This window comes from Emys orbicularis, chromosome 9 (assembly GCF_028017835.1).
Source record: "Emys orbicularis isolate rEmyOrb1 chromosome 9, rEmyOrb1.hap1, whole genome shotgun sequence".
Classification (NCBI taxonomy): domain Eukaryota; kingdom Metazoa; phylum Chordata; order Testudines; family Emydidae; genus Emys; species Emys orbicularis.
Genome location: NC_088691.1, coordinates 50,994,586 through 51,282,943, shown reverse-complemented (window position 1 = coordinate 51,282,943; position 288,358 = coordinate 50,994,586). Strand labels below are relative to the sequence as shown.

General features: G+C 48.9%; 2 protein-coding genes across 3 annotated transcripts in view; both read left to right on the top strand.

Moving 5' to 3' along the window:
• SLCO2A1 (solute carrier organic anion transporter family member 2A1) overlaps nt 1-83,766 on the top strand; it is a 91,141-nt gene extending 7,375 nt beyond the window's left edge. Inside the window, exons 2-14 of the mRNA XM_065411033.1 lie at nt 16,883-17,020; nt 25,592-25,754; nt 37,476-37,691; nt 46,718-46,816; nt 50,065-50,198; nt 52,668-52,749; nt 54,133-54,297; nt 55,454-55,643; nt 72,248-72,407; nt 78,255-78,424; nt 80,493-80,557; nt 82,514-82,634; nt 83,646-83,766. Of these exons, the coding sequence (XP_065267105.1) occupies nt 16,883-17,020; nt 25,592-25,754; nt 37,476-37,691; nt 46,718-46,816; nt 50,065-50,198; nt 52,668-52,749; nt 54,133-54,297; nt 55,454-55,643; nt 72,248-72,407; nt 78,255-78,424; nt 80,493-80,557; nt 82,514-82,634; nt 83,646-83,766 (1,824 nt within the window). The remainder of the gene's footprint in view (nt 1-16,882; nt 17,021-25,591; nt 25,755-37,475; nt 37,692-46,717; nt 46,817-50,064; nt 50,199-52,667; nt 52,750-54,132; nt 54,298-55,453; nt 55,644-72,247; nt 72,408-78,254; nt 78,425-80,492; nt 80,558-82,513; nt 82,635-83,645) is intronic.
• Nucleotides 83,767-104,532: 20,766 nt separating this feature from the next.
• Nucleotides 104,533-254,354, top strand: RAB6B (RAB6B, member RAS oncogene family). 2 transcript variants are annotated; one of them, XM_065410953.1, is made up of 8 exons: nt 104,533-104,602; nt 184,163-184,221; nt 210,119-210,172; nt 217,298-217,403; nt 225,998-226,109; nt 231,667-231,760; nt 235,070-235,136; nt 254,290-254,354. In XM_065410953.1, exons 1-8 carry the CDS (start codon nt 104,533-104,535, stop codon nt 254,352-254,354), a joined length of 627 nt encoding a protein of 208 aa, XP_065267025.1. The 2 variants fall into 2 exon arrangements, with proteins under 2 accessions (XP_065267025.1, XP_065267026.1); XM_065410954.1 differs by lacking the exons at nt 217,298-217,403; nt 225,998-226,109; nt 231,667-231,760.
• The last annotated feature ends 34,004 nt before the right edge of the window (nt 254,355-288,358 follow it).

The following is a 288,358-nucleotide window of genomic DNA, read 5'->3' as shown; positions in this document are numbered from 1 at the left end:
TGGAGTAAGGTGCTACTCCCATGAGTAGGGATGGCAGAGTCTGACCCTTACTGCCTTTATGGTATTGCAACTGTGAAAATGACTATCCATGCTGCCATTTTTATTGTAATGACTTGGGCTGGGATTTACCAAGGTGCCCAGCTCTCATTGGAATTCAGTGGAATTTGAGCTCCTAACTCCCTAATCTATTCTATATAGGTTCTTACGCTGCAGTCATCACTATAGTATATCTGAGCACCTTCCAGACATGCATTAAGCAATGTGACTAACATCTGGCATGTGTTTGCACTCTGATCCTTTCCCCAGGGGAAGAAGCCCACGCAGTGGAACATCTTGTTTTGTGAATGTTTTAATAATATGTCAAGTATCAGAGGGGTAGCCGTGTTAGTCTGGATCTGTAAAAAGCAACAGATGCATCCGACGAAGTGGGCATTCACCCGCGAAAGCTTATGCGTATGCTCCAATACATCTGTTAGTCTTAAAGGTGCCACAGGACTCTCTGTTGCTTTTTACAGATCCAGACTGCCACAGGACTCTCTGTTGTTTAATAATATGTGAATATATACATACAAGTTGATATCTGTTCCTGGTCCCTCTGATGTAAATGTGTGTTTTGCCATTTACTTCAATGGGACTAAAGATTTGATGAAAGAAATGTTGTGTTCTATAAACGTAGCTATTACCCTGTCATGCTTTGGAACTCTGTTTAAAAAGTTGTTGCAATGCACTCTGATTGCCTATTATTTAGCTGATGAAATATCAGTAGAAGAACAAAATATTAACAAAATCATTGGCACCTGCTCAGTAGATAGTTTGATTTCAGGCTGGTAGCCAGGAGGAGATGTCGGGGTGGAGGAGATATCATGACAAATTAGGGAGATCACAGTTTTAAAGAAGGAAGCAAATCCCTTGTACTTGGCCAGGAAATGCTGAGAAGCAAGTATGAGCTGGATGGGTGGAGAAGGGCATTAATGTGAAGGAAGAGAAAGCAAGTGAGGGAGAGGGAGATTTTGCATTGCTGAGAGCATCCCTTTGTATGTGAACAGATTTCCTAGTGGATATCGTGATGGGATGTGTGTGTATTTTTTATAAAGTTCAACTCGTGCTTGTAATGATCTGGAGCTGGCGTGAACTACAGGTGTTTTTTTGATAGGATCGGATTGGTAAAAGGCAAAGAGTTGGACAGCACCATAAGTTAGATAACTGTAAGAGAAGGGTCAAGAAAGGAGGGATCCAGAGAGCAAGCCAAGATGAAAAGTTTAGTGGGATCAAGTTGCTAGTAGCAGTGAAACAGGGTAATTTTATGAGGGGTGAGGTGGTTCAGTGCCCAAACATAACCAAGGAGTGGTCAGTGTAGATAAGATTATCATGAGCAGAATGGAAGAGGAGTGTTGCTGATAGTGAGAGCTAGGGTATGACCTGGCATATGGGTGTGAGGGGGAGAGGCTGTGTAAGATTGTGGGTCAAGGAAAGCAAAGGGGATCTGAAGCTCTGGAGGAAGCTGATATCAGATACGGGCATGTTGTGGAGAGAAGATTGCTCATAAACATAGTGAAAGTGCAAGGATCAAACCACATGGCAAGAAAATAAACTTATGGGGTAATGAAGACTGCAAAGCAAAATGACAAGCTGAAGCCATTAGAGTGAGAGAGCCTGAACTGTGGAAATATCAGGTACTGGGGGAAATTCTACTGGCCAAGCAAATGGTGACATCTAGGTAGATGAGACCTTGATCAGACCATCTGGCTAGACAATGTGTCAATAGCACTTGATGTGTTGTTGCTATAATTACATGTTCATGTTTCAGTAGCAGCCGGAGGCTTCACTCCTCATTGTTCAAACACATAGCTCCAAAGAGCTTGCAATCTAAGCTCAGTGAGTTGTGGTAGAACAGACCATGGTAACTATTTGCTGGGCTAAGGTGGTGAAATGTTCCATCGCACTGAGGAATGGCAGAAGCCGCTCCATAGTTAATACTAGATACTAGTGTGAATGTTATATGAAAGAATGGGCTTACTTACATATTTACATCTGTGTTCTGCATAAAATGTGCAGTGAATGTTAATAACATCACCATTAAGGGACATCTCAACTCCTGATCCCTTCTGGTTCATGCCTCTATGAAAGAGACAGGTCCCATCTAGTCTACAAAAGTCAACAGTGTTGGGGGACATAGTTGAAATTCAGTTCCATCTTGCAGTGTGGATCAGATTCTTTTAACCATGTCTGTGACTTGTGTCACAGAGTCAGAGAAAAAACAACGAGGAGTCCTCGTGGCACCTTAGAAACTAACAAATTTATTTGGGCATAAGCTTTCGTAGGCTAGAGCCCACTTCATCAGATGCATGAAGTGAAAAATACAGGAGCAGGTATAAATACATGAAAGGATGGGGGTTGCTTTACCAAGTGTGAGGTCAGTCTAACGAGATAAATCAATTAACAGCAGGATACCAAGGGAGGGGAAAAAAACTTTTGAAGTGATAAGAGAGTGGCCCATTACAGACAGTTGACAAGAAGGTGTGAGTAACAGTAAGGAGAAATTAGTAATGGGGAAATTAAGTTTAGGTTTTGTAATGACCCAACCACTCCTAGTCTTTATTCAGGCCTAATCTGATGGTATCCAGTTTGCAAATTAATTCCAGTTCTGCAGTTTCATGTTGGAGTCTGTTTTTGAAGTTTTTTTGTTGAAGAATTGCCACTTTTAGGTCTGTTATTGAGTGACCAGAGAGGTTGAAGTGTTCTCCTACTGGTTTTTGAATGTTATGATTCCTGATGTCAGATTTGTGTCCATTTATTCTTTTGCATAGAGACTGTCTGGTTTGGCCAGTGTACATGGCAGAGGGGCATTGCTGGCACATGATGGCATATATCACATTGGTAGATGTGCAGGTGAACGAGTCCTGGATGGTGTGGCTGATGTAGTTAGGTCCTATGATGGTGTCCCTTGAATAGATATGTGGACAGAGTTGGCACCGGGGTTTGTAGCAGGGTTTGGTTCCTGGGTTGGTGTTTTTGTTGTGTGGTGTGTAGTTGCTGGTGGGTATTTGTTTCAGGTTGGGGCGCTGTCTGTAGGCAAGGACTGGCCTGTCTCCCAAGGTCTGTGAGAGTGAGGGATCGTCCTTCAGGATAGGTTTTAGATTCTTGATGATGCGCTGGAGAGGTTTTAGTTGGGGGCTGTAGGTGACGGCTAGTGGCGTTCTGTTACTTTCTTTGTTGGGCCTGTCTTGTAGTAGGTGACTTCTTGGTAACCTTCTGGCTCTGTCAATCTGTTTCTTCACTTCACCAGGTGAGTATTGCAGTTTTAAGAACGCTTGATAGAGATTCTATAGGTGTTGTCTCTGTCTGAGGGATCGAAGCAAATGCGGTTGTATCTTAGAGCTTGGCTGTAGACAATGGATCGTGTGATGTGGTCTGGATGAAAGCTGGAGGCATGTAGGTAAATATAGCGGTCAGTAGGTTTCTGGTATAGGGTGGTGTTTGTGACCATTGCTTATTAGCACTGTAGTGTCTAGGAAGTGGACCTTTTGTGTGGACTGGTCCAGGCTGAGGTTGATGGTAGGGTGGATATCGTTATCATTCAAAAACCAGTAGGAGAACACTTTAATCTCTCTGGTCACTCAATAACAGACCTAAAAGTGGCAATTCTTCAACAAAAAAACTTCAGAAACAGACTCCAACGTGAAACTGCAGAACTGGAATTAATTTACAAACTGGATACCATCAGATTAGGCCTGAATAAAGACTGGGAGTGGTTGGGTCATTACAAAACCTAAACTTAACTTCCCCATTACTAATTTCTCCCTACTGTTACTCACACCTTCTTGTCAACTGTCTGTAATGGGCCTCTCTCTTATCACTTCAAAAGTTTTTTCTCCTCCCTTGGTATCCTGCTGTTAATTGATTTATCTCGTTAGACTGACCTCACACTTGGTAAAGCAACCCCCATCCTTTCATGTATTTATACCTGCTCCTGTATTTTTCACTTCATGCACCTGATGAAGTGGGTTCTAGCCTACGAAAGCTTATGCCCAAATAAATGTGTTAGTCTCTAAGGTGCCAACAAGGATTCCTCGTTGTTTTTACTGATACAGACTAACACGGCTACCACTCTGAAAAGGGTCAGAGAAGACTCTGGAGTATGATTTCTTTAGCTCTTTGAAGAGATGCAGGTTCAGATCTAGTCAGCCCCAAAAAGTTCAGTTGGTACTGGAGCTGGTGTTGGTGATTCATTAGGAACCCATCTGGACTGAGAAGAGCCCCAACATAGACTAGTGCAGGCAGGCACTCTGCAACCAGTTCTCTCAGGCCTTAATTCAGGAAAGTATCCCTGTTCAGTGAGGTGCTTGACTAGAGTGGGTTTAACTTTAAGCATGTGCAGACATACTTTCCTGAATCAGCGCCTCAGTGAGCATCAACAACAGCCCATGCTCTTCAAATGAAGATCTCAGTGTCTGTTAGAGACAGATCTAAACTAAACTTCAGATCTGAACACCCCCAGCCTTGGAGAGGTTTGAAATCTGGATCTGAAATTTGAGGCTCGGGCCCAGTGCTTCCCTGTAACATCTCAATAGGACAAGTGAGCACAGTAGCACTTCCACCTATAGCTCTGTCAGTGCCCCTAGTGGGAGCAGCGTGTAGCACTGTTCTGGAAAATCACATGCACACTTGAGTTATTGATTAGCCCAGGAAAGGACAAATATCATCTTTGCATTTGAAGTGTGACTTCAGGAAAATATGGATTATTCAGCAATAGGAAAACATTATTAGTGCTAATAATACTGCCAAGAGGATGGTCAAGATGGGCTTTAAAATTAGTTAAACAGATTTTGTCTAGTTTAGTTTCTTATATTAGAAATAAAATCTAAGAGCCAAATTCTGTCCTTGGTTTCTATTGACTGTAGTGAGAGCCACAAGCGTGAAGGGCAATTTGCACCCCTTTCCCCCCCCCAAATGTACACGGTTTACTAGGGAGCCAGTTACTGTCCCTCATGATGGTTTGTAATGCAATTTGCATGCCAGTGCAAATGACTGTTTGTAGCAGGGCTGTGAGAGGCCCCTGCTGGAGTGGCTGTGAACTCCTGCCCAAGCAGCATTGCTGCAGCCTTCCTGGGACTCCTGCTTGGATAACCGAACATTGTAAGTGAATGTTGGTTGGTACAAAGTGGCAAGCCAGTGAAGATGACATCAAAAACCAGTGGGCTTTGGCTGTGAAAGGCTTGACACATAGGTGTGCCTGTGTGTGTGTTTGTCAAGTTTCGTCTTACAAAAGAAGAGTGCATTTCCTTCTGTTTGAGACATTTTTGACACCTTATGACTCAATCCATTATACATGGAAAGGTTCCCTTGGTGTATTAAGCAGTGACTGTTAAAGACAGATTGCAAAGGAGCTGACTCTTTCTTGTTTCTGCCGTTTGCTGCTCATTAGTGGTATATAAAAATGGCCTTATCAAGTTTGTATTTAAAGGTTCCCATTGTTTACCTTAGAAATCTTAGGAATATCAAGTTCTGCTATTCTGGTTTTTACTGGAGAACTCTTTGGAGGAGCAGGGAAATTTTTCAGCTCTGTTGAAGAGAAGACAATATTGCATCTTTCGGAGAAAGCTTTTCTCCCAAGAGTTGGTGAGGCGTTTGAGTTAAACAGAGTATAACATAAACACACTATAAAGAGTGTTTTACACATCTGACTAAACATTATTATTTGTAAATGGTAGTACCTAGAGGTCCCATCCAAGATCATGGCCTCATTATGCTACAGACAGGTAGTAAGAGAGAGTCCCCGTCCTATAGATCTTACAGTCTAAATAGACAAGACAAAGGATGAGAGGGGAAACAGAGCTGAAGTGACGTGCCCAAGATCAAATGGCAGATCTGTAGCAGAGCTGGGACCAGAATGTGAGTTTCCTGATGTCCACTGAGGTTCTCTATTCATTAGACCATGCTGGCGCTACACAGCCGCTCCCCATGCAAGTTTCAGATCTTCGGATGTCATCATCACATTAGGCTTCCAGCAAAAATGGAGATGTCAAGACCTGTTATTTCTAATGTAAAAAACCAAGCCGATTACTTTTTAAAAAAGGCAGCAGTTTGAGGCCTCCTTTATGCATTGTAAAAGAGCAAAGCAAGAAAGGAGAAACCCTGTTTTGTTTTGGAGTTCCGCCTTTATGTGACAGCTTGTCACTTTGGCAGTGAGAACACTGCTCTGCAAGCTGACCCAGGCCCGCTGCAGGCAACAGAACTACTCACCTTGCCTTCAGTGGGACCCACAGAGTACATGTGAATCTAGACAGGCACCAATGGATACTGCCTATGGAACCCCACTGAAAGAGCACAGAGTACTAAACAGCAACAACAAAAGCACACGCACACACACCCCAGACTGACTGGGCTGCGTGAGCAATGAATTACCTGTGAATGGCAAAGCTGATAGTTCTCTCCAAACTGGGAACCATCCGAATCACTGCAGCTTCCGATGGTAGGACCTGTCTCTGCCTTAGCCTGTGCCCTATGCCATCATCTTCATAAACTAAATTACAGCTTTACACCATTGACTCATCCTCTCCATGGAGTAAGTTGGCTGAATTAGACCAAGCGCCCAATTAAGGCCCCTAACTATATTCAAAATTAGTGGCTGAAAGTGAAAGGTACCTTCTTGGGTGTGGCTAAAGCTTTGAAAAATAGTTTCACATCTAAGCACAAAATAGCATGGCTGGAATTGTAGCAGCACAGCATAGTAGATAATGTTTCCATTGAAATCAGCAGGTTCTGAACTAGCTCCCTAGAACCCATTGTACAATTATAATAGCAGCATATCTACTGCAGAAGAGCTAACAAACTTCCTGAAAAGGCCAGCCCTTTCCAAATATTTACTCCCCCACGATTCATTTCATTTTTGGGAGCATGTCTCCTTACCACAACTATGCTTGGCCAAGTCATAAGTTGGAGTGTCTTCAATCAGATGAGAACAGTCAGATGAATTCTCTAAGTGTCTTCACTCCTTCTACTGCTCCTGAGACAGCTGTTCTGTATGTTTCACAAAGGAGGCTCTGACTCTTCCCATCTGGTTAGGCAGCCGCATCACCATAGCAGAGCTCCTCAGCAGTTACATGGGTGTTGACAAGTGCCTGTAAAAACTGAAATGATGGGTCATAATGGAGTGGCACAGGTAAGCATTTTGCAAGAGCATAACAGGCCAGATCCTCAGCTGGTGTAAACTGGGGAAGACCCAGTGAAGGCAAAGGAGTGACACCAATTTATACTAGCTGAGCCACCTGGTCCTAGATATTTTAGGAGCGGTAAAGGGCTATTCAGCCAGCTATGATTTAAAATCTCTTGCTACTTCATCAAATTTGGTCCCTTCTTCTGGGAAGACACCTTGCTGTCTTTCAAATTCATGTTTTTCCATTGGCTTCAATGACTCTCTCCAGTACTTCAATCTATATATTTATCCCAGTCCTGCCTGGGGGCCAAAGTCTTAGATTATGTCCCTTCATTTTGGAAGTGGTTGTTGGTGGCAAGGAGGCAGCATGATCTAGTGGCTAGAGCACAGACCTAGGGCTCAGGAGTGCTGGGCTCTATTCATGGCTCTGCTGTGAGTCCACTGGCAAGTCACTGCCCCACTCTGTGCCTCAGTTCCCCCTCCCGCTCTTTGTCCATTTATACTGTAAGGTCCTTGGGGCAAGGATTGTCTCTCAGCATGGTGGGACCCTGATCTGTGTTGCTCTCTCCTGGTGTTACTGTAAAGTAATAACCATGGTAGTGTGAGACAATATACAGTGACTTTAACACTCTTTCATACCTGAAAAAGCTTCCATTTCCCTCTTACTAATTAGTTTAGATTCTTCATGCTTGGAATTATCTCTGTTGCCTTGTGCTGCACCCTCTTCACACTGATAATAACCTTCCTGAGGCATGGTGACCCTGTACGCGTAGGGTTTCAATCTTCAGTTCCTCTGCCCAGAGCTGCCCCGGGGGAGAAACTGGGGTGTGGTTAAGGACGTTGTAAGAAGCTTCCGGGTCTATGTGAAGAAGCAGGGCTGGGGGAGGGGGGGGCTTGTTTGTTTCTAAAATTAAATTTTAACCAAGATTATTGGATGAGTAATAACCTGGGGATGATGGGTCAGATTCTGGCTGCTTTGTGCCAGGGTTTGATGGCCTGGAGACTAATGGCTTGATTGTCCATGTCGTTACGCCAGTGTAGCTCTCTGGAATGGCACTGGGCTAATGTGTGGCTGTTGTAGCAGGGTGGAGAACCAGCACCTAGTGCAGTCTCCTCAAAGCAGGTGAGTGTGTGTAGGCACAGCACAAGTTTCCTCCATGTTGGGAATAACTAAGGTCAGAATAAATCTTGCATCAGCGACACAATAACCATAAGCACAGTGGGCCAGATTTTCAGCGGGGGTAAATCACGGTAGCTCTACTCCTTTCGGTGGAGCAATGCTGATTGATGCCAGCTGAGGAGCCAGTGCCCTTTTCTCACTACATGAAAAGCAATTCTTATTTTATCACAGCACAATGACCTTAACTCTGACCCACCTGCAATAAACTTATTTGGGGGGTTATCAAATGTCTCAACTTTGCTTTGCCTTGGAGCCAACTTCAAAAGCATTTTGACTGGTTTTCACTAACCCCATGGATGTTCCCCCCAAACTGTTACAAAATAGTCCACGTTTCATAACAGGGATGTTTAAAATACATTCTCAGAATGTCTTTAGTTAGTGACTGTTAAGGGTAAACAAAATTGTTGATGGTGCATTATCTTACATAAGCAGTAATAGAAATATATACAAGATAAGAATATGGCAGAGTTGACCCAGTATATAGCATGAGCTAAATGTACTGTTAATATAACGAAAATTGTCTTCTCTAAGTAACATACTAACGATTAGACATTGTGACAGTTCTGTAAAAATGATAAACCAAATCTAAATCCTGGTTTCATAATTAGGCCAAGTCCTAATTAGGTAGACCCCCCCAGCGAGCTAGACCTCTCTGGTACCTCTCTGCATGGCACATAGGAGACTGCAATGGGGCCATGCAGAATGAAAAGATAGTGCTGCTTGGAGATTCCCCTGTCTCCACCTCAGTAGCTGCCTCAGTTTCCTCCATAAAATATCCTTGCAGCCAACAGATCCTGCTGGCAAGGAAAACGGGGCTCCTTGAAGCACGTTCCCCCAGCACCAGGCATTCCATTCCATGTCTAAAAGCCAGGGCCAGTTAATGCTCGGAGCATCATTAATAATCCTTCTTGCTGTGAGACTCCCCTTACTAGTGACACACAGTGTAGCTGGCAGCCCAGTAGCCAACTGGCAGCAGAGTGGAAGCTGGCTCAATTGTCATCATTGCAGAGGCGAGATGGGCTAGCCATGTGCAGAGGGAGAGTCCCATCACGCGGCTGGCCACAATTCCTGGATATAGATTTGTGTCCTTGCAGTTCCCCAGCCTGTCTCTGAAGCTGAATGCCAGGATCCCAGTGCCAGCTCCCCAGATGAGTTGGTGAGTTATCAGGCTGCTGTGTGGTAGCTGCAGCATGTGGATTCTTTGTATAGTTCCCCTTGTGCCAGTCAGTCCCATGGAGTAAGTCTGGAGGAGTAGATTTCTGCTGGGTTCGATGCCTTTCCCTAATGCCCAACAATGCTATCCATTTCGAATCGGACACCTGGGGGTGGAGAGGGAATAGTCCCAAGGATCCAAGAATGTGGGGAAAACATTCCTTCTGCACCATGCAACAAGGTGGGTGTTTTTCCTTAGCAAAAATGTTGCCCTGGAAGCTCCAGGTCTGGAGTTGGCAGTGGGAGTTGTGTGTATGTGTGTGAGGATCCTCTCCCCAGGTGCTTGCTTCCCTTTTAATGTAAAGTGTGGCTTGGAAGGGAGTCAAGCATCTTGTATAAACAGCCTGCAGTCATGAGCACTCAGCCACTCTGAAGGGAAATGTCAAGGTGATTAAAAGGGGATTGAGGGAGGAGTTTGTGCGGGTGCGTGTTTGCGGGTGCGTGTGGGTGCATGCCTTGGCTTTTCTGCACTTCAGTGTGCCTGTACTATTGCACCTTGATCAGGAATTCGCCCAAAGCTCTGAAAATCCTGCTGGAGAGGGGCAGGCTCCCTGCTGTCTCTGCTAGAGGAGGGTCAGTGAACTATGGATGTGAGATGCACATAGGATTTTTGCATGCGAGTGGTTTCCCCTTCCCCCGTGCCATTGTTCGCACTTTGTGTCAACATCTCACCTCCCTCAGAGTTAGTTTTTGTTCTTATTTAAACCCTTTTTGGTAAAGATTTATAAAAGCTGAGTGACCTGTCACCGAGGTGCTCAGTGTGTGCCGCAGGCAACTAGGTTCTATGCCTAGCACTACCACTGACCTGCCGTGTGACCTTGGGCTAGTCACTTTGCCTCTGGTTTGCTGTTCGCTTTGTCTGCGTTGGTTATTTAGATAGTCTGTGCTCTGAGGCGCTTACAATCACCCACTATGTGTCAGGACAGCCCCTAACCCAGTGATTCCTGAGCTTGGCTGGGTATCACTGCTGTGATCTACCTCATAATAATAATAATAATAATAATAATAATAAAAAATGCAGAACCTCTTGAGGAAAGAGGAAAAATCAGCAACATTTAAAGAAGAGGGAGAATTATAGACAAATTAGTCTGAGGGAGAAGAGAGAGATTGAAGCCAAGTGCAGACAGGCCGGCACATAGAAAGACACCAGGGAATAGTGAGAGAAAAAGAGGAGGTCAAAGACCTGCTAAGGGACGTGTGACGCTACAGTGGGAGTTCGATGCCCAGCTCCCATTTGTGCCTTTGAACAACTTCCTCTTCATTATCACAAGCCACGTACCCTCTCTCCTCAGAGTGATGCTTTCAGTCCAACTCCTCAGGCCGATGCTCAGGGATACTCCAGTCGTCCAAGAAGCGCCTTTCACTGTTACTTACGCACAACACCTCTGTGGGATTTGGACATTCTTAGTCCAGTAAATGCCTAGTTTGCTGGATGTGAGGGAGATCCTGGATCAGGTACCTGGCAATATCAGCTCGAGACTGACCAAAGCACATCTGGAAAATTCCACAATCCAGCCTGGCTCCTGAAACTAACCTAGATCAGAGGCTGTTCTGTAATATTGTGGGTGGTATTCCAATTTCAGCTTTTCCAGAGTAATAAAACTCCCCTGCCCTTCAGTTCCCATCCCCTGGCCTCATAGCTATTCACATCAGGCGCTGCTCTTTGCATTTGCCTGGTTTCCATGCCCACCTTCGCTTGGGATGGTTCCACCTCCCCGAGTGTTGTTCACTCTGCACACAGAGGCCCGCAGCAAAGAGTAATAAAAATCAGTATTATTAAACCAACCCCTTCAGCTGGGGTCACCCAGGCTCCTGTGGGGGGAGGAGAATCCTGCACATCAGTTACAGTAGTGGGGAAAGGAGAGGATCAAACTGCTGCTGCATAGAAACAGGGACTTAGGGCAAGTCTACACAGCCAACACCCCCCATCCCCCTGCTGCCAGTGAGTCTCAGAGCTCAGGTCAGTTACCGCGGGCGCCCATTGCAGGGCTAAAACTAGCCGTGTAGATGAGCCTGTGCTGTGAGACCCTCCCTCTAGCCGGGTTTCAGAGCCTGTGCTCAAGGCTGAGCTAGAATGTCTGCACTGCTATTTTTAGCCCTGCAGCCTGCACCTGACTCCGTTGATCCGGGCTCTGAGAGTCGCTGCCGCAGGGGTTTTTCACCATGTAGATGTGCCCTTAGGGTCTCAGCTGTAAAATGGATAATTGTTTATATTACAGTAGCACTAACAAGCCCCAGCTGAGATGTGCTAGGTGTACTACAGACAGCCAGCCCCAGCCCCAAAGAGCTTCCAGTCTAACCTGAGGGGGAGGGACGTGCCCAGGGAGGTCAGTGGCAGAGTCACAACTGGACCCTTGGCCTGCTGAGCTACCACCAGAGCGTGCTGCCCCCAGCCCACTCTAACCATGGCCTGCTGAGTTACTGCCCTAGCCACCAGAGCGTGCTGCCCCCAGCTCGCTCTAACCATCGCCTGCTGAGCTACAGCCTATGACTCTGGGCATTTTCTATAATATCTTTTGTGAATCCTGTGGGTGCCTCAGTTTTCCCCGTACTTTGCATTGCTACTCAGTGGGGGGCAGGGGAAAAGGTGTTATCCAGTGCTTGCCCTTCCCTGTCTTAGCAGTGGTTACACTCCTCCATCTGTCTCCCTTTGGCCCCATTGGCACTCCTTTCCCACGGTCCCTCCCTGCATCGCTCTGCCTCAGGCCCCTCTGCTACACCTCTCCCCACCCCCTCTGTCACCCCGCCTTAGCCTGTCAGGGGTCTGGCCGAGGAGAGTCAGATGGATTCACTTCTAGTCAACACCCCTCAAGAGGTTCCTTCTGCCATCCAGCTAGTGACTCCTAATGAAGGGGATCATTGGCAAGAGGGCAGAGAATTCCTTCTCTCATCACCACTTGCTCTCCTTCAACAAGTGTATCTCTCCCGCTCTCCCCATCCTGTCAATTGTGATGTCCAGTCTCTCCATTTTGGACTCCTCTGCTGGATCCAGCCCTTGGTTTCCTTCCCCATCCTCACTGCCTTCTGGTGCCATCAAGGTTTCTGCTTTCAACCTTTCGTTTCGTTTCGGAGCCTGGGCTTTCATCTCCCAGCTCTGTCCGCCCTTCCACTGCCCACCTTTGGCTCTCCCCAGAGCTCTGGACCTTCCTGTTTTTTCCCATGCTGCTGAGGACTTTTGGAGAAGGGCTTGGGATCCTGCTGACTCTTTCCATGTAAATTCATCCTCTCAGCTCCGCCCTCCCCTTCGTGTACAGCTTTGCTTCTCTTTCCTAGCCCTTTGCACCATAGACTCTCACCAGCTGCGCTGTACCTTCGGTGCTCCCAGCCCCCCTCCTCTGCCTCCCTAATGTTTCCTAATTAGCCCTCCTTAAACAGGATCCAGCTAGATTTTCAAAAACTAGTTGAACATGATCTGTCAATGAGATTCCTCCTCCCCATGAGGAGCCACCTTTGGCCCAGGCTTGACTCGGAGCTCTGACCCACAACTTGACCTCTTGAGCCCATCCCCTCCCTCACTTCTCCCTTTCTTCTGGCTCCCATTTCTCTGCCTTCAATCATGCTACTGTATCCACTGTAGCAGATATCAATGGCCCCATGGAGTCTCCTCTTATCCTACAGCCTTACTCTTGAGTTTAGAAGGAGCCTGAACCAAAACCCCAGATCTGGATCCCGGTTCAAATCCAAGTTCATAGCTTGAACCTAGCTCTAGAATAATAAACCAAATCTGAACACCCAGGGAGAAATCCTAGCCCCACTGAAGTCAATGGAAAAAACTCCTTTTGACTTCAATGGGGCCAGGATTTCACCCCAAGACATTTGGGAAAGTTCAGGTGTTGATCCAGATATGAAACCTTCAGAGTCCATGGGTTTGGATCTGGGGTTTTGGTGCAGCTCATAGCAGAGATATAAAGATTGGATGTAGGGTTTTGGTTTGGGCTCAGCTTGGGGAAAATCACCAGTTTCCTTTCACATGCTTCATTTTCATTTCCGGAGGACACTGCTGCATTAACATTGTATAAGATCTCCATGGCCTTTCCCATCCGCCCTCGCAGCCGTGTCTGGCCTCTCCGGCGCTTCCACCGTACCAATAGAGAATAATCCTTATTATTAACCCAGCCAAAGACCTGAGGAGTTTGTTAGCACTGTGATACCTTTGATCCCCAATGTGCGGGTCTAGGCTTCCCAACTTTATCTTTGCTGGGCATTCTTCCGGAGTCCGGCAAATATTTGATTTCCTGATAATTTACATAAAAAGACTTTTCCCCATCTTTAATTATTTTTTAGATAGTATTGGCACAGTTTGGACAAGTCACATTCCCAAGAAAACAAAGGAAAACTGATCTGGCTAAATATAGATCAAAGAGGTTTGAGAGAGTCCTATTCCATCTCCGGAAGCGGATGACTTCCTTGCTGTATTTTACCCTTGCTCTTTTGATCGTATTCCTGCCCTGTCCCAAGTAGCCTACATATTCCCTCTCCAACTCTCCGTTTGCTGCGCTAGCCCCATATGTTTGGTTTCCTCACACCAGGCCCCTTAGGTAGCGTGGCCCTAGGGATCCCAGCTCGCTGCTGCTCTTGTCATGCCATAAAGATCTTTAAGTAGCAATAATACTTTGCATGGATACAATCCCTTTCATCTGTGGTTCTTAAAGCTCTTTACAAACAATAACCCGACCTCTTAGATGGGGGATTGTTTCACCTGTTTTATATATGACTGAAATGGTGGCACATCTTGATAATAATGGGCCAGATCTTCAACTCCATTTTACACCGATATACATGAGTTGAGAATCTGGCACTGAGTTATTTGCTTGGACAGCACAGCAAGTCTCTCTCTGCAGGGCAGGGACTGTCTCTTTCTTAGACGTTTGTTCAGCACCTAGCACAATGGGACCCTGGCCTCTGGGCACGAGCGTAATACAAATAATAAATCAGTGCAGAGTTAAGAACATAACTCCCTGTCCCCTTTTCTAACCACTAGACAACACTCCTTCCTAAACTAAATCAATTAATTCCCAGCAGGGAAGAAAGGATAAGTTGTTTGCAGCAACCGATAAAATGCAATAAAACTATGTATTCCAGGTTATAGAAACACAATAAATATTCTACAGTATATAATCCCTAATCCCCAGCAGCCATAAAAGTGAACACATACATAGTACTACTTAGTCATAATATTTAGCATTTCTGTTGCATAATTACATGTTCAATGCCATGCACAAACATTAACAAATTAATTAAGAAGGAATAATGCATGCAGTCCTTTCAGGAGACCTTTCCATCTTCGTAAGCATCTATAGCCAGCCTGCTGCTAAAGAACCAGAGTCCCCTGCCATGCGTTTTCCTACTCCAGGATTCTGATGGTGCAGCAAGGAAACAGGTTCAGCTGCAAAAGACACAGGAGGTCTGTAAAGCAGCCGCAGTCGAGGCAGTAAACCACTTATCAGGCCAGGACTGCCCAGCAACTGCTTGCAGAGAGTGTTCAAGTCCAGAGTTCCAGACAGAGTTAAAAGTCCGTCTTGTTACGTAGCACACACATGCCCTGGGAAGGGGGCCCACAGCAGAATTTCTCACACCCACAATAGATAAAGTGGAAGATTCCATTTCAGCTTGTACCACATCACCCACCATATGAAGGAGTAAGCCTTCCCGTCCTGCAGCCTCCACATAGGGACTGAGCCACTCATGCTTACCACAAGCCTGATCTAGCCCCCATTACGGCTTTTTCACTAATGGTTCCCCCATCAGCCTTGCCATGGAAGAGTACATTTGGGTGAAGCTTACTAGGCAAATTGCTGGCTGAGAGATTCCTAGCTCCTAAACCGGTCAAAACAATGTATTGGTCCCTGGGTCTAATTCTGAATTTATTTTTTATTAAATACAAAAATCATAATCACTATTCGTATTTCAGCACCACCAGCAGAGCTCAGGGCCCCATTGTGCTGAGCACTGCACAGCCACAGAATAAGACACAGTCCCTGGCCCCAGATCTTACATATAAGGCGGGAATCTTTTGTCTCTCTGGGACCCCACCCAGCTTAAATGGGCATGGAAAGACTTGCCCAAGGGCACACAGCACGTCAGTGGCAGAGCTAGGAATAGCAGACAGGCTTCCTGGATCCTAGGTCAGCCCTACCAATGTACAATGCTGCCGCTACCCGAGTGGCTCTGATTTCGCTACTCAGCTAGTCAGCTACAAAGAAAACAAAAGCTTGTGGGAGAGAGGTAGCCATAGGGTTACAGAGACCGTAAGTGGTACCTGGGTGCCAGTGCAGTACAGGGGCTTGGCAACAAGTCACCTTCCAGCAGGCCAGTGCTGAACCACTCTTCTCCGGCTGCGGCACTCCTGCTGCTCCTGCCGCAGTTCCTTTCTCCGTAATGGTGTCCCCACTTCTGCTCAGCTATGTCTCGCTGGCTTTGGGCCCCAGCTGCACCCCAGAAACCTTGGTGTTAGCTGGCACAGTGACTCCTTCGAAGCACCTCTGCAGCTGTGAGGTCCATTGGGGAGCAAAAGAGGTCAGACATGCAGTGGTGAGATGGGTAGGGCTCTGGATGCATCGGCACAAGGGAAGAAGGGTGACAGATCTCTTTAGCTAGGGAGTCAGTGTGCCTTGGGCCTATTCTGCTAACGGGCAGGGAGCAGGGAACACACAGCTCTAGGGAAACCCACGAAGATAACATGGAGCTTTGGTTTTGTCTTGGTATAGATGGCAAAGAACTGATGAGTGACTCTCCTGGAATTGTTGGGCGGCACAGGAATAATTAGATAGGTTTCAGGACACACATTACCACCTCCTACCATCCTCCCACAATCCCTCATTGAAGGCATTCAGCCTGCACAGTGCAGGAGGTCTGTATAGTTCTTGGTGCTGCTCTGCCCATAGCTCCTCTCTGAGTCTGTGAGCTGGGAGTGCTGCAGAGGGGGATGCTTGCCTTTGGGGGAATCAGGCCAGCTTGAGAATGAACCTCATGTCACTGTGCCAACAAGCCAGAAGCAAGGCGAATGAATCCAGAAGTCAAGCTCCATCCTGGTCTCCTAGGTCGGCTGTAGCAGAGATGGGGCCCTGAGAGCAGATAACATGCTGGGGAATTGTGCCCATGCACAAAGAAATTAATGAAATCTCTCCTAAATGAAGGCCTCTGACTGACAAGGTTGTGAGGGTGACTCCTGGACCGAGCTGATTACTATGTTCACACATGCTGTGTGTGATGGTTATAAAGCGGATGTGTCCATGACTGTTGAATTGGTTACACGCCAGCATGGGGTGTGGCTCTTGGCTCCGTAGGGGCGTGGCTCAGTTACTAACTGTAATGCCCTGTTGTTTTGCTCACAGGTGTTTGTGATTTGCCATGGCCTCCTCCAGTTATTCCAGCTTCTTTACAGTGCTAACTTCAAGAGCAGCCTGACCACCATTGAGAAGCGCTTTGGGCTCTCCAGTCTCTCTTCCGGCTTCATCTCCAGCCTGCATGAGGTAATTGCCTGAGACACACGCGAATGGGCTCGGCTGGGAGACGTGAAGGTGGAGGCATTGCTCTCTGTGAAGGACCTCTGGGCCCTGTCTCTGTGTTTCCTTAGCAAAGCCTATAAGTGCCAGTTGAGCTGATTGCTGGGTCTGCCTGCCAGAGACTGCCACTATCGGGGTAAACAGAAATTTGGGAGGAGCAGGAGTCTAAGGGACTGTGAGACTAGAATTGGTGTCTGGGGAGCAGAGTATTGCCCCAGACCCCCCTTTCTTCCTTCTCCTTTTACCCTCTCCTCTCCTCTCACTTTTAAAGGGCAGATGCTTCTTACTGGGACTGGGCCATCTGCCCTGGTGCTCCACCTCCGTCTCTGCCACACCACATACAGTACTCCCTCACCAGCAGGGGTGCTGCATGATTGCAGGGTCACAGTGGGAAAGCTGGGAGCCAGCAGGGGAAGCAGCCAGCAGCAGGACATTTGGACCTCATATGCACTACATTCGTGTCCCTAAAATTCCCCGTGGCTGCTACACCCGGCTATGACAGCAATGGTGGGAATGCCAGTGTAGTCCGGGCTCAGTTGGGCGCTGGCGTTTTGCCCATCATGTCATACTCTGACAAGCATGACTGTTTCAAATTTCCGGGGTGGCCTTAGCCTTGTCTACACTAGTGCTCCCACCATTTGCTACAGTGGGGTGGGGCCATTTCAGGGAAAGAAGTATAGTTTGCACCCAGCTTTGGAGGATGGCAGCTAGTGGGACTCTTCATTAGAGGCCACTGTGACTTGGAATACTCTATTCCTCCTAAGGGGATAGTCTTAGCAGAGACGTAAGGGGGAGAGAGAACCCGCTAAAGCTAGAACATGGTTCTCCCCCTTTAATCACTGCTGGGAAGAGAACCTGATCTACATCTTGGTGCCTATCTGCAGTGGAGGCAGGCTACTCCCATGGTTTTAACTGAAATGAACGTCATGCCAGGCCCTCAGAACTACTGCTGGATGCAATGTGTGATGTCTTGTTACATGAAGGTGCAACCCCCAATTTGTTTCATGGGCATTTGTCAAAACATTACCGAATCCTTCGCATTACCTGGGACTAAAATAGAGCATTACTAAATGCTGCTAGGTTTTATTATAGCAGCGCTGGAGTAGTGCCACCATAATTAGGGATCTGTCAGCATTTTCCATAAGAAATCCCTGTTTTCAGGCATTCCTAACTCAGATGTCGTCATTCACTCTGGGCTGGGACCTGGCTTACAGCTGTGGTTTAGTCCCTGAATTGTAGGTTTTTTGTTCTTTCCCCTGCCAGGAGGGCCCATAGATCCAGCTAGACTGGTGCAAAAGGGGCTGTAGGGCAGGTATGAATCCCCTGGAGAATGCCACAGGTGCATAGGCCCCTCTGCCCAGGCACAAAGCCAGTTCTGCTTGCTCTGTGCCATCTCTGCAGCAGCTGCAGACGCATGCAGCGTTCTGGGGTGGGTAGAAGGTTGAGCGGTGTCAAAGTGGGGACAGGTTAGAGGAAGGAGGGCTCCAAGCATGGCGGGGTGGGGGAGGCGTCTCTGGGGAAAACCTGAGCCCTGGCAATTCCATGCCCCTGCAAAGCTCCATAGGGGACATTGAAACAGGGGCACAACTTAGGACCCTGACTCAGCAAGGCACTTAAAGTTAGGCGTATACTGAAGCACCCTGCTGAATCAAGAGCAAAGGCAGTCTTCAGCTCTGCACCAGTGATGCACTAGGCCCTACAGCCCCTGAACAGGGAATGTGTAAATAGTCCCCTTCCACTCCTGCAGCAGTGTTAATGTGAATCAGTGCCTCTGTTCACCAAACACTCTCAGCCATAGGCGCTGACTTCCCCTCTGCCTGGTGGGTGCTCGACCTCGCCACTCGCCCTGCCCCTGCACCGTCTCTTCACACCCCTGCACCGCCCTCGCTCCACCCCCATTCCACCCCTTCCCCAAAGTCTCTGCCCACCCCGCCTTTTCCCACTCCAGCCCCGCCCCTATTCCACCCCTTTTCCCCAAGTCCCGCCCCTGCCCTGCCTCTTCTCTGCCTCCTCCCCTGAGCGCATCGTGTACCTGCTCCTCCTCTGCCCTCCCAGAAAGTCCTAAATGCCACCAAACAGCTGTTAGGTGGTGGGCAGGAAGCGCTGGGAGGGAGGGGGAGGACACGGCGCGCTCGGGGGGGTGGGGAGAAAGAGGCAAGGTGGGGGCAGGGGAAGCTTGGCTGCCAGTGGGGGTGGAGCACCCGCTAATTTTTCCCCATGGGTGCTCCAGCCCTGGAGCACCCACAGAGTCAGTGCCTATGCTCTCAGCTCCTTCTGGCCATTGCTAAGAGGAGACGCAGCCATCAACAGCCCTAAGAATGGAGTATGCTCCCCAGTGTTCCCAGCTCCTGCTGATCCTGAAGCAAAGAACTGACTTTGAACTTGCATTCCCTGCATGGTTTCGGGTAGCAGTAGCACTGTATTACTGGGCTGGCCTCAGTTTGGCTGTTTTCGAGTTATAACTCAGCTCCTCATGACTCAGGAACAGCTTTGATTTAAACCTGAAGTTTGGCAAGTGGATGGTCTTTGGCTAGGGCAGAGTCAAGTCTGGAAAGGAAAAATGTAAAACCTCAGAGGTGTTTAATTAACAAGGTGGCTGCTGCACATGCACAGAGCATTCTCTTCAAGAATTCCATCAAGGCTGTTCCTTATTACATGTATGGCTCCTGAAATGGGTAGCTCCAATTGGAGAAACTCAATTAACATTGCAATGCAGGTCCTGGCATGAAATCAGTGCACAGTGGTATATAGAAGCCAACAGTTAGCTAGGTATGGTAAGAGGTGGTGTAGAAGTGCCTTAGACAGTAGCTAGCTAGATAGCACTGGTCAGACACCCAGATTAATGCTTCTCTTTCCTCCTTTCATCCTAAACATTTTATTTCCTTTTACCTTCTAGCTCAGGGGTCGGCAGCCTTTCAGAAGTGGTGTGCCGAGTCATCATTTATTCACTCTAATTTAAGGTTTCGCGTGCCAGTCATACATTTTAACGTTTTTAGAAGGTCTCTTTCTATAAGTCTATAATATATAACTAAACTATTGTTGTATGTAAAGTAAATAAGTTTTTTAAAATGTTTAAGAAGCTTCATTTAAAATTAAATTAAAATGCAGAGCCCCCCAGATCAGTGGCCAGGACCCAGGCAGTGTGAGTGCCACTGAAAATCACCTCGTGTGCCGCCTTCGGCACATGTGCCATAGGTTGCCTACCCCTGTTCTAGCTCATTCATTCGTTCTCTATAAATTTAATTTGGCCCATTCAGATAGTTATCACTTCCCTTTGGAAAGGCAGGTTGCCAGCTTCCTTCACATATGTGGTAGTTAGGCCACCCCTCACATAAATATGCCTTATCTCTAGCAGTCTGACCAGCTGTCTCCCCCTCTCCTATCATCTCCAGGCAACTATGGAGTCATCCAGATAGCACCGGCCCACCCACATACCGGCTTGTTGGCCGACGATCTCCTCCTTGCTGTGGATGAAAGTTAGGCGTCCGTGCTGGTTTTCTTAGATCTTTCGGCAGCATTCAACAGCAATCACCATGATATTTTGTTGGCTGGCCTGAGGACCTTACCTTTGGTATTGTTTTGGTTATTGCTTTGGAATGGCTCCAGCTTTTTCCTGCTCATGAGGTCCTAGAGGGTGGTTTGGAGTGATTGCTAGGTGTCTTGTACGGGGTATTTAGCTTACATGAGGTCCTATAAGACCCTCCTGTTCAATGTGTATGTGGAGCTGCTGAGGAAGGTACTGAAATGACTTGGGTAATACTATCACCTCTATGTTGTGATATCATGCAGCTCTGTCCTGTTCTTATGGGTTGTGGATGGCACAGATTTTCAGTCTAACCCAATTTCTGGGCAAGATTTGGATGCTTAATCCGGACAGGCATAGGTTCCATATGATCAGATTTTTCAAGAGAGTTCAGCATGTTGTGTGTTGAGCCCTTCTGAAAATCTGGCCCAGAGTGGGTTGGGGAAGGATCTTGAGGATAAGTAATAAGTGGGGTGGAGGTGTGGTTCCATCTGCATCAGTGAGGGAGGTCTCTTCTCTCTGTTCCAAAGCAGTTCACAGCAGTACTTTTGGATCCCTGTTTCTTCCTGGAATCACTGGTGCCATTGGTGCCTCCAAGCCCCTTTTTCTCACTTATGCCAGGCCAGATTTTTGTGAGCTTTTTCTCTCAGATCTGGATGTCACCACTGTGATCTCTGCCTCAGTGACTTTTAGGTTAGATTATTGCATTTCACTGGAAAGCTCTCTGGTTCTGAGGTCACTAGGGCACGCCAGCTAACAGCCCTAGATGTAATTGTCTGGGTACTAAATGTTCTTATTGGAAAATCTTAATCTCTGGAATTTACTTCCTGCACTGGTCTGGCTGAGCCCATGTTTGTCAACCTTTAGGGCCTGGTGCCCATTTCTTTTCCCAGGTTCTTATGTGGGGAGTGGAAGTTAGTGATTGCTCAATTTTGAGGAATTATTTTTTTCTCTTGCTGTGTAACCAATGGTAAAATACATATGCACCCCAGAATGCCTAATTGGGTGTATTTTGTGAAATAAACAAATACAGATTATCTGGTTCTTATGAAAGTCTAATATATTTTATTCACATTCATGTTCTCAGCATTTTCTGGGACAAATGCCGGCGTTCCGCTTACTTGGAATGGTACTTGTTGTATATACGTAGGGTGCTCAACTGACAAATTATGGATTTAGGGTGGGATTTTCAAAGAAGCCTAAGAGAGTTGGTTGCCCAGCTCTCCTAGTCCCTCTTTGAAAATTCTAGCCTTACAGATATTCAAAAGCACTCAGCACTGGCCTGACTCTGGTGCCCTTGAAGTCAATGAGCGTTTTACCACTGACTTCAAGGGCAGCAGAATTAGGCTAATGCTGATCACCTTTGAAAATCCCACCTTATGCTTTTAGTGTCACAAATTATACCCATCATCCACATCCATATGAGTTTACAATGTGCACCCTGGCAATGCCGGGTGGTCATTCTTCTGGAAAGTGCATTTCCTGTGCTCCAAACCATTCTAGATACAAGTCCACATCCAAAGTCCGTTGAAGTGAGTGGGACTCTTTCCATTGACTTTGGGCTTTGACTCAGACCTAAAATGTGGTGAAACATACAAGTTCCAATCTGAATGTGCCAAATATCAGCTTTAAGTGATTATAACATCGGTTCCCCTGAAATGTTCTGGCAAAGCCCTGAACCATGTCCTAACACTCACAGCTGGGACATACTAACGTCCCCAGTACTTCTCATCCATAAAAGATATTGCCCTGTGCTTAGAGACTTCATCTTCAAGCAAGGCAGACGACAGCATGTGGTACATTCCATTACAGCAATAACTGTGAGGTGGTTGAAATAACAGTCTCTGTCATCTTATTCAGAGACCATCAATTTTCAAACAACAGAGTTGTCTTTGTTTCAACGCTTTATAAGATTTTTATGTGAGCTCCCCTGCCTGTCTTTCTGGGATTATAAAATTTTCTCATTTACTATTAAAGAAATTCCAAGAATCACAAGGGACAAATGAGTCAGGCCACACAAATATATAAAAAAGGATATTTAGACACAAACAACTAATTTAATAATGTTAAGTTTGTTCCAGACTGACAAAACACATGTAATTATAACTTTATGCAACTCACCCATTTTGGCTATGAATTGTATGCTTTGTAGAATTGTTTTGAGATCTCTACAGCAATACTAGGGAAATGGCTTCAAACTGAACACCTAGATCCAAACATCACCTCACATTACAGAGCTCCAGATACCAGAGCATATCTCTGCCAGGAACAAATGGGAAAGGAGGTGGTGATGGATTGTGACTTTATCACTGAATTGCGGGGGGAGGGAAGGTTGTGAGTTTATGCCAGCTCCCAAAAGGGACATTTCCAAAGCATCATGTGGGGATTTAGTTGTGTTAGTCGTATATTCAAATCCTTATGCAACACAACACTGAGGGGATTGTTATGGAGCATATTTTTGTGTGCATGTTGAAAGCTATCTAGGGCCAGATCTTCACCTGATGTGAATCAGCATAGCCCCACTGATGTCAATAGAGCAAGGGTGGTTTACATCAGCTGAGGATATGAAGAAGCGTAAATCATCCAACAGTAACAGCTGTTAACTAGCTGGAAGCTGAGTGGAACCCTTTCTTCTGGCAGAGTCTGCCCCAATCCATGACAACCCAGACAACGAGAAGCCAAGTCTGGAATTCAGATGCTCCACTTTGGTGTTTTAAGGAAACCTGCGGAGCTTTAGCACATGAATAGGTCCCTACCAAGGTCATAGCTCATTTTGATCAATTTCACAGTCATATGGTTTTAAAATTAGTCAGTTTCACATTTTCAGATGTTTACATCTGAAATTTCACAGTGTGGTAATGGTGGAGATCCCGACCCAAAGCGAAGACCTGTTGATGGTCAAGACTTCTGTGCTTTTACAGACAAGCTGACTTGGTTTCTCCCCTCTCAATTTTATCCCACTGCTTGCCCAAGGTTAAATTATTTTTCTGTTCTTTTAGTTTCTTTATGTTTGTGCCATAAAAGTCAACATTTGGAGAATTAAATATTCTTTATTTATTCCAAGAATGGGGACCTTGGGGGAGGAGGGGAGGCACAGGGAAATTGATGCAATGGCGTGGATGGTATGGGAAGGCACAAAACAGATAAGTGGCGCACGTTACTGTGGCTCATTACTGAAATGGGTTTTCAAAGCCTTCTGGAGACACAGAGCTCCTCACTGGACTCTTCTTATTACCTTGGTATCTGGCTGCTCAGAATTAGCTGCCAGCCTCTCTGCCTCCACTTCTCATCCCTGCGGAAACGTCTCTCCCTTTGTCTCACAGATATTAGGGAGCACACAGCAGGCAGCGATAACAATGGGGATACTGCTTTCACTGAGGTCTAACTTACTAAGCAAACAACGACAGTGACTCTTTAAATGTTCAAAGGCACATTCCACCACTGTTCTGCAGTTGTTCAGCCTATTGTTGAACCACTCCTTACTGCTCTCCAGGTGGACGGTGTACAGCTTCATAAGCCATGGGAGCAAGGGGTAGGCTGGGTCTCCAGGATCACAATTGGCATTTCAACATCATCAATGGTTATTGTGTGATCTGGAAAGAAAGTCCCTGCTTGCAGCTTTCTGAACAGACCTATGTTCCTAAAGATGCGTGCGTCATGCGCCTTTCCTGACCATCCCAGTTGAAGTCGATGAAATGCCCCCTGTGATCCACCAGCGCTTGCAACACCATTGAGAAGTACCCCTTTCTGTGTATGTACTCTTTGGCAAGGTGGTCTGGTGCCAAGATAGGGATATGCATTCCATCAGTAGCTCCACCGCAGTTAGGGAACCCCATCATGCAAAACCATCCACTATGTTCTGCACAATGCCCAGAGTCACTACCCTTCTTAACAGAAGTCTATTAATGGCCCTGCAAACGTGGATCACAATAACTCCCATGGTGGCTCTACCAACTCCAAATTGATTCCCCCTGACCAGTAGCAATTTGGCATTGCAAGCTTCCACAGAGCAATCACTACTTGCTTCTCCACTGTCAGAGCAGGTCTCATTTTAGTATTACTGCGCTTCAGGGATGGGGAAAGCTCTGCACAACATTCCTGGAAAGTGGCCTTCTGCATTCGAAAGTTCTTCAGCCACTGCTCATCATCCCATAGCTGCATAATAAAGTGATCCCACCAGTCAGTGCTTGTTTCCCAGGACCAGAAATGCTGCTCCACTGTGTTCAACTGCTGCATGACTGCCAGCAGCAACCAGGAATTGTTTCATTCTATGGCTTACAGCAGGGCTGCTTGAAAGACATCACAATGTTCCATGTGACAGTTCCTATCTTAGCTCTGGAAATACTGCAGGATAAGACGCGAGGTGTTTGTAATGCTCACAACAATATTGCACAGCTGAGCAGGGTCCATGCTTCTTGGGCTACATGCGGCTAAGCCTGGATTTTGAAAAAAGGCACGAAAAAACATGGGTTTGCCATTGATAGCAGGGTAGGGAGGGAGGAAGCTGCATCATGGGAGGTCCAAGCCATGTTCCCATTCCCCCCTGCAACTATGTTTTGGTCCCATGAGGCATTGCAAGTCCATTCCAACCCCACCTGCAGCTAGTTGCACTGTGGGAAAGCTACCCATGGTGCACTGCTCTCTGCATCGAAGCAAGTGCTGCTAGTGAGGATGCACTCCACTGTCACAGTGAGTGTGGTGTGGACATGCCTGACTGACTTAATTACTGTGGTGGGTGGACCTCAACTTAAATTAAGTCAACTTAACTTTGTAGCGTAGACATACCCTAAGTCTATCCTGTCAGAGGAGATGCTGTGAGGTGCTGTCTCAGCACAGGGTGGCTAATGATGCCTTTGTAGTGACCCCCACCCCTTTCTCTCAGTGCATGGTGCCTGTTGTGCTTTTCATTGTGCTGATTGTAGCATCCAGAGGCCCCAATGGAGAATAGACTCTCAGACATTCGTCTCCTTCCTGCCCTCCGTGACATTCTCTCCACTTTGCTCTCCCCACCCCAGATTGGCAATGTCGCCCTCATCATCTTCGTCAGCTACTTTGGCAATCGAGTTCACCGCCCCCGGCTTATCGGCTTGGGGGGCCTCCTGCTGGCCCTGGGGGCTTTCCTGGTGACCCTTCCACACTTCCTCTCTGACCGGTACGAGTTTGCCCAAATGAACACGGGTAAGTGACTTGATCTCCTCCTGGGGGGTGTAACTCCCCACCACATCCACTGGGGGCAGCATGAGCCTCCCCAGTCAGGATGCTCACCCTCTTCTTCTCCTTGCCAGGAATGCACTGGGGGTGCAGAACGTGTAAAAGACCTGAACTTATTGCAGTATTGCCAGCTGCAAGAGAGCAGAAATCCTGAGATTTGAAAAACCCAACAAATCATGGCTTTTACTCTGTCGTTTGACTCCCCTTTGCTCCTCTGCCAGTGTGTGTGTGGTCATTTTGGGTTGAAAAGACAACCTTTAATGCACGCACACACACACATGCATCCCTCTCCCTGACTGCTGGGTAGAGACTCCACTGACCCTTTAAGACAGGCAAAATGTCATTAATTTCCTATGACTGTCTCGAGCTCCGCCCTCCTAGTTCCCCTCCACCCGGCCCCCCACCCCATTCCTCCCTGACCCTTCCCCCCAGATTTCCCTCCCATTCTCTGGTACAGTCACCTGCTCATTCATAAGTCAGACACAAAGAATCATGCCCTTATTTTAGAAAACATGAGCTGTATGTGCCCCTCACACCTCAATTATGATGGGCCAGTGTACAAACCCTAAGACAGATGGACAATGTGGACTGACTTCAAGACTGATGCTTAGCTGGATAAGATTTAAGACCAGAGAGATTTATGGTTTTGGGCCATTTTGACATAACTACACAACCCATTTTGAGTGCAGTGACTACATTTATCATCCTTAAACATTATTTCTTTTGAATTCCTCCTCATATTCAATGCATTTCATACATTTCTTTTAAATCCTTTTGCCTGCTTCGCATAATTGTGATCTACTAGATAAATTGTCCAGTAACAATGACAATGTTTTATTTACAAAAATGGATCCAATTATAATTAATTGCAGAAATAGCTAAAAATACTTCATTTTTATTTTATTTATCCTTCCTCTCTGCTGCCCCAGACCACCTCTGTCCCTGGGATCCAGAAACTGCTTCCCAGATTCCCCCTCTCACCCCAGCTTCCTTTTCTCCCTGCCCCTGGCTCTTGCAGTAGCTCTTCCCCGACTCCACAACCCTCTGCTCCATTCTACTCCCATAGGGTCTGATGTGGCAAGGCTGGGGCCTGGTTCTGCGCCCCACAAGCTCTCACTCAGAGCACAGCCCATGTTTCCAAACCAGCCCTGAAAAATGGTGGGAACAGAGGAACTTTATGCATCATCACAAGAGCTGCCACTGCAGGCTCCGCAACCATGAGACGCGTGATTCCTTTGCTAACGTCATCAGCACTGTTGTTGTTAGTTACTGTTTTCTTTCAGGGATCAGTAGAACAGACTAAGCGACCTATTGAAAACAAATGCTCTACTGCCAGATGTTTGTTTAGAGAGTGGCCGTGTGGGCCAGGGGAGGTTGGAGTCAGGAGACATGGGTTTGATTCCTGGGACAAGTCACTTCACTTCACTTCTGTTTCCCCTGTCTACTGAGGTTGCAAGTTGTTTGGGGCAGGGTTTATGTCTGTGTACTGCGCCTAGTACAATGGGGCTCTGATCTCAGTTTGGGCCTCTCGGCACTGCCGTAATATAAATACACAGCATCATTTAGTGACCCCTGTACATACACATGGAGCTTTGCATTGCTAACGTTCTTGCCCCAGGAGCTGATAATTGCAATAAAACAAATGCAGTTGTCCTGCAAGGAGGCGTGAAGACATTTCCAGTGAGGAGACGCCTTTGTAAATGACATTATGGCTTTAGGACTGTGGATCTCAGCTCGTCACAGCCATGCCAATGCACAGCTTTGACTTCTGCGTACATATTCATTCAGTTGCATAGTAACACTGAGGCATCTCAGGCGGTGCATTTCAGGCCAATCACTGCACTTCTTGGAGGGCTTAACCCCACTTGGCCCTCCGCCCTCACATCTTCTGACACCTGTGAGGCATGCTGCAATCTCTGTGAAATAACTTGCTTATCATGTCTTATTTAAGTGAATGTGAAGCTGGATTAGGGCCAAAGGAGCCCCACGGGATTGGGGGTCTTATATGGTGTATATATGTTGCCTGCCCAGAGAAGTTAATGGACATGCGTGAATGTCTCTCTGCTTGTCATGTGTCAGTCTTCCTGTGCCCTGCTGCCAGAGCAATTCTCTTCACAAGCAGGAAGAGCTGGAAACATGATGGTGCTCTGTGCTCAGCCCCCTCCTGGGGTGACTATCCTGGAACAATGCGGGGGAGGCATCCAGAACTCTAATCTGAATGCAATCCGCTTGGCTTCTCGTTCCCGCAAGCACGTTCCCATTTTCAGGCATACCAGGAGCAATCCTAGGTTTACATGTGCCAGCAAAAGCCCCAGTTTGCTGCCTGACAAAGTGTTGCTGGTGGTACCATTTCAGGCTGGCTAGAAATGGAGGTGGCGCCCATCAGGAATCTGTAACTTCCTCCTTCCAGGGCCAGCCTTTTAAGTGAGCACGCTCAGTTGGAGCCAGATTTCCACAAGAAAATTGTGAAATTCTGAAAACCCAGCCCTTAGACTTAGTTGTTCTTCTCTGCAAAAAAGGAGACACCGACTCAGATTCACTAAAGTCTCCCTCCAAGAGGGCTTGTGTCGCTCCTGCAATAACTTGAGGCAGAGATAGGGTTGCCAACCCTCTAGGATAGGCCTGGAGTCTCCAGGAATTAAAGATTAATCTTTAATTAAAGAATATGTCATGTGATGGAACCTCCAGGAATACGTCCAACCAAAACTGGCAACCTAGGCAGGGACTGTCTCTGACTCTGTGTTTGTACCAGCAGGGCTGGCTCCAGGGTTTTGGCCGCCCCAAGCAGCCAAAAAAAAAAAAAAAAAGCTGCGATCGCGATCTGCGGCGGCAATTCGGCGGGAGGTCCTTCGCTCCGAGCGGGAGTGAGGGACCGTCTGCCGAATTGCCGCCGAATAGCTGGACGTGCTGCCTCTCTCTGGAGCGGCCGCCCCAAGCACCTGCTTGCCAGGCTGGTGCCTGGAGCCGGCCCTGTGTACCAGCAACTGGTGTGATGGACCTCAAGCTCAGTGAGGACCTTTGGGCACTCCTGAAATATAAATAACAATAATGGGTATCTGACTCATTCTAACTCTGCTGAAAGGTGTGGGGACAGGGAAAGCTAAAGGCAAAGCCCCCTGGCTTTGTTATTCCAGGTCAGTGCTTCCTTGCTCTGGGCAAATTGCCATGACCAGTGCTCTTCTGAAGTCCAGGTTCTATTAAACATAATTAAAAAACAACTCTCCACCACTGAACTCCGCGTTTTCCAGAGTTCATCCTCTGCCAAGTATGAAAACCAGGTTCTTACCTGTATCATTAGCTGCCTCACTTCCATCCACACCCAAACATTTTTGTTTGAAAAGTTGGCTGATTAACAGACTAGCCCATGGGTAGGATGTCAGACAAATGCCACGCGTCCCAGTGATCTTACAAAGGAGCCTTGGTCCCACAGCTAGACAGTTTGTGAACTGATGATTGGATTTACAACAGGAATTGTACTTTATTGACCAATGAAATGGATCAGGGAACAGGTGTCATCTACTCTGATTCTTTTCTTACTAGAGCCTCATATGTTAAAAGCCTTGTGGCTTCCGGCTGTGGCATTCATGGACAGGTGTGTTCACATGGAGCATGTCTTGTGCACCAGGGCCGTGTTGTTCCAGGCGTTTCATGAAGCTGTGCTGGTGCATAAATTGTGTCTGTTGCACTGGGGTTGTGGTATAGCATGAGCCTTACCCGTGCTCCCCACCGATGTGACGAATGCTGTTACACTGCAAACTGGTATGGGCCCAGTAATGGAGAAGGCCTTGTGATTCTGTGTTTAGACGTGGTGCTGCACAAGCCCAGTCATGCATGTTGTGCTGTTACGTGGTGATATGAAAGGGTGGCACAGTTACATTCCTCTCTACGGACATAAGCCTGCGAACTCCCATAGCAGCACCACGAAGTATTCTGGGGAGTTGAGTTGGCCTCTATTTGTTATTTTAGTTACCCAGAAATAGAGGGCGCTGAATAATCAACTGGCTCTGAGATAAGTTTTCAGGGAGTGAGAAGAGAGGACAGATTCTTTTGCCATGCTGCACTAGGCAACCTTCTATTGGTGCCAGTCTCCTGCCTACTCCCGTGGTAGTGTGGTTTCCAGAGGCAATCCCCTGACAGCTGGCTATGTGCATTTACAGATTGCATTGCCACAGGCTTAGCTGGAAGGCTCAGAACACTTGTCAGGAGTGCCAGGATCTCTGTGGGTTAAGATATTCTTATTCTTATGATTAGAATGTATAGGGTCCAGATACCCCAATCAGGATCGGGCCCCTGTTGTGCTAGGTGCTGTACAAACACACAAGAATGTATAGCTCCTGCCCCACAGAGCTTTGGGTGGCATTCTGAAAAATTCCTAAGTCACTTAGGAACAAATTTGTAAAGGCAAGTAGATGCCTAGTGAGCTTTTTGAAGGCTCTAGGCACCTAACTCCCATTGGAGTAGGTGTAACCCACACACCTCCTGGGTGTGGTGTTCTGTCCCATTTAGTGGCACTGAGACCACCTAGAGAGAGAGATTAATGAGTTTGTGCTACAGCCTTAGCTAACAACCAGTTGGCTTTTAGTTCATGCGGTAGAGGCTCATGCACTAAGCTCCAGAGGCCCCAGGTTCGATCCCCCCCGCCGATGACCAGGGTCTGTCGGTATTACATAGGCACTTTTGAAAACCCCATTAGATATCTATATGCCTCTTTAGGCATCTAAATACCTTTAAAAACCTGACCCTTTGGTCCTTTTGAAAACTGTTGTGTATTTGGTTGTCGTGGTAATAGAATCTTGTGTTGCTATGGCAACTGAGTTAGATTTTTAGGGGATAGCCCAGCTAGCTTGGCTGGCTGTTGGGGCTGGTCCATTACCAGCCAATACGACTTCGCGTAGCTGAAGTCGAACTATCTTAGTTCAAACTTACCGCGAGTCCACACGCGGCAGGCAGGCTCCCCCGTCGACTCCGCGTACTCCTCTCGCGGAGCAGGAGTACCGGCGTCGACGGCGAGCACTTCCGGGATCGATCCCAGAAGATCGATTGCTTACCGCCGGACCCGGAGGTAAGTATAGACGTACCCTTAGTTAGTTCTGAGTGTAGAAATAAATGGCTGCTACAAGGTTTACAGCTCTCTGTGTCTCCAGTGATTTCTTCCTAAAACTGTTGCCCCCAAGGATATAACAACGTGGCGATGAGGATGGGATATCTGTGCTGCCCCAGCAACAGAAGGAAGTAGAAGTTAAGGTACAACAAAAAAAATAACAAACAAACCTTGTTTGCTGCTGGAAGGGAGTGAGAACTGGCTTGTTTGCACTGACTGTGCAAACTGAAACTAAAATCATGGCTACACTTACAGGGACTCTGGAACCTTTTGAGGAGACTATAGTGCAATGGCATGTATATACTGAGTGTTTTGAGCTTTTTGTTATTGCAAATGACATTACAGAAGTGAAGAAGGTGCCAATATTCTTAAGTGTTGTAGGGGCTAAGACCTACTCCCTGCTACGCAGCTTACTGCACCCTGTTAAGCCAGAGACTAAATCTTACAGTGACATTGTGGAAATTCTGGGGTCCCATTTTTCTCCAAAACCACTGGTAATTGCTGAAAGATATAGGTTCCACAAAAGAGACCAGAAAGATGATGAAACAGTTGTACAATTTATAGCAACTTTGAGAGAGCTTGCAGAACACTGTGAATTTAAGGAGATGTTAAATGATGCCCTACGTGACAGGTTAGTGTGTGGCCTGCACAGTGAAGCTATAAGGAAGCGCCTATTGACAGAAGCTCAGCTTACCTTACAGAAGGCCATTGATATTGCTGTCTCCATGGAACTGGCTACAAAGGAAGCACAATCCATCGGTGCATCCCCTAGGGTGCATAAGGTGTCACAAGAACCTACCCACAAAACTGTGGGGAGTCAGGAATGTTACCGCTGTGGTAAGCCGGGTCACCCTGCATCAGAATGCTGGTGTAAGGACCTGGTGTGTCGACACTGTGGCAAAAAGGGACACATTGCGTGTGCCTGTAAACAAAAGAAAAAGAGGCCTGTGGTCTGGCCAACCAAAAAGGGAAATCTGCATACCCTAGAGCAGACCCAGGATGGCCAAGGAGACACCTTCTCACAAGAAGAAGAGCCACTCCACGTTTTGTCTTTGGCAGTGGGCTTACATGAATACTGGGTAACCCCGTTGTTGGATGGCAAACCTATACGCATGGAACTGTACACTGGTGCAGCCGTTTTGCTGGTCTCAGAGACTGTGTATAAAGAAAAGCTACAGCATCTTCCGCTTAAAGCAACAAAAACAGTGCTGAAGACATATACGGGAGAAGCTGTGCCCATGTTGGGCACTATTGATGTTAAGGTAGAGCTCAATGGACAGGCTGCTAAATTGCCACTGTTTGTGGTGAGAGGTAATTACCCAGCCTTAATGGGTAGGTCTTGGCTTAGGAAGATCCAGCTGAATTGGGCAGAAGTGCACCGAGTGACTAAAGAAGAAACCGGTCTGACCACTATACTAAGGAGACATGCTGCTGTTTTTGGAGAGGATCTGGGAAGTATGAAGGGAATCACTGTGACATTGAACATTAAATCTGACAGTCATCCAAAATATCTGAAAGCCAGAACTGTGCCATATGCCATCAGGCCGAAGGTTGAAGCGGACCTGGAGCGCCTGGTCACAAATGGAGTCCTAATACCAGTTACCCATAGCCCATGGGCAACTCCTATTGTTCCAATAGTGAAGAAAGATGGCTCCCTCCGGATTTGCGGTGATTTTAAGGTCACTGTCAACCCAGTGTTGTGTGCAGAGCAATACCCGCTTCCCCGCATCGATGACCTCTTCGCAGGCCTGACTGGGGGACAAAAGTTCAGTAAGATTGATCTGAGTCAAGCGTATTTACAGATGCATGTTGATGAAAAGTCCCAAGAGCTGTTGACTATTGTGACGCATAAGGGGCTTTATCGATACTGTCGCCTACCCTTCGGAATAACATCTGCTCCCGCCCTGTTCCAGAGGGCTATGGACCAGATCTTGTGTGGCTTGCCAGGAGTCCAGTGCTATCTGGATGACATCCTGGTCACTAGAAGGAATGAGGAGGATCACCTAAAGAATTTAGAGGCTACCCTACAAAGACTGGAAGAGTACGGACTGCGAGTCCGCAAAGACAAGTGTGAATTCTTCCAGCCCTCTGTTGAATATTTGGGACACATCATTGATGCCCCTGCCAAAGTTAAGGCTATTATGGAGGCTCCCCCTCCTCAAAATGTTAGCCAGCTTCGCTCGTTTCTAGGACAATTGAACTATTATGGAAAGTTCATCTCACAGTTAGCCACACTGCTAAAACCACTTCACGAACTCCTTGGGCAGAACAAGGCCTGGAACTGGACTGAAGCCTGTGATGTTGCCTTTAACAAAGCTAAGGATGCATTGCTAAATTCTGAAGTTCTGACGCACTTTGATTCATCCTTACCCCTACAGTTGGCCTGCGATGCGTCCCCTTATGGAGTGGGAGCAGTCGTGTCACACATCATGCCTTCGGGAGAAGAGCGACCTATTGCTTTTGCTTCACGCACTCTAAGCAAAGCAGAAACTAACTATGCCCAAATCGAACGTGAGGCATTGGGAATGATTTTCAGAATTCGAAAGTTTCATCAGTATCTGTTCGGACGGAAGTTTACTCTTCTCAGAGACCATCGACCCCTGACTTCAATTTTTGGACCCCACACCGGCATTCCTCCATTAGCCGCTTATCATATGCAACGGTGGGCACTGTTGCTTTCCGCGCACACATATGAAATCAAATATCGGAAATCCACTCTGCACGGCAATGCGGATGGTCTCTCAAGGCTGCCTTTGCCAGTCAACCGTCGAAATAGTGCCCAGAAGGAAATCTTTTACTTTGAACAGGTAGAGAATACACCCATCACCGCTACTCAGGTAAAGAAGGCAACTCGAGTTGACCCAGTATTGTCCCAAGTTATGGACCTGGTGATGCATGGAACATCTCGACGAACCTCTCTGGTCTCACCCAACCTTGTTACCTACATGTCCCGGAGAATGGAGTTATCAATCCAATCTGGTTGTTTGTTGTCGGGGAGACGTGTCATTATCCCACCACCACTGAGATCACAGCTGTTAGAACAGCTCCATTCTGGTCACTGTGGAATAGTGCGCATGAAGGAAATTGCACGAAGCTATTTTTGGTGGCCTGGATTGGACAGTGCTATTGAAGAGAAGGCAAGAGCTTGTATGTCTTGTCAGGGTGTGAGGAATGCACCCCAGTGGGCACCCCTACATCCATGGGACTGGCCTGAAAACCCATGGCAACGTATTCACGTTGACTTCGCTGGCCCCCTTGAAGGAAGCATGTTCTTGGTGGCGGTAGATGCCCATTCTAAATGGCCAGAAGTCTCTATAATGCAGTCCACTACTGCAGAGAGTACTATCCAAACACTACGAGGACTCTTTAGTCATTTTGGTCTGCCAGAACAACTTGTGAGTGACAACGGACCGCAGTTTGTCTCTCAGGAGTTTCAAAAGTTTATGAAGGCAAATGGGATACACCACATCACTTCAGCACCATATCATCCATCCACCAATGGATTAGCTGAAAGATTTGTGCAGACAATGAAACAAGCTTTGAAATCGGCAAGGGGACAATTGTCCACTCAAAAGCGTCTGGACACCTTCTTACTATCCTACAGAAACACACCTCATGCTACGACCAAGGCATCCCCGGCCTTTCTAATGATGGGACGACAGCTGCGCACTTGCTTTGATCTGCTGAAACCTTCTGAACCCCGACAAGTTGTGCAACGTCAGCAGCAAGATCAAGTCATCAGGCGTGCACCCAGAGCAAAAGACCGAACCTTTAGCCCAGGACAGCCGGTTTGGGCTCGGAATTATACTTCTGGAGCTAAATGGGTCCCTGCCACTGTCATCGCTCAAACAGGACCTGTTTCCTACACAGTCCGGACTGCAGAGGATCTCACCCGGCAGCGACATGTAGATCAGTTGCTGCCAGGTCGTACCAGTCCTCAGGACACATCTTCAGTTGAGTTGCCTGACTTCACCACCTCCAGCGAGACACCGAATCGAGAGTCACCTGTTCCTGACTTTTCCCCTCCATTACTGCCAGCGGCAGAGATACCCCTCTGCCCGGCACAAGCTGATACCCCATCCTCACCCATTTGCCCTACGAACCCTGAGCCCATTGTCAGGCCCGCGCCCAAGACACTTTCAGGTGCAAAACACCAGAAGTCCGCCGTAATCCACCTAGAGACAGAAGGCCTCCTTGTCGGCTGGATCTTTAGCTAGGGCGAACCCACGGTTACGGGGCAAAATAATCCCCGGGGTTTAGCCGGGAATCGAGGCAGTCTACCCTCCTTCTCTAGTTTAGTGTTTGTTTTATTTAGGGGACATTCTTATTAAGGGGGGAGGGATATGTTGTGTATTTGGTTGTCGTGGTAATAGAACCTTGTGTTGCTATGGCAACTGAGTTAGATTATTAGGGGATAGCCCAGCCAGCTTGGCTGGCTGTTGGTTAGTTCTGAGTGTGGAAATAAATGGCTGCTACAAGGTTTACAGCTCTCTGTGTCTCCAGTAATTTCTTCCTAAAACTGTTGCCCCCAAGGATATAACAAAAACCCCACCCTTTAAATGTAAGAACGAATCTCTATCAGGATAGAGGGTTGGCAGAACCAAACAACCCAAAACCCAGAGGTCTCCACAAGATGTTGCTAGCTCACTCCCGATTGGGTTATTTGAAAGCAGCCTTAGCAACTACAACAATTGCCCTGGGGAGGGAATTGGGAAGAGGAATTGCTAGGAGAACACTGAAGTGAATGGAAAGACTCCATCTGACTTCACCTCATTCACCTCAGCTGGGGGCTCTGGCTATAAGGGGACATTGTCAAAGCAGTGCCTGTGGATTTAGCCCCTCCATGGGCCATGATAGCCATGTCCTAATTTTTCCATCCAGATCTGTCTCTTCTTCTCAGCTCAGAGTCTTAGTTGCCCTTTCTGGTACCCATGCCCTGACTGTTCTAAAGCTCCAATGCCAAAGCAGATGAAATAGATTTAATCCTAGGGGTGTCTCACACAAGTTACCTTTTCTTAAATTGCGAGGCCCCTGGGCATGCCAGGGTTTTTGTTTTTTTTACTTGTGCACATTTTAAGTTAGCTTTCTATAAAATCTGTCTGGTGGCTTTCTCTAAGTGAAAGGAATGCAGAATACTGAACTGAAGAGAAATAGTAATGTTGTGGGTCTGGCGTGTATTTCTGTACTCATTAAGTTACAACCAACTTGATTTTACAAAACGATATTTGGCATGAGATTAATCCTTAATATGGTTGTATTGCTTCTGCTTTTCTTTAAAGCAAAAATCTCCAATGGTTAAGAAGGCTCCTTCATGCTGAAAGCACAAACCACTCACATGCAAGAACTGCTTTTAATGAACTTGCATAAGGATTTTTGTGGTAGCCTGTTATTGGGATGCACAGTCCTATTACGCCAGCGAAAACCCATAATCATCGGACAAACATTTGTTTCTGTTTTGTTGTAATTTGCTCTAACTACAGAAGAGCCACAGAGTCATTTTCTTAACTAAAAAGAGTTGCTGGGAATGTTGAAACAATTGGGGTGAACAAGAAACTAGAATGAAAAGAGCTAGTGAATAAATGCCCAGGAATCATTATATTTCATCTATGATGCCTTTATTCTACACTGGATACAGATTTTCCCCTCCCCAAATATCTATTATTATTTGGCCTGCTTTAAAATAGAACCAACTAGAGTGACCAGATGTCCCGATTTTATAAGAACAGTCCCGATTTTTGGGTCTTATTTTTTTTTATATATAGGCTCCTATTACCCCCCACCCCCGTCCCGATTTTTCACACTTGCTGTCTGGTCACCCTAGAACCAACAAGCACTTTAATCAATAGATTGAAACCAGATTTACTGTGGCCTTTGCAAGGAATTCAGTATCCTCTCTTGCAAAGCTAACCTGGAACTTCTTAGAGCAATACTTCTGGGTGAACACTGTTATCTTTACTCCTGTACCAAAAGTGGCTTACTGGAGAGGTTCTGTTTCATCTGTCTCTAATCAGAACAGTCCCCGCTCAATTTCCTTTCTATCCTGACCCCTGAAACTAAAGGTAACGACATGCCTTGAAGGAATGTTAAGGTGATGACAGCTGCTGATTAAAATGAGGACGTTCCCAGTTCTAGCTGAACACCAACACCCAAGCATGTGTGACCAGTAAGGAGGTTTAAAGAGGGGTCTAAGTAGTTAGCTCAGCCTCAGCTGTGCACTGAGTGGGCAGTGCACCTTCTATCACCAGCCATACAGTGCGGTCCTACTCCATGAGGTGACTTTACGTGTGGTATGGTAGAGTTTATTCTCTCTGAGTGTGTGATCTGCTCAATTACAAGTACAAAAACCAGCCCTGCAAACTCAGCCTGGGCCTGAATGTCAAGCTGGGATTTCACTTCTCATGCATCATCACCTCTCATAAAGCTTCAACTTATGCCCTCAGTAACACCTACACAACTCCTAGAAGACAGGGGTGTGCTGAGGGCAGAATATGACACGAGGTGCCAGATGGTGAGAGGGCATAATGGCACGTTGTAATGGTCAGTGAGTGGGTGCTTGGGTTTATAACACTACTACCATCTCGTTCCAGGTAACAACAGTCACACCAAGGCCTATCTCTGCCACAAGGATGATATGTTTATGTGTCCCAACACCACCCAGGACCCCCACAAAGAGGCAACCAGCATGTGGACATTGATGGTCGTTGCCCAGCTGTTAGCTGGGATTGGAACTGTTCCCATTCAGCCCTTTGGGATCTCCTATGTGGATGACTTTGCTGAGGCAAACAATTCTCCGCTGTATATTGGTAAGTCCCATGTCTGTAGGGCTCCTGCTGCTAGGCTTTTACCTCAGAAACACCCACAAAACACCCTGAAACAAACAATAAAGTAAAAATTGGTGTTTATCTGATACATAATGGAAAAATACCAGAAATGGCTACTCACTTCATGTTGACTGCCCCCCTGTCCCGGTGCAATTTGTCCCTGCTCCCTGACTCACATCTAACATTAATTCATGCTGGGTACTTTAAACCTGCCTCAGCCACTGAGTGACAGCATAGTCCCATATTTCTGTTGGACACGCTGTAGCATTGTACACACACTCAGGATTTAAAACAATACTGCATTACAAACTCTGGATGCAATTTTAAAAATTGTATTAAAAAATTTAAAAATCCAATTTGTTTGAATGTAAATTTCAATTCTTGATTTCATAAACATTTTCCTCTTCGACTACATTGGGATATTGCTGTGATGGCAAAGGACAAATCTCTTTTGATAATGGTAAATGTATTTTTATTATATTTTGAATGATTAATATTAGCTTCTTATTATGGTAAATATATGGGTGGTGGTAAATGTAGGCCTAGTGCCAGGAAGAGAGATGTGAAACCCACTAAACCACGGGTTCAGTAACAAGGATACAAAGCTTAAATTAATGTAAGTCATTTTTTTTACATGTAATAAAAATTAAAGTCGATCGTATTTAGACACAAATTTTGGGAAGTATCCAAAAAATCTTCTCATTGCAATATAAAAAAAGAGAAATCCACCCCCCCTCCCCAAAATTTTTGGACATGTACATAGAATGCAAAAATTCCTAAAAATAACCCCCCAAAATGATATTACTAAACCTCGACAAAGGGAAGCCAGACATTCCTGCAGGAGCCCGCTAGCCTGGACTCTGGGCTGCTGGTCCTCGCTGCATTGGTGCAGACTCCCTGTCGGGTAGGGCAGTCACCTCCTTGTTGAAATCCTTCTATGAACAGAACCTAGGCCATCCAGGAGACATTCCCCCACTGGAGAAAGGACGGGTTGCTCCTCAGGGAGATAAATGGGGAGCCAGGAGGTAGCACTTATACTTATTGATAATGATCTTTGGCCTAGACAGTGGGGTTGGCTGAAAATTTTCCATCAAAACTGCTTTTCAGTAGAAAGTTGGGTTTTCAACTAAATGATTTTCCTCAAAAACCAGTCTGCTTCCTGTGGAAAATGTCCACGTTTTATCAAAAACCTAAGCTCCTGAAAACCAAAATATTTTGATTTAAAATGGTGCCTGCTGGAACTTGTAGCTCAGGTGTTTTATGCTCCCATCCTCCTCTATGGGCTGAGCACTCTGGATGAACTATATGCCATGTTATACCATGGCCAGGGACTCCTATAAGGTACAACCTCCCCTCACCAAGAGGGGAGAAAATGGTGCATTATAGGAGATGCAGTCTGACTCCAGTTGCAAGGAAAAGGCAGGTATTAGTATTGGGAGATTCGATCATTAGAAACGTAGATAGCTGGGTTTGTGATGACCGGGAGAACCGTATGGTGACTTGCCTGCCTGGTGTGAAGGTTGCGGATCTCTCGAGGCACCTAGACAGACTTATGTGTAGTGCTGGGGAGGAGCCGGTGGTCGTGGTATATGTAGGTACCATGACATAGGGAAGGGTAGGAGAGATGTCCTGGAGGCCAAATTTAGGCTGCTAGGGAAGAGACTGAAATCCAGGACCTCTATGGTGGCATTCTCAGAAATGCTCCCAGTTCCACGCGCAGGGCCAGGTAGGCAGGCAGAGCTTCAGAGTCTCGATGCGTGGATGAGACGATGGTGTAGAGAGGAGGGGTTTACGTTCATTAGGAACTGGGGAAACTTCTGGAATGGGGGGAGCCTATACAGGAAGGATGGGCTCCACCTAAACCAAAGTGGAACCAGACTGCTGGCACTAAACACTAAAAAGGTTGTAGAGCAGTTTTTAAACTAGGAGATGGGGGAAAGCCGACTGCTGCAGAGGAGCATGTGGATCGGACAGAGACTTCTCTTAGGGGAGAGTCTAATGATAGAGAATCTCCAGGTTATAGTCAGGAGCAGAGGATGGAAGAGGATAAAGTAGGGGCCAGATCAGATGATAAACATTCACATAAAAAAGAATCTGACACATCAGAAAAGGGCAGACAAATAAACAGTGACACGTTTTTAAAGTGCTTATACACAAATGCTAGAAGTCTAAATAATAAGATGGGTGAACTAGAGTGCCTTGTGATAAAGGAGGATATTGATATAATAGGCATCACAGAAACCTGGTGGACTGAGAGCAATCAATGGGACACAATCATTCCGGGGTACAAAATTTATCGGAAGGACAGAACAGGTCATGCGGGAGGGGGCGGGGGAGGGGAGTGGCACTATATGTGAAAGAAAATGTACAATCAAATGAAGTAAAAATCTTAAGCAAATCCGCATGTTCCATAGAATCTCTATGGATAGAAATTTCATGCTCTAATAAGAATATAACATTAGGGATCTATTATCGACCACCTGACCAGGACGGTGATAGTGATGATGAAATGCTAAGGGAAATTAGAGAGGTTATCAAAATTAAGAACTCAATAATAGTGGGGGATTTCAATTATCCCCATATTGACTGGGAACATTTCACTTCAGGACGAAATGCAGAGATAAAATTTCTCAATACTTTAAATGACTGCTTCATGGAGCACCTGGTACGGGAACCCACAAGGGGAGAGGCAACTCTAGATTTAGTCCTGAGTGGAGCGCAGGAGCTGGTCCAAGAGGTAACTATTGCAGGACCGCTTGGAAATAGTGACCATAATACAATAGCATTCAACATCCCTGTGGTGGGAAGAACATCTCAACAGCCCAACACTGTGGCATTTAATTTCAAAAAGGGGAACTATGCAAAAATGAGGGGGTTAGTTAAACAGAAGTTAAAAAGTACAATGACTAAAGTGAAATCCCTGCAAGCTGCATGGGCGCTTTTTAAAGACACCATAATAGAGGCCCAACTTCAATGTAAACCCCAAATTAAGAAACATAGTAAAAGAACTAAAAAAGAGCCACCGTGCCTTAACAACCATGTAAAAGAAGAAGTGAGAGATAAAAAGACTTCCTTTAAAAAGTGGAAGTCAAATCCTAGTGAGGCAAATAGAAAGGAGCATAAACGCTGCCAAATTAAGTGCAAGAATGTAATAAGAAAAGCCAAAGAGGAGTTTGAAGAACGGCTAGCCAAAAACTCCAAAGGTAATAACAAAATGTTTTTTAAGTACATCAGAAGCAGGAAGCCTGCTAAACAACCAGTGCGGCCCCTTGATGATCGAGATACAAAAGGAGCGCTTAAAGACGATAAAGTCATTGCGGAGAAACTAAATGGATTCTTTGCTTCGGTCTTCACGGCTGAGGATGTTAGGGAGATTCCCAAACCTGAGCTGGCTTTTGTAGGTGACAAATCTGAGGAACTGTCACGGATTGAAGTGTCACGAGAGGAGGTTTTGGAATTAATTGATAAACTTAACATTAACAAGTCACCGGGACCAGATGGCATTCACCCAAGAGTTCTGAAAGAACTCAAATGTGAAGTTGCGGAACTGTTAACTAAGGTTTGTAACCTGTCCTTTAAATCAGCTTCTGTACCCAATGACTGGAAGTTAGCTAATGTAACGCCAATATTTAAAAAGGGCTCTAGAGGTGATCCTGGCAATTACAGACCGGTAAGTCTAACGTCTGTACCAGGCAAATTAGTCGAAACAATAGTTAAGAATAAAATTGTCCGACACACAGAAAAACATAAACTGTTGAGCAATAGTCAACATGGTTTCTGTAAAGGGAAATCGTGTCTTACTAATCTATTAGAATTCTTTGAAGGGGTCAACAAACATGTGGACAAGGGGGATCCAGTGGACATAGTGTACTTAGATTTCCAGAAAGCCTTTGACAAGGTCCCTCACCAAAGGCTCTTATGTAAATTAAGCTGCCATGGGATAAAAGGGAACAAAGGGTAGGAATTAATGGTAAATTCTCAGAATGGAGAGGGGGAACTAGTGGTGTTCCCCAAGGGTCAGTCCTCGGACCGATCCTATTCAACTTATTCATAAATGATCTGGAGAAAGGGGTAAACAGTGAGGTGGCAAAGTTTGCAGATGATACTAAACTGCTAAAGATAGTTAAGACCAAAGCAGACTGTGAAGAACTTCAAAAAGATCTCACAAAACTAAGTGAGTGGGCAACAAAATGGCAAATGAAATTTAATGTGGATAAATGTAAAGTAATGCACATTGGAAAAAATAACCCCAACTATACATACAATATGATGGGGGCTAATTTAGCTACAACAAGTCAGGAAAAAGTTCTTGGAGTCATCGTGGATAGTTCTCTGAAAATGTCCACGCAGTGTGCAGAGGCGGTCAAAAAAGCAAACAGGATGTTAGGAATCATTAAAAAGGGGATAGAGAATAAGACTGAGTATATATTATTGCCCTTATATAAATCGATGGTACGCCCTCATCTCGAATACTGCATACAGATGTGGTCTCCTCATCTCAAAAAAGATATACTGGCACTAGAAAAGGTTCAGAAAAGGGCAACTAAAATGATTAAGGGTTTGGAACAGGTCCCATATGAGGAGAGATTAAAGAGGCTAGGACTCTTCAGCTTGGAAAAGAGGAGACTAGGGGGGGATATGATAGAGGTATATAAAATCATGAGTGATGTGGAGAAAGTGGATAAGGAAAAGTTATTTACTTATTCCCATAATACAAGAACTAGGGGTCATCAAATGAAATTAATAGGCAGCAGGTTTAAAACAAATAAAAGGAAGTTCTTCTTCACGCAGCGCACAGTCAACTTGTGGAACTCCTTACCTGAGGAGGTTGTGAAGGCTAGGACTATAACAGCGTTTAAAAGAGAACTGGATAAATTCATGGTGGTTAAGTCCATTAATGGCTATTAGCCAGGACGGGTAAGGAATGGTGTCCCTAGCCTCTGTCTGTCAGAGGGTGGAGATGGATGGCAGGAGAGAGATCACTTGATCATTGCCTGTTAGGTTCACTCCCTCTGGGGCACCTGGCATTGGCCACTGTCAGTAGACAGGATACTGGGCTAGATGGACCTTTGGTCTGACCCGGTACGGCCTTTCTTATGTTCTTATGACCACCGAGCCCAGCCCATAGATGAAAATGGGAGCATAAAGCACCCAAACTACAATTCAGACGAGGCACCGTGGCATGATTTTTAATCAAAATATTTTGGTTTTCAATATTTTTCCAAAAAATCAAAATTTTCCATAAAGGAAAAATCTATTGTACAACTGTCAGCTGTACTAGACATTTTAATCCACAAGTCTGAGAAACCATCGAGTGACTCTGCCTAAATTTGTGGGCTCGCCACTTTTCCACCAGCCCTGTGGCTGAGTGATTTAGGTGGGTACCCATTAAACATGGTACTTTATAAAGAAGCCACAAGCCAAGCATGGGAAAGAAAAATGAAGCACATCTTATACCACCTTCCCCAAGGAACTAATCAGACTCAAAACAATGCAAACCCATAATCAGAGTGGCAGACTCGAACAAGGGAAAAGTCAGCCCCAGTGTTTAGCCGAAGCAAAATTACCACCTGAAGCTGTGCAGGGCACGGACCTCTGATGTTTTGCCCTGCCATTGATCATGCTCCTGCACAGCACTAATGGTCCTTAAATGAGATTCTCCTTTGCAATGCTACGCTGCCTCTCCCTATATTAGCTGTCTGCCCTCCTTACATTTGTGATGATAATCTATGTTGTATGGGCATGACAAAGAGAAGGATCAGAGTAGCTGGCAGCGGCTCAAGCTGCATGGGTGTCCAGCACAGACACACGAGTCAGAGCTTGTTACTCTGTTTGCTCTCTGAGAAATCATTATGCCCATCCAAGGGAGAAAAACCGTAGGAAAACCATCTCCTGACTTATTTAATATTGATTTATTATTCTGCGAGCTGAGGTACTACAGACTTCAAGGAGCCAAACATTACAGAATGCAGACTCAGAAACTCTGTGGCTTGGATTTGAAATGGACACTTTTACTACCCAGCAGGTAGACACCTATTGCAAAGGGAGAGTTCTCAGCCTCAGATGCTCTTCTGTTCCCACGGAAATGGGGGCTGTGGTTTACAAGCTGGGGCTTCAGAACTCTCACCTTATTTATGCCATTTGAAAGTTCATCCCCATGCCAAGTGCACTGAGAGATGATAGCCAGGAGCTCAGCTGTGTCTCGAGGTAACATTTTCCAAGGTGACTTAGAAGCTTAAGTCACATTTTCAAAAATAACATAGGCACTTAGACGCCTAAGGGCTGGATTCACAAAGCTATTTAGTCACCTAAAGACCCAGGTAGGCACTGAGTAGGGTTTGCAAAAGTGCCTCAGCATGTTAGGCACCTAAACCCTATTGATTTCAGTTGGAGTGTGAGTCCAATGGGAGTTGGGCACCTAAGCATTTGAAAATCCCACTAGGTGCCTATCTGCTTCCTTAGGCACCTAAATATCTGTGTAAGTCAGACCGGAAGTGCCTAAGTCACTTTTGAAAAAAAATTGGGCTTAGGCTCCCAAATCACTTTGTGTACATTTACACTGCAAACAAACCCATACAGCACCGACTATTGGAGCCTGGGTCAACTGATCAGCTTGTGGGGTGCACACCATGGAGCTGAGAATAGCAGTGCAGACCTTCCCGTGTGAGCTGGAGCCCAGGCTCAGAAACCCAGAGCAGGAGAGGGATCTCGGTGCCTGGGCAGCCCTGGAGCTCGCAAGCCCGAATCAGTTGACCCTGACTCTGACACTTGCTGCTGCGTAAGGGGGTGGGAGGTTGCAGCGTAGACGTAGGCACTCTGGAAAACATTGCCCATAGGTTCTTGTAGGCAATCCCTGCTTCCTAAACTTTCTGTAGAAAATAAGGTGGAATGGGCAAAATTAAGGGAAGGGGCTTGGGGTTTGGTTTTTTAAATACTCTGATTTTATTTCCTCCATCCCCATTTCGCCAAAAAGGTTAGAAAAGTCTCCTGTAGGGAGCAGGGGCCGCAGCAGCTGGGTCCTCAAGAGCTCTCAATGGCAGCTGCCTGCTGAGAACTACAAGGGACAGATTTTTAGAAGAGCTCAGACTCAGAGGCAGATTTTCACGTGCTCAGTACCCACCCGTGGGGCCAGCTTCTCCACAGAGCTCAGCACCCAGCATGCACCCAACGTGCTGAGCTCTACTGAAAAGCTGGCCAGAAGGGGCTGTGTCTAATTAGTAGTTACAGATTTAGGGCTCAGTTGCATGCACAAAAGGACCTTCATCTTCACTTCACTCCGTAGGAGGAGCCAGCACTTGAGGACTGAGTGCCCTTAGTACCTTTTTGGATCCCACAGTCTGGAGTACTTCACGTCAGAGACAAAATTGTTCTTATTTTAAACAATTTTAAATTGACCATTTAGATGTATACCATGATTATAGGAACATAGGCCAGAATGCATCAGACCCATCCAGTCCAGTATCATCTCTGACAGTGACAAGCCCCAACTGCTTCCGAGGAAGGGGTAAGAATGCAACAGTAGAAGATGAGGTATAATCTGCCCCCCCAACTCCCGGGGGCGGCTCCAGGCACCAGCGCAGCAAGCGCGTGCCTGGGGCGGCAAGCTGTGGGGGGCAGCCTGCCGGTCGCTGGGAGGGCAGCAGTCAGGTGGCCTTCAGCGACGTGCCTGCGGGAGGTCCGCCGGTCCCGCAGTTTGGGCGGCGGGTACGCCGAAGCCGCGGGACTGGCAGATCACCCGCAGAAACACTGCCGAATCCGCGTGACCGCAGACCGCCCGCAGGCGTGCCACCGAAGGCCACCTGACTGCCGTGCTTGGGGTGGCAAAAAACATAGAGCCGCCCCTGCCAACCCCACCACAGGTCTCATCCTGATCTCCAATAGTTTGAGATTGGCTTTAACCCTGAAGCACGAGGTTTAATATTCCTTACAGAATTTATGTTAGCATTAACATTATAACTCTGGATATTCTTGTTATCCACAGAAATGTCCAATCCATTTTTGAACTGTGCTAAATTTTTTGGCTCAATGACTTTCTGTGTTCCACAGTCTAATGATTAATAAAATAAAAGCAACTCTTATTCCTAATATCCTTACTCTTCAAAAAATCTGCTTGTTATGTTTTAGGAATAAATACTCTGTCTTATTGTCTTTAAAGGAGTAACACACTTGAAGCAGTGTGGTTATGTCAGATACCTTCACATCTATGCTGCATGGAAGCCCCAATTCAGCAAAGCACTTAACCATGTGCTCAAGCCACCTTGACATCAATGGGACTTGAGTATGTGCTTAAAGTTAAGATGGTGCTTAAGTGCTTTGTTGAAAAGGGATGGGGCTAAGTGCTTTGCTGAATGGAAGCCAAAGGCACATGGTGTTCAGTCTCATGAACCCACAATGTACCTAGATACAGATCCTCTGAGGTATTTAAGTGCCTAACTCCCATTGGTTTCAATGAGAGTTAGGTGCCCAAATACCTTTGAGGATCTGGGCCCTGGTGCCTGCAGATACCTGGCTAGTTGCCCACCTTGACATGTGGTTTGGCTTACTGATCCTGCAAAGGGCTGAGAGCCCTTCACTCCTATAGCCTGCAGTGGGAGGGGAGGGTGCTCAGCACTGCACAATCACAAGGATGGCTCATCACTGCTTCCGTCACTGCAGATTTTCATAGCACTGTGATAAGTGGCTGGTGATGCACGAAGGGTAGCAATAAGCATTGATTGCAACATTGAAATGCATCTGCAAGGCCTTGATTTTGACAGTTTGGATGGGATCTTTTTGAATGGCAGCTGCCTTTATCATCTCTAATGCGTCTGTTGAATAAACAGTGCATATAACAGCTGAGCAATAGAGGAGGCATTAATTATCTGTCAGTTGGTAAGAGATGACTTCTCTCTCCTGTGTGTTGTGACACCCTTCCTGCCTCGCTTGGGAAGATAAATGCCAAATCAGCAATGAAGCAATTACTCGGTAATCTGCCACTCACTTTGGTGCTCTCCCACTCTTGCTTTCAGCAATCCTGTTTTCCATTGCCGTGTTCGGTCCGTCTTTTGGATACTTGCTGGGGTCCGTGGTGCTGCGGCTGTTTGTGGACATTGGGAGACCTGACGTGAGTGAGTATTCCACAAAAACAACAGGGAGTCCGGTGGCACCTTAAAGACTAACAGATTTATTTGGGCATAAGCTTTCGTGGGTAAAAAACCCACTTCTTCAGATGCAGTATTCCACAAGTAGCACTGGACTTTCTAAGGCTCCTCTCTGCATCAGAAGGACAACGGTCACTTTGATAGGCCTGCTGGCTGAAACATGTGCCCTGGCTGTAGTGAATCAGGAAACCCTTTTCCAGTTGAAAGGTTGGGTCTGGAAGAGCCACACAGAATATATTCTAAGGCCTGTGTATGGCCACCAACGAGATCCACTCTCTGGGGAAAGCCGATAGATTAGCATAACACTTGATGACAGGCAAAGAGCGTATTGAGCCAGAGCCCATCTGTAGACTTTCTGTGTGGTTTATTGACTTGCTGAATGGAAAATATTTGTAGTGATTTCTAGAATCTATTGCACTGTGGAGACTCAGGGGCAGCAAGGGTGCTGCTTGAGTGGTGCTCTACCCCAGCTGAGCAGGTAGGGGCAAATGCACTTCTGAAAGGTCCGCTCCACTCCCAGAACAGCATAGGATGGGCCAGGCTAGGCTCACTTACTTGCTGTATAGCTGGGGAGGTAGCATGGTTAGGTGATAGTGTTATGTGCTGGACTTCAGGGCACTTGGCTTCTACTCCTGGTTCTACCAGTGATCTGCTGTGTGCCTTACCCAAGTCACAACCTCTCCCACCTTGTCTATTTAGATCATAAGCTCTTCAGGGCTGGAACTGTCTCTGTGCAGGGCTTAGGACAATGGGGTGCCAATCTCTGCTGGGGCCTTCAGATACTACTGGAACAAAGATGATTATTATTAATTATTTGTATTGTGGTAGTACTGAGGAGCCCTCATCATGGACCAGGACTCCATTGTGCTAGGTGCTGTACAAACCCAGAACAAAAAGACAATTGCTGCAGGGATGTGGCCTGGAATATTGTTGGTTTGGGGTTTAATCATATGCTTCCACAGTGCTGCAGCCAGCCAGGCGCAGACATCTATTGAGAAGAGATGCCACACACAGCAAAGTAAAGGTAGAATGAGAACCCAGCTCCCTCCAATTCGTCTAGCTCCCAGCAGCAGGGAGTCCTTTATCTACTGTACATGTGGGATCTATTGTTAGCAAATTCTCCACCACTCCATCATTAGTGTGGCTTTTCCTGCATTTCTTCAGAAAGATCTGGGCCATGTGACATTTTTGTGAGGTGCCAGATAAGAAAAATAAATCAGTCGAGGGCAGGAAGTGTTAGAAGAGCTAGGCTTGGTCTCCGTGGAGACAGACAGATTTAGCATCCTCTCTGTGGTCGCTCCTTGATGACATCACCCACCCAGGAATGGATTGGTTCTGGTCAGGGCAGCCAGGCAATTGTTCTGGCTGGGTGTGGGCTTTGCTTGCACTGGACCCTGGTTTATTCCTGGATGGCAGGAAGTCTGGGCTGAGAAGCATACACTTAAGCCTGCTGTTTGTTCCTTTTCCACTCATAAAGGCCTAACAATGTAGAGATGCACTTTCCATGCCAACCCCAGTGCTCTTTCGACCTTGGGTGAGTAATGCTGCCCGGCCAAAGGATGTCTGTGCTGGAAGTGCAATGACCCTCTTGTCTCTCCTCTGGTCCCTGGAGAAGGGTGTGAAGCTAATACCTTCGGAAATCGCTCTCAATAAGGCTCTCTCTTTGCTAGCTGAGGTGACGGGCTCTTCCCTTAAGCTCAGTGAGCAGAAAGTTGCCAAACCTGGGAACAATGGAACAGGATTCTTTCCAGGAAAGTGGCTACTAAAATTTCCAGTCACCTTCTTGACTCTACAATCCTTTTATCCAGCTGGATTCCAAGCATGCCATCTACCCAAAGGCAAAGGATGATGGAATAGAGACTTCTTTAACTCCTTCACCACTGAGTGGCTTCTTGGGAAGAACTTTGAATCCTGCATAGTTAGATGCTGATGTAACTTTTCCAGGCACTCCCAGAGTGCAGGGCTGTTCGGACATGGAGTCCTCGGTTAGGCTCATCTCTATTACATCATGGGCTCTTTCTAGTAACAGTGAAAGGTTAAACCTGCATTCTGCACTGCCATTGCTTGATCCTGCATCCATTACAAATAATGACAGAGCTCCTGTTTCCTTCAGTGGCACAGGATCATCAGGTAGATCCCAGGCTCACAGCAAGCCCAGCACAGACTCTGGCCTTGGCCTGGAGATTAACTGCAGGCCTTGGGACCCCACCAGTCACCAGGAATAGATACACTCATGGTGCTAGGGGGTTCTCTGCTAGAAATGACAGCAGCTGCTTTGCTGATGACACAAGGCAGGCAGGGCACCATGAACCCTCAAGCCCATGTCCAACTCCTCTGCCAGCTTGCTGTGCCATGGACCAGCTGGACACACAGCCTTGCTTGGACCCCCCAACCAAGTCTGTTACTCCTAAGAGAGAGGGAGGCAGCCGAAGTCTGAGCCTGGCTGTGCCTGCGTTAATGAGGCTGTGTGGAGCTGTTGAGCGCACTCCCTGGGAGGGGTTTCTGGCCAGTCAGCACACTGCCTTTGGTTGGCTGTGACTAATGGGCTCCAATGCCTCACCTCATGTGTTGGCTTTGAGAACCCCCTCGGCCCTGCTGCCTACATTCAGATAACGGGGAGTGGTTGCGAGGGAAGTGTTCCAGCATGGGCCTTGGCCATTCAGAACTAGCTCCTGGTAGGGAAGGGGGAGTGTATGGGGCAAGGCCCCCCTGTAGGATCAGCTGGCCATGAGCAGTGACCCCCGTGGTGTGGAAACATTTAGGGACAGATCCTCAGCTGATATAAATCTATGCAGCTGCATTGACTTCAATGAAGAATGTCTCTGTGACTTCAGTGGAGCTATGTCCATTTACCCCAGCTGGGGATCTGGCCCTTAGTCTATTTCACAGGAGGCTTCATATAAACCTTCTTGCTCCTCAAACCCCTAGGAAGTGGGTTGGAGTGGATTAATTTTTTTCTCTTTGCTTTTATTTTGGGCCAAGAATGTGTAAAAATAAGAACAAATTAGGACAACCATGCACGGGGATCGAACCTGAGACTAACACACATGAGTCCCTAGGTTCTGAGATAAAAGACTAGCTCTGGTGAGTCAAAGGCAGTTGCAGACTCATATATCTTTATATATAGTGTAGCCACCTAGGGGGACAGAATCATGTTGTGCTAACGGGAGTTGTATGAGGACACTGGGTAACTTCACTCCGCCCTGTGTTTTCAGATCTCATGAATTTGACACCACATGACCAACGCTGGATTGGAGCCTGGTGGCTGGGGCTGCTCATCTCTTCAGGCTGCCTGCTGCTCACCTCCATTCCCTATTTCTTCTTCCCTCGGTACATGTTCAAAGGGCAGGTAAGGCCCAGGCACTGTAGGGGCAGAACATCATCTTGCTCAGAGCAGGTTTGTGGTGTTTTATGTGGTGATACATGTCTCCTTCCAGGGCAGTTATGGGAAATGGAGACAAGGGAAGATGGACAGCATGTTGGCCGTTCTGATATGTGCTTGTGAATCTTGGCAAGTGAATCTATAAGGGACAGACTCCTTCATTTTCTTGCAATTAACCTGGGCGGAGGAGAAAACTAGAACTGGCCTTGGGCAGGCAGGTGGCAAGCTGAGACGACTTCTTGTCTGCTACTCTGTCCATTTGGTTAACTCATCCTCCCTGCACTCCATCCTATCTGTACGTTCTGTCCACCTGGTGAATCCTTTCACACACTAGACTGGGAACTCTCTGGGGCAGGAACTGTCTTCTCTGTTACTTATCGCTATGGTGCCTAGCACAATGGAGCCCTGGTCCTTGCTTGGAGCTCCCAGGCAGAGGCGACGTGGGGGAGGTCATGTGGGGTCACATGCCCCCCCACCCCGGATTTGCTGTTTGGCTTGTATAGAGCATGCTCACACAGACTGAGCATGCTCAGTAACACCATTGAAGCTGGCTGCCCCCACAATAATAACTGGATTTCTTTCCCCACATGGAAGGGACCCTACACTGCACTGGTTCCTCTTGCTTTACAACTAAAGCTTACAATGCATGAATATCTGATTACTAAACTATGTTACGAGTTGGTGATCTCAGTCCACACTCAGCCATTACACTTGGCACCTGGGTGCCAATGTCATCCCACTAGCTGGGCAGGGATCTTGAACCTCCCTAGATTTGGGCCTGCCGGGTCAATGCTGAGGCATGTTGGCTGAGCAGTGTAGAGAGGCTTGTGATGTTTCAGGTTTGTGGATAAATGGAGGAGTTTCACACAATGCATCACTAGCCTGTGGAACTCATTGCTACAAGCTATCACTGAGCTTGTCAAGATTCAGAGAAGGATTGGACATTTATGTGTATAATGAGAATATCTGGAGATATACAGAAAACAGGGACATAAGCCCTCCTTCTTCAGGGCTTTAACCAAGCTCAAAATGCTTGGCTTCAGGAAGACATTTTGCCTTGAGGCAGGTTAACCCATAACTGCCCACGGCAGGAGTTCTTCCATCTGAAGCAGCTGGTGCTGGCTAGCATTGGGGACGAGATACTGGAGTCGATGGACTGCTTGCATTTCCTATGTTCCTATTTCATTCACCAAGACTGTCAGTCTTTTATCACCACTGCATTCACTTAGTTGTATTTTTGTGTAAGACACTATCCTCTCCGTAGGAATGGAGGTTTCACTGCACCTTGCACCTGTCTCGTTAGCCTCTTTCCTCCCATCTCCCTGCTATAGCCACCTTGGCATTCTGTGCTTTCTTGCCCCTTCTCTTCCTCCCCTTACAGTGGCATCACCACCCCCATCCTTGTCCTGTTTTCTCCAAGATCATGCTCTCTAACGATAACAGGGACACCAGCACAGGGCTCCCAGGGGCAACTGTTCAAAGTGGAGCTCTGCTGTGGGGTACCAGCACCACGCCAAGCTGTGTAGCAGAGCTGGTTGGGAATTTTTCCACAATACATTTTTTTGGGTCAGAAATGCTGATTCATCGAAACCGTTTGCCGGAAAGGGCCGGTCTGGACAAATTCCCCATTTTGAGAACAGTTTTGGGGGGGACGGGGGGTAGAGAAAGGTTTGAAATTGTCAGAATGTCCTGCTTTGATGTTTTCAACATGAAAAGTTCCATTTTTTTGGTTTGAAACGGCTCTTCATTTCAAAATTTAAGTTAATTTATAGTAAAAAAAAAAAAAAATCAAAATTGAAACAAAACATTTCATAATTTTCTTTCAGCTGACCCAACTGGAATCTCCCCCTCCCCCGATATTTGGTTTATGACAATTTTTGCGATTTTTGACTTTTCATCCCAATTTAGGGTGTGAATTTTTTTCAAACTCTCAAAATTTCTCAGACAGGAAAACTGCTTCTCATCCAGCTCTACTCTGGCGCCTAACAGGGGCAGATTTGAGAAGCCACTCAGATAATTAACTCCTTCACTGCCGCAGGCTGAGCAGGTGCCTCAGCCTTGGCGAAAGATCAAAGAGTAGCTTGGCTCCAGCAGGTGGAATGCCAGGACACAACTGGCAATGTCCAGCTGCACCAGAGAAGCACATCTCCTTGTCTTCCCCTTTATGCACCCTGGGGCACTCCCTACACTGAGCACCACAAGGGCTGAGTTGACTCTTGTGTCGGAGCAGGCCGGCCAGTGCTTTGGAAGGGGGCGTCTAAGCTTTCTTGATTGTCATACTGCCACCCATGCCTCTGTGCGTGACTACAACTGCATGACAGCTGTCTCTCTGATACAGTTATGGGGTAGTTTCCAGCACCCATCACTCACCTGGAGAATGCCAACTGTCTGCCAGTGCCTCTCGGAGTAAGCTGTTCTTCTCTCTGCTCTCCCCAGGATGCGGGTGCCGAGGCAGACATGCTGAAGAAGATGGAGAAGGCAAAGGTTGAAGAAGTCTCCCTGACGGAGTTCATTAAAAGTAAAGGGCTCCTGTTCTAGACTTTCACCTTAACTGTTTGAGTGGCTGATAGTGCACTCAGGAACTGGAGTGACTCACACAGTTAGGCAGGCGCTGCGTAACTTCCTGGCACATTGCTGCCTACGCTCCTCAGGCCTTGCTGGCAGCACTCGCAGCTAGTCTAATCTGGAGCTGAGGGACAAATCTATCAAAGTGTGCCCAAGACTCATATTCAGAAGTGACTTTAGTCTCCCCGGCTGCAAGTCAATGGGACTTAAGCTCCTAGGGCCCAAGTCTCTTTGAAAGTGGGCCTGCGGCTCCTAAGTCACTTAGGCACTTTGGACAATAGTACCCAGCATGTTGCTCTTACCAAATTCTGCAGGGGATACAAGGTGCAGATTAATGGCAGTAGGCATTAGGTCTACCTTCAAACTTGTAACTGCGATCTAAGCCAGCCTGTTTAAATGTAGCTCTCTCCAGAGGAAAGGGATCTCAGGGACACAAGCGCACTCTGACACATAGCAATTACACGTTGTTAGCAGAGGATGTGCCACCCTCCCCCTGGGGTAGCATACTGCACCACTGCTTTCCTGCCTGGGAGCTTTCAGACAAGGATGTTTCCTCTTCCTCATGTTGACAAATTGCCTCTAAAAAAAGCTGGTCAAAGTTAAGGAGGTGATCAATAGAATGACAGTGGTCCATGAGTAACTTGGGGTCAGTCAGCTGTCTGTGGCATATCGCTAGGCTGGCCAGTCTGATGCAGGTCATCTCAGATTGGCCTTTTGGAATAATAAATTACACTCTGTCATTTATTCAAATGAACAAGCAGTTAATTTTCCTTGCAATCAGAGTCCAGGAGCTAGATCTTCACCTGGTGTAAATCAGCATGGCTCTATTAAAGTCAATGGAGTTTCGTCGGTTTACACCAGCTGAGGATCTGGCCCACATTTTAACAAGTCAGCATGACACAGCTAGACAATATTACAAGAAGGGCAGGGTGTCCAAATTCAGAAAAACAAAGACACAGAAAGAAGAGGTCGATGGTAGGGCTCAAGGCAGCCTTACCTGCAGTGCCTAATTTCTGCCAAGGCTGAGCCCTGGCACATCTAGGTTCAGCAGTTCATAGCCCCAGCACCTCTGGGCTTGCCGCATCAGTTATGAATGTAAAATAATTGCTTAAGCCCCGGGACCTCTTTCATTACAAATTAAGCACTGCTCACCTCCCTATTCCAATATGACCATTCTTCTGGGAACTGTCTCCAATAGTGGAACCCACATGTGCTCCAGAGGTTCCTGTATTAAATCATCATAGAAAGGCTGTTTCTAAGCTTTCTTTTCATGGGACGAGCTGTTGGCATGACCTCTTCCTTGATAAATTACTTCTTCCTTCTTGTTTCCTTGTAGAATTCCCTCGGATCTTTCTCAAGCTGCTCCTCAACCCCCTCTTCATCCTCCTGGTCCTGGCTCAGTGCTGCTTCTCCTCAGTAATAGCTGGTCTCGCCACCTTCCTCAACAAGTTCCTGGAGAAACAGTATGGCACCACCTCTTCCTATGCCAACTTCCTCATTGGTAAGACACATGTCCGTGTCCCCGTGAAAGGGGGCAGATGGCCCTGAATTCAAAGGGAAGATTTGAAATGCAGCAAATGCATTCACAGATGGGGGGCACCCAGTCCATGATTTCCACAGCTTTTTAAAATATAAAGAGGAAAAACATGGGAAATGCATTCTCCTGGCACTGCAGCTGGGGAAGGATGTAGGCAAGATTCAGAGACCTCCACCTCTCTGGTCTTGAGCCAATACAAGTCGTTTCCCTTTTCCTGCCCTGAATGTTTGTGAGGATGAGGCCATGGTGACCTCATCAGTTGGGCTGTCCATGGTTGACCTTACTGTTAGTGGGCTAGAGGCTGCTCTCACGTACAGCATGCAACCTATTGACTTGGGCAGGGCAAAGTCAGGTAGTTGTTTCAAATCAATTGGTTAGAGAAAGTGCGTCAGTGGAAAAGTATCTTACACCAAATTTGACATTCGGTAGATGTGTAAAATTAATGTAATCTCCCTGCCATGGGCAAGATCCTCTGCCACGCTACAGCAAATGGGCTGTCAAGCCAGTTTAACAAGCCACCTAGAATTCCCCCAGCCTCGAGGGCATCCCTCAGAGGAACAGAGCTGGCCTAACGGTTGTACATTGTCCTCCTTGCAGCCCCTGACTTAGGATCACAGCTGGGGAAGGAGGAGGCATGGCCAAATTGGTGCAAAGGTGTTGCAAAGGTGCAAACCCTATTTTAGGGTTTATGAAAAATAGGTGTGATATCACAATGAAACTTCCCAGGCTGGGGTCACTAGTGCACACCAGGTACTGTGGCAATTAATTGGCCTCAGGAGATTGAAGGGTCTGTGGTTCCCCCTCCCACCACAAATACCTAGCCAGCCCTGCTCCTCTGAATGTCAGTACTTAAAAAAAAAAATGGAGATATACCTATCTCACAGAACTGGAAGGGACCCCGAAAGGTCATAGAGTCCAGCCCCCTGCCTTCACTAGCAGGACCAAGTACTGATTTTTGCCCCAGATCCCTAAGTGGCCCCCTCAAGGAGGGAACTCACAACCCTGGGTTTAGCAGGCCAATGCTCAAACCACTGAGCTATCCCTCCCCCCTACTGAATGGCTCTTGGCCAGGGGAGCTCTTCACATGCACTCATGGCTGCTGCCTCTTTTCTCATTGCAGGAGCTGTGAACCTGCCCGCGGCCGCACTGGGGATGCTTCTAGGAGGAATTATCATGAAGCGCTTTGGCTTCTCCATCAAAGCCATCCCACGGTTTGCACTGGTGGTGCTCCTCATCTCCATCCTCTGCTGCCTCCCCATCTTCTTCATGGGCTGCCCTACACAGACCATTGATGGGATTTATCCACCCAGGTAATACAGGGCTGTGCCAGTGAGGAAGGCTGGCTGAGACTATAATCCTGTTTGGGCCATTAGAGCGGGTTTTGAACCTGGGACCTTCATTGCTAAAAGCAGGAGCCTCTCCAACTTTAGCCAAAGGAGTTAATCTGTTAACCAGCAGCAGCAGCAGTAGACTCTTATCTTCTTATACTAGAGGAAGCCCCAAAATGCAGAGTGGGAATTAATGTCCACCAAGTACTCAGATTAGTTCCACCTCTCCTTCACTCTCTCCCTTACTCTGCTTCTTCTACTTTTCTCTTCCCTTCCTTCTTTGGCCAATTCTTCTTCTTGCCCTCCTCTCCCCTCACTCAGTCCCTGGCCCAGTTACAGATCACACAGAGCCCACAGCCTTCTGTATGTTTATACTCCAGCCACACTACAGTTTGACCACACCACAGACACTCCACCATACAAGGCCATAGCCACCTATGGACTTCACGTTTGCCACGGGCCACTCAGGAGTTCATGATGAGGAGAGCACAGTGAGGTCTTCCCATAGCCAGCCCACACCACACACTGGCTTCCAATCAGGCCTGGCCGCTCACTGCTTCTCCTTGTAGCAGTTGCAGGAGGCTCTTCTCCTCACTCGCTCATGTCAGCCAGGTGCAGAGGGAACCAGGCCATCTCCAATGCAAGCTCTCACATATGCAGCCCCCGTAGCATTGACATACTCGTTTGCCAGGCAACACTAACCCTCCACGTTGCTCCCTTTGCTACCTTCTGCTCCTCGAGATTGCATATCTTGGGATGAGCCAAATCAATCGTATGTCCCTGCTGTGACAGCGCAGAGTCTCACAACGACCTAGAAGAGGAATGTTATACACCTCCCCTCGGTGGGCTCCCCCAGGACTGACCGAGCAGAAGAGTGTTTGGAAAAGGGCGAGTATCCTGGCTGCCTCTGAACCAGGGGGTGCCACTGTGCAATGGCATCAGCTTCAAAATGGCACTCAGAATGCTGATTGGCTGACAGGGTTAGCACATCCTGGGAAGTTCCACCTTTCAGAGGTGGTCCTTCCAGGAGTCTCATCAGAGTATGGTCTCTGTGTCTGTTGGGCATGTGATCTATTTCAGCATCATTTCCCATCTAATCTCTGCAGTTGCTGGCTATAAACATAACCAGTTACTGGGCTCAATACAGGGGTAACTGTGTGACATTCTATAGCCTGGGCTATACAGGAGGTCAGACCAGATGATCATTATGGTCATTTCTGGCTTTAATCTATGTCCAACCTGCTGGGCCTAGATATACCAGCCAGAGAACAGAGAGGGTATACAGCACAGAGCACCCCTTTCCAAACAAGTGCAGTCATAATGTTTACCTGATGGACTCCTGTAACAATGCGGTTCTGGCGGGACCCAACTGAGAGTGCCAATTCAGGACAAATTGCTTGAAACAGGGCAGTTACAGCCCAAGGCTGGGGTTTTTCCACCTCTAAGGCAAACCAAACCAGCCAGACTAAGAGGACTTTGGTCTCACCCCACTGGCTAACCACAAGTCACACAAGCAATTCCCTAAGACACTCCAGTTTCCCAGTATCACCACCAGTGCCACTCGTTATGGGGACAAATGGTTATGAAAACCAATACCCCAATAAAAGAAAGACTCTCTCGATCCCAAAGGACCAAGCCCCAGACCCAGGTCAATATACAAATCAGATCTTACCCACAAATCACGCTGTTGCCAATCCTTTAGAATCTAAAATCTAAAGGTTTATTCATAAAAGGAAAAAGATATAGATGAGAGTTAGAATTGGTTAAATGGAATCAATTACATACAGTAATGGCAAAGTTCTTGGTTCAGGCTTGCAGCAGCGATAGAATAAACTGCAGGTTCAAATCAAGTCTCTGGAACATCTCCAGCTGGGATGGGTTATCAGTCCTTTGTTCAGAGCTTTAGTTTGTAGCAAAGTCCCTCCAGCGGTAAGAAGCAGGATTGAAGACAAAATGGAGATGAGGCATCAGCCTTATATAGTCTTTTCCAGGTGTAAGAACACCTCTTTGTTCTTACTGTGGAAAATTACAGCAAAATGGAGTCTGGAGTCACATGGGCCAGTTCCTGCATACTTTGCTGAGTCTCAAGGCATATTTGCCTTCTCTCAATGGGTCCATTGTATAGCTGATGGTCCTTAATGGGCCATCAAGCAGGCTAGGCAGAGCTAACCCCAGCTTGTCTGGGATGTCACCCAGAAGCATAGCATAAGTTTGAAATACAGACAGTATAGAGCCAATATTCATAACTTCAACTACAAAATTGATACACACATATAGACAGTATAATCATAACCAGTAAACCATAACCTTGTCTTAGACACCCCATTTGACCCCCTTTATACAAGATTTGGGTGCCACTACAGGACCTTGGTTGCAACCATGTTCTATATAGTCCCAGATTATGTCAATAACGTCACAACTCCCACATCAATCAAAGCTACCTCTGTAAATTTCATCCCTACATTTCTAAAAGGGAGAGGGGCTCTGGCTAGCGGAACACCTGCCCAGTCTAAAGGCTATTAGTACAGCCAGCTGGCTCTCACATTCCTTCTCTTGGAGAGTAGCCTCTCTGGCTGTGTGAGAGGGAACTCTTGGCTCTTATTGTCTCCTTTTACTTATTTAAGATAAAGTTGCACTTGGTCTCCATCCCAAGCTCGTCAGTTTCACCTTAATCAGACCATTTCCCAGCATACTGCCAATATCTTATGAAGGGGCTTCCACACAGATGTTTCTCTTGGCCTGTGATAAGCCCTCTGTCCCAGGGGTGCGCTGCTTGCAAACAGGAGGGGCCAGGGGCTGGCCACTGTATCCATTCATTCTCCCCCCTTCACCCTCCCGTAGTTAAAACAAAAACGCTTACATATTTCTAACCAAGGAAAGCAACACCAGTGCTCAGCAAACAAACCTCTAGGAAATGGCTGGCAGTATTTGTATGGTGCTCACGAGATCTGCACTGAGTGTACTTCGTTAGCGGTGGTTAATAGTCATTGGGAGTGTTGGCAATTTTAAAAATCTACTAATGATCCCCAAAAATATTTGTCCATGTGTGGAGGAGCTCTAATTAGCCATACAGCACAGTGTTCAGCCTGTATTGTTTGGATTCGGGGGTGGGGTGGGGGGGAAGCTGGTAAAGGATCTACGAGACAGGAAGGAGTTTTGTGGGTAGGACATTGACTTGGGACTAGGAGTCCTGGGTTCATTCTCTAGCCCTGCCACAGGCTTCCGGTATGACTGTGAGCAAATCACAAGACTGCTCCGTGCCTCAGTTTCCCCAATGTAAAATGGGGATGATAGCATTTCCCTACCTCACCGGGGAGTTGTAAGGATAAATCTATTACTGATTATGAGCTACTCAGATACTGCAAGGATGAGGAGATGAGAGAAGAGTATCTTCTCCAGGGAAAGTTCCTGCCCGTTGGGGCTATCTGATTCATTCCTATGGGGAAAAGCACATACCTGCCATTCTGCTTCCCTGCACAGAGCAGACAGAGAGGAATCTCACTCTTGGGCCTGAGGCACTAGCCTGGCTGGCTCCAGGCTCCTGCTAGGAAGCTAAGAGGCAAGGGGAGAATCCTGGAAGTTGGTCCCATTAGGAAAGGGAATCTCACTTGTAGCCTACTTCTCTGAAGAGCTTGTCCTGCCAGGATTCTCACTCCCGGCTCATAGCTTAGTAGGGTAAGGCTGGATCTTGTGACGCAGGCTTCCACACACCAAAAATTCCCTCTTCACAAGTGTTTTAATGGGATCTCCGGCAGGTCAGATTTAGCCATAGGCAGAGAGAGTGACCCGCATCAGAGGCAAAGAGCTCCCCTGACTCTCCCTTCAGTTGATGGCAGGATTTTAGTGGGACAGTCCTGAAAGCCCCCTCCAGCACCTCAGTGATATTTCCCATCTGGGCTGCTTTCCTCAGGCACCTCCCACTTGGAGAGGTCAGGATTCAGAGACAGGAGTGAAACGACTTAGAATGAAATCCTTTGCAAAAGAATCCAAGTCACCTCAGGGCACAGGTACCTAACTCGGTATTTCCATTCCTGCCTCTCACAGGCAGGCAGGGCGTCAAAGGCCTCAAGGCCCATGCCATAGCTGGCTCAGCTCTTCAGTCTTTTTAAGACATTTAGAAGGCACCAGTCACGACAGTCCCTCGACTGAGCTGCACAAAGCTTTGTGTCCAATATTTGTAAGGCACGGGCCGTGCTTTCATTCAGCACTGTTCTCTTGCTGCTGGAGCCAGACTGACTGCTTGCTTCAGGAGCTCAGGCCATCAGCTTCGGTCCAGCTAAGAATTCCTCCCAGCCTAGAGTTCAACACTGTGTGTTAATTGCGGTGGCGCTGTTCTGAAGGAAGAGAGCGGGCTACTCTGTAGGGGCTGGTAACTTACCTGGAGATCTCTGAGCACATTACCGCTGCAGTTCCAGGCCACTCACCCTTCTTTGCAGTCTGAGATCAGAGTCTGGACAAGTGAAGCAGAGCAGCAGAGACTTGGGGCTTGCAGGCTCTTTGGAGATGCCATTTGGAGCTATGGGTCAGCACACCTGTGCCCTCTAGTGGTGTCAGGATTCACTAAGATGTTTATGTATGTCCGGTCGCTGTCGGGGGAGAGGGGCGCAGTCAGCTCGGAGGCAGTGTCTGCTGACCAGGCCCTGGGATTGAATTGCCCCCATCACTTGCTGACAAGTTGCTGTGTTTTGGTGGAATGCAGGGAGCAGGTGCCACACTGCTGAGAGATATCTGCATGCTGTTGTACGCGGGGGAATGGGCCCGCTATTGTGGGGAACTTTCATGGCTTCTGCACTACCCCGGTGAAGGGGGCTAGCAAAAGGATCTGAGTCCTCGCTCCCACTTCCTTTACCCAGAGGCCTCCCTGCCCTTGAGGACTCCCCTTCCACTCTCCTGTCTGGCAGAGTCCTCGTAAACCCCGACAAGGCTGGGCCCAGGATTCCTGGGGGTCTCGACCCCCAACCCTGCTGTGGTCACCCAGGACAGGGGCTAGGGTGTCCCCACTCTGGGGTACTCTCTTTGCACTGGGCACCTCCCTGACCCACTGATCATTTCATACAATTTAAAGCAAATACAAGTTGTTTAATTAACAATTAATTTAAAAAAAAGAATAAGGAAAAATGGGAAAAGTTAAAGGAAAACACATCATCCTGCTCTGTGGCAGGGAACATCACAAACAGTGTCTCTGGAACGTCAGGGCAGTTCAGTCTGTTCTTTGTAGGTCCCAGGCTCCATCTCAGGCCCTGGCTGTGCTGCAGAGACGCTGCGAGTTGGACACTTGCTCTGGCGGTGGCCACACGCTCACAGGCTCTAGGTGGCAGGACCCTTCTTCCCAGTGTCGCCCCCGCCCTGACAGGGTTACGATCCCCCTCCAAGTCTGGCCTGCAGAGCCTCTTGGCTGAGGCGTCTCCCTGTGCTGGGCCCACTGCCCAGGGTCCCCCTCGCTCTCCCCAGCTGCTCACCACACCCAGCTCCAGACTGCTCCAGCCCCAGTTCCAGCTCCGGCTCCACTCTGCCTCAGCACAGCTGCTGCTGCTGCTCTGCCTTCAGCTCCCTGGGCTGCTTCTCTTGCCCCTCTGGCTCTGGTTGCTGCAGCTCTCCTCCCAGGGCAGGTCTGCTCTCTCTGGGCTGTGCTCTGGCTTTGGGGCTACAGCTCTGCTTCCAGCAGCTTAGCTCGGGCCCCTGCTCTCTCCTTAGCTCGGCCCCACTCTGTCTGACTCAGGCCATTCCAGTTCACACGGAGGACGGGACCCACCTGGCCTCCTGACTCCCTGATTAGCCTGCCCGCCCTGTCAATCAGGCTGATCTGGATCATTGGCCTCTCCCCATTGTTCCTGGGGACTGTCAGTCTCAGGCTCCTGATTTCCCATCGACCCTTTCCCTTTTAGTGCTGGGAGCTAGCCAACCAAAACACCCCCACTGAATGTTAGTAAGGGGGCAACAGTCACCTTACGCTGTGATGCTGTGTATTAAAGTCTGACTCTACCTCATTCCTGCCTTGGAAATGCTGGGGCGAGGTCAGGGAACGTGGCCCTTGGACTCCAATACACTGCCGGGTGGTGGTGATGGTTTTTAATTTTATGTTTTAATTTGAGACCATGTATCAGGGGGTAGCCGTGTTAGTCTGTATCTACAAAAACAACAAGGAGTCTGGTGGCACCTTAAAGACTAACAGATTTATTGGGGCATAAGCTTTCGTGGGTAAAAACCTCACTTCTTCGGATGCATAGAGTAACTTTCACTCTATGCATCCGAAGAAGTGAGGTTTTTACCCACGAAAGCTTATGCCTAAATAAATCTGTTAGTCTTTAAGGTGCCACCAGACTCCTTGTTGAATTTGAGACCATGTTTGTCACTCCCCAGCTTGAAGGCGTGGGGCTGGAGTTTCTCTGATAATTGTGTAACACTGACAGACTCCAGTCGTCAGCGGGCGGGATCAAACCTGGGACCTCTGGAGCTAAATGCATGAGCCTCTACTGCATGAGCTAAAAGCCATATGGCCCTTAGCTACAGCTGTAGAGCAGACTCTAATCTCTGTCTCTCAGTGGTCTTGGTGCCACTAGCTGAGACAGAGCACAACACCCAGGAGGTGTGTGGGTTACAATTGCATGGGAGGAGATGGCAGCTTGGGAGACTACAGTGGAGAACAGTATCAGAGGGGTAGCCGTGTTAGTCTGGATCTGTAAAAAGCGACAAAGAGTCCTGTGGCACCTTATAGACTAACAGACGTATTGGAGCATAAGCTTTCATGGGTGAATACCCACTTCGTCAGATGCAACAGTGGAGAACAGGCATTTGCCCCTTTGCTGCCATGTCTAAGCAGCCTGGGCAGGACAAGTAGTAAGTGAGTTCCCCACTGCTGATTGTAGGGATCCGCTGTACACAGAACCCCTGGCTGGCAGAAGTGGAGGGACCCACAATCCACATTCCTTGTCAATTTGAATGGGGAGGGCAAAATCCTACAGGTCAGATAGGGCCAGGAGAAGGGATTTAACTGGAGACTGTTTCTAAAGAGAGAGAGAGAGAGAGAGTGTTAGCCAAATAGGGCCCGTTCTCCCCCCGGAGCTTACCTAATTACACCAAGGAGGCACGGAGAGACAAGAAGACGGGTACCAAGTTCTTTATTGATCGATCAGCTGAGCGGGTGCTCTCATCGGCTAATGCCAGAAGAGAGACACACCTTACATGGCCGAACAGGCCCTTTTTATAACCAGTAACAAACAACTTAGCCTTCATCCTTTTGGGTCATTACGCTGACCTATAGATAATAGGTTACACAGGATACATATATTATTTTGGGGAGGGGGATACAAGAGACATCTGTGGCGGATACATTTGTCATTTTGAAGGGAAAACAAGGTACATTTGTTGACCCTTTGCACTAAATACCTTGGGGATATATGGGGAAACAGCTGCATATACTTGTGAGCCAAGTGAGCCAATTAAATTGGTTAACAAATAGCTGACATGATTAAATGCATGGTTAAATGCACGTCCTTGGTTCTATTTAGATCTTTAGGCCTTTTCTATCAGATCTCCCCCCTTAAAAGCATTTTAAGAGCCTTATGGCCCTTGTTCCTCAGTTCCTACTGGCTGGTATAATATCATCATTTGTTGATATGTAACCTGATTAGCCAGTCTTCGGACTGCCGCAACCAAGCAAGGGGTAAAGCAAGCGAGAGTTAATAGGGTGGTAACAAAGAATATAAAAAGGAGAAAACCTTTTCGTAGCCATCCCAATTGTGGCAGCCAGGAGGTAAACCAATCTGTGTCCCACCCACCCCAGGTCTGTACTGGGACATGGGCTATCTTTCTCATTTCCTTTGTTAACTGTTTTACTGCCTGGCCATTATCGTCTATTTGTAAGCAGCAGTTAGACTCATTCAGTTTCGCACAGAGTCCTCCTTCCTCTGCTAGCAAGTAGTCAAGAGCTATGTGGTGTTGAAGAATTGCATGTCTCATTTGAGTCGATTGATCGGCCAAAAGGTCCAGTGCTGCGGCTGTTTGGTTGGTTAATATTTCCAAGATAGCCTGCAGCCTAATGATTCGGTTTAGATTATAAATTGGTTCCCTGGCCCCTGTTACTAGCTCACTAGGGTTCCAGGTGGCCGGTCCATAATGTTTGATGATCCTTTCAGGGGGCCATTCCTGAGCTCCCCAAGTTTGGGAACTCCCGGCAGTCAAAGTGGAGTCCACAAACCATTTTTCTCTAATTAAATCATCATAAACTTTAATTCCCAACTTATTTCCTTGGTTTTGAGGTAGTAGAAAGAATAGAGGCCTAATATATCCTACGTAACATATTCCTGACCAGTTTGGAGGCAGTCTGCGATAAGCATAGGATCCACAGATCCAATAATGGCCTTTCAAGGCCCAAGTCCCATTAGCAAAGGGGCCATCCCAGGTCTCGGGGTAGTCTTCGGGGCCCGGCTCCTCATAATACAAAGAGTTACCTGATTCTATGGGCCCCCCGAGAAAAATAGACGTGCCGTCCGGATTACAGTAATCACATTTCCTTGCCCCAGCCCCTGCCTTCCAAACACAATTGCAACCAAATTTTGGGCTATTGGTACTAGACCAAAATTGTTTAAAATGGGTCACTCGGGTTCCATTAGGGTGTTGCCATGCCCACTGATACCATCGTACCAGGTGGTCCTTACTGGTGGTATTATCTCGCTGGCAACTTAAAAAGAGGGCATCAAAGTACCCATCCAATCCTACTGCCTTACAACCATCGCCCGTATGATTCCAGTAGGAATATCTTACCCAGCTATTATTAGTCAGCTTTACATGGGTATGGTTCCATCGTCCTTGATACTTAAAACAGTCATACGTATGGCAGCTAGGATGATCATAGCAATCAAATCCTAGAGATAAAGTCCAGTTGCACGTACTTTCCCCTACATACTTTCCCCCGCGTTTTGTTCGATTAAGGCAAAAGATACCCATCCCAGTAGAATAGAGCCGCCAAGGGCCACTATCCTCAGTCCACCTTCCCGTTCCATTATGCACTATGCTTAAGTTACTTAGCCACCATTTGGGCTGTACTGGCTGGGCTACCCAGGGCCACTCATTTAACTCTCCTGGACCGCCACACACCCAACAATTGGTAAGGTTAAAGGAATCTGCTATTATTTCCCCTAATTGCAAAAACCTGTTTTCCCAACCATATGAATAACTGAATATACATAAAAGAAACACAAAGGATAGCTTCATTGTCCCTTTCTCTTAAACAGTCCCTTTAGTCCCTCTAGTCCTTGGTACTCCCAAGTGGAGTCTTCACCTGTGCCACCCCGGGCTTCCAGAGCCGGAGCGGACAGAGGGCTGTTGTCCTCTTCGGTTGTGTTGCTCTCCGGGTTTGGATTCAGAAACCGCTTTACCTGTGTATGATGTGTCCACTTGTCGCTCCCGAGGACCTTAACGGCAGCCTGGCTGATGAGCGATGCAGTGTGCGGGCCGTCCCACTGTGGCGTGAGGGGATCACGCTTCCACTTTTTGATAAGGACTTGATCACCGATCTGGAATGAATGCACGGGTTGATCCAAGGGAAGGGTCTGGAAAGGCGCCGCGTATCGATGTAGCTGTAACAAAACAGATTGTAGCGCAGAAACCTGCTTCCACAAGGAGTCATTCCCTACTTCCCAGTTTACATCCTCTCGGTACCCCGGGATGAGTACTCGGGGAGGGAACCCAAAGACCAGTTCAAAGGGTGAAAGTTTCAGGCCCTTACGCGGGGCCCTCCGAATGCGGGTAAGGGCAAGTGGCAGAGCATCAGGCCACTTTAAACCGGACTCCATACACAGTTTAGTGAGAGTATCTTTGAGAGTTCTATTCATTCTCTCTACTTGGCCCGAGCTCTGCGGTCTCCAAGGTGTATGCAATTTCCATTGTATACCGAGGGCCCGCGACACCTGCTGAACCATCTGGGAGATAAAATGGCTTCCCCGATCCGACTCAATTACTTCGGGGAGATGGAAACGGGGAAGTATTTCATGTAACAGGGCTTTGGTGACTGCCCGTGCCTGACAATGCCGTGTAGGGTAACACTCTACCCACCCAGTAAGTTGGTCAATAAAAACAAGCAAATACTTATAGCCCCTACAAGGGGGGACTTCAGCAAAGTCCACCTGCCACCTTTGAAAAGGATAGGCAGCCCAGGGCCGGCCTCCCATTGGGGCGGGGGGGGGGCACACCCCTTTTGGTTTGTTCGCTGGCAAACAGAACAGTTAATAACAATTCTTTGGGCCTCCATATGTATACCCCTAAGGGACTGGGTAGCCAAATCGACCATAGCTCCTGATCCCAAATGTCCCTCCTTGTGTAAGGATCGGAGAATCTCCTGGAGTACTGGTCTAGGTACGAAAATCTCCCCCCCTGGCAACTTCCACCACCCAGAGGGAACTTGTTGGGCCCCTGTAGCTCGCGCGTGGGACACTTCCTCTGCTGTATAGTGGGGAGTAGGGGTTTTAACTCCTGTACCTTGGACCCAGAGAAGCCACGTGGCTCCTTCTTGTGCGGCTTCCTTCGCGGCCTGATCAGCCAATCGATTGTATTTACGCTGTTCAGTTTCAGGGGCCCTCCCATGTGCACGCACGTGTATTACGGCGACCCGGAGGGGGAGCATCAGGGCCTCAAGCAATGACTTAATAAGGGTCCCATGGGCTATTCTTTGGCCTGAAGCCGTAATGAAGCCCATTTCTTTCCACAGGGTTCCGTGGGCATGCACCACCATATACGCATAACGACTGTCAGTATACAAATTAATAGTTTTCCCAGTTCCTAACCGGAGAGCCTCAATAAGAGCCACCAGCTCCGCCGCCTGGGCAGATAAATTGGGGCTAAGCTTAAATTTGTACACCTCTCCACTCTTAACTACGACGGCTGCTCCTGTAAATCGCTTCCCATCTACTACATAACTAGATCCATCTACGTATCCTTCGATATCGGGATTGGGCCAGGGCAAATCTGAGAGATCAGGGCGAGGTTTAGTCTCTTGTTGCAAGACTTCAATACAATCATGAGTGGGGCGGGTCCTACAGGGAACTTGGGGATCAGGCAGTAAGGTAGCCGGGTTGAGGGAACTAACTGTTTTGAAAGTCAGGTTAGGGGCCAACAAAAGCCCCACCTCATATCTAGTATGCCGACTGGGATTTAGATGCTTTTCCCCGGCTCCTGTTCCCAGTATCTGGGGTACCCCATGGGGCACCACAACCTCAGTATCCCCACCCAAGGTTAATTTTTCAGCCTCCTGCACAAGGAGAGCGGTCGCAGCCACGGCTCGTAAACAAGCCGGCCAGCCTTTGGCAACCGGGTCCTTTGAGTAGTAACCTACAGGTCGCCAGGTCGGTCCCGACCTTTGGCACAGGACTCCAGATGCCACCCCTCCCCTCTCGTGAACGTATAGGGTGAACGGCTTCCGGGAATCCGGGAGAGCTAAAGCGGGAGGCTGAACTAAGGCTTTTTTAAGCTCTTGAAATGCTTTTTCTTTTTCCTTGGTCCATGACCAATGGAGCAGACCCTCTTTAGTAAGGGACTCGTATAGTGGTCTGGCCTTCCCTCCGTAGTCCGGGATCCAAAGCCGGCAAAAACCGGTTAGTCCCAGGAAAGCTCTCAACTCTCTGGGACTTCGGGGCTGAGGGCTCTCGAGTATAACTTGGATCCTGTCTTTACCCAAGCTACGACGTCCCTGACAAAGATGATATCCGAGAAAAGTGACCTGCTGTCTAACCAATTGGGCTTTTTCCCTGGAAACCTTGTACCCCTGAGCCCCAAGAAAATTAAGGAGTTCTATAGTCTGCTGTCTACAAGCTGTCTCCGTCTCAGTACTTAAGAGCAGATCATCACAATATTGAACTATGTTGCACGAGGGGTGTCTAGCCAGGAAAGGGGCAAGATCTCTTTTTAGCTGGCTACCAAAAATCTCGGGTGCACAGGTAAGTCCCTGAGGGACAACAGTCCAGAGATACTGAGCCTTGTAATGGGTATCTGGGTCCTCCCATTCAAAGGCAAACAGTTTCTGAGACTCCTGATCAAGGGGTATAGAGAAGAAAGCATCTTTTAAATCTATCACAGAGAACCAGCTGTGGTTCTTGGGGACTTGGCCCAAGATAGTATGAGGGTTTGGGACAACTGGATAAGGGGCCTCTATTGACTTATTAACCTGTCTTAGGTCCTGGACCAATCGATACTGCTCATTAGGCTTAGGCACTCCCATTATCGGAGTATTGTATGGGGAAGTGCCTTCCCTTAGCCAGCCGTACTGCAAAAACTTTTGAATCAGAGGCTTCAACCCGATCCGAGTGGTTAACTTAAGGGGGTATTGTCGAATTTGGACTGGGCGGCTTCCTTCCTTAAGGGAAATATGCACTGGTAGAGCGTTTCGAGCCTGAGCAAAGCCTCCCTCCTCAGCCCAGACCTTAGAGTTAACCCCCGGCAGCTGGTCCCTCTCACTCTGAGACTGCGCCGGGGGGGGGATTTTCAGCATTCAGAAAGGCCATTTGATAATTAGAAGTTTGTTGTTTAGGGAGCCTAACTTCCATAGTCCCATTATTATTGAACGAGATTTCCGCCTGTAATTTGGTAAGGACATCCCGTCCTAGCAGCGCAATGGGACAGGAAGGGCTACAAACGAATTGGTGGGAAATATAATGGTCCCCTACTCTCACTAGGAGGGGAAGAGTTTTTTCCAATTTTATGTTTTGTCCCTCTATCCCTTGAACTATAGTACGTACACCCTTGAGCCCTTCCTTGGGGAGCCTCTGCGAGGGGAAGCAAACTAAGGGTAGCCCCTGTATCAATAAGGGCTTCAATTGGGCGGCCCCCTACCTTAATTGTTACCATGGGATCCAGGCTGGCGGGCTGTGCCGCCAGAAGGGGCCGCTGGGTCCCCCGGCCTCCCTATACAAACGACTCTTCTTCCGCGCCGTTATAGAAGATGGGCGCGGGTGGGATTTTGTTTCTATATCCTTCCCCCATGGTGTGTCGCTGGGGGCATTCGTTCTTCCAGTGTCCCTCCTCTTTACAGATGGCACATTGATTTCGTCCCAAACGGGGGCCCTTTCCCTTCCCCTGTGGTCCTGTTCACCCCTTAGTCTTGCCCCCCTTTTCCTCACTTCCCTCCCTCAGGGCCATCGCTAGCATGCGGGCCCCCTTTTTCCGTTCCTCATCGTCTCTGCGATCATAAACCTTTAACGCAATCTCCAAGAGCTCCTCTATATTTTTACCCGATGCCCCATCCAATTTCTGCAACTTTTTCCTAATGTCCTCGTAGGACTGCCCAATGAAGAGGGGAATCAACACCCGCTTCCCATTGGCATCCTCCGGATCGAGGTCTGTGTATCTTTTACAGGTGTTACACAGGCACTCATAAAAGGCGGCTGGATTCTCATTCTTTTCCTGTCGAATATTATACAGCTTGGCCCAATTTGGAGTCTTTCTAATACAACGTTTCATCCCCTGTACTATAGCTACAGCATATCTGCGATGGAGGTCTCGACCCTCCTCAGTTTCATGGGTCCAGTTGGGCGCAGTCTCAGGGAGCTGGTTGGCTAAATCAGCTGCGCTCGCTCCCCCTCCTGCTAGCCCCTCACGGGCTTTTGAGAGGACCAAATGCCTCTCTTCCGCAGTTAATAGGGTATGTAGAGCAATTCTCATATCGCCCCAAGTAGGATTATGGGCCGAGACCAAGGTTTCAAAGACTGCTGTTAGTGGAGCGGGATCCTCCGAGAACGGGGGGTTCTGGTGCTTCCAATTATATAGGTCACTCGTAGTAAAGGGGACATATATCATAGTGAGCGCACCTCCAGGGGCTACAGTTTCCCTTAGGGGCAGTTGGCGCACCGGGGCTACCTTTGCTGCTATAGGGCTCTTAATAAAAGTGAATTTTGTGTCCCCAGGGCTGTAGTTTTCTGTTAAGTTCCATTCCCCCTGGGCCGTCCCGGAGCCAGTTTTGCTCCTAGTGCGGTCAGACACCGCGGAGCCTGTGGAGCTCGTAGAGGGCTCTGGAGCAGGGGAGTCCTGATCGCTGAGATCCTCTCTAATATTCTCTCCTGATCTTTTCATTGGGGTATCACTTTCAGGGGAAGGGGACTGTTCTGGCAGGGCCGGAGGGCCAGGATACAATGGAGGAGGGGGCATAGGATCAGGGGCAGAAGGAATCACAGCTGGTGGACAGGGTTTCTTAACAGGGGGACGACCAAGGTGCCTAACAGGGGCACGGGCCATCAAGGCCCCAATGGCTTGTGCTCTACATTTTCGCAGCCAGGCAGGGGGATTGGCTACAAGATCCTGCCAAATATCTATATAGGGAAACTGGTCCCAATGTCCATCCCCAGTTACAATGTCATGCACAGCTTGCACAGTTTTTAATTTAAGTGTTCCCCCAATGGGCCATTCCACCCCAAATGTCGTCCATTCCACAGTACAGAATTTTATCAGATCATCTTTACATAATACCATTCCATAATCAGCCTGGCGTTTAAACGCCTTCCAATTATTTAACATACATTCCAAGGGTGTCCCAGCATATGTGCTTTGTCCGGACCCCATTATGCTCGTGTTTAATTAAACCTGGTCACGGGTTCGACCGACCCCCCTTGCGATCAAGATATCCTGGTCACGGGGTTTCCCCTTTCAGGAGTCTCGGTGCGGCTAGAGTCGATTTAAGTCCTAGACCTGGTTATTACAATTTTGGCTTCCAGCATATCATTAGAATGAAAAAGAACAGTATCCCTACCAGGAATAAAAGCAAGCCCTGGGGCTTTTCTACGTCCCAGTAATTGTCCAGTACGGCCCACGGATTAGTGAAGTTAGTGAAATTATTCATTAGCCGTTGCCTGGTTTAGTTATCATGACCACAAAACATTTGTCCACCTACAATACCTTCCCACACAGGGATTACCTAAAGGGTCCAACCTACACTGCGGGGGCGTTATCCCTCAAACCCAAGAGGTAAACGCACTTACCGCCTGGAGTGGCCGCGTCCGGCAGTTGGACCTTCCCCTTCTTCTGGTACCGTCTTGTCTCCGTGTCATTAGGAGTTCTCTATTGAGGGGGCGCAGCCGTCCCGGCCGATTGCGGCGACCCAGAGCTCGAGCAAACCAACAGCTCAAGGTGGCCACTCTCCGGAGTCGTCCTCGGCCGCCGGTCAGTGCCCCCTACAGGGAGAGAAGTCCCGGCGGAGTCGCCAATTTGTTAGCCAAATAGGGCCCGTTCTCCCCCCGGAGCTTACCTAATTACACCAAGGAGGCACGGAGAGACAAGAAGACGGGTACCAAGTTCTTTATTGATCGATCAGCTGAGCGGGTGCTCTCATCGGCTAATGCCAGAAGAGAGACACACCTTACATGGCCGAACAGGCCCTTTTTATAACCAGTAACAAACAACTTAGCCTTCATCCTTTTGGGTCATTACGCTGACCTATAGATAATAGGTTACACAGGATACATATATTATTTTGGGGAGGGGGATACAAGAGACATCTGTGGCGGATACATTTGTCATTTTGAAGGGAAAACAAGGTACATTTGTTGACCCTTTGCACTAAATACCTTGGGGATATATGGGGAAACAGCTGCATATACTTGTGAGCCAATTAAATTGGTTAACAAATAGCTGACATGATTAAATGCATGGTTAAATGCACATCCTTGGTTCTATTTAGATCTTTAGGCCTTTTCTATCAAGAGAGGCCCCCTTCCACCTCATCATGAAGGCCCAGTGAACTCAATCCACTTCCAGGGCAAGGTTTGGGCTCAGCACTTTCTGGCTATTGTTTGAGCCACTCCAGACACTGTCTCTTCTCCCCAGTGGCTCCCTTAACCTGCTCTTCTCCTTCCCCTGCAGGTTGCTTGGGCCAAATCAGGCTAGTCAAACTCTTTCTATGGTCTGATGTCTATTGGCCGATGCCTTACATTGCTCTGGAAATCTTCCCCACCTCAGTGCCAGCAGCCCATGAGCAGTGGAAAATCCCTTTACCTGGAAAGTCCCAGGTGACTGTTAGCTATTTGCTGCAGGAAGTAAAGCATATGCAGTCTCTCCTGCCATCCACCACGCCCCAGGATTTGACTGAGTGTAATCCCTGAAGATGGATTACTGGGTCATATGTTACTGCAGAAATTTACTGCTCCTCTGTAGTGCTAAGGAAAGAAAAATCAGTGTAGGGATTTTTGTCCTGTGAAGTTTAAATGCAGCCCTTGCCTCAATTTGTGTGTTCGAGCTAGCATGCTTCCAGTTTCAATTCTGATTGAACTGATTTCCCCCCACTTCCAATTTGGGTGTTATGTGGTTTCATACGGAGGCCTTAGCCCAGTTACATTTCTAGATATCTGATTATTATTTTTCCACCATAAAAAAAGTGTGTGAATGTTTGTTTGCGTGCACATGTGAGTAATTACTGCTAAGTTCACTGTAAACTTTAGCAGTACCTGCCGGGGCATAGGAATCAGGCACAAGGCCAGGCTACTGCATGGCAGTGGCCCAACACAAACAGAGACAGGGAAATTGGTTAACCACGCATAGAATTCAACAGGGTGGGTTTTTTTCCCTATCCTTTTTTTTTAAATTTATTATTTTTTCCATTTTCTTGGCAGTACATCAAGTTCCCAATCACAAGCTAAGTGCCCCACTGGGTGCTCCTGCTCAGAGAACCTCTTTCACCCAGTCTGTGGAGACAATAATGTGGAGTATATCTCCCCCTGCGATGCTGGCTGTACGGATTCTGTTGTTAATTCCTCCACGCCCAAGCACGTGGTAAGTAGCGGCAACTTGGATTCCAGGGGCTGGGGAGATGACACACTGCTGAGCCATCTGGCCCACAAAGTCACATTGATGGGCTGGAATCTAAACTGTTTTCTGGAAGCCCATAAGATCAGGTGTCAGGAGCCACCTCTAGCTATGGTGATCATTTTCTCAGAATCAAAACCCAGGGTGCTTTTGCGGTGACATTGTTCCGGGTTGCAAAACAGTCCCAACAAAGGGCACTTCTCTCTAAGTGTGCATTGGTATTGCCATGCCAGCTTCTGACTCACCAGTAGCATGTGCATACTTCTCTGAGCGCAGGACTTTCCCCAGAGCTTCATGTTTGGAATAAGGTGATCACGGAACACTTGGACAAGTATAATTAATTTTGCCTCAAAGCAAAAGAAGAGCTTTGATGAGGCTTGCAATCATTTGACTTTCTTCCTCTTCACACCAAACATGATTTATCACCTTGGATGCCTGTTCCTCTGGATTATCAATTCCAGGTTAAACACTGAACAAATTCTGCTTGGCATAGCGATACATCTCAAACAAGCATTGTGTAGCTATTAAAAATGTCTAAAGTTTTAATCAAAGCAATGAAAAATGGAGACATTTCCAATGTCCTGAAAGCTGAACAGCCCTAATCTTTTTATTCTCTCCTTGTATGGAAGCCATTCCATACCCCTGTTCATCTTTATTGTCCTTCTCTGAGTCTTTTTCAGTTCCTCTGTGTTCTTTTTGAGATGAGGCGACCAGAACCGGACACAGTATTCAAGGTGTGCGCGCACTAGGACTTTATATAGAGGCATTATGATAATTTCTGTCTTATTTTCTATCCCTTTCATAATAATTTCTAACATACTATAGGAGTTTTTGACCACTGCTGCACATTGAGTGGAAGTTTTCAGAGAACTATCCACAATGACTCCAACATCTTTCTTGGGTGGTAACAGCTAATTTAGAACCCATCATTGCATATATATGTATAGTTGGGACTGTGTTTTCCAATATGCGTTACTTTACACTTATCGACGTAGAATTTCATCTGACATTTTGTTGCCCAGTCACCCAGTTTAGTGAGATCCTTTGTAGCTTTTCACAGTCAGCTTTGGATTTACCTATCTAGGACAATTTTGTACCATCTGCAAACATTGCCACTTCACAGTGCACCCCCCTTTTCCAGATCATTAATGAATATTTTGAACAGCACAGGCCCCAGGACAGATCCTTGGGGGACCCCGCTATTCACCTCTCTTCATTGTGAAAACTGACCATTTATTCTTACCCTTTGTTTCCTTGTCTTTCGATCAGTTACTGATCCATGAGAGGACCTTCCCTCTTATATCATGGCTACTTTGTTTCCTTAAGAGCCTTTGATGAGGGACATTGTCAATGGCTTTTTGAAAATCCAAGTGCACTATATCGACTAGATCACCTTTCTCCATGTGCATGTTGACTCCTTCAAAGAATTCTAATAAATTGGGGAAGTTCATTACTTTTTAGTTTGTCAGTCTGTTCTAAAACCTCTTCTATTGACGCATCAGTCTCGGACAATACTTCAGATCTATTGTCCAAAAAGAATAGCTCTGATGTGGGAATCCCCTTCACATCCTGTGCAGTGAAGATGGATTCAAAGAATTTATTTAGCATCTCTGTGATGACCTTGTCTTCCTTGAGCGCTCATTTAGCACCTTGATCGTCCAGTGGCCCCACTGATTGTTTGGCAGGCTTCCTGCTTCTGATCTACTACTACTTTTTTTTTTTTTTTTTTTTTTTGTTACTGTTAGTTTTTGTGTCTTTAGCAAGTTGCTTCTCAAATTCTTTCTTGGCCTGCCTTGTTACACCTTTACATTTTATTTGCCAGAGTGTGCTCCTTCCTCTTTTCCTCATTAGGATTTGACCTCCAAATTTTAAAGGGCACCTTTTAGCCTGTAATGCTTTGCTGTTTAGCCAGGGTGGCATTCTTTTGGTCCTCCTGCTATCTTTTTTCATTTGGGGTATACATTTAGTCTGAGCCTCTATTATGGTGTTTTAAAGTACTTTGCCTGCTGCTACAACCTACAGGTCTGCCTGGGAGCAGCCATGCCCCAACTCTCCACCTGGCCAATGTTAGCAATAGCTCACTTGAGACACATGAGGTTCTGCCCCTGAGGTCTGATTGGCAGCATCCCAGCATGGCTGATTGGCCTGCTGGCCCCGTTTGAGTCAGCAGGAGGAAGTTATTTGAACTAGTGGGCTCCACCCTGCTCTGGACTCTGTGCCTTGTGCTTCCTGCTTCCCGCTCCTGTGTCCCTGGCTTGATCTTCTGGCCTACTGACCCACCTGGCCTGTTGGCATCTGTCTTGTGGTTCCTGACCTGCAGTTTGTCACCTGCCTCTGAGCCCCTGGTACCTGACCCGGCCTGACACGTGGGTCGGATCTCCAGTTTGTCTCCTGCTTCTGACCTCCTGAAATCCTGACCCAGCTGGCTCTTGACCCCTGTCTTGTGACTGTGGACTCTGGTTCTGACTGCTAGGTCTGCCGCCCATGACCCAGCTATGACAGGCATTTTACCCTCCTGACTGCTCTCTTTATTTTCCATTTAACTAGCATCCTCATTATTGTGTAGTTCCCCTTCTTAAAGTTAAATGTCACTGGGGTGGGGGTTTTGGTGTATTTCCTCCCTACAGGAATGCTAAATGTAATTACATTATGGTTGCTATTACCAAGTGGTTCAGCTATCATTACCTCTTGGACTGGATCTTGTGCTCCACTTAGGACTGAATCAGGAATTGCCTCTCCTTTTGTGGGCTCCAGGATTAGCTGCTCCAAGAAGCAGTCATTCATGGTGTCTAGAAATTTCATGTCTGCGTCATGTCCTGAGGTGCCATTTACCCAGTCACTATGAGGATAGTTGAAATCACCCATTATTATGACATTTTCTGGTTTTGTAGCTTCAACCTTCCTGAGCATTTCACAGTCACCATCCTGTCAGGTGGTCGATGGTATATTCCTACTGCTAGACTCTTATTATTCAAGCATCAAATCTCTGTCCATAGAGATACTATGGTTCTGTTCGAGTCATTTCCGATGTTCACCTTATTTGGCTTTACGCTGTTTTAACATATAGGGCCACTCCCCCACCAGAGTAACCTACTCTGTCATTCCTGTATATTTTATACCCTAATATTACTGTGTCCCATTGATTATCTTCATTCCACCAAGTTTCCATGGTTCCTGTTGTAGCAATATCCTCATTTAATGTTAGGCACTCTAGTTTACCCATCTTAGTATGTAGACTTCTCGCGTTTGTATATAAGCATTTGTATGTTTTATCAATATTCAGTTGGTTATATTGAAATGGATTTTTCTACATTTGACTGTTCCTCATTAGCTCCCACCTGTACTTTGCCATCTTCTTTCCTATCCTCTTTACTAGGCTATGGAGTTTCCACTTTAATGAATTCATCCCTGAGGGATGTCTCTGCCTGAACCGGGTGCTCCTCTGCACCTGTCCGCTTGCCCCAGCCCTTAGCTTAAAAAATTCTCCACGACCTTTTTAATTTTACATGCCAGCAATCTGGTTCCATTTTGGTTCGGGTAGAGCTCATCCTTCCTGTAGAGGCTCCTCCTTCCTAAAAAGGTTCCCCAGTTCCTAATAAACCTAAATCCTTCCGCCCTACACCATTGTCTCATCCGTGCATTTAGACTTTGCAGTTCTGCCTGTTTTACTGACTCTGCATGTGGAACTGGAAGCATTTCAGAGAATGCTACCAGGGAGGCCTTCGACTTTAATCTCTTACCTAGCAGCCTAAATTTGGCCTCCTGGTCCTCTCTCCTGCCTTTCCCGGTGTCATTGGTACCTACATGTACCATGACCACTGGCTCCTCCCCAGTACTACCTATAAGGTTATCTAGATGTCTCATGAGATCCATTACTTTCACATCCGGTAGGCAGTTCATCATGCCATTCTCCTGGTCATCACAAATCCAACTATCTATGGCTCTAATAATTGCTTCTGGTACTATTATGGCCTGTCTCAGCTTAATAACTGGGTTCCCTGCCCTGGAGGGATATCCTCAGTGCAAGAAGATACCATGACATCATCCGGAAGGTGAGTCTCAACTATGGGATCATGTCCCTCCACTCCAGCTTGATGATCTTGCCGGCAAGTTAAAGAAGTATGGGCTGGATGAATGGACTATAAGGTGGATAGAAAGCTGGCTAGATCATCGGGCTCAACAGGTAGTGATCAATGGCTCCATGTCTAGTTGGCAGCTGGTATCAAGCGGAGTGCCCCAAGGGTCGGTCCTGGGGCTGGTTTTGTTCAATATCTTCATTAATGATCTAGAGGATGGCGTGGACTGCACCCGCAGCAAGTTTGCAGATGACACTAAACTGGGAGGAGTGGTAGATACGCTGTAGGGTAGGTATCGGATACAGAGGGACCTAAACAAATTAGAGGATTGGGCCAAAAGAAATCTGATGAGGTTCAACAAGGACAAGTACAGAGTCCTGCACTTAGGACGGAAGAATCCCATGCACTGCTACAGATTAGGGACTGAATGGCCAGGCAGCAGTTCTGCAGAAAAGGACCTAGGGGTTACAGTGGAAGAGAAGCTGGATATGAGTCGACAGTGTGCCCTTGTTGCCAAGAAGGCTAACAGAATTTTGGGCTGTATAAGTAGGGGCATTGCCAGCAGATTGAGGGACGTGATCATTCCCCTCTATTCGACATTGGTGAGGCCTCATCTGGAGTACTGTGTCCAGTTTTGGGCCCCACACTACAAGAAGGATGTGGAAAAATTGGAAGAGTCCAGCGGAGGGCAACAAAAATAATTAGCGGGCTGGAGCACATGACTTATGAGGAGAGGCTGAGGGAACTGGCATTGTTTAGTCTGCAGAAGAGCTGCTTTCAACTACCTGAAAGGGGGTTCCAAAGAGGATGGATCTAGACTGTTCTCAGTGGTAGCAGATGACAGAACAAGGAGTAATGGTCTCAAGTTGCAGTGGGGGAGGTTTAGGTTGGATATTAGGAAAAACATTTTCACTAGAAGGGTGGTGAAACACTGGAATGGGTTACCTAGGGAGGTAGTGGAATCTCCTTCCTTAGAGGTTTTTAAGGTCAGGCTTGACAGAGCCCCGGCTGGGATGATGTAGTTGGGGATTGGTCCTGCTTTGAGCAGGGGGTTGGACTAGATGACCTCCTGAGGTCCCTTCCAACCCTGATATTCTATGATTCTATGATCTCCTGCCCTGTGACTTTCATCCTCCTTGACACACGGGCTGTCAGACAGGAGGTGGAACCACTCTATGATGTCCCTAAAAGTCTCCTCCCTGAACCTCTGTCTTCCTATGCTCCTCCAGCTCAGCCACTGTGGCCTTCAGAGCCTGTACTCTGTCTCTGAGAGCCATGAGTTTCCTGTACCGCATGCACACACATGCCATCTGCCCACAAGGCAGATAATCATACATATTGCTCTGAACGCAATAAATTGGGTAGCTCCTTGCCCTGCTGCTGGTTTCCTGCACTGTTGTACTCTTGTGGCTTTTTTATGTAGCCTAAATTTTGGATATGTTTTTTAGGTGTTTTGTTTTTCAGTAGGACTTTTAGTAACTGTGTGTGATCTAGGTCTTCCTGGGCTATGCCAGGTTCCTGTTGAGCAAGCATCACTAAGCACTGAATGATGACTTCACAATATTATTTTTTTAATATTGGCCATATTCTGCTCACTCCTACCACTGAGGCCAGCGCCATTACTCCATGGAAAACTGGTGGGAGAAGAGAACTGGGATGGTTAGAGTCCCAAAAACTCTGCTCCAGATACACTGATCTCAGGAGATGTTTTACTGTCTTTTTTTAATGCCCTAAACAGATCTACGTGAACTGCTCCTGTATCCACACCAAGAATGGACAGTCCTCAGCAAAGACAGGTTCCTGTCAGGTCAGCTGTTCCCATTTACTTCTTCCTGTCATATTCCTCATCTCGTGTGCTGCGCTGATAGCCTGCCTGTCTCACAATCCCCTCTACATGATGGTATTACGGTAAGCAACAAAGTTCAGTTTCATGGGACCTCATATGAAGTATCACATGCAAAGCACTGGCAAATTTCCTCCCCATCTATGACCAGTTCTTCTCCTTGTTCTCTCCACATGGGCTGCCTCATTCCTGACTGCCTGAGGTGACACACCCCTCCTTGCCCATGAATAATAGTCAGTGACTGTTTGTGGCACCCCTACATGGACTTTTGAATTGGAGCTCGGGGAGGGCAGTTGGGGAACTCTTTCTCTGATGTGATCTGCCGGATGTGGAATTGGGGATGCTATTCCGGCTAGTGGGGTGAGTGTCTGTGTGTGGTGGGGGCTCTGAAAGAGTTAGACTTTATGCGGCTGCATGGGTCACACAGCCTAGGTCTATCACTGGCAAGAGGCAACTAGGAGACTGGGTTTGGTATGTTGTCTTTTAAAGAAAGGCCAGGAAGTATGGGCCAGGTCTTCAGCAGGTGCTGATTGGCCGAGCTCCATGGAAGTCAATATCAGAACTAAGGGATATCAATGGAGCTACATGGATTTATGGCAGCTGAGGATCTGGCCCTGTATCTTCTTAGGCTCGCAAGCAGAGGTGAATTAAGACTAAACCCAACCCAGATCCACCAACTTTTTGGACCCCCTTAAGACACAGGGCTCCCCAAGAGCCTCTCCCTCCTAGCTGAATGCAGCAGCCCTTGCCTCTTTCTCATTCCTCTGCCCTTCATCCCCATCTCCCCGCTGCATGCTCTTCAGCCCAAAGCTACTTTCTTCACCAGGTCAGAACTCACCTATCTCCTCCAGTCCTGTCCAGAGACCCAGATTTCCAAAAGAATAGCGTCCTTCATATGCTCAAGGAAGGTGTGAAATTGCTGCATGGCCCCAATGGAACTTGCTTGTTAGATATCTGAATATACCAAGTCATTGGGCCAAATTCAGATGTGATGTAAGTGGTGGTGTAAGTTACATTCCACTGAGTGGATGCAGCAGTAAAATCAACCAAGAGGCTGTGGAACTCCTCCCACTCTTTACCTTCATCCCGTCTGCTGGCTGCCTTTCCTGCTACTTCCCCTTTCTGTCCTTGAGCACATCAGTTCCTTCCACTCACCGCCAAGGAGTGACTTATATCACCAGCGAGCTGAGCAGCATTTGTCTTAGAAACAGGTTTCTAACAAGAAAACCGCCTTGTTTCTAAACCAAGTTTTGCAAACATTTTTTGTTTTGGATGACATTTTCTGAGGGGGTTTATGAAAAAACAGAAACGGAAAAAAATTCAGTTTTCAAAAACAACCAATATTTCAAAAACTGGAAAATGTTTGTTTGGGGTGAGGTTTTTGAAAACCAGAAATACTTCAGTTTTCAAGATCCAACAGGTTTTGGGTTTTCATAGAACATGGAACTGGAAGGGACCTCTTGGGCCACAGTCCAGTCACCTACTGTCGCAGACATGTAATCTGTCATATAATGTTTTCATATAGTTATCAAGCTCCATCTTAAAGATAGTTAGGTTGCTTCCCCCTCTCTTCCTATTGGAAGAATATTCCAGAACCTCCATCCTGTGATGGTTAGAAACTTTCTCATTTCCAGCCTAAATGTACTCACGGCCACTTCATACCCATTTGTTCTTGTGCCAATATTGTCTGTTAGATTAAATAACTCTTCTCCCTCCCAGGTGTTTACCCACTAATGAATTTATAGACAGCAATCAGATCCTCTCTCAGCCCTTCGTTTTCAGTTTTTCATGGAAAAATTCTGCAAAATATTTAGGAAATATTTCTCTTTTCTTTTGATTTTTTTCACAGAAAATACTTACCATTTTCCAGCCAGCTCCAATCACCAGTGACGTCCCCTCTGAATCTGGCCCATTCCCTCAGGAATTATTTAAACATCCCTTTCCCCCACATCTTTCATATCAAGAGAAATCTGGCTTGACTGTATCTTTAAGCCTTGCACATCCCATGAGATGTGGTGAGCCCCAAGCCACCGGAATGCAGATTCCAACCTGTTCATTATCTGCACAGGGCAATACATCAAAAATGACGAGTCCAGCTTTTGGATCTGATCTTCTCTAACTTCTCCCCTACAGGTTGGTGAACCAGGATGAAAAGTCATTTGCTATTGGAGTCCAATTCTTACTGATGAGACTGTTAGGTGAGTGTCTGTCTGACTCGAGCTCCCTGTACAAGCCACCAATTATTGCACAAACTGGGAGGAAAGAAGCAGGCTTGACTAAGCCCTGGCTGGGGTGATTTAGTTGGGGATTAGTCCTGCTTTGAGCAGGGGGTTGGACTAGATGACCTCCTGAGGTCCCTTCCAACCCTGATATTCTATGATTCTATGTGAATCATATAATGTCATAGCACAGGTCTGAGCTGGAGACTGGAGAGAGGACAGCAGGGTTCATCAGAACCTCACATTAGCTCTTTCCACTTCCCTTTTGGATTGGATTGCTTTTGACTGTCTAAGTGCTTGTTTGGGTGAACACTTAGTTTGCAGCAAGCCAGGGTCTACATCTAGCCCAGCTAGCCTGCTGTTTGCTGTGTGCACCGCTGCTGTGCACTAAGAGTTCCCTAGCGCACTTTGAGCTACCCCACTTGAAACAGATGTAGATCAGAGCACACTAGGGAACGTTTAACACATGGCAGCAGGGTCCACTTGGATAGTTAGTGTGCAACAGGCTAGTGCGAGGTAGATTTACACTCAGGAACTGAGTGTCTGTGTAGACAAGCCCTAACTTACCTTTCGGTCTGTGTCTCGTTTATTTCTTTGTTTTTATGAAGCAGTAACATTTTTTTTAATTCCAAAGAGGTAAACTTCTCTGGGTGGTGGAAAAGTATTGACACTCCACTGATGGTTTCTGCGACCCCCCATTCAGCTGTCCCAGCAGATAGTGCACAGTCTGCTTCCGTTGAAACCCTCCATCAGACAACACTTAGATCATTTCTCATGTCAGGAATGTTGGCATTTTTGCCAGTTCTCCAATCTTCACATTGTAAAGTACAGAGGGGCAGCTGTAGAGACCAGGAAAGGCAGGATGGGCCACAAGCTGATGTCCTGACAACTTCGGACATTAAAGTTCCCTCAACACTTGGAGCAAACATTCTGGGTCAGATTCTGGGCTGGTGTAAATCAGCCGGGCTCCATTGACTTCAGCAGAGTTCCGCCAATTTACATCAGCTCAGGATCTGGCCCGTGACAGAACTGTGTTTTTATATAGCATCCCTCATAAAAAGGTGCAGCCGCTATCATGCAGCCAGGAAAGGAATGTAGAGCCCAATTCTCTTTTACACTGACCCTGCTTTACATTGCTGTGGGGGGCAGATCTTCAGCTGGTGGAAATCATCAGACCTCCCTTGACTTCAGCTGAGGATCTCTCCCACCAACGTCAAGCAGCTGTAAAGGGAGTGTAAGTGTAACTGACGCCCGTTTCAAGGCCCCATTAGTGGTGCGAAGTAGGTAGCCACTGACAGAAGGCTGGGGGAAAGCAAAAATGGAGGGGTCAATTTCAGTGACAGGTTAAAGTGAAGAGGAAGGTTTCAAGTTGAGCTCTGAAGAGAGAGTGACTGGGACTGAGGCCAGTGCGTGCTGGGATGTTTTTAGTCAGGCGTGCAATTGTACACTTGCATGCAAAATGGCGTCCTCCCTGTGGCATGACCTGGCATGCACGGGGAGCGCAAGGTCACATTGTGCACAGGATGCTATTTTGTTTGCGCATCCAGGGGTCGGGCAGAATCGCCCCATGGACACAGCCAGTCCTGGCGCCTGCAACGCATGTCTTGCATACAGCCACAGTAAGCCACTGACTGAGTTCCGGCTACAGGGACCAGACAAAGCATAGGCACGATGGGAGAGTCCTGGCATGGCGCCCAAGCAGCTGGGTTGGCTTATAATGGAAAGGGTGCTCCAGATGGGGTAAAGCAGATGCAAAGTATCAGGCCTGCCCCCAGGGGGAGCAGGATGCCAGGCTGGGTTTGAGGGCTGGCTGGAAACACCCTCCATGCAAACAGGGGAGGGAATTTAAACAGGCAGCTGTGTCTATATTGCGGGGCAAGGAGTGTGACACTGGTCTCACATGCTTTCTTCCCCTTCTCCCCCTGGCCATGGCAGCCTGGTTGCCTGCTCCAGCTCTCTTTGGTGTCATCATTGACTCCTCCTGCCTCCACTGGAATAAGCAATGCAGCAAGCGAGGATTCTGCGCCTACTACAACAACGACTTCCTTCGTAGCAGGTACTCAGAGCTAGCTCTCCTGGGGACAAGCCCATCCCCGGCTCGGAATGGGTCAGGCCAGTGGTTCTCAGGGAGCCATACTCTCCCACTGCCTTCAGAGCACCAGGCCCTGGGGGGTCCATTTTGACAGCCAAGCGGTGGCAGAAGGCGGCATTGGGAAGGGGGTTCCTGAGAGTTTTTCTCTTTTCAGTTGGCTTAGAGGATTGAGAAAGACATCAGGGGGGGCGATCTGGCAACTGGCTGCATGCTCAAGATAGTCCAGGGACTTGGGGGCAGGCAAACCAGACCAAAGGAGGGGATTGAGAGGAGACTATGGGAGAGGAAGGGCATGTGTGAGCATGGTCTGAGCACTGCCGCTACTGTAAATAGTGGGATAAGCCAAAGACCCTACCCCTCAGCAGTGTAGAGATGTTCCTCCCTTGCTGGGTTGCTAGATGTGAGGCAAGTAACCTGTCTCCTGCCTGGGTTATATTTTAGCTGGAGGGATTTTCTTTTAGGATAGGTTAAAGTGTAGCTAGGAGAGGGCTCCGAGTTAGGATGGCCCCTCTCTCACCCACAGAGCGCCAGTCTCATCGCAGAGCCCCCCGTGCAGCACAACTAACTATCAGAGCTGAACAGTTAGTGGTGTTATTGGTGTCCCAGGAGGTCTGAAAACCCACCGTCAAGATAGGGGCAGAATTGTGGTAGGTGCTGGCCATGCAGGAGAAAGTCCCTGCACTGAAGAGCTCCCAGGCTAAACACACAAATGTTGGGAGAGGCAAACAGGGGGGCCAGGAGTTGCCCGAGGTCACAGCACTCAGTGGCAGAGCCAGGAAGCCAGCGCCCTAGCTATGGCACTGCACTGCCTCTCCTCGGTCAGCTTGCAGACTCCAAAGGTTCAGCAGAGCTCGGGGCTCATTCCAAGGGAGCAGCAGGGCCATCTTAGCGAGCACAGGGACCGGCCCCATCAGATCGGAGTTTGTTCCTGGCAGTTTCACACTGCTCTTTTTCTCTATTTCTTTCTCTTGCCAGATACATAGGCCTCCAGATAGGGTATAAACTCCTTGGCATTCTGCTGCTAGTCATCATCAACTGGCGGGTGAAGAAGAACAAGGAATACAATGTGCAAGAGAAGGCAGCTGGCCTGGTCTAGCCATGCCCTGCAAACGGACCCACAAGCGCACCTTTCCTAGCCTGTCCATATTTACTACCAGTACTTAGTCTTTTAGTTGTATTTTGTAAGAAAACAACTCCATATTAGCGGCTGAGCTCTGAGCTCCACTGTGCAAATTGCTCTGAAACCCAGCTATGCAGACCATGGCCAGACAACTTTGCACTTCCGAGGAGGGGAATGGAGAACAAACTGGGCTTTCGGGGGCCAACCGTTTACCATAAATGGCCACTCAGTGTTACAAAGCAAAGTGCCCCCAAGGGGTGCCAGTGTGGATTTCCCAGGACACTTGAAAAAGAAGAGCCGGTGGCTGAGAACCCATTTGGGATCTGAGAGCAAGGTGTTCTCCGGCTGAGCGTCACAGATCCCCAAAGAAAAGGGGATGTTCTTTTTGTTTTCCAAAGGAGAAATAGCAGAGGGGTCTGGCCTGTGGGGAGGAGCCCCTGGACTGCCCCAAGAGCATCTATCCTCTTGGAAGACTTTGAACATGCAGGAAAAATTCTACTTGGGGTAAAGCTGTTACAGCTGCGAAAGCCGTGTGTATAGGCTGGGGAAGGGGGACAAGGATCGAGAGCCCTGTCCCACCGCTCCAGAAATTCCTGTCCACCCACTGTGTCTGTGAAAGAGCTTGCTTCAGTCCAATGTATTCTATCCCATGCCATGTATGCTATACCTGGCCTGGCGGGGGGACCAGAGGAGGGAGTGGGGGCCAGTTATGGCATTAGCATCAAAGAAATGTAGTCTCTGCTCAGAGATCTTTTCCCCTCCCCCTCACACGCAGGCCAGCGTGGACACAGGTAGATGAACTGTATGAAGTTACTGCTAGTAGTTTACTGTGCAATGTCACGTTTTTAAATAAAACCCACATTTACTACTCTCGGGTGCTTTATTGAATGCTTTATTGAATGCCCTGTGGGAGATCTCCTTTCCTTTCCCCTGGGCTCTGCTTGTTGTGCTGACGGGCTCAGATCCTGGGAGGTCACCTCACAGGATCAGGCCCACTTTGTAGCCTGTTTTGGGGTGTGTTAGTAGTGTTGATTTAATTTATCAACTTAATTTAATTTTATTGATTTTTTAATTAATTAATAATATTAATGATAATTATTATGGATGTTAATTAGTATGGGTTTAGGCTTGCCAATTTGTTTGATCAGAAGATAAAGTTTGTCCTGAATCAGGCTTCACAGAGTTTATAAAAGGACCTTCGGGGGTATGACAGGAAGCGCACACTGAGACAGATATCATGATAAAGACTTTTTATTAAATTCAATGAAATAGTAAGCAAATGGTAAAACAGTTAGAATTACAGAGTTACAGTTGTATCACAGTTATTCAAGAGATACATATGATAATACAATATTATGTGCTGCAAACGTTGGTTAATACTCACACCCTGTTTTGATAACCTGGCATTGGAAGATACAGGACCCTGCCTCTGGCGGTTCCGGTTTCACACCTCTGGCAGAGGAAGCTAATGCAAAGAGCTGTTAAAGCTGTTTACTCTCTAACTTAACTCAATAAACCTTAAACTCAAATAAAGTGTAGGGAAACCAAGCTTAGCCTAGTCCCCTTAAAACTTAAAGTTTGAAAAGAAACAAAGTACGGCCTATTAATAGTTAATAGCCGTCGTGGATGGGTAGCATCGATACGTTGTTGAAGATGGAGACAATGAACAGTAGATAGGTGGATAGATTGCATTGCATCTAAATGGCGAGATGAATCGCCTTTTTATAGGGCATTGATCGGAAATCCTTCCTCTTATGCTCAAATTTCATCCTTCCCCCACAGAAATATTAGGGTACACTTACCCCATAGGCTAGTATGAATGTGCCTATGGATGACAGGTATGTGCGCACTTGTGGTGTACTTGTTAAGTCTGTGGGTACAACTTTGAAAAATCCCCTTTGCCATCCTTCATTGTCTATTGGTTTAGGTAAAGGTCTCTAGACATCTGCGTGGGTGTTTTATCTATTTGGGTAACATATATAGGTCATATTTACTTTTCTGGGTAAAGGGTCCCAATATAGATATGCTAACTTTGCCTTAGCTTAACATACAGGGTTTTGGCCTGTAGGTCTCTTGCATTACAGCCAAACTTATTTTTAATATAAATCTATAAATCTATTACATCAAATACTCAAGTTTATAAGAAAAGATATATCTATGCAAGCAAGCTGATTAATCCTTAGGGCTACAACCTGGGGTGTTTCATTTCCTGGGCAGACAGTTCTGTGTAAGAAGGGACAGAATTAACCCAAAGGAAGCTCATTGGGAGAGTTCTCATTGAGATCTGAGTATGCGCAGCACGGGCCTGCTGGGCATGGAGAGGTGGGAGCAGTTTCTTTTGGCACCACAACTTTCAGGCTAGGGCAGAGGTTCCGTAGGAGACTTCAGCGAAGGGCTAGTCTATACTTGTGCACTTCCCAGTCTCTGCTTCCCCACATTCTCCAGCTTGGGGTCAGAGCTTCTTCCCGCCCCCCAGTCAAGAACAGGCTGCAGGGGCCAGACTTTCAAGTACCCCCTCACAGGGCCAGATTTTCTGCACATTGATTGCTGGGCTCTTTGGAAAATCTGGCCCCTGTTTAGGTGCCTAGAGGGAGCTCAGCTCTTCTGAAAATTTGGGCCCACTGATCTGTGCTCAGCACTTGACAGCTTGGCACTGAGCTCTCTGGAAAGCCTGGTCCCACATGTCCTAGGAACCATGGCCTTCTGATTAAGGCACAGCTGAGTAACAAGGAGACCTGGGTTTCATTCCCAACAGTGCTATGGACCATCTGACCTTGAGCCAACGCTTTCAAAAATGGCCACTGATCCTGAGAACCATGACTTGAGATGCCTAGAGGGGATCGATTTCCAGCCTTGGGAAGTCAGTGAGACTTGGGGCTTGGTACTGGGGACAGTGATGGAAGCAGAGTCATGCACTTCACCCTTAGATTTATTTTGGAATGGAGGGTGGTGAAAAAGCAGGCAGGCACGATGATAATACACGAAGAGGTGTAAGCAATACCTGCTTCGGGTGGTAGTCAACCCACCTCTAGTTGTGGCTAGGCCAGCTAGAAGCCAATGAGCCTGCTCCTGGTTTGGGTAAGTGAGGGGGCTCTTTTAGCTCAGGCAGTAGAGGCTCATATATTAAGATCCAGAGGTCCCAGGTTCAAACCCTGTGCCAACAACTCACCCAGAGGCATCAGCGCTACGCAGACATATGCTGAATGAGCTGGTTCACAATAATGCCCTTATTCTGGTCACCAGTGGGGATCGAACCTTGGACTGTGGGCTCTAAAAGCATGAGCTGCCACTGATTGAACTCTGTTAGCTCAGAGGCAGTAGCAGGTTCATAAATCTCTCTACATGGTTTAGCCACTAATGGGGGCAAAGAGCCATGCTGGGTTAGCAGGGCTTGCATTAATGTTCATTTCCTTTCACAACACCATCCACCTTCATCCCAAAGCTCCCCACTGTTCCCCCCCCTCCATTTTCTCCAGCCTCCACCCAGCTGGGTGCTGTAGGAATCACCGTCTTGGTACCCTGCTCCCAAAGCACCAGGGGGCATTTAAAGGTGTGACTGCTGCTTTATTGTCAGATCTCTCTATTGCCCTCCTTAGCTTTTGGAAATTTGCAAAGGAACAAATCTCAGGCGGCTTGTGCCGGGACTGGCTGGGCTGTTGGAGAATTATATCAAACAGCAAGGCTGGGAGAGATCAGAAGGACTGGTGCTGTCGAATCAAGGTCCTAAATTGCTGGTCTCAGGCCTTGTGATTTGTGCTGGCAGCCAGACCAGCTTGAGCTGGGATTTGCTGAGAGCTCACAAACTACTGAAGGTCAGGCTTGGCCTGGAGCTGGCGGGGAGCCCGCCATGGAATACGCTGGGTCTCTGGCAAGTGGTGTTGGTGAGTCCATCAGGGGCACGCATCTCCCTGCATTACCCCAAGCAGCTGCTGTAGTGTGGCGTTAGGCACCTCAAGACCAAGGGAGCCGCTGCCTAGCTGATACCTGTCTCACTTCCCGCCCCAAGGCAACACTTTCTTTAACGAGGCAGTCGGCAGTCATAATACAGTGCATTCTTTATAGCAGCCTTCTGGCAAACACCCACGTTGGTGGCAGGACTGATGTTTTGGAACTGGACTCAGACATGTACAATAGAAAGGGACAATTATGTCACAGCTGAGAAAGGCAAGTGGAATCTATCAGTCTGGGTGGTCTAGTATTGCCTTTGTATTAACATTACCCTCACCTCCCTTTTGGCTCACTCTCGCCCCTTCTAACCTTTGCAGTCATCCCTCTTTCTTTTTCCCTCACTCCCTGCTCTGTAATCCCTTCACTCCCCCTCCTCCCGCCCACGCAGTAGTGCTGTATTTTGCTTTGTCACTAGATGGCACAGGTACGCTGCCAAAGCTGGTATGCACCCAACCTGTGCGGAAGCCCTGAAAATCTGCCCCTTATAGGTGTCTGAATAGGAGCTGAGCACCTGAGAAGCTGGCCAGTTGTGGGAGCTGTGGCCATCTGCAGGCATGGCCAGGTGTGTTAAATAAAGCTAGCCACATAAATATCACCTCTCTGTGGGGCTTGAATGCCCTCCCCCCCCCCCATTACCCTAGTATCTGAGAACCTGAAGGGCAGTTCTATTAGCCTCATTTTACAGATGGAGAAACTGAGGCACAACCAGGCTAAGTGACTTGTCCAAGGTCACACAGGAAGTCAGTGGTGGAGCAAGAAGCTGAACACAGGTCTCTTGAGACCTAACCCATTGTCCTAACCACTGGGCTATCCTTTCACGCAACGATAGTAGTTGTTTCTTCTGTGGAGAAAAAAGGGTGGTTGGGACAGTGCTGGGGAAAGATGAGGCTTTATCAGAGACCCTGAACTAGACAGTGACCCTCAGCTGAGGGGGAACTTGCCAGATTACCTCCAACCTTGCTGCTGTAGGCTGTGCTCTGCTGCACCAGATAGTGCTCAAACCACTGAGCTATCCCTCCCCCCCCTTATATGTAGCAGGAGTGCAGGCTTCGGCCAGGTTGTGCTTACCGCGGGCAGCTCCCAGAAGCGACCACATGTCTGGCTCCTAGGCTATGGGGCAGGGCCGGCTCCAGGCACCAGCGCAGCAAGCAGGTGCCTAGGGTGGCCAATGGGGAAGGGGTGGCACGTCTGGCTCTTCTGCGGCAATTCGGCGGCGGGTCCCTCAGTCCCTCTCGGAGGAAGGACCTGCCGCCGAATTGCCGCCGAAGAATGAAGCCGATCGCGATCGTGGCTTTTTTTTTTTCTTTCTTTCTTTCTTCCCGCCACTTGGGGCGGCAAAAACCCTGGAGCCAGCCCTGCTCAGGGCTCCTCAAGCTTCTGCCTGCCTGCAGCTCCCATTGGCCATGGGTCTCAGCCAATGGGAGCTGCGGAGTCGGTGCTTGGGGCAGGGGCAGCGCACAGAGACCCCCTGGTCACCCCTGTGCCTAGGAGCCAGGGGGACATGCCGGTCACTTCCAGGAACCATGCAGAGCCAGAGCAGGTAGGGACTTCTAGTGGCCTATTAAAATCTCCCAGATTGGTTTCAGTAGTCACCGGGAGAGCGATTCTGGGAGACTCCTGGCCAATCCGGGAGGGTTGGCAACCCTACTCCCATGTGCCTGGATAAGTCAGCTTTGAGGTGGTATTTGTGCCATCTTCATGCTAGCTCCTGTCAGGAGAGTGTACCCCTTGCACAGAGGATACAGGGCGGGGTCAGGTCAGAGTTGGGGGACTGGCAGAGGCTGTGAGAAGTGAATGACTGCAGAGGCTCTGTTTGGCATGTGGAGGAGGCTGAGCTGGGCTGTGTGTTTCTAGGGCTCCACCACGTGGTGGCTTGGGACTGAGTGAGTTAATGCTGATAACAGAGTGATGTGGCTGAGACAAGCACAGAGTTTTGTTGCCCTCAGCTACCGTGGACCTACCGCCCAGGACGGAGCAGTGCCTAGACACTAACAGGCTCCGAGAAGGGGGAGTCTGGAACTTGAGACCTCATCTGGGGTGTAGAATGGCCGCCAAAGCCACGTGCAATCTGCCACTCCTGGGATGGAACCCTATTGGGCTGTTTCCCCAGCAGCCAGTGGGTCTCCTTTCTGGAGGGATGGGCTCAAAGGGCAGCTGGTGTCACTGAGTGAGGAGGGCAGTGAAATCAGACAGAGCATGGGGCAGGAGAGGACGGCCAGAGACACCCCATGCATGGAGCAGGTATGCAAGGCAGGGGGGTGATGAGTGTGGCCGTAAGGGAAACGTGTTAGAGACATTTAACCTAGATGCCTGCACAAAGTATTCTGGGCTGTTCCGCCCCTTGCTGGGCACGGGCTCAAGGGGGGCAAGCACCAGCCTGGGGACAAAGAAGCTGGACAGGCACCACCACAAAAAAAGAAGCAGCAGAAGATCCTGGCTGGCAACTCCCTAGGGAAGACCCTGGCCCTACGTGAAGCTTCCCAGGGGTGAGATGCAAGCAAAGGACTCACTAAGGAAGGCTGGAGGCTTTCCATGGGCAGCGCCACCTGGGGAACACGGTGCACACCTGGAGGAGAGGCGATAGACTCGAGGGCTGAGCAGAGATCTGGGGACGGGGCCAATGCAGTGAATCACCGAGATCCAGCGGGTGCAGGACGAAGCCTGGCACCGGAGACCAAACACCAGGGAAGCAATACTTGAGAATATAGGGCTTGGGAGTCAGCACTCGAATGCCAGCTGCGATTTGGCATAGGCAGGGGACCCCGGCATGGCCTAGCCCAGCCCTGCAGGGAAGGGCAGAAATAATATGGTGAAGAAGGAAGGCTGGGTTATCTTGCCCTTGTGCAAATGCTCCTCTTACTCCCCCCACCCTGTGCAGGGGGAAAGGATGTGTGGGGCTGGAAACACCTGCCACTGTCCATGTCACAGCCTCCAGCGCTGCTGCCCCACATGGGGCTGCCCCAGTGGGGAATGATGGTGAGGGCTTTTGCTAATACCTGTCTCCAAGAACGGGGGTCAGCGTTCTGTGTGCCAGGAGAGCCCAAGCCTGCAGATGGAGGAGAAGCTTGGCTAACAGCTGTGTCTTACACCGTACTCGAAAAGGGGCCAGGCTGGGCCGCTGGGTCTCTGGCAGGACTTAATTCAACAGGCAGCTCTTAATTCAAGAGCCAGCTCTCCCTCCCTCCGCCCTGGGGAGGGGCTGAGCCCACACACCATGGCAGGGCCTTGGGGGAGAGCTGTATCTGAGGCCTGGTCTACACTACAGTGCTTGGCCGACGTAAGGCAGCTTACACTCACCTAACTCTGTAGGCGTCTACACTACAATATTGCTCCCACCAATGACACACGCCAGCTACACCGACTTAATAACTCCACTCCCGCGAGAGTCGTATGTCGATGGAGTTAGGTCGCCGTGGTGTCAGTGTAGACGTTGCATCACTTACATTGACTGTTGCTGCCTTTCAGAAGCCGCCCCACAATGCCCCACACTGACAGTGAAATTGGTGCAAGCGCTCCCGCTGAGGACGCACACCGCCAACACAAGGAGCATAGCGTAGACATGTAAAACTGGTTCATTTACCACGGTGGCTGTACATCAATTTATCTTAGGGTGACTTAATTTTGTAGTGTAGACTTGCCTGAGGTGAGGGGAACCCTGGCCATTTAGGGGTTAGATGAGAGCTAGCACCGAGTGTAGACCAGAGAGCACAGGTGTAAGCGGCTGCCAGCCCTGCTCCAGAGACAGGGGCTGTCTCTGACACGAGCTGAACCTTCCACTGGCCTCCTCGGTCAGCCCCAGGGGACATGTACTGGGCTCACAAAGATGCATGTCTATGGTAAAGGACTGGGTCTGCCTCCTCCCTTTTGGCCGGGGTAGTTCTGGACATTGATACATCTGATCCACGGTGAAGGCTCTGAAGGCTACAGCTCTCTACTCCCCAATGCTGGCATCCAGGGGAAGAGGTTGAATGAGCCAGGCCTCATTTGCGTTTATCACCATTCCAAAGTGAACACTTTGGGTGCTTTGGAGCAAGTTCCTTTTATTTTTGGGAGCGGGGCAATGAACAATTGCTAGCATTAATGAACAATTGCTAGCATTAATGTGCAGCGAAAGGCCAGCAGAGCTGTCCCCAGTATGTGCTTGGCAAGGTGTCACCCTAACCAAATCACAAGCCAGAGTGAAGTGGAACGGGCTCCCAGCTGCCAGTAAGGGCTGTGCTTAAAGATTCTATATTCAGTGCAGATCTTGTGAAGCTGGGATGCAGAGGGGGTGCTACCAGGGCATGGTAGAGAGCACTAACAGATTGGAGTGAGCTCCATTGAGGATCTCCTGCCCCAGTGCCAGAAAAGCTGAAATCTCTTTAATGGGGATAGGGCTGTGTGGACAGTGAGGAGTGCACCAGACAGCAGGATGGAGCTGTCGGTGTGCATGCCTGGACTCTAGGGCTTCACCATCCCCTGATGCTAACCCTAACTGGGGGGGAGGAGAAGTGCCATGTTAAAGAGATAACTGTTCCTTGGATGGCCACAGGTATGGCGGGGGACTGAGGCTAGGATTACCAGGTGTCTGGAACACCCGGTCAAAAAGTCCAGTCGGCAGCACAGTGGGGCTAAGGCAGGCTCCCTGCTTGCCATGGTTCCGCGTGGCTCCTGGAAGCAGCGGCACGTCCCCCCTCTGGCTCCTATGTGTAGGGGCAGCCAAGGGGCTCCGTGCACTACCCTCATCCAAGCACTGGCTCTGCAGCTCCCATTGGCCAGGAACTGCAGCCAATGGGAGCTGCAGGGGCAGCGCTGCAGACAGAGCAGCAACAGTGGCGGATTAATGATTTTGCTGCCCCTAGGCCCTGAAATAATTGCCGCCCCCAGCCCCATATGAACTTATTAAACATCAATATTTTCAATATCAACACCAATATTTTCACTTTTTACTTCACTACAACTTTCAGCTATTTTTTCTGTCTCACTGTCGGCACTAACTGGTACAACAAAGGAATCTATTTTGCGCATTTTTGCTATCATTTCATTTTCCCTTTCTTTCTTTTGTATAGCTTTTTTTTTAAATTGAGAACCGCTTAATTTCTTCCTTCCAGTCATATTATTAACGTTTAGGATTCTCGTATGTTTACTAAATGGCGTCGCGCCGTCATTGGTGGTTTCAATACGCGCTATGATTGGTAAAATCGTGGCATCAGTGATGCCGCAATTACAAAAATGCTGCTATTATAAATTTGCCGCCCCTGCAAATTTGCTGCCCTAGGCCTAGGCCTTGTCAGCCTAGGCGATAATACGCTGCTGGGCAGCGTGCAAAGCTGCCTGGCCATGGTTCTGCTTCCGGGAGCTCCCTGAGGTAAGCACCACCTGGACCCTGCACCCCTGACTCCCTCCCACCCTCCGAACCCCTCAGACCCAGCCCGGAGCATCCTCCTACACCACAAACCCCTCATCCCCAGCCCCACCCCACAGCCTGCACTCCCAGCTGGAGCCCTCACCCCCGCCCCGTGCCCCAACCCCCTGCCCCAGCCCTGATCCTCCTCCCACCCTCCAAACCTGTCAGTCCCAGCCCAGAGCACCCTCCTATGCCCCAAACCCCTCGTCCCCAGCCCCAGCCCAGAGTCTGCACCCCCAGCTGGAGCACCCCCCCACACCTGAACCCCCTGCCCCAGCCCAGAGTCCCCTCCCACACTCCAAACCCCTCAGCCCCAGCCTGGAGCCCCCTCCTGCACCCCAGAGCCCACACCCCAGCCAGAGCCCTCACCCCCCTCTCACATCCCAACCCACTGCCTCAGCCCGGAGCCCCCTCCTGTACCCTGAACTTCTCATTTCTGACCCCACCCCAGAGTCCGCACCCGTAACTGGAGGCCTCACCCCCCCCCCGCCCCCGCCCCCCCAACCCCCTGAGCCAGCCTGGTGAAAATGAATGTGAGTGAGGGTGGGGGGCTGTGCCTCAGAGAAGGGGCCTTGGAGGAGGGGCGGGGCGGGGCGGGGCGGTGGGGGCAAGGGTGTTTGGTTTTGTGCGAGTAGAAAGATGGCAACCCTAACTGAGGCGAAGGCCATTGCCACAGATCCCATGGGGGACGGGGGTTACTTAGGAGCCCTGCGACCGGGGGCAAACTTGGTCAGCAGTGAGGGCTGAGTTCCCCTAGTCATCAGGGGCCAGGCGTAACAAAGTGGTGGACAAGAGGCCTGTGCTGCCACCTCCTCCAACCACAGGCCATGCCCCTCTGCCAGCGGCCAACTGCTGCATTTACAGACAAGCACCACACTCCTGAGGGTGGTCAGTACACATGTGAGAGCTCCCGCCGCCCCTTAACTCACCCCCCCGCCCATCCCGCACGGCTGGGCATCCTCCTCCTTTGCCCTAGTCACTGCCCCCTTCTCCACCTGTGTCCCCCCAGCCCCTCTCCACCCCGGTCTGGAGGAGTCTCCTCTGGGGGAAGGAGGGGAGGGAGCAGCCCTGCCCTGACCAAGTAGGGCTCAGCAGTGGCGGCAGCCGGGATGGGGTCGGCTGGAAAGAAGCTATATCTCTCAGCTCAGTGCTGCAGGACCAGCGGCAACAGGGACTGGGGAGAGGGAGAGAGAAGGGGCCCGGCTGGGATGGGGTGGGGGAGGAGCCCTGGGCTGCAGAGCTTGTAGCACCCTCTGCTGTTGAAACAGCTGGTTTAGGGGGTGGGGCTCAGGTGCTTGGGCCCAATTGTGCATGAGTTTCCTGCCCTGCTCTGCCCACCCTGGCTCCCCCAGGCAGCTGTAGACCTGATGCCTTTGGTAACTGCGGTCAGAGCTGCAGGTTAAACAAAACATTCGTTTTTCAGTTTGACATGGCTTTTTGGCTCACAAGGTAAGCTACTTCTAGGAACAAAAAAAGGAACAAGGTTGACATAGAAACGAACCGTTTTGAAAATGTCACAATGAAACATTTCGATTGAACTTAACCAAAGTGGGATAGATCAACGTGCCGTAGGGATCTTTCTGTGCGTGGCAGCAGGGCCCAGCTAGACAGCTAGTGCAAGGGAGATTTGCTCCCTGGCTTGTTGCAAACTAACTGCTTGTATACATCTGTAAAACGGAGGGCATAGCGCAGGCCTACCTCACATGGCTATTTTAATGTGATAAACATTAAAAATTATGGTATGCAGATACTGCAATAATGGGGGAGGGGGGGCAGACAAATAACTAAAGAGACAACTGGAAGGTAAAGAAAATAATGTTAGAATGTTTACATTTATTTAGAAGTCTAACAAAAACTGTGCTCTCTGCATTTAGCATTTAAGAGTGAGAATGAACAAGGCCTTCAAAATAATGATTGTAATATAACAAGGAAGCTACACTGGTACAAGAAAAAGAAAGTAAACGTGTTCAGGGAGCTATCCTTATCCAGCAAGGCTGAAAATGACAGTGAGTTCTACTCTGATAGAATCCTTCTCAGGAAATGGATCCGCTTATGCAGACTGGCTGAATGGAGCGGCCACCTCAGCTGACTATGAAGAAGGAAGTGTTAAATAAAGCATAATAAGTTACGGGCACACATGAAGGATCTAAACATCTAAGTGTAACACCGACAGACCCCCATCGTCGGCAGGCAGGATCGAACCTGTGGTCTCTGGAGCTTAGTGCATGAGCCGCTACTGCATGAGCTAAAAGTCAACTGCCTGTTCGTTAAGGCGGTAGAGCAGACTCATTTAACTCTCTCTCAGTGGTCTCAATGCCACTAGATGGGACAGAACACCACACCCAGAAGGTGTGTGGGTTACATAAGCTCTCCTGACATGAGATTCTATTTGCCCTTCAAATCCCTAATTCTCAAACACACACACTGGTTTGTTTGTTCTTTGTCACAGGTCTAGGTTAAAGGGTGGTGCATAATCCAGGATCTGTTTACTTTGCAATTACCTGCTTTGTATGTTCAGTGCTGTTTTTTTACGCATGTTATTCCTTTCAGCATCCATGGACAACGTAACAAAACACCAATATAAATAAAACAGCATCCAACAACAAGAGCTGGGTGAACTATCTATTTCTGACTGTACTTGGTCAGTCACAGAGACCCCCTTGGGACTGTCACCTGACATGCTGAAACTACCTCTGAGCCCGTTTTCCCTGCCAGCTTGGGACTCCAGAACCCTGCCTTGTTGAGCCAGACATGCTACTCTGCTACAACACAGACCCAGGGTCTGAGCCACGCCCCCAAAGCTGCAGACTTTAACAAAACTGCTCAGCAGGTTTCCTATCTCCAACACCCAGACATCCAAACCCCAAATAAATCCGTTTTACTCTGTATAAAGTTTATACTCTGTATAAAGCTTATACAGAGTAAACTCATAAATTGTCTGCCCTCTATAACACTGATAGAGAGATATGCACAGCTGTTTGCTCCCCCAGATATTAATCACTTACTCTGGGTTTACTAATAAACAAAAGTGATTTTATTAAGTATAAAAAGTAGGATTTAAGTGGTTTCAAGTAATAACAGACAGAACAAAGTAAGTTACCAAGCAAAATAAAACAAAACATGCAAGTCTAAGCCTAATACATTTAAGAAACTGAATATAGGTAAATCTCACCCTCAGAGATGTTCCAATAAACATCTTTCACAGACTAGACTCCTTCCTAGTCTGGGCCCAATCCTTTCCCTGGTACAGACCTTGTTAGTTCCAGCTCAGGTGCTAACTAGGGGATTTCTCATGACTGCAGCCCCCTTTGTTCTGTTCCACCCCCTTTTATAGTTTTGGTTCAAGGCGGGAATCTTTTACCTCTCTGGATCCCCACCCCTCCTTCTAAATGGAAAAACACCAGGTTTAAAATGGATTCCAGTACCAGGTGACATGGTCACATGTCCTGTGAGACCCCAAGCCTCCATTCTTTCCAGCCTTACTCACAAGAACACAGGAAGGCTTACAAGTAAACAGAGCCATTTACAACCAATTATCCTGGTCAATGGGAGCCATCAAGATTCTAAACCACCATTAATGGCCGGATTTTAGAGAATTACTTCATATTTCTATCTTCATATATAAGAATGATACATTCATACAAATAGGATGAACACACTCAGTAGATTATAAGCTTTGTAATGATACCTTACAAGAGACCTTTTGTATAAAGCATATTCCAGTTACATTATATTTGCACTCATAAGCATATTTCCATAAACATATGGAGTGCAATGTCACACAAATGTAGCCCCATTTTAGTTCACGAATTGTTCTCGAACCAGTAACTCCAAGGCCCTAGATAAATTCATGGAAGATAGGTCCATCAATGGCTATTAGCCGGGATAGACAGGGATGGTGTCCCTAGCCTCTGTTTGCCAGAAGCTCGGAATGGGTGAAAGATGGATCACGCAATGATTACCTGTTCTGTTCATTCCCTCTGAAGCACCTGGCATTGGCCACTGTTGCAAGGCAGGATACTGGGCTAGATGGACCTTTGGTACAACATGTAAGTGTGCTTTAACACGTGTTAACTAACATGATTGTAAACCAGGGGTGGGCAAACTTTTTGGGCCGCGGGCCACATCTGGGTAGGGAAATTGTATGCAGGGCTGGGGCAGGGGGTTGGGGTGCAGAAGGGAGTGTGATGTGCAGGAAGGGGCTCAGGGCAAGGGATTGGGGCAGAGGAGGGGTGCAGGGTGAGGGAGGGGGCTCAGGGCAGGGAGTTGGGGTGCAGGAGGGGTGCGAGGTGCAGGCAGGGGGCTTAGGGCAGGGAGTTGGGGGGGGCGGGGTTCAGGCGGGATTTGGGCTCCGGCCCGGCGCTGCTTACCTAAAGCGGCTCCGGGGTGGCAGCAGCGCGCACCAGGGCCAGGGCAGGCTCCCTGCATGCCTGCCCTGTCCCTGGCCCCGTGCCGCTTCAGGAAGCACTGCGGCCCCTGGGGGGGCGGGGGGGAGGGCTCCGCGTGCACTGCTCTTGCCGCACCTCCAGGTAGCTCCCATTGGCCACATTTCCCCATTCCTGGCCAATGGGAGCTGCAGAGGGCGGTGCCTGGAGGCAAGGGCAACACACAGAGCCCTCTGCCCCCCCACCCCCCCGCCTGGGGCCGCAGGGAAGTGGTGCTGGCCGCTTCTGAGAGCGGCGTGTGGCTTGCGGCGCCACGGGGGGCAATCCCGCGGGCCGGATCCAAAGCCCTGAGGGGCCAGATCCAGCCCGCAGGCCATAGTTTGCCCACCCCTGCTGTAAACTGTGACATAGCCAAGGACCAAACATTTGTGCTAATCCTGTTTAAACCAAAGATCCACCCTAGTGTTAAGTATGACTTGCAACAGAAGTTTGACCCTTGTCTAAATAACACTTTTCAATTGTGTTAGTTAACACATGATTACACATTGCTGTCAACAAGCGTGTGATATTCTTTAACAGGCTTTTATTTAAAAATCGTGTTCATTTTAGCAGCGTCACCTTATCGGGCTTCAGGACAGCTGTGGCAACACCCAAGGACCCCCATGCAGCATGGCTTTTGGCATGCAAATCAGGCATATGCATATTAACAAGCACTTAAAATAACATTCTCAGATCAGGCCTGACATGAACAGGGAGATGTAAATGGGACTCCTGTATGGAACCCCGGTGGAGTGTAACGCTGACATTATGTAGGTGAGGGAACAGCTCATCGTGCTGTGCTATCCGTGTGATGGGTAGGAAAGCCTGCTTGTGGGTTAAGGAGAGGGGGAAGAGGGAATGAGAGAGCACAGTAGACTGGTTGAATTTCACTAACCAGCACATGGCGATCTTTAATACAAGAGCCCCCCCACCCCAGTCTTTGCAGCTGAGTTCAATACTCCGATCCCCAAGAGGCTGTGGGCAGGCCCAGGTGATCTGGTTTTCAATAGGCTTTGTTTCCTGGCATATATGACATAAGGAATCTGTTGGATTTAACATGTGGGTTTGATCAATCAACCCGGCAGAATTAACACTGCCGTTCCTTTGCTTACAAAGCTAGGCCTGGACACAGAGTGCAGAGACCTACCCACTTATTACAGTGCTGCCTGCATGTTCCAGCTAAGATCAAGACCCTGTTGGGCCAGGCCCCATCCAGACACCTAGTGAGAGACAGTGCTTACAGTCCAAATAAAGGAAGGCTTGTGAGCCATGTTTTATGGATGGGGAACTGAGGCACAGAAATGATTGTGCCCAACATCGGACGAGGGAGGGCTCGAACCCAGATCTCCAGAGTGTTGGTACCATGCCTTAACCACAACATAGGTGTGGGCACAGGGCCGGCTCTAGGATTTTTGCCGCCCCAAGCAGAAACAATTTTGGCCACCCCCTCCGCCCCCATTTTTTTCTTACCCCACCCCCGGCCCCACCTCAGCTCCACCCCTTCCCCAAATCCCCAGCCCTGCCTCCTCCCCCCAGGCTCTCAAGCCTAGGAGAGAGGGGGAGAAGCGGCGTGCGCGCCGTGGCCACTCAGAGTCTCCCCCTCCCTCCCAGGCTCTCAAACCTGGGAGGGAGGGTGAGCAGCCGGCGCGCGAATCAGCTGTTTCGCGCGCCGCGGCTGCTCAGGATCTCCCCCTCCCTCCCAGGTTTGAGAGCCTGGGAGGGAGGGCGAGCAGCGGCGCGCGAATCAGCTGTTTCGCGCGCCGTGGTGCGCGAGCGGCAGCAGCGGAGGTGAGCTAGGGCGGCCGGGGCACATTTTTAGGGGCGGCATTCTGGCGCCGGCGCCACCCCAAGCACCAGCTTGTTTTGCTGGTGCCTAGAGCCGGCCCTGTGTGGGCAGAGCCACCTAGAGTAGCGAGACTGGCCTTGTTTTAACCAGTTGGATTGAAAACGTTTTTCCTTTGAGGTGTCTGCTAATGAAGGCCTAGGAGAAAGCCTTCGCTGCATGAGGCTCAGTGGAGGACCAGCCGTGGCAGCTGCCAGTATATAGCCGGCTGATAACATTGCATGCGTGCACTGCATTTCCTTATGCTAACCCCCTGCCGTGTTGTCTATAGCTCATCTTGCCGTCTCTTTGCACTTGCGCCCTAGTTCTGCAGCGTGCAATCACTCCTGCTTGCAGGCCTTAGCACAACCCTGCCAGAGCCTACGGCAAGGCCCAGGATGCAGCAGAGTTTCCACCAGGGGATCTCCATTCTCTGGAGCGCCAGCTGCTCGCACTATTGCCCCACTGCAGCGTACCGCGGTCCTGCTGATGTCCCGGTCTCTGGCTTTCAGTTGACCACTGCTGCTGTGACCCATATGCCTTGCGAACAGGGCAATGGGATGCTAATAGACAGCCAAGGATAAGCAGATGCCCAATCTGACATAAGACTGATGGTCTGAAACTCTGTGCCTATTGATCCCCCATAGTACCCTGCGCTGAATGGGCAGCTGCACCAGTATCAGCAGGTTGAAAGCTGTTGGGGGCTGGCAGTCTGTGATCAGTAGGAACTTGTTTAGCTAATAGAGAGATACCTGCAGAGTTTGACTGAGCTCCTTGGAGAACTCTCTGCAAGAGGAGGAAGGGGTGACTATAAAGCAATTTTCATCTGTAATAATGAAACAGCTACACCTAGTGGCACCATTGCCAAGTGGTCACCACAGTTCCTGCCATTCCTGCTCTTTACCCTGCCATGTTCCTGCTGAGGGGAAGAATCTTTCCTGCTAGCTCTGCACAAAGGGATGACCCCCGCACCCCCAGCTCCCGCTCCCTAAACTGGTTTCGAGGAAGTAGTTAAATTTTCCTTTTGATGCAGCAATAGCTCAAACTCCTCCCCTGCCAACATGCCAACAAGAGCTCAGACACCAATCCTCAGGCCCCAGAGGCTGCTGGGTAAGTGACTGTCCATCAGTGATAATACAACATGGTAGAGTAGAGGGAAGAATTGTAGGAACAGAGGCCCAGATCCTCTAAAATATTTGGGCTCCTAGTTTCCACTGGGAGTTAGATGCATAACTACCTTTGAGGATCTGGGCCCATGAGGCTAAGATCTATGCGTCTGTCAAGGCCAGCTCTAGGTTTTTTGCTGCCCCAACCCTGGGCTCTCCCCTCACCCCACCCCACCCCACCCACACTCCCTGCTGCCCCAGTGCTGGGCTTCCCCCCACCAGCGCTGACTCCGCCCGCTCCCCCCTTGCCTCCAGCCGGTCCAGCGCTGGCAGGGTCAGGGTAAGCAGCGGGGCTCCCGGGCCGCGCCTCAGCCCAGGGTCCCTCCAGCCAGGGCTCCCGATGCCGGGACCGGGGAGGACAGAGCTGGGGGACCGCCCTGGCAGGGGGCTGAAGAGCAGGGGCAGGGCAGCCCCAGAGGGAGCGGAGCCCTGGAGAGCGGGACTCAGGCCCCACACGGCAGCACCCCGCCCTCTATGGCCCCGCTGCTGCTGCTGCTCCTGGCCGCCCTGCTGCAGCCCCTGGGCGGCTCTGGCTGCTTCGCCCAGCCCCGGCTGCAGCGCTGGGGGGGCGGCCGCCCTGCGGCACCTGCAGGCAGCTCCGTGTGCCCCGAGGGGCGGCCCCCAGCCCAAATGTCCCGTGCTCGGAGCCCGCCCGGCCATAAGGTGTGGGCGCTGCTCCCTGACGCGAACCACAGCGGCCCCAGGACACCCCTGATGCAGGACGCGCTGCTGCTGCCAGGGCCGGCTCTAGGCTTTTGCCGCCCAAGCGCCAAAAAAAAAAAAGAGGCTGGCTGGAATGCCGCCCCTGAAAATATGCCGCCCCAAGCACCTGCTTGGTTTGCTGGTGCCAGGAGCTGGCCCAAAGCTACGGTGATAATAGTTACTTTCTAATTAAAGATCAAGTTGGTATCCTTGCCTTAAATTGGGAGGGGAGGAAAGATGGGGCCACTTCTAGCAGCAGTCAGGGGATGGTGGGCACCTCGCAGGGGTCTGAATACAGTACAAGATCCCCAGCACACGTCAGTTCTTCTTCTTCCAGTCAGTCACTCTCTGGTAAAATAAGGGAAGTGATAGTGAGGTGAGGAAAACTGTAAGGGCTGAGAGTTATGGTGGTCTAATTCCACTGACTTCAGTAGATTTACCTGAGGGAGAAACTTGGCCCATCCCATTGGTTTACTTAGTGTCACTTTACACATACGTTTAAAAAGTGCCAATCCCAAGTGCCTAATGTATGTGACAGATTTGCAAAATATGTTCCATGCAAATACCAGAGAGCAAGGAACAGAATGCTGGAGAAGCCTGCTTGCTTTTCTTGATCAACATCAGTGGAAGGAAAAACTGAAATCAATAAGTTCGTGCACCTGGCCTTTCGTGAAGTGTGCAGCACACTTCCTTATGAAACTTAGTGGGAAGACATATTGAAAACAGCTTAGATATGATTATTGTCAGATGAAGTGAAAGCAAGCTGAAGAATGGTGAGCACAGGGTATCAATAAACAGAGCAAGGATCCAAAAGGTTACCACAAAGAACAGTGGTAACTTGGGTTAATATATATGTAATGATCTTCCATTAGGAGCCAAGCTGTCCTGAGTTAAATTTGTGGGGAATACTGTAAACTAGGAGAAGCCACAGAAAGAAAATAAAGGGGCCTAGAGAATTATAAATAAGCACAGGAAATAAATGAAAAGGATATTTGACTGGGAAAAATGCAGATCGCTAGATTGTGGGAGGGGGGGGCGAGGGGGGCAGTGGGAAATAATTCCACACCTGCTATTCAATAGGAGGAAGATATTTAGCAAGGAGAAATGCTGAGGAGACCTCACTGTGGTAGTGGATGGAAAATTAATATGAACATACAATGTGCTCTGGTGGATAAAAAGTCCAGGCAAGTTTGGGCTGCAGACACAAAGATGCTATGTCATGGAGTGGGAGGTTGGCCTTCTGAGACCGAGCCTGGAGTCTGGGACTGCAGCAGCTGGTTGGTGAGGAAAAAATAATGTAATTAAATAAAAGAGCCCATCTAAATGATGGCTTAGAGGGAGTTCTGATTACTGCCTCCAAGTATGTGATGTGTGGAAGAACTAAAGTGCTGGGGAATTCAGAGGCTTCCAGCAGACATAATTAATAATGATCTGAAGCTGAGCAAAGGAAAGTATAGTCTGAATATCACAAAAACCATTCCTACCAGAGAGGTCTATTAAACATAGGTGTGATAGCTTCCCACAGGGGATGTGGCAGAAGCCTCATTGCCAGAAGCATTTGAAATTACACTGCACAAAGCCCTTGACAATACACTTGTGGGGAGAACCTTACAGTGGTGGAGAAGGAGAGGGAGTAGATACAATGACCTATTAGATTATTTCCCCTCTTTTCTATCTTTGGCTGGTTTTAGTTAAGGAGTGAGTTGCCTCCCAGAATGCCCTGGAAGTGAGGGTGTTAAAAAAATACCATTGTTGATTGTACTCCTCCCTATGGTCCTATGATCTCACAAGTTAAGCAGGTTTGGGCCTGGTAACGGGGTACATGGGAGACCCAAAGACTAGTAGTGCTAGTTAACTTGATACTGGCATTTTTTCCTTCTGAGACAGTCTTGATCAGTGGTTCTCAAACTTTTGTACTGGTGACTCCTTTCACATAGCAAGTCTCCGAGTGCAACCCCCTTATAAATTAAAAACACTTTTGAATATATTTAACACCATTATAAATGCTGGAGGCAAAGCGGGGTTTGGGGTGGAGGCTGACAACTCGTGACCCCCCTGTAATAATCTTGCGACCCCCTGAGGGGTCCCGACCCTCAGTTTGAGAACCCCTGGTCTTGATCCTCTGTCACTTTTTCAATACCACCAGTGTTACCTGGCCACATTCCAGCTGGCTTATTCCATTCCACCCCACTGAGCCAGATTCCCTTATGTTCGTTTTTTAAAATGTGCCTCTCCAGAGCTCACGATGCAAATTCACCCTGAAATTTCAATCACATATGGCACATACCCCATGACCCAAGGGGTGGTGTTCCCATGTGCGGTTAAATAACGAATGCATTCCACCCCAGAGGTAGCAGATTGATCTCGAATGGGCTGCAGGAGCTCTTCCAGGGACTTGCTATGTGATCTTGGACAGTCACTTATTCTCTGACCTGTGGCTCCCCGTCCGTAAAATGAGAATACTTCCTTTCTCCGTTTAGCCCATGATACTGCATGGCCACCCCAGAGCCTTAATGTGTAAACTGGGCAGAGATCAGCTGTTATGGGTGTATCCAGCACCTAGCACCAGGGGGCCTCTGGGCCCTACTATAATGCTAACGATACCAACAGGTTGCACTTCAGCAGTGCAGGATGCGATTCCTTTGTACTGTTTGTTATTCCTGTTAAACAGTGCAGCATTGGTCACCTTCGGGCAGCAAGGAGATGCTTGTGCCTAGCCTTTATTGTCCCTAGGCAGGAGGAGGGGAAGGAAGGAGGCTGGCTCTGGTCTTGGTATGCAGGGTGAGCTGGTGTGGAGCAGGGGGTGTTGGACTGGGGGCTTTGGGGGGAGGTATTTCGTCCCCTTCTCCCCCGACGATCTGCTGCTGCTGCACAGCCCCGAGGACAGTTTGTTCCCTCCCAGCCTCTCTCAGGTGAGGCAGCATTTTGAAAGCTAGCCCCCCTGCAGCCGGAGCCGGCACTAGCAGGGCAGGTAAGGGTCGCTGGGACTCGGGGGAGGCTGCCCAAGGAGCCCTGCCCTGCCCAGCCCAGATGCAGCCGGCGAAGCTCCCTGCAGCACTGCATTGGCTTACTGCTCCAGCATGACATCAGGAGCGGGGAGCCAGGGCGCAGGCGCCGGCGGCGGGGCGGGGGAGAGAAGATACAGGAGGCAGAGCGTGGCGCTCGCCAGCATCCCCATCGCTTCGGAGCGACTCCGGCGTGTCCCGGCCCCGCCCGGCCGCCCGCCAGCGAGCCCAGGGAAGGCAAGGAGCCTTCTCCCGCCCAGGGACCCCCTCCTATCCCACGCCCGGCACCATGTCTGCGGGAGGAGACTTCGGGAACCCCCTGCGGAAATTCAAGCTGGTTTTTCTGGGGGAGCAGAGCGGTGAGTCCTGCGCTCGATCCCGGGGGGTCCCCTTGGAGCCGGGGGTCGTGGTTCTGCACCACCACCACCACCACCACCCAAGGCCCCTGTCTGTGCTGTAGCCTGCGCCTCTCGTGTCCTTTGCGGCTGCGGAGGGCGGCCCCGATCCTGCGGCCGGGCCCAGGGAGCCAGGTGCGGGAGGGGGGCAGCTGTGCCGAGGGGCGGGGTTGAAAGTGACCCGGGCTCAGTGCCGAGCACATTGCGGCGTAGACCCGTGGGGGTGGGGGGCTGGAGATAGCAATGTAATTACATACAGCGCCGTGCGAGTGAGGGGTGGTTGTGAGCACCGAGGTGCTGGGGACATAGGCGGCTTCTGGCCGCTGTCATTAACACTGATCCAGAGCCGAGCACGGGAAAGCAGCGTCTGAACGCCCCGGGGAGACCGGCTCCCGATAGCGCATGGTGCTGGTGGGCTGGCTCCTGGGGAGGGCGGCTCGGGCTGCGGGACTGTGCTGCATAGGCAGGCGTCTGGGGATGGAGCTGCAATCCCTGCTCCAAGGGGAGGGTTCAGGCCAAACTGAAACCGCAGGATAAATGACCCAGTGCTAATAAACCCCCGGGTCCTGCCCAAGGGACCCGCTCAAGAACTTTGTTGTTATTTTGCATTCCCCCTCCTAGCTGAACTCCTGTCTGGTGAAGCAGGGACAGGCATCTGTCAGCAGCCCTGGGAGTGCAGAGAATTCCAGGGCTGCCCCTTTCCTGGGGTGGGTGGGTTGGTTTGGGGGGCGCGCTGTTGGCTATTGGATTGTCTCTCAAGCAGCTGACATGTCTTAGCACATACAGGGTGGTGGGGGTTGTACTGGACAGTCCCGTGTAAAGCAGCCCTGCTGAGCTTTCTGGAAGCTGTATGTGAAAATAAAGACGAGAGGAGGAGACACACCCTGATGCTTGCCAAGCTGCAGCCTCCCTTCCCCTACCCACCTATATTGATATTAAAAACCCTTCCAGGTGGGTGGATGTGTTGGGGGGGGGGGGAGGGATGTAACAAGTCAGCAAGACCTGGCCATAAAATTATCTGTTAATATCCCCTCAGCTCACAGCCTCCTGCTAGGGATTCTACCATCCGTGAGCCTAGCAGTGGCTCTTCTGTAACCAAACCTTGTCTGGCTCCCTGCTTCTGACATGCCACCTGGCTGGTTGAACGAAAGGCGTTTGTTGCACAATATAAGGAGAGCTCACATGGAAACCTAGGGGGTTCTGGGGCAGAGTGATTATCCTATAACTTCCTTAATGGTTTTGGTTTACAGCACTGGGGAAGAGGGAGCTGGTGCTATATGAGACCCAAATCACATGGCTCATGGTTTAATTATGCTGTGCAGAGGGTGCCTCTTCCTCAGGCTTTCTGAAGGGGGGGAGGTGGGGTGAGGATAAAGGTAAATGTCTGGCATTGATGACAGAGTGGATTAGATGGAGTTCCCAGCAGGAGTCTGCTTCGAGATGCTCTGTAGTCCAGATCCCTTGGCAACTGAGCGTGCTGCTTGCTGCCCTCTCTTTAGGGCTGAACTTGACTTTCCCAAGCCTGGGTGATGGAACAAAAGGTTGCAGGATGCTACACGCTGCCCATCCTGCAGTGCCCTCTTTATTCACTGCTTTGCAGTTTCCTGTCATTTCTTTCTCATTGATGGACAGCCTCCCAGAGCAGCTCCCCTTCCCCGATTTGCCCCCTCCTTTAATGGATGCATGCGTGCAGGGCTCCCAGGTGTGCAGGAGTTTCTGATTCTGACACAGAAGATGCTGCAATGTCTAGAGAACAATATTTGCCATATGTGCAGTAAGGGGGAGGGGAATAGAACAATGTAGCAATGTGGGTTTGGGAAAGGAGGCTGGACTGCCCCAGGAGCTCAGGAATGGTGTGAGGATCATCCAGAGCTATGCATTTTTAATGATATTTTTGACTGTCTTGGGTGAATGTGTCACATGGAGGAAAGACCAAATGACCTGGGCTGCATACGCACATGCAGAACCAAAACAAGAACACCTGGCTGATGATCAATTTTCTCATCCTTTTTCCTCCCTGCCCTGAGCTTCTCCATACTTGGCCTGCCCTGCTGGGGCCAGATAAGCAAGAACAAAAGACGCTTTCTCACCTTTGCCACTTTATTAACACCCTTTGCAGGGCTGTTAGCAGCTATTGTTCATAGGCCTGTACCAACTTACTTGCCTTCCTCTGGGGTGTGTGGGTAGCCATGGGGGCAGTGAAGGGGTCCCTCTAAAGGGCAGACTTGTTCAGCTATCTAGCTCTGAAAACCTATAGGGTGGGATTTTCAGCACTGGCCTAAGCTCCCACTGAAACCAATCGGAGTTTCCCCAGAGACTTGAGCGGGAGCAGAGTCCACAGTGGGCACTTCTGAAAAACCCACTGGGGTCTCTGAAGTTATGGATTCTCCACTAGGGTGACCAGATGTCCTGGTTTTATAGGAACAGTCCTGATTTTTGGGTCTTTTTCTTATATAGGATCCTATTACCCCCCACCCCCGTCCTGATTTTTCCACACTTGCTGTCTGGTCACCCTATTCTCCACTAATCAATCAGTGAAGCTGCTAATGCAGCCACTCTTTCCAAATTAGCAGCTATGCTCCCAGTGCCTGAGACCTTTGTCAGTGAATAGGGAAAGGAGCCAGCTGTATACTCTTCCTTTATGTACAGAAACCATGAACTTTACTCAGACCTTTCTGTTTGAGAATGCCTTACATTCCATTTGCAGCCTCCATTATTCTTCCTCTAATGACAGACCCCACATTCTGAATCTGTCATTTACTTGCTTGCTAGCAAACCACAGCCTGATAAGACAGGCATCCTTGTGGCACCTTAGAGACTAACACATTTATTTGGGCATAAGCTTTCATGGGCTAGAACCCACTTCATCAGATGCATGAAGTGAAAAATACAGGAGCAAGTATAAATACATGAAAGGATGGGGGTTGCTTTATCGAGTGTGAGGTCAGTCTAATGAGATAAATCAATTAACAGCAGGATACCAAGGGAGGGGGAAAAAACTTTTGAAGTGGTAAGAGAGTGGCCCATTACAGACAGTTTACAAGAAGGTGTGAGTAACAGTAGGGAGAAATTAGTATTGGGGAAATTAAGTTTAGGTTTTGTAATGACCCAACCACTCCCAGTCTTTATTCAGGCCTAATTTGATGGTATCCAGTTTGCAAATTAATTCCAGTTCTGCAGTTTCACGTTGGAGTCTGTTTTTGAAGTTTTTTGTTGTTGAAGAATTGCCACTTTTAGGTCTGTTATTGAGTGACCAGAGAGGTTGAAGTGTTCTCCTACTGGTTTTTGAATGTTATGATTACTGATGTCATATTTGAAATCAGTCCACTTTTCAATGGTATTTCGTCTTTTGCTCTCTCTGTTCCCAGTGTGGAGTTTCAGAGAATGGGGGACAAGCTCATTAAGCTATTGCTTAATTGCTGACCAATTTCCAGACAAAGGCAGCCTGTGATTTGAGGTTGACGAGTGTCACCTTGAAAGGTGCTTCTGATCTGTATAGAGAGGGTCACCATCACCCACACATCTGGCTGCATTGAGCTAGGTAGTCTGTATATCGCAGGTGTTACTTTTAAAATTGCTATCTCTCTATCTAGTTGCCCATCACCATGGTATCTGAGCACCTTTGCCTTTTACCATTTCTATGGCAATAACGATTCCTCCAGTGCTGCATCATAAGAAAAACCAGGGGGGGGAAAGCAATTGAAGTGCTCTTGCAAGTGTATCAATTGACAATCAGAGATAGTAACCATCTTCCAATAAAATATGTCTGTAAGGAGAGAAGTATATTTATCACCTTATATAGAGGGGGTGGTTTGGGTGGTTGGTTTGGTTTTTTTTACAGAAAAGTGGTATAAAATCTGGAATGAACACTTTCAAAGCTTAACTTTGCTCCCCTTATTTTCATTTTGAAAAGGGTCCTTTACAACTGTGGCAGTATTTCTGTTGTTCAGATCCACATTTGCCCCAGATTTTTGAACAGGAACAGTTCATTAGAGAAACCTACTGCGTGATTTAATGTACAGAGCCTGGCTGGGCTGGCCATCGTCTTTTCCAGGCACCCTCTTACCAAGAGCCTTTGTAAGACTCTTGGAGGGTCAGGGACTACAGAATCTAAGGCCTTGGCTACACTGGCGCTGTACAGCGCTGCAACTTGCTGCGCTCAGGGGTGTAAAAATGCCCCCCCCCCCCCCCCGAGCGCAGCGAGTACAGCGCTGTAAAGCGCCAGTGTAATCAGCGCCTGCAGCGCTGCACGCTCGCTCGCAGCGCTGCAAGCTATTCCCCTCGGAGAGGTGGAGTACATACAGCGCTGCGAAAGAGCTCTCGCAGCGCTGGCGGCACGACTACACTCGCGCTTCACAGCGCTGCCGCGGCAGCGCTGGGAAGTCCCGAGTGTAGCCAAGGCCTAAGACCTGCTGCAGCTGCAGGGTTTTGCATGAGTCTCACTCTCACTCACACACTCACACACACCCGTCTGACAAATCACTGTTATTCCTCTCTCAGGATAAGTCTCCTGTCTGCACATTAACCAGCACATTTAGAATGTGAGCCAGGGAGAGCCTTGAGAATCTGAAGCAGTTGAATCAGTCCTTCCTTATTGTATGCAAGTCACACCCTTGATCCCATTTCCACTGTATAAGGCCCATGAGTTGATTGGGAGTCTGATTGCAGACTGGAGGTTCTTCCACAGGCTGCTTTGGGACACAGGAAGGGTTAAAATCCCCCTTTCTGTTTTCACATGAAACTTTCTATCCAGTGCATCCCAGCAGAGCCAGAGCAGGGAGATGCCCCCAGGCAGTGACTATAGTCTGACTGAAGTGCTATTGATCGAAGGCTGTATGAGCTCAGTTGTAACAGGACATACAGCTGATCTAGGGCCAGCTCTCAGATGCATTTGAAATAAGCAGCTGTGTGGAGGAGGGACCAGAAGGGGCAATGGTGGTTCCAAGTGACCTTGGGTGTCTCCTCCGAAAAAAGTCACTGCCCTTTCCCCATCCATCTAGCATGCTGGCTGCCAAGTGCCCTGTGTTCACAGGACACAGTGCCGGGTCCTAAGCAAGTGTTCTCTCTATCCACTCAGGAGAGGATGTGCGTCCATGGGGATCTCTGCATTAAAGGGAGATCCTGGCGCTTTTGCTCAGAGGCTCTAAGGCTGACTCTGTCTGTGTTGCTGTACCAACCCCTTGTTTTCTGGGACTAGGGTGACCAGATGTCCTGATTTTATAGGGACAGTCCCGGTATTTGGGGCTTTTTCTTATATGGGAACCGATTACCCCCCACACTCTGTCCCGATTTTTCATACTTGCTGTCTGGTCACCCTATCTGGGATGGGCTGTAAGACATGCAGCGCTGAACTGGTTGTTAAACTAGCAACAAGATTAGCTTCACACTTTCATTTCCTCCCACTGATTCTTATTTATAGTAATATTCCCATCCAGTTTTCAGGTCAGCTGTACATGCTGCCACCAGAGGAATTAGAAACCATGTGGGCCTGATTCTGAATCCATTTACATGCCTGGGGATCAGGAGTAACTCCGTGGATGTCAATGGCATTACACTGGAGATCAGAATCAGGCCCATTGCATGTTTAGCACTGAAAGACTCTGAGCATCTTGGTTCTGGGGCCTGGGACATTTGGAGGCTAGATCGGGCCTCAGAAAATGCCATAACTTTTGTTACCCCCTCCTCACAGCTCCAGCACTGGGGCATTTGAGGCCTTTCTGCATGCTGGCAGGATCAGTAAACCACAGTGGGTCCTGTTCTCTGTTCACACTGGTTTTATACCAATTTATCTTCATTGTCTTTGCTGGAATGACTCCTGATTTGCACCCACTTGAGAGGAGAATCCAGCCCAGTTACGTGCAATCACCTGCTTTGTGGCTTTGCATCACAAGTCAGAAATCTGTGCTTTGTGAGAATCCAGTTCCAGCACGAGCATTGTTCTGTGCAGACTTGTGCCTCAACTCCCCCTAACTTAGAGTCCGTTGTGCAATAACGCTGTGTGTCAACTCCGGCATGAGAATCCCACTCCCTCACCATGGGCATTGTTCTGTCTAAGCTTGTGCACTGACTCCAGGGTGAGAGTCTCGTGTTCTAACCTCCCGCACTGGTTCCGGTGAAGACCATGTGAGTCTTTCTTAAGAAAATGAGTTAAAGAAGGCAGCTTCCTGAATAAACTGGATAGCCCTTACTGTGCATGGGGCAGTGAGAAGGAGGAGTGGAGAAGGGTTGGATAATTGACACCAGAAGTGTTCTGAGCACATTTTTCTCCACACACTCCCTGTTTTCCTTACCTGCGGTCTTGTACATTAATTTCCTGTTCATGAAAAATCAGTTTAGCTTTCCTGGCGACATTTAGCACAGTCTGTCTCCAGCAGAGTGTCATGGTAATTTAACATTTAGTGCTAAAGTTTTCAGGTAATGGGCAATTCCAGAAATAGGTTATAGATGCACTTTATTGTAAATATCCAAACAATGAATTCACATCGTTTTCACTGCAGATCCATTGATATGAGAACATGTGGTGTCTCTGACAGATTGGCTAGTTTACTGTCTGATAGCTCCACTACCTCAAATGGAAGATGTTTGGGTATTAGAAGCAGTTGCCCTGATAGGGAGATAGTACATAGAAGCTCCAGTCATGGTCCCATTGGGCATGCTGTATAGACCCACAGATAAGAGCAGGCCCCTGCCCCCAAAGAGCAGAATAGAGCAATACATCTCCCCAAGGGGCTACCACCACGGCTATGTGTCATTCCCTGAAGCACTGCTAACTGACAAAGCCTCTCCTGGAATGCCAGTATAGCTGGAAGCATGCTGCTTGCCTGGTGCTTGCTGGTTTCTGGGGTGGGACTTACAAGACTGGACTCAGTGCAATGATGAGCTACTTACCGTACTGTAGGTCACTCGGTGTTTTGAAGAAAATGGGGTTTCTGTGATGGTCTATTGCCTGTATTTTGGCAGCTCTCATTTGTTCCATGTACCCCTAGGATTTCATTGAGAGTCAGCCAGAGCAGTAGTTGTGGGACATAAGATAAGTCCTGGGAGTGGGCGGTGGGTCGAACTGACTGGCAGTAACTGTTCCTGCCACTTCTCCCTTAGTCGTTGCAAGGAAATCTAGGAATCATATTTATGCCACCATTATTTCTGAGCTGCACCATTTTTATTTTGGCATGCTGCTCTTGGGTGCAACACCTCCTTGGTGCAAAGCCCATGCAGAGATCCAGATATACCCTCCTCCTGATGTATGTGTTCTCCTACAGCCTCACCCCTTTGCTCCTCCATCCCCCTGCAAGCTTGCCGAACTACCCTCACACCCACATGCACAAGCATCCTGCTAAAGGGGATGTCTCAACCTTCCCTCCTCCTCTTTTTGCATGCATGCTTTCTCAGGGAACGCTGCACACCTGTGAAGACCGTACCAATGGGCTACATGCATACACACTTCCCATGTGCTAGCACTCTCACCATTAGATTGGCAGCCCGTAGGGCAGGGGCCGTCTTTTTGTTGTGGGTTTGTACAGCACCTAGCACCACGGTGTCCTCCTGGGCCATGCCGGGGGCTCCTAGATGCTATGGGAATGCAAATGACAAATAATAATAAAGTCCTTGTCACAGGGTTGCTGGTCCCTGGGAGCAGGCCAGGCCCAGTGCCCCTGTGTCAGAGCAGGTGGAGCCGATTAAAGGGGGCGGGGCTACACCTGGGCCTATAAAGGCCTGTCAGAGGGCAGGAAGGAAGAGGAGGAATCATTGGGACAAGCTGTCCCTGGGAAGAGGCAGGGTGCTCACCCTGGGTTAGGTCCCTGGAGCAAGGGGCCAGGTGCTCAGGGTGGTAGCCCTGGGGCTAGTGTTCCAGCAAAGGAGTAGAGTTGGCTGGGACTGAGGAGCTGCAAGAAGTGGGATCAGCGGAGATCCCTGGGAGGGGAGGCCGTGCCAGCCTAGGACAAAGGGTGAGCTAAGGGACTGCTCCTGTTTGTTTTGTTCGCTTATGTTTGGATGCTAAAGGAGGCTGGCCGTGGTAGCGTATGCTTAGAAGCTGAAAGAAGCCCTCATGAATAGCCAGTGGCATTCTGAATGCTTGCCCTTTGCTTGTGCTCACACCCATTCTCTGCTTGCTTTCCACACGCTGCCCTGTGTCCAGTTTTACTGACCACAGACAGGCCTGGGAAGTGAACATGTGAGTATTGGTGGGACCGTAACGTTTTTGTTTGCACGTGTGAGCGCTCCTGTCAGAAGCAGCTGTGCACTCATCCACTGGAGGAAAAGAACCCTAACCCTGCGGTTGAGGCTTGCATGCAGAAGGAATCCTGAGAGAGTGGCAGACCGCTTAGCTGCACCCAGGTCATCTGCAGGCAGAGGTCAGTGGGAGGAATCCAAGATGTGTTCTTGGTGCTGTTTCAAACACTGTTGTTGTTTACATGGCAGCAATACTGGAGGGAAGTTCTCCCATAACTCCTGGACCCCTAGAAGCCATTGTGCTGAGGGAAAATAGTGCAAACCCTGAGAATGCCTCTGGGAGAGAATCTACGTATCAATAATTTTCCTCTTTTGGGTGAGGTCTCATTGAATGAAACTGCAGGTGGAAATACTTCTGTAAGAAACTGGAATGTAACAATGGGTGTTACTTGAACGCCGGGCGCTGGTACATAGCGGTGCAAAACTCCTGCAACATTTGCAGTTTCTGGATGATAGATGTTCTTTTGTATTTGACGTTCTGCAATAAAATACGATACTTTGGTCTCTCTTTGGTTGTTTAGCTCATTGAGCAACACTGGGCGTTTGGTTAAATGTCTTGTCCTCCTTGTCAATCATTTGACCAAATGACTAGTTCTTAGTCACTTGAGTAAGTTTGAGGGAAAGTTGGTAGTACACCTATCAACTCCACTGTGTAACAAGCAACCCCCAAGTTCTGTTTGATTTAATCTGACACCTTTCTTTTACTCCTTGTCATGCCACGCTAGACTCCCATGAGAAAGCCCTGTCTCCTGCACAGAGGCACTTCAAACCCCTGCCGGGGGCAAGCCCATTGTTCCCGAGGAGGAGGGCTGTTGAGGGCCCTCAGAGAAGCTGAGGGGGAGTGGTCATTTAGGTAATCTGGGCCACGTCTGTTCAGAGCCTTATAATAGGGACAGAGACCTTCAATGTCACTTGATCTCTAGGGAACCAGTGGAGCGAGAGGAATGCATGGGAACCCGTCACCTCTCCTAGCACTGCAGGAGTAGGACAGAAGAAAGAACTGAACCTTGTGGAACTCCCCAGGGAAGGCGTCTGGGGGGAGAGGAGTCCAGTACTCCCCTCTGGGGGTAGCCTTTGAGAGAGGATTTCCCTGGAGATGGGAGAAAAGGGACCCAAGAACGGAAGGAGAAGAGTGAGGGGAAATGGGCAGTTTCAGCGGAAACTCCAGATAAGTGTGTGGGGGGGGGGTGCACAGGCACCCAAACCATGGCCCCGCCTTCACACTGCCCCTTCCCCTGAGACCCCGCTCCCGTGGTGCCTCTTCCCCCCCAAGACCTTGCCCCCTGCTCACTCCTCTTCGCCCCCCTTGTTCGTGCTTACAGCTGGTAGAAAGTGGGAGGGCCATGGCCCCCTGCTCCCCCCCTCCCCATTCCAAAGCCCCTGGAAATGGTCATTGCAACATGGCAGAGAGCCAGGGCTGAACAATGATGGATGGGGGGAGTGGGAACAGGGGAATGAAAGGAGAAGAGAAAACTGCAGACAGAGCTGAGAAAAGAGGCAAGAAAAGGAACATTGGCAAGAAGGGACTTGCGCAGAATGAAAGAAAAGGGGGACAAACAAATGGAGGTAGGGAAAAGGCAAGAAAAGACCTATGGCAGAGAGGTCAGTGAGTTTAACTCATTTATTTATGAGCCTTTATTTTATGGCCTTTCCTTGGCAGACAGCCTGTGTTTATGTAGGCTTGGCGGAAAGAAATGGGATGACTATTTCAGGCCCTTATGTTATATTAATATGGCTTGCTGCTCTGGGTATGAGAGAACAAGACAAGGAAAATACCCTAACATTCACTTCTGGTGGGTAGGGACCTGGTGGCCCCCAGATTCTCCCACTTTATGACAGAGCTTTACCTTGAAACTCTGAAATGCTGACAAGTAGGCATGGTCCTAAGCACAGTGGCTTTACGGAAAATGAGTTTGACTTTGGAGGAGTCTTCTGTCTGAGCCTCCCCCCAGCTCCTGTGGCCTGTCCTGGGCACAGGAGAAAGCAGTCCAGGATTGCCAGCTCCAAAGAGTCCACAAATTATGTCAGGCCACAAAAAATTAATGATTGGCTTAAAAATGATGGGTTTTTAAAATAATAATAAATGTTGGATTCCTGCCATCTGGGTTTTGCGCCTCTAGTGTTCATGTTTTCAAGCTTTTTGCCACAGCCATGAGGGTAAAAGCTTGTTTGCTTAAAGGGTTTATTTTTTAATTCAATCTCAGATTCACATGACTCCAGGAGCTGGGCCTTTAACAAAAATAATGAATATTGCAAGAGTTGTCTAAAATTGGGGTGGGGTGCTGAAATATTGTTTCCACGAAGAAGAAACACCAAGGGTTCATCTTCTTCTCTCCTCCTATGGTTGACCAGGGTTGAGGAAACAATACAGGGTTCTTCTTTCCGTCCCCTCCTGAGAGTGGGGTTCAGTCAGTGGTTCGGGTCTTTGGACCTCAGGGAAAGTAGGAGCTCGGGGCACACTCACTGCCTGCTCTGAAACTGGAGCAGATAGGGCTGGGGAATGTAGATCAAAGCTCCTACTCCATGCTGACCCTGCAGCCCATGAAAGAGACCGGCCAAGCATAAGCCTGAGCCTTTCTGAGGAGAGGTTACTGAGAATCACTGGAGTTAAAGCTGAAGGGCCATTGTTTCGTTTCCTAGGTAGGGAATTCTTGGGGCAGTTCAGTGAGCATTGTGGGCAGCCAGAGTGGTTCCCATTTACTAGTGAGAGAGTTGTGAGTTTCTACAAAAACCTTGCCTCTTCCCCATGAGCGTTCACTTCCCTGTGAGAGCAAGACGGGGCTCCTGGATGGGAGAGAGTTCTGGGTCCCTGCTTACACCTGTGATTGGCACAGCCCTCTGCTAGTCCCACCCTGGATGCTGAGAGGAGGCTGAGATGGACTAAGGCAGGGAGCCACCAGGTTTGCTGTTCTAGTCGCCCGTTGGGAAGGGGATGGCTGCTGGCTGGCTGATTTGTAGATCTGAGACAGTGAATGTTTGTCAGTGGTTTTTCCCCCTTTCACCTAGGGCAAGCAAAGGCTCCAGTTTGTGCCTCCATTACTGGGTCTGGTTAGTCGACACCTTTGGGAAAAGGGAAAGGAAGGAAGGAGCTCGTATACAGTTGGCTGTGGAGGCAGGTCCTTGGATAGCAGGAGAACTCTGACCATAGGGACAGGCCAGCAATCTAGGATCTTGCCTGATTCCCAGTGACGTCTGATGTTACCTGGCAAGAGAAGGTCAAAGAGAGTTAGGTTTTTGTGCTCTGCATATGGGGCTGGGCCCAGAGTCAGTCCCATGTGAGCAGAGGGATTAAATTCAGGCACTTCTCTCCTTAGTGCTTTGCCACACTGAGCATGTCCTTCTCTTGCCTTGCCCCAGGCAGATCTCACTAGCTGAAGTGTAGGCAAAGAGCAAGGTGGAGTTCTGTACCCTCCAACATCCCCACACAAACCCTCTCCTCCCTCACCCGCTCTGCCACTCCTCATAGCTCTTTGAATGAGCAAGGCCGATCAGATAAAATTAGAGATGGGGCCATGCCGCAACATTCGGGTCTGATCCACAGTTCAAACTCCATCAAAGTGCTGTTACGGTGGGCCTCAGTTTGGGTCTAAATCAAGTGAAAATGAGGGCAGAAGGTGGCATGGCCACCTCTTCCAGCATCTGCAGCCATCCCTTCAGCTGTGCCTGCTCATGAGGCTCCGTCTTTAGGCCCGTGCCCTCGCTTAGATGAGATAGAGGATATCCTGCCCATTCCCTTCCTCCCCCTGCACGGGCTGCATGACCCCTCGCTCCCCACAGCAAGCATGGGCCCCTCTTACATTGCATCACCTCCCTGGAGGTTGGGGCAAGGCCAGGGGTCTCCTCCTCCCCTCCAGCATCTTCAGACTGGCCTGTTCCCTCACCCCAGATCTTCACTAGGTGTCCAAAGGATCCATTCCTTCCTACTACCGTTTTCAGGGGGACTAGGTATGGGGAGGATCCACACCTCAGGTTCACCTGCCATCATCCCCATTCTTCTGCAGCAGTACCTGGAGACCGTCCATAAGCGCTGGCTGCAGCTGCTGTCACGTGACCCTCTAATGCTCTGGGCTCACGTGCCCTAGAACGCATTAGCTTTGGCAGTAATTTTGTCAGCCTTTATCTGTACAGGCTGAAATGTTTCATTCCAGGTTTCTGAATTTTTCTGGAAGATTTCATCTAAAACCTTTCTGCAGGGTCCAGGAGTGAGGCTGTGGGAAACCATGTAGTGTTACCCAGATTATTTTGGATGGCTATTTTTTTAAATAAAAGCTCTAGCGCCCGCATGCTTTGGAACTGGGGGTGGCCTGTGTGGCAGGGACATGCCTTTTGTCATCCCCAGGAAAATCTGCCCACATTTGGCCAAACTACAACCCTTTGAATAATCTCAGTTTGCACATGCTCAGCAAAGACTTTGGGTATGTCTATACTTGCAGAGTTTTTGCGCTGTAAGTTTCACTGGTGATAGGGCACTGGTGAAAGAAAAACATTGGTTTGTGTACTCAATTCCTCAGGTGTCAGAGAGTGTTTACACTAGCAGCACTTCCATCGCGGATGAGAGCAGCGCTGTAGGGCAGCTATCCCACAGTGCAGCGCTCTCGATAGGTCTTGTGGGAAGGGAGGGGGAGCGCAAGGCATTCTGGGTCCCTGCTCAGTGCCCCGTGCTGCACTGCTTCATGTCCCAGCAGCCCCATTACTTCCTTGTTTCTTTCGTGGCATTTTTTTAAAACCCTCTGCTGTCTGGCTGCTTTCCCCGCCACATCTACAAGCAAAGGGAAAGGGAGTTTCAAACTTCCCGGGGCTTACAGGGCATCAGAGCAGCAGAGATGCTGGCCAGAGTGGTCACTTTTGGAACTGTGGGATATCCTTTGGAGGCCAAAAGGTGTTTACACTGGTAGAATGTGTCTTCACTTTCACAACGGGCACAAAAAGAACAGCGGTAAGAGCTGTATGCCTCTCGTGAAGGTGGTTTTCTTTTTGCAGTGAAACTTCTGAGTTTCACCGCAAAAAGTCATTAACAAGTGTAGATGCTCCTGCAGTTTTTAGCGCAAAAAAGGAACCTTTTGCACTTTAAATGGTAAGTGTAGACATAGGTGCCAACTTTTCCCGGCGCCGCTGGGTGCTTGCGCCCCGCCCCGACTCCACCCCTACCCCCATTCCAACCCCTGAGGTTCAACAAGGACGAGTGCAGAGTCCTGCACTTAGGACAGAAGAATCCCATGCACTGCTACAAACTAGGGACCGAATGGCTAGGCAGCAGTTCTGCAGAAAAGGACCTAGGGGTCACAGTGGACGAGAAGCTGGATATGAGTCAACAGCGTGCCCTTGTTGCCAAGAAGGCTAACAGAATTTTGGGCTGTATAAGTAGGAGCATTGCCAGCAGATCGAGGGACGTGATCATTCCCTTCTATTTGGCATTGACGAGGCATCATCTGGAGTACTGTGTCCAGTTTTGGGCCCCACGCTACAAGAAGGATGTGGAAAAATTGAAAAGAATCCAGCGGAGGGCAACAAATGATTAGGGGGCTGGGGCACAGGACTTATGAGGAGAGGCTGAGAGAACTGGGATTATTTCGTCTGCAGAAGAGAAGAAGGGGGGGGGGGGGATTTGATAGCTGTTTTCAACTACCTGAAAGGGGGTTCCAAAGAGGATGGATCTAGACTGTTCTTAGTGGTAGCAGATGACAGAACAAGGAGTAATGGTCTCAAGTTGCAGTGGGGGAGGTTTAGGTTGGATATTAGGAAAAACGTTTTCACTAGGAGGGTGGTGAAGCACTGGAAAGGGTTACCTAGGGAGGTGGTGGAATCCCCTTCCTTAGAGGTTTTTAAGGTCAGGCTTGACAAAGCCCTGGCTGGGGTGATTTAGTTGGGGATTAGGTCCTGCTTTGAGCAGGGGGTTGGACTAGATGACCTCCTGAGGTCCCTTCCAACCCTGATATTCTATGATTCTATGTCATTCAGTGACATGTTGGAGAGGCACGTGGGGGGGGGGGGGGCGATGACAGGTTCCAGAGGGCCAGGGGGAGCACTCTCCCTGGGCACGTGCAAGTATTTCAATGCAGCGAGATATCTTGGAGCCCTACCGAAGGCCTGGTGTTCCAAGCCCTGAGTGCTGACCGTTACTGCCTTGGAAGACGTGTTGTGAACGAGGCAGATAGACTGCAGGAAGAAAAAGGAGGGTGCCATGGTGACGGCAGTTTAATGCTGCCCTGGAGAACTGGGTCTTCACCCCCACACCCAACCCAGAGTTCCTGTGTGATGCAGGGCAAGTCACTTAGCCCAGACTTTTCACAGGTGCTCACCAATTGTGTGTTCCTCATTTTCTGGGGGCCTGATGTGAGACCTGGGACCTGCTTTGCAGAAGTGTTGAGCACTCACAGCTGCAACTGAAGTCAATGGGAGCTGTGCTGTGCAAATAGAAAGTGCTATAGAACGCTGAGTACTCTGAAAAACCAGGTCCTAGGCACCGCAGATTGGACACCCAAAGTTAGTGGATACTTTTGGCCTTAATCTCATGGGCCTCAGTGCCCCACCGGTACAATGGGTACGGTAGTACGCCATCCTATCACAGGGGTGTTGGGAAAAGAAATTCATTAATGTCTGTGAAGCAGTCTGCTACTCTCATGATAGCACCATAGGAAAGCCCAGGAAGAAATTCATCATTTTGTTTGCAGAGCCGGGTTTGCATAGTGGGCAATAAATAAAACCGGGGCCACATGTTGAATATCAATGAGAAAACAAACTATTGAGCTTGTTCAGTGATCACAGTCCATCCACTGAATGAGGCAGGGATCCCATGGAAAAAAGTGTGGGTGATCATGTGACTAAAGACTGGGGCACTGGCTTAGGATGTGGGGACCCAGGTTTAATTCCTTCCTCTGCCATGAACTTCCTGTGTGATCTTTGGATATGTTGCTTAGTCTCTCAGTTTGCTGTCCCACAAAGCATGGATGATAATGCTTCCCTACCTTCTTGGAATATTATGAGAATAAAAACATTAAAGATTTTGCAGTGCTTTGAGATCCCCAGATGAAAAGTGTGATACAAGAAATAGGTGTTGTGCAGCCATAATAATGTGCTTTTTGAAATGTACCTTTTGTGTGTAATTACACAGCACTCTCCTAGCATTTCCCTACAAATGAATCTAATGGATGACGTTTTCAAATTATAATGCAGTTTAACTGCTCTTCCATTATCTATGGGTTTATGTGGTGTCCCTTGGTTCAGTTGATGGTTGTCCTCACTAGGTATCTGTGCTGGAAGAAGTTCTGACATGGCCTTTGTCAATTCATGAACATTTCACAGTCATTTCCCATTTCCACCAGAGCTCATGCATCTGCAGTTATGTGGTTGGATTCCTTGATCTTCCCTTGAGGACATTTGTTCCTTAGTTGTTCTTTGGAAGTGACTCTTGGGGTGGTAAAATTGTCCTTGGCACTACTCTTTGCCCTCTGTCTCTTGTCTCTGCCATTTCATGCCAGTGGTTGTCTTCCTGGCCCAGGAGTTTAGAGGTTCGGAAGTCTAAACTGTTTGGAGGGTGGGAGTTGCATGGGGAGGGGAGAGAAGTCACATGGCTTGGGGGGAAGGGGCACCAAAGGTTCAGATAAGCTGCAGATAAACATTTAAATGTTGGGGTGATTCTCTGAATCCCACCCAAACTTCAGCCCTTCTGGGGGTCACCAGTTCTGCGTAGGAACCAGCCCCTGTTGTGCTGGTTCAGGGGAGCTGTAGAACTCTGAGTGTTCATGCTAGTACATCAGTGTTGCTGGTCAGGAGCCCAGCACTGGTGGTTCCGTTTGTTCTTCCTGACCTCTCTGGCTTACTCGCATGCTTCGCTGCTGGTTGGCAGGCATCTGTGAGAGCGCTGCTCTGCCATAGCTGCAGCACCCCCTGGCTTGAAATGGTTTCCATTCTATACAGGGTTTACAGTTTGGTTCAATGGTTCTCAGCACCCCCTTTATCGAAATTGTTCCAGCACCCATGCGCTCCACATGTGTTCCCCTGCCACTAGGATTGCATGTGAAACCTTAAAAAGGTCAGTGATGAACAACAAACCAGTCCTGAGGCTTTTGTCCCAAGACCGGCTACAGGTGTTGCTGGGAGCTGGCGGAGCCATGTGAAATGGGTGGGAAGCCAAGAGGGGCCCGATGCGCTGTGTTCATACCCTGGCCAGACACCCCACTCACATGCAGCAGACTTTAGCCCCACCCCAGGGTCAAGGGAGTCAGCTGAATATTGCTTTGCAGTCCCAGAACCTCCCGCCTCCGACCGTAGGCCCACCTACCCAGCCACCATCTCTCCCTCTTGCCAGCGAGATCTTGTCCCAGAAGGTGCCCCGGGGGCAGGATTCTCGTGTGGGGTGGCTGATTCTGCAGGCATTGGTAGGCATGATGTATGCTCCAGCTGCCCGAGCATGGCTAATTTAGCAGTGCAGATGTGGACAGGACCAGCTTCACTCAGCAGGGGAACCAGAACGGTTTTTAATTATACATCAAGATACTTGACAGTTCCCTTTCTCATTTCGTTCGCTCAGTCTGTTGGGTTTTTCTCTTTTCTTTGTTCCAGCTTTTCTTGTTTCCATCTCACTCATCTTGTTAGTAACTGATCTTCCCCTTTCTTACCATTCCCTTCCCTCCCCCATCCCCGCATTCTTCCATAACTCTCTGGTCTCTGTCAGTTTGGACTCCTCCTTTTCATGTAATCCCCTTGGAATCCAAGTCCCCTCCTGTGCATGCAGAAGGCAATTAGAATAGGAGCTGTCTTACATGCCGTTTTAAAATTTTTCTCCTTCAAATAACTCTGGTGCACCCTGATGCTCGGGAAGACGACAGCCTGGCAGCTCTACATAGGGCTGGATGCTGTGCAAGCTTCCCTCAAATGGCTCAGCCAATACACTTGAATCCTGAGCTGCAATACACCCAGTTACTTGCATTCTTAGTCCTGTCCCAGCTCTACCACAGCACCTCAATCTTCACCTCCAGGAGTTCCCTGTGGTTCCGATCCAGCATCTCCACGTGGCTCACTCCCGACCCACAGTGCCGATCTCAAGACACCCCCTGAGCAGAGGTTGTCAAGTGTGCCAGGTTGGTTGGTTGAGCCGAGACCACTGGACTCATTTCATTTGTGAATGAAGCCAGAGTGGAACCCAGCTGAATAAAGACAGCACAACAGCACCCCAATGTTTAAATGTTTATCTGCAGCTTATCTTCCATCAAACTTCCATTGCTGCTTTTTCAGTGAGGGGCCTCTGCAGTCTTCCAGCATGGCAGGATGCCACCCCTCTGGTACCCCAGGGCAGATGCGGAGCAAGGGCTAGCAGGCATTTCCCCGTCCCCCCGGGCAGTGAGATTGGGGGATGCTTTCTGATCATCCACCTGTACTGCAAATACCACATGCCCAGGCAAGGAAGGGACGGGGGGTCTGGTGCTGAACTGGGACTCGGGAGATCTGGATTGCAGTCCCAGCTCCATAACCGCCTCCCTTGGGCAAGTCACCTCATCTCACTGTACCTTGGATCCCCATCTATAAACTGGGAGAACAATAGAGTGCCCAGCATAACGGGGCCCCATACTGCTGCCAATGATACCAGCCTTTTGTCTGTTCAGAGAGTGCCATGCCTGTGGGTGGAACCAGAACGTGTCGGATCATTCTGATAGTCCTTTTATGTCCAGAAGGCTCAGCCTTGCTCTCCTGTGTGCACTGTGGTCCAATGACACCGTGGCCCAAGAGCCGCTGCTTTATCCTTAGCTTGGGAACCCAGGCTTTCAAGGGGACAAAAGCAAGGTCATCCTGCTTAGCACTTACAGCCCACCATGCATCCTGCTTTCCAAGCCTTGCCCAGTCACTGGGGATTCCCTCCTCCCCTGGTACTAGCTCAGTAACCATTGAGCACAAGTTGGCCCATACAATGTCCTTGTTTGCTCTCTGGACTAGGCACCTTCTGGTACCATCCTTTGGGTGCCTGGGGCCCGCTACTAATTCTGCATACTCACCACCTATGTTGGGAAACTGACACCGTGCGGAGTTTAGTTGGTGAGTGGAATAATAACGAAGCCTTGGCTGTAATTACCCTAGTTTTTAATAACCACCGGAGGCTAACAGGGAACCTTGCAGACAACTGGACGGTGCCTGGGGGAATATCACAAAGGAGCTGCCAATCAGCAACACTGACTCGCCTCCCTGGGAAAAGCAGGACTGAAAGGAAACTAAAGGGGCCAAAGAGAAGAAACAGCCTTGCAATACACATGCCAAATTGCCTCCTGCTTGAGAAGTTTTTAAATAGTGTCTCTAAGAGGGAAAACGAGTCACTCTTGTTGATCTCTGGCCAGTGCCATTTTATACCTATGCATAGAAGATTTCTGATGCTAGGAGGTCTCCTCTTGTGACATCAGAACCACATTGCTGTAGAGGACTGTGCCACCTGGCCTTCCATCGCTGCTACGCTATTGGGTTCTCTTTAGCATGTTCTCTGGGTTGCTTCATCCCTGCATAGTCCAGAACCTCCAGCAGCTCCCACTGAAGTGAATGAGAGCTGGGGTGGCTCAGTACTTCTGAGGCTAGGTTTGCACTTCCGGTGGTGTGTAGAGTACAGACACCCATGCCCAGCTGGCATGGGTGTAAATAGCAGTGTAACGCGGTGAGACATGGCTCAGGCGAGTAGAGCAGAGTGCCCTACGTGCCTGAACCCCCAGGTATATACAGGGCTGTCTACACGCCCAAGCTGTGCCTCCTGCAACTATACTGATATTTTCAGCAGTGTGTTGTCCCGCTGCAGTGAAAGGCTCCAGCAGTGGGGAAAGGAGCTGCTGGAGCTTTTCCCTGCTGTCTCCTCCCTACCAGAACCTTTCCCTGCTGCTGGAGCCGTTCACTGTAGCGTGTAGCTATGCACCATAGTGCCAAGTATGGATGCAACCTGCCTTTCATTGCAACATGTAGGTACATAGGTCAGTGTGCAGAGTCCAGGCACTACACAAGTGTAGACAGCCTGCATGTCAGGTGCCTCATTTAGGTGATGAAACGTGGATTGATGAGCCTCAATGTAATGCCTGTTTTTAAAAAAAAATCTATGGGACATTTTCCAACTGGTTTTAAGATTTGGAGTCTCAAAAACAGGTTCTCACGAGCACCCAGATATAGTCTGAAGTTGGTACTCCTCTCCTTGAGTAAAATCCCCCCCTCCCCCCCAGTGCATGGGCTATTACAAGATTTCCAGGAACATAGTGCATCGATCCTCTACCCTGGGACAAATGTCCACCTCTAAGAGTAAGTTGTTTTCTGGATCTGTATTTGATAGTGACTCAGACATGTCTAAGTTGTATTTATTTACATTGTTTACCAGAATGATTTAAGTCCTCACAAGACACTCTAAGCATGTGAGGAATTCTGGTGAAAGCAACTGGACTACTCAGGTGGATAAAGATGACCCTCTATCTGTAAATGTTTTCAGGATCGGGGCTTTATAATGTTCTTCACTGTCATGCCCTTAAAAACGTGTTGTCTACTTAATTTGTCGTCCCTGCCTTTGTCATAGAAGCTTGTGGGTTCCGGCGTTGGTGTCTTGCCCAAAGTAACACACAGGAAATGAAACGCAAAGAGTCATTTTCAAAATTTATTTCAAAATTCATCATGCTCCCCCAAGTAAACTGATGGGTAGAAATGGGGAATAAAACTTTACCAGCAGAGCGCTGGGAAATACATCATCAGTATTGACACTTGCAAATACCATGCAATGGCGAGGTTTGGGCTGCCAGTTCTGTTGGCTGTTCCCTTTCATGTAGCAAGAGAAAACCATGCACTGAGGCCTGCTAGCTGGTATCTGTGCTCCTCTACAGGGACACAGTAGCTTATAGGCTCTTCAGAAGCACCGACTGAAACCATGACAGTGTGTGCGAGAGTGCGTGTCCAGTGAGACTCTCGATTCCCAGCTGTCGGCAGGTAACACAGGCAGATCTATTTGAAATGCATCCCGCTGCAAGCCAGCCATTTGTTTTCATGTGTGTGTTTGGGGCCAGAGGCTGTGGTAGAGGATGGCACCCTCCCAATACTGAGCTGCCAGGGGACTGGAGCAGCCCCAGGTGACTTCGACAGCAGTGGGGGCCTGTCTGAGTTGTGGCAGCCTAATATTCCTGGAAAAATTTGCAGATGATACAAAACTACTCAAGATAGTTAAGTCCCAGGCAGACTGCGAAGAGCTACAAAAGGATCTCAGAAAACTGGACAACAAAATGGCAGATGAAATTCAATGCTGATAAATGCAAAGTAATGCACATTGGAAAACATAATCCCAACTATACATATAAAATGACGGGGTCTAAATTGGCTGTTAACACTCAAGAAAGAGAGCTTGGAGCCATTATATTTTCTCTGAAAACATCCACTCAATGTGCAGCGGCAGTCAAAAAAGTGAGAATGTTGGGAATCATTAAGAAAGGGATAGATAAGAAGACAGAAAATATCATATTGCCTGTATATAAATCCATGGTACGCCCACATCTTGAATACTGCGTGCAGATGTGGTCGCCCCATCTCAAAAAAGATACATTGGAATCGGAAAAGGTTCAGAAAAGAGCAACAAAAATGATTAGGGGTATGGAACGGCTTCTGTATGAGGAGAGATCAATAAGACTGGGACTTTTCAGCTTGGAAAAGATGCGATATGGTAGAAGTCTATAAAATCATGACTGGTGTGGAGAAAGTGAATAAGGAAGTGTTATTTACTCCTGCTCATAACACAGGAAGTAGGGTCACCAAATGAAATTAATAGGCAGCAGGTTTAAAACAAACAAAAGGAAGTATTTCTTCACACGACGCACAGTCAACCTGTGGAACTCCTTGCCAGAAGATGTTGTGAAGGCCAAGACACTAACAGGTTCAAAAAAGAACTAGATAAGTTCCTGGAGGATAGGTTCATCAAGAGTTATTAGTAGGGCCCTACCAATTTCACGGTCATGAAAAACGTGTCTCAGACCGTGAAATCAGCCCTTCCCCATGAAATCTGATCTCCCCGTGCTGCTGGGAGCCTGGGGCTCCTAGCTGCTAGTCTGGCCAGGCTGGGAAGGGGCAGGAATTGGCCTTCCCCTGTATGGCCACTCTTGGTGGGGAGATCAGACCTGCCTCCTGAGGCAGTGCAGAAATTAGCTTGGTACACCCTCACATGTGTGCTGCACCAGCCCAGGAGCTGGGCTCCAGACTTCCCCCCCCCCCGCCACCTGTGGCTCCTGCTGTGGCTCCGGGCACAGAACTTGGGCCTTCCTTGCTCTCAGTCGCAGCCAGGACTCGGGGCAGCCCGGCCTCAGGGCTTCCACCTCCTGCCACTCCAGCCAGGATTCGGGGTTGCCCGGGCTCAAGGCTCCAGCTGGGGCAGCCCGGGCTTGGGGCTTCTGCCCCGCCCCACCACAGTTCCTGCACGGCTCCAGGCGCTGAGCTCAGGGCTTCCTCCCCTGGCCGCTTCTGCCGGGGCTGGGGGCTTCTGCTCCAGCCAGGGCTGCCCAGGCTCAAGTCTTCAGCCCTGCAGCTGGGGTTCAGGACAGCCCCCCTCCTGCCCATGGGCAGCGGGTAGCATAGGCAGGGGAAGGCTGTGCCTCCCCAAACAGCCTGCTCTGCCCCGAGGCCCCCTCCTACTTGCTGCTAGTTGGCCTGAGCCCAGGCAGGCTGCTCCTCTTCTGGCATGCCTGCTGGGGCTGGAGCTAGGGCAGCTGGGACTTGGGGTGGCTGGGGTTGCGCCGCCCGGTGATCTGGGGCTGGAGGTCCGCACGCTGCCCACCGGCTGCTCTAGGGCTGGAGGTGCTCCAGTGGCCCAGGGATGGGGGGGACTGGCAGCCGTGGGAGGGGGGCCTCTGGGCTTCTGTGGGGGTAGGAGAGGTGGGGCCTCAGGCAGAAGGGATGGGCCAGGATAGAGACTAGCCTCCCTTAACTTGTGGTTCACTGACTGCCCAGACTCCTTCTGCTCCAGCTGGAGCAGCCCGGGCTAAGGACTTCTGCCCCCCGCCGCTCCAGCTGGGGAAGTCTGGGCAGGGCCGTCCCAAAACCTTACGCAGCTGCGTGCTGCTCCAACCCCTGCTCTGCCTCTTCCCCATGGCCCCCGCCCCTGCTCTGCCCCAGCCCCGCCCCCACTCCACCCCTTCCCCAAAGCCCCCGCCCCTGCGCCACCCCAGCCCCGCTTCTTCTCCCCTGCTCCGCCCCGCTCCCACTCCAGCTCTTCCCCTGAGGACTACTGCAGGGATCGGGCTCCCTGCACTCACCGGCGGCAGTAAGTAGAGTGACCCAGCCCCAGCCTGCTCCGCTCCCCTGGTTCCCAGCCGTGCCGACAACGAGTGCTGGGGGGGCAGTTCCCCCCTGCCCCCAAGCCTGGGAGCCAGGGGAGCAGAGCAGGCTGGGTCTGGGTCACTCCACTTCCCGCAGGAAGTGGCCAGTCCCGTTCCTCCCCTCCTCCCACCCCGCAGAGGCCTGGGGCCAGCTTCTCTTCCCCCCCCCCCGTGGGGGGGCTGTGTAGGGCACAAAAAGGGCTAGGGATGGCCCTGAGTCTGGGCTCAGGGCTGAAGCCCCCCGTGACCAGGACTCGGGGTGACCTGTTTGGGGCTTCTGCCCCTGGGGCTTCTTCTAGGGCTGGGGCCCCCATTTTTCTCGGGGCCCCCAAAATTGGCTGGGGGCCCCTGCCTAAATCTGCTACTGGCCTGGGCTAGCACCTAGGAGCCCCGGGCACCTACCCACCTCCAGGACCCTCCTCTAGCACAGCCCTGAAGGCAGCACAGAAGTGTATTTGCATGCATGGGGGCGGGGGGCACAGAGCCAGGAGTCCACAATGGACTGCATAGATTGTCTTCTCCCTGGCTGAGTTGGCTGCTAATGGATAGAGATAGTCAAAGCGCCTGTCTGAGGGTTTTTCCCTCTCAGCATCTCACAGATTTAGGGTGGGGGAGGTACAGGGGAAAAACGACTGGTAAGAAACGAAGCCCAAAAGAAATAAGCTCGGGAAAGCGCAGCTTCAGTGCAGGCATCCCACCACCGCGGCTGGGAGCTGGGGCAGGCTCCTGGGGAGAGCTCTTGGCCACGCTTCAGGCAACCAGGCACTCGGAGCGCCCGGACGCTGCGCTCCCTGCTGCTTGGGAGGAGGCACCGGAGAAAGCCTGTGACCGTGTTAGCTTCGGGTGAGCCCAAAACTGGGGAATGTTCCCCTCCAGTCATGCTGCTCCATCACCTGAGTATCTCTCCGGACCTCATTACTGTGTGACTCTCCCACCCAGGAGTGGCAGAAGGTCCCTAGAAGTGGGGGGGGCCACTGGTGCCTGAATTGTGGCCCCTCCCCCTCCCCCAGTCGTTTGCCCTTACAGCTGGTAAAAATGGGGGGGGACATAGTCCCCCAGCCCACCCATTTAGCATCCCTGCTCCCACCATGTGTTTTTTCCCCCCACCATTTCAGTCCTTATTCCCCCCCGCCCCCCCATGTCCCAAGTGATCCCAGTCTACCTTACTGTGCTGTGGACTTGAGGCTAGATTCACACAGGTACTTTGGTGTGGCCACGCCGAGCTTTAGGCACCTAGGAAATCCCTGGGATTCCCAAAGCCTGAGTCAGGTGCCGAGGCTCCCTCTGCAACGGGTTGGGGGAGCTGGGTGCCTTCAAAGGGGCTTCACACAAGCCAGCGTGCCAATGGGAGCTGCCACTCTGGGGGGGGGGGGGGGGGGTGTGCACTAAATCCTGCCCCTCTCTCGGAGACAGATGCCTGAATCCCAGCTGCAGGGGGCGCCGCCTTCTGCTTGGGATGCTCAGCAGCCAACCCTCTCTTGGCCTATGCGCTCCCCTGTTATTCAGCCCAGGGGTTAGGGTACTGTGGGACCCCCAGGCCAAGTCCCCCTGCCTACTATGGGGAGAAGGGACTGGCAGAGCCTGGCCACCTCTCAGGAGGGTGCTTGACACTGAGCTCTGGCTTCTTTCTTCTGCCATGGGACTCGCTAAGTCATTCCTTGGGGATAATGAAGGACAGAGAGAGCCAGTAGGAGAGTCATTCTGCGATCTGGGGTTCAGAGCCAGCATCCAGCCCCCTGCTCCAGTGACTGCATTATTGGAACAGCTTCTGCAGGAGAGCTTCAGGGAGCGGAGTGGGGGCGGCAGCATTGCTGCTGCATTAACATACTCTTCCTGCCATCCCCTTTAGCACGATGGCCACTGGCTGAGGGGCTGATTGAGTCCCCCAGAGCCTTTCTGTTCACTCCAGTGGGCTCTGGATTAGGCCACCCGTGGCCCCAATCCTTGTCAAGCTGAGAACTCTCCAGGAGAAACAGCGGTGCCTAGGAGGAAGATTTAGGGTATCCTCAGGGACCTGTGATCTGCCTGCAGCTTTCAGAAGCAGCTAATAACAATGATCTGGGCTCGGGGTCTGATCAGTCTGTGCGTGGCTCTGATAACATAATGCTTTTGGAGTGTCACCACTCCAATGCGTTGTCCCTTGAGGTCCGGGGAGGCGGTGGAGTTCTGCATCGAGGCGGACCTCTCCGCTCCAGCGTGAAATCGTCTCTCACGCTAAACCCTCAGTGGCGAGGTGTTTAATTCGGTTCCCCCAAGCAAGAGGCCCCACTGCTTGGTACAGCTGTCCAGGAAGGAGGTGTCACTAGCAGGAGATATCCACCCTCCTCTCCGAATGCTTCCTGCCATGCACAGAGCTCGCCCAGAGGAGCAGAGACCCTGTTATTAAGAAAACACCGTATTAAGGGAACAATGAACGTAGCAATATTTCAGCGACTTTTCACGAGTTATTTTAAGGCTGGTCTTTCTCTGAGGAGATGCTGAACAGGACGCCAGGGCATGGGCTCAGAATATAAATGACGCGGTTAGTGTTTGCTGAGTGGTGGCTGGATTTCTCAGACAGTGTCTGTGGGTAGCTCAGCGCAGCTCAGGTTCTTCCTGCCATTCCCCCATAATCAGTCTGTGCTTGAAACGCACACACAGATCCTGGGCCGGATTCTCATTCACACTATGACACCTTTCTGCGGCTCTGCCAATGCCAAGGGGCATTAGTGTAGATGGGACTCTGGCCCTATGGCTTTGGCATTCATATGGTCCTGCAGAGCTCTCGCTGCTCGGCACAGACAGCCAGGGCATGTCCGTGGGATCAGCGCCTGGAGCAGATCCTTGGCCTCATGCAGGTCTCCTGCCTGACCGCATGGGACCTCTGTGCTGCCACCCAGGATTACCGGAACAATGTGTATAGTGGGGGTGCTGAGAGCCACTGAACCAAACTGTAACTCTGTATATAATGGAGACTACATCACACCACCCCCAGCACCCCTAGTTCTAGCACCTATGCCACCACTCCTGTCCCCTCACCACTCGGATGTCCCTCTGTGGGGACTTGCTGCAGAAAGGGCTCCAAAGATGGGGCAGGTGAGACAGGAGAAGGGGACTGGCCCCTCCCCATGGCTGCATCTTTAGTGAACCCCATCACGTCCCAGCAGACTTGCAGCTGGAAGTCATGGCTGCCCCTCTGGTTTGGCGCTGCAGCTGCTGCAGAGCTACCACTAGGAGAGCCAGGGAGGCAGGGGCCATCCTGGACCATTCCTGCTTCTGCAGATCTAGGCCTCCCTGGGCCCTGGATTCCTTAAGGTTGGGAGTCATCACCTGCCCACCACTCCGCAGCCACCCCAGCACCTTGCTGAGCGGTCCTGTCCTTCTGGCCCCCTCCAATGGGCTCCTCTTGGGGAGGGGGTAGCCTAGAGCGGCCTGTGATCTCAACAGCTCTAAGCAATCCCAGCGGAAGTGAGCAGCGCTTGGTGCGACAACACATGTCATTACAGGATCTGCTCGTGGTGCAATGCACGGACCCCAGCCTCACCTGCAGATGATCTGCGCTTGAAGGTCATCGTTTAAAGACACTTGAATGTGTCTGATGCTGAACTGAATTCTGATATGGTGAATAGGGCTGGTGTGGATGGGCCAAAGCCAGGTTGAAGCCATTTTAAAAATAGATTTCCTAACCTACTATGGCTTTTGTTTTGAATGTCCTAAATGGCCTGTTAAACCATGTCACAATCTGGTTTAGTGGGAACCCTGTTGAAACACAGTTTTCAAATCCAGCTGCCCTGTAAATGTAGATGGGGCCTGAGTCTTGTATCAATGCAGAGCACCTTGAACTGGGCTAGCTGCACATCTGCTTCCATCCCATTCCCTGCTGGGTGTCAGATCACCACTTGGTGTGAATTGACCCATTTTCGGCAGAGTCAACAGAGCTATGTTCATTCACACCAGCTTAGGGTCGGTTCTGTAGAGTCCTGTATTTGGAAAACAGGATTGGAGGAGATGAGAATGCTTGAGACCTGATTCTCCTTTCACTTACACTGGTTCTAGTCTGATGCCCCTCTATTGGCTTCAGTGGAATCACTCCTGAGTCATCCTGGTGAAAGCAAGACAAGAATTAAACCCTTGAGATTCTGATTCTGCTCTCTCTAAAATCCAGTGTAAAGCAGAGGCTACGCTGCAGGAATCCGTGCGCTCCATCAGGGTAATAGCAATGTGACAGGAGGATCCGACCTTGTGAGGATGGGAACGCAGCAGAACAGCAATAGTGCTGCACCGATTTATACCAGCTGAGAATCTGGTCCAAGGAGCCTGCATCGCAAAACACTCTTTGTTCCTTTATTTGGATAAGTGCCGCTGAGTTTCAATTATTGATGCTAATACTTCCTAGTACGCCAGTAAACGTGTATGCTGTAATAGTAGGGAAGTCTTAATAACACAGCACTAGAGCTCCCTACTCGTAAACCTGTGCAGAGAAGAGCTTGAGTCTGCTGTGATTTGTGTGTGGCTGACTGTGTGTGGATTTGCAATGGGATAATTAGCACCAACCTCATGCAGTTGTAGATAAAACGCTGTATGCCTCACAGGGGAGGGAGCGGGTTCTTGTCGCTCCTACTCTGTGCCAGCTTTACAGGGTCAAGGATCCTGCTCAGAGTAGTCCCTCCACTTCCCACTAAGACCCACAGATTCCAAGGCCAGAAGGGACCATTGTGATCATCTAGTCTGACCTCCTGTGTAACACATGCCAGAGAACTGCTCCACAATAATTCCCAGAGCAGGTCTTTTCTAGAGAAACATCCATCCTAGATTTTAAAGATGGTCAGTGATGGAGAATCCACCATGACCCTTGGTAATTATTCCAATGGTTAATTACCCTCCCTGTTAGAAGTTTACACCTTATTTCCAGTCTGAATCCATCCAGCTTCACCTTTCTGTGCCAGACTGAAACCCATTGTCAAATATTTGTTCTCTAGGTGGGTACTTGTGGTCACAGTTTCAGGGTTAATTGCACCTTTGAGCCCCCCACCCCTGCTCTCTCCCCCGGCTCCCAGCTGTCACTCCAGCAAAGGCCTATCTCTCTCCCTCCAGACTGGCATTTAGGTTTGGAGTCTGCCTGCACCTCACTGTGATTTCCCCAGCAGGTCTGACCGGGGTCCAGCCCCTATGGTGGACCTTTCCCCAGGGGCTACAGCAATGTCCACCAGGTACCAACCAGCCATCACATAGCAAAGCACCTTTATTTTTAGGGTAAAAGTTTTACAGAGAAAACGTAACCAGTTCATGCGCCTGCTGAAAGCTTATCCAAGGGCACCTTATTGGGCCTGAGCAGACCAGAGTGTCCCTAACTCTTCTGCAAAGGGGCCTGTGACGTTGCACTCTATATGTTTTTATAAAAATATGCTAATGTAACTGGAATATGCTTCATGCAAAAGGTCTCTTGTAAGGTATCATTACAAAGCTTATAATCTACTGAGTGTGATCATCCTATTTGTATCTTGTATCTGAAACTAGAAATATGACATATAACTCTGAGGGCCTATTGTAATTATGCAAAGTGTGGGTCATTAATGGTGGTTTGGAATCTTGATGACTCCCATTAACCAGGACAATTGACTGCAGATGGCTCTGTTTTATCTGCAAGTCTTCCTGTATACATGTGTGCTGGCAAGTGGGTAATAAAGTCTTACAGTGACATGTGATCATGTCACCTGAACTGGAATCCATCTTTAACCTGGTGCTTTTCCATTGAGAAGGGGGGGAGGGGGAACCCAGAGGGACAAAGAATTCCCGCCTTATGCAAAAGATATATAAATGGGTAAAACAAAAAAAAAGTGGCAGCCATCATGAGAAATCCCCTAGCTACCACCTGAGCTGGAACAAGGGCTGTACCAGGGGAAAGGGTTGTGTCCAGACTAGGAAGGTGTCCAGTCTGTGAAAGAAACGTATTGAAACATCTCTGAGGGTGAGATTTTATCTGTATTCAGTTTCTTACTGAATTAGACGTAGACTTGCGTGTTTTATATTATTTTGCTTGGTAATTCACTTTGTTCTGTCTGTTACTACTTGGAACCACTTAAATCCTACTTTCTGTATTTAATAAAATCACTTTTTACTTATTAATTAACCCAGAGTATATATTAATACCGGGGGGGGGGGGGGAGGGCAGCTGTGCATATCTCTCTATCAGTGTTCTAGAGGGCAAACAATTCATGAGTTTACCCTGTATAAGCTTTATACAGGGTAAAACGAATTTATTTGGGATTAGACCCCATTGGAAGTTGGGCATCTGAGTGTTAAAAACAAAAACACTTCTGTAAGCTGCTTTCAGTTAAGTCTGCAGCTTTGGGGCAAGTAATTCAAACTCTGGGTCTTTGTTGGAGCAGACGGGCGTGTTTGGCTCAGCAAGACAGGGTGCTGGGGTCCCGAGCTGGCAGGAAAAGCAGGGGCAGAAGTAGTCTTGGCACATCGGTTGGCAGTTCCCAAAGGGGTTTCTGTAATTCAACCCATCACAGGGCCTGCCTTTTTGCTGTTTCAGAAAGAAGCCGTGTCAGTTTGAACACAGCCTTTTTATAGCAAAAGCCTTTCTTTGTCTGGTCTGAGGAAAAACCCAGTTTGACCCAGTATCTGCAGGGTTGCTCTGCCCATGGAGGTGTTTGCAGCCTGAGAGGCTCACTTTAATCACCCCCCACTGGTGATGGTTCCTGGGGGAGCTGTGGTAACTCCCCCACACACACACACTCCCCAGGAGTTGCATACAATCCTGGCCCATGGTGATGTGTAAACCATTCACACACTTAACACACTATGGCCCCAGAGATATCACATGCAATGGCAATATCTGTCACACTTACAAACCGTGGTCAAATCGCCCTTGAACCGTCTCCATGTCACGCTAAATACACAGACTGCGCTCCTTGAGTCTATTGCTGTAAGGCAGATTTTCCAACCCTTTGATCAGTCTCAGGGCTCTGCTCTGAGCCCTCTCCAGTGTATCAACAGCTGCTTTGAACTGGGCACAGCATTCCAACAGGGGTCACACCAGTGCCAGAGAGGTAAAATAACCTCTGCTCCCACTGAGGGTTCCCCTGAATCTCACCTCCCTGGAGTACTTGCTTGTGTTTGCAAGCCATTCCAAGGGGATTTGCGATGGTTTAAATGAACACGATCAACCTGTTTAGCCCCCCCAGGTGTATTCCTCAGTCTGTGGGGCAGACTCCAGATCTGTCCTGGGGTTCTGTACTGGGGGGTGGGGAAGGCCCAAAAACCATCTCTCCAGTGGTTGAAGCTTTTTGCTTTGGGAGTGAACATTTTCCCTAACTGCCAGGGTGAGTGACAAGTAGCAGCCGGGTGCGTTAGTGGGGAGCTAATTCTGTGCACCTATTACCAGCGGATGGCTTCATACAATTGCGTGATGTGACTGATGAGCTGCTTGCCATCCCTCGGTAGGAAATGGGATACAGTTACAGCATCAATCTATTCCTCGTATTGCATTGCATTTCTCAGGGTCACAGCATCCATTAACTCCCCACTGCTGTCCCTCAAACAAGGGTTTGAAGAATTAATGCCACATGGAGAAAGCATTGCTCTAGAATAAACTCTGCCTCCCGCTGAGAGGCTCCCGTGCTGCCCCCTGAGCAGCTCACCCATTGGTCCGTTCCCCCTTGGAGACTGGCTCTGTTTCTGTGCATCGCTCCAGTAAAGCCCACTGGGATCTTGCCTTCCAGTCTGCAGGATTCTCTCCTCCTTACTCTCAGGCCTGGTCTACACTACGAGTTTAGGTCGACTTTAGCAGCGTTAAATCGAATTAAGCCTGGACACGTTCACATGACGAAGCCCTTTCTTTCGACTTAAAGGGCCCTTTAAACCGGTTTCTTTACTTCACCTCCGACGAGGGGATTAGCGATTAAATCGGCCTTAGCGGGTCGGAATTGGGGTAGTGTGGACGGAATTCGATGTTATTGGCCTCCGGGAGCTATCCCACAGTGCTTCATTGTGACTGCTCTGGACAGCACTCTCAACTCAGATGCACTGACCAGGTAGACAGGAAAAGCCCTGCGAACGTTTGAATTTCATTTCCTGTTTGCTCAGCGTGGAGAGCACAGGTGACCACGCAGAGCTCATCAGCACAGGTAACCGTGATGGAGTCCCAGGATCGCAAAAGAGCTCCATCATGGACCGAACGGGAGGTACGGGATCTGCTCGCCATATGGGGAGATGAATCAGTGCTAGCTGAACTCCGTAGCAGTAAACGAAATGGCAAAATATTAGAAAAGGTCTCCAAGGCCATGAAGGACAGAGGCCATAACAGGGATGCACAGCAGTGCCGTGTGAAAATTAAGGAGCTAAGGCAAGCCTACCACAAAGCTAGAGAGGCAAACGGAAGGTCCGGGGCAGAGCCGCAAACATGCCGCTTCTACGCGGAGCTGCATGCGATGCTAGGGGGTGCAGCCACCACTACCCCAACCGTGTGCTATGACTCCCTCACTGGAGAAACACACAGGGAAGCGGGTTCGGGGTACGAGGAAGATGAGGATGAAGATAATGTAGATAGCTCACAGCAGCAGGGAAGCGGAGAAACCGGTTTCCCCAACAGCCAGGATATGTTTATCATCCTGGACCTGGAACCAGTAACCCCCGAACTCACCCAAGGTGTGCTCCCAGACCCTGAGGGCACACAGGGGACCTCTGGTGAGTGTACCTTTGTAAATATTACACATGGTTTAAAAGCAAGCGTGTTTAATGATTAATGATTAATTTGCCCTGGCAATCGCGGCCAGTACAGCTACTGGAAAAGTCTGTTAACGTGTATGGGGATGGAGCGGAAATCCTCCAGGGACATCTCCAGAAAGCTCTCCTTCATGTATTCCCAAAGTCTTTGCAAAAGGTTTCTGGCGAGGGCTGCCTTATCCCGTCCGCCATGGTAGGACACTTTACCACGCCAGGCCAGTAGCACGTAGTCTGGAATCATTGCATAACAAAGCATGGCAGCGTATGGTCCCGGTGTTTGCTGGCATGCAGACAACATCCATTCCTTATCGCTCTTTGTTATCCTCAGGAGAGTGATATCATTCACGGTCACCTGGTAGAAATGGGGCAATTTTATTAAGGGGACATTCAGAGTTGCCCCTTCCTGCTCTGCTGAACAGAAATGTTCCCCGCTGTTAGCCACGTGGTGGGGGGGAGGGGTGAAGTGATCATCCCCAATAATTGGGTGTTGGGGGGTAGGGGGGTTAGTTGGGTTTGTGCTGCATGTTAACCTGGAAACCGCAGCCCCTCCTTTTACATTGCAAACCCATTTTAAATGGCCAACCCAACGGGTGCTTGGTATGGGAAATGAGGGCGCTACTGTTTGAAACCATTCCCACATGTTAAGAAAGTTAAAAAAGCCAAAAGACTGTGGTTTACCATGGCTGCCTGCAAGCCGAAATCTGTTGCCTGGCACTGCGTGAATGATCTCTCACACCAAACCGGCAGGCCCTCAATATAAGAGGAAAAATGCGACCTTGTAACGAAAGCACATGTGCTGTGTAATGTGAACAGCAAAATTTAACGTGAAAGAGTGTACCCATTGTTCTCTAAAATGTGTCTTTTTTAACCACCTCTCCCTTCTCCTCCACCAGCTGCAAATGTTTCTCCTTCACAGAGGCTAGTGAAGATTAGAAGGAGAAAATGGCGGACTCGGGATGATATGTTCACGGAGCTCCAGATGTCCTCCCACGCTGACAGAGCACAGCAGAATGCGTGGAGGCAGTCAATGTCAGACTATAGAAAAGCACAGTATGAACGAGAGGAGAGGTGGCGGGCTGAATCGCGGGATGAACAGAGCAAGTGGTGGGCTGAAGATGATAGGTGGCGTCAGCTTGCAGACAGAAGGCAAGAGTCGATGCTCCAGCGTATAGTTGAGCTGCAGGAAAGCCTGCAGGAGCAGAGACCGCCGCTACAGCCCCTGTGTAACCAACAGCCCTCCTCCCCAAGTTCCATAGCCTCCTCACCCAGACGCCCAAGAACACGGTGGGGGGGTCTCTGGCCACCCAGTCACTCCACCCCAGATGATTGCCCGAGCATCAGAAGGCTGGCCTTCAATAAGAGTTAAAGTTTTAAACTGCAGTGTGTCCTTTTCCTTCCCTCCTCCCCCACCCATCCCAGGCTACCTTGGCAATTATCCCCCTAGTTGTGTGATGAATTAATAAAGAATGCATGAATGTGAAGTAACAATGACTTTATTGCCTCTGCAAGTGGTGCTCGAAGGGGGGAGGGGAGGGTGGGGTGGTTGGTTTACAGGGAAGTAGAGTGAACCGGGTGGGGGGGGGGGGCAGAGGGTTCATCAAGGAGAAACAAACAGAAGTTTCACACCGTAGCCTGGCCAGTCACAAAACTCGTTTTCAAAGCTTCTCTGATGTGCACCGCGCCCTGCTGTGCTCTTCTAACCGCCCTGGTGTCTGGCTGCGTGTAATCAGCGGCCAGGCAATTTGCCTCAACCTCCCACCCCGCCATAAATGTCTCCCCCTTACTCTCACAGATATTGTGGAGCGCACAGCAAGCAGCAATAACAGTGGGGATATTCTTTTCGCTGAGGTCTGAGCGAGTCAGTAAGCTGTGCCAGCGCGCTTTTAAACGTCCAAATGCACATTCCACCACCATTCGGCACTTGCTCAGCCTGTAGTTGAACAGGTCCTGACTACTGTCCAGGCTGCCTGTGTACGGCTTCATGAGCCATGGCATTAAGGGGTAGGCTGGGTCCCCAAGGATCACGATAGGCATTTCAACATCCCCAATGGTTATTTTCTGGTCCGGGAAGAAAGTCCCTTCCTCCAGCTTTCGAAACAGACCAGAGTACCTGAAGACGCGAGCATCATGTACCTTTCCCGGCCATCCCACGTTGATGTTGGTGAAACGTCCCTTGTGATCCACCAGGGCTTGCAGCAGCATTGAAAAGTACCCTTTGCGGTTTATGTACTCGGTGGCTTGGTGCTCCGATGACAAGATAGGGATATGGGTTCCGTCTATCGCCCCACCACAGTTTGGGAATCCCATTGCAGCAAAGCCATCCACTATGGCCTGCACGTTTCCCAGAGTCACTACCCTTGATATCACCAGGTCTTTGATTGCCCTGGCAACTTGGATCACAGCAGCCCCCACAGTAGATTTGCCCACTCCAAATTGATTCCCGACTGACTGGTAGCTGTCTGGCGTTGCAAGCTTCCACAGGGCTATCGCCACTCGCTTCTCAACTGTGAGGGCTGCTCTCATCCTGGTATTCTGGCGCTTCAGGGCAGGGGAAAGCAAGTCACAAAGTTCCATGAAAGTGCCCTTACGCATGCGAAAGTTTCGCAGCCACTGGGAATTGTCCCACACCTGCAGCACGATGCGGTCCCACCAGTCTGTGCTTGTTTCCCGGGCCCAGAATCGGCGTTCCACGGCATGAACCTGCCCCAGTAACACCATGATTTCCACATTGCTGGGGCCTGTGCCTTGTGAGAGGTCTATGTCCATGTCAATTTCCTCATCACTCTCGTCGCCGCGCTGCAATCGCCTCCTCGGCTGGTCCTGGTTTTGCTTTGGCATGTCCTGGCTCTGCATATACTCCAGGACAATGTGCGTGGTGTTCATAGTGCTCATAATTGCCGCGGTGATCTGAGCAGGCTCCATGATCCCAGTGCTAGCTATGGCGTCGGGTCTGAAAAAAGGCGCGAAACTAGTATCTGACGGACGGAGGGAGGGAGGGGCGAGTGACGACATGGCGTACAGGTACAGGGAATTAAAATCAACAAAGGTGGCTGTGCATCAGGGAGAAACACAAACAACTGTCACACAGAATGCCCCCCCCCCCCAAAGATTGAACTCAAAACCCTGGGTTTAGCAGGCCGTTGATTTCACGGAGGGAGGGGGAAGCAAATGAATACAGAACAAATCTATTTTTTACATCTTAAGCTGGCAGACGACGGTACAGCATGACTGATAGCCCTCGGCATCTTCCGGGTGCTTGGCAGAAAATACTGGGCGCTTGGCAGAAAATAGCATACTACGACTGATAGCCATCATCGTCAAGACAGTTCGATAGGACTGAGCATGTCTGCCCAGGTGCCCATGATTGACAGCCACTGCAGTACGACGATGAATACCAGTCGTAATATACCATCTTCTACCAAAAGGCAAGGGGCTGCTGCTGTGTGCAATGCAGCCCCACGTCTGCCAGCACCCAGATCGCCGATGAAGGCTACCAGTCATACTGCACCGTCTACTGCCAAAAGGCAATTAGCTGCTGCTGTGTAGCAATGCAGTACCACGTCTGCCAGCACCCAGAGGACATATGGTGACGGTGAGCTGAGCTGAGCTGAGCGGGCTCCATGCTTGGCGTGGTATGTTGTCTGCACAGGTAACCCAGGTAAAAAGGCGTGAATCGATTGTCTGCCGTTGCTCTGACGGAGGGGGAGGTGCCTGATGACATGTACCCAGAACCCCCCGCGACACTGTTTTGCATCATTCAGGCATTGGGATCTCAACCCAGAATTCCAATGGGCGGCGGAGACTGTGGGAACTGTGGGATAGCTACCCACAGTGCAATGCTCCGGAAGTCGACGCTAGCCTCAGTACTGTGGACGCGGTCCGCCGACTAGAGCACTTAGAGCATTTTATGTGGGGACACACACAATCGGCTGTATACAACCGATTTCTATAAAACCGGCTTCTATAAATTCGACCTAATTTCGTAGTGTAGACATACCCTCAGTGCTCTTGTGACTAGGGCATCAGACTGGGACTCACGAGATTGGGCTTCCTCTTCTGGCTCTGCCACCAACTCCCTATGTATCCTTGGGGCCAAATTTCCAATGGGATGTAGGCACCTAAGGATGCAAATAGGCACCCGTTGGATTTTCAGAGGAGCCCAAGGAGGTTAGGTGCCTAACCTGCCAAGGTGCTTTTGTATCTGCATCTTTTGATACCTAAAGAGGCAAAGCACTGGACTGGGACTCAGAGCCATGCAGTCTATTCCTGGCTCTGCCACTGGCCTGGGCAAGTCACACACTCACTCTGTGCCTCGGTTTCCCCATCAGTAAAACGAGGATAATAATACCGACCTGCTTTGTACAGTGCTTTGCGATCGCCTGCTGAAGGCTCTAGGTAACAGCTAGCTGGCATTGACTGTAGTTTTTATTATTAACCTTTGAAAATCCAGCCCATAAATTCTCTGTGCCTCTGTTCCCCCTCTATATAATAGGGCTGATGTATTATTTCTCCCATCCTTTGTCTGGCTTGTCTATTTAGATAGCAAGCTTGTGGGGAGTGGGGGAAGAAACTGCCTCTCACCCCAGTATGTGCATTAGGTACAATGGAGCCCTCATCTTGGCGGGGGTCATTAGATGCCATTGTCCTATAAAACATCATAATCTTGTCTTCCCTTCTGCTTTATTCACCCTCTCTGCCACGCTCCTGGGGGTGTCTTCCATCTTCAAAATTTCCCCTTTATTTGAAATGCACCTAGTGAAGGGGGCTCTGTCTGAGCAAGCGGGGGAAACCTTGTAGTCTGAGCTCTCTGGAGCAGGGCCTGTTTTGGGGCAGGTAGTACAGTGTCCTGAGTGCATTGCAGCCCCAATCCCTAACTGAGGTCCTGAGCTGCTAACACAATAGATATGGCAATTGCTGTTTGTTCATTATAATGGGGGGAGGGGAATAGTTCCCCTTCAATTTTGGGTCTGGCACTTCCAAATAATAACCACCCACCTTCCTTGAGCTAAGTGTAATGGAGTCAATGCTGGGGGACTGTGCGAACATTTTAAATGCTGATGGGCTAGGCTGTGGGTGGTGGAGCCGCTCTCTCTGCATCCTTGCATGCTACAGGACCACGGACCTTGCAAAGTCCCTGCAAAGGTAACATGCTGAATTGTCTCTCGCCTCTCTTACCATACCACTCAACCTTCCTGGGAAGGGGCAGAAGCCCCATCCCGGGGTGTGAGGGAGGGTTGTGAATTTTGCTATGAAGATGCCAGCATGCTTATAGTAGACATACACCCTGCGATTACCCTGCTTGGGACTTACAGACCCTCTCCTAGGTGCTTAGCACCGTTCTCATCCTTTCTGAAGGCACCCGAGTCATCCTTCATGGGCAGGTCTGACCTCAGTAAGGATGAGGGGGCTTCGCTTGTATCATTGGCATTGGCAGAGAGGGGATGTGGAAACTAAAAGGTAGGAGTCCACAGCTTTGCAGCATGACTCCGTTCTATTGAGAGGAATTTAAAACACGTCGGCATTTAGGAATACCAGGAGAAGCCAATTAGAAGGGGAAAATAATGTGAACATCTCAGTTTAAAGGAGTCAGCAGAAAATAACTTCTGAGTCTCAGATGGGAGGTAACATTGGCCCTGGGGAAATCTGAATAAAGATCCTTCTTAATACTTGCTGCACCTGTCGGAACTGGAGCGTGTTCCTTTCTCACCTGCTGTTGTCAGCGGTTTGAGGGTTCCAGTTGCATGCTCCTGGCATACATGTACTGATAAGAGACCCTGCCCTGAAGAGCTTGCATGCTAAATAAACAGACGGGGAGCTGAGTCGCTGTGCAGCCTGCCCGGGTCCCAGAAGGAAGCTGTGATGGAACCAGGAGTAGAATTCAGGTCTCTTGAGTCTCTGTTGAATGCTTTAAACCAACCCATCTTTCCTCCCTCATTTCCCAATGGGTGTTGCTTGTCCCTGGGTGGGACACACTCCTGGCACACCCATCAGCATGCCGGAGGAGGGGAGTGTGTGTGTTTGGTTTTCTCCCTGCCGTTAAGTGCCTGTGCTACAAAGCGCTCAGGCAGCTGCCTGCAACAGGCAACTAAAGGAGGTTGCTTTTGCTGGACAGCGTGAATATTGGGGCTAGTCAATTAGCTGAGTGCTGCCTGGTATCATGTCGGTGATATTCAGCTCACGAACGTCCATCCTTCCCTGCCTGGCTGCTGCTGACGCTGCACAGCTAGATGCTGCAGCAGCCAGCCTCGTTGCTTGGCAGCCAGCCTGCCCCATTCTCCTGACTGTGCCAGGAAGAGGAGGCAGAGAAGTACAGCCCTCTGTCCTGGTGTCAGCATGGAAGGGAAAGACCCTGTCTAGCCCTCCTGCAAGGAGAGGGGAGAGAACCTGCCTCAAACCAATTCCCTGGCTCTTGTGAGTGTAACCCTTCTGCCAGGTGCAGCCATCAGCAACCAGGGCTGGGTTAAATATCTAGGGGTTCCTTTCCATTGATACAACGCAGAACCTGCTCAAGCCCCCACCCAGTAACTTGGGAAATTTACACACCACCCCTGGGCTGCTCCTACTTCCCCACTCACAAGCATAGAGTCTGAGTCGTAGGAGAGAAGTAACTGGGTGTTAATTGAGGGAAACATTGCAAACAGGGTTCATAAACATCAACCATGAGTAAAAGACCCACCCCCAAGTAGGTTGGGCAGTGTCCTCTTCCCCTCAGGGTCTTAAGTCCAGCAACCCAGAAGTCTCTTTCATGTGCCTGACCCTTCTCTGCACCCCTCTCACAGTTGCTGTCCTTGGTCAGTGCAGACCCAGAATTCAGAGGTGCAGCTGCAGAGTTCACCTTCTTCCAGGTGGGGTAAAGAGGTACCTTAGTCACTCTGCTGCTCAGGCACTCGCTCGCTGCCCCTCTCTGCCAGCCACCCTGCTGGCTGCTCCTGCTCTCACCCCACTCTCCACTAGCTGCCCAGCTGTTCACCATGCCTCTCCACCAGCCACCTGGCTGGCAGCTCATCACACCTCTCCCCCACACCAGCCACTCATTTGCCAGCTGACTATCAATCATCTTCTGCTGTGACCTCTGCACAGTAGTCACTTAGTAATTGTCAGCTCTTTGCAGGCTGGGTAGAAATACTACCCCAGCTCAAGTGATTTTTAGCTCTGATTGAGCAATTAAAAGAACAAAAAAGGCTCCTAGTAAAGCCTATTTACCTCTAGTCTTTGAACAGTGAGAAAGAACAGGTTAAATCAGCCTAGGCATAACCCTTGAGAGCATATAACCTCCTGACTGATATATTTTCTACTCCCATCCCCTCTTACTTTCACAGGGCTCTGACATTTGGGTCCCTGCTTAACGAGATTCTTTCAACTTAGAGTGACCCCCCTCATTTGGGACAGGTTAAGCACAGTCCTGCTTTCCTATTTCCTACCATATTTCACTACCCCTGCATTCAGTACTAAGGTCATTTGTACCCAACACCAGCCAAAGTTGATCCTTTGACACAGCTGTATCTGATGAACATGTAAACAGAGCAGGAGCAAACTATATTTACATAACACACCCTAGTCTCTTCCCCTCCCAGCTCGCTGCCAGGGAAGCATTCATTCAGACCCTGCTTACATGAGGGCTAGCACAGAAATCTTTCCAGCTGCCTGGCCAACTCCCCAGTCTTCAGTGCTTGGGGGCGGGGCTGCTTCTCCCTTCTGCCAGCCTGAGTTTGTCTCTGCTGGTTTCACACCGTTACCGAGGATGCAGATTTGAGAAGTGCTGTTGTGGGCTTAGCCTGAGAGTAGGGATGGAAAATCTCAGGTTCTTCCAGTAGGTGCATTAAATGTGTCAGTACTCAGCCTAAAAGGACTGGATAGTCCTTCTAAAGAATGAGAAGCTGCATGTGATACATCAGGCCTCTAGACCAGGGGGTGATCCTGATACCATTGACATAAATGTAGGGTTACCATTCATCCGGATTCCCCCGGACATGTCCGGCTTTTTGAGCTAAAAATAGCGTCCGGGGGGAATTTGTAAATGTCCGGACTTCCCCCCCCAATGCCGAGCGTGCGCGGCTAACAGGGCAGCTGGCCGGATGGTGCCACTTACATGGGGCTCCGACAGCCAGAGAGAGCCCCTCCTCCTCTCCCCTGCAGCTGAGATCACTCCCTCCCTCCCTCCCTGCATTCGCAGATCGCCTCCGGCAGTCTGGAGCTCCTCCCCCGCTCCTCCTCCACTGCTGCCCAGCCTGCCGGGACGAACGGCTCAGGTCGTTCCTGAGCAAGTTCACAGAGACGTTAGGCGAAGGCCAACAACAAGGGGGCCAAGGGGTCGGAGAAGGGGCAGGGAGATTTTGGAGGGGGCAGTCAAGAGATGGGGGGGGTCGGGAGTTCGGGGGGAGCTTTTGGGGGGTGGTGGATAAGGTTTTGGGCAGTCAGGGTACAGGTAGGGGGTAGGGTCCTGGGGGGCAGTTAGGGTGGGGGGGTCTTAGGAGGGGCAGGTAGGGGACAAGGAACAGGGAGGCTTAGGTAGGGGGTGGGGTTCTGGAGGGCAGTTAGGAGCAGGGGTCCCAGGAGGGGGCAGTCAGGGGACAAGGAGCGGGGGGGGTTTGGGAGTTCTGGGAGCGGGGCTGTCAGGGGGCAGGGGTGGGGAGAGGGATTGGAGCAGTCAGGGGACAGGGAGCAGAGGGGTTTAGATGGGTCGGGAGTTCTGGGGGGGGCTGTCAGGGGGTGGGGAGTGGTTGGATGGGGTGTGAGAGTCCCAGGGGTCTGTCTGGGGGTGGGGGTGTGGATAAGGGTTGGGGCAGTCAGGGTACAGGTAGGGGGTAGGGTCCTAGGGGGCCAGTTAGGATGGGGAGAGGGTCTCAGGAGGGGGCAGTCAGGGGACAAGAGGCAGGGAGGCTTAGGTAGGGGGTGGAGTCCTGGGGGGCAGTTAGGGGCAGGGGTCCCAGGAGGGGACAGTCAGGGGACAAGGAGCGGGGGGAGGGTTGGGGGTTCTGAGGGGGGCGGGAAGTGGGAGGGGCAGGGGCGGGGCTAGGGCAGGATGGGGCGGGGCTAGGGCGGGGCTCCTCCCATCCTCTTTTTTGCTTGCTGAAATATGGTAACCCTAATAAATGGCCAAACATCCATCAATTTTAGGGGGCAAAGATTTCACCCCAGGAGGGGAGTGCTCTAATCCCAAGAAATAGGAGGTTAGATAAAAAGAGAGTAATCCTGTGGGGTAGGGTTATTCCTGCTTGTGTGTCAGATTTTGTTGTGGTTTTAGTGCTGTTATTTGCTTTCTAAGACTCCTGCTATGCTGGTATCCTTGTCAATAGTCCAGTAATGGTGTGCGACAGCCGTCCAAGGGACAGCATAGGTAAACTGTGTTACTTTCAGCAAAAAGCAGCAATGGTAAGAAAAGCAAAAGATCAAAAGGAAGTTGTGCAACATCAGAAAATACAAACATTTTGAGATCTTTCTACTTTAAATCTGAGGCTACAGAAAGAGAAATAACCAAAGAGCTCAGACAGGAGGACATACATTATATATGGGGCTTTCCCTCTAAGCTCCTGTTTAGCCATCAAAGACACAGCTCTATTGTGAGAGATCTCTAAGAAAGGCCAAAGCTCTTCTGGACTCAGAAAAGAGGGCAGCAAAAGAAGATGAATGAGTAAATACAGAAGAAAAGGAAGCAGGATTTTGGCAAGCAGCAAAAGCCAGAAGGAGAAGAAAGCTTCAGGATAAGGAAGTGAAGATTATTTACCATGAGCAGAATGTCAGAAACTAGGCCAATGATGATTAAGGGGCAACAGGATGGACACACGGCTAAAAAGAAGTAATAAAAACCAAGAAGGCGGGGGTGGGGGGGTTCCAGTGGTACAGCTGCCGGCTTGAAGCCAGAATAAGCCACGCTGATGGAAGGTCACTTTTTATACCGGTACAACTACACTGGGGGGGGGGGGGGGTGGAATCCACCAGGTAGTCCAGCTCTTGTAGGAAAAGATCATTGCCTCCACCACAAAAAAAAAAAAAAAATGCTGGGCTTGAGTTGCCACTGCCCTGCATTTTGGTATAGGGCCTGGAATTGTGTAGCCCTGTCAGTGTTCCTCAAATGTGTACCATAGAAAAGCTGCTCTCACCAAAGATCGTCAAATGTATTCTTTGAAAAACAAAATGGCAGTTCCTTTTACAATGTTAGCAATTATTTTTTAAGAGCTAAACAATGTTGTTAAATGGCGTGAAGTCCGCACAGAGAATGTAAGATCCCATCCCCATTGTCTCCGATTATATTTCCACAAGAGACACCCTTCTGCAAAAGGCACGGAAATAGGCATAATGAGAATATAGGTCACGCAACCCCTGTTTGCATTAGCAACAGCGTGGGGCAGGGGGAAGAGGGGTATGTAAGATACTGACTGACCACAGTTCAGCCTTTTAAAGTAAAGATCAGCGGAAAGGCTGGGATGGTAGATAAGGTAAAAGCTAGCAGAGCAGGGTCTCTTGGATCACTGCATGTTCCCAGTTAGGGGCAAGACAGATTCCCCCAAATCGGAAGGATAAATAGGTGTTTGGAGGGGATTTTAACTGCACCTCTGTTCCTTCGAGTGGTGTGGTGGGAAGAGAAGCACAGATAGAGACTGGAAGTGTGGGGTTAGACCTGACTCCAGCCTATAATCATAAAGATTATTACGAAGAAATTAAACCCAAATACATAGAGCTATACATTGTATTGCCAGCTCCATCAGTTATTTATATATGGCAGTAGACGTGCTCTTAAACTAGATCGCTAATGCAAAGGGTGTAACCTGCTAAAATAAGGACTGTACCTGGGTCTGACCATGTCCCCGTTGAACTGGTTTTGATGCAAAAAGAATTGGAGAGAGACACATTTAGTCTCCATGAATGTTATCTCTCAGCTTTACCAGGATGTTGTGGGGCTCTGGGTCCCATGCAGATCCTGGGGGATCTGCAGGAGGGCGGAGCTATCAACTAGGGGTCTGTTAACATTGCAATTAAAAACCCGTGTCTGGGCCGTGCCAGCTGATTCAGGCTTGTGGGACTCCGGCTGTGGGGCTGTTTGTAGGTTTCTGGGCTCCAGCTGCAGCAGGGTCTTAGAACCTGGAAGTCGACATAGCAATGAAACAGCCCCGCAGCCCGAGCCTCACGAGCCTGAGGCGTCTGAGATGGGCCAGCCACAGGCGTCTGATTGCAGTGTTGACAGACCCATGGAGGCTCTGGGCTCCATGCCAGCTCTGGGGCTCTTTCCTTGTTCTCCAGCTAAGTGACAAGCATGGAGCCTCCCACCTAGGGCTCCCCCTAGCAGCCTCTAGATCCCTGAGGGAATCTCAGAACAGCTGTTGCAGCCTCAAGATGCCTTAGCTTTCTACTGGTGGCTTTTGCCCTAATGTTTCTCCCTAGCTCTGGCTCCCTCCCCCCAGCCCTGAATCCAGGGGCGGCTCTATGTATTTTGCCGCCCCAAGCACGGCAGGCAGGCGGCTTTCGGCGGCATGCCTGCGGGAGGTCCGCTGGTAATGCAGATTCGGCGGCATGCCTGCGGGAGGTCTGCCGGTCTCGCGCCTTCGGCGTACCCGCCACCAAAACTGCGGGACCGGCGGACCTCCTGCAGGCATGCCGCTGAAGGCAGCTTGACTGCCGCCCTTACGGCGACCGGCAGGCCGCCCCCCGCGGCTTGCCGCCCCAGGCACGCGCTTGGTGCTCTGGTGCCTGGAGCCTCCCCTGCCTGGATCCCTGACCTCATGGAGAGCTCTCCATGGAGTCTGGGTCAGAGGGGAATGGTGCTGCAGAGACTTTCCCTGCTTCTGTGCAGGACAGAGGAGATCTGCAGAGGGACCCATGGAGGAATGATTGGGCCCAGGGGTTCTGTTATTGTACCACACCTAGAAGTGTGCTCAGCTCTCAGCATACCAGCCTGGGAACAGGATCTTGTGGACAGAGAACACTGGAACAGCTCAGTAACAATGCAAGTAGAATCTCTTTTATGTTACACCTTGGCTTTCCTGGAAAGGAAACTACACTTCTATGTAAGTAAATTGAGCTCTGGCAGAGCCAGTAAAGGCTTGGAACCGACGATGATTTGGTATCGCAGATAGTGAGAGGGACCTTGTATTATTTATGGAACAGAAGGTCCCTGAGATGAGTTCACTGGGTGTGAAGCAAAGCTCCCTTTATGGCCATTCTCCACGCTCTGCCTTCACAAAGAGCTAACACTAATAAGACAAACGCAAACCGCACCATCATCATCCAGGAGCTCAGCTCTCCAAGCCAAAGAGGAAAAATATAGGACACACGGCTGTACTTAGGCTAGCACTTTCCCAGATTTGTGACCCCCCTACCAAAGTTAAAAGAAAATTTATTTTGCCCAATAAAAAAGGCCTTTTTGTTGGAGGAGGAGGTGGCTCTCCCCTGCCATCGCAGCAAGGAATATATTTTCTGGGAGAGAGACGGTGCCAGAAACTCCCAGGATCATGTTCTGCCATCAGTCTTACCTGGTCCCCCCACTAGGGCCTCAATCCAGCAAACACGTAGGCCCTTCACTTTGTCATGTCAATGGGACGCCTCTTGTGCTTACAGCGAAGCGTATGCTTATGTGCTTTCCTGGCTCAGGGCCTCAGCCATTACTGAAACCGCGCCAGTGTAACTGAGGGCAGAATGTGGCCCTTAGCGCACGTTAAGGGCAAGGAAGCTTGTGAGGGTCAGGCGTACTCAGGGTAGCTTTGGAACTGGGTTTAGGCAGGAGGGACATGGTGCATTCTCCATCACTTGGAGGCCTTGTAAATCAGGAGGGGGATCTCTATTTTAAAGAACATTCTCTAGCTCAACCACCAGGCATGCGCTTGCTGAAGGAATCGCTGGGTAACATGCTGAGCCTGTGCTGTGCAGAAGTCAGACTGAATTATTTTACTGGTCCTTTCTGGCTTTTTAATCTAGGAACGTGCAACTACTGAATATTTTTCCCCTACTCAGTCTATGTCCATTGGGTTTTGGTTCTGTACACAGAACGGCCATTTACAATCCAGCACCCGGAGGTCTTTCCAGGTCCTATAAATCTGCTATGTCAGATTTCATTCATATCTGAAGAGTTGATAGCACTGAAATGATCCCTGAGCTAACCTCCTTGAAAATACCATTTTGGCTAGGGGTTTCAACAGAGTCTAAAGGAGTTAGGTGCCCAACTCCCAGTGAAAATTCAAGGTGGGCACCCAACTCCATTAGGCTGTTTTGAAAGTGCCAATCTCAAATGATATGCGGATTCTAATTTAGGATGTTACTGTTTCTGGAGTTTTTGCAATATAAACCTATGTTGATTCATGGCTAATATTAAATGCTGAAGTGCAGACCTCTGAAATACGACTATAAAAATGGTACTGTGGGGTTCCCTGTTTGTTTCCAAATAAAGCGTGCTCAGCTTACAAGTAACACGATGAAAGACTGTTAACTGCCAGGTCTCCAAATTCTGCCTGGATTCTGCAGGTCAAATTACAGCAGCAGACACTCCTGTGCAACTCCACTGTTTTCAGATTATGCCCTTAGAGCAGTGGTTCCCAACCTATTTACCATTGTGGGCTGCATCCAATACTACTTTTATGGCCCTGAGAATGTCACATGGGCCACAGCTGTGGGCTGATTGGGCTGCAGGTTGAGAACCACTGCCTTAGAGAGACACTGTCTTTAATAGGTTAGCCCTGGGGTAACTAACCAGAGGTTAGACTGTTGCAAACTGTTGTGATTTGGGGGGGGGGGTGTCTTGTGATATTTGGTGTTTTTCTAAGAGCATCAGCTCCTGGAGCCATGAACATGTGAGACTCTCAGCTTTCTTTTCTTAATTGTTTTTTTAAAAAGTAAGTTTGTAGGTCTCATGGTTGAGGAGAAAAGCTCACAAATGTGACTGTGTGATCCTACAGCTTCAAACTCCAGGAGACGAAATAAAACAAAACAAAACACCCCAGATTTGATTATTTTGTTTAAAAAATAAAAACTCATGAATGTTGAGCCCTGCCTCATGATTTTTGAATGCTTGGGGTTCGCCATATAGAGGTTAAAGAATTCAGTTGATCTGGGGCATCTAGAAATAAAATCCAACTCACTCTCTTCTCTTAACAGAATTGTCTAAGTGGTAATGTGAGTGGGGGGGAAAAAAGGAAACACTTGCTTTGTCTCTTAAGTCATCAGCTCTGACTCGGGGTAATTAATAGCCATTTTTGTTACCGAGACATTTCTTCAGAGTAGAGCTACGCTTTAAACGAAATTGGAATAGATCATTTAGATTGTGAAACATCCCCAGGAGATGATAAATGGGCAGGAATAAAATGACACCATTTGGGTTGACGTGGATGGCATGAAATACATTTTGGCTTGAGGTTAGTGGGATGGTGCCCTGCTTAGAAGGATTCTGCCATATTGATGGAAGACAGAGGGAGAATTGGAAATAAAATTTAGAATAAAAAGCAAAGAGTTGGCTCCTTAGCTGGTGTAGATCAGCCCCTAGATTTACATCAGCTGAGGATCTGGCTTTCCACATGCATACAGACAAGGTGACAGTCTGAAATCCCTTTCTAAACTCCTCATTAGACACTAGCAGAAAGGAACCCTGCTCCCCCCCGGACTAGGCTCTCTAGTTAAACCTGTGCCCCATGTACGTTTTCCTATTCTCCATCACTGTGACCTGTCACAGCCTCAAAAGCAACATGAGAATTTCAAAAAGTATAACTGGTCCATGGCCTCCTCCCAAAGGGCCAGAGCATCTCTAGGGAACAGACTTTATGCAATGCCTTGTCGATCCCACAGCCAATTGGAATTCAGCTCCAGCACCATGTCCTCTGCTGAACTGGCTAGAGCTGCTCTATAAATATCAATGACCCCTCTTCCTCTCCTTCTTTTCTTTTCTTTTCTTTTCTTCTTTTAGTCCATTTTGTTGGTGAGCTAATGAAAGAGCCTGGGCAGCCCTGGCAGCCTGCTTGCTTTGTGGCATCAGGCTGCCATGCAGTCATGAACATGTGCTGCAGAGACAAAGAAAATGCTTCTTTTAAAAAGTATTTAAAGACTAAATAAGAAGGTAAAGGAGAATACAGTCAGGCTGTAAGTAGGGAGCTTCATAACAGTGCTCTGACTTGTACTGGGGGCAGTTTGTTCACTGGCTGTGGTGGGAAGAACACCTCAACTGCCCAACACTGGCCTTTAATTTCAAAAGGGGGAACTATACAAAAATGAGGGGGTTAGTTAGACAAAAGTTAAAAGGTACAGTGACTAAAGTGAAATCCCTGCAAGTTGCGTGGGCCCTTTTTAAAGACACCATAATAGAGGCTCAACTTCAATGTATACCCCAAATTAAGAAAAACAGTAAAAGAACTAAAAAAGAGCCACCGTGGCTTAATAACCATGTAAAAGAAGCAGTGAGAGATAAAAAGACTTCCTTTAAAAAGTGGAAGTCAAATCCTAGTGAGGCAAATAGAAAGGAGCACAAACACTGCCAACTTAAGTGCAAGAGTGTAATAAGAAAAGCCAAAGAGGAGTTTGAAGAACGGCTAGCCAAAAACTCCAAAGGTAATAACAAAATGTTTTTTAAGTACATCAGAAGCAGGAAGCCTGCTAAACAACCAGTGGGGCCCCTTGACGATGAAAATACAAAAGGAGCGCTTAAAGATGATAAAGTCATTGCGGAGAAACTAAATGGATTCTTTGCTTCAGTCTTCACGGCTGAGGATGTTAGGGAGATTCCCAAACCTGAGCTGGCTTTTGTAGGTGACAAATCTGAGGAACTGTCACAGATTGAAGTATCACTAGAGGAGGTTTTGGAATTAATTGATAAACTCAACATTAACAAGTCACCGGGACCAGATGGCATTCACCCAAGAGTTCTGAAAGAACTCAAATGTGAAGTTGCGGAACTATTAACTAAGGTTTGTAACCTGTCCTTTAAATCGGCTTCGGTACCCAATGACTGGAAGTTAGCTAATGTGAGAGATAAAAAGACTTCCTTTAAAAAGTGGAAGTCAAATCCTAGTGAGGCAAATAGAAAGGAGCACAAACACTGCCAACTTAAGTGCAAGAGTGTAATAAGAAAAGCCAAAGAGGAGTTTGAAGAACGGCTAGCCAAAAACTCCAAAGGTAATAACAAAATGTTTTTTAAGTACATCAGAAGCAGGAAGCCTGCTAAACAAACCAGTGGGGCCCCTTGATGATGAAAATACAAAAGGAGCGCTTAAAGATGATAAAGTCATTGCGGAGAAACTAAATGGATTCTTTGCTTCAGTCTTCACAGCTGAGGATGTTAGGGAGATTCCCAAACCTGAGCTGGCTTTTGTAGGTGACAAATCTGAGGAACTGTCACAGATTGAAGTATCACTAGAGGAGGTTTTGGAATTAATTGATAAACTCAACATTAACAAGTCACCGGGACCAGATGGCATTCACCCAAGAGTTCTGAAAGAACTCAAATGTGAAGTTGCGGAACTATTAACTAAGGTTTGTAACCTGTCCTTTAAATCGGCTTCGGTACCCAATGACTGGAAGTTAGCTAATGTAACGCCAATATTTAAAAAGGGCTCTAGGGGTGATCCCGGCAATTACAGACCGGTAAGTCTAACGTCGGTACCGGGCAAATTAGTTGAAACAATAGTAAAGAACAAAATTGTCAGACACATAGAAAAACATAAACTCTTGAGCAATAGTCAACATGGTTTCTGTAAAGGGAAATCGTGTCTTACTAATCTATTAGAGTTCTTTGAAGGGGTCAACAAACATGTGGACAAGGGGGATCCGGTGGACATAGTGTACTTAGATTTCCAGAAAGCCTTTGACAAGGTCCCTCACCAAAGGCTCTTACGTAAATTAAGCTGTCATGGGATAAAAGGGAAGGTCCTTTCATGGATTGAGAACTGGTTAAAGGACAGGGAACAAAGGGTAGGAATTAATGGTAAATTCTCAGAATGGAGAGGGGTAACTAGTGGTGTTCCCCAAGGGTCAGTCCTAGGACCTATCCTATTCAATTTATTCATAAATGATCTGGAGAAAGGGGTAAACAGTGAGGTGGCAAAGTTTGCAGATGATACTAAACTACTCAAGATAGTTAAGACCAAAGCAGATTGTGAAGAACTTCAAAAAGATCTCACAAAACTAAGTGATTGGGCAACAAAATGGCAAATGAAATTTAATGTGGATAAATGTAAAGTAATGCACATTGGAAAAAAATAACCCCAACTATACATACAACATGATGGGGGCTAATTTAGCTACAACGAGTCAGGAAAAAGATCTTGGCGTCATCGTGGATAGTTCTCTAAAGATGTCCACGCAGTGTGCAGAGGCGGTCAAAAAAGCAAACAGGATGTTAGGAATCATTAAAAAGGGGATAGAGAATAAGACGGAGAATATATTATTGCCCTTATATAAATCCATGGTTCGCCCACATCTCGAATACTGTGTACAGATGTGGTCTCCTCACCTCAAAAAAGATTCTAGCACTAGAAAAGGTTCAGAAAAGAGCAACTAAAATGATTAAGGGTTTAGAGAGGGTCCCATATGAGGAAAGATTAAAGAGGCTAGGACTCTTCAGTTTGGAAAAGAGAAGACTAAGGGGGGACATGATAGAGGTATATAAAATCATGAGTGATGTTGAGAAAGTGGATAAGGAAAAGTTATTTACTTATTCCCATAATACAAGAACTAGGGGTCACCAAATGAAATTAATAGGCAGCAGGTTTAAAACAAATAAAAGGAAGTTCTTCTTCACGCAGCGCACAGTCAACTTGTGGAACTCCTTACCTGAGGAGGTTGTGAAGGCTAGGACTATAACAATGTTTAAAAGGGGACTGGATAAATTCATGGTGGCTAAGTCCATAAATGGCTATTAGCCAGGATGGGTAAGAATGGTGTCCCTAGCCTCTGTTCGTCAGAGGATGGAGATGGATGGCAGGAGAGAGATCACTTGATCATTGCCTGTTAGGTTCACTCCCTCTGGGGCACCTGGCATTGGCCACTGTCGGTAGACAGATACTGGGCTAGATGGACCTTTGGTCTGACCCAGTACGGCCTTTCTTATGTTCTTATGTTCTTATGGCTGCCCGCAGGGTCAGAGGGAGGAGAAAAAGTGGGGGAGAGTCACTTTTCATGCCCCGCAGTGCTCAGCAGAGGATTAAGTCTGCAGTGCTTTCAATACCAAAACAAAACAAAACACCCCACCTTCGCAAGATCACAGGTGCTCCATTTCGGATACTTGGCCCCATGTTCCTCGTTCTAACTGGAGTACATTTAACTAGGGCTGTCGATTAATCGCAGTTAACTCATGCAATTAACTAAAAAAAAAGTAAGCACAATTAAAAAAATTAATTGTGATTAATCACACTTAAACAATGGAATACTAATTGAAATTTATTAAATATTTTTGGATGTTTTTCTACATTTTCAAATATATATCGATTTCAATACAACACAGAATACAAAGGGTAGAGTGCTCACTTTATATTATTTTTATTACAAATATTTGCACTGTAAAAATGATAAAAGAAATAGTATTTTTCAATTCACCTCATACAAGTACTGTAGTGCAATCTCTTTATCATGAAAGTGCAACTTATAAATGTAGGTTTTTTGTTACATAACTGCACTCAAAAACAAAACAATGTAAAACTTTAGAGCCTACAAGTCCACTCTGTCCTACTTCTTGTTCTTAATTACAATGTCACCGGAAAGTGAGAACAGGCGTTCACATGGCAATGTTATAGCTGGTTTTGCAAGATATTTATGTGCCAGATGTGCTAAAGATTCATATGCCACTTCATGCTTTGGCTGTCATTCCAGAGGACATGCTTCCATGCTGATGACGCTCGTTAAAATAATACGTTAATTACATTTGTGACTGGACTCCTTGGGGGAGAATTGTATGTCCCCTGATCTGTTTTACCTACATTCTGCCATATATTTCATGTTATAGCAGTCTCGTATGATGACCCAGCACATGTTTTCATTTTAAGAACTCTTTCACTGCAAATTTGACAAAACGCAAAGAAGGTACCAATGTGAAATTTCTAAAGTTAGCTACAGCACTTGACCCAAGGTTTAAGAATCTGAAGTGCCTTCCAAAATCTGAGAGGGACGAGGTGTGGAACATGCTTTCAGAAGTCTTAAAAGAGCAACACTCTGATGCGGAAACTACAGAACCCAAACCACCAAAAAAGAAAATCAACCTTCTGCTGGTGGCATCTGACTCAGATGATGAAAATGAACATGTGTCAGTCTGCACTGCTTTGGATCGTTATCAAGAAGAACCTGTCATCAGCATGGACGCATGTCCTCTGGAATGGTGGTTGAAGCATGAAGGGACATATGAATCTTTAGTGCATCTAGGATATAAATATCTTGCAACACCAGCTACAACAGTGCCATGCAAACGCTGTGCTCACTTTCCGGTGACATTGTAAACAAGAAGCAGGCAGCATTATCTCCTGCAAATGTAACCAAACTTGTTTGTCTGAGTGATTGGCTGAACAAGAAGTAGGACTGAGTGGACTTGCGGACTCTAAAATTGTACATAGTTTTATTTTTGAATGCGGGGGGGGGGGGGGGTTGTACATAATTCTACATTTGTAAGTTCAACTTTCATGATAAAGAGATTGCATTAGACTACTTGTATTAGGTTAATTGAAAAAATACTATTTATTTTGTTTTTTTAAGGTGCAAATACTTGTGATCAAAAATAAATATAAAGTGAGCATTGTACACTTTGTGTTCTGTGTTGTAATTGAAACCAATATATTTGAAAATGTAGAAAACATCCACAATATTTAAATAAATGGTATTCTATTATTGTTAACAATGCGATTAATCATGTGATTAATCGCAGTTAATTTTTTTAATCGCTTGACAGCCCTGCTGAAAACCAGTGCTGAAGAACATATGCGCTGTCACGCTGTGATCTGCTGACTTAGCTGGTGACTTGCTGTTTGTGTCATTCACTTTCTTGTTAAGCAGGGGCCAAAAAGCTTTTGCCAAAGGACCAGCAAAGAGGGAAATGGGAGTAGAGGTTTGAACATTACACAGAATAAATGAAATGGCAACGCAAATACCATAAAACAGCTCAGGTCCAGTGCCCTCAGTATATTGACTCCTCTCACAAGCTGGATTGGCAGATTACAGTCAGACACAGCAATGTAACCTGTACTCCAGGCACCTGGCAGTAGCTTGGCTTTAGCAGCATCCTGGCAGTCTTTGTGGAATACAGTTGGCAATGATCACTGCCCTTTGTGGAATACAGTTGGCAGACGGTATCAAGCAGAGTGCCCCAGGGATCGGTCCTGGATCCGGTTTTGTTCAACATCTTTATTAATGATCTGGATGATGGGATTAATTGTACCCTCAGCAAGTTCACAGATGACACTAAGCTGGGGGGAGAGGTAGATATGCTGGAGGGTAGGGATAGGGTCCAGAGTGACCTAGCCAAATTGGAGGATTGAGCCAAAAGAAATCTGATGAGGTTCAACAAGGACAAGTGCAGAGTCCTGCACTTAGGAAGAAAGAATCCCATGTACCGCTACAGGCTGGGGTCCAATTGGCTAAGCAGCAGTTCTGCAGAAAAGGACCTGGGGATTACAGTGGACAAGAAGCTGGATATGAGTCAGCAGTGTGCCCTCATTGCCAGGAAGGCCAATGGCATATTGGGCTTTATCAGTAGGAGCATTGCCAGCAGATCGAGGCAAGTGATTATTCCCCTTTATTCAACACTGGTGAGGCCACACTTGGAGCATTGCGTCCAGTTTTGGTCCCCCCACTACAGAAGGGATGTGGACAAATTGGAGAGAGTCCAGTGGAGGGCAACGAAAATGATTAGGGGGCTGCGGCACATGACTTACAAGGAGAGGCTGAGGGAACTGGGGTTATTTAGTCTGCAGAAGAGAAATGTGAGGGGAGATTTGATAGCAGCCTTCAACTACCTGAAGGGGGATTCCAAAGAGGATGGAGCTCAGCTGTTCTCAGTGGTGGCAGATGACAGAACAAGGAGTAATGGTCTCAAGTTGCAATGGGCGAGGTCTAGGTTGGATATTAGGAAAAACTATTTCACTAAGAGGGTGGTGAAGCACTGGAATGGGTGACCTAGGGAAGTGGTGGAATCTCCTTCCTTAGAGGTTTTTAAGGCCCAGCTTGACAAAGCCCTGGCTGGGATGATTTAGTTGGTGTTGGTCCTGCTTTGAGCAGGGGGTTGGACTAGATGACCTCCTGAGGTCTCTTCCAACCCTAATATTCTATGATTCTGTGACATGCCGGCTTGAACTGCACCCATCTGTTCTGGACGGCTTCTGTCTACGTGACTTATGTGGTCCCAATATCTGAGCACCTGTCTTCATGGATTTGCGCTCCTGTCTCCCCGTGAGTTAGGGAAGTGCTTTTATCCCTATTGCTCAGAGTGGGAATGGTGGCACAGAGTGGGTAGGTGACTTGCCAAGGATCACCAAGCAACCTGTGATGGAGCAGGGACTTGAACCCATGCCTCCTAAGGCCTAGCTAGTGCCCTAACTGCTGGGCCACCCTTCCTTCCTTTCTTTACTGGCAATTCCTGCAACAGCGTTGCTCATGGTCCCCTAGCCCAACAGCACTGGGCTTGCTTGGGGTGGATGGTCCAAGTCTGGAGAGCTGCAGGTGTGTAATGCAGAGGCAGTGGTAACTCATCTGAAAAGGAGGGGAGGCTCGTCTGCCTGGGAGCAGGTATTGTGTTGTTCCTCTCTCAGGCTGCCCCCTGCAGGTCCAGCTCCAGCTACTTTCACAGCATAGGAACAGCCCACAGGGCTGCCAGGAGCTGACATCCTCTCCTGACCATCCCCACCAGCCCCTGGGGCAGAGAGAAAGCCAGGCTGGACTAGAGAGGCTCTCTGAGACAGGGCCACTCCGTTCGGCAGCTTTGGGATTTAGAGGAGGAACATGCGTGGCTGTTGCATTATTTGTATACAGCAAGTACCAGTATCTGGACATGTAGGGTGAAATCTTGGCCCCACTGAAATCCATGGGAATTTTACCATTGATTTTTAACCTAGTTTTTAACTGGGTTACACTTCAGCTTCAGTGGCTCGCACTCCTTACATAGGTTTGCGTAACTGACATGAACAGAACAGTATTGCCGGTCTCAAGCATTTGAAAACCAGGGGTCAGGCCCAAAAAAATTCATGGGACTGGCTTAAAAACCATGGGAGTTTTACAGTAATAAATGTTTGAGTTTTGAGACTTTTTATGGATCACGTTTCAAGCTTTGCTTCTAAACCAGGAGGGCTAAAACCTTGCATTAAAAAAAAAAAGTAGTTATTTGAGATTCTCACATAATGGCATGACTCCAGAAGTTGAGGCTTTATGTTCAATGCCAAATACTGGGAGAACTGCAAAAAATAATCCTAAGAGTTGGCAACAGTGTTGTAAGCTGGGAGGAGACCAAAAAAGCAGCCCCAAAGCATAGGCAGGGTTATTGGCGGGTCGCGCTCACTGACGTAAGTTCCACCAGAGGGTGCTCTGAAGGGCACTGACTCGGTATATGATTGGGTACTGAGTGAGCAGGATGGGGGACACCGGAGCTGGTTTGGGCAGGAGAGGAGACAAAAGCCCATTAGGATGGGAATCGGAAAAGGAAGCAAATAGTCAAGAACATAAAACCAGGATGCGCTATGAGTGTATCAGGAGTAGGAAGCCTCAATCAGAGTCATTGGGCCAGGCAGGAAGTTGAAGGAGCAATTGAGGATGATAAAAACCACACAGAGAGGCCTCAGTGCTGCCTGTAGGCAGGAATGAGAGCAACCATATGGCAGCCCTCGTGAGTGGATAGATTGTCCCTAGCCTGTGTGCAAGGGAAGGGGACAAGGACCCCTTTCCCCACGTGCCTCCTGGGTGAGGGCCAGTAAGCAGTGCATGGAGGAGGACAGGGGCTGCTCCCTGCCAGCAGCCTTTGGGGTGCAAACCACCCCAGGGAGGAGGGGCAGGGTCCTAGGAGGCAGTGCAATGTGCACACCAGCCCTGTGCAGCTGGGATGGTGCCCACACAGGCGATCTCGCCTGGGCTCACAGCAGCCATCGCAGGAACAAGTCTGGGAGGCCGCAGCAGGAAAGTGAAGAGCTGGAGAGGGAGGCATCCCCTTCATTGCCAGGCCTGCCCCATCCCAGCTCCTGGGCTCATTGCCCTACCTGCTGCTTCCACGTGCATCACCCTCCCCCCCGCCCCATGCTGTGTAACCCCAGCCCTGAGCAGGTCATCAGAGCAGCTCAGCTCATCATCCAGGAAACAAATTCCCAGTGCAGCAGGGAGGGGGATCGTCCCCCAGAACTCACTGCTGGCCAAGAGGCCAGAGCCACCTCTCGGAGGCCTTGTGTCTTGGTCCTGGCTCTGAGGGCTCCTGGCCACTCCCTCTCCTGGGGAGCAAAAGAGATGCACTTCCAGGGACTCTTCCCTTCCACTGCTGCCCCGGACCCTTCCCTCTTCCTCCCAGCAGGAGGTTCCCATAGCACAAAGAAGTTAATGGGAGCCATAATAGGAGCCAAGTTAATAGAGAGGGGGTGGGGGCAGAGGAGGCACCTCAGAACATGGTTCAGCGATAAACATAGGCACCAACTTCTGCTCGCGCCGATGGGTGCTTGACCCCCCCCCTCTACTCCTAGCCCCGCCCTGCCCCCACCCGTGCCAGCCTCCTCCCGCCCTGCCCCGCCCCCATTCCAACCCCTTCCCCAAAGTCCCCAGCCCAACTCCGCCCCCTCCCTGCCCGTATTCCAACTCCTTCCCCAAATCCCCGCCCCGGCTCCGCCGCTTCCTCGCCTCCTTCGCTGAGTGTGCCACATTCCAGCTCCTCCCCCGTCCCTCCCGGCAGCAAGCACTGGGAGGTAGGCGGAGGAGCGGGGACACAGTGCGCTCAGGGGAGGAGGTGGAGCAGAGGTGAGGTGAATTGGAGCGGGGCAGGCGGGGAGGGGAGCTTGGCTGTCAGTGGGTGCAGAGCACACACTAATTTTTCCCCATGTGTGCCCAGCCCCGGAGCACCCATGGAGTCAGCACCTATGCCGATAACATTAGCATAGTTGGTGGAGAGAGGCCCATTTTGCACGCATTGGAACAGGAGGGGCACATTTTGTCCACGTTGTCGCCCGTTCCCGGGTTAGAATCTGGGGACAGACGCTGGCAGCATTTGCACCCTGTGTCTATTCCCCTTACCCCACTTCCTCTCTGTTCCTTCCCTAGTGCCACTGACAATCTTGCAGTGGCTCGTCCTACTTGGAAGTGGGCACTGTACTAGGGCGCTCTGCCCCTCACTGGGCTGGGGGTCAGCCAGCCCCGGGAGATTATCAGACATAGCTGGGAGGGGCCCAGTGGTTCCTTTAGAGCGCTCCAGCTCAGGCAGAGGAGAGATGCAGGAAGGAGGTTGCCCTGGAACAAGGGGAGAGACACGAGGGGAAAGGCCTCTGGGCCTGGCAGCTCAGGGCAATCGCTTTGTTTGTGTTGCTTTGTGTTCAGCAAATAAAAGGGTGCCCTGAAGAAAGGGCCTGAGCAGACTTTGGACCACGGGGCTGGTGCTTCCTGAGCTGGGAGAGTGACTCCAGAGGGGAGCCTGCCCTGCTCCTCCATCGCCCGCCACGGGGTGGGGGGCTGCACACTACCGCATGGGCTGCAAAGTGCACACAACCGGCCTTTCAGGGATGGGACCATGTGGAAGGTCACAGCGAGCATATGCAGCTGGTCACCAGGATGAGGCAGGGAGTTGATCTGCTGGGGTAGGGCTCAAGTGATGTAGGTGGGTGGCTTGCAGCCAGGAGGGGAATGAGGTAGGGTTGCCAACTTTCTACTTACAAAAAAATGAACACACTTGCCCCACCCCTCAGAGGCCCTGCCCCTGCCCCTCCCCTTCTCCAAGGTCCCGCCCCTGCTCACTCCATTCCAACCCCCCCCATCGATCACTCTCTCCACCCTCACTCACTCACTCACTCACTCATTTTCATTGAGTTGGTTCAGGGGGTTGAGGTGTGGGAGGGGGTGAGGGCTCTGGCTGGGGGTGCGGGCTCCGGGGTGGGGCCAGAAATGAGTTCAGGGTGCAGGAGGGGGCTCCGGGCAGAGGCAGTGGGTTGGGATGCAGGAGGGGATGAGGGCTCCGGTTGGGGGTGCGGGCTCTGGGGTGGGGCCAGGGAGGAGGGGTTTGGAGTGCAGGAGGGGGCTCTGGGCTGGGGGGTGGAGCCAAGGGGTTCAGAGTATGGGAGGGGGCTCTGGGCTGAGGCAGAGGGTTGGGGTATGGGAGGGGGTACGGGCTCTGGGCTGGGGATGCGGGTTCTGGGGTGGGGCCATAAATGAGGGGTTCAGGGTGTGGGAGGGGGCTCCGGGCTGGTGCAGGGGGTCAGGGTGCAGGAGGGTGGCAGTGCAGGTTCTGGTATGGGGCCAGGGATGAGGGATTTGGGGTGTAGGAGGGTACTCCAGGCTGGGACTGAGGGGTTCAGAGGTGGACATGCTGCTGCTTCCGGGAGCCGTCAGAGCCACGGCAAGCAGGGAACCTGCCTTAGCCCCGCTGTGCCGCCAACCAGACTTTTAATGGCCCGGTCAGTGGTGCTGACCGGAGCTGGCAGGGTCCCTTTTTGACAAGGCATTCTGGTCGAAAATCAGACAACTGGCAGCCCTAGAGTGAGGTGAAGACACTTGCTACTTGGAGAGTCAAGAGGGTTTGGGCTGCTGGAGATGGTTAGCTAGATCTTTTATTAATGGAGGAATCAAGAGGGGAGGAAAGTTTGGGAATAACACTGGACTGCTTGTCAACGAGGGAACGGTAGGTTGGTGCTCTTATTACTGGGAGGGAGAGGAACAGGAGAAATTGGTCTCTGGGAATGGATAGATTGAAGGACATGGGGAAAGTGGCTAGGAAATAGAAAGGCAGGTTGGTAGCTCAGAGGGGAAGGATGCAGGGTCCTTTCTTAGTCAATTACTCCTGCCCATTAGGGCTTGGAGAAGGTGGAACAGAATTCTCAATTGTTCTGCTCCACTTTCATCACTGGCTGATTTTGAGTTGGCTATAACCTCAGGAAAAAAATCAAGGTGAGACTGGGGAGAGCTGAATGTAGAAACCTGCTCAGTATAGAGCAGCAGTCAAAAAAGTTAATCAAATGTTAGGCTGGATGAGAAAGGCAAGAGAAAATAATATGAAAAGTATAGCTAGGCTGTTGTGTAATGATGGTACAGCATGTCTTCGCCTTGAATAGTCAGTTCAGGTTTGGTTGCATTATCTCAAAAGAGACAGAGCAGAAATAGTAAAAAAAAAATACAGAGAATTGCAACAAAAATAATTAGAAGCATTCAGCAGACTGTGTATGCGCGTGTGCATGCAAAGAGCAGGGCTGATACAGAACTAAAGTAAGTGCAAACATTCTCACTGATGCATTCTTCAGAATGGATAGCAATCACTCCAGCTGAATCAAACGTCTAGGAACTAGCATGTCCATTGGAAAGAGAACAGGAGTACTTGTGGCACCTTAGAGATTAACGAATTTATTTCAGCATAAGCTTTCGTGGGCTACAGCTCACTTCTTCAGATGCATGTCCATTGGGTTGCTGATGAATACTGCTCAGCTTGTAACCTTTATTTAGCTGTTAAGATAATAAATAGCTGTTCTTTTTATAATTAAAACATTTTCATGTGTAAGTTGTGTAACCCTTCTGCCCAGTGGAGCCGGCAGCAACCAGGGCCGGGTTCAATATCTAGGGGTTCCTTTCCATTGATACAACACAGAACCTGCTTGTGCCCCCACCCAGTAACTTGGGAAATTTACACACCACCCCTGGGCACCTCGGAGAGGCAATACTTCCCCACTCGCAAGCACAGAGTCCGAGTATAGAAAAGTAACTTTTAATAAAAGGAGGGAAGTAACTCGGAATTAATTTGGGAAAACACCGCAAACAGGGTTCATAAACATAAACCATGAGTAAAAGACCCACCCCCAAATAGGTTGGGCAGTGCCCTTTTCCCCTTGGGTTCTTAAGTCCAGCAACCCAAAAGTCCCTTTCACATGTCCGACCCTTCTCTGCACCACACTCACTGTTGCTGTCCTTGGTCAGTGCAGACCCAGAGTTCAGAGGTTCATCTGCAGAATTCACCTCCCGCTCCAGGGTGGGCGATAAAGAGGCAACTTACTCGCTCCGCTGGCTGCTCACCGGCCACCTGCTCACTGCTCTCACCGTGCCCCTCCACCAGCCACTCTGCTAGCCACTCATCACGCCTCTCCGCCGCCACCCTGCTGGCTCCTCATCACGCCTCTCCGCCGCCGCCCTGCTAGCCCCTCATCACGCCTCTCCGCCGCCGCCCTGCTGGCTCCTCATCACGCCTCTCCGCCGCCGCCCTGCTAGCCCCTCATCACGCCTCTCCGCCGCCGCCCTGCTGGCTCCTCATCACGACTCTCCGCCGCCGCCCTGCTGGCTCCTCATCACGCCTCTCCGCCGCCACCCTGCTAGCCACTCATCACGCCTCTCCGCCGCCACCCTGCTGGCTCCTCATCACGCCTCTCCGCCGCCGCCCTGCTGGCTCCTCATCACGCCTCTCCGCCGCCGCCCTGCTAGCCCCTCATCACGCCTCTCCGCCGCCGCCCTGCTAGCCCCTCATCACGCCTCTCCGCCGCCGCCCTGCTGGCTCCTCATCACGCCTCTCCGCCGCCGCCCTGCTAGCCACTCATCACGCCTCTCCGCCGCCGCCCTGCTAGCCCCTCATCACGCCTCTCCGCCGCCGCCCTGCTAGCCCCTCATCACGCCTCTCCGCCGCCGCCCTGCTAGCCCCTCATCACGCCTCTCCGCCGCCGCCCTGCTGGTCACTCATTCAGCAGCTGCCTATCAGTCAGTCAGCTTCTGCCTCTCTGCTGTGATCTCTGCATATCAGTCTCTAAGGCTAGGTCTACACTACAGCGGGGGTCCGACCTAAGATACGCAACTTCAGCTACGTGAATACCGTAGCTGAAGTTGCGTATTTTAGGTCGGCTTACCTAGCGGTGAGGACGCGGGAAAGTCGACCGCTGCCGCGCTGCCGCCGACTCCGCTGCCGCCTCCTGCTGAGGTGGATTTCCGGAGTCGATGGCAGAGCGATCAGGGATCGATTTTACCGCGTCTTCACTAGACGCGGTAAGCCGATCCCCGATAAACCGATTGCTACCCGCCGGATCGGCGGGTAGTGAAGACAAAGCCTCAGTGATTTTCAGCTCTTTTGCAGGCTGGACAGAAACACTGCCCCCTCTCAAGTGATTTTAGCACTTAGCAGGCAGGGCAGAAACACAGTCCTACCACAACCAGTTTCAGCCCTGATTGAGTAATTAAAATAACAAAAAAGGTTCCCAATGAAGCCTGTGTAGCTTCATTCTTTGAACAGTGGGGAAGAACAGGTTAAGCCAGTCTAGGAAAGACCTGACAGGGTACAGCCTCCTGACCAGAACTTCTGTCCCCATCCCTGTTTTACAGGCCTTTGGCAGTTGAGCCTCTGGCTCAAAGAGGTCCTCTCCACTAAGGATGACCTCCCCCGCCCCCTCCCCCCACCATATGGAACAGGGTAAGCACAGTCCTGCTTCCCTGCATTCCCACAATAATCACAACATTGATAACAGCATTTCACTACCCCTGCATTCAGTACTAATGTGATTTGTAACCCAACACCAGCCAAGTTGATTACAATGAGCAAAACACTTTTCCATCTGAATATCTACGCAAATCTAAGTAAAGCAGGAGCAAACTATATTTACATAACCACACTCAGAGTCTTTCCCCCTCCCAGCTAGCTGTCAGGGAAGCATTCATTCAGACCCTGCTTACAGTTGGTTTTGTAAATCTGTTCCATTCTCCTGCTTTTCTCTGCAACAACTTTTCATTCCATGCTGGCTCTTTGGCTGTTCTGGATTGAGTATTGCTGCTGTACAGCATTTGATATAGACCACAGTCTGGTACAGGATAGTAAGCCGTTGAACCATAGGTTTTGTTTGGTTTATCTACTCCTGTGATTTTACTCAAAGCAGCCACCTCGATAAAATAGTAGTGGAATATCTATCTGGTAGCCTGGGAGTTCAGTGGAAGAGACTCCATATTAGTGATGGCAAATCCCTAAAGGTTCAGCCAAGCACCAAATGAGCATATGTGATCACCACACACACACAAACACCCCAAATTCCCATGGACTTCACCCTAGAATCTCAGGCACAATTAAGCAAGCCCCTACCCCCAAATGCTTTCTAGGCATGCATGCACTTCCCCACCACCACAGCCACTTTCTGTAACGCACACACGGGGCCAGTCAATGAAATGCAGGGCTACACATTTAAAACAGATGGAAGGAAACACAGAGTGCAGACTAGGTTTTGGATCTTGTTGATGCTAGATATTATGAGGTCAACTATTAGACATTTGCTACACTTAGGAAGGAATCATCAGTTGCACAAATACAAAATGGGAAATGAGTGCCTAGGAAGGCGTGGTGCAGAAGAGGGTCTGAGTTCATTAACAATGTAACACTGTTTCAAAAAAAGCTAACACCATTCTGGAATGTATTAGCAGGAGTGTTGTAAGCAAGACTCGAGAAGTAATTCTTCCACCCTACTCAGCACTGATAAAGCCTCAACACCCCTGAGTGACAGGTATACTGACTGAACTCCTGGTGTAGACAGCACTATGTCAACAGGTGGGCTTCTTCCATTGCCATAGCTACTGCCTCTCAGGGATGTGGAGTTCCTACGCCGACAGGAGAAGCTCTCCCACTGGCATAGGTAGCATCTTCATTAAGTGCTACAGAAGCACAGCTGCAGCGCTGTATGTGTAGACAAGCCCTGAGGTATGGTGTGGCATCTGAAAGAAGAGGGTCCACTGCCCCCCAAGGCAGAGCTTAGAAGAGGCTGCGTTTGGATCAGGGTGGATAAAAATCAATGATTTAAAAAAAAAATTAAAAATTGGATTTTTTTAAATTTAAATCAGATTATTTTGATAAAATGCTTTTTGAGGAAAAAACCCTATCTAGAGATAGTTTTAATTAAGATACATTATAGCTCAAAGATATCTCATCATGGAATAGGGATTATAAATTCTAATTCTATAGTATGAGACAATATATTCATGTAATGATTAAGAAAAGTTTTGTAAATGAGTTCCAATAGTTCATGGATTAGGGACTCAATCTTATGGGATTCCAGGGGCTTCTGTATAGATTATTTAGGTTAATCTTTCTATCTACCCAATGGGACTCAGTGCTCAGTCTAAAAGATACCATCAGAGATGCTTAGTTTTGTAGTTCTGTGCATTTGTGTCTCCAGAGATAACATGCTTGTTAACAGCAGAAATGTTTTTAAATAAATAAATAATATATAGAGGTGAGAAATAACAGACCTCAACCCTATTGTCCCTCCGCAAATTTGTGTACACAGAGTCAATCCCTTACCTCTCTCTAAAAGTGCAATGTTTCAAAAAGTTCAATGAATAGAAGATTGTTGGGGGTGGAATAGATCTGGACAAGGAGAAGAAGTCTGGAGATAAATGTGACAAGGGAGGGACAGGCAGTAGAAACAAAAGTGAAACTGTTTAAGCAGCATATTCCAGAACTCTTGAGGTCTTTCTGAATGTAGCCTTCATTAATTTGAGATCTACCATACCATTCTCTCACTAGAAGGGAAAACCTATAATGGCAGCAGGCCGTAAAAGCTACCCAGTTTGGGAATATTTTAATGAAGTTCCTCTACCTGTGGGTAAGACAGGCATGCGTGCAAAATGCAAACAGTGCAACAAAGAAATGCAAGGCCTGGTTGCCCGAACGAAACAACATCACAAGGAGTGTTCCTTCTCAAGAGGAAACTGTGTTGAAGATGATGAAAGGAATGTGTCTGAACATGCAGGATCTTCAGGTTGGTCAACTTTTTTATTTCATACTTCTTTCTTAAGGACGGCCTGTCTTCCTTCTGGACTATTCTTGAATTCTCATGTTTGAGCAAAAAATATAGTTGTTACTCTATGGTACTATCATTTTAGGTGCAGTTGTGATAAAAAATAAATAGCTGAAATAGGCAGATCTTCCTTTTACAATTTCACCTTTAAAGTAGTACTGAGTGTCAGTTAATGCAATGAGTAATACTAAACGAGCAGTTTGGTAATAATTAAATAACTGCATTGACTTATTTTGTTTAGGAGAATCCATCCTCAACATACAGGATTCTGAAGACTATCCACCATCAAGATCACCATCATTTTCTATAGTTTCAGAGTTATCTGCCAATGATAGTGTTTCAGTCACATCATGTATGGCACATAGCCATAGTATATCACCTGTAACAAAAAGAGAAAAAAATCTCCATCATCCAGAAACAACCATAGATAAGTTTGTGGTAAGAACCAGCAGATTACAAAAAGAGGTAATTGATGAAAAAATTGCCCGGTTTGTTTATGCAACAAACTCTCCTTTTTGTATGATTGACAAGCCACACTTCATTAACATGGTTCAGTCATTAAGACCAGGATACAGTCCACCCAACAGAGCAGATGTAACAGGCAAATTGCTGGATAAAGTGTATGAAAGAGAAATTGAGCAGTGTGCAAAAGGTCTAGAGGGTGAAATTGTTAACCTGAGTCTTGATGGGTGGAGCAATGTCCACGATGATCCTGTTGTATGTGCTTGTGTGGCAACAGAAGAAGGGAATGTCTTCCTTACAGAAACAATTGATACATCAGGAAATGCACACACAGCAGAATATTTACAAGTAGTAGCAGTAAAAGCTATAACAAACTGTGAAAAAAATGCAAATGTCTAGTACACAGACAATGTTGCAAATGTATCCAAGATGAGAAGAAATTATTTAGAAGAGAGTGAAGAGAGTCCCAAGCTACTAACATACGGTTGCAGTACTCATTTGATGCACTTCCTAGCCAAAGACTTCAGTGTTCCAGAAATAAAGGCTAATATTGTTGAAATTGCAAAATACTTCTGTAACAACCACTTTGCAGCAGCTGCTCTGAAAAAAGTGGGAAGAACCAAGCTACTTCTCCCACAAGACGTACGACGGAACTCAGTAGTGGACTGTTTTGAGCACTATGTCAAGAACTGGCCTAATCTGATGACTGTTTGTGAACAAAATCGTGAAAAAATAGATGGCACTGTCGCAGCCAAAGTTCTCAACATTGGGCTTAAGAGAAGTGTTGAACACATGCTGAGTACCCTCAAGCCTATTTCTGTAGCCTTGAACAAAATGCAGGGAAATAGCTGTTTTATTGCTGACGCTGTTGAAATTTGGAAGGAACTGAGTGAGATCTTAAAACGAGAAATATGCAATGCCAGAGTTAAATTACAAGCATTAAAAAAACGAACAGGACAAGCACTATCTCCAGCTCATTTTCTTGCAAATATTCTCAATAGTCGGTACTAGGGTCAAACCTTAATTGCTGAAGAAGAGGAGTTGGCTATGACATAGACATCCAGCAATCATCCTTCCATAATGCCAACTATAATAAACTTCAGAGCTAAGGGTAAACCATTCAAGAAATATATGTTTGCTGATGATGTTTTAAAGAAAGTCACACCAGTGAACTGGTGGAAGTCACTTAAGCACTTGGATTCAGAGACTGTTGAAGTGATAACCTCACTTTTAACAGCAGTAGCTTTTTCTGCAGGTGTAGGAGAATATTTTCTTCCTTTGGACTAATTCATTCCAAATTGAGAAATCATTTGGGACCTGAAAAAGCAGGAAAGCTTGTTTTTCTTTTCCAGATTATGAACAAACAGGAAAATGAAGGTGAAGACGACTGAGTTAGATGCAGAAGCCAATTTTCTAAGTTTCTCATGTTGACGTGGTTGACATAGTTGATTTAATTTTTTTGTTTGTTTTTTAATATTTCATTTAACTATTTTAGTTAAAAACAATTTTAACAAACCTGATTCTAAAAAACTTGAATGTTTAACTAAATTCAAAAATTCATATGCTTGTTTTGTTAAAATATTATATGTTTGCTGTTGAAGAAAAAAATCCAGAATACATAACGTTGTTGTTTTAGTTAAATAAAACCATTTAAATGTCTGTCTGGTGATGTTCTCCTCCTAATACAGCATGGCAAGAAAATCCTCCAAATATTAATGATTAACCTGTTGAATTGGAGGTAGTGCACCTCCCAATGACTTCAGAGGAAGTAACCCAAAAAACAAAAGGAAAATTTCAACTCGAAACAAACATTTTTGTTTAGTTTCACTTTACTTTTGGTCAGAAAATCAACAATTTCCACAAAATTTGGAAGGAAATTAATTCTTTTTTCGTTTCCTTCCAGATTTTTTGAAGAAACTACTGTGGATGTTTTGACCAACACTCATGTGAAGTTTTTCTCTCCTGAGTTCAGAAGGTGCTGCCTCCATTCCTGAGCTGATGTAATTCCTGATTGCTTGAGCGGATGCTCAGTTTACTGAGGCAGAAGACATAGGTAAAGAGGCCAGAGGAGACTAAACCTCCCCAGACAGCCCACCCGCTGCCTTTGGAGCGCGCCACCGCTGAAAGGGTGGGCGCCCCGGCCATGGCCCCACCTGCACTCCTCCGCCCCGAGGCCTTGCTCCCGCTCATCTTCCCCCCCCCCCCCCGCCCAGGCTCTGCCTCTTCCCATCTCCACTTTGCCCGCATGAGGGCCTTGCAGGAGGGGGTGAAGAGGTGTGCATGAGCAGGGAGGACCAAGGGAGGGGGCGATGATCAGCGGGCAGGGAGGGCCTCGGGGAGGGGGTTGAGTGGGGCTGGGGGTGGAGCATGGGCAGGACTTTTGGGGGAAGGAGGCTAAGCAGGGGTGGGGCCATGGTCCAGGCACGTGCCACCTTCCCCAATGGAGGAGTCCCTCACTGACCCGGGCAGAAGGTGAAGAAGATTCTGGAGCCAGGGTAGAAGTCTGGAGTCTGGCAGTGTGAGTGCTCTGATGATTCCCTAGCCTCATGGTTGCAGCTGTTGGAATCTCTCTGTCACATAGCTAATGTGTTAGACACTGGTAGCATTAAGAACTGGACTGAAAAGCAGGGCAGGGAGTAAAATGGTTTGTTCAGTTTTCTGCTGTGAACTTCTTTTCTGGATCATTCTGAGACTGTGCTTCAAAATCCCTCTAAGGCGCACAATTGCCATTCTGTGAGCCAACCTGCACGGGGCGCCAAATGGAAATGCAAGTGGCACCCCCCTTCCAGAGACCAAACGCATCATTTCAGCAATGTAGCCACCGCCTCTCTGAGGGAGGTCCTGGAACACTGCAGCACCAAGCCATCTGGTTGCACCCCATTACTAAGGGCAGTCAAGCTGGGAGACAAAATTTGATCCATCTCTCTGAATAATGATCCAGTCAGCTGGGATTCACACTAGAATCAGTGGCTGTGACAAAACCTGACAGGATCTCATTCCCCTGGTATAGCTGGGTGCTGATGCAATTGTGAAACCCAGAGATGCATCCCATCTCTTCAGAAGGCACAACATGCAGGGAATTAGCATATTTAATTAAGGTGCCTGATGAATGGCATTACATAGTTTCTTAATTAACAACTATGTCCTCAGGAGATGGCTTTAAATTAAAGAGTTTTTTCAACATTTCTCCTTTTACTGTGCAGTTAGTACAACCATGAAGACTTTAATTATTGTGGGGGCTGGGAAAAGCTAGATTTTCAGTCGGTCCTCAACACTGCAGCGTGGAGATGGAAGAGCTGCAGTCCCAGCAGCTGTCTGCTTTGGGGAGCCATTTACAAGATACTTTGAGTGAATAGCACACTCCTGTTACATGGGGCTCTGCTAGCAGGGTGGGCACCAGCACTTCCCAAGCCTGTGAGTAAAAGGATGGGCAAACTGAAGCGTCCATTTGCCATGTACTGTGGTGAGCTGAGTCAGTGGGTATTCCTCTGCCAGACATCCATGCGAGCGTGCACCAAAGCAAGGCATTAATTTGTTGTGGTACTGGTATTTCACAGTAGTTTATGTATGGTTGTGTCCACAAAGGGCTAGGTGATTTCCAGATACTTGAGAAGCTGGGATGGTCTGCTCTCCAAAGACCTCGTCACCTGTGGACAAACTGACAGACCGAGGTTACAGAAAGGGGGACAACAACCCGGCAGTGTTGTAGGGCTTTTTGATTTCATAAACTGTGCAATTGAGGAGTGTAAGTGTAACAGTGCCCTGCGTGCTCTGTGGCTTTAGTACCTTCCAGTTCATCCCTCTCTTTCAGGGCAAATGAGACCTTGGTCTGTAGGTCCAGTCCTGGCCTTGGTACCACTGGTAATCTTCTCAGGGGTCCCTTTGTGCCTGTGACAGAGCCTGTGCTGCAACCAATAGCTGCTCCTTCCACACATACACCCCCACCCCCACCAGCCTCGACCTTCTTCCTTCCTCTCTGTGCCTGCCCTCGGCTGAACCTACGCCCGGAACACCTGATGCCTGGCTCCCTAGACATGGTCAGTTCCCTTCTCCTAGGTCCCCCTGCTCAGCCTGTACTTACCAGCCCTCTCCTCCACTATGTCCGTTCTCAGATGCTTGCATGGAGAGCTCTTTGTTAGAATTGAAGCAGGCAAACACTTGGTGATACTGATCATTCCCTTGTGTCCCAGCCCTCCGTGTTCTGGAAAGCCGTGCTCTGGTGCTTAGCCTGAAGAAATCCAGTGTCTTGGTTTAGCAGCTTTTGTAGTAATGCATCTCAAGCAAGTTTGGTGCATAGTTGGACAGGTGAGTAAACATACTGTAATGAACCTGCCAGCTCATTGTGGGGCAGTTCCGCACCCAGCCAGCAGAGAGCCCCTTAGTCCCCAAGGTACAGCAACGGAAAGTCCAAGCTGAGGTCAGGAAGGAGCTGGGGGCTGCCTGAGAGCAGGGGAGCAGCCTGGGAAGCGACTGGGATGGGAAAGCTGGGTAGCAGGCGGCTTGCAGTTGGGACTGAGAGGCTGAGAGCTGAAGGAGAGACACTGCTTCTGGCATGGGCCAGTAATAGCACAGCAGGGGCACAGTGGGGCAGGATTACACAAGACCATTACCTGTGTACTACACTCCCCCTCGGAGCTAGGTTGGGGACTGCAGGCAGGAGCACAGGAGACTGTCACCTTTAAAACCCTGTACCATACTGCCCCTAGGGGCCGGGTTGGGAACTGCCATTTAGAATTTTTGTTGTAATTAGGAATCCGGTGGCACCTTAAAGCCTAACAGATTTATTTGGGCATAAGTTTAAGATGTTGCATCTGAAGAAGTGAGGTTTTTTACCCATGAAAGCTTATGCCCAAATAAATCTGTTAGTCTTTAAGTTGCCACCGGACTCCTTGTTGTTTTTGTGGATACAGACTAACACGGCTACCCCCTGATATTTGTTGTAATTGTTATATAGTTGTGCCCTAGGGCAGGGGTTTCAGGACAACATTTTTGGTGGCCTCAGAGTGCGGCCACCAACTCTTGCTGGTGGCCGCTCCCACATTTTTAGCTTTAGGAAAAATAAATAAATATGCACATATACACATCCAAATCATTGTAATTTATTTATTGCTAGCTAGTAAGTCAGTTGTGAAAAGTGATATTAACAAACATAGAAGTATCACTTTTCACAGCAGACTTACTCAGCCCTGCCAAGCCTGAGGACAAATTAAGCCCTGGATGGGGGGCCAGAGAGAGCCTGAAACCCCACCACCTGGGGCTTGTTGCTGTGCAGTTGGAGCCCAGGACTGGTGCCCGAAGCCCCACAGCCGGAGCCTGCCACTCTGCTACCCCAGGGCTGAACCCCAAAGCCTGAGCCCTAATACCCCTGGGAATGTGGGGAACTCACTGGGTGCCTGCTCCTCCAGTTGTGCCCCGGATGTCTCCAAAGGGGGCAGGGCCCAACCCCTGCTGGCGGCCCCAGCAACCAACACCAAGGCAGAGCATCCAGGAGCAACAGGGAGGGATAGGGGCCCCTACTTTGGCCCCCCTCCCCCAGCCCAGGAGGCTGTGGCCGCAAGAAAGGTCCCTGGTGGCCGTATGCAAGAAACGCTGCCCTAGGGTATTTACACCCTGTATTTCTGGCTCCACTAGTAAAGGAATGTTATCTTCACAATGTGTGTTCAGGCCTGGGTGGGTTCCGGCAGAGCGTGGTGCTTGAAGCTTCTGCCATACTTGCCTCCAAGCTTCTGGTTCACCCAACATGCTATAGACATCACAAGGGACTGGCATTATCACCTCCTGGAGTGGGTGATTATTATTATTTAGTTTAATTTGTATTACTATAGCACCTAGGAGCCCCAGGCATGGACCAGGGCCCCATTGTGCTACCCCAGGGCTGAACCCCAAAGCCAGAACAGAAAGATGGTCCCTGCCCCAGGGAGTTTATAATCTAGGTATAAGACAAGAGACAACAGTTCAGACAGACAGACAGGGGAGTGCAAGTAAACAATGAAGCAGAATTGGTCAGCATGACAGGCAGTGGTCTCTGCACTCCAACAGCCTCAGCATTGTCAAATGTTCTGTAGGCCTCACGGCAAAGGAGGGTTTTGGAGGAGGCTAGGGAGGTGGCTTGGCAGATGATTATGGGGCACTCCTCCCAAGTGTGAGGGGCAGCCTGGCAGAAAGGACAAAGGGGCTTATTTGAAAATGTACCAAGAGGGTGATGGACGCCGGCATCATGGGCCAATCGGAGGCTCGAGAGCAAATGAGAGATGAGAGGCAGGGCGAGGAATGACCGTGAAGTGCCTTGTAAGTGGAGACAAGCAGCATATGTTTGATGCGATGGAGAAGAGGGAGCCAGTGGAGGGATTCAGGGAGAGGGTTGACACAATCAAAGCAATGGGCTAGGAAAATTATCTTTGCAGCTACATTCTGAATGGATCTGAGTGGGGCATGGTTGCATTTGTTTCTGCGTGACTCTGGGGCATTTCCGTATTTATTATCATGCTGATTTTACCTAGGCCAGGTCGGACCTCATATGGAACCAGGTACTGTCTGAAAGAATTGACTTTGGGAAAGCAGGTTGCGCCGTTGCCGGAGCTGAGACATAGTACACACCTTTCACAGGTGACTGCTGAACACAGCATGAACGGGTTACATCGTGTTCTACTTTGGAACCATAAGATCTAGGCAGCAGCTCCAGCTTCACTGAGTCCCTCCTGTATCTCATCAGGCTTGCATCTAATACAGTACTGACGTCAAAATCAGACCCAGGGATTTGTACTAGCAAAATTCTTTGTTAAGAGTGGTTAGTCCTGGTGACTGAAGTAGAGCTGTCAACATTTTTTAATCAGAAATGAGGTGTGTTTATCTCCTCCCCTTCCTCCAAAAAAAAAAAAAAAAAAAAGACAGAAGTTTTTCATTTAATGCAAAATGTTTGCGTTTAAAAAATTTTTTGGAGGGGATGGGTAAATTTTATTGAAAACAATTACTTCAAGTATCGAAATAGTTGTTGCAATGTTTTGTTTACTGAAAATCCAGTTTTTGCTAAACAAAAGAAGTTAACCATTTTGATGTTTTTTGAGACTATTTTAAAAAAAAATTAAATTGGAAAAAAATTCAGGAAAAATACTCTGGGTATTCTAAATGGTTCTGTTTCAAACCTTTGGAAACTAAAGGAATTTCAAAACATTAAAATTTTTCATGTATGATTCCATTTTTTCACTCCTGTTTAATTGCTCAATATTCTGACTTTGAATCTACCATGCTGATGCCAGGAGCACCAGTGACCCTTTGTGTAACATCTGTTAAGACTGAGAAAGATTCATGTGGATGTTTTTACCCTTTGCTTAAGATTTTTGCAGTTCCAGACTGAGTGAATTTGTCTGCTTGGGGCTTTTTTACATCTAGTGAGCTAACCAAAAATGTGGTTTCTAGACTGGTCTATGCTTAAAAATTAGCCTGACCTAGCTATGTTGCTCAGGGCTGTGAAAAATTTCATACCCGGAGCACCGTAGTTAGACCAACCCAATCCCTGGTGCAGAGGTCAGCAGCAGAACTCTTTAGCAGCTGTAGTGTAGATTCGCCCTCTGTCATGCTCCAGTAATGAGTCCTGAATGTGCCATGTGATCTAATTCCTTCTTTGGGGCACACGAGTACTCCCTTTCTGGATGCATAGGAGTGGCTTAGGTCACAATGAAAGGAATAGTTTTTCCTTTGGGGAGCAGCCAAGCTCCTTTGAAAATGTCTGCCTATTCTAAGAATATTGAGGGGTTAGCCTCATCTGCAGCTACCCATTGTGACATTCCCCTGGTGTTATCTGGACTGGTGATCTGCTAGGTCACTCCAATCCTTGACTCTGGGACCAGCCTTTTCCTGCTCTGCTGTGAGAACCCCCACTCCTGGGCTGTTCACGCACAGCCTCTGGCACGTAAGCTGCTCCCAGTCATGTGAGTGAGCCGCTGCTTGGATTGTGCAACCGAATGACACTAACCAATATCTTCGGTCCCAGACACAACCCTAGGAACCTCCGTCTTGCAGTGGCCAGTTATGCCCGCTGGACACTGCAAGCTTACATGAGTTCGTCAATTTAACAAAGAAATTGATATGTACCAGGCTTGTTATCCCAAGGGGAGTCTCTGACACACTTCAAACCAAACACACTGTTTCAGGTAGAATAAACAAACAAATTTATTAACTACAAAAGATATATTTTAAGTGATTATAAGTCAAAGCCAACAAGTCAGATTTGGTCAAATGAAATAAAAGCAAAATGCATTCTAAGCTGATCTTAACACTTTTGGTGCCCTTACAAACTTAGATGCTTCTCACCACAGGCTGGCTGGTTGCCCTTCAGCCAGGATCTCCCCTTTGATCAGCGCTTCAGTCGCTTAGTGGTGGTGTCTGTAGATGTAGGTGGAGGAGAGAGAGGCCCCGTCTACACTGGCAAGTTTCTGCACAGTAAAGCAGCTTTCTGCGCTGTAACTCCCGAGGTGTACACACTGCCAAACCACTGCGCAGTTGTAGCGCTCTAAAAAAAAAACCCTGACATGAGGCGTAGAGCTTTCTGTGCTGGGGCTACAGTGTAGACACCATGGCGATTACAGTGCTGTGACTGGCCTCCGGGAGGTGTCCCACAATGCCTGTTCTCATCTCTCTGGTCATTGGTTTGAACTCTACTGCCCTGCCCTCAGGTGACCAACTGTCATCCCCACCCCATACATTCCTGTTTGCTCGGTATGTGTGCAGTGGTCTCAGTGCATCTTTCCAGGTGGCCATGCCTGCTCCACGCACCAGGCGATCCCCCTGCTGGACCTTATTGGCATTTGGGGAGAGGAAGCTGTGCAGTCCCAGCTGCGCTTCCAACTGTAGGAATTATGATACCTACGGACAGATTTCACGATGCAGGATAGAAAGAGGCCGGGACACATTGCAATGTAGGGTAAAAGTGAAGGAGCTGTGGAACGCCTACCACAAGGCGCGGGAGGCAAACCGCCACTCCGGTGCTGCGCTCATGAGCTGCCGGTTCTTCAAAGAACTGGATGTGATACTCAGTGGTGACCCCACCTCCACTGCGAAGGCCCCTGTGGATACTTTGTTGGCTCATGTGCCAGTCGAGAGTGGACTGAGCCAGGAGGAGGAAATTTTGGACAAAGAGGGGGACCCAGAGGCAGAGAATGGCTCGGAGGCCAGAGATGCATGCAGTCAGGGGCTCTTTTCTACCCCAGAGGAACCTAGCCAGTCACAGCAGTCAGATTTTGGCGAAGCAGGAGAGGAGGCCCCTGGTAAGTGGATCTGATTTGGGGATTTGCTGAAGCAATTTGTTGGGGGCAGGAGGGCTGCAGAAATCAGGCTTGTCTCCCACCGCATGCCTATTCTGAGTGGCGGAATAGGCTGTTAATAGACTCCCTCACTTCACAGGAATCTCCCTCAGAGATCTCCAGGAAACTCTCGTGGAGATACTGGGAAATCTGCTACCTCAGGTTCCTTGTCAGAGCTGCTTAGTTTCTTGCCCCATTAATGGTAACTTTCCCGCGCCACTATGCCATCACGGGGGTGGGGGGAACCATTGCTGCACACAGGTGAGCCACATAGGGGCCAGGGCAGAAGCCGCAGGCTTGGAGAAGACCCTTCCTTTATTCCCTGCTCACCCTCAGTAGCGAGATATCTTCCATAATGATCACATCCTGTGGAAAGTGTGGGGACAGGAATGATTATCAAGCCGCCCCTGCGGCTACTCAGCATTTTGGGGGTCTTGTGGCTCATGTGTGCTTGCCTGGGGTCAGCCAGTTAGTGTGGGAGTACTGGCTGTGTTTTAAAGCACTGAATCAGTGTTGTCTGTGTTGCAAACAATACTGCTTCTGTAAAATGTTGCATTTAAACTTCACAGAGATGACCTTGGGAGGCCAGCCTCCCTTATCGGTGGCAGAACGGCTGCGCAGAATTAGAAAGCGGCCACGAAGAACTAAGGAGGACTTTCTGCATGATGTTATGATGCACTCCACCGCTGAGAAACAGGAATTGAAGGAGTGGTGGGACAGCGAGAAGGGGATTGTTTAGTCTGCAGAAGAGAAGAATGAGGGGGGATTTGATAGCTGCTTTCAACTACCTGAAAGGGGGTTCCAAAGAGGATGGATCTAGACTGTTCTCAGTGGTAGCAGATGACAGAAGAAGGAGTAATGGTCTCAAGTTGCAGTGGGGGAGGTTTAGGTTGGATATTAGGAAAAACATTTTCACTAGGAGGGTGGTGAAGCACTGGAATGGGTTACCTAGGGAGGTGGTGGAAACTCCTTCCTTAGAGGTTTTTAAGGTCAGGCTTGACAAAGCCCTGGCTGGGATGATTTAGTTGGGGATTGGTCCTGCTTTGAGCAGGGGGTTGGACTAGATGACCTCCTGAGGTCCCTTCCAACCCTGATATTCTATGATTCTATGAGAACGCGGCACACCAGAAAGAAGCCACAGAGCGGCTCTTAAACATTATGGAGCACCAAGTGGACACACTCCAGGCGATACTAGCTTTTCAAACCAAGCAGCTCCGCGCTCGCCCTCCCCTGCAGCCACTGCCACAAAACTCTTCCCCATTCACTCCCCCTTCCCCTCACTGCCAACACACTGTTATCAACCTCCTGGCTCCACTCTCTACCCGCAGCATTCCACTCCTCCCTCTTCACAGTCCAGCAGTGTGGACTCCCACTACCCACTGAACTCAATACCCATCCCTCTGTTTGGCCCTACTGAAGTACAGCACCCACTGCATTGTACTCCAAAAAGGAAGGTTGGGTATGATCCCTGGACATACACAAATCTGTAGCCGTCCTGGGATCCCTCCTCCTCTGGAGACCTTCCCTTCCCCCCTCCCCCTCCCTGCTGATGTATTATTGTTGTTTGACTCTCTCCTCTGGTTGTTGTCTTTTAATAAAAGAATTGTGTTGGTTTGAAAGCAATCTTTATTCTATTAAGTGAAAGCAAAAAGAGCACTGCAAAACAACATACAATTATGTTAAGGCCCCTTCTTGCATCATGTGCACCATCACCTCCTAGCATTACAAGCACTGCAGTCCCGAGCATAGCAACAAATATTAGTGGCTTTCAGCCTCAAATTGCTTCCTCAAGGCATCCCTGATCCTTATGGCCCCGCACTGTGCCCCTCTAATAGCCCTGGTCTCTGGCTGTTCAAACTCAGCCTCCAGGCGCTGAGCCTCTGCAGTCCAGCCCTGAGTGAAGCTTTCACCCTTCCCTTCACAAATATTATGGAGCGTACAGCACACGGCTGTAAGCATAGGAATACTGTCATCAGCCATGTCCAGCTTCCCATACAGGCATCGCCAGCGGGCTTTTAAATGGCCAAATGCACACTCAACAGTCATTCTGCACTTGCTCAGCCTGTTGTTGAACCATTCCTTGCTGCTGTCAAGTTGCCCCATGTATGGCTTCATGAGCCACGGCATTAAGGGGTAGGCGGGGTCTCCCAGGATCACAATGGGCATTTTGACTTCCCCTATGGCGATCTTCTGGTCTGGGAAGAAAGTCCCTACTTGCAGATTCTTGAACAGGCCAGTGTTCCGAAAGCTGCGTGCGTCATGCACCTTTCCAGACCAGCCTGCGTTAATGTCCTTGAAATGTCCACGGTCATCCACCAGCGCCTGGAGAACCATTGAGAAATACCCCTTGTGATTAATGTACTCGGTGACTAGGTGGTCTGGTGCCAAAATTGGAATGTGCATGCCATCTATCGCCCCTCTGCAGTTAGGGAAGCCCATTTGTGCAAAGCCATCCACAATGTCACGCACATTGCCCAGAGTCACGGTCTTTCAGAGCAGGATGCGATTAATGGCCCTGCACACTTCCATCAACATGAGTCCAACAGTCGACTTTCCTGCTCCAAACTGGTTAGCGACCGATTGGTAGCAGTCTGGAGTAGCCAGCTTCCACAGTGCAATCGCCACGTGCTTCTCATTCTCGTGTCCTTGCGCCCCAGGGCTGGGGTGAGCTCATCACATAGTCCCATGAATGTGGCTTTTCTAATGTGAAAGTTCTGCAGCCACTGCTTGTCATCCCAGACATGCATCACAATGTGATCCCACCACTCAGTGCTTGTTTCCCGAGCCCAAAAGCGGCATTCCACTGTGGTCAGCACCTCCGTGAAAGCCACAAGCAATCTCATGTCATAGCTACTACGTGTGGCGAGATTGACACTCCTCTTGACTTTGTAGTTTAAGGAATAACTCCACTGCCACTCATGACATGTTGGTCAAAGCGAGCAGCATACTGGTCAGCAGTTTGGGATCCATTCCTGCAGCCTGAAAGAGGCAGGGCGTGCAGTACACAAACCGTTGAAAGATGGCACCAAATGCGGATGGAAGCACAGGATTTGCGGGATGCGAAGCAATGCATCATGGGGCATTGGTACTGGACCCGGGATGCCCCACGACCCCCTTCGCCTTCCCACAAGTCTTAGCGGCAAAAGAGAAAGAGGTGCTCTGTGGGATAGCTGCCCAGAGTGCACCGCTCCAAATAGCACTGCAAGTGCCACAAGTGTGAACACGCTATTGCGCAGGCAGCTGTCAGTGTGAACACACAACAGCAGTTTTCTTTCTGTGCTCTCTGAGCGGTGCTGTGACTGCCAGCGCTGTAACTTTGCCAGTGTAGACATGCCCAGAAAGCATGGCAAACATCTCTCCCTTTTATCATGTCCTTTCTTCCCTCTTGGCTTTGCCCCCACCCTTCAGAGTCAGGTGAGCATTACATCATTGTAGTCCCAAACTGACCAAGGGAAGAGGGGGTGACTCACTCGAGAATCCAACAGATCTTTTGTTGCTGCCTAGGCCAATGTCCTCTGTTCCTGTGAGGCTGGGCTGGGTTTGTCCCATACATGTCCTGATGAGGTGTGAACTGCCCCTCTGCTCTTGGAGAGTTTTGCCTTGGCCTCTGCTCCTGGAGAGTTTTTGCCTGAGCTTGTTTTAAGCTATGAGGACAAATTTTCAGCCTCATAACTATATACATGAAATTGCAACCTATAACATTACTATAACAACACTGCTCGGTGCATCATGAGCCTTCTAGAGACACCCGACATGACAAACTTTGCATTGGATACCACACAAGCATATTATAAGGATGAACATGGGGGTGCAGGCTGTTCCCCCTAAGGTACAGAGTGTCACACCCATAGCTCCAGTTTTATCAACTGAAGATCTAAACATTATCCCAAGACTGAGCCCACAACTCAGATTCAAGCCTCCAGCTGATATTTGTGCAGTTGCTTTTCAGCTTGCTTTGTGCCTTGTGTTTTAAACTCCACAGGTCTTTAGTGTGCTTCAGTGGGATTTGGGCTTGGAGTCTGCAGAATGCTTTTTGGGTTATAATGTTTGCTTGAATGTTAGGTGTTGTTTTCAAATCAGACTATGTGAGTCTAATGGGATATCAGCAACTGCTTGGCTTATGCCTGAACTGTTGTTTACTTCACCATTGTTAGCACTGACTGTGAATCAATAGAAATCTTATTGCTCCAGAACCCTTGTTTCCGTTCATCTTTGGTCAGTAAGGCACCAGACCTTGGCCCGGCTAGATCTGCGTGTGGGTAGCAGAAAGAGCTCTGTATTCTGGCCATGGGGGAAAGGAAGGGAACAGTGATTGATTGCTCATGAGTAAGGCTGTGTGTCTGTCATGGAGGACCTCTGTGACTGCTGCAGCGGCCGGTGTGGCTGGCTCCGGGGCTGCCCGAGCAGATCAGGCAGCCCCTGGGCCAGCAGCACTGACCACTGCTGGGGCAGTTTGGGTGTGGGAGGGGGCTCAGGGCTGTTGTAGGGGGTTGGGTGCAGGGTGGTGCTTACCTCAGGGGGGCGGGGGGAGCTCCCCAGAAGTGGCCGGCATGTCCATGCAGCTCCTAAGCGGATGGGCCAGGGGGATCCATGCACTGCCCATGCTCGCAGACACCGCTGTTGCAGCTCCCATTGGCTGCAGTTCCCAGCCAATGGGAGCTGCGGAGCCAGAGCTCATGTCAGGGGCAGCTTGTGGAACCTCCCTGGCCTTCCCTCCCCTGAGGAGCTGCAGGGACATGCGGAGCCACGTAGGGAGTCTGCCAACCCCACCAACCCTCCCGTTCCCAGCACCAGCGGGGGTCCCAGGCCGTGCGTCGCTGCCCGCCTGCCCCCCCCAACACCAGCGGGGGTCCTGGGCCGTGGGCTGCCCCCCCTCGCCCCAAACCAGCAGGGGTCCCAAGCCGCGTGCCACCGCCTGCCTTCCCCCCAGCACCAGCAAAGGTCCCGGGCCACACCCATCAGCACCTGTGGCGCCCCCCAACCACCCTCCCAGAGCACCCCTGGCCCCCCAGCCCAAGTTTTAGTTAGGGGTATATAGTACAAGTGATGGACAGGTCACGGGCCATGAATTTTTGTTTACTGCCCGTGACCTGTCCATGACTTTTACTAAAAATACCCGTGACTGAAACGTAGCCTTACTCATTAGAATCCACCCTGGCTATCCCAGCTCAGGCAATCCCAACTTGCTGGTTGACTAAAACTACGGTTGAGACAATACATTAAGTTTCCTTTGCACCTCCTGGATCCCGAGCCCTGCCTCAGGGCTGCTCTACCTTATGTTGCTTGCTAACAGCCCCAAGGTCAGCTGGATCACAGTGCACTCTGACCAGGCCCCCAGCATGCCCCTTACACCAAGCTTTGCAAAGGAGGCAGTGGAGATCTGTGGTGGCATGTCTACAGGGCTGCCCAGAGGGGGGGACAAGTGGGGCAATTTGCCCCAGGCCCTGGGCCCCACAGGGGCCCCCACGAGAGTTTTTCGGGGCCCCTGGAGCGGGGTCCTTCACTCGCTCCGGGGGCCCCAGAAAACTCTTGCGGGGCCCGGGCCCCCGGAGCTTCTTCCACTCCGGGTCTTCGGCGGCAGTTCGGCGGCGGGGGGTCCTTCTGCCCCGGGACCCGCCGCCAAAGTGCCGGGTCTTTGGCGGCAATTTGGCGGCGGGGGCCCCCTGCTGCCGAAGACCCCAGGCCCCCTGAATCCTCTGGGCAGCCCTGCATGTCTATCTCACCTCAGGGACTTGCTGACCCCAGAGGCCTTGGCTGGGGGCTGGTTCCATGCTCCTTTATGCCGTCAGAGCGCTGTGAGGGGCCACGGCATGTTGTGAAGTGTGGCTCCGAGAGCCCCCACCCTGCCATTGTTGGTCTGTTATCGTTTCTATTCACTCGGCATCCACCACACTGGTGCAGAGCATGCAGCATGTCCCATTCGCTCCAGGCCCAGTGTCCCCAGTTTGCCTGGCAGATCTCTCAGCCATGCAACAGTCACAGAGGAGAAAATCCCCATGCCTCTGCCCAGGTTATGTCGGACTGGGCAGCAAGTGAGCTTCAGCTGTCCCTCTGATGTGGAAAAGAAGCTGTGAAGTTCAGGCATGAATGCCAAGCAGCTTGCCCAATGCAATTTGGGGGTAGCTTTCTCTGGGGGCTAGAACATTGCTATGGTTCTCCTTCTCTAGCAAATCTGTGCTTTTGGGGAGGGGTGCAGCGGGAAATCGGGGAGATCTAGGGCCTAATCTTAAAACCACTGAAGTCAATGGCAGTCTTTCCATTGGCTCAGGAACTGAGTGTTAAATTTCTGAGTTACAAAACAATCCATCCAGTGTCTCTGAGTTACACAATACTCAGCACCATAGACGCTCCACATGCCCTGCGTGTGTCATCTGCTAAATCCATATTTCACGTGGCATGGGCCCACAGCTTTGCACCACACAATGTCATGCCTGCACCAATAGCTGACCAAGTTCATTGTCGACTCCAGGCACTTGTAGCGGGAGGTTTGCATCATGATGGGTGAACCTTAAAAGATCGAGAGATTGTCTTGGAAAGGGTCCCTGCTCAGCAGATGCCATTCTGAATTCTCCAATGGCTTTTGCATATAAATGCACGCTAGGGACCTAATTCCCTCTGAAAAATAATATTTTGACATTCAAAATAACTAGCCCTGCATAGGAAAGGGAATTATCATTGTGTCATTTAATCAGAATCACTAACGATGCCAGATTGGGTACATTATTCTTCAATCAAGGAAGAGGAGTCAATCACATAGAGAAGGTCAGATCCTCAGCTGGTGTAAATCAACATACTCTGATTTTCACCCCCCAAGGGCCTGGCCCAGCATGACCAAGTTCTTTCAAAAGAAAACCCCACAACTATCGTAAGGGTCTTAATACAGCCATGGGAGAGTGTGGGAGGGGAGAGCCAGAGCTGTGGTTGCATCCTCTGAAAATGACACCTAGATCAGGTGGAGTAAAGACAGCGGCACTCTCTGAGTACAGCTGGCTGACGAAGAGGGGTGGCAGTGGTTTACTGAGGCTGAACAGACATGCACTGAACCTCTGCGGTTGGTGGGGTGAAGTGCACAGCCCCCAGGGGCGAAAAGTTTGGTTACTTTCCATTCCAGTGACCTTGTGTACTGCTGGCAGTGAGAGAATATCACACAGGCAGAAATACCCTAAGAACAGGCTTGTTACTTTGCAGAACAATAATGCTCCGACATCACAGGAGTTAGAGCTTTGGCTAATTTTATCAGAACTGGCCCAACCAAACCTTGCAAGCAGCTACATGGCCACAGCTACAGATCTAGGACACATGCCTTTCTTCTAACACTACTGTCCCCAAACCAGCCTTTATATTCACAAATTCTGTGCCCCCCCCCTCTGCCTATGGACGGGGATTGTAAGCTGTATGACTTTAAAGGGATGCTCTGTTTTACTTCCCCCTAAGAATGTAAAGCAGAAGAATAATGGGCCTAGGCCTACTCCTCTTGACCCGCAGGAATATTCTTATCAGTCAGTGGGCTGCTCGCTGCTGTGTGGGTGTGCAGGGACGTGCCTGGGGTTAGCATGAGCTGTTCTTGTCACCTTTTCGCCTGTGATCTTTAAAAGAAAGTGAAGGGCCTGACTGTGAACTTCTTCACCTAATCCCTTGTTCCTTCTTCTCTTGCAGTTGGGAAGACGTCCCTTATCACAAGGTTCATGTACGACAGTTTTGACAACACGTATCAGGTGAGACCCTTTTTTCCATTTCTGTATCTGGAGTGACACTAACCTCAGTGCACAGAATCGGACCCACCTTGGAGCAGAAATAAGCTCTCTTTCTTCAGAGGTGGGAAATGGACACATGAACACGGCCCACTTACGACTCCTTGTACAGCCCAGCACTGAGATCTAGACTGTAGCGCTGTTTATTTTCAATGGCGCCTACATATTTGCATCCGATTCTTTGTGCATGAATGAAATCAGCAGAGTCTGCTGGGGACCGCTTCTGCCTAGCAACCCAAAATGGGTGCAGTGGTGTGAACACATGCACTTGGATTGCAAACTGGCTTTCCAGTGGTGAATGATGTGCGTGCACTTGGGCTACTCTTTACATTACCCGTTCCCCGCAGTAGCTGGCATTGGCGCGTTTTGCAACCATCATGACATAGTCAGTCTATACGTTTCGTGGAGTTCTCTACTTTATGCAGCTAGTGTCTGTAATTTCAAAGGAATTGTTTTGAGTTCTAGGTGTGTAATGAGAAGTAAACACCAGCTGTGTGATCGCCTCAGACTTTCCAAGTTCCATGCTGATGCTGTTCCCAAAATGCAGGGGGCCTGACTCTCTTCTTGCTTTGGTGTAAATCAGGAGTAACTCCACTGAAGTCAGTGTAAAGCTGAGGAGAATCAAGACTAAGTTCTTCATATCCTAACTCTGCCTTGTACACTAGAGTCTTCCTGAATTAGCTTGGGACCCCAAAGACACAGATTGGGTTTCTCTTTCCTTTCATTGTGCATTCAGACAAAGGGATTTCTCAGCCTTTATTTACTTTTCTTGTGAGTTGAACAACATCCCCCTGGGGCCAATGAACAAAATGTAACTCAATCTAGACTTCCCCTTTCACTTGCGTCTTCACCTTTCCTGGGTTTGTTTCTCTCAGGAGGGATTTGCCCCTGGGGTAAGCGCTCGACCCAAGCGAGATGAAGCGTAGTTTAGCTGAGAGAGAATGGTATCGATCATGACATGTGTCTGCGGGCAGCTCCCATTGCAGAGGAGCCAAAGTGTGACCTTTCAAGCAATACATCGCCTGAAACCCCCATCTGCATGTGAACCCCATCAGAGGCATTTTCCTGGCTGTAGGACTCCTCCTTCTTTGAGTATGCAGTTGTGAGCTGCCCTGATTGTGCACTTCACCAAGGTACCTCGGCCCTGACATAGAGGGTTCACCTTTGTTAGGGAGGAGTGGCTGTGCCATTGATGGTGATGAAACCGTGGACAGCTCTCACGAGGGGCCAGACCCTGATGCCCCACTTGTGGTGACCGGTACTGTGCTCCATGGGTTCTCCGCGGAAGTCAATGGGACTGCTCAGCATGCGTGTAACTCACCGGTCAGTGTGCGTCACATGTCCCCCTCTGTGCCTGATCCACAGAGCAAGACTCTCTGTTACCACCCTAGCGAGAGAGCCCAGCTCCTTTGCATAAGCAGTAGAGACTCAGGTCCTTGTGGTGGGGTCTCCCCTCTTTGCTAGGTTGGTCTGACCTCTGACACCCTCTGGGGAGGCAGAAATTCACCCAGCGATTGCTCCAATACCCAGATCTCTCCCAGCGCCCTGACTGGACAGGACCTCAGTGTCATTGCAAAGAACAGGCAGTGGGAGCAGACGTACGTCCCTCAGTCACAAATGGCCTCGGCGGCCCCTGACTCCCAGGTACGGCGCTTCCTGCCCTTTGGCTGTAGCTGGTTCGTATGTCTGGGGCAGGCTTGCAGGAGCCACATGCTCCAGCTGCTCCTTGGGCTTGCCCCTGAAGTATCCGTGTTGTCCTGTCTCAAGTGGCATCCCTCAGCCCGTTTGCAGAAGAGCTGGCAGCAGGGACAAGATTTTCTGCCAGCCCTCCAGCCAGCTAGTGCTCAGAGGCCAGCTCTGCTGCCTGTCTGTCCCCAGCCTTCACAGCACAGCTGCTGATCTGTGGAGTAGGGGTGTCACTCATTTTGCTGAGAGGGTCCCTGGTTCGATCCCCAGTGTGTCAGCTGCAATGATAGTCATTGCACAAGGAGAGCAGATGCTGGCCCCAGACGACTAGCAAGGCCTAACCCAAAGGGAGTCAATCAGGGCAGAGAAGCAATTGTCCCGGGAACATCTGGAGAGCCCTTAAGGAGCAGGACGTAGGTGGTAGATGTCGCAGAGCCCCCCAAGGGGTGAGGAAGCCCTGCAGCTGGACTGAAGGAACTATCTGGGAGAACCAGAGCAATCCAGGCAGCACAGTGCAGCTGGAGCAGCTGGGGGTTCCCTTGGGGTCATGGAATCCCCCAGGTGGTGCTCCAGCCATCATCGGTCTTGTAGCCAGTCCAGTCCCCACCCCACCCCAAGAAGGTGGGTCCAGCCCCGCTGAGGATTCTGTCCTCTGTGTTCTCTCGATCGCTGGTTTGTCCACTGTGAACCACACTGGGGTAAGATCTGTACCTAAAACAACAGCCACCCAATGCAAAGTGACAGGGTCCTGTACCAAGCCCAGCCTCTCTGTGCTAATGAAGAGAACAGACATTCCCTAAATGGCATTTATTGGCCCAGGGGCTCTGAGGGGCAAGAATCTAGGGACTGTGTTTGGGAGCAGGATTGCCGAGTGTCTGGAGAAGTCTCCCTGTGCAGAAGAGAAGGGAGGATGCTGACCAAAGAAACCAGAGGGGAAGTGTGACAGACCCCTGGGATACAACCTGGAACTGTGGGACCACTATGCTGCCTTCACTCTCCAGCTTGGGTTGTCTCTTACAATGCTATGCCAGTGACAAGCAGCAAACCCCTCCAGGTGCTGTTATCACTCAGCCAACAACGTGCAGAAACACACCCAGCTAAATTGCCTGAATGCTCTCTAAGCCACTCACGAATTATACACAGGGAAACACCAGCAAATCCCCCCAGCCTTGCACCCCAGGAATGTACCTGTCTTACACTGCTCAAGACCTTCTCTTGAATAATGCACGCTCATTAATTAGTTTGCTACTTCATCAGAGGATAGTGGACATACACCAGCCTTTGAAAACTGAGCAGATCCCCCAAGCACTTAGGACAAACTCACTGGTTCAGATGAAACATTAAAATACGTTTATTAACTACAGAAAGATAGATTTTAAGTGATTATAAGAGATAGGCATAAAGGTCAGAGAATGTTACATAAGAAATAAAAAGTAAACACACATTCTAAATTCTAAACTTTATCATACCAAGCAAGAGTTGAATCAAGCAGTTTTTCTCACCCCACTAAGCATTGTAATCAGTTCTTAATACACAGGCAGAATTCCCTGCTTAGCCTGGGACCAATCTCCCCAGTTCAGTGTCTTTTTCTTCCAAATGTTCTTGTTGCCTTCAGAATAGGTCGGGGAGGAGAGAATCTCATGGTGCCCCTGTCCCTTATTTAATACCCTCAGTTCATGTGCCTGAAAAAATATTAGCTCAAACATGGAGTCAAGCATCACATGTCCTGAGGCCTTGCTGAATCACAGAGTTAAGCAAGTGCCATTGTGTGTAGCTGGAGCAAATGTCTCTGATTGAATTGTAATTCTCTTGTTTACAATTCCCCTGTTGGTCAATGGCTGGTTGCTGGCTGTGAGTCACCTCCTTTGAGACTCACAACCTATTTCAATAACAACCATATACCAAAATCTCATAACTCCATATACAATAATGATATACATATTTGGACAGAACAATGAGTTTCAGCAGATCATGACTTTATGATACCTTACAAGGCATTTTTTGTACAAAATATCGGAACCATATACAAGTGGTGAGTGAATGTGGGAGTTACAGGGCACTGTCTTGAGGTACAGTGCATCTCAGGAAGTCACTCTCCATATTTGCTGAGTCCCCACTTCCCTTCTTTGCTGATTGTTCTTAATCCCTGACCTGGGGGGCACTCCTTCACCTCCTCGGATTAGAAGGGGTTCCCAGTGGGGCCAAGAGCCGGTATGCTCACAACATGTAGTTTGAAAGAGGTTATGCTTTTTAGTTGAGAGAAAAAGGACTAGTGACATTTGAGAGCCATTTCCTCAACAATGTTGGGATCCCAGGGCCACCTGATCTAATCAGTGTTGCAATTGACTGGGTGAACAAACAGCTCTTTTACCTTTTACAAGCAATTAAATAATACATCAAAGGAGAGGCATAGTCTGAGCAGACTGTATTGATTGGTGTATTAAACGCTCCCTCACATCCATTATGGCCATGCTGGATTCTGCAAACACAAGCAATAGCTCTGCTCGGTAAATATTTGATTGCTGCTGTCCCAAGTTAAATAGTTTGGTGACTTCTCCTTCTCTTCTGACTGCCCCAATTAGGGAGAGAAGTGCAGTCAGTTTCACACTGCAAAGCACTGTGGGTAAAGGAAAGATAACAGTTACCAAGGCACACAGCACTTCCAAAATGCCCTTGCCTGCTCCAAGATGGCTGCCAATGGTAATGTTTGCAGCCATTCCCATGGCAATTCACCACATTGCCAGAGGCGGCAGGTGCCAGTGATGGGCCCAAGCATTTCATTTATATCCAAGTGGCTGCAAATTTAACAACAGGCAGGATCGTTCCTAAAAGTGACCCATCCTGGCAGCAGTGAGGGGGTGAGGACAACAGCTTCCCCCAAGCTGGTTCCCTTTCAATGCTGGAGCCTGTCTCACGCCAACCCAGGCCTTTATGGGCCTTTGTAATCCCAAGGCCTGCAGCCCCTCTTGCATGCAGGAGCCCCACACCTCCCCACAAGCACTAAATCCAACCCAAGGTGGGTTGATACCTGATTTGCTGGGAAAGGGCTTTGTCCCCCTTTCTCAACCTCCTCAGACATGTGAGCTCTAAATACCCCCCACACTCATTAACGCCCATAGCAGTGATCCTGTGAAATAATGATATCATCACCCTCTCCCCGTCCCCACCCGAGCACATGGGAGCTGAGCCCCAGCCCCTTTCCAGGGTGCACCTGTGCACCTTGGAGGACTCAGAGAACAGCAGGGGACAGGAAGTCCCAGCTAGAGCATTCTGAGAGACATCAGTGGGAGAGGCAGGGTTCCAGTGCCCTCACCCTCCCCGAGCACATGGAGATGGAGCCCTGCATGGCTGCTTGCTGGGAGAGGGGCAGGAATGTGGGGGCAGGGGGCTGCAGGGGCTGCAGAAGGAGAAGCCTCCCCCATACACACAAATACCTTCCCAAGAGAGAGCCAGCTGGGATGATTGGGAGGCAGCGTGTGGCCCACAACCTGGACAAGGGGAACGGAGCGTGGGCTAACGCTGAAACACGGACATTTGAATATGTGACTTTCCCTTGTTACCCAGTGGAATAAAATTGTCAAGAAGCAGGCAAGAGCGGAGATTTACTGCTATTGAAATAAATCAAAGGAAAAACACGAGGAAAGGAACTAGGCAGCGGAACTTATAATAAGAGAAAAAGAAGAACTACAAGAAATCCAGTTGCATCTGACTCTGCCTCAGATCCTCACAGGCATTTAGGTGCCTAACTCCCAATGAAGTCCCTCCTCCTCCTCCTCCGTTCTCATCGTGTGTTGAACCCACTTGTTATGTTCTGTCTTCATCTTAGCCTGGAAGCGCTTTGGGGCAGGAACTGTCTCTCACCATGCATTTGTGGGGCCCCTGACCCTGATCACAGCCTTGTGGCACTGCTGAAATACCAGCAGTAATATCACCCTCACACCTCGGCGACTGTGCCTGCGCTGGGCAAAGTCCAAGAGGTTCCCCTCAGACTGGCATCAGCAACAAACCCTGGTGCCCCATTCATAATTCCCTCCTAGCAAGATGGATGGAGCCTGCCGCTACCCGACCCACTGCTAAACACAGGGAGAGTAGAAGTGGCCGGTTTCCTCGCAATCCATCAGCCAATCGCAGCAAATTTTAGAGGCACTGGGACTGACCAGTGAAGATGGACTAACTGCCATTTGCTGTTGGGCCCTGCAGCACCTCCCACTGGTGGGGTCCAGCTTCCCAGCCCCACCCTGCAAACCAGCAGCAGCTATAAAGGTAAGACACCCTCTCCTCTGATTGCCTGTGAAAATGGGTTTCTGGGCCATTTTGCAAAATCATCTTGGTGCAGTTGCTGCTGCCCCACCAGCTGGGCTGTCTGCTGAATCAGCACCTCAAAAACAACGTTCCTTCCTCGCTACTGGGGCAAGGAGTGCACTTTGGAAGGACCCACGGGGCAGTACCCAGCCCTCACTGGACTATGGCTTCTGTTGGAGCTGCCCTTTCATTCAAAATAGGGAATTTCAAAGGAAATGACAATAAGGGAAGGTAGGAAGGTGCTTCACTGCTCTTCCTTTCTTCAAGCCAGACAGCTGAGGCAATACACTCAGAAACTCTGGCTGGGACTTTCCAAAGCCACCTAAGGGAGTTAGGCACTCACAGGTCTTGTCTACACAGGGACATGCAGGTAAGTTTCTTTTATGCAACGCAGGGTCGATACTTGTTTCTCCAGACCTTGAACCTTCTCTTCCAACATGGAGACGAGCTTGCACTTTATACAGACAAAGTCGTTTCTGTCCTTTGAAAGAAAGACAAACATAGCACATCCTGTGCAGGTAACAACAGCTGAACGCTCAGCATCCATATTTCCTTCCTTCTAAGAGCTTCCTCAGCTGTTGCAGTAACTACCCAGAGAAGCCTGCAAGATGAAAGCCTCAGTGCACTCTCCCCAGGCAAACTCCCTCAGTTAGCCTCCGCTGTTCACCGCTCAGCTGGTTTGCTGCTGACTGCCTTTTTATAACAGTCAGGCCCACTCAAGGCCCACCTGGAACAAAGCACTCCCAATTCACAATTTTCAAACAATCAAGCACACGGTCAAACTGATTAACTGACAAACTGTTCCCGCAACAGACACTCAGATACTCACCAACACAGGCCCACAATGCAGCACTTAGCATACCTCCTCTCGGACAGATCCCAGGCAAACTCCCTCTGTTAGCCTCTGCTGTTCACCGCTCTTTGGATTCTTTGACCATGGGATGGTGTTCCAAGAAGTGCTAGGCAGAGATGGGCTCCACCTAATGAAGAGAGGGAAGAGCATCTTCACAAGCAGGCTGGCTAACCTAGTGAGGAGGGCTTTAAACTAGGTTCACCGGGGAAGGAGACCAAAGCCCTGAGGTAAGTGGGGAAATGGGATACCGGGAGGAAGCACAAGCAGGAGAGCGCAAGAGGAGAGGGCTCCTGTCTCATACTGAGAAAGCGGGATGATCAGCGAGTTATCTTAAGTGCCTGTACACAAATGCAAGGAGCCTGGGAAACAAGCAGGGAGAACTGGAAGTCCTGGCACAGTCAAGGAACTATGATGTGATTGGAATAACAGAGACTTGGTGGGATAACTCACATGACTGGAGTACCGTCATGGATGGATATAAACTGTTCAGGAAGGACAGGCAGAGCAGAAAAGGTGGGGGAGTTGCACTGTATGTAAGAGAGCAGTATGACTGCTCAGAGCTCCGGTATGAAACTGCAGAAAAACCTGAGAGTCTCTGGATTAAGTTTAGAAGTGTGAGCAACAAGGGTGATGTCGTGGTTGGAGTCTGCTATAGACCACCAGACCAGGGGGATGAGGTGGACGAGGCTTTCTTCCGGCAACTAACAGAAGTTACTAGATCACAGGCCCTGGTTCTCATGGGAGACTTCAATCACCCTGATATCTGCTGGGAGAGCAATACAGTGGTGCACAGACAATCCAGGAAGTTTTTGGAAAGTGTAGGGGACAATTTCCTGGTGCAAGTGTTGGAGGAACCAACTAGGGGCAGAGCTCTTCTTGACCCGCAGATCACAAACCGGGAAGAATTAGTAGGGGAAGCAAAATGGGATGGGAACCTGGGAGGCAGTGATCATGAGATGGTTGAGTTCAGGATCCTGACACAAGGAAGAAAGGAGAGCAGCAGAATATGGACCCTGGACTTCAGAAAAGCAGACTTTGACTCCCTCAGGGAACTGATGGGCAGAATCCCCTGGGAGAATAACATGAGGGGGAAAGGAGTCCAGGAGAGCTGGCTGTATTTTAAAGAATCCTTATTGAGGTTGCAGGGACAAACCATCCTGATGTGTAGAAATAATAGTAAATATGGCAGGCGACCAGCTTGGCTTAACAGTGAAATCCTTGCTGATCTTAAACACAAAAAAGAAGCTTACAAGAAGTGGAAGATTGGACAAATGACCAGGGAGGAGTATAAAAATATTGCTCAGGCATGCAGGAGTGAAATCAGGAAGGCCAAATCACACTTGGAGTTGCAGCTAGCAAGGGATGTTAAGAGTAACAAGAAGGGTTTCTTCAGGTATGTTAGCAACAAGAAGAAAATCAAGGAAAATATGGGCCCCTTACTGAATGAGGGAGGCAACCTAGGGACAGAGGATGTAGAAAAAGCTAATGTACTCAATGCTTTTTTTGCTTCTGTCTTCACGAGCAAGGTCAGCTCCCAGACTGCTGCACTGGGCAGCACAGCATGGGGAGGAGGTGACCAGCCCTCTCTGGAGAAAGAAGTGGTTCAGGACTATTTAGAAAAGCTGGACGAGCACAAGTCAATGGGGCCGGATGCACTGCATCCGAGGGTGCTAAAGGAGTTGGCGGATGTGACTGCAGAGCCATTGGCAATTATCTTTGAAAACTCATAGTGATCCGGGGAGGTCCAAGATGACTGGAAAAAGGCTAATGTAGTGCCCATCTTTAAAAAAGGGAAGAAGGAGGATCCGGGGAACTACAGGCCTGTCAGCCTCAACTCAGTCACTGGAAAAATCATGGAGCAGGTCCGCAAGGAATCAATTCTGAAGCACTTAGAGGAAAGGAAAGTGATCAGGAACAGTCAGCATGGATTCACCAAGGGCAAGTCATGCCTGACTAACCTAATTGCCTTCTATGATGAGATAACTGGCTCTGTGGATGAGGAGAAAGCAGTGGATGTGTTATTCCTTGACTTTAGCAAAGCTTTTGATACGGTCTCCCACAGTATTCTTGACGGCAAGTTAAAGAAGTATGGGCTGGATGAATGGACTACAAGGTGGATAGAAAGCTGGCTAGATAGTCGGGCTCAACGGGTAGTGATCAATGGCTCCATGTCTAGTTGGCAGCCGGTATCAAGCGGAGTGCCCCAAAGGTCGGTCCTGGGGCCTGTTTTGTTAACTATCTTCATTAATGATCTGGAGGATGGCATGGACTGCACCCTCAGCAAGTTTGCAGATGACACTAACCTGGGAGGAGTGGTAGATACGCTGGAGGGTAGGGATAGCATACAGAGGGACCTAGACAAATTAGAGGATTGGGCCAAAACAAATCTGATGAGGTTCAACAAGGGTAAGTGCAGAGTCCTGCACTTAGGATGGAAGAATCCCATGCACTGCTACAGACTAGGGACCGAGTGGCTAGGCAGCAGTTCTGCAGAAAAGGACCTAGAGGTTACAGTGGACAAGAAGCTGGATATGAGTCGACAGTGTGCCCTTGTTGCCAAGAAGGCTAACGGCATTTTGGGGTGCATAAGTAGTGGCATTGCCAGCAAATCGAGGGACATGATCATTCCCCTCTATTCGACATTGGTGAGGCCTCATCTAGAGTACTGTGTCCAGTTTTGGGCCCCACACTACAAGAAGGATGTGGAAAAATTGGAAAGAGTCCAGCAGAGGGCAACAAAAATGATTAAGGGGCTGGAGCACATGATTTATGAGGAGAGGCTGAGGGAACTGGGATTGTTTAGTCTGCACAGGAGAAGAATGAGGGGGGATCTGAAAGGGGGTTCCAAAGAGGATGGAGCTAGTCTGTTCTCAGTGTTGTCAGATGACAGAACAAGAAGCAATGGTCTCAAGTTGCAGTGGGGGAGGTTTAGGTTGGATATTAGGAAAAACTATTTCACTAGGAGGGTGGTGAAGCACTGGAATGGGTTACCTAGGGAGGTGGTGGAATCTCCTTCTTTAGAGGTTTTTAAGGTCAGGCTTGACAAAGCCCTGGCTGGGATGATTTAGTTGGGGATTGGTCCCGCTTTGAGCAGGGGGTTGGACTAGATGATCTCCTGAGGTCCCTTCCAACCCAGATATTCTATGATTCCAAATTGATGAACCATGTGAATTTAAAGTGGATTTGTAAAACTGCAGTAAACTCCCCCCCGGGGGGGGGGGAGAGGGATGCTCTGATTCAGAATTAAAGAGGCCTTAATTCGATTTAGGACTGGTCTACACTGGGGGGGGGGGGAATCGATCCAAGATACGCAACTTCAGCTACGCAAATAGCGTAGCTGAAGTAGAAGTATCTTGGATCGAATTACCTGGGGTCCACACGGCGCGGGATTGATGGCCGCGGCTCCCCCGTCGACTGCGCTACCGCCACTCGCTTTGGTGGAGTTCCGGAGTCGATGGTGAGCGCGTTCGGGGATCGATATATCGCGTCTTAACGAGACGTGATATATCGATCCCGGATAAATCGATTGCTACCCGCCAATATGGCGGGTAGTGAAGACGTACCCTTAGTTTAGTTCACTTTGGATGTGAATTAAGCTAAATCAACTTCAGGCCACTTTAATTCTGAATTAGAGTGTTCACACTGGGGTTTAACTAGGTTCAACTAATCCACTTAGACAGTTAATTTGGATTAACATTCCTGAGTGTCCCCATGTAGATAAGCCCTTAGACTCCTTTCTAAATGCCAGCCTCCATGATTGGCTGGCTGCAGCCCCAAAGTGTTCACGTCCTGCATCCCTGCAGTAGGTGATTGGAGAGCCGTGGCCATCAGAATGTAGGACAAGAGGAAGGAACGTTTTCTCTAAGGTTTAGCAAATGGTCAAATTACCTAAAGCTCCCCATTTCACACACTATTCTTCTGTTGTTTCTTTTCATAGATTCATAGATTCTAGGACTGGAAGGGACCTCGAGAGGTCATCGAGTCCAGTCCCCTGCCCGCATGGCAGGACCAAATACTGTCTAGACCATCCCTGATAGACATTTATCTAACCTACTCTTAAATATCTCCAGAGATGGAGATTCCACAACCTCCCTAGGCAATTTATTCCAGTGTTTAACCACCCTGACAGTTAGGAACTTTTTCCTAATGTCCAACCTAGACCTCCCTTGCTGCAGTTTAAGCCCATTGCGTCTTGTTCTATCCTTAGAGGCTAAGGTGAACAAGTTTTCTCCCTCCTCCTTATGACACCCTTTTAGATACCTGAAAACTGCTATCATGTCCCCTCTCAGTCTTCTCTTTTCCAAACTAAACAAACTCAATTCTTTCAGCCTTCCTTCATAGGTCATGTTCTCAAGACCTTTAATCATTCTTGTTGCTCTTCTCTGGACCCTCTCCAATTTCTCCACATCCTTCTTGAAATGCGGTGCCCAGAACTGGACACAATACTCCAGCTGAGGCCTAACCAGAGCAGAGTAGAGCGGAAGAATGACTTCTCGTGTCTTGCTCACAACACACCTGTTAATACATCCCAGAATCATGTTTGCTTTTTTTGCAACAGCATCACACTGTTGACTCATATTTAGCTTGTGGTCCACTATAACCCCTAGATCCCTTTCTGCCGTACTCCTTCCTAGACAGTCTCTTCCCATTCTGTATGTGTGAAACTGATTTTTTCTTCCTAAGTGGAGCACTTTGCATTTGTCTTTGTTAAACTTCATCCTGTTTAACTCAGACCATTTCTCCAATTTGTCCAGATCATTTTGAATTATGACCCTGTCCTCCAAAGCAGTTGCAATCCCTCCCAGTTTGGTATCATCCGCAAACTTAATAAGCGTACTTTCTATGCTAATATCTAAGTCGTTAATGAAGATATTGAACAGAGCCGGTCCCAAAACAGACCCCTGCGGAACCCCACTCGTTATGCCTTTCCAGCAGGATTGGGAACCATTAATAACAACTCTCTGAATACGGTTATCCAGCCAGTTATGCACCCACCTTATAGTAGCCCCATCTAAATTGTTTTTGCCTAGTTTATCAATAAGAATATCATGCGAGACCGTATCAAATGCCTTACTAAAGTCTAGGTATACCACATCCACAGCTTCTCCCTTATCCACAAGACTCGTTATCCTATCAAAGAAAGCTATCAGATTGGTTTGACACGATTTGTTCTTTATAAATCCATGCTGGCTGTTCCCTATCACCTTACCACCTTCCAAGTGTTTGCAGATGATTTCCTTAATTACTTGCTCCATTATCTTCCCTGGCACAGAAGTTAAACTAACTGGTCTGTAGTTTCCTGGCTTGTTTTTATTTCCCTTTTTATAGATGGGCACTATATTTGCCCTTTTCCAGTCTTCTGGAATCTCTCCCGTCTCCCATGATTTTCCAAAGATAATAGCTAGAGACTCAGATACCTCCTCTATTAGCTCCTTGAGTATTCTAGGATGCATTTCATCAGGCCCTGGTGACTTGCAGGCATCTAACTTTTCTAAGTGATTTTTAACTTGTTCTTTTTTTATTTTATCTGCTAAACCTACCCCCTTCCCATTACCATTCACTATGTTAGGCATTCCTTCAGACTTCTCGGTGAAGACCGAAACAAAGAAGTCATTAAGCATCTCTGCCATTTCCAAGTTTCCTGTTACTGTTTCTCCCTCTTCACTAAGCAGTGGGCCTTGCGCTCAGATGATTACAGCTGCTGCAGCCAGGCCTGAACTGATGGATCTGGAGTTCTCATTCAGTCTTGTACTTGTCATACGAGAGCTTGCATTTCTGTGGCTGTGGACTCTTATGCTCGGGCTGGGCAGCAGACACCGTCCACGTTAACTGACCTGTTTCTATCAGTGACAGCAGTTCTCAAAGCGGGGCTGGACACATGGATGCCAGTTCTCTTTAATGCCAGCTGGTAAATCACATTCACTGATACTAACAAACACAGGAAGGCCTCCCTTTTCAAAATCAGCTAGTGATATTTGGGTGCCCAACTTGATTCTCAGAGGGGGAGTGTTATCACAAAATGGCCCAACCCAACAGACCTAGCGCCAGTCCGTTTACAGCCACTGACACATGGCTTGTGGGGACTATTTGCTGAGTGCTGTGACAAGCATTCCGATCATAGACCCATAGGGTTAGAAGGGACTGCAAGGGTCATCTAGTCTAACTCCCTGCCAAGATGCAGGATTTGTTGGGTCTAAACCGTCCAAGACAGGTGACTATCCAGCCTCCTTTTGAAAACCTCCAGTGAAGGAGCTTCCACAACCTCCCTAGTCGTCTGTTCCATTGCCCTACTGTTCTTACAGTTAGGAAGATTTCCCTGAGATTTAATCTAAATCTGCTGTGCTGTAGTTTGAACCCATTGCATCTTGTCCAGCCCTCTGTGGCAAGAGAGAACAACTTTTCTCTATCTTTTTTATGGCAGCCTTTGAAGTATTTGAAGACAACTATCAGGTCCCCCCTTCATCTCCTCTTTTCCAAACTAAACATACCCCATTCCTTCAGACTTTGCCCATATGGCTCACATTCCATCCCTTTGATCATCTTTGTTGCTCACCTTTCCAGTTTCTCTACATCCTTTCTATGCATTGGTGACCAAAACTGGACACAGTAACCCAGCTGAGGCCTAACCAGCACTGAGTAGAGCCGTACTATCACCTCCCATGACTTGCATGCTATGCCTCCGTTAATGCAACTTAAAATTGCATTTGCTTTTTTTGCAACAGCTTCACATTGTTGACTCATGTCAAGGTTGTGATCCACCACAACTCCCAGATCCTTCTCAGCAGTGCTGCTGCCAAGCCAGTTCTCCCCCATTCTGTATTTGTGCATAAATACATCACAACTCATTTTGATTTCTTCCAAAGGAAAGCATCCAGTGTGAAACTATTTATACTGGCTTACCGGATTCATGCTCTCCTAGACTGGCTCATCCATATGAGGAGGTATAATCATGGGGGTTTTTTATGGGGGTGGGGGGGGCGTAAATCATGACAACTGCATTGTTTAGGTTTGCATGAGTGTTTCCCATTCTAAGGGCCTGCATTTTCAAACCAAAAACTACAGATGTGCTAAAGTAGGGCTCTATGATGGAGGCTGGTTGCAGCCATAGCTATTACCTGTCAGGGAGACTCTAGATATCCTTAACCCTGCCTCAGCCTGGGGGGAGGGACCAGATGACCTCTTGAGGCATCTTCCAGCCCTACATTTCTATCTAGGATGGGACGACTGCAGCCTTCTAGTGAGTCAACTGACTCTGCCTCCTGATAAATGGCACTCCCCAACTCTGCCAGGGAAGAGATTCCATTCCAACGTCTCCAAACACTAGAGGAATGGGCTGACCACTCCATTTGAACAGCGTGGGTGAGGGGCAGCCTGCCCACAATCCTTAATGCACAGGTTCCTGTCGGCCTGCTTCTCTGTTCCACCACAACTGGATTAGCCATGCTCACGTGACTCCCATTTGTAATGCTCTTCAGTATGCCTAGTTTTAAAAACAGTTCATTAAGTCGAGGTGCCCATCCCCCAGCGTAACATGTTCCGCGTCCTAGGAGCCTCCAGCCACAGGAACAATCCCTTAACTACTCTCTCACCTCTCCGTTAAGGGGACTGCACTGTGCAGCACCAGCCTGCTAGGTATTCAGGGCTGTCTGGCAATGGGTGTTGTCACCTAACATGTCCTCTGGGTATCCCCAGACTCGGGTCCTCCTTCTGACTCGCGTGCATCCCTGTCCTTTCACGCCGTTTTCCAATGCCTTGTGCTCTGCACTCCTCAGCAGCAGTAGTGTCCAAGGGGTGGTCTAGTATTCTTCTTTCTGCTGGCTTGTCACTGCCTCTCTCCAGCCTTCTCTCTCACCGCCCCCCCTTCTCCTCCACACCAGCGTGTTGGAGGGATATAATGGCTTTGTCCAGCTCTCCTCATCCCCGTCCCTGCCTCTCCACCCCCACCCCCTTTGTTCTCAAGTAAGCAGCAGTGCTTAAGTGATGTATATTTAAGTGCCTCTGAGCTTCAGAGCACTGAAACTAGGTTACTTGCCTCTCCGAGGGGGGACGGGCTGGTCAGATATCCAGGTAATCTCTTGACTGTCTCCATTGCTTTTATCTCTTAAGTCCCACTTCACCCCCTTCAAGCATTTAAAGGGGAGGAGCAATGAAGGTGCTCAGAATCACAGGCACCAGCTTCCTCCTTTCCCCGGGGGTGCTCAACTCCCTTCATCCCTAGGCCCTGCCCTCACTCCACTTCTTCCCACCTCCACTCCACCCCCATTCCACCTCTTCCCACACCTGCTTCACCCGCACCCCGCCTCTTTCTGTCCAGTTTCGCCCCCGAGGCCCTGCCCTCACACCAACCCTTCACTAGGGTTGCCAACTATCTAGTCACACAAAACCAAACACCTTAGCCCCGCCCCTGCCCTGAGGCCCTGCCCCCCACTCACTACATTTTCCCTCCCTCGGTGGCTCGCTCTCCCCCACCCTCACTCGCTTTTGCTGGGCTGGGGGAGGTGGTTGGGGTGCAGGAGGGGTGAGGGCTCTAGCTGGGGCTGCAGACTCTGGGGTGGGGCCAGAAATGAGGGGTTCAGGGTGTGGGAGAGGGCTCTGGGCTTGTGCAGGGGTTACGGTGCGGGGAGGGGTTGAAGGCTCTGGGCTGGAGGTGCGGGCACTGGGGTGGAGCCAGGGTCGAGATGAAGGGTTTGGGGTACAGGAGGGGATGAGGGCCCTGGCTGGGGTGCAGGCTCTGGGGTGGGGCCAGGGATGAGAGGTTTGGGGTGCAGGAGGGTGCTCTGGGTTTTTGGGGGGGTTCACGGCTGGGGCAGGGGGTTGGGGCTCGGTGTTGGGACAGGGGCTTACCTCTGGCAGCTCCCAGTCCGTGGTGCAGCAGGGAGGCTAAGGCAGGCTGCTTGCCTCTCCTGGCACCGTGCTGCGTGCACCCTGGAAGCGGCCAGCAGGTCCGGGTCCTAGGCAGGGGGCCAGGAGGCTTCATGCACTGCTCTTGCCCACAGGCACTGCCCCCCCCCCCCAGTTCCCATTGGCCAGTTCCCAGCCAATAGGAGTGCAGAGCTGTGCTCGGGGCAGGGGCAGCGCACAGAGCCCCGTGGCTCCCCTGCCTAGAAGCTGAACCTGCTGGCCGCTTCCAGGGCACAGCATGGTGCCAGCCAGGACAGGTAGGGACTAGCCTGCCTTAGCACCACGGTGGTGCTGACCGGAGTCGCCAGGGTCCCTCTTCGACCAGGTGTTCCAGTCAAAAACCGGACACCTGGTCACCCTACCCTTCACCTGAGGCCCCACTCCTGAGCTTCCTCTTCCCCTGAAGACCCTGTCCCCCGCTCCCTCTTCTCTACCCCTTCCCCCTGTTCTGGCACCCCTGCTTTGCCATCATCCATGCACTATACACATGGGAACATTTTCAATCCAACACCAGCACTTGTACAGTTGTGGTGGGAAGGCTTTTGTGTCAAAGGAAGTGGGCCCAGACCTGGGAGACGGGGTCAGGAAATTAATTGGAACTGGCTATTGTCAAATGGTTTGTATTTTAACGGGAAAAGAGCTTTCTGTGATCAGGATTTAGATTCAGTCTTGTGTCATTTACTCAGCCAGATATAGACTCAGAGTGCAGTTCACAACGGTGAATTAAAGGAAGTTTGTCTGTTCGCCCTTCCCCATCTACTGTATGTAAGCAATGCTGCCATATGGGTGTTTTCTGTATAGAACCGTGTCCTTTTGTGCCTTCACAGTGTGAGTTCTTCACAGTAGGGGCCACTTTATTTGGTGCCATTCACCTAGGGCCAGATTTTCAAATGTGGGGGCCTACAGTTGTGAACGTAACTCTGTATTTAGATACCTACATACCCGTTTTAGACATCCCTCACCTAATTTAGGCACTTTGATTTTGCAACCTAGCTTTAATTCAATGACTTCAGTGAGCTACCAGTCAGGCACACCAGTCTGCTATTTATCAATAGCAGGTTTGAAGCCTAGATTTTTTTATATACCCTCTTGACAACTCCATCACTCCGTAATGTCCCAGGAATTGTCGTTATTCTCATGCTGTGACATGTAAAGAAACCCATTCCGGAAACAGGACAGAGTTTGCAATCTATACAGTTCTATCACTATGGCTCTGCGGTAGAGTTCGTTGGGAATTTTTCAACTAACTATTTTTTCGTCAGAAAATGCCAATTCATCGAAACCAAAACTTCATAGGGGAAGGGTCTTTTTCAGTGAATTTCTTGATTCAAAATATTTTAAAAAGAAGTTTAAAAATTAATGAAAAAAATCTGTTTTCCTGTTTTCAAAATGACTTTTTTGTTTTGAAATTTAAGCTAAGTAGAGGAAAATTAAAACTGATAAAAGTGTAAACAAAACATTTTAATTGACCCAAACAGAAAAAAAAATCAGCTTTTCAATTTGTGAAAATTTTCAAGGTTTCACCTTTTTGTCCTGATTTGAAATGGGGAAAAAAATTGAAATCTCAAAACTTTGGTAGGACAGGAAAACTTCCCCACCCAGCTTTACTCTGCAGTTCATTGGCTGGGCGTGGGGAAGGAGGCAAATAGCAAAGAGGTGGGGGAATTGGGAGGGTTGCTGAATACTTACTGCCTAGCTCAAGCAAGACTTGATGCAAGAGTCCCTTTTGCTGCACATACTGTAATTTAAAGTTTGGACGGTTTGATTTTGCCCCATAGTGACCTCTGATGCGCCTCTGATGAGAAACAGTCAAATGAAAGAGTCCCATTCAATTACATCATATAATGACAGACAGCTAAAAAGTGCTTATATACAAATGCTAGAAGTCTAAATAATAAGATGGGTGAACTAGCGTGCCTCGTATTAAATTAGGATATTGATATAATAGGCATCACAGAAACTTGATGGAATGAGGATAATCAATGGGACACAGTAATACCAGAGTACAAAATATATTGGAAGGATAGAACAGGTCATGCTGGTGGCGGAGTGGCACTATATGTGAAAGAAAGCGTAGAATCAAATGAAGTAAAAATCTTAAATGAACCAAACTGTTCCATAGAATATCTATGGATAGTAATTCCATGCTCTAATAATAAGAATATAGCAGTAGGGATATATTACCAACCACCTGACCAGGATGGTGAGAGTGACTGTGAAATGCTCAGGGAGATTAGAGAGGTTATTAAAATAAAAAAAAACAATAATACTGAAGGATTTCAACTATCCCCATATTGACTGGGTACCTGTCACCTCAGGACGGGATGCAGAGATAAAGTTTCTTGACACCTTAAATGACTGCTTCTTGGAGCAGCTAGTCCTGGAACCCACAAAAAGATAGGCAATTCTTGAATTAGTCCTAAGTGGAGCACAGGATTAGGTCCAAGAGGTGAATATAGCTGGACCGCTTGGTAATAGTGACCATAATATAATTAAATTTAACATCCCTGTGACAGGGAAAACATCACAGCAGCCCAACACCGTAGCATTTAATTTCAGAAAGGGGGACTACACAAAAATGAGGAAGTTAGTTAAACAGAAATTAAAAGGTACAGTGCCAAAAGTGAAAGTTAAATCCTAATGAGGAAAATAGAAAGGCACATAAACTCTGGCAAATGAAGTGTAAAAATATAATTAGGAAGGCCAAAAAAGAATTTGAGGAACAGCTAGCCAAAGACTCAAAAAGTAATAGCAAAAAAAAATTTTTTTTTTACATACATCAGAAGCAGGAAGCTTGCTAAACAACCAATGAGGCCACTGGATGATCGAGATGCTAAAGGAGCTCTCAAGGATGATAAGGCTATTGCAGAGAAAATAAATGAATTCTTTGCATTGGTCTTCATGGCTGAAGATGTGAGAGAGATTCCCAAACCTGAGCCATTCTTTTTAGGTGACAAATCTGAGGAACTGTCCCAGATTGAGGTATCATTAGAGGAGGTTTTGGAACCAATTGATAAACTAAACAGTAATAAATCACCAGGACTAGATGGTATTCACCCAGGAGTTCTGAAGGAACGCAAATGTGAAATTGCAGAACTACTAACTGTAGTTTGTAACCTATCATTTAAATCAGCTTCTGTACAAAATGACTGGAGGATAGCTAATGTGATACTAATTTTTTAAAAGGGCTCCAGAGGTGACCCCAGCAATTTCAGACCAGTAAGCCTGACTTCAGTACTGGGCAAACTGGTTGAAACTATAGTAAAGAACAAAATAGTCAGATACATAGATGAACATAATTTCTTGGGAACATAAATTCATGGTTTTTATAAAGGGAAACAATGCCTCATCAATCAACTGGAATTCTTTGGGCATGTCTACACTACAAGAGTAGTTCGATTTTACTTAAATCGAATATTTGGAATCAATATTACAAAGTCGAACGTGTGTGTCCACACTAAGGACAGTAATTCGACTTTGTGAGTCCACACTAATGGGGCAAGCGTCGACATTGGAAGCGGTGCACTGTGGGCAGCTATCCCACAGTTCCCGCAGTCCCCGCTGCCCATTGGAATTCTGGGTTGAGCCCCCAATGCCTTCTGGGGAAAAAAATGTGTCGAGGGTGGTTTTGGGTAACTGTCGTCATACAACCGTCACTCCCGCCCTCCCTCCCTGAAAGCACCGGCGGGAAATCAGTTCGCGCACTTTTCTGGTCAGTGACAGCACGGACGCCACAGCACTGCGAGCATGGAGCCCGCTGCGACCATCGCTGCAGTTGTGGCCGTTGTCAACACCTCGCAGCTTATCATCCACCTTTCCCAGAGGCAGATGCTGAGAAATCGGGCGAGGAGGCTACGGCAGCGCGGTGAGGACCTGAAGTCTGAGAGTGGCACAGACCTGTCACAAAGCACGGGACCCCGCGCCGAGGACATCATGGTGGTAATGGGTCATGTTGATGTTGTGGAACGGCGATTCTGGGCCCGGGAAACAAGCACGGACTGGTGGGACCGCATAGTGCTGCAGGTCTGGGATGAATCCCAGTGGCTGCGAAACTTTCGCATGCGTAAGGGAACTTTCCTTGAACTTTGGAGTTGCTGTCCCCTGCCCTGAAGCGCAAGGACACCCGGATGCGAGCAGCCCTGACTGTCCAGAAGCGAGTGGCCATAGCCCTCTGGAAGCTTGCAACGCCGGACAGCTACCGGTCAGTCGCGAACCACTTTGGCGTGGGCAAATCTACCGTGGGGGTTGTTGTGATGCAAGTAGCCAACGCAATCATTGAACTACTGCTCTCAAAGGTAATGACCCTGGGAAACGTGCAGGTCATCATAGATGGCTTCGCCGCGATGGGATTCCCAAACTGCGGTGGGGCTATAGATGGAACTCACATCCCTATCCTGGGACTGGACCACCAGGCCAGCCAGGGCTACTTTTCAATAGTGCTGCAAGCACTGGTGGACCATAGGGGACATTTTACAAACATCAACGTCGGATGGCCGGGCAAGGTTCATGACGCTCGTGTTTTCAGGAACTCTGGTCTGTTTAGATGGCTGCAGGAAGGTATTTACTTCCCGGACCACAAAATAACTCTTGGGGATGTGGAGATGCCTATAGTCATACTCGGGGACCCAGCCTACCCGCTAATGCCCTGGCTCATGAAGCCCTATACAGGCGCCCTGGACACTGAAAAAGAACTCTTCAACTACCGGCTGAGCAAGTGCAGAATGGTGGTGGAGTGTGCTTTTGGACGTCTCAAGGGGAGATGGAGAACCTTACTGACTCGCTCTGATCTCAGCGAAACCAATATCCCCATTGTTATTGCAGCTTGCTGTGTGCTCCACAATCTGTGTGAGAGCAAGGGGGAGACCTTTATGGCGGGGTGGGAGGTTGAGGCAAATAGCCTGGCTGCTGATTACGCCCAGCCAGACAGCCGGGCGATTAGAAGAGCCCAGCGGGACGCGCTGTGCATCCGGGAGGCTTTGAAAGCTAGGTTCCTGAGTGAGCAGGGTAACCTGTGACTATTAAGTTTGTTTACAGAGAAGCTGAACCTGCCCCCGTTTCTTTACCCAGTAAATGTTCACTATCCTCTCCAGTTACATACCCCGTTCACCCCGTTCCCCCCCTTCCAACACACGTTTAAAAATAAAATCACTTGAAATTTGTTAATGAACACCGTTTTCTTTATTACTCTTTTTGCGGGAAAGTGTTGAACCTGGGACGTAGACTGTGGTGGGGAGCGGGTGTAGTGTAGTGATGCAAAGGATGCTTCTAAACTCGAGGAATGACAGGCTCCGCACTGGTGGACTGGTTGTTTCAACGGAGCCTGCCACCCCTCCTGTTCGGGACTCTGTGTGTGGGGGCTATGTGACTTTGTGGCAGGGGGAGGACGGTTACAGATCCCCTGCTGCGTGGCTCTGTGATCCAGGATAAGGACCGCTGCATAAGATCTCTAACCGCCCTCCCCCGCCACAAAGTCACATAGCCCCCCCCCACACACACACAGAACATGAAAACCACCTCCCAGACTGACCAGGGTAACTAGTGAATGCAATGTGTGTGTGCCCTGCTGCTGAACCTGCCCCCGCGTCTGTACCCTGGTAAAGGTGACTGTCCTGTCCAATTACCAACCCCCTTCCCCCCCTTCAAACAGACTCTCCTCTAAAAGAACATGATGGAAACAGTAATTAACAGAAACGTATTTTTTATTAGCAACTACACATGAAACTGGGGGATGAAACTGGGACGGGGGCTTGGGTGAGGCGGGAAGGAAAGGACTTATCAAATTTTGGGGAATGAGAGCCTTCTGGTACTTGAGCAGTCTGCAGGCGTGGAGTGAGAGTTTTCACGGACTCTGCCGCCCCTCCTTCTTGGGACTTTGGGTGAGGGGGGTATGGGACTTTGTGGCGGAGGAGGGCGGTTAGAGATAGACTTCAGCGGGGCTCTGTCCTCCTGCCTCCGGTCCTGCAGAACATCCACAAGGCGCCGGAGCGTGTCCGTTTGCTCCCTCATTAGTCCAAGCAGTGTTTGAGTCGCCTGCTGGTCTTCCTGCCGCCACCTCTCCTCCCGTTCCATGTGTGATCGGTGCATTTGGGACAAGTTCTCCCTCCACTGGGTCTGCTGGGCTGCCTGGGCTCGGGAGCAGCCCATAAGTTCCGAGAACATGTCCTCCCATGTCCTCTTCTTCCTACGCCTAATCTGCGCTAGCCTCTGGGAGTGTGATGCCAGGGTAGTTCGGGAGACAGTCGCAGCTGTGGGATGGGAAAAAGGGAGTGAATTCCTCAGAAAGATAAATTTTTGGGTGAACAAAGAACATAGTCTTTCTCTGTGAACAAGACCATGCACAGCACCTATCACATGCGCACTCAGGACAAGGTCGAATTTTCGGCCTTCGCATTCAGTGCCTGGGGTCTTGCAGTGCAGATCAGACAAGCGGGACAGGACAGCGGAATTTGGGTAACAGGCTGACATGGTAAGCCGTAGACTTGTGGCTGCTTAAAACTTTAATAATAGCACTGGCCTCCTTTCATGTTCAAAGCAATGCCAGTCCCTGCTGGCAGCAATCCGGCAAGCATGAACTCTGCCCCTGTCCCACCCCCTTGCGGCTGTCCCAGGGAAAGATCCCTGTATGCTGCTCCTCTCCCGCCTCCACCGCGTGGCTCTAAACCGCCGGTTACAGTTCTGTAAAGGAACAGGCAAGCAGTCCCAATACTAACATTCCCCAACCTAATTCAAAGCAGGTCACCATGAGCGACATCACTCTGATGAGGATTTCAGAGATGGAGAAAGAACGGATGCTTCGGGAAAGCCTGCAAAGACCAGGGCCATATGCCGCCATGCTCTGCAAGGCAATGATCCCCGAGTACTTGCTTGTCTCCTGGCACGGAAACGTTTCCTACCACGGAGGACCCAATAAGGCCGCTCTCCCCAGGAACCTGATGCAAAGGCTTTCCAATTACCTCCAGGAGAGCTTCGTGGAGATGTCCCAGGAGGATTTCTGCTCTATCCCCGGACATATAGACCGGATTTTACTGTAGCTGCACTGGCAGGGACTAAACAGTAGAGCGCCTAGGGCAAAACAATCATGCTAAACCGGACATTGTTAGATTTTTTTTCTGTAGTTGCACTGCCAAGGACTGAAACCTTAAGCGCCTAGGGCAAACTAATCATGAAAAACCCATTGTTAATATTCCTGTTCTGTTAAAAATAAATGTTTACATGTTTAAAACACTTACTGACTGATCCTTCCCCTGATTCAGGGTCAGGGTTAACGCCTGGGGACGGTTGGTAAGGGATCTCTGTAAGGGTGATGAAGAGATCCTGGCTGTCGGGGAAATCAGCGTTGTAAGTGCTGTCGACTGCCTCGTCCTCCTCATCTCCTTCCTCATCTTCCCCGTCCGCTAACATGTCCGAGGAACCGGCCGTCGACAATATCCCATCCTCAGAGTCCACGGTCAGTGGTGGGGTAGTGGTGGCGGCCGCACCTAGGATGGAATGCAGTGCCTCGTAGAAACGGGATGTCTGGGGCTGGGATCCGGAGTGTCCGTTTGCCTCTTTGGTCTTCTGGTAGCCTTGTCTCAGCTCCTTGATTTTCACGCGGCACTGTGTTGCATCCCGGCTGTATCCTCTCTCTGCCATGGCTTTAGAGATCTTCTCGTAGATCTTTGCATTCCGTCTTTTCGATCGCAGCTCGGAAAGCACGGACTCATCGCCCCACACAGCGATCAGATCCAAGACTTCCCGATCAGTCCATGCTGGGGCCCTCTTTCTATTCTGAGATTGCATGGCCATCTCTGCTGGAGAGCTCTGCATCGTTGCCAGTGCTGCTGAGCTCGCCACGATGTCCAAACAGGAAATGAGATTCAAACTGCCCAGACAGGAAAAGGAATTCAAATTTTCCTGGGGCTTTTCCTGTGTGGCTGGTCAGAGCATCCGAGCTCGGACTGCTGTCCAGAGCGTCAACAGAGTGGTGCACTGTGGGATAGCTCCCGGAGCTATTACCGTCGATTTCCATCCACACCTAGCCTAATTCGACATGGCCATGTCGAATTTAGCGCTACTCCCCTCGTTGGGGAGGAGTACAGAAGTCGAATTTAAGAGACCTCTATGTCGAACTAAATAGCTTCGTGGTGTGGACGGGTGCAGAGTTAATTCGATGTAACGGTGCTAAATTCGACTCCTAGTATAGACCAGGCCTTTGAGGAGATCAACAAGCATGTGGACAATGGGGATCCAGTGGATATAGTGTACTTAGATTTTCAGAAAGTTTTTGACAAGGTCCCTCACCAAAGGCTCTTAAGCAAAGTAAGCTGTCATGGATAAGAGGAAAGGCCCTCTCATGGATTGGTAACTGGTTAAAAGATAGGAAACAAAGAGTAGAAATAAATTATCAGTTTTCAGAATTGGTAAGAGAGGTAAACAGTGGTGACCCCAGGGCTCTGTACTGGGCCCATAGAATCATAGAAGATTAGGGTTGGAAGAGACCTCAGGAGGTCAACTAGTCCAACCCCCTGCTCAAAGCAGGACCAACACCAACTAAATCATCCCAGCCAGGGCTTTGTCAAGCCAGGCCTTAAAAACCTCTAAGGATGGAGATTCCACAACCTCCCTAGGTAACCCATTCCAGTGCTTCACCACCCTCCTAGTGAAATAGTGTTTCCTAATATCCAACCTAGACATCCTCCACAGCAACTTGAGACAATTGCTCCTTATTCTGTCATATGCCACCACTGAGAACAGCCGAGCTCCATCCTCTTTGGAACTCCCCTTCAGGTAGTTGAAGGCTGCTATCAAATCCCCTCCTCACTCTTCTCTTTTGCAGACTAAACAAGTCTAGTTCCCTCAGCCTCTCCTCGTAAGTCATGTGCCCCAGCCCTGAACATTTGCCCTCCACTGCATTCTCTCCAATTTGTCCACATCCTTTCTGTAGAGGGTGGCCCAAAACTGGACACAGTACTCCAGATGTGACCTCACCAGTGCCGAATAGAGGGGAATAATCATTTCCCTCGATCTGCTGACAATGCTCTTACTAATGCAGCCCAATATGACCAGTCCTATTCAACATATTCATAAATGATCTGGAAAAAGGGGTAAACAGTGAGGTGGCAAAATTTGCAGATGATACAAAACTACTTAAGATAGTTAAGTACAAAGTAGATTGTGAAGACTTATAAAGTGATCTCACAAAACTAGGTGACTGGGCAACAAATAGCAGATGAAATTCAGTATTGGTAAATGAAGAGTAATGCACATTGAAAAATATAATCCCAACTGTACATATAAAATGATGGTGTCTAAATTAGCTGTTACCACTCAAGAAAGAGATCTTGGAGTCATTGTGGATAGTTCTCTGAAAACAGCCACTCAATGTGCAGCGGCAGTCAAAAAAAGTGAATGGAATGTTGGGAATCATTAAGAAAGGGATAGATAATAAGACAGAAAATATCATATTGTCTCTATATAAATTCATGGCATGCCCATATCTTGAATATTGCATGCAGATGTGGTTGTCCCATCTCAAAAAAAGATGTATTGGAATTGGAAAAGGTTCAGAAAAGGGCAACAAAAATGTTTAGAGGTATGGAACAGCTTCCATATGACTGGGACTTTTCAGCTTGGAAAAGAGATGACTAAGGTGGGATATGATAGAGGTCTATAAAATCATGACTGGTGTGAAGAAGGTAAATAAGGAAGTGTTATTTACTCCTTCTCATAACACAAAAACTAGGGGTCACCAAATGAAATTAATAGGCAGCAGGTTGAAAACAAACAAAAGGAAGTATTTTTTCACACAACGCACAGTCAACCTATGGAACTCTTTGCCAGAGGAAGGCCAAGACTATAACAGGGTTAAAAAAAAGAACTGGATAATTTCATGGAAGATAGGTCCATCAATGGCTATTAGCCAGGATGGGCAGGGATGGTGTCCCTAGCCTCTGTTTGCCAGAAGCTGGGAATGGGCGACAGGGGATGGATCACTTGATGATTACTTGGTCTGTTCATTCCCTCTGGGGCACCTGGCATTGGCCACTGTTGGAAGACAGGATACTGGGCTAGATGGACCTTTGGTCTAACCCAGTGTGGCCATTCTTATGTTCTCTCATTTCCTGTCTCCCTCTCTTACAGGCTACAATCGGAATCGACTTCTTATCAAAAACCATGTACTTGGAAGATCGGACAGTAAGTGGCAGACGCTGCTGAACCGCTGACCATGCCAAAAGAAGTTCTGTGCAGACCCCTGTGGAAGAGGGAGCCACTAGCTATAATCCCTTCTATGCTGTCCAAACCTACCCCAGCAAATACCCCAGCTGGGCCCCTCTCTTTCTCTTCGTGCTGCCAATGTTTGACTTTCACAGATGGCTTCACTCACAGTTTGGGTACTTAAGGGGACTGAAATCCCCTTCCCCTGCCTCCATGCACAGTAACTTCCCCCATGCGGCTTCGCTGCTGACCTCCTCCACCCCACTTTGAGAAGTCACCTCACTAGTAGTGGGGTGCAAGGATGGCTGCATACCAGAAAGACAGTTGTCGCCTCCCTTGAGCAGAGAGGGACAGTTGGGTTGGGGTGAAGGTTGAACATTTCCACCAAGGACTGACCTCAGAGTACCAAAGCCCTAGGCCATCCAAGTCATCAGGAACCCACAGACACACGACTGTGCTGAAGGAGTCCAGCTGATTGACACACTTACACCAAACACCCCAAAGGAGGGAACTTTGACACAACAGCCAACTCTGTCCCAGCCCTGCACATAGAGCCTAGAGACCCCCGTCTCCACTGCCCTTCTGCTCCCCTCCACCCCATGGAGGCCCTGACCTTGTGTGGACAGGGTTCTCTCCCCACATGTATACACACGTTACACCCCATGAAAGTGCTTGGAACAATCACAGCCCTCGTATCGGGGGGAGCAAGGGCAGCTCCCTCCATAAGGCGCCAGGGGTACAAATTGCCACACAGGGGGAGGGGAGAGGCAATTAGATGGCCCTGCTTCCTCTCTTCCATGCTGGCTGGCTGCTCCGGGCAGGGGCATAGGGCAGTGTGTGCGTTCCTGGGAGCACTGAGGGAGATTGGGCCTCCATTCCCTCTTGACCCTCCCCTTGGGGTGATGCACCTCCACACCCGCCCGTCCAGTCAGTACTTTAAGACCAGATTGGGCAGTCCATGGCCAGGTAGGCCACTCTCTCTTCTAACTCCCACGCAGGCCTTTCTGCCCCTGGAGAGCAATGACCACATGTAGCTAGCACCACAATTCACCCCAAATGGGCTGGAGAAGGGGAAGGGTTGTGCCGGTGAGGGGCATGTGCAGTGCCTCCCTGTGCAACCTGTGGGGTGGGACTGCCTGCTCCTAGTGCAGATCAGTGCTTTCAAGGCACAGTTGAGCCCTGAGGAGGTGGGAAGAAATGCCCTGGCTCTTCAGTTTTGCTGGACAAGGGCAAGAGGTTATCCCCACTGGCCAGCCATCCCCTGTAATCTGCCAGCCCACAGATCGTACAGAAAATGGCACTAGAAGGAAATCTGTTTCAAGTTTTTGATTTATTGATTTTTGGGGAAAATTTTATACAAGGGAATGGGAGAAATGGAAGTGAAATGTAATGAGTTGCTACAGCTTCATCCATAAACAGCCTCTCACCACTATCACAGTGTTAATGCACTCAGAGACATCTGTCTTGGGTTTAATAGGCTGGTTCTATTTCAAACAGCACTCCAGTCGTTCTGATGAAATCCACTGCTCAGCCGCAGTCAGAGTGGAGGAGTGACTACAGGAAGGCCTGGCTACATTCCTTCAAAGGGAATTTGTCTCCGACCCAAGAGTTGGAGGGTGAAGACAATTCAGCTCCCACAATTTTTTAAAAACATCATAGTCTTAGGCCTTTGAAATGGTGTGGGTAGACACAGTGCTCATGAATGTGAGGGACTAACCTCACAGTGCTGAGTCATTAGAATTCAAGTTGGCACTGAACAAGCTCCCCTAACACAGCTCTGCCAATGCACCAAGGTCCTGACCTGTAATACTAGGCCTGAGCAAGGACTGAGAATCATTGGATGGTGGGGGTAGGGGAGATAAACAAATAGGGACTAGGCTGGAGCTCACCAAACTCATGTCTTCTAATGATCTAAGATTTGAAATCAGGTTTCCAGGGGTGATAGGCAACCATTTACTCAGTACACACACTTAATTCCCTGTTTGCACCTCTCTTTCGGGTTCAGGTTTTCATATGCATCCTTTCACCAGTGGACTCCACCCCTGGCCAAGGAGAATGAGCCTTTTCGTGTTCAGCCTCCATCTCACTTCTCGACAATTGGACGCCAGCTGTGACCTGGGATTCCCCATACAGCCGCATTTTCCTTTAGTCAGAGGAGTTGTTCCATAGGAGACAGGGGCTGGAATTTTCAATGGGGCCCAAGGGAGCTGATGTTCAGTGGGGAATGTGGTGCCTAACTCCCTTAAATTCTTTTGGCTTACAGATGTATTGGAGCATAAGCTTTCGTGGGTGAATACCCACTTTGTCGGATGCATGTAGTAGAAATTTCCAGAGGCAGGTATAAGTATGCAGGCAGGAATCAGTCTAGAGATAACAAGGTTAGTTATATCAGGGAGGATGGGGCCCTCTTCTAGCAGTTGAGGTGTGAACACCAAGGGAGGAGAAACTGCTTTTGTAGTTGGCTAGCCATTCACAGTCTTTGTTTAATCCTGAGCTGATGGTATCAAATTTGCAAATGAACTGAAGCTCAGCAGTTTCTCTTTGGAGTCTGGTCCTGAAGTTTTTTTGCTGCAGGATGGCTACCTTTAAATCAGCTATTGTGTGTCCAGGGAGACTGAAGTGTTCTCCTACAGGTTTTTGTATATTGTCATTCCTAATATCTGACTTGTGTCCATTTATCTTTTTACGTAGTGACTGTCCAGTTTGGCCGATGTACATAGCAGAGGGGCATTGCTGGCACATGATGGTGTATATTACATTGGTGGACGTGCAGGTGAATGAACCGGTGATGTTGTGGCTGAACTGGTTAGGTCCTGTGTTGGTGTCACTGGTGTAGACGTGTGGGCAGAGTCGGCATCGAGGTTGTTGCATGGATTGGTTCCTGAGTTAGAGTTACTATGGTGCGGTGTGTGGTTGCTGGTGAGAATATGCTTAAGGTTGGCGGGTTGTCTGTGGGTGAGGACTGGCCTGCCTCCCAAGGCCTGTGAAAGCGAGGGATCGTTGTCCAGGATGGGTTGTAGATCACTGTTGATGCGTTGGAGAGGTTTTAGCTGAGGACTGTAGGTGATGGCCAGTGGAGTTCTGTTGGTTTCTTTCTTGGGCTTGTCTTGCAGCAGGAAGCTTCTGGGTACACGTCTGGCTCTGTTGATTTGTTTCCTTATTTCCTCGTGTGGGTAGCGTAGTTTTGAGAGTGCTTGGTGAAGATCTTGTAGGTGTTGGTCTCTGTCTGAGGGGTTGTAGCAAATGCGGTTGTACCTCAGCGCTTGGCTGTAGATGATGGATCGTGTGGTGTGTCCGGGATGGAAGCTGGAGGCATGAAGGTAGGCATAGCGGTCGGTGGGTTTGCGGTATAGGGTAGTGTTGACGTGACCGTCACTTATTTGTACCATGGTGTCTAGGAAGTGGACCTCCCGTGTAGATTGGTCCAGGCTGAGGTTGATGGTGGGGTGGAAGCTAACAACTCTGCCATTATAATGTCATACAACCCTGACATTATAATCAAAGAGGCTGATAAAGGAGGTGCTGTTGTCATCATGAACAGGTCTGACTACCAAAAGGAGGCTGCCAGACAACTCTCCAATACCAAATTCTACAGGCCACTTTCCTCAGATCCCACTGAGGAATATACTAAGAAACTGCACCATCTACTCAGGACACTCCCTACACTAACACAGGAACAAATCAACATACCCTTAGAGCCCCAACTGGGGTCATTCTATTTACTACCCAAGATCCATAAACCTGGAAATCCTGGACACCCCATCATCTCTGGAATTGGCACTCTCACTGAAGGACTGTCCGAATATGTGGATTCTCTACTCAGACCCTACGCCACCAGCACTCCCAGCTATCTCCGTGACACCATTGATTTCCTGAGAAAACTACAATGCATTGGTGATCTTCCAGAAAACACCGTCCTAGCCACCATGGATGTGGAGGCTCTCTACACAAACATCCCACACACAGATGGAATACAAGCTGTCAGGAACAGTATCCCTGATGATGCCACAGCTGTGCTCTGTGACTTTATCCTCACACACAATTGTTTCAAATTTGGTGACAATATATACCTCCAGACCAGTGGCACCGCTATGGGCACCCACATGGCCTATGCCAACATTTTTATGGCTGACCTGGAACAACGCTTCCTCAGCTCTCGTCCACTCACGCCCCTTCTCTACCTATGCTACATTGATGACATCTTCATCATCTGGACCCATGGGAAGGAGACTCTGGAAGAATTCCACCACAATTTCAACAGCTTCCACCCCACCATCAACCTCAGCCTGGACCAATCTACACGGGAGGTCCACTTCCTAGACACCATGGTACAAATAAATGACGGTCACGTCAACACCACCCTATACCAAAAACCCACCGACCGCTATGCCTACCTTCATGCCTCCAGCTTCCATCCCGGACACACCACACGATCCATCGTCTACAGCAAAGCGCTGAGGTACAACCGCATTTGCTACAACCCCTCAGACAGAGACCAACACCTACAAGATCTTCACCAAGCATTCTCAAAACTACGCTACCCACACGAGGAAATAAGGAAACAAATCAACAGAGCCAGACGTGTACCCAGAAGCTTCCTGCTGCAAGACAAGCCCAAGAAAGAAACCAACAGAACTCCACTGGCCATCACCTACAGTCCTCAGCTAAAACCTCTCCAACGCATCATCAGTGATCTACAACCCATCCTGGACAACGATCCCTCGCTTTCACAGGCCTTGGGAGGCAGGCCAGTCCTCACCCACAGACAACCCGCCAACCTTAAGCATATTCTCACCAGTCACCACACACCGCACCATAGTAACTCTAACTCAGGAACCAATCCATGCAACAAACCTCGATGCCAACTCTGCCCACATATCTACACCAGTGACACCATCACAGGACCTAACCAGATCAGCCACAACATCACCGGTTCATTCACCTGCACGTCCACCAATGTAATATACACCATCATGTGCCAGCAATGCCCCTCTGCTATGTACATCGGCCAAACTGGACAGTCACTACGTAAAAGGATAAATGGACACAAGTCAGATATTAGGAATGGCAATATACAAAAACCTGTAGGAGAACATTTCAGTCTCCCTGGACACACAATAGCAGATTTAAAGGTAGCCATCCTGCAGCAAAAAAACTTCAGGACCAGACTCCAAAGAGAAACTGCTGAGCTTCAGTTCATTTGCAAATTTGATACCATCAGCTCAGGATTAAACAAAGACTGTGAATGGCTAGCCAACTACAAAAGCAGTTTCTCCTCCCTTGGTGTTCACACCTCAACTGCTAGAAGAGGGCCCATCCTCCCTGATTGAACTAACCTTGTTATCTCTAGACTGATTCTTGCCTGCATATGTATACCTGCCTCTGGAAATTTCCACTACATGCATCCGACGAAGTGGGTATTTACCCACGAAAGCTTATGCTCCAATACCTCTGTTAATCTATAAAGTGCCACAGGACTCTTTGTCGCTTTTTACAGATCCAGACTAACACGGCTACCCCTCTGATACTATAATTCTTTTGGAAATCTCAGTCTAGATTAGTTATTGGATTATTAATTGGCTATGGAGCCTTTTGTGCGCCAGTAGAACTCCATCCCAGGTTGGCCATGACCCGTTTGGCCTGGGTGACCGGAGTTGGTGGCTTCACTCCAGTTCCCAGTGGACCGATGTTCATATTCTCCAAACCACCCTCATGACTGGCACTAGTTGACCTCTTTGGCTATGTCTACACAGCCCATGACAGCGAGCCTCCCAGTCCTCAGGTCTGCAAGCCTCATGTTATCTTGCTTAACCTAGCTGTGGAGACAGCACTTTGATGTTGTGGCTCAAGCTGGAGCTTGGGCTAACCTCTGCCTCAGCTTCTGAGCCCAAGGTCCAGCCCAAGCTGCTATGTCCACACCACCATTTGTAGCACAGGCCTGAATCTGTCAACCCGGGCTGGGAGGTTCGCTGGCGCAGGCTGTGTAGATATGGCCTTTGCTGCTAAGGCAACAAACGTCATAGGCAGGGAGACCGAACTCCTCTTTGAGCCCTAGAGCAGGTCCTTCCCAAGTAGGTTTGAGGCACACAGCTGGGATAGCGTGGGGAGGCTTGCACTGCCACTGCCTGGGCTGTAACGGCTCTGAGGAGAAAAGGAGAACTTCACTCGCCAGGGTTGTCAATCTAGCACTAAAACATGTATAGTTATTCCATCTCCATGTTCCTTCAGGCCTGGGCTCCCTCTTACTGCTTCGCCAGCTGAGGAGAGCTGGATGAAAAATTTTCAACTGGAAAAAAAATGCAGATTTGGAGACACTGAAACATTTTGCAGATTTGTGTCATTTCTGCCAAATTGTTTGTGTCAAAACCCTCCCCCCAGCCCAAAAACCTGAAAAAGACCAAATATTTTGGTTAGAAGGTTTTGAAATGAAACAATTTGATTTTTTTATTCAAAATGACCTTGTTATGAAACATCCTTCAATGTTTTATTTTAAAAATGTTTTAAAGAATGCTTGGCATTTTGTTCAACCCATAACAAACATTTATTTTTTTTAACTTTTCGATTTGCCAAAATTTTGAAAAATTCATTTTCGGGTCAACTTGAAACTAATTTTTTCCCCAAAATTGCCAGCAAATCGAAAAATCCCTTATGCCTCTATTCACACTCCTGTAACGGCTCCTAGATCTATACCGTGCCCTTTCATCGCTCCAAACAGCTTAACGAAGTTTGGACTTCACCCACACTTGAAATGTAGCTCCTTCTGGGATGGAACATGGCAGCCACTTAACAGCACCCAGCAACACCTCCTAACAGACTAGGACAGGAAATGAGGACTGCAATATTTCCAAATGGAACGCCAAAGGGAATGTTAAAGATAGATGAAGAGAGAGTCGCAAAACTGTTGTCTGAGGCTGGGAGTTTCAACGCAACCTGTGGAAGTTAGCAGCCTGAGTCTCATTGGCACCAATCTCCCTTGGGCTCTTTGGAAAACTCCACCCTAACCACCTCTCCTGTTCTTCCCTTCTGCCTTCACCACCCAATTCCTCCTTTCTTTTTGTTTCTCCTGCTAATTGTTTGTCTCTCATCTGCCCCCTCCCCCGGCAGGTCCGATTGCAGCTCTGGGACACGGCGGGCCAGGAGAGGTTCCGAAGCCTGATCCCCAGCTACATTCGTGACTCAACAGTGGCCGTGGTTGTCTATGACATCACAAGTGAGTCGTGCTTTCCGTCCCAATGTCCGTGTGCCCATGCTTGGTGCTGGAATGGCAGATGCTACTCTGCTGCTACCCAGCGCGGATGTGGGCCACCATTTAGGAAGGCAGTAATGCAGGGCAGGGAGCCAGAATGGGCTCCAAAGCAGGGATGCAGGGATGTACTGCAAAAAATGCTGTGCAGCGGGGAGGGGTAAGTGCAGACGAGAGGGAAATCAAAGTTTTCTAGAACCGCAGATACATACAAGGTCTCCTACAGCTCCGGTATGGCCAAGCTCTGCGCAGCGCAGGACCTGAGGGGGTGCTGGATGGCAAATGTGGCTGATCATCAACTTTGCATTCCCCTGGTTCCTGAGGCGCTCTAAATTGTGCCTCTTATGACAGACTCCAGGGGGCTGCCACGCCAACCAGGGATGGCCTGTTAGGGCAGCTTTACAGCCCTTGGCTCTGCGGGTCTGGGAGCTGGTCCCAAAGGCTCTCAGAGTCCAGCTGGGGGAGTCTTGGCCGTCAGCGTAAAGTGGCTGAAAACTGCAACCGGAGCTGTAGTGGGAGCGCTTGGCACAGGGGTGCAGGCCTGCACGAGGTGTGGGGAGGTGGAAGATCCATCCCCAGGGATCTCGTGTAGCCACTCTTTTTTACTGTTATTTCTATTACCTTGGGGCTAGGCGCTGTATGAACACACAGTTTTACTGGTTTAGACACAGGAGGTCCCTCATCTTCCCCCCCGCAGAGTCCCCATGTCAGTGCGTAGTGAGTGTAGTGTGTAGTGAATCAGAGGGCATGTTCTCATAGTGAACAGCACTGGCTACTCCCCTCTCCGGAGCTCGTGAACACTGGTTGGGGGACAGCCTGTACTTGAAGGTGACCCAAGGACATCCCTTGTTCCAAGGCCAGTGCCCAGGAGTACCTGTCCCCGCTGGCTATGCAGCAGAACTCAGCTGGCTCCCATAGGTCTTGTGCAGGGCAGAGCATTGGGCAGACTATGGAACTGGCTTGATTCAGTGCTTTTGTTACACTTAATTAAACAATTGGTTAATGAGTCTGGAACTGTGTTTTTATACCACAGATGTAACACAGAACAAGGGAGATAGTAGGTACAGGACAAGGAACCAAGGGGCACTGTGAAGTGGAACTGGACTCATAAGAGCTGCCACTCTGGGTCAGACCATGATCCATCTTCCCTAGTATTCTATCTCCAACAATGGCCCATACCAGAGCTTCTGGAGGAGTGTACAGAACAGGGTAATTATGGAACAATCCACCCCGTCTTCCACTCCTGGCTGCTGGCAGTCAAGCATAGGGTTTAATCCCTGACCATCCTGGCTAATAGCCATTGGTGGACCTGTCCTTCATGAACTTATTCAATTCTTTTTTGAACCCAGTTATACTTTTGGCCTTCACAACATCCCATGGCAATGAGTTCCACAGGTTGACTGTATGTTGTGTGAAAAAGTACTTTCTCTTGTTTGAATTAATTTATTTGATAATCCCTGATTTTTGTATTGTGGGAAAGAGTAAATAACACTTCTGTATTCACTTTCCCCCCCCTGATTGGCATTTTATAGACTTCTATCATATCCCTGCGTAGTTGTCTCTTTTCTAAGCTGAACAGCCCTAATCTTTTTAGTCTCTCCTCGTATGGAAGGCGTTCCATACCCCTCTTCATCTTTGTTGTCCTTCTCTGAACCTTTTCCAGTCCTACTGTGTTCTTTTTGAGATGGGGCGATCAGAACTGGACACAGTATTCAAGATGTGTGTGCACCATGACTTTATATAGTGACATTATGCTATTTTCTGTCTTATTTTCTATCTCTTTCCTAATAATTCCTAACATACTGTAAGCCTTTTTGACCACTGCTGTGCACTGAATGGAAGTTTTCAGAGAGCTATCCACAATGATTCCAACATCTTTCTTGGGTGGTAACAGCTAATTTAGAACCCATCATTTTATACGTATAGAGGGATTGTTTTCCAATGTGCATTATTTTGCACTTATCCATCCTGAATTTCTTTGGACATTTTGTTGCCCAGTCACCCTGTTTTGTGAGATCCCTCTGTAACACCTCACAGTCTGCTTTGGACTTGTCTTGGAATAATTTTGTAACATCTGCAAGCTTTGCTATTTCACCCCCTTTTCCAGATCGTTAATGAATAGGTTGAACAGCACAGGTCCCAGGAAAGATCCTTGGGGAACCCTCCTGTTCACCTCTCTCCATTGTGAAAATTGACCATTTATTCCTATCCTTTGTTTCCTGTATTTTAACCAGTTACTGACCCATAAGAGGACCTTCCCTCTTATCCCATGGCTACTTAGTTTCCTTAGGAGCCTTTGGTGAGGGACCTTGTCAAAGGCTTTCTGAAAGTCCAAGTATACTATATTGACTGGATCACCCTTCTCCACATGCTTGTTGATTCCCTCAGAGAATTCTAATAGATTGGGGAGGCATGATTTCCCTTTACAAAAGCTGTGTTGACTCTTCCCTAATAGATTGTGTTTCTCTGTGTGTGTGATGATTTTGTTCTTTACTAGAGTTTCTACCAATTTGTCTGGTACTGAAGTCAGGCTCACTGGCCTGTAATTGCGAGGATCTCTTCTGGAGCCCTTTTCAAAACTCAGCTTTACATTAGCTACCTTCCAGTCATCTGATACAGAAGCTGATTTACGTGATAGGTTACATACCACAGTTAGTAGTTCTGCAATTTCATATCTGAGTTCCTTCAGAACTCTTGGGTGAATACCATCTGGTCCTGACAACTCATTACTGTTTAGTTTATCGGTCTGTTCTAAAACCTCTTATATTGATGAATCAGTCTGGGACAATACTTCAGCTCTGTTGCCCAAAAAGAATAGCTCTGATGTGGGAATCTCCCTCACATTGTCTGCAGTGAAGACAGATGCAAAGAATTCATTTAGCTTCTCTGCAAAGGCCTTGTCTTCACTGAGTGCTCATTTAACACCTTTGTTGTCTAATGCCCCCACTGCCTGTTAGTTTTTGCATCTTTAGCAAGTTGCTTCTCAAATTCCTTCTTGCCCTGCCTTGTTACACTTTTACATTTTATTTGCCAGTATTGATGCTCCTTACGCTTTTCCTTATTAGGATTTGACTTCAAAAATTTAAATGATGCTTTTTCCCTCAGCATGGTCACTAATCAACACCACCTCGAATGGAGGCTCCCCAGGGCAGAAACTGTGCCTTTATTTTCACTGCCAAGTACCATTCATTCCTATGATGCTAGAGACAAATATACTCCATTCTGAACTATTCTTTGATGCCTGAGTTTCCCCCACCCATTTGCTGTCTCAGAAAGGGTTGTCTGTTTCTGCTCAGTTGTGTGCAGGTCTGAGATGTACTCCAGAGTCCTTCACATGGCCAGCAGCAGCACTGAAGCACAGCTGTAACTGGTACAATCTAGTGTAAGTGGTACAAACGAGCTTAGGAGCTACAAAGGACTTCTCATGCTTACTCCTGAAGGAAGAAACATCATAGGAAAGGGACCATGTGCACTGCTCAGATGGATGGGCCTGTAGGCAGGGAGCTAGATCCTATCTTCATGGAGAGTGGCACTGCATGTAGGGCTGGCCAGCCACAGTCCACCTTTCTCAATGTCCATTCCATAACTAGGAAGAGGATGCCTCAGAAGTGATTGATTTGTAAATCTCTGCATCCATCCAAGGGCAGGTGATTTCACGGGAAAGACAGTTGGTCTGTCATGTCATCAGATGCTGGACAAACATGTCTAGGATTTATTTCTTGGACAGAAATGCTGGGATAGATCCTCAGTGGGTGTGAATCGCCGCAGCTCCATTGAAGTCAATAGCACTATGTTGATTGACGCCCACTGAGGAATTAGCCCATCATATGATATAGCTCACAGATTGAATCATACAAGACGTCAGTGAGAAGAATGCTTGTACTCTTCGTAGCTAGCTGCGTGTTTATTTTTGTAAAATTCTATTAGAGATTTGCTATGTCAGAAGAGCCACGTTTAGATAAGAACATAAGAATGGCCGTACTGGGTCAGACCAATGGTCCATCTAGCCCAGTATCTGTCTTCCGACAGTGGCCAATGCCAGGTGCTCCAGAGGGAATGAACAGAACAGGCAATCATCAAGTGATCCATTCCCTGTCTCCCATTCCCAGCTTCTGGCAAACAGAGACTAGGGACACCATCCCTGCCTATCCTGGCTAATAGCATTGGTGGACCTAGAACATTTGTGTTCTTTGTGTTCATACACTTGTGGAACACGGGCAGCTACACAACATCCCAGCAGTAAGCAGTGGAACAGTTATATCAGAAAGGATGCTACCACAGAGAACCAAAGTCATGCCTGGAGTAACTCCGTTGGCCTCAGCAGAGCCACAGTCAGGATGGAAGTGACACATAGGACCTGATCTGCTAGTGCTTCGCCCCCTGTGCTGCACAAGTCAGACCTCTCCCATGCTAATGGATTGCACCCAGCACCCAGTTTTCTCTGGCGTAAATGAGGATACATGGCAGTGGAGAATCAGGCCCCTGGTGTATATTATTCCTAACCCTATAGTTCTAAGATGACCTGCTCTTAGGGTCCCATCTAGGGTGACCAGATGTCCCGATTTTATAGGGACAGTCCCGATTTTTGGGTCTTTTTCTTATATAGGCTCCTATTACCCTCCACCCCCGTCCTGATTTTTCATATTTGCTGTCTGGTCACCCTAGTCCCATCCCTGTAGCCTCTCCAAGGAGAGGGTGACACTATGTGAAAGGGGAAGCGTGTGGCTCCCTTGAGGAAGAAGAACAAAGCTCCCATCTTCACAAGCCAAAGCTACTTGCTTACAAGGAATTCAGTCCCAGCGGTAACTTTCCTAGGGCAGCCAGCCAGCCCGTTCTGCAGCTCGGTTCTCAGGAGAAGGCTTTCCTGAAGAGGGAGTCCTGTATGACACCCTAAAAATGGCCAGGCCCACTTTTCAGATTCAGCAGGCCTGGGCAAAGCAGCCAATCGGAGGAGATTTCCTAGGAGACCAGGTGTGTCCTGCACCCCCAAAAACATTCTAGAAGAATGTGGAAACCCACAGCCTGGGCAGGTCCAGCTGGGTGCATGAGCAATGGATGGGGGTGCAGGCAGTAAACCTGGGTGGGTGCAGAAGGAACTGGGGGCGAGTTGCATCTTGGGAATTTGCACACACTGAGTGTGTGTGATTGGAAAGACCAGATTGGGAGGGGTGGTAAAAGGAGGTGTAGAATGAATGCAGGTTGGAGTGTCTGGAATGAATACATGAAGCGGCGGTGAGTGGGACAAACAGGCAACGCGGGCATGCAAATATGTGTAAATGAATTCAAATTTATGCAAATTGCCCTATCCTGGGGATTCTCAGCTACAATGCAGCAGCTGTGAAGCAAGGACAAGAATTCAGAACCAGGCCTGACCTGTGTACACTGGTGATGAGAGGTGCCCATACAAGTTAGCCCTGTCCAGCAAGAAGGCAGTCTCCATGCTGAACAAGCATTGCAGGCTGCTCTGCTGCTACAGAGATTGAAAATGAGATCCAGTGCCTTTCCGCTGCTGTGGATCTCGAAGGCAAGGCCAGCCTTTGGCACGCTGACCTTTCTTTCTGCTTTGTATTCCGCTCCCATTGGTGGCACGGACGTGGGGTTTCTGTCGTGGCTGCTTCTAACAGAAATGGAAATGCAAAGTGACAGAGAAGTGACACGGGGGGCAGGGAGGCGGCTGCAGCAGGAGGGTGCCAGGGTTACGGAGCTGATCTGGGGATGTATTGCTCATTCACAATGTGTCGCTAAAAGGCTCCTCAGGACAGGACTACACCCCGAGTCCCTGTTTCAGTTGTCGTGCCTCCTCTCTGCATGCTCTCTCTGATGGGCGGCGGGTTCTCGACAGAGCTCCAGAGCAGAGACTGGGCCCAGCCCTTTGTGTATTGAGCTGAGTTACCGGCTGGAGAAACAGTCCCCAGTGAAGCTACATTCACAAGAGAATATGTCATCCTCAGCGGAGTGAACCTCTCTGCTGTTGTAGATTCAAGAGGTGGGTCGGGTGCCATCCTGGCAGGAGTTGGGTAGAACTGGCGCATGCAGCCAGGGTGGCGGTGACATGTGGAGCTTAGTACTCAAGTGGGAAGTTACGGACAAAAGTAATAGCAGCCGCTGACGGCTCTTTTTCCTCATTTTCCTTCACCGTTTGACCTTCCACCTCATACCCCTCCTCATGCCCTTTCTCCTGCACCCTCCCTCTACTCAGGGACTGTCTGGCATTCACACATCCCTTTGTTTCCACTCTCAGCCCCATTCCTCCTTCCGCAGACTCCTTGAACAGGAGATCTGTTCCAACCTCCATGACCCCTTCCCCCCAGCTCGCCCTGGCCTACTGCCATCAGCCTCTTCCCACTATAGACTCCTGCCACCAGCGCTGTTAATGTCCTTCTCTTGGCTCCTCCCTCTTGCCTCCCCGTCTTGCCCCTTGTGCAGACCAGTCCCCCTGTGCAACTGGGTGTGAAATGCTCCCATGCACTCATGCCAGCGGTGGCATGTCACTCTGCACAGGGGAGTGGAGAACCAGGCCCATTGTTCTCACTCTCCATCACCTTTCTGATGCCCTCAAACCGATTCGTCACCTCCAATTCTTCTCTCACTCTTCCAACATCTCCGTCAGCCTCTCTTTGGTGGGCTTCAACTATGCTGCTCTTCCTATGTGCCCCCAAGCTCTGCCCCCTCCCCCTCTATGGTCTCCCTTTAGTGCCCTTTAGAGGGTAACATGGGTTGGACCAGGAAGGGATCTCCCCTTGCACTAGCCAAGGAGAAGGGGGCAATGTGAATGCTCCTTACTTTAGCCCCTGCTGATCTCTCATGCTCCCATGAGTTTGTCAGGCACCTCTCCGTTGATGACTCCCAAGTCTAATTATCTTTCTGTTCATCTCTTCTGTCCTTCTCCAATATTTCCTCTGGAAGGGCTCACCCAGACGCTTAACTGGCTCTGTCCCTGTAAGCACCGTCTTTCCTGTTGCACAAGCTACTCACTTGGTGTTCTCTTTTCCGTGATTTCTTTCCTTCTCCCTTTACATCCCAACCCATGAGGCACTGTACAGCTCCATGCCTGCCTGTAGTGTAACATAAAGGACAATACGCAATGAGACAAGGTGAGTGAGGTAATCTGGATAGAAAGCTGGCCAGATTGTTGGGCTCAGCGGGTAGTGATCAATGGCTCGATGTCAATTTGGCAGCTGGTATCAAGCGGAGTGCCCCAGGGGTCGGTCCTGGGGCCAGTTTTGTTCAACATCTTTATTAATGATCTGGATAATGGGATGAATTGCACCCTCAGCAAGTTTGCAGATTATACTAAGATGGGGGGAGAGGTAGATATGCTGGAGGGTAGGGATAGAGTCCAGAGTGACCTAGACAAATTGGAGGATTCGGCCAAAAGAAATCTGAAGAGGTTCAACAAGGACAAGTGCAGAGTCCTGCACTTAGGACGGAAGAATCCCATGTACCACTACAGGCTGGGGACTGACTGGCTAAGCAGCAGTTCTGCAGAAAGGGACCTGGGGATTACAGTGGATGAGAAGCTGGATATGAGTCAGCAATGTGACCTTGTTGCCAAGAAGGCCAACAGCATATTGGGCTGTATTAGTAGGAGCATTGCCAGCAGATCGAGGGAAGTGATTATGCCCCTCTATGTGGCACTGGTGAAGCCACACCTGGAGTATTGTGTCCATTTCCAGTCCCCCCACTACAGAAGGGATGTGGACAAATGGGAGAAAGTTCAGCAGAGGGCAAGGAAAATGATTAGGGGGCTGGGGCACATGACTCATGAGGAGAGGCTGAGGGAACTGGGGTTATTTAGTCTGCAGAAGAGAAGAGTGAGGGGAGATTTGATAGCAGCCTTCAACTACATGAAGGGGGGTTCCAAAGAGGATGGAGCTAGTCTGTTCTCAGTGTTGTCAGATGACAGAACAAGAAGCAATGGTCTCAAGTTGCAGTGAGGGAGGTCTAGGTTGGATATTAGGAAACACTATTTCACTAGGAGGGTGGTGAAGCACTGGAATGGGTTACCTAGGGAGGTGGTGAAATCTCCATCCTTAGCGGTTTTTAAGGCCCGGCTTGACAAAGCCCTGGCTGGGATGATTTAGTCTGTGTTGGTCCTGCTTTGAACAGGGGATTGGACTAGATGACCTCCTGAGGTCTCTTCCAACCCTAATATTCTATGGTTCTATCTCTTTTACTGAACCTCACCCACCTTGTCTCTAATATCCTGGGACCAAGACAGCTACAACACCACTGCAAACAATACTTAATGATACTGTTACGAATGCTTTGCACTTAGTGCCTTTCTGTAAACACCGCAAGGTGCAGTATAAGCTTTACATTTTTAAACCTCACAACATCCCTGTCAAGTGTGATCAGACCCTGAAATAAACTGAGACACCAGGGATATTACTTGACTTGTCCAAAGTGACCCAGAATCCAATTCTCTTCTCAGTGACACCAGTGTAAAACCGGGAGTAACTCGACGGAAGTCAATCGAGTTATCACAGCAGATCACACAATTGTCAAAAATCATTCTCTTTCTCATAGCCACCTGCACTGTTTTGTCTCCTCACTCACAGATCTCAACTCCTTCCAGCAGACATCCAAATGGATTGATGATGTCAGGACAGAAAGAGGAAGTGATGTCATCATTATGCTAGTGGGCAACAAGACGGACCTCGCAGACAAGAGGTAAAGGAGGAGCCAGGGGCCAGGAGGGTGGGGGTTGGGGTGGGGACCGGGTATGGAAGAGAGCGGCATTATCCTTACAGCCCAGCAGTTCTAGAGCGGATTCTCAGATGTCACAGCTGATAAGCACTGACGTACCATTGGGAGACCCCTGTTCCGGTTGGAAGACTGGCCATGTTCAAATCGCTGCAACAGCCACGACACCTCTTTTCCTGTTGTGCCCCATGGTAACTCAGTGGGTAACATACTGAGTTTTACATTTTCCTTTGGGGAGGGCACTGAAATACTGTGAGTGTCAGATTGTCCGACCAAGTGTCATTACTGGGGTTACTCGGTACCCCAAGCACTGGGGTGCCAGTAGCGTGCCCAGCATACCACGTCTCAGAGGCAAGGACTGGAGGTACTGCAGCAGCTAGGCCCTGCTGCGCTAGCCCTGTTGGGCCCCAGTAACCACTGAGACACATGGCTCAAGGAGAGGTTTGTACTGAGGCTGGCAGGAAAGGGGAAGGCCGCACACACACTAGGGACAGAGGCTAAGTGAGCAATAGCGGTTCCTGCCTGGATACCTGGGGCAGTCCAGTCAAGAGCAGGGCTCTGCAGGGCTACTGCCTGGGGTGCCCGCTCCAGGCCAGTCTCGGTCCCAGCAAATAAGCCTTTGAGGGTTCCCAAGCCAGGCTCAGTTAGTGTCTCTCATTGGGGCCCCTCTGCACTGATTCTATGCCCAACTGCAACTGCTCCCCCAGAAGTCCCACACAGACCTGCACCAGCTGGAGCATCCAGCAGTCACAGTGGTTCTGTGCACAGTTCCCCCATTCCCGGGGCTTCTCTCCAGCTCCCTGCTACCCTGCAGCTCTCGCTCCCAAACCAGAGCCCTGTCACCTCCCGGCTCAGGATCTTCCCCCTTACCTGGCCTGGGGCAGGAGTACAGTGGGGCTGATGGGAAATGTAGTCCCCTGCTTTACAGATCCATGACCAGTGTTACTGGAGTAACCCCCTGCTGACGGCTCCTTCCATAAGCAGATCGGTTTCCATGTGTGCAAACCTCCTGGCCATGGCTACTAGTCTGCAGGATCCTGTCTCCCTCCCAGCAGCCTGTCTTGCCTTTTATAGGGGTCCTGAGCCTGACTGCAGTAGGTGCAGCAGCCCCTGATTGGTTTAGCTCAGGGACATGCTCCCAGGAGGCACTCAGCTGGGCCCACGGGTCCCAATCAGCCTGGATTAAAATATGAGCTGTTGAAGACAGGCTGGGAAGAAGTGGGCATTTTTGGTTGTGGCTGCTGACTAATAATGCCTAGCCCTTATCCAGAGATCTCAAAGTGCTCTCCCAAGAGGTAAGCATCATTCTCCTCATTGTACAGAGCTGAAGGCCTTGTTCCTCAGAGCTATTTGGGCACCTAACGCACATTGATTTTAGTGGGAGATAGGGCATCCTTTGAGGTTATGGGCCAAAGCAACTTAGCCTATAGGTCAGGGGCAGAGCTGGGACTAGAATCCAGGTCTTCTGTGGCCCAGTCCAGTGCACTATCAACTAGGTCACACTGCCAACATTTTAAAAGCTGCTGACAAAAATATTCCAAGAGGAAACGGAATTCCACTGAAATGCACCAGAGTAAATGGGGGATGGGACAAAATGGAACAAAAAAGGTAAACTCTTTGCAAGAAATGCAGTGCTTCTAGGCAGGTGTCTGATAGGAGCTCCCTGCAGCATCCCGGTGAAAAGAACAGCTGGAATTCAGTGGTAGGGAAATAAGGGCTTTGCATTTCGAGACCCTGTGAGACAGCTCTCTGGAGACTAGAGAGCTGGGGACCCAGTCTCCTGCAGAAGTGGAATAAAGCCACAGCCCCTTCCCATCCTGGAGCAGGGATTGCAAGGGTAGCATCCCTTCAGCATCAGTGCCGCGCTGATTGAAAAGAGGTGAGTGTGCTAGAGGCCAGCAAGAGCAATCTGGCAGCAAAGAATGGGTGCTGCAGGAGAGAACTGTCGCTCTGGGGATGGAGAGATGGAGTTTTCCAGATTCTGGGGGGGGGGTGAGCAAGATCGTGGAGGGGGGTGGGCTAGAGGGTGCAGAGGGGTGGATAAAGTAGAGAGACAGGAAGGGAGCCCATGCTCTGGAGATGGTAGGGTAGGGTTACCATACGTCCGGTTTTTCCCGGACATGTCCGGCTTTTCGGCAGTCAAACCCCCGTCCGGGGGGAATTGCCAAAAAGCCGAACATGTCCGGGAAAATGCCAGCCGGGCACTTCCCCTCCCGCGGCTGCTCTGCTCCTCCCCTGACTCTTCGGCTCTGTTTAAGAGCCGAGCCGCCTGAGCGCTATGGGCTTCAGGCAGCCCCCTTGCCTCCGGACCCCAGCCGCCAGCCGGGCACTTCCCGTCCCGGGCTCCGGCGGCACAGGGTCCGGAGGCATGGGGGCTGCCCGAAGCCGGTAGCGCTCGGGAAGCTCGGCTCTTAAACAGAGCCGAAGAGTCAGGGGAGGAGCAGAGCCTCCGGCCGCGGCGGCTCTGCTCCTCCCCTGACTCTTCGGCTCTGTTTAAGAGCCGAGCGCTACGGGCTTCGGGCAGCCCCCATGCCTCCGGACCCTGCGCCGCCGGAGCCCGGGAGGGGAAGTGCCCGGCCGGGGGCGCAGGGTCCGGAGGCATGGGGGCTGCCCGAAGCCCGAGCGCTACCAGCTTCACAGTTTGCCGGGCAGCCTCCAGACCCTGCGCCCCCGGCTGGGCGCTTCCCCTCCCGGGCTCCAGCTGCGCTGGGGAAGCGCCGGCCGGGGGCACAGGGTCTGGGGGCTGCCCGGCAAACCGTGAAGCCGGTAGCGCTCGGGCAGCCCTTTTCGCATGGCTGGGAGTGGGAGGGAGGAGGGGGCAGGGTTAGGGCGGGGAAGGGGCGGAGTTGGGGCGGGGCTGGGGGTGGGGAATGGGCGGGGCCAAGGCCCCGTGGAGGGTCCTCTTTTTTTATTTTTTAAATATGGTAACCCTATGGTAGGGGAATGTGGTAGTAGAGATCTGGGCAGGCAAAGGGAGGTGGAGTTCCTGGTTTCCACTGAAGAAAGCTGAGTTGTCAGAATACACCCATACTGCTGGGAGGTGGGGGAGGGCCCTCACTCCCCTTGTGGCCCTCCAAGACACCAGGAAACATGACGCTGGATCAGACAAAGTGACAGATATTTCAGTGGCTCCAGGCAGCTATCCAGCAACCTGTGGGCAAAAGGAGCTGCAGCTGGAGGGCAGAGGAAAGGGGCCAAACAGCAGCCAGCCTTCAACCCATTAACAGCTAAAAGAGCCACTGCTGAAGAATTTGGCATTCATCTTTAAGAAGTTTCAGAGTGGTAGCCATGTTTGTCTGTATCAGCAAAAACGAGGAGTCCTTGTGATATATACCATCATGTGCCAGCAATGCCCCTCTGCCATGTACATTGGCCAAACCGGACAGTCTCTATGCAAAAGAATAAATGGACACAAATCTGACATCAGGAATTACAACATTCAAAAACCAGTAGGAGAACACTTCAATCTCCCTGGACACTCAATAACAGACTTAAAAGTGGCAATTCTTTGACAAAAAAACCTTCAAAAACAGACTCCAACATGAAACTGCAGAACTGGAATTAATTTGCAAACTGGGCACCATCAAATTAGGCCTGAATAAAGACTGGAAGTGGATGGGTCATTACAAAACCTAATTTTACCATACTAATTTCCCCCTGCTGTTACTCACACCTTCTTGTCAACTGTTTGAAATGGGCCACCCTCATTACCACTACAAAAGTGATTTTTCCTCCCTTGGTATTCTACTGTTAATTGAATTGTCTCGTTAGACTGACCCCCCATTTGGTAAGGCAACTCCCATCTTTTCATGTAATATATACAGTAGCAGGTGTGTGTGTGTATATATATATATAATATATATATACAGGTGTGTATATTATATATATACACACCTGCTACTGTATTTTCCACTCCATGCATCTGATGAAGTGGGTTCTAGACCACGAAAGCTTATGCCCAAATAAATTTGTTAGTCTCTAAGGTGCCACAAGAACTCCTCGTTGTTTTTATCTTCAAGAAGTGTGTCCCTGGGGATGCTCGCTGCAGGTTTGTCGGTGTCCCTGCGCTGCTGATGGAGAACTTCGGTAGCTGTGTCCATTGGGCCCGTACATGCACTGTCTCTCCTCCATGGATGTGTTCTTGCAGCCTAGCAGTGGGCATGCCCAGGGCCTGTCTGCGGGGAGAGGAGAGGGAAGAAGGGCTGCATTAAGCTAAGCTTTGCAGGACTTTCAGCTTCCATTGTTCTCCCCTTCTCCCAGGAGAGGTCTGAGGCGCTGGTTGTTCCTTCAGGCCTCCAGAAGGCAGCTGAGAAGACAGGGAATGTGGATGTCAGTCAGTCAGAAGAATGGATTTGACAGGCAGCAGAAGGCCGGCTGCCCTAGGGAGACAGAGCAATTTAGGGTATATCTACACTGCACTTAGACACCTGCGACTGGTCCCTGCCCCCAGACTTGGGCTGATGGGGCTCTGGCTAAGCAGCTGGTTAACCCCGTGGCCCAAGTCCGGTGGCCCGGGCCAGCCGCAGATGTCTAAGTGCAGTGTAGACACCCTGTGTGGGACAGCTCAGATCTGGTGGCTGCAGAGGCAGCTGGAGAATCTACTTTTTCCACCATTTGATCAGAAAACTGAGCTGGAGAAGCCAGCCTGTGCTGGCAGAGGGATTCAGTGTCTGCGTTCACTCACGCCTAGGCTAGTGCCCTCTGTACTAAGGCACTTTGCTAGAATCCAAGAAGAGGAGAATACTGTTTAGTGCCAATCGAACCTCTTACCCTGTGCCAGCACAGAGATAGGCTGGCAATGTATTCATTAACCCTCCAGCGCTGCTCCATGCCTGGTACATCCTTAATGATCAACATGCCCAGGACATGTAAAGAGGGTTCCTGCTGCAGCCCAGAGGCCGAGCTCACAGGACAGTGCCGCTCTGATGGGCACAGAATAGACACTGAGAGTTCAGCCGGGAAAGGGGTTCAAATGATTTTCCCATCTCATGCTGTCCTCACCCACACACCTGGGGCCGAATGGGGGAGGGGAGCCCTGGTTCGACTCTTCCAAGCTCCACCCACAAAATATGTCCTGCCTGCTTGATGATGCCAAAATGAGGCGCCACTCTCAGCAGATTGAACAGATGTTCAAAGTGTGATCAGACCGGGCTCAGCTCCCCCTCCCTGGGGTTCAAACACTCCTATGGGCTCTGCTGGGCGCCTCAGCTCCCCCTCGTTCTGTTTGCTGAGTCACAAAGGATTTCGGTACTGAAACCCTCCCTTGCCTGCACTTTGCCAGGCAGCCCATGCCACAGAGGCACATGTGATGGCATCTGTTTGTGGGGTCTTGTGGCTTCGTAGGCATAAGACCTCAACCATCTACTCTCTGAGGTGCGAGGAAACAGGCCTGCGCTCAGGACCATGGACAACTGCAATTCTCTTCCCCTTTCTCCCTCCAGACTTTTAAGCTAGGCCCCTCTCCAGCCCTTCCCAGCAAGGTTAGAACAGTTATGGTTTTCCCTTCTCTCCTGTGTGTCCCCAGGCAGATAACAATTGAAGAGGGAGAACAGAGAGCCAAAGAACTGAGCGTCATGTTTATCGAGACCAGTGCAAAGACAGGCTACAATGTAAAACAGGTAAGGGAAGACCTGCTCCAGCCAGAATCGTAGCAAGATCATCCAGCTGATTGGCCGGGTTCACTGCAGCAACTGATAGTATCCACAGTAGCAAAAGGTTGCAATAAGGCCATTGAAAATTGTAACAGGATGCAATATTGTATCTTTACTGGCTTTAGAAGCAGAAAGCTCCTCCACCTTCCCCTCCATCACTCGTTCATTTCTACGTAAAGTGCTCTTAGATTCCTCCTGGTGCCCTCTGGAGGGATAGATTTGCAAGGCACGGTGTGCTTTTTACACATGTAAAAACTGGGATTACACATGTGAGGCCTCAAGCAGGATGCTGTCCAGTGCAACATCAATCTGAGCATGACGACATACTTGCCTCTTTGTCTGACATGGTCTGCACAACTCGACACTGAACTCTGAATAGGATTAGGCGGGCGTGGCTCTAATAGTAAGGATTGCCTGGGCAGCTTCCATGCCAGCTGGGAAGCTGTAGATGAAGGAAAACTTTGACTCAGAAACAGATTGCTAAATTTAATTAAACTGAGTACATTACAACAGGGAGGCCCTTTCACATTAGCTGCTGCAACAGCTCTGGAGGTGAGATCACTGCTCAGTGGATCTTTGCAGTGGGAGCTGTCTTTTCACTCTGTTAAAACCTTTTGATAATTGTTTGTTACCTGTTGTTGTGGTGACTGCGCTGGGGCCCTGATCGGGGCCCATAAGAGCTACCACTATACAAATAACCAAGCTTAATGACCAGGAGGTAAATATCTCACTACAGCAAATGAATAAACAGGGATGTGTAGTCCCTTTTGCACCTCAGGGAAAGAAGTCCCAGGTCACCGTATAGCTAGGACTCAGTTTAGATCCCTGAATGAAGGATTTGAAAAGTGTAATGGACAGGACACCTGAGCACAGCATTAGCTTTGAGATAAATCTAAGTACTAACCATTGTCTTTTGCTCTACAGCTGCAGCAGCAAAGCAGATGTAGATTCACTAAACTACATGATAATAACAGTCAATGCTAACAGATACCTGTCTTGGTCTCAATGTAATAAATCATGTCCTAAGATAGAAATCTCCTCATTTCTTCGGATGAATGAGAGATGTGATATAAAATTGCCTCATACCTGGGATACATGAGCAGTTCTCCTGTAATTAATCATCATATGTAAATGATACTGTTTAGAATTATTTGAGAAGAAGAAATTATGATTTTTCACATAACGCATGCAGTATCTCAGATTGCATGTTTACTGTAGATGGGGATGGCTGTTCCCTGGTTGAGGTTATTTACTTTGCAGAGTAATGCAATATGAGTGCACACTGCACAACACTACAGAAAGGAAGGTTCCATGTATACTAATAGTTTCCATGGAAGAAGTTTATGACTGATAGCTGTGAGAGCACTTTACTAACACAATATACTAACATGCAATATCACAGACTGGAACATGGAGGCAATAGACATACAGGGGACTGGTTTTCAGAAACAGTCTTATTTAGCACAGTAAACTGAAGGTGCAAATGATAACTTTGAAGGGCCAGCTCCCCAACTAGTGGAAATCACTGTAGCTTCAATGAAGGGATGCCGGTTAATACCAGCTGGGAATCTGCCCTATATGTCTAGCTACTTCCTCTGCTGATGCCATGCCTATCAACATCCAGCCAGGAAATGGGTGACAAAAATCAAAGGTGGGTCTTTGATTCTAGTGGAAGGAAATGAAGGATTGCTCGGCACATGTCAAATTTAAATTAACCCCCTTAGAGCTTTGGGCAAGTCATCCAGGCATGTGAGTAAATTGCTTCTCTCTGTTTAAATCAGACATATTCCTTGCATCATTTCAAAGTAACTCTCTTTTCTCTTGCCAAAGAAAACATCTTAACACTTTCACAGACAAACCAGAGTGGAATTCACCCAACATTAATTAGGGGAAATGCCACAAGCAGGATTCATAATCATAAAACTGTGAGCAGAACACCCCTCCCGGAGTGCATGGGGCAGAGTCTTCTGCCTCATGTTTCTGAGTTCTGAAACCAAAAGTTCCTTTGCTGTGCTCTCCTCTGTTCCCTCACCATACCCCACTCACAGTGGTTGTCCTTAGTAAGTGAGGACCCAGGGTTTAGAGGTACATCTGTGTGAGTTCACCTCCCAGCTGGGGAAGAAGGCACCTTGCTTGTTCTACAATCTGAGCACTTGCTCTGTCTGGCCGCCTCGCCAGCTGCTCATTCCGCTTCCACCAGTCAACTATCAGTTACCTTCTGCTGCCACCTTCCTCTCTGCTGGTCAGTCTCTTAGTGATTTTCAGCTTTTAGCAGGCTAAGCAGAAATGCTGTCCCACCACAAGTGATTTCAGCTCTCATTTAAGCACTTAAAATAACAAAGGTTCCTAATAGAGCATATTTCCTTAGAGATTTTTGAGGTCAGGCTTTGAGCAGGGGGTTGGACTAGATGACTTCATGAGGTCCCTTCCAACCCTGATATTCTATGATTCAGCTCTGCTTTGAACATTGGGGAGGAATAGATTAAACCAGACCAGGGACCCTTAGGGGAAAGCCACATCTCCTCACTAGAACACCTGTTCCCACTCTTCTTACTTTCACAGGGCTTTGGCATTCGAGCCCCTGGCTTAACAAGGTCCTTTCAGGTGAGGGTGACCCCCTCATTTGGGACAGGTTAAGCACAGTTCTAATCCTCTTTACTCATACAGTAAAGACAACAACATTGATAACAACCTTTCACTACTCCTGCATTCAGTACGAAAGTGATTTGTAACCCAATACCAGCCAAAGTTGATCACTTTGAACAACACCACTCTATCTGCTGGACATCTTGGCAGAGTAGGTGTGTTCATGTAAATACAGTTTGCTCCTGAAGTCTCTCCCCCTCCCAGCTAATGTCAGGGGAGAATTCATTCAGACCCTGCTTGCATTACTAAACTGATTTAGTTATACTGATGCAAATCCATTATGTAGCTGCACTTAAACCAGAGTAAATCATGTTTATACAGGGTTAGTTTAATCCCTTTATTTACTGAATTAAGTTAAATCGGTATAAAGTGCTTTTTAAATCCATTTAGTTACACCAGTGTGAGTTTTCTACCATGAACAAGACCTTACATATTGATCTGGTCACACCAGAGTGGAAGTGACACATCTCTCAGCCCCCAACCTTACTTCACCAACATTGCACATGATGAGTTTTGCTGTTCTCAGTTGTGTCAAATACAGAATGAAAAATGATGGCTATGGATACAAACCCTGAACCTCAGTGACAGATTCCTTCTCTCTCTCCTCTCTTACCCCCGGGCCTATGCCAGCTGTTCCGACGTGTCGCATCTGCACTGCCTGGCATGGAGAGCGTTCAAGAGAAGAGCAAAGAAGGAAGTATCCTTTTTTAAATGAAACCACCTATCTCTTCTATAGCACTGTTCAGCCATCGATCTCAAAGGTCAGTATATTGTCCCCCAAGGGAAACTGAGGTTCAGGGAGGTGACAGTCACACAGCATGGCTGTGCACTCAGAGCCCACATACAATGCAGTGATGGCATAGTGCTCTGAGCCCAGCCCAGCACCTCGAGCCTGGGTACCCTGCCGCCATCTGAAACAGGCCCCAGCACTAAAGGCTTCCCATTGTCTGCAGCATGGGCTGACGTAGCATGGCACCTGGACCTCAGGCATCCTTGCATTGCCTGATGAGCGCAGGGCTTGGAGCCTGCCATGTGACACATGCACGGACACATTCATGTCCTGAGCCTAGGCGCTATTGAGCTGTCTGAGCTGCTGGATGAACTCCAAGCCCACGTCCCCATACGTTATCCCACATGTGACATGTAGTCCCACGCCTGCATTTGCTCAAGTCCTTTGAAAATCCTGGGGCAAGGAAGAGTTTCCTGACTCCACATCCCCTGTTGTCAGATGTACATGCAGACACAGTGATGTCCCACATCTGCCTCCCCTCCAGAGCTGTGCAAAGGTCCAGCATGGGCCCCTGAGCCCACTTCCCCTGCAGCCCCCCCAGGCCTGGCCCAGCCCCACAGAGCAGGCATGAGACAGCGGATGAAAACACAAGACTTCCTGGATGGCTCACATTTGCAATCAGCAAACACTGTCAGGGTCTTTTGTTCAGATGGGTCATTTCTGTCCTGTCCACTGGCAGGGCAGTCTGTGAACTCCTCACATGGGTGTGGAGTTACTCATGCGAGTAACCATATTGACTTCAATGGAGCTACTCTGTGCCCAAGCACACACAATTGTGTGCCAGGGGTTCCCAGTCTGGTCCTTAGCTGGTCATAAATCCTGTATACGATACTTGGAAGCAGACAAACATCCATAAAGCTGCAGAATCCAGGACGGTGCACCTCCAGTGCACCGTCCCTCGTCCTTGTTTGCACGGTGTGGGCTGGGAATTCCAGCTGGGTTTATTCGGGGCTGGGCTGCCTCACCCTGGTCCGTGTCACCAGACCTGTAGAAAACGGGGCTGATGTGGGGAACAGCACTGGAAAGAGGGGGTTGAGGACTTACTAACGTGTGTGTGTGGACGCAATGAGGAGAGGACAAAGGCAAACAGCCTTGTAAAGAAAGGGAAGGAGTCCTAATGGGAGCAGCCAGGTGCAAGAATGACGGGGTTGGGCAAAGGAGCCATACCTGGAGTTGGAGAGTGAGAGAAATCCCATGGGTCAAAGGAGTTGAGCACCGAGGGGACAGGTTTGTGGCTGTTACTGGCATGCTTGGGGCCAGGACGCTCCTTTGAGAGACACTGAAGGTCAGAGTTAGGAAATTAGGAGCCTGATGATGCCAATAGGTGCCTAGGGGGATTTTCCAAAGCACCTGAGTGGGTTTGGTGCCTAACTCCCATTGAAATCAGTTGGAATTAGGCATCAGCCCTGCTTGGGTGCTTTGGAAAATCCCATTGGATGCCTGTCTGCACCCGACAACTTAATAGTTAGAGAAGCAGGCCCTGGCTGGCTTTGGTCACTGAGGTGTGGTTTGTTTAATTAAGGTTTTAATTTCCATCAGTGGTTCCAGCAGTGAGGGTTTTTCCTTGTATGTGCCACAGTAGCCCACTTGCTATCTGTGCCTGTCCTGGGCCAGTGGCCTTTATGTTGTGCATACAATCTGTGGGGAATGGTGCAGTATTCTGTGAGGCTTCTCAGAGCCAAGCAAGTCAGAGACAGGCTGCAGTTAAAAGTGCCCCACTGGCCAGTGCTTCTAGACCACTTCCCTAGGACTGTACATTGTCTCTGGGCTGGACTGTGAATAGCACCAAGGCAGAGTTCTTTTTTTCAATGTGAATTTGGTTCTGGTATAATTTATCCACAGAACACGTGGTCGGTGCTGCACGCTTCACACACACACACGCACACACACACACAACGTCTGATGGGAGTTGTAGTCAATTGCTCAGCCACCACCAAGGGGCACTGGGGAGTGCTGGGGGCTCTGGTAAGACCCGGGAGGGTGGTGAAGCCCCGTGTCAGGGGTGGGGCTTAGGGGTGGACTGGTGTTTTGTAACAGGCTGGGGCTTATCTTTGGCTGAGGGTGTGGAGGGCCTAGTAGATAAAAACGTCCCTTGCATAAAAGAGCCAGCGCCCATCAGTCATTACGTGCAGCGACGGCTGAAGAGAGCTGGGGGGCTGGCATGCACTTGTGAGCTGGATTTGTTACAGCTCCAGCCCTGCACACACAGAGTCACTGGCTGGTAGAGGCAGGAATTAGCTTCAGTTTCTGCCAAAAAAGGTTACTTTCTCCTCTCCAGCAGGGTGTGACATGGAGCCCAGCCGTAGCTGTGAGCTCCCCCACAGCCAGTGCTCTTCCTGCTCCTCACTCCTGCGGAGACAAGCTGGCACAGCAGTAGCTGTGCCCATTGCACAGCCAGCACCCCACGTGGCATTGTTCCCTGCAGCGAAGAGCCGGGCTGGGAATGGAGAAGCTGTGCCCTTCTCTCAGGCTGCCTCCTCCAGTACGGAATGCCCACTGGGAGCAGGCTGGCCTGAATGCTAGAGAGAGAGCAGAGAAAGAGAGGCACAAAGTGAGCACAAAGGGGCTGGGATGAATCGAGATCCCAGGGGTTCCTGTTCAGCAAGGTATCATTGTCAAAAGGGCTCAAGAGTCATGGTGCAGGCCAGGTTTTCAAACGAGCTCTGCCCCTAAAACAGGACAGGGAGCCCAAAGTGCTCAGCACCCAGCCGCTCCCAAGGGGATGCTCCTGGCCAGATTTTCAAGACCTCAGCGCCCAGTGTGCTGCACTCTTGAAAATCCTGGCCTAGCCACCTCATCCTTCAGCTGATACAATTAATCCAAGTCTTTCCATACTTCCCTGGCAGTTGTCTAGATGGTTCTCTAGCTTCTTTTTTATTATTTTTATAAAGGAGCCCATCATCATGGTCTCTATCTAATGGAAGTTAAAGATTTCCTAGCACAGCGGATAACGCTGTTGGCCTCTGCAATATTCCCTAAGGCTTTGTGCGAACCATTGTTTAGTACAGCATGGCCCCTGCATTGGGTTACACAGTCATTACACAGCCCTGGCACTTGTGGGTGCATGAGAGCCACACTCGGGGCTTAAAATTGATGCCCCAGTTTTTTCCTCCAAGCCACCAGAAAGTGCCAATGCTCGAAATCTTGCTCCTCATGCCAAGCAGATGCAGGTAAAACCAGTTGAAGTATTGCTCTGTTATTAGTGTATCAGTATTTCAGTAGTACCCACTGCATGCTAGGCTCTGTCTACACACCGGACCTGCTCCAAAGAGCAGCGCCAGTCAGCACAGCCCGAGGTTCCAATGCCCAAGCGATGTTACTCCTACTTCTGCTCTGATAACATGATGTCCCAATAACCTTAGTCCTGCAGCCAAGCCAGGGCCCAAATTATGCTGGAATGCCGTTCCAGCACTTCTTTGGGGAGCCAGAACCGCATTCCGGTACCTCCAGCACTGAGGAATGAGACACCAGTGCCATTCCGGCACTTCTCTACTAAGACTCAAGCACTACTCCAAACAGAGAATAGCATTGTCTAAGGGACATTATTTCTGCCCCTAGCTAAGGACATCAATAATGGAGATACTTGTGACCCTTTAATACCCCACGGGAATGTGTCAAGGCCATTTGGAAAGCGGAGCATTCCATGGAATGTCAGTATTGAAGCAGCAGTCTGGGCTGATGCTTCTGGAATGCTGAGAGATGAGCCATGCTTTCCCAACGCAGAGGCCAGTTAGAGGGTCTTAGCGTGGCACAGCTAATAAAATACCTTAGTCCTCCAAATAGGGTGACCAGATGTCCCGATTTTATAGGGACGGTTCCAATATTTGGGGCTTTTTCTTATATAGGCTCCTATTACCCCCCACCCCCATCCCGATTTTTCACACTTGCTGTCTGGTCACCCTACCTCCAAACAAACTCACTCAAGCGAAGAGAAGCCATCAGGCATGTATGTGCATGTCCCCTGTGGCTATGCAGTCACATCAGACATGCTAGAAGAAAAAGAGTCGTTAATGCACTGGTTCTTTTTCTTCAGTTCTACTTGGAGTCTGGAGCTGAAGGGTTGGTCAGTGCTTTATGGTGGGGCTTGGCAGGATTGGAGTTTGATTTTTTTATAATTTTGACAGATGTATATCAATTTTTATTTTTTAGCATTTTTTCCTATTTACATTTTTACAGTTGCACAAAATCAGGTGCGTTAAGCATTTTTTCAGTGTTTATCTAATTAAATGTTCTTGATTGTGGGAAATTATGTGGGGAGCCAGACAATAATTATTTAATTACAATAGATGTTGAAATTCAAAAAGTTAAAGCTTTATAACCGTTAAAACACAATTGACAACATCACATGGAAAAATATACAAAGTAAAGCTCCTTAAATCAAACTGTAAAACATTCTCAAACAACATTTTTCTCATGTTGTCTAGCTGCACATTTCAATTATTATCGATGGAAATATTTTTTCATCGGTTTGTGTGTGTACAGTGAGATCCACATTTGCCGATACAAATCTCATCCTTCCATGCCTCTGTATAGTTCATGCCTAGCACTCTTTAGATTTTGCTTTTGTTTCATCACCTTTTTATTCCACATTGGCAAGCACAGGCAGGAGCTCTGGCATTACAAGTCAGACCAACGTATCAGCGAAGACCCCCAGCCCAGTTTATTAGGGTATCAAGTCAAACACAAAAGCCAGGTTCATTCCGATTCATCCATGCAGTGGTGCCTTTGCCATCGCCAAAGTTTGAAAGCTTGAGAAACAACAGAATCTGGATTTCTCTTCCATAAACTGGGGTTTTAGTTTTCAAACTGAGCCATTCTCCTCCCATAGGTGTAAGACACTCCAGAGTGCAGAAATCCTACCTAACACCATTGTATCTATGGAGATTGAAGGCTGTATGGCCACACCCAGCCATATCTCACTGGTTTACGTAAGACCTCACAATGTTTTTAGACAGCATCCTTCATACAAAATGTCACGACAGAGGCAGAATAGAAAGGAAATCTTTGAGTTTGGTATAGTAACGCACAAAGGCAGAATGACAGAGAAAGCTGAGCTGTAAGACCCGAAGCTGGGGCAGATGCTGGTTGCCTGGGAGGAAGATTGAAGCAGGCTTTCTAATGCTACAGGGCCAAGACATCTGGAGTTGCACCTGCCAGCAGGGGTGCATGGCCAAGACAGCTGGGGTATGCACTGATTCAGCATGTCCCCCAGGTAGCCACTGCGAGCAGGGCTCCTGTGGAGATCCTAGTGGATTTACAGCTCCTCCAAAGCTGCAGAACCCCACAGTTCCACCTGTCCTTCTATGGGTACATCCCTGTGTGCAGGGCCAGGCTACAGCAGGGAGTTGCCCTGTGTATCTAGCTGCACCATCAGGTGTGCATCCGGCATGCTGTGTGAGCAGATCTCTCAAACAGACCTCTCCTGTTTAAGGCCCTAGAACATGTGCTTTATAAAATGACTAGTAACAAAGGTACCTGAGAAGGGAGACACCCAGAGCTCTGAGTCTTTCTCCAGATCCTCGCCCTCTTCTGATTCCTCCTCCAGAGGCAATCTAGACAGGGTGTCAGCATTGATGTTCTGCTTTCCAGGTTTATACTGTACTTCAAAAGTGAACTCAGTTTTTGGACAGCTACATTTAAGCTTTCCAATGTTAGCTGTGTTTGGGTTAGGGCCTTTTCCCCAGCAGCTGCATTCACTAGGCCCCCACTTCGTGTACAGGGGTTAGGCTTGGCTGACTCTGCCACAGGAACGTCCTCTTCTTCTGACCACATAATGGCAGCCTGCATGAGTTCATGGAACTTCTTACTGGGCTCATCCTTAAATCTTCTTTTCATTTCACGGCAGAGGGAATCATCCTGGAGCCCCAGCACTAACTGTTCTTTCAAAACCGCATCTGGGTCTGGAACTCATCGGGGGTCTCGCTGCTCCACTTTGCTCATTCTCTCCTGGAGGTCATACGCATATGCCCAGACAGTTTCACCAGGCTCCTGCTTTCTCTCAAAGAACTCCTTTAGAATCATAGAATCATAGAATATCAGGGTTGGAAGGGACCTCAGGAGGTCATCTAGTCCAACCCCCTGCTCAAAGCAGGACCAATTCCCAACTAAATCATCCCAGCCAGGGCTTTGTCAAGCCGGGCCTTAAAAACCTCCAAGGAAGGAGACTCCACCACCTCCCTAGGTAACGCATTCCAGTGCTTCACCACCCTCCTAGTGAAATAGTGTTTCCTAATATCCAACCTAGACCTCCCCCACTGCAACTTGAGACCATTGCTCCTTGTTCTGTCATCTGCCACCATTGAGAACAGCCGAGTTTCATCCTCTTTGGAACCCCCCTTCAGGTAGTTGAAGGCTGCTATCAAATCCCCCGTCATTCTTCTCTTCTGGAGACTAAACAATCCCAGTTCCCTCAGCCTCTCCTCATAAGTCATGCGCTCCAGACCCCGAATCATTTTTGTTACCCTCCGCTGGACTCTTTCCAATTTTTCCACATCCTTCTTGTAGTGTGGGGCCCCAAACTGGACACAGTACTCCAGATGAGGCCTCACCAATGTCGAATAAAGGGGAACGATCACGTCCCTCGATCTGCTGGCAATGCCCCTACTTATACAGCCCAAAATGCCGTTAGCCTTCTTGGCAACAAGAGCACACTGTTGACTCATATCCAGCTTCTCATCCACTGTGACCCTTGGTCCTTTTCTGCAGAACTGCTACCTAGCCATTCGGTCCCTAGTCTGTAGCTGTGCATGGGATTCTTCCGTCCTAAGTGCAGGACTCTGCACTTGTCCTTGTTGAACCTCATCAGGTTTCTTTTGGCCCAATCCTCTAATTTGTCTAGGTCCCTCTGTATCCGATCCCTACCCTCTAGTGTATCTACCACGCCTCCTAGTTTAGTGTCATCGGCAAACTTGCTGAGAGTGCAGTCCACTCCATCCTCCAGATCATTAATAAAGATATTAAACAAAACCGGCCCCAGGACCGACCCTTGGGGCACTCCGCTTGAAACTGGCTGCCAACTAGACATGGAGCCATTGATCACTACCCGTTGAGCCCGACGATCTAGCCAGCTTTCTATCCACCTTACAGTCCATTCATCCAGCCCATACTTCTTTAACTTGGCAGCAAGAATACTCTGGGAGACCGTATCAAAAGCTTTGCTAAAGTCAAGGAATAACACATCCACTGCTTTCCCCTCATCCACAGAGCCAGTTATCTCATCATAGAAGGCAATTAGGTTAGTCAGGCACGACTTCCCCTTAGTGAATCCATGCTGACTGTTCCTGATCACTTTCCTCTTCTCTAAGTGTTTCATAATTGATTCCTTGAGGACCTGCTCCATGATTTTTCCAGGGACTGAGGTGAGGCTGACTGGCCTGTAGTTCCCCGGATCCTCCTTCTTCCCTTTTTTAAAGATGGGCACTACATTAGCCTTTTTCCAGTCATCCGGGACCTCCCCCGATTGCCATGAGTTTTCAAAAATAATGGCTAATGGCTCTGCAGTCTCATCCGCCAACTCCTTTAGCACCCTCGGATGCAGCGCATCCGGCCCCATGGACTTGTGCACGTCCAGTTTTTCTAAATAGTCCCGAACCACTTCTTTCTCCACAGAGGGCTGGTCACCTTCTCCCCATATTGTGCTGCCCAGTGCAGCAGTCTGGGAGCTGACCTTGTTTGTGAATCAGGTTCCAATAGGTACCTTGTCTCCATACACTTCTAGGAGGAGTTCAAACACCTTTTCCACATCTTTCTTGTCCGCCATTGCCATGAACTTTACTGTGGCCTTGGCCTGGCCCTTGAGGTGTTCCTCTATGAAGTACACACAATCTTCTTCAGGTACTCTTAGCACACGCAGAGCCGCCTTCACAGACTTGACCCACTCCTCTACTGTAATGTCTCCTGGTCTTGTCGGGAAGCCACCAAACTCTGTGAGCTTCTGCTCCCGTGGGACATAAATAGTAGAGGGTTTCTTAGCTTCTGCTGCCTGTTGATCTATTACTGCCTTAGCCAGTGATAAGACTTCTCTCTGTTCTGTTCTAGCTTGTTGTAATGCCTCAGCTTGGTCTGATAATCTGCGCTGAAGTTCAGCAAACTGGGCCCGTAGTTCTTCAATTCCAGCCATGGTAGGGTTCTTGACCAAGCCTGGACAGTGCTACCAGAACTCAACCAGTAAACCAATGGGGTGGACCCTGTGGATAGGATCCTGTTCGTGATGCCAATTTTGTAAGCGGGGGAATGGTCCTGCTATTGTGGGGAACTTTCCTGGCTTAAACACTAGCCCGGTGAAGTGGACTAGCGAAAGGATCTGAGTCCTCACTCCCACTTCCTTTACCCCGAGCCCTGCCTGACCTAGAGGGCTCTCCTTCCACTCTCCTGTATGGCAGAGTCCTCATAACCCCAACAAGGCTGGCCTCAGGATTCTTGGGGGGCTCGACCCCCAACCTTGTTGTGGTCACTTAGGGCAGGGGCTAGAGTGTCCCCATCCGGGGTGCTCTCTCTGCACTTGATGCTTCCCTGACCCACTGATCATTACATACAGTTCAAAGCAAATACAATTTATTAAACAGCAATCAATTTTTTTTAAAAAAAGGAAAAAATGGGAAAGATTAAAGATAAACACGTCACCCCGCTCTGTGGCACAGGGGCATTGCAACCAGCGTCTCTGGAATGTAAGGGAAGTTCAGTCTGTTCCTCACAAGCCCCAGGCCTCCTTCTCAGGCCCTGGCTGTGCTGCAGGGATGCTGTGGGTTGGACACTTGCTCTGGCGGTGGCCACATGCTCTCAGGCTCTAGGTGGCAGGACCCTTCTTCCCAGCATCGCCCTCGCCCCATCGGGGTTATGATCCCCCTCCAAGTCTGGCCTGCCAGGCCTCTTGGCTGGGGGCATCTCCCTGTGCTGGGCCCTCTGCCCAGGGTCCCCCTCCCTCTCTCCAGCTGCTCACTGCACCCAGCTCCAGACTGCTCCAGCCCCAGCTCCAGCTCCAGCTCCAGCTCCACCACTCTGCCTCAGCTCCAGCTCCACTCTGCCTCAGCACAGCTGCTGCTGCTCTGCCTCCAGCTCCCTGGGCTGCTTCTCTGGCCCCCTGGATCTGGTTGCTGCAGCTCTCCTCCCAGGACAGGTCTGCTCTGTGGGCTGCTTCTGTGACTCTGCTCCCAGCACTGACCTGCTTCCTGGGCTGCTGTTCTAGCCCCTCTGGATCTGGCACAGCTCTGTTACCTAGCGCAGCTTGGGCCCCTGCTTTCTCCTTAGCTTGGCCCCATTCTGTCTGACTCAGGCAATTCCAGCTAGATGGAGGATGGACACCCCCCCGACCTCCTGACTCCCTGATTAGCCTGCCCGCCCTGTCAATCAGACTGACCTGGAGCATTGGCCTCTCCCCATTGTTCCTGGGGAGTATCAGTCTCAGGGTCCTGATTTCCCATTGACCCTTCCCCTTTCTTTTAGTACTGGAAGCTAGCCAACCAAAACACCCCCACTGAATGTTAGTAAGGGAACAGAAGTCCCCTTACACTTGCTACAAAGGGTCCTGTAACTGCAATTACAGTGCAGTGCCACTGTGGCTATGCTTTCTGATTAGCGCTGATTCCTATCACCGGAAAGTTGGCTACAAGACTGAGAGGAATTACAACATGAATATGATGTAGTTAATATACCTGGATATACCCACAAGGGATAATGATAAGTAATTCAGTGGTGTAGCTAACCTACTCGTGATAAGAATGGTGCTGGTGATTACACACTGAAAAGCAAAAATCACACTTGAATTACACTGTAACTACAATGTAGCCACACTTTAATCACACAGTACCCTTATTACAGTGTGATCAAAGTACCATAATACCATGAATGGAGACCATTGTTTTTCATGGTACTTTTGACTCACATAAAGGCTCTGAACTTGACACAGGGTAGGGCAAGAAGTGAGCAGCTTAGTCTGCAGCGAGAGGGATTTAGGTTGGCTACTAGGACAAACTTTCTAACTCTAAGGAGAATTAAGCTCTGGAACAGGTTCCCTAGGGAGGGCTGCAGAATCCCTGTCATTGGGAGGTTTTAGAACAGGTTGGACAAGTGCCCTCAGAGATCATTTAGGTTTACTTGGCCTTGCCTTTGCTGAGGGGGCTGAACTTGATGATCTCTTGAGATCCTCTCCAGCCCTACATTTCTATGATCACCTTACCAGCACTGAGCCTTAGTTAAGTCACTAGGGGTCTGCCTAGCCAGAACTCATTGCAGGACCAGGGCGTAAACTTGTCAGGATCAGAAATCTTGCTGTACAGCTCATCTTCAATGCTTTGTGGACTAGAAGGTTCAGATAAGATTGGGAAAGCCGATGAGCTTTCCGATGCTTATTTGAAACATCCCTTTTGAGATTCACCCCTCATTAGTTCTCAGCCACGAAGAGCTAATAACAAAGAAGATAAAGTGAACCGTTTGGTGGATTTCCTCATGTCTCCCTGTGCTCCCCTCTCAAACCGCTCCTTTGTCATTTGTGCTTCTGGATTACTGCTCAGCCATCCAGTGGAGGAGCATCCGAGGGCAGATTTGGGGTATCAGGAAGCTTACAGGGCAAACTGCTCTGTACCCAGTGTGGAGGTAGACAGAAAACATTCCCTTCTACTGCTGCTAGACTCTGGCAGACACCAGTGGTCTCATTAGACCAAGCCCATAATCCCCTTTCTCCAATTACTGAATGAACAAAAAGAAATGCATCAATGTAGCGGTTCCTCCAGCTGGGTGGCTAATGGTTCTGCTCCAATTAAGATTTATTTATTACAGAGAAGTTCCCTGTTTTTAAATTAAACACAGCAATAATGACTTCCCCAGGGCTGGGGGAGGGGGAGCGGCAAATAGTTCCTTAGTGAACAGTGCAGGGAGGGAGTGTTTTCTGAATGAGGACAGCTCGTGCCAAGTTGCTGTTGTCCCCACATGGTATCACCAAGGCTTCCCCTGATCTGAGGCACCAGAGTGACAGCCTTGGGCCAATCCCAGTTAATATTTGCACAACACTGGCAGCTATTCAGTGGTATTTATTGTGTACTGCAGGGGGGGTGTTCAGTACAGAAGCCATTTGAGCTCTCCGATCAATCCCTGTGCAGAGGAGAGAGGGTTTAAACTGCCCCAGTGCGCTGTGAATGCTAAGCCCCAAGTCCGAGGGGCTCCCCCTTCCAAAGGGGCATTGATGTCAATGGCTCCCAGTTCAAGGGGGCGGCTCACCCTGGGTGGGGGAGCGGGGGGGTTGTGATATCTGTGTGTTTACTTAAATCTGTATGGGTTTGCACTGCTTGGCTAAAGCATCATCCAAAAGGGCATTCAGTCTCTGTATGAAGCCCTCATGAGGTGGAGACGCTGGTGAGTGCAGCCCCTCTTGTACCCAGGACAAACACAGTTCTTGGGTGGGGATCGTTTCCCCAGGGTCGGGGGCACTGTGCAGGTTGGAAGTCAGTGTGACAGCTCCAAGTGGGGACTCCAGACTGGTCCGGATGAGGCTGGCCAGCGAGACAATGAGGCGCACAGTGACTGACGTGAGGGGCAGAATGACAGGTAGGAGGGGAAGGGGAGTTCAGAGTCAAGGGTGGGGGGAGAGCAGAGGTGAATGGCAGCGCAGTGCTGTGGGAGGGAATGGAGGAGACAGAGCTGCGCTTGAGGATGTGCCCCTTAATCTGCAATGAGGCGTGCCAGGCTCAGGTTGTCTCAGGGGCAGGTCAGAGCCTGCGTGTGGCCGCTGGTGCAGATGGCCAGTTCTGTGATTCCACCATCCCTCTCCCACACCCTTCCCTGGGGTCTGCCAGGCAGCTGGGCGACCGAGTCAGTGTCCCTGCAGACTACGAGAGGGGATGGAACTGGAGCCTTTGGCCACTCTTGTCCCTCAGATTTGCTGAAAGCCCTAAGAGGAGACGAGGCTGGGCCCTTTCTTCAAACCCAGTTGCCATGGTCACTGAAGGTGACAGTGAGTCCCCCTGGCCAGCGATGGGGGGCAATGGAAAATCCATGTGAGGGGTAAATACACCTGAGGGAGGAGCTAACCAGGTGCACTTGCCTTAAATTAACAGAGCTGGGGGCTGGTTTCTTCTTCTCCAAGCACTGGCCTGGAGGCACATAGGTAGGCGAGAGGGAGTGTGGAGCAGCAGCCAGCATCGGGGCCAAGAGAAGCCCACAGAAGTTGCTGACTCCGTAGTGCCAGGACTCCACCCAGGGCTGGCTCCAGGCACCAGCTGAGCAAGCAGGTGCTTGGGGCGGCCAAGGGGAAGGGGCGGCACGTCGGGCTCTTCGGCGGCAATTCGGCGGAGGGTCTCTGTCCCTCTCGGAGGGAAGGACCTGCCGCTGAATTGCTGCTGAAGAAGAAAGCGGCGCGTCTGAGCTGCCGCCGATCGTGATCGTGGCTTTTTTTTTTTTTTTTTTTCCCCGCCGCTTGGGGCGGCAAAAACCCTGGAGCTGGCCCTGACTCCACCCACCACAACAAAGCACTAGGAGGCGGCACAGAGAGGTCAATGCCTGGGACCGTGCCTGCCAGTTGTCTGGGCGGTGCTGTGAGTGCTGCAGCCTCCTTCAGCCATGACCAGGCAGACTCCAGTGTAGGCTCTGAAAATCCTAAATTCCAGTTCAGCCAACGGAGCCAGGCAGAGTTTCAGAGCTGAAGGACACTCCCATTCCACAAAGGCCGGAGGCCTCAACAGCAGGGGGAATCCTAACACTGTCGCAGTGTCAGTGAAAACCATCCATCTGCCCCACCAGGAACACTGTTCTGTGCCATCATTTCACTGAAGGTGCCAGCACCTGCCCCAGGAGGAGATGTCTGCGAGCCTGGCCAGGCGGGACCGTTCCTCCTCACAAGGCAGTGGCCCAGGCTAATGATTCCTGTCCCAAAAGCTGGAGCAAAAGCTGCCTCCCAGGAAATGGCGTGAGCTCTTGTGATGAGGTGTGCAGCTAATTATCATTCCCACTGTAGTGCAGCTCTTCTGATCAGCTATGCCCAGCACCCCATTTGATGCTGCCTGCTGTGATCCCTTCCCACTCGCAGCCGTGCACTAGGGGTGTCTGTCCGCTGCGACGCTGAGCTGAGCCCCAGCAACCTCGGAGCGGGCCGGGCGCTCCCTCCTGATCCCAGTGGTGTGAAGGATTCTACAGAGCTCTGAGGCTGCCACCCCCGCAGCACTGTGCAGCATGGCCCCCCACAGTTTGAGCCCTAAGACTGAGATTTCCACAGCCAACTCAGGGACCCCAATTAATATTCATGGGAATTGGGCACCCAGATCCTTTAGGCAGCTTTGAAATGCTCTGCCCAGGTTCCTAGCCCTTCGGTGCTTGTTGCAGGCCCTAGTGCAGACAAGGGCCTATGACTGCCAGCATTGGCACCACTGGCCTGAGCAGACCTGCTCTAAGCCGAGCTAGAGGACATAGTGCTTAGGCCAATGATGACCGCCAGGAGCCCTGTCTACACTAGCGCTAGCACTGTACTTTCACTTGTTTCCCGGATGTGCCAAACACTTGCAGCTCCAAGTGAAGTCGATGGGAGCTAGGCACCTAACCTGCTTAGGTATGAGATAGCCCACTAGGCACCCATCTGCATCCATCGGTGCCTAACAATCTTTAACAATCTGGCCTAGAGAGCCCAGTAGTCAGTTTTCTGGCTTTTCATGGCTCTGTGTCTCAGGTATCTCTCGCTGCAGCTGTAATATGGAGCAGGCTGGGAAATAACACTTAGCATCTTCTGTATTGAACATTCCACAAGCGCAATGGATTATCAGCCCATTGGCGGATCTATGGGGTGGGAGGTGGGCAGTTAAAAGTGCTGTGCTGGGTATTGGAGCCAGTGGTATCTGCCACATTCACTCCTGGACTCTGCCTGGGCCTCTCCCTTCAGGGGCCTTCTGCTAGAGCCCAGATCCTCACAGGCACCTAACTCCCCCTGACTTGGGTGGCAAGGACACTGACCTGTCTCCTAACCCCTTCTCCGCAGCGCTTGCCCCTCCTGAGCCACCTGCCCTGAAGTCTTTGAGGAAACAGAGCCTTGAGCTAGACATTTTGGCAAATGGATTAAAAACCATGGGAGAGGGCAAGGCAAAGGAATCACAAACCCACCACACAGCAAACAGCATAGGGGCAGGCCATGTGGAACAATGAGCAGGGGTCAGGAGGGCAGTTTTTCCCACCCAAGTATGCTGGGAGGGTTTTTTTTTTTAAATCTCCTTCCTCTGAAGCATCAGTGATGGCCATGGCTGGAGATGGGAAATTGGCTGGGGTGTGCCAGGGCTCTGAGATGGCAACATTCATTCTCTCACTCAGGGGCTGGGCTGGCTGGTTTTGGTTCAGATGCTCAGGGTCTAACTGATTGCCTCACGGGGGAGAAAAGAATTTTCCCCAAAGTCAAATTGATATGGACCTCGGGGGTTTTCCACCTTCCTCTATAGCATGTGGGTGCGGGTCACTTGCCAGGATTATCTGAGTCTCTCTCACTTAATCGTTTTCCTGCCAGTGGTGTCTAGTTGGCATTTCCTCAATGTCACCATCCACTGATTTCCTCTATGTCTAGTTGGCAGCTGGTATCAAGCAGAGTGCCCCAGGGGGTCTGTGCTGGGACCGGTTTTGTTCAATATCTTCATTAATGATCTAGAGGATGGTGTGGACTGCACCCTCAGCAAGTTTGCAGATGACACTAAACTGGGAGGAGTGGTAGATACGCTGGAGGGTAGGGATAGGATACAGAGCAACCTACACAAATTAGAGGATTGTGCCAAAAGAAATCTGATGAGGTTCAACAAGGACAAGTGCAGAGTCCTGCACTTAGGAATGAAGAGTCCCAATCACTGCTACAGACTAGGGACCGAATGGCTAGGCAGCAGTTCTGTAGAAAAGGACCTAGGGGTTACAGTGGACGAGAAGCTGGATATGAGTCAACAGTGTGCCCTTGTTGCCAAGAAGGCTAACGGCATTTTGCGCTGTATAAGTAGGGGCACTGCCAGCAGATCGAGGGACGTGATCATTCCACTCTATTCGACATTGGTGAGGCCTCATCTGGAGTACTGTGTCCAGTTTTGGGCCCCACACTACAAGATGGATGTGGAAAAATTGAAAAGAGTCCAGTGGAGGGCAACAAAAATTATTAGGGGGCTGGAGCACATGACTTATGAGGAGAGGCTGAGGGAACTGGGTTTGTTTAGTCTGCAGAAGAGAAGAATGAGGGGGGATTTGATAGCTGTTTTCAACTATCTGGTGGTGATGAAGCACTGGAATGGGTTACCTAGGGAGGTGGTGGAATCTCCTTCCTTAGAGGTTTTTAAGGTCAGGCTTGACAAAGCCCTGGCTGGAATGATTTAGTTGGGGATTGGTCCTGTTTTGAGCAGGGGGTTGGACTAGATGATCTCCTGAGGTCCCTTCCATATTCTATGATTCAATGACCGACTAGCTAAGTGGCAGTTCTGCAGAAAAGGACCTGGGGGTTACAGTGGACGAGAAGCTGGATATGAGTCAACAGTGAGCCCTTGTTGCCAAGAAGGCTAATGGCATGTTGGACTGCATTAGTACAAGCATTGCCAGCAGATCAAGGGAAGTGATTATTCGCACTGGTGAGACCACATCTGGAATACTGCATCCTGTTTTTGGCCCCCCCCCCCCCCCTACAGAAAGGATGTGGACAAATTGGAGAGAGTTCATCAGAGGGCAACGAAAATGATTAGGGGGTTGGGGCACATGACTTATGAGGAGAGGCTGAGGGAACTGGGCTTATTTAGTCTTATTTAGTCTTCAGAAGAGAAGAGTGAGGGGGGATTTGATAGCAGCCTTCAACTACCTGAGGGGGGGTTCCAAAGAGGATGGAGCTGGCTGTTCTCAGTGGTGGTAGATGACAGAACAAGGAGCAATGGTCTCAAGTTGCAGTGTGGGAGGTCTAGATTGGATATTAGGAAACACCATTTCACTACGAGGGTGGTGAAGCACTGGAATGGGTTACCTAGGGAGGTGGTGGAATCTCCATCCTTAGAGGTTTTTAAGGCCTGACTTGACAAAGCCCTGGCTGGGATGATTTAGTTGGGGATTGGTCCTGCTTTGAGCAGGGCTTTGGAGTAGATGACCTCCTGAGGTCTCTTCCATCCCTAATTTTCTATGATTCTATCATTCAGTGAGGGGGCCTCGGGCATGGGTGCACCTCAGTCCCTCCCAATCTCTCCCATGGCATGTAATAGTATAGGCTCCTGAGGGGCTATAATACTTTGGTCGCATTTCAGGTGTTGGGTTTAGTGTGCAAGTGCTTGGTGGGGCTGGTGGCCTGTGAGGTACAAGAGGTCAGATGAGATGAGCTGGTAGTCCCTTGGGAGGATTCAGGGAAGAAGCTAGTTTACGGCAAGATGAGAACCTGATGTCCTCTCTTGGAACCATTAGAGTGGGATACTCGGGTCCGGGAGGCCAGGATCGACCTTGAGCCTTAACGTACCTGTCTGTTTCGACATTCCTGCATTCCCAGGCTAGCAAGTGGCTTGTCACACTGAAGGGGCTGCCTGTCTGCAGCACATCAGCCAGCTCATTATTTTTTAATGTATTTATCTGTGCGCGTGTTGGCAGCCACAGCTCTCAGAATTGGCTGTGGCTGTTCATGTGCACCTCAGTTCAACTCTTTGTTCGGGGAAGCCTGTGAATTATTAAATCAGCTGCATTTAGCACACAGCCAGATGGAATTGCTGTGTCGTTTTAAAGCAGCAGCATGTGGCATTAGGGCCAGGAGGGGTTTGGCCTCCTGAGTTCCACGACATTTGTCACAGCAGAACGAGGGCCTTTAGTCCTGCTACGTGAGAGCAGGGTGGGGTACTTGCAATTTTGCTCCCATGTTTTATGGCCAGTGTACAAGTTTATAGCTATTTGGCACCTTCCCAAGGAGGAAAAGAGCTGGTGGGGGTGGGGGGAGGCAGTACCCTACTGCAAAGCTTCCCACACAGCTTCTTTCTGTAGCGAACTCCCCATTAGAGCCTTTGGAGGACAGGTACATCTCACTACAGCCAGAGGTGGGTAGACCTACGCACACTAGCTTTGAGCAAGCTTGTGTCTAAAATAGCAGCGTGGCCATGGTGGTGCGAGGGGCTAGCCCCCTGGGTCCATGCCTCGGCTCCCAGGTGGGCCTGTAGGCGGAACAGCTAGCCCAGCTCACTGCTTGCAATACCGTGGCTACTAGGATATTTTTAGCACACTAAATCTATCAAAGCTGTCACGGGTATGTCTGCCCGAGCTGGCAGTTACACCTCCAGCTCCAGCCCAGACAAACCCAAAGAGACAGAGGGAGGGATACGTGTTCCCCATCCAACTCTTGCCCTAGCACCTGAGAAATGCAGCAGCTCTGTTGCTCTGTCGCTGCCAGGGCCTGTTGTGGGACAGCAGCATCTCCCAGCTAAAAAATCGTCTCCCTGCCTTGTCCGAGAAATAGTTCCCACTGAAATTAACTAATAGGCGCTGCCATAATAGTGATGCAAAGAACTTCCATCCAATGGGATTGAGAGTCTCCACCATGGCACTTTCTTCACAGGGGACACATGACATGAGCGATCCGGGCTTCAGACTTGGGTGTGCTGCGTGGTAACACATGATGCCCATGCCCAGCTCACGTCAATAGCTGAATGTGAGGTCCACTGGGAGCTGCCCAGTGACTGAGCCTATTAAGAATCCAGTGCTACAAACCATTGAGTAGGCGTGGGAGAGTCGTTGCATTTCAGAGCGTTCTATTGATTTAACCATTTCAGTCTCTGGCCTAATTAGACTCAAGCTAGTGCAGGCAAGGAGTTACCTACAGCCATCACATGGGAAACAATTACTAATTAATTATTCCCAGGGAGCGCACCAAAGGTGTCCCCTCCCTCAGCAATGGCAGTAAAACTTGGCCAGTGAACATTTTCCACCTGCCACAGCCTCTTGTCTCTGGTAACTGAAAAGTTCCTCCTCCATTTGCACTGCTTAGAGCTGAGACTGAAGTCCAGCCTGCTGGCTTCATTTAGGAAAAGTGGTGCCCCAGGGGGCTGGGGACAGATCATCTGTGGGCAGGCTGGAGATAAATACACCACTAAGACCTGCCATTCAAAGGCAGCCCAGGCCGTTCTGTAATATGTCCACCGAGTTACTGGCCATGCAGGTTGTGCATGATAAGCAGATCAGTGTAATAATGAGAACATGATGCACAGCTAAAGGTTTGTGTGTGTGTGTGTGTGTGTGTGTGTGTGTGAGAGAGAGAGAGAGAGAGAGAGAGAGAGAGAGAGAGAGAGAGCACATTCCATCAATGCTGCTGGCAGTCTATGTGTGCCATGAGAGAAAGAAAGAACCACTTGGTCTGCTTCAAAGTGGGCGTCTGGGTGAACTAAGGGTATGTCTACACCCAGCCGCTAGTTCGGCGGCTGGGAATCGAAGTTCTGGGTTCGACTTATCGCGTCTTGTCTGGACGCGATAAGTCGAACCAGGAAGTGATCGCCGTCGACTGCGGTACTCCAGCTAGACGAGAGGAGTACCGCGGCGTCGATGGGGGAACCGCGGCGTCGACGGGGGAGCCTGCCTGCCGCGTGTGGACCGAGGTAAGTTCGAACTAAGGTACTTCGAACTTCAGCTACGTTATTCACGTAGCTGAAGTTGCGTACCTTAGTTCGAATTGGGGGGTAAGTGTAGACCAAGCCTAATTATCTGCTGTCCCCTTTGGAGACGTAAGTTCAGTTGCAGATTTCGGTCCCATGTGATTTGAGTATGGTGCTTTTGTCTTAGAGGATATTTGTCTGCTAACTCCCCTGCCCAACTTAGCACACTTGGCAATCTCTGCCCAGACCAAAGCAGGGGACACTACAAGTCTGGATGGAAGTGCCTTGGCAGAAATTTTGGGGGTCCTCTGTGTGGAGCAGAAGTGCCGTAGAGATGGCTTAAGGTGGATATACACAGCACCAATCTGCACTGTGCTTGCTGCCAGTCAGTATATCACTTCCATGCACACTAAAAGTAATTACCACCTGGCAGAAATTAAGCAGCGGTAACTACCCCAGCACCCAGAATACACAGGTTTACCTTAAATAACGATATCATCTTCCTTAACCTTCCTTTCCTCCGTCAGTGATTGACATCAAGTTGGACAAACCACAGGATCCTCCAGCCAGTGAAGGCGGGTGTTCTTGCTAATACAGAGCGCAGGATTGGTCAGCTTCATTTGATACCACACGCTTGTTGTGTTGCTTCCTATTGGTTAGCTTCCTAAAGAAACAAATTGAGTTATCAGATGGGGGAGGATTTTTTTTCTCTCTGTCTCTGGGAACGGGTGGGTGGGAATGTTCAGATCACGTCACTCTTAACAGCTGTTACTGAAACTTACTATTTTTTTGGTTTGGTTGTAATATATTGTACTTTATTAAAATTGCCAAAAACAGTTCAACATTTAAAAAGGAAAGTTTAAATCATGTGTATACAACTTTTTGCCAGATGAAAAGTAGTGACTTTGGTTTTTTTGGAAAGAGGTTGGTCTTTTGTTTTTGTATATTTGTAAAGTTACAGAAAAACTCCCCAGAATACTACAGTCTGGTTAGTTTCAGCATCTGACATAGGACATCGCTAGTAGAAAACTAGTCCCTGATTGGTTAAACAAAACATTAACGGTACAGTAAAAGATTTGACAGTAGAACAAATCATGCTGCAAATATACAAAATAAGTGTGTGATGTGATAGCTCTAACTATATCTCCATATCTCCATATCTAGATTTAGAGCAGGGGTGGGAAAACTACGGCCCGCGGGCCAGATCTGGCCCATGAGCCGTTTTAAGTCAGTCCGCAAGCCATACCACGCAGCTTGGCCCTGCTCCGGCCAGGGCGCTGAGTCGGGGGCCGGATCACATGGCTTGGCCCCACTCCGGCGTGCCAGCTGGGGTGCTGGGTCGGGGCCGCATCACGCGGCTCGTCTCCACTCTGGCCGGGGTGCTGGGTCGGGGACACCACCACGCGGCTCAGCCCTGCTCCAGTACTCCAGCCGGGGCACAGGGTCGGGGCTGCACCACGTGGTTTGGCCCTGCTCCGGCCGGGGCCTGCACCACACGGCTCCCGGAAGCCATGGCATGGCCCCACTCCGGCTCCTCTGTGCTCCAGTGGCCCCCTCCAGTGCTCCAATTGGAACTGCAGGGGTGGTGCCTGTGGATGGGGCAGCCTTCAGAGCCACCTGGCAGCACCTCTGCGTAGGAGCCAGAGAAGGGACATGCCGCTGCTTCCAGGAGCCGCTTGAGGTAAGCGCAGCTCGGAGCCTGCACCTTTGAGCCTTTCCCCACGCCTCAACCCCCTCCCCCTCCCCCTCCCCCAGCCCTGATCCCCCTCCTGGTCTCCAAACCCCTCAGTCCCAGCCCAGAGCACCCTCCTACACCCCAAACTCCTCATCCCCGGCCCCACTCCAGAGCCCGCACCCCCTCCCACACCCCAACCCCAATTCTGTGAGCATTCATGGCCCGCCATACAATTTCTATTCCCTGATGTGCCCTTCGGGCCAAAAAGTTTTCCCACCCTGATTTAGAGAGAAATAAACAGAGGGGGAAATGTATTATAGGGAGCGATGTAATGCACTTCTTATCTCATGTTTTAGGGGTGACTACCCAACTCCCAGATGGTGAGACAGAGTGTTCAATACGTGCAAGTCTCACTGTCATGCATTACACAGTATTATACCATCCCAGAGGGGGTATGTGCAGAACTACTGATATAGCAATCAATGTTTTGAAGAATTTTTAGTTGCTAATGTTGTATGGCATAGTTCTTGAAGTATAATGTACTGGTGTTTTTTTCCCCTCATGGGTATAGTATAAGAGACACACACATGCTATAGTGACTATATGGAAAAACTACATTACTATCACTTAAAAAGTATGGTTGGCCCATGGAATTGCATTCACCATGGTTAACAGTGGCCACCATTTTGCATTCGCCCTTGAATAGGAGTAAGTGCCTGCAAACAGTTGGTATCCTTATAAAAAAAATCCTGTTCCTGTTGGAAAGCTCCTGTTTGAGCCTGAGCAATATTCAGATGTATTTCACTTTCAATGGGGATTGAGCGCTAAGTGTCCACCCACTCTTCCAGCTCCAAAATGGTGGCCAAAGTTTGGCCACTCCTGTAGATCAGGAGCAAAATCATGTAAATCACTGCAAAATCATAACGTTTGTCCAGTGGGGCCACCACACTTTTCAACTGACTGGCCCATACATGATGGTTGCTCTTTATTACGGAACATTTTCTGTATGAGTAAAGAAAAGCAGGTGGCTGATGAATCGGGGAGGGTGGGGGGAGGGCTTGGCTTCTAAAAAGGGAAGACTGTTTTGGTAACATGGATGTAATTTTTGTATTGTGTACACACATTTTACATATATATATAAAGCATCCATTCGCTCACACACAGGCGCATGCACACACATACGTACACACCCACCCACGCCGTATAGAGTTTTTGTTTCACCCACTGTTGTTATGACATGCAACTGCTTTAGACAACAGTTGTGGAAAATGAAATGTGTGGGAATAAGAAGTTCTTGTTATTGTCAAATAACTTGTGATTTGTCATCTCATCAATAAAATAACACATAGATGTGCGTTAAGCGAGAAAAAAATGCACATGGAAACAGCTCCACATCCACTACATCTGTATATGGGAGTTGTGCAGATACACACTCAGTGTAAACACACACACACACACACACACACACACACACACACACACACAAAATGGTGGTTGTCGAAAGATTGCCTGTTACCTCACAGCAATTTAAACCAATTCAGTGTCACTCGGGTTGCAGTGTATTGTCTTATCTTTAGTACAGTACTTGGCCTGAGTGACAAGATACTGTGTGAACTTAATGAATGTACTGATTTTTGCTTTATGAAGTAGCTTTCCTCGTGCAATATTACTGTAGAAAAATAAACCTCCCCCCCACACACACACACACAGATGCGCACACACAATCTGGAGAACCTTTAGCCTTTTTCTTTTCCCCGCATCAGTAGCCTTAGAGAAGTGATTGCCAAGCTTCAGTATAAGCGTCGCTTGTCTCAATGTGACCTGCAGCCAGACCTGAATATGAGGTATTTAGAATTTCCTTTACCTCCTCCCTCGTTGCATTAGTAATCAGTTCTGCTTGGCCATAAGGCAGTTTTCCGACTCTCTCTGCTCCCCCTCTTTCCCCCAGTCAAATCACTTGCATAGGCTCTCATGTCATGTAGACTTTAATTTTTTCCAGCCTCATACTGTGTTCCATTCATTGTGTTAATAACCAAATCTTTTTATTTGCTACATTGTCATCACTGTACTTTCCACTCCTGTTTGTCTCCCGTGCTGTCTGGAATGCAGTGTGGTTAAATTTCATTCAGAAGACTGGAACGGAACCTTGACTTAGCCCTTTGCTGGGGGTGATGCTATCTGAGCTGACTTGTCATTGGATGCACAAGAGCCAGTCATGTGGAACCGTACAAGGGCAGAAGGGCATGGACCCTATGGTATGGAAAATCCCTGGGGCATAATTGATTTAAACAGTTACCAGTAAGACTCCCTCCAATTTTACTTCTCTAGCATAGTTCACGGGAACACCAGAGAGCACTTTGCAAATGATAAAACCAGATGAAATGGAAAAAAGTTAGAGAAAAATCAATGCTAACCAAATAATTTTAAAAGGTTGTCTAAGTCTAACTAGCGACTTGCTATTCATCTCAGTGTCAAGAGGTGAAAGCGTGCTGGAGAGGTTATTGTGCTTTGACATATTTTCAGTATAACTAATGTAGACTTCTGAAGAAAGGCCAGGGCAGTGATGGCTCCGAGAATATTAGCTTTGGAAGCAGGAGAAATGGAATCGCCCTCAGAAGAAGCAACTGGGGTGGATAGATGAGCACTGCGTTGGAGGAACCCATCAAGAACAGTTCTTCCTTGTCAGTCTTCATTCAGAGCCGTAGCATCGGAATGAAAACTATGTCAAGACAATGAGCAGCTGCCAGTTCCACAGCAGTGAGTGTTAGCAATAGGCACAATGGATTGCTGTCTCCTGCAGGGCTGCTGGGTGTCTATGTGGCACTAGGGATACTCTAACAAAAAACAGGAGACCTACTGCGAGGCCTGTCCTTCCTGCAGCGCTCAGACAGACACCTCATCCCCATCTCAGGGATGAAGGAGAATGTGGAGCCAATGTGAGGGAGTCAGAACAGCCCCTACCGGAGAAGGACAGGCCCCTAATGGATCCCAGAAGGGAAAGGAAAAACAGAACAGACTCTCCACTCCAGAAGACAGGAAAAAACTACTGGATCCCCCTTCTCCCAGAGGAGAAAACAGGCCCCTGGCATCTCAAAGGGGAGCAATATGAGAGAGAAAAGAATGATGGAGGAAGCTGAGAACACTGGGAAAGAACGGGAAAGGGGAAAGAAGAGCTGAGAGGGAGAGAAAGGGTTAAGAAAGAAGGAAGAGAGAAAAAGAAACTGAGATCAATGTACCAGGAAGGAATGTGAGAAAATATAGATGGGGAAGATAGGGAGATGACTAATAAGGAGGTGAAGACAGGCTGAATCAGATAGAAGAGAAGCCTGGAGAGATGCCCTGGTGCATTAGAAATGCCAGAGAGAGCTAGTTGGATGGAGGAGAGGAAAATGGGCAGAGAAAAAAGATAATTGAAATGTTCTCAATGCACAGACAAACTAGACTGAAGAAAAGAGACAGCACAGAGGGGGAAGAAGAAGGAAGGATAGATTTCAATTCAATTGAAAAGCTTAATGTCAAATGTTACAATAAGATATACATAAATGTTAGTTTTTAGGTATATGGGGACATGGTAGTTTAGGGGCTTGGGAACCATGTTTGGAGATGGGATGTGTGAGTGGGGAGCATGGGGTAGGGGTCTAGCATTCATGTGCATGGGGCTAGAGATTAATCCTAGGGGAAGTGCCTTCCCAGTGGTGATATTGGACTGGGTGATGTTTATACCCACTTTTGCAACCATCTTCTGGGAAATATGCAAATAAGTTTGGAGGCCCAATGGTTTTGATTGATACGAACCTCATTCTGTCTCCATCTGTGCCAGAACTAGATAGCTTTTGTGTACATCTGACACCAGAGACCATTGGTGGCCATCACCAGTAACTTATTGACCCAAAGGTGCATGTAAATCTAGACTAAAGCAGAAACCAAACTCTCCCCCAGGACATCTTTGAAACCATACATGTAACGATAGAAAAGCAGGGGCCCACGGTAACAAACTGCAGGTGTTCAGGCAGATAAGACTGAAGCTAGGTGAGTCCATACCAGATAAACTAATTAATGCAATGTTCCAAACATTGTGTCCCACATAAGAGTTCAATGGGAACACAAAATCCCAGAACTGCAGATATACCCTAGAGTAGTCCCCCATGCTTTTAGTGGGGAAAGCCAACAGCAGACTGAGATCTGTTAAATAACTTATTCTATTAGAGGTGCCAATGGAATTAGGTGGCTGTTTCCTTCTCAAAAATCTGTTAAAGGGATATGGTAGTTAACAGAATTTCTCTGGAGAGCCTAGTTTTCCTTACAAACTCATATCACTTGAAAATAAGACAATACTTTCTCACCAATGTTCTGGGACTACCCAAGATGGACATATATGAGGGTGACTAGATATTTAAAAACAAGAGAACTGGCAGAGGATAGCTGGGCAGACAGATGTGGTTGATATTCCAAGCAAAATAGTAAAGAAAGTGTTTGCAACTTTTGGAAGACAGACCATTACCCATGCAAGAGCTTGTCTCAGGGTGTAACAGACCACCAGAACTCTAACCAGGACAAGATAATCTTTTGGCTCATTTAAGAATAAAATAGCATATATTGCCCACCTCAGAACTTTTCTATAACCACATAAAGTATGAAGTTGTTCCAGATAGAGAGAAAGCCCAGGAAAACTTTATAGCCAGCAATCACTCTCCCTCATCTTCCTGAGCAAACTTGTGGTATTAAAGAAAGCAATGGGTGGCAGAAATCTGCATTCATCTCCCCTTGGTAGCAGTAACATCAGTCAAATAATTTGTTGTGGGATTATAGAGATCAACCCACTCTTTACTAATGAACAGTCTTAGAATTTAGCAAATCAGAGTGGGGAGTCTGGAGTTACTTAGAGAGAGCAATGAAGTAAACTGAGGATTGCTGGATAGAAATAGGAGAAGGTGTGGCAATGATGTGAGGATGAGGAAAAAAGACTGAAGTGGTGAGAAAAAGTGATGGCTAGACACATGATGTCTATAGTAGAAGCCGCCAAAGAAATGATCAAATGAGAGTTTACACATAAACATTAACATGCTGAGTTAAGCCAAAAGTGATGTAAATTCTTAGTGTCACCCACCGAGGAAGCGGCTAACCCATCAAACATGAGTTCTTAAAAACCTATACGGACATCAGGATTGTTCTTAGATGGGTCAGAGTCAAAACAAGAAGTGAACAGGGCTGCAGACAAAAGTGGACATGTTAAGAGACCAATGCACAAAATAAAAAAAAAAACCAATAGTGCTGCATCCTCAGTTAGACAGATGAGGACCATGGCAAATGCATAAGGCGCTGGTGAAGTCTCCATGAAAAGGATGATGCCCATTGAGTCCAGCCAGATTTCAATAACTGTATCAGAAGCCTATGGAGGATAAGCAATCTTTTGTAGCATTGGGGCTTATCCCTCAGGCACTGCACTCTTAACAGAGCCAAAGACAAGTTTCTCCATTACCATGTCTGAATAAGATATTCCAGAGCTTAGAGTCAGATAGCTGGACACTTTTGGGACATGGCGAAACCTCCAAAAAGAACGTATGAGAACCATTAAACCCACATGATGGCATTTGGGAGATGTAGATGTAGGGTCCCAGACCCTTGCAAATTGTAGTCAGGGCACCAAGAAAGGAAGCAGAATCAAATTGTCTCTACTTTCTCAGGAAAGTCAAAGGAGAACACATTAAGGATGTGGGGGGCACAAAGGGGGAGTGAGGAACATGTTACAGGATTATTTTCCAGGCTAGGATCTTGGCCAATCTGTTGCCATCAATAAATATGAGACCCTTGAACAGCAAAACCAGCTTCTAAGAGGAGAGTGACAGGAGAGAAAGCCATAGCCATGTTACATGGCTACCGTGGCCTCAGAATGTGACACAGCCCCCTCTGCTCTGACACTGAAGTTCAGTTGCTCTTACAAGAAGACAGAGCCTCATCCTATACCGAGACATCTCTCTACAGCTCTCCATCCCTCGGTGCTCTCCCCTTTCCTCTATGAGTCTAGATTGCTCCCACTCCCGAAGACCTTGGAGGTTCAGAAGGTGACACTCTTCCCTCTCACTCAGCACAGAACCAATACCACAGCTCCATGCTGAAGGGCTCCATGCTGTTGGAGATGTCCTCATTCACACTTGTGCTTGTTGAAAAAAAAAACCTCGTCATTTTTTGCAGCAGGAGGGATGTTAGCTCTGGCCAAATTTTTATGAGGGAAATTACATCCTATCTAAATTCTCCCAGAAGTTTCAGTTGTATGTGATATTATTCCTCACTTGATGTCCTAAACTGTTGTGTCGTACTAATGCGTGTGTAATTAAAAAGTTGCTATGGTCAACTTCAGCGGTGGCTGCATTTCAGCTATGACGTGATTCCTGTATGTACTGTGTATAGTTTGTGTTTCACTTTGAGGGATGGAAGGTCATGCATAAGTATCAGATTATCAACGCCTCCAAACCAGCCCATTGAGCAAACCGCACCAGGATTCTTTGCAGCTACTCAACATGAGGGATGAAACTAAATGTACTAAATAGCCTCTGATTTCAACCCTTAAAGCTGGCAAAAAGATACACAAATAAATCCAACGTATTGCTTTGGGGTTATCAGAAAACAAACCAAGAACCTACCAGCATCAGGATTTAAAGTGGCTCATGTCAAACATAAGTTCTGATAAGTGTAAGAAACAAATAAAACATTCACAGTGATGGTCAAATGATAAATGAAATGGGCGTAAAACTGAAAACTTAATCAAAACCAACCCGCATGGGGAAATTACAAATTATCTAGAGGGAGCTAAAAACTGGTTCTTTACTGGGTATGTCAAAGTTATCACAAAGAAAGCCAAACAGCCGCTGCCTTGGATTGGTCAACAAGTTTTTAAGTTACTCCACCAAAGCGATGGCTTTCCTTGCTTGTGGGACCAAAATCACATTGTGGGTTGTCTGTTGAGTAGCCCTTCTCCATCCTCTCTTCTCACCCTTCTCATCTTCCCTTTCTACTCCTCACTCCGACTCCTCCCTCATCACCTGACTGGCTGTAGGCAGTTCTCATCATGGTGTTTCAGTTTCTTGTTGGCTCAGAGGGTGCAGACTGCCATGTTAACCTTCCATAAAACTGTGTATAAAAGACTTAGCATGTTAGTCAAACAAACAATAAACTGACTTCTTCTCAAACACAGTCTCTTGCATGGATTTTTTCAGTGACAGAACGTACTCTCCCAATGTATTGTTTCCAAGGGCTGCCTTATTAAAGCCAACATCTATGTAATCCACTGGCCAAGTGGATCATGTAGGATAAGAGCCTGCTACTGCTACCAGATAATGGAGTTAATCCTTTAGCTCAAGTGGTCTAGGCTTGTGCTTTTGGTGGTGAGTTCTGTGAGGAGGTCACTCATCACTATACCTACAAGTGCTGGTTGGACAGAGATCTCAGTTAACCTTTCTGTGCTCGTCATATTACCAAAATCCCACTGCCTCAGCTGTATTATCACCAGGGATCCAGTACAGACCCCTCTGGGTCCGTTCCGCCCACGTGTCATTATGGCAAGTCTGAACTAACAAAGGGCTAGTACAGGCTACTCCCCAATTCCCTGCATCCAGGAGTGGTGCACGGACCACAAGCTTTCACTATCTTTCTTAGCCAGGCAGTACTACTGGGAATAAACTCAAGGAAGTCAGACCATCACACCACCATTAACAGGGCTGGTCAAAAATTTTCCCTCAAAACATTTTAAAGATGGAAAATGGCTTTAGCACCAAACAGAAATTTTTGCCAAAAAAGTCAATTTTTTTCAAAAATTGTTAGGTATTCAATGGGGAAAAAACCATTCAGTTTGGGGATTTTCAATGAAACCTTGACAAAAATGATCATTTCCTGACCAGCTCCAGTGGTTATCAGGGGCTGTGAGTACCTGTGGCTGAAAGACCCATGCTCACACACTGCATGACAAATAATCACTGGCTCTTTACCAGGATCGCTTCATTCTGCTTAGGTCTTGGAGCCAGCGGTGTTAGGTCTTGGAGCCTGGACTGAATCGGGCCCAGCGTAATCAGTGCATTGATAATAATGCTGCGTGGTGTTTGTCATGTTTGCCTGTTAAATTGGCAGGGGTCTGGAAACCTAATTCACGTGCTCAACTGTTCTCCAGAACAAACATCCAGGCCAGGCTATGAGAAATGCACCTGGGGGCTGGTTAACAAACCGGACTCTGGACTGGATTCAAAGCAAGGGATGTGAGTGTGTATCACTAACTCTTGCAGATCTCATGGGCCTTCTCATTATTACCAAACCAGTTCCCAGGAGCTCTGGCCCAGGGAGGCTGTGGGGTGCCAAGGAGCCATTTGAGTCTCCTCTGCCCAAGATCCAGTTCTACCCCGCTACTGTTGCCAGCATAGTTTAGAGCAGCCTCAGATCTGCTCTAAATTACAATGGCTGGTTGTAGCCCTAAGGAGACTACAGCCCAGTCAGGGATCACCAAAGTGTAGCAGCATTCTGGTTATGCCCCCATTCTCCTGGTCATCCTCCAGGGATGTGGAGTGTAGAGCTGTGTGTAGGATCCAGCTGAGCCAGCTCTACACCCTCTAGGGATTCCTTCACTCTGGGGGGATCCCTGGGTAGCTGACTAAGCCAGCTTTCCAATTGGCTTTGCACCACTGGAGCAGTGTGAAGCAGCCAGAGCAGGGCTGGCCCTGTCTAGATCGCTAGGTTCTTCTGATTCGTGGCTCTGTTTCAAGGCCACCACTCACTGATTTGGATCCAGGTTGGCTGAGTGACCCTGGAGTTTGCATCTCTGGCCTATACACAGAGGTGAAAGTCGGTGTGCCGTACCCAGGTGGCCCGGCCTCCCCAGGCAGCAATTTAAAGGGCCTGGGGCTCCCAGCAGCAGCTGGAGCCCCAGGCCCTTTAAATTGCTTCCAGAGCCCCGCTGCTGGAGCCCTGGGGTAGCAGCAGCAGGGCTCCAGGGGTTATTTAAAGGGCTGGGGCTCCCGCTGCCTCTACTGCCCTGGGCCCTTTAAATAGCCGCCGGAGCCCCACCACTGCTACCCCAGAGCTCCGGGGGCTATTTAAAGGGTCAGGGCGGTAGAAGCAGGGGAGTCCTGGGCCCTTTAAATAGCCCCCAGAGCCCTGGGGTAGTGGCAGCGGGGCTCCAGGGGCTATTTAAAGGTCCCGGGGTGTGGGGATGTAAAGTTCCATGAGAGGGTAAGGGTCACGATGGGACACTTGCCTGGCAATAAATCATGGCCTTATGTAAGGCCCCCTGGTGGTTATATAAGATGAGGCCTTATGTAAGGCCCCCTGATGGTTATATAAGATGAGGCCTTATCTAAGGCCCCCTGATGGTTATATAAGATGAGGCCTTATGTAAGGAACAATTGAACCAATCGGTGTGGGGCTATACATGTGGTGAGCACATGATTCTCCTTCTTATCCAATCGGTGGATGGGTGATTGTAGCCTAATTGTGTTGTGTAATGTTTAGAAAGACTATAAAAGAAAGCTTGTAATAAACAGATTCAGAGTTCAGCTTGCAACCACATTGGTCGTGTGCTTTATCCGCTCCGCCTGGTCCCCCACAAATGGTGACCCCCGACGTGATTCGGCTTGGACATCAAGGCAGCCGATTAAAGCCTAAGAAAGAAAAGGAAGGTACTGAAGATGAAAATGAGGAAACTTCCAAAAGCAATAATGCAGAGAGGAAGAAGAAGAAGAAAAAGCATGAGAGGAATAATACAGCTCGGGTGGAAATAAAAGGAAATGGTAATCATAATGAAGAAGAAAAACAAACACATATAAAGAAACAAAAACGTAAACATGCAGAAGAACCTTACACCAGAACAAAAAGAATGAAATATATAAAAACATCTGCAGCCACAGAAACTGAAAAAAGTAAGGATGCAGCCATGGAAACTAAAGAAATTGGGGATGCAGATAAAAGACTGTCCAAATTCTCCTATCACGTATGCAAACACAGCCAACTGAAGCGTTCGGTGAGAAAAGGCAGAGGTGGCAGCCGCGGCAGGAGGTACCGGAGGATACCGGCTCCTGGTCGGCCGAGAGAGACGTTCGTGAGCTCACAGGTGAGTGGCTGCATTCCATAAAATGGGCTCTGCTTTGTCTGCAGAGGAGGAGACGGTGCATAATTTTTTATTACGCATCGCTGAAAAAAAAGGGAGAGAAGCTTCCCTCTGACGCGTTGTCCCGATTGCTGAAATGGGGACAAAGACGCGGGTTTTTGTTATACCAGCAACTTCAATAGAAAATTTTAATGAAGTGTATCTTGTAACAAATTTAATGGGTGCTGACTTGAATAACATTGTAAAGTGCCAGAAGCTAACAGATGACCATATACAGTTTCTCATCTACCAGTTAATTCACCAACCCGTTTGCCCCGAAGCCTCCGGCATACTCTTCGAACAATATCCCGGGCGGCTCGGGCCCCCCGGACCCCGTAAGGCGTTGGCACGAACTTATTAGGGAAGCCCATATAGATGGGAAATTTGCGCCCGAGGCTTATCCAGTAGTGACACCGGACCTGCACTTATTGTTTGTCACAGCCTAGACACCTAGTAATGCTGTACTTCCTTATTTAAGAAAAAGGGGGGAGGTGTGGGGATGTAAAGTTCCATGAGAGGGTAAGGGTCACGATGGGACACTTGCCTGGCAATAAATCATGGCCTTATGTAAGGCCCCCTGATGGTTATATAAGATGAGGCCTTATGTAAGGCCCCCTGGTGGTTATATAAGATGAGGCCTTATGTAAGGCCCCCTGATGGTTATATAAGATGAGGCCTTATGTAAGGAACAATTGAACCAATCGGTGTGGGGCTATACATGTGGTGAGCACATGATTCTCCTTCTTATCCAATCGGTGGATGGGTGATTGTAGCCTAATTGTGTTGTGTAATGTTTAGAAAGACTATAAAAGAAAGCTTGTAATAAACAGATTCAGAGTTCAGCTTGCAACCACATTGGTCGTGTGCTTTATCCGCTCCGCCTGGTCCCCCACACCAGGGCTCCTGCTGCCTCTACGGCCCTGGCCCTTTAAATAGCCGCCGGGGCCCTGCCGCTGCTCCGGCAGGCTCCAGCAGCTATTTAAAGGGCCCAGGGCAGTAGAGGCAGGAGAGGCCTGGGCCCTTTAAATAGCCCCCGGAGCCCTGCTGCCGGAGCCCTGGGGTAGCAGCGGCAGCTGGGGGTTCTGGCAGCGGTTTAAAGGGCCCGGGGTGGTAGCAGCGGCTGAGCCCTGGGCCCTTTAAACTGCTGCCAGAGCCCTCCACTGCCGCTGCTACCCCAGCGGGGGAGGGGAAGGGCACTTACCGGTACAGGGCGGGCCGGAGCTGGCTCTGACCCCCCCCATCCCCGCCCCTTCCGCCTGAGGACCCGCCCCTTCCGGGGGCCAGAGCCAGCCCCAACCCAGCCCCGTACTGGTAAGTCTCTATTTCTACTTTCACCCCTGCCTATACAGGGAATGTAGGTTCAGCCTCTTCACTCTTGCACCTTGTGTAGCATTTACACCTCTGCAAAGAGATTGTAAAATGGATGTGCAATGCTGCCAGATCAGAATGGCAGTGTCTATACTCACTGGGCACAGGCATAGCAGACTCCTATTTTGTGTGTGGGGGGTGTTTTTCCAAACTTCCTACAGATTTTTTTTAAACAAAACCAAAAAAAAAAAACCCCACCAAAAAAAAACATTTTTGATTTTCAAAAAAACAATTCTAGGTAAAATATCGGGGGAGGGGGAGTTTGATTAAAAACATTGATTTTTTTGATAATAGCAAATGGAAAAAAAAAAGTGTACTTGTACCTGGTGGTGTGGGCCCTGTTTAAGGGTCCTAGACACCATTTAACTCTTCCTCTCTCCATAGTATAATAAAAGAGCTAATTTAGACTCAATTGAGAGTCTTATTACATGCTGCAGAGCTGAAATCACTGATACTTAGGTCTCAGTATTAGACCTACTTTGGGACAGTGTCTCTATTGCAAGAAACTGCTCAGTGTGCACCAGCAGTGAGGCGCCCTCACTAACAGCTGAAATCACTGAGACCTGTGTTAAGTGATGGGTCCTGGAGACATCTTGGTGAGTGGTCAGCCGGGTGGCTGGTGGAGAGGCATGGCAAGCAGCCAGCAGGGCAGCTGGTGGAGAGGGCCAGAGCAGAACCCTGCAGAGAGGTGTGGCAATCAGCCGGTGGGGTGACAAGCAAGTACCTGAGCAGCAGAGCATGTAAGGTGCCTCCTTACCCTGCCCCCTTCCACCTGGGGTGGGAGGTGAACTCTGCAGATGAACCTCTGAACTCTGGGGCTGCACTGGCCAACAACAGCAACTGTGAGTGGGGAGCACAGAAGGGATGGGCACGTTAAAGGGACTTTTGGGTTGCTGGATTTAAGACCCTGAGTGGAAAAGGACACTGCCCAACTTACTTGGGGGTGGGTCTTTTGCTCATGGTTTGTGTTTATGAACCCTAGTTGTGGTGTTTTCCCAAATTAATGCTGAGTTAATTCCCTCCTTATATTAAAAGTTTTTGCTAGACTCAAACTCTGTGCTTGCGAGAGAGGAAGTATTGCCTCTTAGAGGTGCCCGGGGGTGGTGTGTAATTGTCCCAAGTCACTGGGTGAGGGCTCGAGCTGGTTTTGTGTTGTATTGTTGAAAAGGAATCCCTAGATACTGAAGCCGGCCCTTGTGGTTCTCACAGCTGGGTCTGTGATGACCGGGAGAACCGTATGGTGACTTGCCTGCCTGGTGCGAAGGTTGCGGATCTCTCGAGGCATCTAGATAGATTTATGTGTAGTGCTGGGGAGGAGCCGGTGGTCGTGGTACATGTAGGTACCAATGACATAGGGAAGGGTAGGAGAGATGTCCTGGAAGCCAAATTTAGGCTGCTAGGGAAGAGACTGAAATCCAGGACCTCTATGGTGGCATTTTCAGAAATGCTCCCAGTTCCACGCGCAGGGCCAGGTAGGCAGGCAGAGCTTCAGAGTCTCAATGCGTGGATGAGACGATGGTGTAGAGAGGAGGGGTTCACGTTCATTAGGAACTGGGGAAACTTCTGGGATGGGAGGAGCCTATACAGGAGAGATGGGCTCCACCTAAACCAAAGTGGAACCAGACTGCTGGCACTAAACATTAAAAAGGTTGTAGAGCAGTTTTTAAACTAGGAGATGGGGGAAAGCCGACTGCTGCAGAGGAGCGTGTGGATCGGACACAGACTTCCCTTAGGGGAGAGTCTGATGATAGAGAATCTCCAGGTTATAGTCAGGAGCAGAGGACTGAAAAGTATAATGTAAGGGCCGGATCAGATGATAAACAGCCACATAAAAAAGAATCTGGCACATCAGAAAAAGACAGGCTAATAAACAGGGACAAGTTTTTAAAGTGCTTGTACACAAATGCCAGAAGTCTAAATAATAAGATGGGTGAACTAGAGTGCCTTGTGATAAAGGAGGATATAGATATAATAGGCATCACAGAAACCTGGTGGACTGAGAGCAATCAATGGGACACAATCATTCCGGGGTACAAAATATATCGGAAGGACAGAACAGGCCGTGCAGGGGGAGGAGTGGCACTATATGTTAAAGAAAGTGTAGATTCAAATGAAGTAAAAATCTTAAGCGAATCCACAGGTTCCATAGAGTCTCTATGGATAGAAATTTCATGCTCTAGTAAAAATATAACATTAGGGATCTATTATCGACCACCTGACCAGGACAGTAATAGTGATGATGAAATGCTAAGGGAAATTAGAGAGGCTATCAAAATTAAGAACCCAATAATAGTGGGGGATTTCAATTATCCCCATATTGACTGGGAACATTTCACTTCAGGACGAAATGCAGAGATAAAATTTCTCGATACTTTAAATGACTGCTTCATGGAGCAGCTAGTACGGGAACCCACAAGGGGAGAGGCGACTCTAGATTTAATCCTGAGTGGAGCGCAGGAGCTGGTCCAAGAGGTAACTATAGCGGGACCGCTTGGAAATAGTGACCATAATACAATAGCATTCAACATCCCTGTGGTGGGAAGAACACCTCAACTGCCCAACACTGTGGCCTTTAATTTCAAAAGGGGGAACTATACAAAAATGAGGGGGTTAGTTAGACAAAAGTTAAAAGGTTCAGTGACTAAAGTGAAATCCCTGCAAGTTGCGTGGGCCCTTTTTAAAGACACCATAATAGAGGCTCAACTTCAATGTATACCCCAAATTAAGAAAAACAGTAAAAGAACTAAAAAAGAGCCACCGTGGCTTAACAACCATGTAAAAGAAGCAGTGAGAGATAAAAAGACTTCCTTTAAAAAGTGGAAGTCAAATCCTAGTGAGGCAAATAGAAAGGAGCACAAACACTGCCAACTTAAGTGCAAGAGTGTAATAAGAAAAGCCAAAGAGGAGTTTGAAGAACGGCTAGCCAAAAACTCCAAAGGTAATAACAAAATGTTTTTTAAGTACATCAGAAGCAGGAAGCCTGCTAAACAACCAGTGGGGCCCCTTGACGATGAAAATACAAAAGGAGCGCTTAAAGATGATAAAGTCATTGCGGAGAAACTAAATGGATTCTTTGCTTCAGTCTTCACAGCTGAGGATGTTAGGGAGATTCCCAAACCTGAGCTGGCTTTTGTAGGTGACAAATCTGAGGAACTGTCACAGATTGAAGTATCACTAGAGGAGGTTTTGGAATTAATTGATAAACTCAACATTAACAAGTCACCGGGACCAGATGGCATTCACCCAAGAGTTCTGAAAGAACTCAAATGTGAAGTTGCGGAACTATTAACTAAGGTTTGTAACCTGTCCTTTAAATCGGCTTCGGTACCCAATGACTGGAAGTTAGCTAATGTAACGCCAATTTTTAAAAAGGGCTCTAGGGGTGATCCCGGCAATTACAGACCGGTAAGTCTAACGTCGGTACCGGGCAAATTAGTTGAAACAATAGTAAAGAACAAAATTGTCAGACACATAGAAAAACATAAACTCTTGAGCAATAGTCAACATGGTTTCTGTAAAGGGAAATCGTGTCTTACTAATCTATTAGAGTTCTTTGAAGGGGTCAACAAACATGTGGACAAGGGGGATCCGGTGGACATAGTGTACTTAGATTTCCAGAAAGCCTTTGACAAGGTCCCTCACCAAAGGCTCTTACGTAAATTAAGCTGTCATGGGATAAAAGGGAAGGTCCTTTCATGGATTGAGAACTGGTTAAAGGACAGGGAACAAAGGGTAGGAATTAATGGTAAATTCTCAGAATGGAGAGGGGTAACTAGTGGTGTTCCCCAAGGGTCAGTCCTAGGACCTATCCTATTCAATTTATTCATAAATGATCTGGAGAAAGGGGTAAACAGTGAGGTGGCAAAGTTTGCAGATGATACTAAACTACTCAAGATAGTTAAGACCAAAGCAGATTGTGAAGAACTTCAAAAAGATCTCACAAAACTAAGTGATTGGGCAACAAAATGGCAAATGAAATTTAATGTGGATAAATGTAAAGTAATGCACATTGGAAAAAATAACCCCAACTATACATACAACATGATGGGGGCTAATTTAGCTACAACGAGTCAGGAAAAAGATCTTGGCGTCATCGTGGATAGTTCTCTAAAGATGTCCACGCAGTGTGCAGAGGCGGTCAAAAAAGCAAACAGGATGTTAGGAATCATTAAAAAGGGGATAGAGAATAAGACTGAGAATATATTATTGCCCTTATATAAATCCATGGTTCGCCCACATCTCGAATACTGTGTACAGATGTGGTCTCCTCACCTCAAAAAAGATATTCTAGCACTAGAAAAGGTTCAGAAAAGAGCAACTAAAATGATTAAGGGTTTAGAGAGGGTCCCATATGAGGAAAGATTTAAGAGGCTAGGACTCTTCAGTTTGGAAAAGAGAAGACTAAGGGGGGACATGATAGAGGTATATAAAATCATGAGTGATGTTGAGAAAGTGGATAAGGAAAAGTTATTTACTTATTCCCATAATACAAGAACTAGGGGTCACCAAAAGAAATTAATAGGCAGCAGGTTTAAAACAAATAAAAGGAAGTTCTTCTTCACGCAGCGCACAGTCAACTTGTGGAACTCCTTACCTGAGGAGGTTGTGAAGGCTAGGACTATAACAATGTTTAAAAGGGGACTGGATAAATTCATGGTGGCTAAGTCCATAAATGGCTATTAGCCAGGATGGGTAAGAATGGTGTCCCTAGCCTCTGTTCGTCAGAGGATGGAGATGGATGGCAGGAGAGAGATCACTTGATCATTGCCTGTTAGGTTCACTCCCTCTGGGGCACCTGGCATTGGCCACTGTCGGTAGACAGATACTGGGCTAGATGGACCTTTGGTCTGACCCAGTACGGCCTTTCTTATGTTCTTACGTTCTTATGGTTGCTGGCTCCACCTGGCAGAAAGGTTACAGAATTAACCAAGCAAAAAGAGATGGTCAGTGGCATTAGAGCCTGAATAACTGCTGACTGGGCTTGGGGAGGGAACATCAGTAGGGAGCAGCAGCAGATTTCTCTGGACGAGTGGGTAACTACCAAAAATAACAAAGGGAAGGGAGGGGTGGCTGCTGATTTATTTCTGAGCGAGCACCAGGGAGCTATCCTGATGACGCAGGAGGCTGGGGGCTTCATTGTCTCATAGGGACAATTTTTAACATTGTTCGACTTGTAATTGGACACAGCCCCAAATCGCCGTGATCGCACAGGGCTCCACCTACACATGCCCCGCGAGCGCCACAGCACAGGGGCTTGCTGCGATCAGACGGGCACCAGACCTCCTGGTCGGGGGCAGCTAATCCAGCGGGGGGCCCAGCTCCCCAGCGATGACATCACTGGCTAGGGATAATTTCAGCACCTCCCTAGGCCATAGAGATAAACGCTACCTGTCGCAATGGTCTAGTTGCAAGAGGGAGCAGAGCGGGGCTCAGGGGAAGTAGGGGAGGCCGAATGCCTTTGTATATCCAGAGGTGCCTGTGCAATTAACAACGATCATGCAGAATGGACACACCTGCAGGGCGCCTGCAGAGAGGGGACTATTCTGGCTCACAGAGCTTGCCTCTAAGCAAGGGGGTGGGTCTCCTACGCAGAAGCACCTGGTCCCCTGTGCCATCCTGCTCCCTCAGGGGCTAAGAGGGGCTTGCCTGGTTCCTAGGGGAGCTGAGAAGCCAGGAAGGTGTGCAATGCACCTGGGGCCTCTCCCCCCCCATCTCAGACCTGTGCAGTACAACCATCACCTTGCATCAGCCTCTGCCGGGGGGTCACAGCCACCTTTCAGATTTGGCCTTTGGGCAGGCACTAATTGTTCCTGGCCTGCCCACCCCAGCACCTACCCCTCCAGCACCCTCTGGGGAGGGATGGGATGTGAGGCGCCCCCAGGGGCTTGTGGCTTGACAGGGAGTTTTTAAATGATAAAAAAAGAAGTCAGACAAGATGCACTTCCTGTCCTCCCCAACTGTAAACCCGATTCAGAGCCACTCCCGCCCCAGTGCATGTGCTCTTAGCCTCTGCAGCCCCGTCTAGGGTTGCCAGGAGTTTTCAACTGGAACACCCGGTCAAAAAGGGACCCTGGTGGCTCCGGTCAGCACTGCTGACTGGGCCGTTAAAAGTCTGGTTGACGGCGCAGGCAGACTCCCTGCCCGGCTCTGCGCAGCTCCCGAGAAGTGGCCAGCATGTCCCTCTGACTCCTAGGCATCGGGGCAGCCACAGGGGCTCTCCACGTTGTCCCTGCCCTGAGCACCAGCTCTGCAGCTCACATTGGCTGGGAAGCTGCAAGTGCGGTGCCAGCGGGCGGGTGCATCGCGCAACGCAGAGCCTCCTGGCCGCACATCTGCCTAGGAGGCAGAGGGACATGCTGGGAGCCACCTGAGGTAAGAGCCACCTGAAGCCCACACCCCGAACCCCCTCCCATGCCCCAACCCCCTGCCCCAGCCCTGAGCCCCCTCCCATACCCAAACTCCCTCCCAGAGCCTGCACCCCCTCCCACACCCCAACCTCCTGCCCCAGCCATGAGCCCCCTCCCACATTCCGAACTCCTCGGCCCCCAACCCAGAGCCCCCTCCTGCACCCCAAACCCCTCATCCCCAGCCCCACCACAGAGCTTGCACCCCCACACAGAACCCTCACCCACTCTCACACACCAACCTCCTGCCCCAGCCTGGTGAAAATGAGCGAGTGTGGGGGAGAGCAAGCAACAGAGGGAGGGGGGATGGAGTGAGTGGGGGATGGGGCCTCAGAGAAGAGGCGGGGAAGAGGGCGGGACAAGGGTGTTCAGTTTTCTGTGATTAGAAAGTTGGCAACCGTAGCCCCGTCTCCTCCCTCCCTCTGGCCTGCGACACTCATCTCTGGCAGCTTGGCTTGAATTGGACTATAAATGCTTCAGGGCAAGGACTGGTACAATCAGTAGCTTCCCAAAGGGGCAGCGCTATACTATGATGGTACACAACAGGGACTGTCTCCTGCTGGGTGCATATACAGCTCCAGGCACACTGGGCCCTGGCCTCTGATTGGAACATACCGGTGCTACCATAATAAACATAATCATTAATAAATGAGATTAAATCAAAGCCTCGCGTTGACAACAGCCATAGATTACACTCGTTAGGTCACGAGGCCCCAGTCCCTTGCTACTCCTGTGATTAATTACATCTGTGAACTGGGTAACCCTCCGCACTCATACATGGCTGGCTTCACATAACTGTGCCCTGCTGTAAGTGAGGCCGCAAGGCGCAGAGCAGGGGAGAAATCAGGCGTAGTTCAGCTGTGGGAGCAGGGAGCATGGCCACAGAGCCATGCAGACATTCTAACTAGGGTGTTTCTGCATTACTGACACAAAGAGCTTAGAGGAGCACAGTGGTGCAGTCCTAAGGCTTTGGGTAGCGACACACCAGTAAAGCAGCCCTAGCAAACTCCTCCCACAGAATAAATACAACAAGCCTGTTTTGTAGGCTAGAGAGGAGGGAAATGGCTGGTGTCAGCTCTGCCCGCTGGCCCTTTCAGCAACATTTTAAAAATCAAAAGAAACACTAAAACAAATATTTGCACAGCTCGCCAGTTGCTTGCTAGCTCTCCTCTCTCTAGTGCTGTAGGGCCTGAGCCAACGCACAATGAACTCACCAGTCCTGCCATTAACTGCATCAGGCCAGTCTGATACTTAACATTATTACTGATTTTTTTCTACTGCTTAAGGCCACCCCTTCCTCCTGTTGAAGCTAACACGCTGCACCGCCAGTGATCACCCACAATTCCGCTCTCTGGGACCTTTCCAGGAATGAGAGAGCAAGAAGAACATATTCAATTAGAAAGGACATTAGCAGAGACCTTCCTGCAAGACGTCTTCTTTTAAAACAATTATTTCAACCACAACGGCAACAGAAACGATGACAACCAAGCAAACCACAAAACAGCCAACATGTCAACATCCCCAAGAACAGCTGCAGCTATTATTAGCCTCGTCATTCTGAAACGCCAATATTAACGAGTTGGAAAATGGATGCTAATATTCTGGCCCCTCTGAGGCCTGTTATTAAAGCAACCTGGCAATGGGATATGAAACACGCACGTCATGCCCCAACCTGTGCCTCAGTTTCCCCTCCCACTCTTCCTCTCTTTTATAAGGGGGAGGGATAGCTCAGTGGTTTGAGCATTGGCCTACTAAACCCAGGGTTGTGAGTTCAATCCTTGAGGGGGCCACTTAGGGATCTGGGGCAAAAATCAGTACTCAGTCCTGCTAGTGAAGGCAGGGGGCTGGACTCAATGACCTTTCAGGGTCCCTTCCAGTTCTATGAGATAGGTATAATGGTGCAACTCTCACTGTTTTATCATGAGTCTTGTGATGCTTGAAACCCTCCCCCACTCCCAAGCTCCTTGAGTCACATGGTTAGGTGAGGCTCTTTGGAGAAAAGATACATTACCAGCCCTCCAGGATGCAGAGAAAATCTTGAAAAGGTGACCTAAGGTTCAGAAGCCAGGTGATAAATTAAAAGGCTCTAACATTTATTATTCTTTTCTTAATTTCATGCTATCGTGTGATTTCAGGGAGAGGGTCTGACGTGATTTTTGAATGCTGGGGTTGGCACTACAGGTTTTGGCTATTTAGATCAGGTTTTTTGAGGCAGGGACTGTGTCCTACTCTATGTTTGTACAGCTTGAAGCCTGTTCTCATTAGGTGTCTCTATGACTAAATTAACAACAGCACATATTTTGATCATGACCAGGGTTTTTTGGTTTGGGCTTTTTGGTGAGTTTTTTTCTCTTGACCTGCTGGTTGAAATGTTTTCAAATATTTTACTGAAAATGGATCGTGCAAAATTTGGGAAAAAATTTTGGTGACGTTTCCCCCCACCATTTTTCCAACAGTGCTTAAAAAAAATACAACCAATAAATACATTAAATGTAACGTCATTTTGACATCACTTGTCTTTGTGTCATAAAACCAAAATGATATGTGGTTGCAGAAATGCTCCATTAGCACTTACACAGGACGATCTGCCTACCTCACAGCTTTGCTACGTGGAACTATTAAAGTCATCTATTCATTGTACTGTGGTAGTGATTTACGATCCCATTCAGGGATTGGGGCCCAACCAAGGCTCAGGGCCCCATTGTGCTAGGCGCTGTACATACACATATCACAAAAAGTCAGTCCCAGCCCTAAACTGCTGCCTGACTAAGGACAAGAGACAACAGGTGGATCCACTAGTACAGGCAGGGGCAGAACAATGCACCAGTGAGATTGTTGTGGTTAGAGTAATAATCAGCAGTCACAGCCAATCAGTGGCCTAGCCATTGTCCTCGCAGAGTTGAATTTTAAGGCACAACCTGAAAGAGGAGAACCTAGTGGCCTTGCAGATGGTCACAGGAAGCATCTTCCATCTATGAGACCATTCGTGTGTTGCTTGGCAATGAGGGTCTGCCACGCCCTGGGACTGCTGCCCACCACTACCACCTGATGACATTAATGCGCAGCAGGGTTAAAACAAACAAAAGGAAATACTGCTTCACACAGCCCACAGGCAACCTGTGGAATTCACTGCCAGGGAATGGTGTGAAGGCCAAAAGTATAACTGGTTTCAAAAGAGAATTAGATAAGTTCAGGGACGATAGGTCCATCAGTGGCTGTTAGCCAGGATGGTCAAGGGGACAACCCCATACTCTGGGTGTCCCTAAACCTCTGACTGCCAAAATCTGGGGCTGGATGACACTCAAAAGTGCCCTGTTCTGTTCACTCCCTGTGAAACATCTGGCATTGGCCACTGTCAGAAGATTGGCTACTGGGCTAGATGGACCATTGATCTAACCCAGTATGGTCATTCTTATGTAAGGTGGAGACGGTAAAGGTCAGATGGCAAATCGTGGAGCTAAACAGCCTTAGGTCCAAATTGTCAAACAGATTTAGGCACCTAACTCCTGGGCCTTTGGTCCTTATTCATGGGCCTACCTAACCCTGTAAGATAGGTCTGGAACATGCCCTAGTACTAGGTGACTGGCACACCTAGGCTTCTGCTTCCCACCTCAGTCCCTCACTGTGGTTTCCAGAATTCCCCCTTCCCTCTCATTTTCCCTCCCTGGACATTGGCGTGAAGGCCCTGCCACTGAGCCCACCCAGCAGGCTCTGACTGTAGATTGTGCAGCATTTGGTCTCCAGGCTACACCGGCCAGAAGCTGGAGAAGATCCACAGCCAGGCTGTCAAGCCCAGGTGAGGGAGCCCTGCCTGTGTCATGGGCTGTCGCGCCTCTTCCCATGGGGGGTGGTGAAGATGCTGCTGGAGAGCAGCAGGCGCCTGGCAGAGTTTAATTAGCTCAACATCCTTTAAAGGCTTCTGTCCAACTGACAGCTCATTTGTCAGAGGTTCCAGGGAACACGGTTGTGCTCTGAGCAGGATGGATTTGGTGAAGGCCACAGAGCTCAGTAATGAGCGTACAGCTCAGTGCAGTCTTGTGCTGTACGTACACGTTACACTGGCTATGGCCTACGGTGGCTTTGACAATGAGGCACTGTGGTAATAAAGCCAGAACCTACTGCCAGACCCCTACAGCATAACCCCGGGTGACAGTCAAGCCTCTTTACCGCATCTTCTTGCCATGCCCTAGCAGCCATCCTCAGCCCACCAGAGAGCAGAAACCGCATCCCCTCAGCTTCTGTCCGGCCATGGCAGCCCACTGCTGCTCCTGACGTCCACTGCACACCTCCTGACCAGTGCTAGCCCTGCTCCCGTTCATCACGCAGAACACTGCAGATGGAACTGTGTCCCGCTTGGCCAAAGGGAGTCAGCAAAGGTGCAGAGGTGTCAGCCATGGCCTGAACTGCGGGGGATTCCCAGCACCAATGGCACTATTCAGAGGCTGTGGGAGCTCCTGACCTAGCTACTAGGAGGTGGGGTCAATTGTGGGGTCCAATCACAGCACAGAGAACCGAGCTCTTGAGACAATAAAAGAGAAACGAGGCTGGGAAATGGGTGCTGGACATATGGAGAGGCTGGAGGCCAGAGGAGCAGCTGAAGTCAAAGATGTTACACACTGTCTTCATAAATGGACTTCTTTGGTGTAATTCTCCTTGTTGCTGTATTGCTCATCTTTGCACTCTGACACCATTTATCATTTTGATTCTCCTGTATGTAACTCTACCAGAGGCTGGACGTCTGGATCCCCAATGTTCACTCCCTGTGACAATCCCCAGGGTACACACTGGACTGTGAAACAGCAGGATCCCCTTAACTCTCTAGCCTGCGGTGTCTTTTACACTGCTTTGCTGTCAGAAAAGCCACTCCTGGCCTGCTCATGCAGACCTCACCAGGCAAAATCACACCCAGCTGAATACGTGAATTCTTGCCCAACCAGCCATGAATCACAGACAGGGTGTGTCAAGGCTGTATCCCCACTTTGAACTTTAGGGTACAAGAGTGGGGGCCTGCATGAGGACTCCTAAGCTTAACTACCAGCTTAGTTCTGGTCCGCTGCCACCATCCCAAAGCTAATTCCCTTCCCTGGGTAGCCTTGAGAGACTTTTCACCAATTCCCTGGTGAATACAGATCCACACTCCTTGGATCTTAAAACAAGGAGAAATTGACCCTTCCCCCCTCCTTCCTTTCACCAACTCCTGGTGAATACAGATCCAAACCCCCTTTGGATCTTAAAACAAGGAGAAATCAATCAGGTTCTTAAAAAGAAGGCTTTTAATTAAAGAAAAAGGTAAAAATCATCTTTGTAAAATCAGTATGGAAAATAACTTTACAGGGTAATCAAACTTAAAGAGCTTAGAGGAACCCCCTCTGTCTTAGGTTCAAAGTACAGCAAACAAAGATAAGCACTCTAGTAAAAGGTACATTTACAAGTTGAGAAAACAAGTAAATCTAAGACGCCTTGCCTGGCTTTTACTTACAATTTTGAAATAAGAGAGACTTGTTTAGAAAGATGGGGAGAACCTGGATTGATGTCTGGTCCCTCTCAGTCCCAAGAGCGAACAACCCCTTAAACAAAGGACACACACAAAAGCCTTTCCCCCCCCAAGATTTGAAAGTATCTTGTCCCCTTATTGGTCCTTGGGGTCAGGTGTCAGCCAGGTTACCCGAGCTTCTTAACCCTTTACAGGTAAAAGGATTTTGGAGTCTCTGACCAGGAGGGATTTTAGTACTGTACACAGGAGAGCTGTTACCCTTCCCTTTATCGTTATGACACGCCCCCCAAATCACAGATAGTGTTGGACGTTCGGTTCCACACTGGCTGTGATTTCTTCCTGGAGTTCTAGGAGAAAACAGAGTTAACAAGACACATGTACCTTTAGACATACTACTGATTATATAAAAACTAACAATATGTTTCATTACAAGAACAATTGTTAACCAGTTAACTCTGGGAAACTTTCCCGGGAGAGTGCATCAGCCACTTTGTTAGAAGCTCCCGAAATGTGTTGTATTTCAAAATCAAAATCTTGGAGAGCTAAACTCCACCGAAGAAGTTTTTTGTTATTTCCCTTGGCGGTATGAAGCCACTGTAGCGCAGCATGGTCTGTTTGTAGTTGGAAACGCCGTCCCCAAACATATGGGCGTAGCTTTTCCAGCGCGTACACAATGGCGTAGCATTCCTTTTCGCTGATTGACCAGTGGCTTTCCCTCTCAAACAGTTTCTTGCTGAGAAACACGACAGGATGGAATTCTTGATCCGGTCCTTCCTGCATTAAAACTGCTCCCGCGCCTCGCTCGGAAGCATCTGTGGTTACTAGGAACGGTTTGTCAAAGTCTGGGGCCCTTAGCACAGGGTCAGACATGAGTGTTGCCTTAAGCTGGTTAAAGGCCTTTTGACACTTATCAGTCCACTGAACTGCATTTGGCTGTTTCTTTCTGGTTAGGTCTGTCAGCGGGGCGGCGATTTGGCTGTAGTGTGGTACAAATCGCCTATAATATCCGGCCAAGCCTAAGAAGGATTGGACCTGTTTCTTTGACTTTGGAACCGGCCACTTTTGGATAGCATCCACTTTGGCCTGTAGGGGATTTATAGTTCCTTGACCCACCTGGTGCCCCAGGTATGTCACTCTGTTTTGGCCTATTTGACACTTTTTAGCCTTAACAGTTAGTCCTGCCTGCTGGATGCGCTCGAAGACTTTTTTCAGGTGCTCCAGGTGTTCTGTCCATGAATCAGAAAAAATGGCCACATCATCGAGGTAGGCAACTGCAGATTCTCCCAATCCCGCTAAGAGACCATCTACAAGTCTCTGGAAGGTGGTGGGTGCATTTCGCAACCCGAAAGGGAGTACATTGAATTCATACACCCCTGTCTGGGTGACGAAGGCGGACCTTTCCTTAGCGGGTTCATCTAGTGGTACTTGCCAGTACCCTTTGGTTAAGTCTAAAGTAGAGATGAATTGGGCATGTCCCAATTTTTCCAATAGCTCATCTGTGCGTGGCATTGGATAGTTGTCAGGACGAGTTACAGCATTTAGCTTACGGTAGTCCATGCAAAAGCGTATTTCCCCATCTGGTTTGGGAACTAGAACCACTGGAGATGCCCATGCACTGGTAGAGGGGCGGATTATACCCATCTGTAGCATGTCCTGGATCTCCCTTTGTATAGCAGTTTGGGCATGAGGTGACTCCCGGTAGGGTGGGGTTCTAATTGGGTGAGCATTACCTGTGTCAATGGAGTGGTATGCCCGTTCGGTCCGTCCTGGAGTGGCTGAGAAAATCGGTGCAAAGCTTGTGCACAGCTCCTTGATCTGCTGTCGCTGCAGACGTCCCAGGGTCGTGGAGAGGTTCACCTCTTCCACGCCACCATTCCTTTTTCCTTCGTAGTAGACACCTGCAGGCCACTCCGCGTCATCTATTTCCTGGGCTGTAAACTGGCAAACGTTTAATTCTCTGGAATAAAAGGGCTTAAGAGAATTAACATGGTATACCTTAGGCTTTATGTTGGAGGTGGGGGAGGCTATGAGATAGTTAACAGCTCCTAGGCGCTCCTGGACCGTGAATGGTCCTTCCCACGACGCTTCCATTTTATGGGCCTGGAGCGCCTTTAAGACCATGACTTGGTCCCCTACTTTGAAGGACCGTTCTCTGGAATGTTTATCATACCAGGCCTTTTGCTCTTCCTGAGCATCCTTTAGGTTTTCTTTAGCAAGGGCTAAAGAGTGTCGGAGGGTGTTTTGTAGGTTGCTTACAAAGTCTAGAATGTTAGTTCCTGGAGAAGGCGTAAACCCCTCCCATTGCTGCTTCACCAACTGTAATGGCCCCTTAACCTCGCGGCCATACACAAGTTCAAATGGTGAAAACCCTAAACTGGGATGTGGTACAGCCCTGTAGGCAAAAAGCAACTGCTGCAACACTAGGTCCCAATCATTGGAGTGTTCATTTACGAATTTACGTATCATGGCCCCCAAAGTTCCATTAAACCTCTCCACCAGACCATTGGTTTGATGGTGATGAGGGGTGGCAACCAAGTGATTCACCCCATGAGTTTCCCACAGGTTTTTCATGTTCCCTGCCAGGAAATTAGTTCCCGAATCTGTAAGGATGTCGGAGGGCCAACCTACCCTGGCAAAAATGTCTGCTAATGCCTGGCACACACTTTTAGCCTTGGTGTTGCTTAAGGGTACAGCTTCCGGCCATCGGGTAGCAAAATCCATGAAAGTCAGTACGTACTGCTTTCCTCTGGGTGTCTTCTTTGGGAAAGGACCCAGAATATCCACAGCTACTCGCTGAAATGGGACCTCAATTATGGGTAGTGGCTGGAGAGGGGCTTTAACCTGGTCTTGGGGCTTTCCCACTCGTTGGCACACCTCACAAGACCGGACATAATTAGCAACGTCCTTGCCCATTCCCTCCCAGTGGAAGGACTTCCCCAACCGGTCTTTGGTTCTGTTCACCCCAGAATGGCCACTGGGATGATCATGGGCTAAGCTCAAGAGCTTTACCCGATACTTAGTGGGAACTACCAGCTGTCTTTGAGGATGCCAGTCTTCCTGGTGCCCACCAGAAAGAGTCTCCTTGTATAAAAGTCCTTGTTCTACAACAAACCGGGATCGGTTAGAAGAGCTGAGAGGCGGTGGGGTGCTCCGTGCCGCCGCCCAAGCTTTCTGAAGGCTGTCATCTGCTTCCTGCTCGGCCTGGAACTGTTCCCTTGATGCTGGAGACATCAGTTCCTCCTTGGACTGTGGACTGAGGATTGGTCCCTCTGGAAGCGATGCAGGTGCTGGGGCTGTTTCCACTGACTGTGAACCACTGTCCGCTGGTGCACTATGTGGTATTTCAGGCTCTGGCTGAGCCTCTTGGGTAGGGTTATTTGCTGCTTCCACCAGTTTAGACTCGCTGGTGCCCTCTGGCATTGGAGTTGTAGACGGGCTTGCAAGCGCTGGACTCAGTGCTGGCAATGGTTCTGGTGCTGGGTGTGTTGCCAGTTCCGGTTCTGGGACTGGCTTTGGCTGGGTTTCTGGGATTGGATCCACTACGGCTGTTGCAGTCGTTGGCAGGGGATCCGGTTCCACCACCGTTGTTTGGGTCTCTGGTAACACAGACGGGGCCCTGGTGGACGGCTCAGGAACAGGGATGGGGGTGAAAGCTTGCTTAGCCTGGCTGCGGGTGACTATTCCCACCCTCTTGGCTAGCTTCACATGGTTGGCCAAGTCTTCCCCCAGCAGCATGGGAATGGGATAATTGTCATAGACTGCAAAAGTCCACATTCCTGACCAGCCCTTGTACTGGACATGCAACTGGGCTGTAGGCAAGGTTACAGACTGTGACACGAAGGGTTGAATTGTCACTGTAGCCTCAGGGTTGATGAGTTTGGGGTCCACTAGGGATTGGTGGATAGTTGACACTTGTGCCCCAGTGTCCCTCCAAGCGATAACCTTCTTTCCGCCCACTCTCAAGGTTTCCCTTCGCTCCGAGGGTATGAGAGAGCCATCTGGGTCTGGGGATCTTTGGTGTGATTGGGGTGTAATGAACTGTAATCGGTTGGGGTTCTTGGGGCAGTGAGCCTTTATATGCCCCAGTTCATTACATTTAAAACATCGCCCTGCTAAGGTATCACCGGGGCGATGTTGGTTGATGGAGACTGGTGTGGTGGGGTGAGAAGGCGTCTGGGGTTTCCCTTGGGATGTGGGTGGGGCCTTGGGTTGTCCCCGGTGATAAGGTTTTGTTTCGGCTTGCCCCTTCTGATATTCGCTCCAACTGCTACTAGCTTTTTTCTTTTCTGTCACCTCCACCCATTTGGCTCCAATCTCCCCCGCCTCGGTTACAGTTTTGGGCTTCCTATCTAGGATGTACCTTTCTATTTCCTCAGGAACACCCTCTAAAAACTGCTCCATTTTTACTAGGGAAAGCAGATCTTCCAGAGATTTTACATTTGCTCCTGATACCCAGGCATCACAATTTTTGTCAATGTGGTAGGCATGCCGGGTAAATGACACCTCTGGTTTCCACCTTAGGGCTCTGAACCGCCGACGGGCATGCTCGGGTGTTAGCCCCATTCTGAGTCTGGCCTTGTTTTTAAAAAGTTCATAACTGTTCATGTGTTCCTTAGGCATTTCAGCCGCCACCTCTGCTGCAGCCTCAGCTCTACCATGTACTGGGTTGGAGGGATGCTGTACCCAAGGCAGGCCCTTTCAAAATTTTCTAAGAAGGCCTCAGTATCATCGCCTGCCTTGTAGGTGGGGAATTTCCTGGGATGGGAAGTGGTACTTGGAGAGGAATTGTTAGGATGGTCTGATGCATCCTGCTTAGCACTTGCTGCTTCCAGTTCATGCTTCCTTTCTTTTTCTCTCGCCTCCTCTTTGGCTTTTTCCAGCTCCATCTCTCTCTTGTGGGCCTCCTCTTTGGCTTTCTCTTCTCTTTCATGGGCCTCCTGTTTGGCTCTCTCTTCTCTTTCATGTTTGGCTTTTTCCAGCTTCATTTCTCTCTTGTGGGCCTCCTCTTCAGCTTCTTTCTCGAGTTTATTAATTTCAAGCAGTCTCTGATGTTTTCTCTCATTTTTTTCTGCTTCTAGTCTGGCCAGTTCTAGTTTGTTAGCTGCTTCTTTGGTAGTCATTTTCCTGTTTTCTTGTGCTGGGTCACACCCTCTGCAGTTGACTGAAACTGGGATGTACTTAGCTCTGGCTGCTGCTGAGTTAACAGAGACTTTCTAACAAGCTACTCCCGAGGATGTAAAAAGAAAAAAAAACAATTCAGCTTGTAAATTACCTTTACCAGATCAAAGTTTGCTCACTGATTGAACCCTTCTCTTAACAAAGCCCCTTGTTAAAAAAACTTAACCCCTCTGCCTTCAGGCAAGGAGAGATAAGATATGCATCTACCTTCAGCTCTGCTCTCCAAGCAGCTAGAAGGAAAAAAAAAATCTCTTACTGGCTTTTGGGTTTAAAACGATCCCACCGCTGTGCCACCATGTCAAGGCTGTATCCCCACTTTGAACTTTAGGGTACAAGAGTGGGGGCCTGCATGAGGACTCCTAAGCTTAACTACCAGCTTAGTTCTGGTCCGCTGCCACCATCCCAAAGCTAATTCCCTTCCCTGGGTAGCCTTGAGAGACTTTTCACCAATTCCCTGGTGAATACAGATCCACACTCCTTGGATCTTAAAACAAGGAGAAATTGATCCTTCCCCCCTCCTTCCTTTCACCAACTCCTGGTGAATACAGATCCAAACCCCCTTTGGATCTTAAAACAAGGAGAAATCAATCAGGTTCTTAAAAAGAAGGCTTTTAATTAAAGAAAAAGGTAAAAATCATCTTTGTAAAATCAGTATGGAAAATAACTTTACAGGGTAATCAAACTTAAAGAGCTTAGAGGAACCCCCTCTGTCTTAGGTTCAAAGTACAGCAAACAAAGATAAGCACTCTAGTAAAAGGTACATTTACAAGTTGAGAAAACAAGTAAATCTAAGACGCCTTGCCTGGCTTTTACTTACAATTTTGAAATAAGAGAGACTTGTTTAGAAAGATGGGGAGAACCTGGATTGATGTCTGGTCCCTCTCAGTCCCAAGAGCGAACAACCCCTTAAACAAAGGACACACACAAAAGCCTTCCCCCCCCCCAAGATTTGAAAGTATCTTGTCCCCTTATTGGTCCTTGGGGTCAGGTGTCAGCCAGGTTACCCGAGCTTCTTAACCCTTTACAGGTAAAAGGATTTTGGAGTCTCTGACCAGGAGGGATTTTAGTACTGTACACAGGAGAGCTGTTACCCTTCCCTTTATAGTTATGACAGGGTGACACCCACGTATTCCTAGCCCCAGCCTTGCTCTCCAGAAATGTCCCCCATTTATAGTTGTACCTAATCTGGAACTGGACAGAAACCACCCTAGAAAGAACATGACTGCCACATTCTCCAGCCTCCTTTTTCCTATGGCAGGCCCTCTAACTCCTGGGTGGCCACCTACTACATAATCAGGGCATTCATTCTTCCTTTACACCCAGGTTCCCAGCTCTCTCCTTAACCTATACCTCGCGAGTTACCAGACTTTCCCTCAACCGCTCGGAAAGATCATTTGTTCTGCTCCTACTGTCGCTGCATCAAGATAAAACGCTTTGCAGGGTTTGTTGCTCCCCTGGAGGCAGTTAGCATGACCTCCTTGGCTGAGAATGACAAGAATTCAGAATGGGCTAAAATTCACTGGGGCTGGTTTGGGTTTTTTTAACATCACTCAGTTTCCTAACAGGCAAGTCAGTTTGTGTCTCATTTCTATCAGGCAAGGGTCTGGAAGAACACAGGGGGTCCTGGGTGTTGTTTGTGGGTTAATTGATTGATTATCAGAGGCAGCTGATGCCCTGATTAATTTGGCAGGGAAAAATTCAAGGATTAGATGGCACGGGGCATTTCTGAGAAACAACTGGAGCACAGCTGAGTCCAGCGCATTGCAGAGGGAAAGCAGCAAGATGTATTTTGTTATAGAAACCATCAAGCATAGCTAGGTCTAATGCAGCCATTAGAATCTGATTTGGGAATGGTAATCCCTAAAGAAGCACAGGTTTTTTAAGGTAAGGAAGGGTCATAAACCCACTAAACATGCTTTGGAAAGATAATCAAACTAATCTGTTTTACTTGCCACACTTCTTGTCCCTCCAATGCAGCACATCCCAACATGAACTGCATAATGTGTGTTTGTGTACACAGACACACTGGCTATTTGCTATAACCAGAATGTTGTCCTGTTTCCAAGAGCTGTGATCACTAGCTTTTGGAGGGGCAGCCCAGTCTCTATAACCCCTAATTCCTTACTGATCCAGAAGGGTAAAATCAGAAAGAGAAGTGTGTTCCATCATAGAATATCAGGGTTGGAAGGGACCTCAGGAGGTCATCTAGTCCAACCCCCTGCTCAAAGCAGGACCAACCCCCAATCCCCAATCATCCCAGGATCAGAGGTGACTGTAACAAGCAGCTGCACTATCACTTTCTCTCTGCTCTGAACCGGCTCCCATGCACGGCCTTTTAGACGGAAAGGTGTAAGAAATGGACAGAGGCCTTTGTCTGGAATAGCACTGGGGCTACAATCAGTGTAGCTGCACCAGTGCTAACCCCTACCTGTAGACATGTGCAAGAGGGGTTTGAGCTAAGGGCAGCCCCGTCTCTTTCAGATGCTCTAGGATGGTATCTACCTGTGTGTTCCCATGCAGGACAGAGAAGTAACTCATTATCTCCAGACTGATTCTGTCCTGCATATTTATACCTGCCTCTGGAAATTTCCATTACATGTGTTTGACGAAGTGGGTATTCACCCACAAAAGCTTATGCTCCAATACATCTGTTAGGGTATGTCTACACTACGGGATTACTCCGAATGTACAGAATTTGATTTTTGGCAACCGATTGTATAAAGTCCAGTGTATGCGGCCACACTAAGCACATTAATTCGGCGGTGTGTGTCCATGTACTGAGGCTAGCGTCGACTTCCGGAGCGCTGCACTGTGGGTAGCTATCCCATAGCTATCCCATAGTTACCGCAGTCTCCTCCGCCCATTGGAATTCTGGGTTGAGATCCCAATGCCTGATGGGGCCAAAAACATTGTTGTGGGTGGTTCTGGGTACATCCTCCCCAGCCCTCCAGGAAAGCAACGGCAGACAACCGTTTCGTGCCTTTTTTCCTGGGTGAACAGTGCAGACGCTATACCATGGCAAGCATGGAGCCCGCTCAGCTCAAGACAGCAGTCATGAACATTGTAAACACCTCGCGCGTTATCATGCAGTTTATGCTGAACCAGAACCTGAAAAACCAGGCAAGGAGGAGTCGGCTATGGCAGCGCGGCAACGAGAGTGATGAGGACATGGAGACAGAATTCTATCAAACCGGGGGTTCCGGCGCTTTGGAGATCATGCTGTTAATGTGGCTGGTTATAGCAGTGGAACGCCAATTCTGGGCCTGGGAAACAAGCACAGACTGGTGGGACCGCATCGTGTTGCAGGTGTGGGACGATTCCCAGTGGCTGCAAAACTTTCGCATGCGTAAGGGCACTTTCATGGAACTTTGTGACTTGCTTTCCCCTGCCCTGAAGCGCAAGAATACCAAGATGAGAGCAGCCCTCACAGTTGAGAAGTGAGTGGCGATAGCCCTGTGGAAGCTTGCAACGCCAGACAGCTACCGGTCAGTCGGGAATCAATTTGGAGTGGGCAAATCTACTGTGGGGGCTGCTGTGATGCAAGTAGCCAAAGCAATCACTGAGCTGCTGCTACCAAAGGTAGTGACTCTGGGAAATGTGCAGGTCATAATGGATGGCTTTACTGCAATGGGATTCCCTAACTGTGGTGGGGCGATAGATGGAACCCATATCCCTATCTTGGCACCGGAGCACCAGGCATCCAGTACATAAACTGCAAGGGGTACTTTCCAATGGTGCTGCAAGCACTAGTGGATCACAAGGGACGTTTCACGAACATCAACGTGGGATGGCCAGGAAGGGTTCATGACGCTCGCGTCTTCAGGAACACTAATCTGTTTAAACGGCTGCAGCAAGGGATTTACTTCCCAGACCAGAAAATAACCGTTGGGGATGTTGAAATACCTATAGTTATCCTTGGGGACCCAACCTACCCCTTAATGCCATGGCTCATGAAGCCATACACAAGCAGCCTGGACAGTAGTCAGGACCTGTTCAACTACAGGCTGAGCAAGTGCAGAATGGTGGTAGAATGTGCATTCAGACGTTTAAAGGGTCACTGGCGCACGTTACTGACTCGCTCAGACCTCAGCCAAACCAATATTCCCATTGTTATTGCTGCTTGCTGTGTGCTCCACAATCTCTGTGAGAGTAAGGGGGAGACCTTTATGGCAGGGTGGGAGGCTGAGGCAAATCACCTGGCCACTGATTACACGCAGCCAGACACCAGGGCGATTAGAAGAGCACACCAGGAAGCGCTGCGCATCAGAGAAGCTTTGAAAACCAGTTTCATGACTGGCCAGGCTATGGTGTGAAAGTTCTGTTTGTTTCTCCTTGATGAAAACCTGCCCCC

Excerpts from the sequence above, each read along its gene's own strand:
- RAB6B (XM_065410953.1), top strand. The coding sequence starts at position 104,533 with ATGTCTGCGGGAGGAGACTTCGGGAACCCCCTGCGGAAATTCAAGCTG. Across the intron at positions 104,603-184,162 it reads TTTTCTGGGGGAGCAGAGCG|TTGGGAAGACGTCCCTTATC; the intron begins GTGAGTCCTGCG and ends CTTCTCTTGCAG. Across the intron at positions 231,761-235,069 it reads CAGGCTACAATGTAAAACAG|CTGTTCCGACGTGTCGCATC; the intron begins GTAAGGGAAGAC and ends GGCCTATGCCAG.